The 288,358-nt window shown below is 39.0% G+C and overlaps 13 protein-coding genes across 14 annotated transcripts in view; 7 read left to right on the top strand and 6 right to left on the bottom strand.

Moving 5' to 3' along the window:
• Positions 1–39,691: 39,691 nt before the first annotated feature.
• On the bottom strand, positions 39,692–40,872 carry LOC105387753. Its single transcript, XM_011558535.3, has 2 exons — positions 40,317–40,872; positions 39,692–40,161 (listed from the first exon to the last, which is right to left on the bottom strand). Exons 1-2 carry the CDS (start codon positions 40,427–40,429, stop codon positions 39,840–39,842), a joined length of 435 nt encoding a protein of 144 aa, XP_011556837.3. The 5' UTR covers positions 40,430–40,872; the 3' UTR covers positions 39,692–39,839.
• A 476-nt stretch (positions 40,873–41,348) lies between these two features.
• On the top strand, positions 41,349–44,722 carry LOC105387754. The gene is made up of 4 exons (XM_048626026.1): positions 41,349–41,695; positions 42,958–43,108; positions 43,432–43,648; positions 43,932–44,722. The coding sequence occupies exons 1-4, from the start codon at positions 41,539–41,541 to the stop codon at positions 44,037–44,039; spliced, it is 633 nt and encodes a 210-aa protein (XP_048481983.1). The 5' UTR covers positions 41,349–41,538; the 3' UTR covers positions 44,040–44,722.
• A 22,940-nt stretch (positions 44,723–67,662) lies between these two features.
• Positions 67,663–70,616, bottom strand: LOC105387734. Its single transcript, XM_011558511.3, has 2 exons — positions 70,391–70,616; positions 67,663–68,389 (listed from the first exon to the last, which is right to left on the bottom strand). The coding sequence occupies exons 1-2, from the start codon at positions 70,548–70,550 to the stop codon at positions 67,725–67,727; spliced, it is 825 nt and encodes a 274-aa protein (XP_011556813.3). The 5' UTR covers positions 70,551–70,616; the 3' UTR covers positions 67,663–67,724.
• Positions 70,617–100,099: 29,483 nt separating this feature from the next.
• Positions 100,100–103,308, bottom strand: LOC105387735. The gene is made up of 4 exons (XM_011558512.3): positions 103,063–103,308; positions 101,726–101,885; positions 101,064–101,301; positions 100,100–100,428 (listed from the first exon to the last, which is right to left on the bottom strand). Exons 1-4 carry the CDS (start codon positions 103,247–103,249, stop codon positions 100,129–100,131), a joined length of 885 nt encoding a protein of 294 aa, XP_011556814.3. The 5' UTR covers positions 103,250–103,308; the 3' UTR covers positions 100,100–100,128.
• Positions 103,309–108,772: 5,464 nt separating this feature from the next.
• Positions 108,773–113,348, bottom strand: LOC105387755. Its single transcript, XM_038117332.2, has 5 exons — positions 113,077–113,348; positions 111,831–112,000; positions 110,591–110,749; positions 110,068–110,205; positions 108,773–109,622 (listed from the first exon to the last, which is right to left on the bottom strand). The coding sequence occupies exons 1-5, from the start codon at positions 113,204–113,206 to the stop codon at positions 109,488–109,490; spliced, it is 732 nt and encodes a 243-aa protein (XP_037973260.1). The 5' UTR covers positions 113,207–113,348; the 3' UTR covers positions 108,773–109,487.
• Positions 113,349–119,050: 5,702 nt separating this feature from the next.
• Positions 119,051–146,921, top strand: LOC105387757 (kelch-like protein 3). 2 transcript variants are annotated; one of them, XM_048625924.1, is made up of 14 exons: positions 119,051–119,319; positions 122,878–123,105; positions 123,324–123,729; positions 124,024–124,107; positions 124,340–124,750; positions 125,271–125,426; positions 125,856–125,962; positions 126,621–126,671; positions 127,105–127,237; positions 134,496–134,686; positions 135,480–135,626; positions 138,430–138,559; positions 140,437–140,564; positions 146,795–146,921. In XM_048625924.1, exons 1-13 carry the CDS (start codon positions 119,288–119,290, stop codon positions 140,533–140,535), a joined length of 2,175 nt encoding a protein of 724 aa, XP_048481881.1. In that variant the 5' UTR covers positions 119,051–119,287; the 3' UTR covers positions 140,536–140,564; positions 146,795–146,921. The 2 variants fall into 2 exon arrangements, with proteins under 2 accessions (XP_048481881.1, XP_048481880.1); XM_048625923.1 differs by lacking the exons at positions 135,480–135,626; positions 138,430–138,559; positions 140,437–140,564; positions 146,795–146,921 and having other exon boundaries at positions 127,105–127,337; positions 134,496–134,683.
• Positions 141,515–143,463, top strand: LOC105387588 (putative nuclease HARBI1). Its single transcript, XM_011558336.3, has 5 exons — positions 141,515–141,635; positions 141,739–141,929; positions 142,059–142,191; positions 142,368–142,509; positions 142,668–143,463. Exons 3-5 carry the CDS (start codon positions 142,066–142,068, stop codon positions 143,039–143,041), a joined length of 642 nt encoding a protein of 213 aa, XP_011556638.3. The 5' UTR covers positions 141,515–141,635; positions 141,739–141,929; positions 142,059–142,065; the 3' UTR covers positions 143,042–143,463.
• LOC125489624 lies at positions 143,500–145,791 on the bottom strand. Its single transcript, XM_048625984.1, has 6 exons — positions 145,596–145,791; positions 145,217–145,283; positions 144,923–145,055; positions 144,641–144,823; positions 144,470–144,542; positions 143,500–144,226 (listed from the first exon to the last, which is right to left on the bottom strand). Exons 1-6 carry the CDS (start codon positions 145,783–145,785, stop codon positions 143,808–143,810), a joined length of 1,065 nt encoding a protein of 354 aa, XP_048481941.1. The 5' UTR covers positions 145,786–145,791; the 3' UTR covers positions 143,500–143,807.
• On the top strand, positions 146,702–151,052 carry LOC125489598. The gene is made up of 5 exons (XM_048625857.1): positions 146,702–146,709; positions 146,795–146,964; positions 147,463–147,605; positions 148,256–148,360; positions 149,074–151,052. Exons 1-5 carry the CDS (start codon positions 146,702–146,704, stop codon positions 149,173–149,175), a joined length of 528 nt encoding a protein of 175 aa, XP_048481814.1. The 3' UTR covers positions 149,176–151,052.
• An 846-nt stretch (positions 151,053–151,898) lies between these two features.
• Positions 151,899–218,516, top strand: LOC105398793 (calpain-11). The gene is made up of 18 exons (XM_048625851.1): positions 151,899–152,048; positions 153,678–153,809; positions 165,044–165,089; positions 166,762–166,909; positions 179,469–179,548; positions 179,980–180,021; positions 180,075–180,215; positions 190,539–190,688; positions 191,181–191,376; positions 191,806–192,053; positions 208,331–208,503; positions 208,867–209,084; positions 209,392–209,549; positions 209,911–209,983; positions 210,071–210,115; positions 213,113–213,300; positions 217,113–217,303; positions 218,252–218,516. The coding sequence occupies exons 2-18, from the start codon at positions 153,713–153,715 to the stop codon at positions 218,332–218,334; spliced, it is 2,277 nt and encodes a 758-aa protein (XP_048481808.1). The 5' UTR covers positions 151,899–152,048; positions 153,678–153,712; the 3' UTR covers positions 218,335–218,516.
• A 3,447-nt stretch (positions 218,517–221,963) lies between these two features.
• Positions 221,964–234,792, top strand: LOC105396378 (microsomal triacylglycerol transfer protein). Its single transcript, XM_048625845.1, has 12 exons — positions 221,964–222,296; positions 223,943–224,140; positions 224,267–224,365; positions 224,552–224,875; positions 227,519–227,694; positions 228,073–228,217; positions 230,007–230,171; positions 230,619–230,837; positions 231,346–231,488; positions 232,620–232,729; positions 233,129–233,807; positions 234,222–234,792. Exons 1-12 carry the CDS (start codon positions 222,054–222,056, stop codon positions 234,373–234,375), a joined length of 2,655 nt encoding a protein of 884 aa, XP_048481802.1. The 5' UTR covers positions 221,964–222,053; the 3' UTR covers positions 234,376–234,792.
• A 15,621-nt stretch (positions 234,793–250,413) lies between these two features.
• Positions 250,414–264,327, bottom strand: LOC125489592. The gene is made up of 4 exons (XM_048625835.1): positions 262,605–264,327; positions 261,611–262,505; positions 257,337–257,513; positions 250,414–250,806 (listed from the first exon to the last, which is right to left on the bottom strand). The coding sequence occupies exons 1-4, from the start codon at positions 264,080–264,082 to the stop codon at positions 250,414–250,416; spliced, it is 2,943 nt and encodes a 980-aa protein (XP_048481792.1). The 5' UTR covers positions 264,083–264,327.
• Positions 264,328–286,232: 21,905 nt separating this feature from the next.
• LOC105384971 overlaps positions 286,233–288,358 on the top strand; it is a 36,582-nt gene continuing 34,456 nt past the window's right edge. The window contains exon 1 of the mRNA XM_048625916.1: positions 286,233–286,638. The gene's annotated coding sequence lies outside the window, so the exon portion shown is untranslated. The remainder of the gene's footprint in view (positions 286,639–288,358) is intronic.

Raw genomic sequence — 288,358 nt, 5'->3', positions numbered from 1 at the left:
CTAATGGTCCACCGGGCCGATACGGTCACGGCGACTACCGGGTAACACCTCGCCGTCGCACGTTTAGACCATTTATATCCCCAACAAAAGGGCCCCAAAGATGTCTTTTTTTACCTCTACTGGCCCGAAAGACCTTCTGAGTGCATGTGTGTTGGCTTTAGGGAAAAAAGCCCCGAGCAAACATTCTGTAACCTTCCAAGGTTCTCTTAGCTTCTCGGATTAGGTTGACTTTAAAAGTGTAAAACCTGTTGGCCCATTGTCGTCGGCCTTATCGTAGATAACGTTAGTAAATAATGGCCACGGATGGGATGCTTATGTTAGACATGATTTCGGGCTCTAAGTTGTTTGGGTTATAAGTTAAAATTAACTTTGTAAGTTATAGATGTCGTTTGGTATGGTCAAGGATGATACATGAATATTGGAAAGTTCATAGGTGTAGCTTATAATGCTATGAAATTATGTATGTCATAAAAATATGTACTTATTTTCATAATATTTAAGTAGCTTTTAGAAATCCGGTAAGTTTCCTAACAATCGAGACTTGATAAGATGTTTACACGATGGATTTCATGATTGAATTATGATAAATGAGTTTATGGATTTGATGACGTCTTTGGAGATAAAGAAAATGTGTAAATAGCTTAATCTTGATACCATTATGTTATCCATGTATATCACTTAAAACTACATATTTGCAGTGATTTCTATTAATAAATTGATGGATAGTAAAATATTCTCCTTTGCATGTGAGTAGCGTTGCCGTATAAAAGTTTCGTTGTACCTACACATTTAACATCTAAGCAGCAACCATGTCTCTGAGAAAAAGTAAGAAAAACCTAAGTATAACAAGTATTTACTATTTTTTTATAACAAATCACGAATATATTGCTACTACTCAAAATCATCCAGCGTAAATACTAGTAATATAAAAGAGTACTTTAAGAAGCACACTTTGTTGCATGTAAATTTGGAGATCGGATCTCGAGCACAGCTCCACACGTCAACTCGCATCACGTCTCATCGCTCCAGTGATACACGACACGACACTGATTTTGTCTATACAATCTCAGTTACCTACATAGTTACAGGTACATCACTATTATGATAGTTTTATTCTCTGAAATTTCAGTACCTGAATTCCTATACCAGCTTTTATTCGCTTGTTGCAGTAACTTCTAGATAACCATTAAGTCCGTAAACGCAATAAATTCTAAGTCTGGTTCCCAACAGGGACATTAATAAAACACTGTTTAAGACCGTTCTTTTTAATTATTTCCAAAGGTAAGGAAAATTTTAAAATGACAGAAAATATAATGAATAAGGCATCACCGGCTGTTTGCAGTTCATTAACATAAATTAATTAAAAGATTGTGTCCAATTAATAATGCGAATTCTTTGCGCGACGAATTTCATGCTTGTCAATTAATTATCTTGTTTGTCTGTTGCTCACTTGTCCAATTAGAATTTTCAGTTATAATTAAATAACAAGATTAAAGGCCAGGGCTCAGTTTTATGTTTACTCGTACGTTCTGTATGCTGTAATCAAATTAATATTTTAACGTTTTATCTCAAAATATACATGAATGAAAAATAAAGCATCATCTGTAAATCGAATGATTGTGTCATTTTAAATTAACATTTCATCTGAACAACTAAGTGCTTTGTTGAACCATCCAAGCCAAAGCCTACCAAACAAAAAAAAACAAAGAGCAATTTTGGCTTGCCAATTTTTCTCCAAATGGCGTGAAAATCGACAGCTTCCACCTTCGCAGTCTCACAGACGTCACTACGTCGGAGCTCCGCCATCCATCATACCTCCACATCATCAGCCGGCCAGCGCGGCGCGACCCCCGGCGCCCCGCACTGCTCCCCGCTGCGGGCCCACACAGGAGGCAACAAGGCAGGGGGCGGGAGACCAACACATACTGGACTTGCTGAGTCAGCAGCAGAATGTAATTTCTCGGTAGACGCGTCCCCGGGGCCTAGAGGGTCACTCTATACTGACGAAAAACCAACGAACAAGAGTTATCCTGCAATTGACACGTTTAATACAACTATTTAAGAGCCGGGGCTTGCGCAGCAGCGCTCTAAAACGTAGTTTTTCGTCATATAGAGTGACCCCTTGGTTTTGTTCGTGCTACGCGTGTGTATGTACAATAAGGGTGACTTTGCCTTCCGATTGCAAGATGATGTTAAATGAATTATTATTGGTAAGCTAAAAGCTGACGGCGTTAGTTACAAAAATATGTACCTATATGAATTTTATTTGCAACTTTACTTCTGTAAGTGATCATGTCGATAGAAAACGTTAATAGAATTTGCTAGTGTTAATTTTTTAGTTGCTTTAGGGCTGATTTAAATTTAAAAGTTATCTGATGAATAATTCTGATGCTGTCGCGACTGAATGTTTGTATTAGACAGTGACAGCTACAATTTTATTCCTCAGATAACACTTATCTATTGAAATATCAGCCCTTAGCGAAGAATATTTTTATTGAGAATTAATTGACGTACCTAATTAGTTAAACATGTACATACCTACCTCAACACCTGTTTTTTGGTTGAATGTGCTTCGCGAATTTCATGACATCACATAATAAATATTATCAATGAGATAAAAAAATATTTTAGTGCTGAAGGTGTTGAGTACGAACGTAATCATTAGTACTCACGTCCACGTATGCGCTGCGGGTAACGACCTCGACTGTCACCCGCGCGGCGCGTGCGCATATACTATCGCAAATTAGGAAAGCGAAAACAAAATCATCCATCACTTCATTATCATCTCCAAAAAACCACCAAAACTACAAACTGCACCTTGTGACCGAAGCCCCTCGGCTTATTTTCAATTGAGCCATTTTTTTCTGCAAATATGGAAAGCGGTTCGCACCGGTTCGACACAGCTACAGTAATCCTGATATATGAATAATTTGAGATAAAAAAACAATAAGTATAATTTAATAGCAACTTGTTTTTAATGGATGTTGTAAAATATATCATGATAACAATTACCAGGTCAAAATAACAAATCTGTTTGTGGGATGATTTCTGTGTGAGCTTTGGTTGGCAACAAGTGTTTCTCGATTTAACTTACATGATGTGTAACAGCATAGTTTTATAAACCTGCCTACAGTCGTGGAAATATAATAGACCCTTTTGGACAGCTCGAAAATGTATGGGATGACAGCAATGGGATGTCAAAACTAAATCATAAAAAATGTAAACAATAAGTAACTTTTGGTGCTTCAATAGTTCTTGTTTCTTTCAGCCGTTAAAAATAAGCCAGATTATGTGTCTTTTTATGTATTTCATCAAGTAAATCAAGAGTAAATAGCAAATTTGTGGAGCTGTCCAAACGGGCCTATTATATTTCGACGATAATAAAGATCACTCTCGATTAATTTGAATAAAAATACCTACACATTCAAATCAGATTTTATCGCCTACAACCATTTTGGGTCGGGGGTTAACTATGCATAATTTCAATATTTTCAATTAAATTTTCATAATAACCTTACAAGTAACTTTGTAAAGAAGCGTAAGCAAGTCCAAAAGACAGTCTTCTTCGAATTAAAACAGCCTGCAAATTGTGAAGTTGGCACAATTAATCAGTATCAAGAAGTGTCAAAGTCCTTTAGCAGCAATTTATTAGGAATTTTGTGCTCCAGAGAAACCGAGACATACGGCTGAAGTGACTTGTCCTTTAATGGACTTAATAATTAGTTAACGGAGACTTACAGATACTTGGAGGGGTCGCCATTATTATTTAATTTTACTTCCTGTTTCATAAGTATTAAAAATACCTTCTTCTTTGTATTTAGTATAGGGAATATTTATAATAATACCCCAGACGCAGAAATATATTATATCATAATATTATAAAGTTCTGTCGATATTGCACGATAGTAAAAATTTATTAAATAAAAAGCTTAAAAATGCACTTTTTTATATATATTCTTTGGGTTGCACGTTGAACCGCGGGTGTGGTTGTAGAATGAATATTCATGAACTCAGTTTTTCTAATGTAAACTCTCCGGTGGATACAATTATAAACGCGCGTTGGGTAAACCAAATAGCCAGTTTGTCACCAAGTACACCTGTAGTCAGTATTGACTAAGCTTGGTGTACTTAGTCGCACTCGCCCATAGATATTAAATACGAATTAGATGGAGTGGCAACGCAAAAGCAACACCTGGACAAATAACACCCCACTTCTACCAGTGAGCTATTATTTTGAATTAGTTCGGTTAGAAGATTTGTGACTTTATTCTTTGGTGCAATGGTTGTCATTATTAGGTTGAGCTTAAAACGGTTTGACAGTAAACAAAATGCGGTCAGTTTTTGTTTTGTTTTCGTATGTGACACATCATCTTGTCCGTATATTATACATCTAAGCACTCGCCAACTAAACACACGCGAGCTGTTTGCTCAGGTCCGCTCTGACTTAATGTTACTTCTCCAGTTTCTAAAGCTGCCCTACTGAGGGAAATCAGAGCTTATGGTTGCATTCATAAGACAGGTTTTTCAGTAACTTCTGAAGTGTTGGGTCTAAAATGCATAGACACAGGTAAAAATAATAATTAAAAAAATTAAAAAACCGACTTCAAAATCCACTAAAATGTAAGAAATAATTTAAGGTTTACACAAATTATATGTGACAGTACAAATATACCTAAGCAGGAACTGTTCTTTTTTGATGTTGGTGCGGTGACAAAGTAATCTGAAGAAATATGGCACCAATTTCAAAAAAGAACAGTTCCTGCTTAGGTATATTTGTACTGTCACATATAATTTGTGTAAACCTTAAATTATTTTTTACATTTTAGTGGTTTTTTGAAGTCGGTTTTTTAATTTTTTTAATTATTATTTTATTTTATAGTTTTTAGTTTATTTGCAATAATTTTTAATCAAAAGTAAGATGCAAATGATTCCAAAAAGTCCTACTAATCAATACGAATCATTCAAGCCTAAACACGAGGTAGTTGCTATATACCGTTGACCCTTGACTGCCTTCCGTTTCCATCATCAGATCAGCTCAAGGTCACCATCATATTTTTTTGTTATAAGAACTATATTTACGTTCTTAATTTCATTAGAATCGCTTAATATGTGCCCAAAATGGAAATTCATAATTTCATACCCTGTTTTTACCCCTTTACCCACCCTTGTGAACTAAAATTCTGAAAAAAAAATGGGACCACCTGGGAGCTCAATGCAATACACCAAAAAAGAATTTTCAAAATCGGTCCATAAACGGCGGAGTAATCGGTGAACATACATAACCTCCTCCTTTTTTTGAAGTCGGTTAAAAAGGTAAGTGTTACAATAACGATTAAAATGGTAAGTATTTTATATGAATCTATACTTATCTAAGTTAGATCTACCTGGCTACACATTGTAATGTAACGTACCTACAATACCTTCATAATAATAATGTACACACTGATATACCGACGAACGATAAAATCTTACGAAACAAATGAAGACAATTTCAAAAGGAGAACAAAGAAAAACGAACTTTCTCCCTCTTCTCATTATTTCTCTTCCCCTGAATTTCAGTTGGTTTGAGCCGACGGGCGGACGCAACCACAGATTACACAATACACGTACCTAACATTAATATTAATTAATATTTCGCGTATGTATTGTAAAACATACATTTATTATTTACCCATGAGGTATTACGTAAAATTTTAATTTAGCGTCACGAAAGATTAAGCTGTGATTAACGTTTCCTGAAATTTGCATTACAGGCTGTTATTACTACTGTGTCCTACTTATAGAGTTACTAGCTGATGCCCGCGAGCTTCGCTTCGCCTTAAAATTATTTTGTCGTGGACGACTCCCGAACTACCTACCCAATAACATGCCATGGTGGTATTAAATTAGATGAAAGTTGACAAATAAGTACCAAGATACTTGACTAAAAATGATTTTCATGACTTCATTGAGCAAAGACTTGTATAGCAATGGCAGAATAGTAATTTATAAATGTTTAATTTCAAGCATCTAACTTATGCAGTTTTGGTTTTTTTCATACTACTTATTTTTTTTCACTTTAACTCCCATTTTTCAAAACAAAACCATAACTTTACTAAGGTGTGCAGACATGTTAGATTGAAAACATCTAGGTATCTTGCAATATCCTATTGTAACTAAGCTTTACGACTGTTTTAACAGCATGCAGATTTCATCACGCACGTGGGATAGCACGCCATTTTCCCGCATCTCGCGTGCATATTCCACGCGTCACAATGAATACTTGTATGAACGCGTGCGGGGAAATCCCGCGTGCGTGATCAAATCCGCATGCTGTTAAAAACAGCCTAAGTTAATGCCGAATTTCAACAGCTAAAATACGGTACCTAAGCTACGTCCCTTCCTAATTTCAAGTGCCTACGCTACGTTTAGCCTGTGCGTGTCAGTCATGGGAATTCCGTATAGAAAATCTCTGCATATTTTCCTAAAACACCTACGTAATAAGTTTCATGGTTTTATCTTCAAAAATGACGCATAAGAACCAAATGAATTAAACGTATTGAAAAGTACAATCGTTTATTGGGTTGTTTTTAGGACCTTAAAAACTTACTGCAAATACATACAAACTATAAGTATATTAGCTAAAATCAAACCATACCGCGAATCTATATCCGATCCGACAACGCCATCTAGGAGCGGACATAGCTACTATATAAATTAAACTTTTAAAACTCAACACCCATAAAACTTTCAACCCCTATATTACACCCCCACACTGGGTTTTTTTTATATGCTAATTATAATTTTTTTGTGATTATGTAGTGCCTAAATACAAAACTTAATGTTTTTATCTTCAAAAATGACGAACTTCATACAAAATATGAACACCTATTTCATCCACTCACAGATCGAAGTTTCAAAAACGCTAGAACAAAATGTTTAATTATTGCTCATCAAGTGCTTAAATATAAAGTTTATTTAAAAAAAGATCTACCCCGGCCGGGAATCGAACCCGGGACCTTCGGCATAGCAGTCAGGGTCACTAACCACTACGCCAGTCAGCCGTAGTATTTTTATCTTTTAAAATTAAGTATTCGCATACAACTTTTAACCCCCCCTTTTAACCCCTTACAACCTCCGTTTCGCAATAAAAAGTAGCCTATGTTCTTTCTCAGGGTCTAGACCATATGTATACCAAATTTCATTCAAATCCGTTCAGTAGTTTTGGCGTGAAAGAGTAACAGACAGACAGACAGACAGACAGACAGTTCCGGATATAACCAACAGATGGCACTAAAAGCGCAATACAGAGAGCTTGTATGGAACCGAGGCGAATTAATATGAAGATCCTACATCGCGGTATTAAATACAAAACCTAATATGATAAATCTATTCTATAGTAAGAGAGTCAGACAGTGACTTTCGCATTTATAATATTAGTTAGGATTTTTAAAGTATCAGGTAGGAAAATAAGGTCATGAAAGAGAAAAGTTATTATTAGGTAGGTACCTGCTAATTGAAGTTGAAAGGGACCGCTTACAATTTTTAAAAGATCATAATATAATATTTTAAGCAGGAAATTAAAAACTTCAAAATTATTCCGCAATGCTAAATAAAATTATATTATTTTTTAGGTAACTAGATTACTGACGCACATCGCTACAACCGAAATAGGTAACTGGTACACGGAAACCTAAACATTTACAAAAATATCCTTCTTAATCCGACAAAACTTGTCCGTGACTTTTTATTATATTCTAATAGAAACCAATAAAAATCAAGTGGTGTTGTAGTCACGCTCCGCGAAACAAACAAAATGTAAAAAGCCTGGCCTCGGGAACCGGTCCTGTTCCACAAAAAAACACCACTTTTTGTGCAAAACTGTGTTCAAACTAAAATGGCGATGGTTTTTTACTTTTATTTGCTGCGAAGAAATTTGTGCTTCTCATTTTATTAGTTTGTCTTTTCTTTTGTAAGTATTTCAACATTACATTGTTTCTTTCGATCTACCTACCTACGTGATAGTATTCACGTAGACAATTTAAAGAAATCAGATGCTACGATTTTGAACTATCTACAAGTGGTTGTAGAACTTAAATTTAAAGCTCATCTTCAACTGATTGCTGAGCTGAAATGTTTCATGAATATTCAGTTTAACACTTTAAACTATGTGACGTCATTGTTATCTAACATAGCTAAGAAAATCGTGCAACCTTAGGTATCCTTAGCAATATAACGGTAAATAAATATGATTGAAACTGCAAATTTTCACACATTATAACATTCACCCTAAAGAATATAAGAATCTTGATAACCCAGCGATTGCGCTCCGGGCGAGCCAGCTGCACTCACTATTGCAAATTCTCAGACCATAATTAAACCTCGAAAAAGTTTAGTACCCAATAAATACTCCTTTGAGGTACTCTAACAAAAGAAAGTCAGATTATTTGCCGCAGAATAAGGACGGAGCGAGGAGCGAGGCGAGTCAATATTCTCTGCACCCAGTATTGTGCTTGTGACGAATAAATATTTAACAATTATTTTTACGACTCGAGCTCTGATGTTCGTTGTGCTGAAAAGACGTCGACAAAAAGCATATTTATAAGTATGTTGTCATTGTTGTATTTTATATAAAACTGTTGTGAAAGAACAACCAATTATATTGACTTTATGACCACATGGCTTTTGTCCTTTTATACTACCGTGTGACTTGGGTGAAGTAGACTCACCATATGAAAATCATTCATACAACAATGTCCTTAAGGTTCATTCCATAAAAGCAACACATAGAAGTCTTTGTAAAACTTTTTAGTCACCTACTTTTACGTAACAACTGAAGTTGAACTGTACGTTCTATTTTCAGTACTTAAACCAAATTGATATTTTGCTGAGTAATTTGTTAACAAAAGCATACTTATTGATTTTATTTTATTGCACCTATTTATTAGCAAAAGAAAGGTGAAAATGATGACAGAAGATGTTACAACTTACTCACACTGTTTATATACTTACTTGCTCAAATTCCCACATGTAAATTTATACTATTTACCAACGTAACAACAAATAAAGTTTTCTGCCACCAATTTTCATACTGTATGAAAGTTGGTATGAATCATGCATCTCGCTAAAATGGTGTCGTCAAAAACACTTTTTCATTTAACAATCACCCTCCTTCAATTTACGTCCTTAATTGTGTGCTATAAAAATGCAAATGGCTTGAACTCATTCCGGCGAGCCTCTACGTTGCAATTTAGAAAAAAAACTGTCAAAATGATATTTTCCCGGTTCATTACTGCTCGTAACTTTAATAAATTCTTTGTGCGAAGATGCTAACTACCGTTTTGTTATGTTAATATATTAATAATAAATTCTTTTCTAACTAGAAGGGAGTTGTAATTTTATAATATTGTTTCTGGGTTGGCACTTTTGGAGTAATTACTTATAATTTTATTAATTATTATAATTGCGGTATTACGTAAGTAGGTGAGTGCTCTAATATTAAATGAGCAATGAGGAAATGGAAGAAAAACTTTCTAATAGTAAATAAATGCAATACAAAATCAGTAACGTATTGAAATGTAGAGTATGTAGTGTAGGTACTTACATACGTATAAATTTAATATTTTCCGGGATACATTTTCTGTTCTAAAACTGCATTATTCTTAAACGATATGCAAAAATACTCTACTTAAATAAAAAAAAATAGTTGCTGCCATTATCATAACTAAACGCTCCAAGGCCGCACTGTAAAACAACTCGAGAACTATTTAAATTGTAAATTTAAGCGACAATCATAATTTTAAGTTATAATGTGAGCATTTGTATTCAATATACAAGCATTTACTGTTTAATGTGTGAATAAACAAAGACGAAAATAAGCTCAGGTTATAACTCGCCTACTCCATTTATAGCCATTTTCAACAACCAACCGTTTAGTACATTTCCATAGTAGTTGTAGCTTCTTGACGCAAACAGAAGATACCACTTTTGGTGCTAAACTGATAATACCTATGCAAAATCTGACTTTAATACATTATCATTTGTGTTTTGCTACCTGTTCTATTTTCGTTTGGATTTAGATGTGCTTTGCTACCTGTTACAGTGTTACATAGACATTTTTATTCCTGAATGTCATTGTTCCCAATTAATGAAATCTGCAAGGCAAGCGTAAGCGCATTAAACAGACTTGGCCACTCTATCGGCAAGGAGATGCGGGAAGTTGGAATGACTGGGTCCGATGTAGAGCTGGCTGCTGTCGACAGACCGGGGTGGAAAACTATTGATTCTGTCCTCTAGCTAGAAGATAAACTGTAATTTTGCGAGTGAGTTAGCACTCACAGTTATCCGCAGTATATTTTTATTAGCCTTACATTATGAACATTATGTATTTTAGCGGTATCTGGTGCTGTATTACATCAGATATGTAACCGACAATCAATCACAATTGCTGCTTCAATTTACTTCGCGATATCTTGTGCATATGTTTGATCAAACGTAAGCGATTACATTTTCAATTGTAGCATCTATCACGACTGTTTTGCGTGATCGCTGAAATCTGTTAAAAGTTGCAATACAATTTTTAGTATTGTTTTGTAGCATTCCATTTTGTATCAGTAAAGTGGCATTCTAAAAAGTGTATTTCATGTAGAAGACAACCGATTTTCAACCCTTGACCAAAAATAGGGATGTTATAATTACATGACTGTGTGTCCGTAACAGTTATTGTTTTGCTTAGAAAATTTTCATCAATACCGGCTCAGCCGTTACACAATCATTTGTGTCATGATTGCTGTAAGATTATTTAAATGTTACATTGTTACTTCATTTCATGTTACAGTTTAGTGATGCCATTATTATACTTATTATTATTAACTATAATCAGATTATTCGTATACTATAAGTAGGTAAGTATACTTAATCTACTTATCATGTGTCTACAGCGTGCAAACTATAAATTTTGCATAGTTAGACAAATCATTGAGAAGGTGATAATAGGAGCATTGTAGGTACCCGACATGCATTGAGTTAAATGTAGTAATTTAAATGCACACATTTTACTGAAGTCACGACTTTGGTTAAACAAAACCACACACTCTACCCGACTGCGGATACAAGAGAGGTGTTGTGTGTCGCCGCCACGCTGTCTGTGCGTGCTCCACACGTGCGGTACCTACTGTGTGTGACTGTGTGCATGTAGATAGGGTATCTGTAAGTAAATACAAGTGTAGTCCGAGAGCTCAACTATTATAGAACAAGTTTGCGCTATTTAGCGATAAGGAGAATATCAACGAATCATTCATAATTCGTCATGCATATTTTGTTAAAGTTCTACTTCTTTATTGTCATGGTTATTTATAACATCAAATAATCAATACTTAATACATTTTGGATTCAAACTGGAGACCTACGGCCTGGCTAGTTCTGAGCATACCTTATCACCTTATCAGGCATCAATGATAATTATTTAAAGAAACCATTTTCCCCTTGCTGATAAAAAATCTATTGAAAGCATTTTCCTATCGCCAGCTCTTAGCCTATATTTTTTGTAAGAGTATGAACACATGGAGTAATTCTAGAAGATATCCTTGATCTATGGTTGCACTTCACAGTTCAAGTAGACGCTGTAAAAACTCTCGTTACTCAGTAATCATTACATCGTGTAAGTATCCAATTGAATCGCTATTTATGTTTGAAAACTTCATTCAAATGTCTGTTTAAAATCAGATAAACTTCGACTGCTTTTGAGTTACTGTTGCTAGTCTGATATATGTACTTACCTACTTATTTATGATTATGTACCTATGTACTATGTGTAATAGCCACTAGTTCGTGAATATTTCTGGTTGCTTGTGCCTGGCCTTATTTAAACATTTTAGAGGTGTTTTAGATAAATATTGAGATAACTTTGCCTACATACCTATAGGTAAATTTGGTACCTATTTCAATTAGGTAGGTATGTATCTATGTATATGTTATGTATTGATCAAATAAAAAATACGAATAGAATTAGGTACTTACTTATTTGCTATCTTAAGATGAACTATTAACTGAATTGAGATAAATACTCAAGGGTGTCTGAAATAAATTAAGTATTTAGAAGGTTTTGTTTTTGATATACCTATTCATCGATATGTCGCAGCCGGATCGTAGAATCCGCCGTATTACATTCCGGCTGGCCGCATTACCACACAGGGCCGCTTTGTAATGCGGCGGATCAACGTTTACCGGATTGTCATTTCGATACGTTCTTCAATACGGCGGCCCAGGTTTAGCCGCATCGTACTACTACTAAAATTGTAGGGTGACCATGTCCATAGTAAGCATTACAATACAGCTGAAGGAATTTTGTGGTTTCGGTAACTTAACAACCAAGTCCATAAGATTGATTAACTCTATTATGGTTTTTGTTTTGTCACCACTCTACCAGCCGGAATGTAATACGGCGGATTCTACGGTTGCGACAGATATATCACTTCAGGTTTCAGGTTCAGGTACAAAGTCTAACTAACACGTTGGACTTTATATTTGTTTTATCATTTTAATCTTATTAGGTATCAATTGTTAATATCATTGAGATTAATGAAAACATAAATAAAATAGAAAGTTGGGAAATAAAAACAACGTACCTAGGTAGACTAGGTAAGTAGGCTTTCCCATACAGGCTTAAAGGCTACTTGCTGAACTTTGACAATTATGTAGTTAACAATGTTATATAGATAAATAATTAATTATGGCTTATAAAATAATAGTAAGGTAAAAAATACTTTCATAACTCTTTGCAATCATTGGAACGGAAGGAAAGTAATTTTAAAACACATGTATTGTAGGTACGTTACGTACCTACTTGCTGCCTTTACACGGTACTAACTAGCTCTCTAACACCAATATAATAAAATAAGCAATAAGTAAATAGTTACCGATAAGAATGTAAATAATCGCTATTTATTTTCATGAAACAAGTTTTGGATCAGTCGTGCTGGCTGGTTGTCGCCAACCATACACAGCTGTTTGTTAAATCGAAGGCCACCGAAGCATCAAGGATAGCTAAATATTTGGTTTTCCTCAAAAAAGGTACGAAAAGCAAATATTTTGGAATAATCTGAGTTGCAACACCTTGCTGACCTACATCTGTACAACAATTTGAATAATTTGCTGTATACATTTAAGCACTAAATATTGTTAGTACCTTGTATTAAAGGAAATGCCTATGTTAATATCTAAGGATTAATAAACTTACAGTTAGTATGTAGGTACAGTCTCACAAAATTATTCTATAGGTGGGATGTATTCATAGACAAAAATATGTGAACAATGGCACTCGCTAAATATGTGTGTGAGTAGGTACTTACTTGGTACTAACTATAATGTCTTCAAAGATCCTGATAGCACGCTAATTTCCGCCACCGTTTCCTAAACACTAACGCAAACATCAACAAAATGTCGCTAAACTCGCTAATGAAGAAAACAAAGCTACATATTCCGGTGGCCATTTTGAATTTGATCTGACGCAAAAAATCGTTATAGTTATTGTGGCCACGTGTATGGAGCAGACAAACAACATCTCGAGTCGTTCGTCAAGTCGCGCGCCTTAGAGTCGCGCGCCACGCGAGTTGGCATCTTCTGTTTTTTTATATCATCAACTCGCGAGCCCATGTAAAGTACGGTCAGATGCAAAAGAATTGAAACTAAAAAATATAGTTAAATATTGTCTCCCTGGCTGATTAGCATAAGAAGGTACCGACTAGACAGTCGCCATTAAAGAAGATGCTTTGATTTCGGGATAAAGATACAATAAAGCCTATGTTGGAAGTGCGGAATGAGGCAAAAGAGTATGTGACCTATGACACATGATACCCAAGTTTGCTATCTCTCTCATCTCGTGCGCAAATTTTACCTGTCATAGCTATGTCCTTCAAGTTTTTGTTGCAAAAACCGGTTTAAAGGGTTAAAACGTCATTGTTTTAGTGACGTCGTTTTAGTGTTACTCCTAATTCGAAGCAGAGATGTACAGTGCATTACTTACAGTCTACAGTACAGCGCAAAAATATTAAAATGTGTCAGTTTTTACTGAATTTGATGTATTGTGGGTGTAAGCCTATAATAAATTAACTTTACTATATTACCAAGTCTACTCTGCCGTAATATAAACACAGTGTTACGTTTTCGCTGTGTTACCGTTACATTAAATATCGAATTAGCACTAAAATTTAAAACAAATTTCGTTTATTTCATTGGTCAAAGAGACAGACCTACAGTTGGTCTGTCTCTTTGACTCAATTACTTCCAGGAAGTTCATCGCAAGCAGGTCCATCTAGTACTAAAACTGCACATGAAATCATAACATCCCAGCGAGGAAAGTCGGTACTGCTTCGTGCAGGTTATAAATATAACAAAGATAGAACAAATAAAAATGGTTCCTGTGTTTGGTGGTGTTCGAAGAGAACAGTTTGCCAAGCGAGATTAATTACTGATTTTATTTTAAAGTAAAGTCCTATAACATACCCTATACATTTTAAGTAGTTACCTTAAGCATAATAAATTATAACTTTTGTGGCTGACTCTACATATTTTCACAGTCGAGCGAGTTGACGACAAAAAAAGTAGGTAAATACGGGAGGGGCAACTCGCGCGTGGCGCGCGAGTCTAAGGCGCGCGACTTGACGAATGACTCAACATCTCTCATTACAGGGGGGTCACTTCAGCGAACGAAAAACAAAGGTTTCGGAGGATATCGACTCTATCTTGTCTTGACGTAATAAATGATATCGACTGGATGACAGTGGCTCTTGTTTGATCGTTATACAGGGTGAAATTCTGATTTCAGTTTTGGGCTTAGATATGTCGCAGGCGGGTTCCGCTCATCTCGCATAATCTTTATTGACCAAAACTCATTTCGCATAACTCGTATGGTCTAAACTTTTTTGGCCGAACCATCACTTTGCCAAGACTTATGTGGCATAAGGCTCGTTTCGTCTAAAACTCTTTAGGCACAATCTTTAAACACCTAAGTTTCGTTTGCTCAAATTTATGTTCGTCTATACCTATGTATAATCTTGTTTCTCCTAATGTTATCTTAATAAATAATATATTAAGTATGTAGTAAATGTACAAATTGTGGTATTTTTCTCCTTCATCCCGAAAATCACGATATTGTATGATCAAAAAATCGAAAGTTAACGACCAATATAATTATTACAAACCCCATGAGATCGAAACCTAAAAATAGGTGCGACGACGAGCAAAGCGAGGAGGAGCGTGTTAGGTGCACATGTTCATCAAAACCAAAGCGGAGCGCAGCGAAGCGGAGCGGAGCGTTTTCCAAACAGCGGAAACAATACAAGGCACCAGTTTGCGCTATGTAGGGAGACGCTCCGTCAAAGTTAAAGCCAAACGAATATTATTACTTTGTATAAACCTAATAAACCTATGCCATAGCATTATTAGGCTATTCAAGATTTGGCCATACCATTATTAGGCTTAACAATGTTATGCGAAATAACTTTTTACTAAACGAGATTTATGCCATACGATTTTCGGCGTAACGAGACTTTGACCAAACGTTACTATGCAATACGAGATTAGGCAAATAAATCTTATGCCAAAAAAGGTAGAACCGTCGCAGGCAATTTGTAAGATCTCGCCGTTTACATACGGCGTCGTCAGTTTACAAACGCTCGCTGTTTTGTAATTTGCCGAAGGCATATTGATAACTCGTTCAAGAGGAATTATAAAAATTTATAACAACGGCCACTTTGGCATGTCCCTCAACTTCTTTATTTATTTGCAGGGATTTCTTTTCTTATATTGGAAAACAATGCCTTTTAACTGAAAATATAACTAATTGACTATATTTAAAACTAAAATGTAATTAAATTCTGCTTAAACTGAATTTTACAAAAATATTTTAACAAGTCGTGACCCACGATTTTGCTCTGTCCCCAGCATAAAATGCAACTTTAAGCTCAATTAATTCAAAATTTTACTACGTAGCCGAACTTTTGGAGTGGTTTTTACGGAAGATCTACTAAATAATTATCGTTTGACATCATTAAAAGTGCGAATAATAGCCCTTTGATATTTTTAAATCGAAAACAATTGCGGCCCTGATTTTGATACTTCCGGAAATGTCGGTTTTGTTACCGCACTTTTTCCAAAAGAAAATTTACCAAATGCTTATTTTTCGGTTTTAAAATATGGCAATACTAAGATATTAGAAATTGCCGGCTTAAAAAATTGAAAAACGCCTCCGTGGGTTGCTCAGTGAGGCTGTCTTTATTACCGGTCGAACTGTGACCAAATTTGTCGTCAGGTTTGTTACTACCGTAATCAATTATCTATTAACACATTTCTTTCGATAAATTAATATTAAAAGGCATGGTTAATGCTAAACAAATTGTGGTATTTGGTTTATCACTGCTAGTAACTGAACGGCTAATATATTTTTTCAAAGGTTAGGTGGGTGTGTTTTGTTACTTCGGTTTTGTTACTGAGGGTACGGTAACATATAGATGAAACGAAAAAGTAACAAAATCGACAGGTTTACATGGCGACTCTAATAACGGGTGTCGGATTGCTATGACTGTTTATTTATTTTTTTTTTTGTTATAAATGTGTTTTTTCGAGCGATATAACCCAATTTAGAGTTAAACCTATTATGAAGATGTTTGAAGTGAATTTCATGTAAAATTGGGCCCATGTTTTAGATTCATCATGTTCAAATTTTGTGCTGGTGTCATGTAAACCAAGCCCAACAGTTTTGTTACCGTCCGTTTTGTAGCTGTCCCTGCATTTTGTTCGAAGATTTTGTACTATTTTGTTTAAAACTCTTTACTTTTATAATTTATTTGTTTCTAATTATTTAATATTATTTATTCCCCAACCTATGTAAAAGTAATTAATGTGTTGTTGTTTAAATTACGCCTCAGGCATTAAAAATAACTCTTGATTTGTTGACTGTGGTAACAAAACTGAGACATTATTGAATTTCTAACTGATTTCTAAAGAATATACGACCTTTTTCCCTGGATAATGTCATTTAAGAAGACTGTGGCTTTCCTTTAAATACGTTAAATTGAAAGAATACCTAAAGTTTAATTAATTATTGAAGCCCCAAGAATGGTAACAAAACAGAAATTAATTCATACTAACCGCCACATTTTTTCATTTTATTAAATAAGTACTAATAATACCGTAATTACACAATAGATTTTAATAACTATAGATTATAGCGGTGTTATTTCATTTACTCAAAATATATTACAACACCTAAAAATAAAAACATAAAATTTTCATCCGTTGTTATAAATGTTTATAATTCCTCTCAATCGTTCTGATTTCGTCGTTAATTGCAGTTTTAGGGTGACCATGATAAAACACAGTTTGAACTTTGAACAAATGGAAAAATCTAACTTTATTTCAGGATTTCAAGTAAGACTTTTTACTTTTGTTTTCTAAAGTAGGTACTACATAAGTACTTAATAAAAAGATACATGAAATTAAAAAACAAAGTCATTTATACAGAACAATAAAACTAGGCATTTCCAGATAAAAAAAAGACTGGTCCCCGAATGCACTAAACTTAGGAAAACGCTAAACATTTTATGAAGCTCTAAATTAATATCCTGCATGTGTCCTCCGGACACCGGGATCTATGGATAACGTAGTAGTTTTTAGGTGTGGGATAACCTCAAAAACTTTGTCGTTTGTCTACGGCCTTTTTATTGCTCCTGTGCTGTAATAAATGACTTTAAAGTCACAATTATTTGGTGAAAATGCTTCTACACTCGTAATATTTGCACTGTTTTGAGTATTTATTGAGTCACAGAGCCACTACTTGACGCCATTTTGGTTGTTGTGATCAACAGCGCCGCGCGTGGTAAGAACCAGAACTAAATTCTTCAATTTGCCGCGGCATTATGTAAAATGCGTATGGATTGTCAATGAAATGTTGTGGCATACTATAAAATGACACGGCAATATACATTTTGCCTCCAGCATATTACAAAACAGCGAGCGTTTGTAAACTGACGACGCCGTATGTACACGGCGAGATCTTACAAAATGCCTGCGACAGATATACCATGCTGCACATGTAGGTTTCGGCTTAGTATACCCTTTTTGCAACACCCTGTAGTTTTTTTGTCAAGCAAGAGTGACCCTCCAGATAGCCGAGACCTGCGATGCCGGAACACTCCAGTTTCAGAACGAAAACAATACAATAAAATGGTTAATAATTTCCTCCCTGTAATGTTCTATGACAGTGGCTATAGCGAGCATTATTGTTCCTGAAAATATGCAGATACCTATTACTAAGCGCTTATTTCACGAAGTGAGCAGAGCACTAAGGTGGAGTGCTAAATAAAAAAATAAAAAATATATTTATTTACTTAGCACTCCACCAAATGTGCTGAAAAGCAATAGAACATGAACATCAAGACTGGTCACTTAGATGGTGGAAGCATCCAATCGATAGTAAATTATATTCATAAACATTATCGTGATCATACTTATTAATTTAATTAACAAATACATCAGAATACATATATAACTGAATATGCATAGTTGTATGTGGAAACTTATCAGTATACATAGTAGAGTGTGTAACTAATACAGTGGAGCTACATAAAACGGCGCCTAGCAACTGAACGTTACGACCCGCTACGTTACAAGTAGGCAGTATTATATGAATGTATATTCGTTTGCTTAGGTGTCCCACAAACCTTGGGCTCAGGTGAGTATCATTACGAGTGTCTGTTGTTTACTGTTGACATTATACAGGGTGCGCTACTGCCGGAATTAAGCATGTTAAATCATTTGTAATTTATTTCAAACTACTTATGACTAGTTACGAGTACTAATGTATCAGGGCTACCATGTATAAGATCTCATTAACTGTTAATTCGATGTTTAATGGAAACATCATCATTTCATTACTAGATCATGTGACTAGTTTTGTTTTACAGGAGCATAGAGGTATTTATCACAATAACACATCATTTTTTTCCACCTCGTCAGTATCTAGATAGGTAATAATTATGTTACAAATTTAACTACATAAATTATGATTCGACTGATTGCAAAAATTCTGTTTTTTTTCTTAACTATAAGTTAGGTTAAGCTATAAGTAGGTATGAAATAGTTTTTACATCAGCCTGTATTACTTATACTAATTAACAAATATTACAGATACGATGACATGCGCCTACAAATAGAATAACTTATAATGAGAGATACCTACATTGTCAAGAACCTGTAACTGTAACTAAATGCTTTCAGGCAGGCTCAACATAAACGTACATTTACAGCAAAACTTATAAATGTACTTCAATATTGTAGTCTACACACAGAGCCTAAGTATCACATAAGGCAAATATTTTATGTCTAGACCCGAGAAAAAAGATCTTTCTTTAAACAAAAATGTTTGTCCCGGTCGGGGATCAATCCCAGGACCCTCGGCACAAGAGTCAGTTACTAACCAATGCGCCATCCGATCGATACAGTGCGCCACACATGGCCACACTAAGCCTGAAGTCCAAAACTACAGATTCCCGTGGCTCTACCGGAGTTTTTGTATCATTCGATTAATGCTCAGCTAAGCCTTTTATGCTCTATCGTAAATCGAATTTTATTGCAGCCAGGCTTAATGGGGTTGCCAGGAGAAACGCTTCTTCTTACAATAGAGATTTATTGCTTTTCGCCTATTTTTGGGATGGGCTTCGCTTCAAAAGGTTTTTGGATGCTTGTGATTTTAGTTTTTGTTGTACGGCTGTTCGATTATTAGGAAGATTGTAATTAGTAAGCTATAAATTATATGGATGCAAGTAGGTAGGTAGGTGTAAATACACTGTAGTGTATTTATTCTGATACTGCCTTATCTTATTTTGATCTTCCTAAGTTTGGCCTTGCGGTATGCTGTTTCGAGTTGTAAGCTCACTTCAACACTTCACTGTAACAAAAACCATATCCGATACTCCCGTCCAGGCCACATACAGACACACACATACACAATCATTATTATATATGTACACAATTTTTCGATTGTGGCATTGATAAAGTTACAGTAGGTAAGTAAGAAGGTAAGTACCTTCAAAAAATTCAGCAGTGTACTCTGCCTGAAGTTTCAGCAGCCAGCAGAAGTGTGAGGGGAAGTGTGTCGAAGTCTGATTTGAGTGCATCATGATTTATGATATTATAAATACAATTTGTACTTATTACAAAATCAAATGATAAGTATTTCGAGTGTTGTAGGTCGCAAACAGGTCGTGGTTGATCTGACATCGAGTAATCAATAATGTTATAAACGAAAAAAAAGCTGAGATGTTACTCAAAAACAACAATAGATATTTTTATATTCCATTATCGAATTTCAATACAATATAGTCAGAACTGGTTCTACACTGACCCGAAGCAACATAAACACGCTGCCCGTAAACGGTATAACTTAAATCTGGAGACATGCGATTTTATGTTCATGGCTCTTAGAGATACGAGTGACTTTAAGTTGAAGATGCTGTATTGTAAGAAAAGGCTTTAGTAGGAGACTCATCGGACCGGTTGTGTCGGCCCATGCGCCGGCCTGCCCGCCCCCTCACCTCCCCGCCCGCCCCCCGGCCGCCCTCGCGCACACAGGGTCCACAAGCAAGCAATTTTTTTCTAAAATATTCTAACAAATAATTTAAAAAGTGATTTGTCACGCTGCCTTCTTGAGTTAAGACTATTATAATGTAAATTAATGACGTCATATCCGCAGCGCAATTATATAATCATATAAATGAATAAGCACTGATTGCTTTTTTGTAGCTGGCAGCTTTTTGCCTGCAAAAAAAACGCACATTTATCTTTACCTCACACTGTATTCTAATTTTAAAACGGTTACAATATAGGTACCTACATGTAACGGAGATTAAAATTCTGAAAAGTTGTTTCATATTCATTTATTACTAGCTGTTGCCATCGAGCTTCGCTTAGCCAAAAAGGTTTTTCGTATACTTTCCGGGATAAAATCATATTAATTATGTATTAATCCTAGATGTTACCTTTCTGCATTATGAAAAAAAAACATGAAACCCCCTTTAGTAAGTTTGTACGTGAAAACAGTAACAAAAATCCAAACAAACTTTCACGTTGTATTATAAGTTGATTTTTATTTAATCAATATTTTTACCTCCATGGAGTTAAAAGTAGTTTGTGGCAGCCCTGGCTGGGGCTGCCGCTGCTACTATCTTACACGTTTTTTTCACTGCAACCTGAATCAGATTATTTGTAATCCTTTACATGATATAATCAAGAGTTTTTGACTCCGAACCGAAAAAAGTTAACTTTGACGAGCATATTTTTGTTGTTTGTTGTTGTGTGTGGATACTGTTTAAGAAGAACTTTTAGCCATGATGTGAGAGGTGATTCGTTAGAAAGGTGACTTCATCTGAAGTTATCTGCTGAGATATTAATTTATTGAATAATCATTAGAATAGATTCAGCAGATCAACAGATATTTTATTTTGTTTCAACGATAACTGCCGGATTTTGACATGGACATTTCATTAAAAAAATGTTTGGCTAAAACCACTCTGAAAGTTGGAATATAATATGGATGTTGATTCTACATACATTTTCTACACATAACAATAAAGGCATGTGTATATCTATAAAAATATATCTGTATCCTATGAATTGTAAAATATTAGACAGTAAACATCTGGTAGTAAATGGATAGAGATAGCCCAAGATCGAGATGAGTGGCAGACTAGACTGAAGGAGGCCTTTGAGTTTGAAAACGGCTAAGAAGAAGAAGACAGTTAACCTAAGTAAGTACTTACATTAAACGGTAACGTAACGTACTCTACATAAGAACTCCTGTTTACAGTTTTAACAGCCCTTATATATTTACAGAGCATTTAATACAATTTACTATATAATAACAGTCGTAAATTCGAACAAATTTCTTATTATCATCTTAAAATCTGTTTTTATATGCGTACGCGCGGATTAAATATCATCAATTTGAGCTGTATCTTTAAAAGGTTTTTTACGGTCGTAGCAAGAAATCGAGCAAGAAAAAGTCTCTACTTATACACTTATATACAAACGGACAAACATATTATATTACGTACGATTTCCGCTAGTCACGATGCCCGCCGTAGCCCGAAGGCAGTAAACGGGGTGTAGGCCCGTCCGACCACAGGCTTTCACCTCCTCTACATTTTTTATATTATTATTTAGAAATAGTGTAATTTGTGTTAGTAATTATTACTCTTAAAAGCTCCCGGCTGTGGGTGCTTACTGAAAAGTTATAAAAAGTGGGATATCTAGTACTTAACTGTAGGTAAATGTATAATATGGCTTTGTAGGGCCATCATGACATGATTGATTAGACTACAAATATACTATCATCATCATCAGCCAATAATCATCCACTGCTGGACATAGGCCTCTCCCAAGGAGCGCCACAACACTCGGTCCTCGGCCTTCCTCATCCAACCACTACCCGCCACCCGCCTAAGGTCGTCAGTCCAGCGGGCAGGAGGGCGTCCCACGCTGCGTTTGCCTGTTCGTTGTCTCCACTCGAGAACTCGTCTACCCCAACGGTTATCGGTTCTTCGGCAGATATGACCAGCCCACTGCCACTTCAGCTTGCATATTTTGACAGCTATGTCGGTAACCTTAGTCCTCTGACGGATAACCTCATTTCTGATACGATCCATCAGAGAAACCCCAAGCATAGCTCTCTCCATAGCACGCTGAGCGACTTTAAATCGGTGGACCAGTCCTACCGTCAGTGTCCACGTCTCTGCACCATACGTCATCACTGGCAGGACGCACTGGTTGAAGACTTTTGTCTTCAGGCTCCGAGGAATGGCCGAGGAGAATATGTGACGAAGTTTCCCGAATGCAGCTCAAAATATACTATACAATAGGTTTATTTAAAAACAAATCGAGTTCAACTAACTTTATTAACATTTGATATTTAAAATTGGTCCAACCCAAAAGTCGTGGGGGTCACCGGCCATCCGATATTTACAATAACAAGGCGTCCGAGCGCGGACCGGTCCGACCACTCCGGTCGCTTCTTCGAGACTTTTTTATTTTATTTTCTCTCCACGGCCTTTATTGGGTGACAACTCACAGCTGATGCCGTGATCACTGTCGTAGGAGGAATAGAACCTGAGACTTTGGGATATGAACGTTAATGCAGGATTTAGTATGGAGATTAGAATAGAATATTACTGGCACTACAGCAGCCCTCTTTTATCACAAAGCATATATATAAAAGCCAGTGGCATAGTACATTATTAATGTGATTATACCTCTCTTCCTATGCTACGTTTTTCTAAACATCTCGGCTTAGCTAATTAACCTTTTTGCCGTTTTCCGGTTTTCTTGAGCGACAGCAGTACGGGTAAGTTCTAGGGGACTGTTTTCCTTGATGAAATACGAAGTTTCAGAGAGCTGTCATACACCGAGATAACGTCGTGGTTAGCGCAGTATCTCTTCGAAACTTAGGGTTTCGACATGCCAGAGTAGACCCCCAGGGTCAGGAGCGTCACTGTCTAAATCGACGAATGAACGAACAAGAACTGTCACCAACCGGTAAGGTCGGCTATAGGCTAGTTTGCGCTGCAGGTTTCTTTTTCCGAAGCTTCTAAGCACTTCACTAACCATAACTCTATGTGGTTGTATTAAGTTTACTATGGGCTACTTTTTATTTCGAAATTCCCGTGAAAATTCCTTTTAAGTCAAGGTGGTCGTAACTTTGTATTGTTAACACAGAAGTAGGTACCTACCTATTTAGAAAAACTTAGTTTTCGAAGGTTTCAGGCCGGGTTAACGCACGGGACGGTTAGAGTTAACTAGTTTAAGTTGGACTTAGTTAACATGTTCTGGGTGGTTTTTGTCCAAACATCGGTGAGTTACATTAAGTCAGTATGTAGAAGCTATATCAGGTACGGGGTAGATTATTTAATTTAATTATAAACGGAATATTTTCACAAATGACTTACTCGAAGTTCCACGTCATACTTATATGGTGCATTTATTACTAGTATTTTAGGGCACATCTAAGATCTGAGAACAAGCACCTGTTAGTGGCGTTAGTGTAATTCAGAAAGTACTTTATCGTATTATATGCGTGACATTGAGCGGCGGTGTTCGTACGTTAATTACTTACACGTTTTAAACCGAAATTGCTGAAGGTCAAACTGTAAATCCATAACACGTGTGACCTGAAATCCGTACCAACTGAAAATTTTCAGTTTTTTGATATTCAGTAACAATGTGATTCAATTTTCATTTAGCAAGTTCCTATATCTGCACCATGAATATTCTTATAAACATAAAAGATTGGATTGTCTGTCAGTTTATATTGCACCTGAAACTACAAAACCGAATAAAAAAAACTTTTATCTTTATAAACTGGAATCACAATCCCAGATCGATGCTTACTGAAGAAGTCGAGGCGGAGTCGCGGCGCGGGCGAGGTGTAGGCGAGGCGAGAATTTGCCACTGTAAATGGGAGAGTTCCCTGCGTCTTAAAGTCGATGCTACGCCACCGCGACGCCGCTTCGATGCCGCCTCGACGCCGCCTCGACGCTGCCTCGACTCTAGCAGAGGGCGCAGCGCCTCATGAACTCCAGAAGGCGGAAGAGGCCGGCTAGTTGCCCCTTAATCAAACCGGAAAAGTTACTGCGTTTCTTTTACGAATTCCTGAATAAAAGGGAATATTGTAAGCTCCTTACAAAGGGACCACTTAGACCTTCACCGGGCGGGGCTTATCTCCAAACCCACGTAATCTTCCACTTTGTAGTGAAATTGGAAACAAAGTTGGGGTACAAAATATTCAAAAGAAAAATTAAATTTTCTTCCCAAATTCTTTCTTCGTGGATGGCCGAAAATGGGATGAATACCTTTTAAACTACGAGTAGGTATGAACGCGAAATATCTACGTAGCTTTTAAAATGTTTTTGTTTTTAATGTTTATATTTAAAATATTCTCAGTTAAGATTTTATAAGAATTTAGAAAAGAAAAGAAAATGTTATAAAAAAAAACACACACACACACTCACGCCTTGTACTAATGTACTCCCTTGCGGGGTAGGGAAAAAAATAAGAATTCAAAGACGATAGCGCACTTATTCTTGCATCAACATCTGGAACAAAATACATTATCCACATGAGGCCAAACTGCAGTGAAGGCCTACCTCCAACTCCCAACTCCCTCAACACTGGACCCTCATCACCAACCTGCTCCATCCCACAGCCTGAGGGACTCCCGAAAAGGATTTATTGACACTTGCCCGGCAGCCAGCAGCCCCACACAACAACAAGTTTTTCTATTACCTCCACAAAGGCAACAGAATCTAAAGGAAATAAAGAAAAACAAGCTTAATTAAAAGTTTATTTCGCGTCTTAAAAACGGGTTCCCACTTAGTCCCTATCGCTGACGCTCTCCGAAGCACCGGGAGAGAGAGAGACGGCCACATCAGTTGTTGGTCCGGAATGGCTGCACGTAATAGGGACGCTTTAGGGGTCAATCGGATCGGGGGAGAACCTTTTCCATTGTTCTCGTAACTCTCTTGTGGAGTTCGTGTTTGCGATAAGATTATTGGCCATTTCCTTAACTTTCTAAGAAATTCCCTGAGTAAGCCTACAGAAACAAAATTAGAAAGTTCTGGAAGTATGATTATATTTATATGAGTACATGAAAATACTTTATTTACCTTTGCATTCAGGAAAGCTTCTAAATCTGTAACTTCATTGAAAGCAAAGATTCTGCGCACATGATAAGCTGAAAAATTATGAAATTTTGCAAACCTTAACGATATAGGGAAAAGATAAAATAAAATAGCTGTTGCTTAGCGCTACGTTGAAAATGTTGTTCAACAGTGAACTGCAATTGTTTTCTGCAGTAGTTTAGTAACTATGATTAGTTTAACAATCAGCAGAACCAAAAAGACCAGCCCTATACTTTTGTGAATACTTATGTGTGTGCGTGTCTGCGTGTGTGTAGTTTATGATACTGTCGGCTGGTCGTCGTGATATCAAGTTTATAGCCTGGTCCTGCCCTCTGTGGGTAAACATTTAAAATATGTGTCATTTCTGAAATGTTTATCACGAGGTGAACCATTTCTTGTTAGCGTCTTTACTGACTTTGATTTCGAATTTCAGTTTCTTCGTAGTTTATGTTATATTTTAAGAGTTATAAAGGTATAATCTCAGAATATACTCAGAAAGTCGACCTTTTTAAAACATATATGTATAAGCAAAAAGCATTTACTGTATGTACGGTGGCCTGCGCCTAAAAGTATACAGGCGGAGTTTTTAAAATAGCGATCCCTGATGATGAAGGGACCAGCTACATCTGTTATAAATCCGGGGACGTGTTGTGTGTGATGTGTGTAGCAGTGGTGTTTATGTGGATGTGCTTGAGCAGCATGTGAGCTTGAGATCGCTATTTTAAAAACTCCGCCTGTATACTTTTAGGCTCAGGCCACCGTACTTATATTATAATAAAATAAGATTAATAAGTTGAGTAACTTTCCATTGACTATGAACTTCGATATTTCCTCTCAACTGGATATATACGATACAGAGGAAGCGATTAATGCTACCGGACGGGAATTAAATAAAAAAGCACCTCGAGATTAACCAAATAAAAAGTTAAAAAGCAGAATAACGAGAAGCGGACCGGTTCGCTACCGGCCGGCGCCACTCGCCTGATTCACTGCTTTCCGAAATGCGATTTCACATTGTTAGTTCGTCTGTCTTGGTAAAATGGAACCATAAATAATTCAAATAAACTTTATTTCATATATTTTTCAATCCCCCCCGAGTCCCGACGCAAAAAGATGGTGGTATAAGTATAACGTTACTGTGTGTTTGTGTTTCTGTCGTGTGGTAGGTTAGCTCTCAAACTCTGTTTTGAAGCAAATACCCAATCGAATCTTTCCTCCTAGCAATAAGTACTATTAGCGTAGATACAACGTGATGTAGAAAGTGTAATTACGTCGCTGTGAAGCTTGAATCCAGTAGTATTGTAAATTGTTTATTACTTTGTGATTCAAATATATCGATATAAACTTTTTAATGTAACTACAGATATATTCGATGATTTAAATTCCATGGGCCCAACTTCATTGGGTATAATAATTATAATGATCTAAGTTCATCACTGCCACTGCTAGCAATTCCACATAAGTACATGAAGCCCCAGCCACCCTGCTCCAATGTAGTAAGCCCCCATCATCAGCCAAATAACCCCTATTAGTCAGGTCACAGGTCTTGCAGAAGGAGCGTTCCAACGGCCTGATACCGTGACTCCGTGAGTCCCGCAGAAGCTGGAGGGTGTCCCACGCTATGTTGCAAGTAGCAACAGCTCAGCCATGAGAAACATGTTGTTTACGCGTTTAGGAACTCCTGATCAGTATATCAATACATTTGACCCAATTCTGTCTTGAAATTATGAAATTTTCTCGCTGAACATTCACTCATTTCAATATATTTATGCGAATAAATGACTCTCAACGGGTCAATACGAAATGTCCTTTATCATGTTTGAATGAAGGTTGTGTTTCGTTTGAGAGTCTCGACTAAGAAGTCGATTCCTAAAGATGAATTGTTCGATTATTCAATGAATATTAAATGATTGATGAGCTTTAACTCGCGCAACTTTACAATTACTTATTAATTATTTATTAACGACTACTCGAGAAAATAAGAAAGGGCCCCATTTTAATTTATAAAAAGATTTGAATCTATTCTTCGCGGTTGTACCCCTGGCTTTCTCGAAAGCTTTGGGGTCGATACTTCCTTCTGAAGCTTTTCATAATTTTCCACCACGCTGGCTCACTGCAGATGGAAAGGCGCACACATCTAGATGTACTGGTATCCCTTCATTCCCTCACTAGGAGGATAATAACTGGGTCAGAGTGAATCTTCTCGTCCACTACTCATGCCTAGAGGAACTCGAAGTATGTCCCTTATCTGACCGCCCCGGCCGGCGCTGCACAAACACACCGCATCCTCCACAAAGAGCCTCAAACAAACAGACAGACAACAATAAGCCTTTGTTTAAGATAAACCCAAAAGGGCTGAGGATGTTAGTAGAGATTAACTAGCAGTGTGTGTGTGTGTGTGTGTGTGTGTGTGTGCGCCCGCGACATAAAGCAAGGCGTTGATTGTGTTATTATATTGTGTGATCTCATTAGCATACTTTGTCTTTGAATTACGAGTATTACGACCGTACAGCTTTAATCCACTGATGTAGTCTTAGATTAACAATATAAGACAAGATGGTGTGTCACATATCAAAAATCTATCTAGAGTGTTCCATTCTTACTTTAACATATTATTATCATCTTAATATTAGTACCTAGTAAATAAATAAATAAAAATCCAGGTAACGCCTGCACCAAAATCTTTTTACTTAAGTACATAATATTATGCGAGTTACTTAATTGGTTAATTAGTAACAAATGTGGGAAGCCCCACGGAGCCACGGGCAAGTTCAAGGTCCATCCACATCCAATTACACGATATTCGTGGCTGAAGGTTTTGCTGATCTCATAATAGCAGCATTCACGGCAGCTCTAAGTACTTACAGCTGTAGTAGTTGCATCCAATGGCACAATATTGGTGTATAAACCGTAAGGACAAAAAAAAATACTTTATGGAAATTTCAGATTACTTAATTCCATAACGAGACGACCGAATGGCGTAGTGGTTAGTGACCTGACTACTGAGCCGATGGTCCCGGGTTCGATTCCCGGCTGGGGCAGATATTTGTTTAAACACAGATATTTGTTCTTGGGTCTTGGATGTGCCCGTAAAATGGCAATAGGCCCGCCCCCTATTACATTGGGACTAACATAACACTCTGGCGAAAAGTGGGTGCAGCAATGCACCTCTGCCTACCCCGCAAGGGAGTACATTAGTACAAGGCGTGAGTGCGTGTTTTGTTTTTTTTGTTTTAATTCCATAACTTTATGCTTCCGTCGGTTTGGTGTAAAAGCACAGAGATCTATGCGCGAGGTCGTTATTGTAATTTGACTGAAAGGTAATTTAATGCACATCGCAAAGATAAGAACTAGCACAGGGTGACCATGAAGCTTGTCTTGTCCCGAAATTTCCAGGATTATACGAACTGTCAAGATAAATCGTTTGAATTGAGAAGATCGAGCGAGGCCGCCTGTCATTGGTCGGGATCGTCTCTGAGCGGTGCTCAATTTAACTGTATCTGCGAGTTCGATCACTATTTGATTAGGGTTCCTGCCTCGGTCGGATGAGACGACAGGTAGGGACTATTGAAATAATAATAACATAAAACGTTATCTGTACTTAATCAAATTTAGCGATTAGTCCTCCAAATATTCGTTAATTTTTATGAGCTTTGATTTGAAATAAATTTAGTGTGATGAGAATGAGTTTTATTACTTATTTTTCTAATACTTAGTGATATTTTTTTCTAATAAAAGTAGTCCAGTATGGAGATCACATCAAAATGTAATCACTATTCACTCTACATCAGGAAATCATTGGAGCAGCGGCTAGTTACAATTACATTAAATAAAATTCATCAATATTCATAGCAATCATTTCTTCATTGCACGTATGTACCTACTTTGTGAACAGACAATCGCCGCGTGATCATTATTCATGATTACGATTAAAACACAATCCATGACAACCGCATCTAAATATAAATAGAACAAAGAATACCGACAGAATTCTTATTCTGGCATTACAAACGAAATGGAAATGTTACAGATGTATTTTACAGTACAGCTATGAGTAAAAAAAAATTGGAAAACTATTTTAGTTACTTATAATATTAATTTATACATACCATCAGTAGTTAAGTTAAAATATATATTTAATTTTATATTATTTAAATAATTCCCTGTAATAGAAAAGTTTACAGAATAAGCTGTTCAGGCCTTCACCCATGCAGTGATGTAACCCTCGCGTGCTCCACTAATTGGCTTATGTACCAGTAGCGGCCAGTTTCATCAGACCCACGTGGTGGTGATAGTGAAACACAACCAGAGGCCACACTAAGCTGGTGCCAAGTGCATTGACCGCCGAAACTTGACATAGCATTTCAAGGCCGAAAGTTGAAAAGAAATGACGTAAATCATTCATTTTGAGTGACAGCCACTTCTACCAACATTATATCGTATTTCATCGCAGTCTCTACGCTGGTGGCTTTAGAGGTTATTATTGACTGACTTTGGAGCAGAAATACGTTGGTTTACATAATTTTGAAGGCGTGTCTCATTTCACAGTGTAATTTGTCTGAAATATCCCTGCCATTAAACCATTGAAATAGCGGCGAGTCACTCGCGAAATTGACTATTGTGAATTGAAGCTAAAATATCTACTCACGTTGATTAAGTCCAATTTGAAATTGGATTAAATAATTAGGCCATTTATCTCAGTCCTAATTTTCCAGCTATACCTACTTACCTATAGATAGATGTACTATAAAACATGTACTACATACTTGTAAATACTTTTATCCACGTCTGTACACGCCTCGCCTATGGTGTTGGGCTAACACCGCACTTACCAAAACAGAATATGAGATCATCAGCTCGGCGCGGCATAATATTTAAATATATTTAGCTCTCACAATGCCACTTGTAGATAAACAGCAAAAAATCTACATGTCAAGCCGGCACAAGCCGTACTTAGTTGTAAAAAATATGTTCTATCTTCTTATGTGTCGGGGATAAACACTAGATCTAGACTCTAGACTAGGGTTGATTACCGTCGCGTAAAAATCCCTAGTTACAAAAGTACTTTATGATGTTTTCGTAACTTCGTAACACTTACTTGTTAGTTTCGTTACTCATAAATTATAAAATATGTCAATAAATATCATAACACTGTGTCCCCATAACACCATGACGGTCGAATGGCGTAGTGGTTAGTGGCCCTGACTGCTATGCCGAAGGTCCCGGGTTCGATTCCCGGCTGGGGCAGATATTTGTTTAAAGACAGATATTTGTACTCGGGTCTTGGGTGTTTATTATTATTTAGTATCTATCTATCTATGTATTTGTGTAGATATATCCGCTGTTCGACACCCATAACACAGGTTCTGCCTAGCTTGGGGTCGGATGGCCGTGTGTGAGATGTCCCCACATATTTATTTATTTATTTATAAATAGTTGCTGTAGCATGGTCACCGTAGCGTTCTGGGGTAACCTTGGTCATGGAAACTATAGAGTGCAAAAATATGTTATCAGATGCAGAAAAACCTTGGCCAGAAAATACTTGTAGGGTAGGCAGAAGTGCACATAAGCTTGCATGCGTGCAGACCACTGCAGGATCACAATAGATACCTACAAAAAAGTGGACTCCCACGGGTAATAAAACTAATCACAACAGAAAAGTTCTTAATTTAAATGAATGACTTTTAAGAATGTGAAACAATACAATTAAACATTTTAATAAATCTATTCATGTTTCATTTCTTGTGTTAATTGGAGCCTGCTGGGCGCCGCCGTAAATCAATGAGTCTTATGGGAATGGGCTTTTGTGCTTTCAAATAATTTTTCTTACATTCAGGTAGGTAATTTACATATAAGTAACTTAAACTAGTTTTTACGTGCGAGATTCGTAACGTTTCTAAAGGGATTCCATGAACATACTTTCATAAAGAGTAGCTAGAGCACTCAGGTCAGGACTGAAAATGAAGCATTTGAGAATAACACTCGTAATGAAATATGTTTTTTAATCGTTTCAGAGTTCATATATATACTTAAATAATTATTTCATTTCATTTCATTTCAAATATTTCATTTCAGTAGTCTTCAGGTTTACTTAGTACATATACAATACGAACCTTTATTTATTTATTTATTTTCTTTTATTCGGAAAACTAGCGACTAATGCAATGTACATATTACATATTAAAATAATAAAAAAAACAGTTAGTTATTGAAAGTTTCCACTGGTAGGTAATACAGTGGATATTTGGAAAAAGTCGTGAGCGGGTTATACAATCTAGTAATACTTTAAGTAACTTAACAGTAAACCTTGCCTATCTATAACGTGAATGAAGAATGTGTGAATTCTGTTAGTAGATGACTACTTAAATCAATTAAAATATCCCTAGTTGTAAGGTGCTTTTCGCAAGTATACCTAGCTAGATGGACTTGTAAGTCCTAATAAATAGGTGAGGTTTTTAAGGAACTTTATTAACATTCACACACTTCTTGCTCAGCCTTACGAATGAGAGACTCTTGAACTAGAACCTTACGTGAGTATCATAATTGTCTGATCTCAGATCTTTAAACGAGCATCCTGTTAGTAATACGTTTTTTATTCTTCCAAATGTGTTCTACGGCAACTTCGTTTAAACTGTTTTAAGTTTTAATAAGTGGTTTCCTTCGTCACTGTGTAATGTGTAATACTGATCGACATCTTCCTTATGTGATTTTAACGCGATCATTGTATTTAATAAGTGCACTTCTTGAACTAATTACACCGTTTATTAAACGCCATACTTAAATAAAATTGGAATACATATTGAAATTATTATTTTTATTGTATTACAATCGCTTGTGAGTGTATTGTTTAAATACTGTTTTTTGCCTAACAGTATGTTATTGTCCGTGTTTATTGATCATCAGAAATGCAACCTTATATTGGTACTAAAATATTACAGCAACGAGTCTCTGCATAGCTTATTACACCACATCCATAGGTGAGTAGTGTGATCTCGTGTGCACGGCTGGTGACCAGAGTGACCAGAGTGCTTGACAGTAGGTAGGTACAGATACTACATTTAAAATGTTTGCCTGATTAAGCTTCTCGATACCTCGTCCCATCATAAGCATTATGTAGTTCAACACAAAGCCAAGTACTTCACACAACTCCCAGCACTAGTAACTGCTTCAACTACTGAAAGGCACCTTCCCTGATTAAACGTATGGCTCATTATTTTGGTCCGAAACCGCTCCCAAAGAGATATACCAGTTAGAACCAGTTCTATGGCTATATCTGGATACTTGTTTACGTTTCAATCTAATACTGTGTTGCCTTGCAGTGAAGCGGAACAGCCGAACCACCAGTTGGGAAGTCCAGGATTCTCAGCTCTAGGCCATTAGCCTTACGATCCATGCTAGTTTGAGCTAACTAAGAATTGAATGCGTTTTGAAGCAGCTAAGCGCTATCGTAGGCGTGGGCCATATGTCTATTTGTTCGGAGCTCACAAGTACAGAGCGAAGCAATTATGTTTTATTACTCGAGTTTGCTTTGTTCAAAACCTGTGTTTTTAATACAGTCTCTCAAAGGAATAAAGGTTATTATGGCTCGCGATACGAGTAGGTTTGTTCATAATTTATGGAGCGGCAAAGTGCCATGATGATTACACTGATGATGATGATGACAGCTCGTGTGACACAGCAACTGTGATTGAGGTAGGATTGTCAGTAATTGGACTATAAACAGCTAAAGCATTTGTAAAGCATCTCTATAACACTGAATATAATGAAGGAAAACAAAACAAAATAGAAAATGCAAAATGCAGAGTGAGAAAGCCTTGATTCATTTTTAATCGCTTTTAATGGGCGCATGCGATGCTTGGAGCAGCTCACCGTCTAATGAGAGATGAGATCATAAACATGATGGTGGCAAAAAATCGTGCAAGTGTAGCGCAGCGGTTGCCATGGCGACGGCGGCGGCGGCGGCGATGGCAGCCAGTTTTTGCTCAGCCGTGATTCCGCTTTTTTGTGCCTTTCGTTTTTTTGCTACATTATGTCATGGCTCCAATAGGTACAGTTAAACTCTGCGAAAATAAACTCGGGAACTTTCCACTGTGCTACCTGTATTTGTTTCGTTTGTAATACCTAGTTTATATTGGTGGAGTAGCTAAGTTATATGAAGGAATGAATAAGAAAGAATTTTGGTTTGCGGGAGAGCCTGGTATCTTGTCCGGCCATGTCCTGCGGTGGGTCTATAAATACAGTAAAGTTTCCTATATGCTATGACGATAGTGGTTGGTATGATCCCAGCCCCATTAATTACTGATATTTGTTGTAAGATCTAGTTTCGCGTTAAGTATGATATCTCTGATCAACCAAAATCACTCCAACCTTGGAAGAGACTTATATCCTGCAGTAACTAAGGGTATGTGTGTGTGATATGGCATGAACAGAGACTAGTAATAGCAGAAAGGTTGCGACTGCGGTGGAAGATCTCAGATATTACTATACTATACATACTTACTTACATTATTATTAAGCCAAACATGCAAAGTCATTAAAGTAATTTGTTCCTAATACAGAGCCCATTGTTGAGATCTAAGAGAAATTAACTAGAAACTTCCTTAAAAGTCACATGAATCTTCCTTCGCATCGAATAATCAGAGAGATCCACATAACGATACGCACCCATCAAACAAAACCGGGCGATATAGACCACGCTACCCTGACCCCTGGCTGGAGCAGATCCCCCTCGAGATCACAGCTCGGAGAGAGTGCAGAGCGGGGGGTGGGAGGCCCGGCTAGCCTGGCCGGGACCTATAACCTCACTTCTCTAATTGAAACCCAATCCACGTCGACTTATCTCGGATCTCGTTGGTTTTTTGTTTTGTTTTATTATCGAGAGTCAGCTTATTATTCGATTCGGATGGTTGCACCCCGCGCCCCGCCCCCCTCGTCGACTGGTGATTGATTTTTCGTTGGAGCTGTCAAGTTTTTTCGGTCGCATACGACATATTGTTGTGTCTGCTTCAATAGGGGTCGGAGGATAAAAAGTTTTGCACATCCTTTTGTTTTCTTCTTGATATTCTGTCAGATGGCTCGATTTCGTTCATTTAGTTAACTTCTTTCACTATGGAAGTCAACAGCAGTTATGGAAAGATCGGAACTGAACATATGGAAAATAACAAAATCGAATAGTTTTATTAAAGTACGTACTATTCCTATCGTATTGATAGCTAAATAAGACAAGATTTCAGATTTCTTTATTTATGAACATGAGTAAGTAGGGAAGTAAGTATACTTAGTATAAGTCATGTGGTAACATAATAACGAACCATAGAACAGATACCTATCTACCTAAAAGTTTATTTGCGTAATACGACTTTGCATACCACTACGGAACGGACGGAACCCAAAAAATGAAAATCGAAGCTATTTTCGCCGTTCAACGCCTTTATGGCAACGGCAGTAATCTACCATCTTTCCCCCTAGCAACCGCAACCTCACTGAACTGTTCGAAACCGTACATCTTTGAATAACAATACAACTTATCATCATCTTCAATCTGCATTACGCCACTCCATTGTATCAGGGGGGTTACTCTATAATGGTGAAAAACGAACGAACGAGAACTGTCTGTTGTGAAATCGGCACGTATAGAGTCGTGGCTTCGTTTTTCGCCACATAGAGTAGACCCCTCCAGGTTATGTTGAAGCGGCCAGATATTCACGATGATGATGTCAGCCCCGCCGCCGCCGCCGCCGCCCCGCCGCGGGCGACCGCTGATAATTATCAATTCATCAGTGTTGCCAGCTCATTTAAAGGATCATTAGGCATGCGAGGCGAGTTCAAGATGAAAAAACTACATCAAACTCGCTCATCTTCTGAGGAAAATATATATAATTCAAGTGGTAGGAAATATTTAAGTATACATAAGTATTAATATCATAGAGGTGTACAATTCGGGCAGATGATATGAAACTAAGGCTACTTAGTAGACTAAGTGCCAATTTTTCCATTGTCGGTTATCTAACCGACAGGGATTGATTTATAAATTAAACATCATCTCCATATAAAATTCATGACAGATGTGTCAAAAGTTAACCACTACTCCCTGATTATGCTCTAACCGAGAATGGAGAAATTGGCACTAAGAATACTTCAGTGTCCAATGCCTTCATAACTTCAAATACACTCACTGAGCAATGAAACAGTGTCAGTGAGCAACTGAGCAGTAATAGCACCGTGAGCAACTGAGCAGTATAATAGCACCAAATTGCGAATAAACTGAAAAGACTAGCTGCAATATTGAAGAACATTTAATAGAGCATCAGAATATTACCAACTGAAATCGTAATTTTTTTCATCAAATTCAAAAAGAAATAATTGAAAAAATTTGGGTAACTTAGTGTCGTTTTTTTTAAGTATATGGAACACTTTCACTGCTCGTGAGTGTATGTTGTACACAAAATAGAAGATAGTTCATAATACTATGCATAAAGTTCTAGAAACAATGTACATTATGTACAGTCTAGTGCCGGCGTTGTTATCTCCGTCAACAAGCATAAATCAAAGGACCATTCATCACAATCATAATAACATAATCACACGACTCTTACATAACCAGTACATTATAACTGTAGTGCCATGTGTTGTACATTATGTATAGTGAATAGAGCTATCTCTTGTTACTGACCTTGGCCTTGTACATTGCTATGTAGATGTACATTATCTAGGTTGGTATATAGCATTCTATATACATTACACATAAAGATTATAGCTATGTTGTTTACTGTGTGAATATAATCATTATTTTATTGCACGTAACGCTAAAAGCATTTTCATAAATTGTAAAAGTAAGTGTGTGTAATTTTTCCACACCCTTATAAATATTTGGTTTGTGAAAAACAGAAAAAACATTCAATCCTAACACATTATTCTGTAACACGAATACGATTATCTAAAACCTTTGTGTTTTTTACATAAATAAACACTCACGTGCAATCTGACACTGTTTGTAAGCAGAGGCGAGCGTGCATTGAAAAACAATTTGCGGCGTCCCGAACAAAGTCCCAAGTTCCAATTTAATTTGCACAGTGGGGCAAAACTGCGCGTTGTGACAACTTAGGAGATCAGTTTGTGAGCTCTTGGCGGACTGATAGAAGGTTACCTAACTTACGTAATCAAGTCATGATAAAAAATATGTGCGTTACGATTACAAAGTTATGTTATCTGATATCTCTTCAGATATCGTTAGGTTAGGTTATAAGTCTAAAATATGTATAATTAAGACTTTATTAACTATTGTTTTTAATGCTACATGTGTTTTTTTTTTTCAATATTACAATATTCGTCCTTCAAATCCAGTCCTTTATTATAATTTATTATACATCAACGACGCAGGCGTGGCAGCCAACAATAAGAGTAATTCAAACACAACAATACAAACTCACTCACTCGGACAAAAGACTTATATTTTCCTAAACCAGAACTGTATCAGATAAACGTGACAACACAAAAAACAAAATTTACTTTGTCAGCAAAAAATGTTTCAAGGAAATGCGATGTGATTGTGTGCACACCCTTAGCTCGGACGCTTCCCGTTCGATACAAGAAATTAAATTGGTACTTCACTAGGTACTTCAATTATTTCGCATTTTCTGCTCTTAGAGATAGTAATCACATTACGTGTAAATGTTTAAGAGTACGTTCTTACTATCAATTATTTCTGACCTGATCGAATCTAGCGAACCTGGGCGATTACTTACATGAAAATTGAAGATTTATAAATATACTGAAATTAAATGTATTTTACTGTATGAAAAAATGCTAATGCTTCAGATGGGAATTATCCTCTCTGCCATGGAACAGTGCGCAAGCGGCGACAGAGTGTCTGGCGCGGCCGGTGTGCGACAGAGACAGACTATGTCAGATCCTTTGAGTTAGACAAGGAAAAATATCTTTCATATTCAAAATCAAAACGTCTTAACTAGCAGTCTGTCTCCCTTCAGCATATTACTTAGTTTGCGTTAGAAAAGGATAGACGTGAAGTTTGTTTGTAGGTCACGATGTCCTTGAACAAGGCAGCCATTTTAACTGGTAATTGTGCATAATTGCCAAGGAAAAGGTATAATTTGTTAAATAACAAGATAATAACCTACATTCAACAACATGTCGGCATTTTATGAGTTACTTACCGTAATTACTAATTACTTACTTATGATTATTCTATGAAGTTTAACTTTATCCTGCTATGTTTTAACTATATTTAAGTACTTTACTACATACTTACAAATTTAATTTAAGTATTTACTTTGGTAAGTACTTAAACACATCCCTGTACACACTAAAATATTTCTTATTGATGAAGTAGATGAACAAATAAGTCGCTCAAACATTTCCGCAGCAATAAACGCTGAAGCACAGAAGTGCGATTAATATTAAACATCAGCTAACAAAGGGAACAAAGACTGTCACCTGCCGCGAGCTGCGAGTCGCTGCAGGTTTCGCCCCACTGTGTGAATAATCTTCGGAAAAAAAATCTATCACAGGTAACTCTATTTTCTTGGGGGATAGCCCCAGAAACAGGATCCCAGTCACTTCTAATGTAAGAAGTTTAAACTCTACATTCGCTTGGCAATTATATCGCAAAAAGGTTCTGTATTTATTAGCCGTGTGTTAAGAAAAGGGCCTATACAAAAGGTTTTAAAGCTTTGCCCGCATTTTTTTCCCAATTCCGTGTGGGATTCGTGATGGTTTTTTTGGTTTTCGCTTTTATGATTCGATTGTGGCTTTTTGCTGATGTGCGCCGCTCACAGAGCAGAGATGGGCAATCAGATTTATGTTGAATTGAATACGTTTTTTTCATCAATTTGTAACATTGAACATTATTATTCCGCGCCTGAAAACATATATTTACAATCAGTTATACTTCATACGTCAGTTTATACGTAATCCATTTTGCACCAATTCCGACCTAAATTTCCGTAAAAATTGTCCTAATGAAAATACTAGGGGTCGAAGTGGTCGCCATGGCCGAAATCGGTCGGACCAATCATCATCATCATCAATGAAAATATCAGCCATGGTAGTGACTTTTCTACCTATGTATCTAGGCAGTATCCTGTTTTTAAAAGATTCAAGTGCAGTGTAGTTTCTAATTAAATCTACAAGCACACATTTTTCCCCGCCTCTCACTTTGCTCAGATGACTAAACAGGCATCGCCGTCGCCCCCTAGTAACAGGTACAGTCAACACAATAAGTACAGTAAACATAACAGTACACAGTGGTGCGATGTTTTTTTGGGTCAGTCCCGGGTTCAGTGGTCGCGAGCACACATGGCGAAGCACTGAAGGAGTGCCCACTGTGCCGCACGACACGGCTTTTTCATGAATTATATGATAGCAGGGCAGTGACATAGGTTTACATTTTCATATTATGTAAGGAACGTCATAAATACAATAGTAATATCGATGTTAATAGATGAAATGTAGATGAATTTTTCCATGAGTGCATAGATGGTGGTAGTGACTGGTCTGTGAAGTAGGACGAAACATACATCGTATTATATTTCCGCCGCATAACCAAATCCAAATCTATGTTAATTAATTATTATTATTACATTTTATAAATTGAAGCAATCGTTATGTGATGGAAAACATTTTTCTAGAAGATTCCCGATTCCATTGCAATGGAAACAGTGTACACTAGCCTGTCATGTTGTAAACACATGTGCCACCGATGGTACAACGCTGGGATAATCCCTCCTGGTCCACCGCCAGCGCAATCGCCACCATAACACCCAGTAATACGGCTCAATATGCCATGGAGTAACTGCGTACAGTCGCTCACAGTGGGCCGTAAAGACATCGGCATCATGAAAGCGTTTGCACGTGACAGTACTTGGCTTTGATTAATTGGTGCGGCTTCGCCTATTCGTTTGTAAGCAATTTGTAGAGCTACTGGTTTAGTTACTGGCCTTTAAATGTACTAGATTATTAAACACAAATAGATTATTACGAGGTTTTGGGATCCAGTTTTGTATCACGAACATTGAATAGATGACTATTGACTAAACGCAGGTGTCATCTTCGTGAACGATATAAAAATAGAGAAATAGTAAATGTTAAAAATAAAATGATATAAAAAGTGTTATTTCATTTCGAAAGTTCATTTACTCTTGATTCCATGGATGTTTCCATAACTTTTTCCTTCATTGACGGTTGAGCTTTTCTTGTTTGAAAGGATTGCTCTAAAACACCAGTTTGAACTGCAACAGATGAGACAGAGCCCTTTGATTCAGTGTCTCTGGTTAGATCTAGGGCGACCCGTGCCGGCATCGCGTCGGCTTTCAGTAGTTTGATGACTTTGATTGAGGACTCGTCGAAATGGAAACAGCAAACTTCATAGCTGCTGGGTTTTAGATCTTCTCTGTGCAGCAAGTCCTCTCTGCCCAGTATACGCAGCCATTCTCTCATTCTGAAAACAAACACATTAAATTTAAGTAACACCTTATGTAGTAAGAACCTTTATGTACAAACGTACCTAGGTAAGTGAAGTAAAAAATACACTCTCGGGCAATGGAAAAGTTCGTTACTGAAACCATGAAAAAGTATTTTTTTACAAAAGCTTACCTCTGTGGATCCTTTGGGAGTTTAAACAGTGATAAGTTCGGCAGAGCCTTGGTGTTGTTGTGACAACCGAACGCGATACAGTATCGCTTGTGATTCTTCTTCTTTCTATCCATCACTAGAGGAGAGTAGAGGATGGATAAGGAAGCCTTAGGTCTTATTAGACCGACCTCTGGACAGCAAAAAGTTGGAGGCTGACGAACCTCTTGTTGATGTCCTCTGAAAATTATGGTGTTGGTTTAATCTGTGAAAGTTTACAGCGTTACGACTTGCGACATTGACTGAGTCAGCACACATGAGGACAAAGTTACTTACGTTTTACCATAGGTATTACTCACCGAATAGCCCTCACTGTGAGTGAACACTACGTAGACCTAGACTACCTAGATGACCTAGGTTCAATATTCGCGTGTTCCACAACATGCGCGCGGTTGCACACTGCCGCCCCGGGCGCTGCGGCCGCCCGCCCCCTCGGGGGGACTGCGGGCATGGCCACGTTGTAGGGCGGGCTGTAGGGCGGATAGTAGCTGAGCTGTTATGTTGAGTGAAGCTTTATAGAGAACTACGAGTATATTTGTTGGTTGCTGCTTCGGCAGCAGTCGTTAAGCCTAGTCAGAGGCCTTCGGGCAGCTTGAAAACATCTGACAGTCGGGTTGCCCACTTACCCGACAACTCTCTCAGCACAAGCTTGCTTGTGTTGGGTTCCGCCAACCCGCACTAGGCCAGCGTGGCGGACTAGGCCTTCCTTCATTGGAAGGAGACCCGTGCCCCAGCAGTGGGGACGTGATGGGTCGTGATGATGATGACGTGTATATTATGATCATGAACCAACCGACATCATATATTTCTGTCGGTCACCAATCAGCAGGCCTAATTTAACCACTTTTGATTGAAAACTTTAATTTAGAATAAGCATACTGCTTGACATGTGATGATGATGATGATAGTCAATACCAGAATAAAGAAAGTTACCAAACTCCACATCTGTACCACTACACTACATAATCTATGACCGCAGGGCGCGCTACTCACCGCTACACCGAATGCGATAAGCGATTACCGGCCTCCGTCCCATCGCATAGCTCCGCATCGCCGCGTCCCGCTCGCTCCGACTCGCTCTCCCGCTCTCGCGACATAGCTTCGTCTCGCCCCCCTCGCCAGTACTAGCTTCGCGCTCGCTTCGAGTAGCCGCGTGTCGCGTCGTGTCGTGTCACGTCACGTCGCCATGTCGCACATCCGCATGCAGCGACACCTGAGAGAGAAGCTGATAGAGCAGATACAGAAGTACCCGATCCTGTACAACACCAACCACGAGAACCATAGAGACAACGACCTCCGGGACTGCGCCTGGAACCAGATCGCCGAGGTTTTAGGGGTCAATAGTAAGTTAAGACATTTTGATAAAAGATCTTGCTATAGTAGGTAGGTACTTAGCATAAGCAGGAAGTAGCTTCTCGCGTCGGTACTTTGCGGCCGAAACTTTCGAACCACTATCATCACATCATGACTTTATTGTCCGACAATATTATCAATTTATTCGCACGCAATGCTAATTTAATGTTTCCTTTTCAATTGCTGGCTGCCGTTTCCCTTGTGTAGTTATCAGATGGTGGTTAGGTTGCGCGTATATTTACGCTCTGCAGCGTTTGGGGTAGGCAGAGAGCATAAAGTGGGTTCCGCCGCGGGCAAGCGGGCTGAGTTCATGTAGATACGCGCTCGCTCGCTCGTAGCGCGGTGCGTCACGCGTGCATATTATTATGTAAATTTTGATACGATGAGTCCATTATTTTTTATTTTTAGACGGCGGAACTTCGTTGTCTTTTTGTAGCTACATGTTTTGGTATGCATGGCTAGGTCATTTGTTTACTTACATGTTTAGAAGACAATGGGTAGATATGTACTTACATTATTAACAAATCAATCTAATTTTCATGTATCTGAGTCACTGGTCACTGCCCACGATACTTACCTAAAGACATTCCTAAAGAACACATATTTTGGAATAGAAACTTTAATTTAGGTATTCCAACCTCAATAACGAAAAAAAGAGGAAGTAAGCAAAATATTTTCCAAATTCACCTACCTACATAGCAAGTAGGTGATTTACTCGAATAAAGATTAGCCACGGTTTTTACCCTCGTTTTTCTGCTGACAAGGTGTTTCTGCGTACAACGGGGGCCCTGGGGGTCACTATATTACCAAAAAACGAGCGAACGAGAGCTGTCGTGCAATCGGCACGTTTAATACAACGAGCTAGAGCCGTGACTCGCGCAGCAGAGCTCCGAAACTTTGTTTTTCCTCGTATAAAGTGACCCCCCTGAGACTTTCAATTACCCCGCGTTTGTACGGCGGTCACGTCCTCGAGCCGTGTAAAGTTTTGTTCTCTTGGAGTCAGTTAAATATTCTGCATCTTTGCTCGTGCGGTAGCTACCCAGTCTTTGAGATTAGATATCAAGATATTGTGGATAAGTCGGTTTAACATCTTGTCAGACAATACCGACCGGAAAAAATAGCTTCGATATTAAAACTACTGCAGTGTTTCGTCTCTAGAGTTGTCTCAATATCCTACTCGTCTACCCAACAAACACCAGACATCAACATAACCCTTGACAGTGTCCTGAAGTCCTGGTATAATTTCCTGCAGGTGACACGCTGAAGCGCGAGTGGAAGATCCTGCGCGACTCGCTGCGGCAGGCGCTCAAGAAGCAGAAGCAGGGCGGCAAGGCGGACAAGGGCAGGAAGTGGTACTTCGAGTCCAAGATGTCCTTCCTGTTCCCCTTCATGACTAAGAGGATGTAAGCAACTAAGCACTCACTTGTTGTGTGGTCTTTTTACTGTTCTTTCATTGAAAGTTTGCATTAAACTTTACTTATTTTGCTGGTCATAAGCTTTCAACTTCACAACAAATGTAGATAGATGTATAGTGGATGTATTTCAATGACTGTGTATTGTGAATACTGATCGATTGAATTCAAGGAATCTGTGTAACAATGACCTTTATTCTTATCATCTTTAATCGAATCCCAATCTTTTTTATGTTCAGTAGCCTTCATTTACAGAGTAGAGTCATAAATTCCCATCACTTCCACCTCTAATTACACTCCAAACCACCACCTAGAACCTACAAGCGCGTGCCCAACTCCACAACCCTGGACGAGGTGAAGCTGGACACGACCGACGCGGACTATGACGAAGACCAGCCGCTGGCGACGCCGGCGCGGGGCGAGGGGGCGTGGGGCCGGGACGAGGGGGGGTGGGCGCCGGAGCCCCTCGCTGACCCGCTCGAGCTGTTCTTTGCCAGCGTCTGCCAGAGCACCAGGAGACTGCCGAGGAAGGTATACTGGAAATGGATGGAGTGCATGAACCTTAACATGGGCAGAAACTGCCGGTAATCTGACTGGCTTAACTTCTACCGCGGAAACGGACCCTAGTCCAGATACAGTATTTATTCGCTCCTTCGTCAAATGCATATTCTTATTGATTACACCTCTACGTCGTTGGCTCATAAAGTGCCTTTCAGTTTTGGGGCAGAATGTGTGCTACGGGATTAGTACTAGAGATGTTCTTACCGGATTTTGTTTCGAAGAACGGTCTTTAAATAATGATCTCATATTCCAGGTACAAAGCCAGGTAAAGAGGCAGATCCTGGACGTTCTCCTGAAGGCTGAAGAGGAAACTGAGGACAGCAAGGCTTTCGTGAGCGTTGACACAGAATACGTGACGTAGAGTGCTGCGTTATTACTTGTGACTGTGTAGTACTTGTGATAGTGAGTGTGATCTCCGGTGGAAGATACTTAAGTTTTAAGAAGGATGGTGGTGGACATACAATTATACTTCCTAAATAACTGTGCCAACTCTGATAGTGTAGATAATATAATATGAAACTGCTATGAAGGTGAATAATGATATTGAAGCTCATTGTAGTTAGTATCGTGAAATCGTGATAGTAATGAGCTATTTGGTTGTTCGGGTATACTGGTACAAAAGTTTTCCTACAGAAGATGCGTCACATTCTATATCGCATCCATAGAATACGGACTCGGGTGTATTCATACTCAATGTAAATATTTAACTAATGTATAATTTAAAACTAGAATTATTAAATAAAACGAATGGGTCTGATTGTTTTAAGACTGACTTTTGCTGTCTTGGTTCTGGGTAGGTAAATGTTATTAGCATTAAGTACATCTTTTAGATCTTATCAGTAGATTCAGAAGACCTAAAAAACACAAGCTTGCAAAGGAAGCAGGCAGCTGACAACAGCCACACCTACCCTCATATATATTCGATAAAGCCAATAAAAATAAACTGCCCACCTACAGAGCCTAGCTCAACACGGTCTAACAGCCATCGATACTATAAATAAAGGACAAACAGCTGACTGCCCCCCCTCCGCTTGCCGCCCCCGCCCCCGCCGCCCCCGCGGGCAGGTAGCATCGATCGCGCCTCGGTAGCAACAGCCGTGTTGGGACGTGCTGGTCCTATAGATAGCATCCCAGGACCTATACAACAACTGTCTACCACCACTGGATAACATTATTTTTTAACATTGATACAGACTAACCGAGTTATTGTCACTGATTTGCTTTTTCCTGTCAAGTTACAGCTTTCAATTTAACTACCAAGCTTTCATCATCAGACATCGATAATTGCCATGGTACAGGATACTGATGATAAAGATAATTATGTAAGTAGTTAATTACTAAGTAAGTATAACATTATATTCATAACTTACATCATAATCACACGAATACAACATCCACAAATACGTAAATCAGAACTGTACATTAACATCATCAGTCAACCCAATCAGCTCTCAAATCCACAATGCCATATTCCTCCACACTCAGGGCATCCATTTTGCTTCTGCAATCGCACCCGGCGGCCGGGCGCAAGCTTGCTCATAATTAGTCAGCGCATAGCAACAACCTTCAAAGCCCTCCAGAAATCACTCGGGATTGCACAATTATGCACCCCCTTCCCCTTCCCCACCCCCTTACATTTCAATCTGCCACCCTCCGCCGCCCCTCACAAAGCTCTGCACACACACACAAACACACAGCAACTACACCTGTAAACTGAAGGGGGTGTTAAAATCGGCTGGTTCCTAAATGCATCTCTGGATTTTACTCGTTAGACTGCAATTAATTTATTGACAAATGATAAAAGAATTTTAAAGACATCATACTTGGATGTAGAGGAAATATGGAAATAGATTCGCACCCTATGACTTTGGCAAAACTAGTAGCCATCCAGGCTACCCCGAATGAGCTAGAAGTAAAACATGGCCATCGTTAGCATCAAATTAGTATTTTTGTCGTTGTGATTTTGTGATTTTCATGTAGTTTTTTTAAAAGTGCACGAAAGGAATCACCCTAACCGGGGTGGGCTTATAAATAGATGGCCTCGCTCACTGCCAAGGTCATACGAGATCGATACCGACCGCGCAGGGACCGACTCAGGGGTTGACGAGTCCAGCAACCGATCGCGCGACACGACATGGTTAGCAACTGTTTGTATGGAAACATGGATTTTTCTCCAAACTTGTTGTGTGTTCAGTTGATTTATTCGTGTTGGAAATAAGTGCGCTCGTAGAGTTTATTACTGTTGGCATTGTGGTCGCATAATGTGATAGAAAGAGCGGGGAAAGTCATACTGAACTGAAATTATAATTTCATAATATGTGTGTTCCTGTTCATAAACTTGCTATGTAACCGGATTAAATTTCCATGAAACATTGCTGCATTGTAAGTAAGTATGTACGATGTACGAGACAATATTAATTTGCAAAATAAACCACCAAGTATTTACAAAAATGGCTGAATTTTACAGCCTACCCACCAACTATACAAGCATATTATTTCGTTACACAGTTCCACCGTTACAGCACCGCCCCCGGGGAAGGGGGCGGCAAGGTGAGGCGGGGGCGGCAAGGAGGGGGGGTGAAGGAGAAAGGGGCGGGGAGCTCATCTCTATAAATAAATAAGAAATGAACACACGAAATATCTGTTGATATGACTGCCTCAGTGAGCCCGCGGTGTTGAGTAATGTTCTAATAATGTATGTTGCAGGTACTTGTAAGTACAAGTATTTTGACTTACTAGGCACGAGAATGATCATCGGAATGAAATTAACCTTCCACTTATATGTACCTAACTAGCACGCTTTTTTTATAAGTTCCTGTAGTGCAGACGCACAACCGTAAACTTATACAAATAGACTCGTTTGTTACTTTCGCTCCTTGGGAGCGGCCTATGTCCAGCAGTGGACGGTTACAGGCAGATGATGATGATGATTGGGGTGGTGATAGGTTCCTGACCTGGTCCAGCCAGGAATGTAACTAAATACGATCACCTATGCATGAACTTACACAATGCGCTTGCAACTACAAGTGTGCTTGAACAATGCCAATGTTACATCTATCTATCAATAGAAAAACGTTAGTACTATAGCAAATTTTGAAAAATTAATAGCTTATTAAAAAAATGTTGCAATAGAATCGTTTTAGCGTCGTACGTAGATGTAATTAATATACAGCGTTATTCTTGCACACTCTAACGATAACTATACTTAAAAATAAATTAAACAAAAATTGCTTGCTGAGGCACGCTGAAGGCCTATATTGGATTGGAACTAAACAACTAAGTACTTATGTATAAATTCATCCTTAACTTAACATCAATATTCAAAAGCATGAGTAAGTAATAACAAATTTCAGCATACAAAGAGTCCCTACATTGCTAATAGGTCGCTTCGTGACATGGCAATAGGTACCTCAATATACGTTAAATCTATTCGCAACTATCAATATAAAAAATACAACACGTCATCTAACAAAAGAAACTAAAACCAATCCGAACGGAAAAATATACGAAAATAGCCTCTAACAACATCCATACCGTAACCTGTGCTTATCACAAAGTCTAGCCATTCGTTCCAATAGCCTCTATTTCCTCCGAGAGATAATTTTAATGCCAGTCTTTATGGAAAGCAATAGTTATAAAGTTCCATCAGCTGTTGCTACGCGAGAGTTGGATGGAAAGTAGGATCGGTCGGTCGATCGGTCGGGCGAGCGGTCGGCGCGCACTGCGCATGGTGGCTTCAATTATTGACTCACTACTTCACAAGGACTAGACTCCTGCCGTTGCTAGTTGCTAGGCTAGAATAGCTTTTAAATAGTCTTAGTTTCAGGAGGCCGTAACACTAGGGCGCTACTGAAATAATGTTACAAATACTCGTATACAGATAGTTGTGTAAGTTTATGAACTACATTAAAAGAGAGATGTTAATATCTAGATTCGATGTGTGTATGTACTTTTACCTAACTAGGTACAAGTTTGTGGCCTCTTTCAGACTTGGACAAGTTACATGAATAGAATAGATTATCTGTAAGAGTTTTCTTAAAAGCAATGGTTCATTAAAATCTATTCAGCCGTACCTAAGTTATGCGCTCATTTGTGAATTGTCGGAAGTTTGAACTGGGACTCTGATTGCACTGTTGTTAGATTTATTTCATTTTCATTTTATTGATTTCAGTGGCTTCAAGGTATGCGAGTTTTTTATTTGACTTTGTCACTTTTTATGTTTCTGCAGCTTCCAAGACTTTTAAATGATTACAATCATATTTTAATGTCCAAGCAGTTATAAATCCAATTTGTAAGGTTTTTTTATCGACAATATTTAAAGTTGCATTTGAATGTTTCTTATTATTTTAAAAGTAATATATCTATCAATCTTCGTTTAAAATATGACCTAAGATATCAAGCAGGGAGTGCATTTTTCATGTGCCATCGTTTCAACAAAAACATTAACATGATAAATGGCCATTAAATTTAAAAAAAACGCAGCAACATAACGCAACTAAAAATGCAACCGTCAAGTATGTCATCAGTCAGGGGCAGGGGCCTCATTCTCTTATTATTTCTTCCTCGATACAAACATTTATAAAAGTTAAGTAAGTAGGTACCTATATCAAAATATAATTTGAAAATATTTTTGAAAGTCTTATTCGGTGCTGTTAAGGTTTATTTAAAAGGGTTTGTCACCGTGGGGAAACGAATAGCCGGTCATATTTGCGTCAGTCGCTGCTCCTAGGATGCGTTGGGTGTATATTATCATATTATAAATACCGGATGATACGTCACTCACGCAAGCAACCTTTGTTCACCTCTGAAAATCAGACAATAAGGCTACAGATATTTGTGGATAATTACTGAAGCAAGACGAACTTTGCCCGAAATGATCAGGAAAGTGAAGCGCAGCGGTGGCGCCGCCTGGCGGTAACAAATGATACTCGCTCATTCCCAACGAATATTATCTTCAAGACTAATGGTTCTGAGACTTCTGAGAAAACGTGTAATACATTAATTTCGGTGATTAGCTTTATGTTTTGTTACATTTTCTGCATGTGTTTTAAGTCATGTAAACTTTGCTTATCACTTTCTATAAAGGCTAGGGTTATCATATCACCTACCGTGCCTAGCCTACTTACATTTTATGACTGCAAATATAGGAATAAAAGTTGAAAAAAGTGATTTATAGAATACGTTTATTGCCGACTTGCATCGGGCTGTTTGTTTTCTAATTAAAACCATAAGGCATAAAAATTACTTTGTACTTACTCTGTACGCTAACCTTCACACCGGCACCGTTGTGTCTTGAACACAATAAACAGGGCGGATGCAATATCATCAAAACAGCAAATGAAAATTCCGTTAACTAATTTTGGCTGCGTCCAAGTCCTCACAATTTATTTGTTTATAAACACCCTGATACAATATGGGCCTCGCTAAATGTGACACTTTAGATTTTATACCATCCTAAATGCGTCGTAAAAGATAAATTTGAATGCATGTGTTACTTTGACGGTGTCTCCCATTGTTACATTTACGAAAAGCCGTATTTTACGTTGAAGAGAAGCATTCACGTGCTTGAGAGACATATTAACGAGCGGGGGCTGGCTGGGCCAAGTCCCCGAATTGTACGGATAATCCTGTAGCAACAGGACATTATGCTGGGTGTTATTTAGCTGTAGGATTATCTGTTGATAACGCATGTCCGGTGCAACCTGGCCAGTCAGCGACTGACGCTAATCCGACTGATCAATCTTTTCATCAAAATGACAAACCTAGTTTAGCTCGCCTAGTGATTGTAGTTTGTACAGTGATTGTAACCGATATGCTAAGAAAAATATCAACATCATCGGTTTCTAGGTGAACTTCTCTGAACGTTGCATCAGCTTTTTGGCAATTTATAGGGCGTGTTTGAACTCACTCATGAACGATCTGCCTAACTCAGTGAAAGAAGCCCAGGTAACTATGTACGCTGATGACGTCGCCGCGTTGGTCACCGGTCGATCCGTTGATGACCTCGAGAGACGCCTGTCTCTGGCTGCCACGCAGTTAGCTGAGTGGTTCAAGTGCAATGGTCTCGCCCTCAACCCACGAAAATCACACCTCATGCACTTCAACCTGGCTGGCCGACCGAGCCGTCCCCTGCAGGTGCGCCTGGACACGGATTGCTTGGCGCAGGTCAGCACCACCTGCTTCCTTGGCTTTCGACTGGACAGTGGTTTGTTTTGGGACTCGCACATCGAGTGGTTGTGTGGTCGCCTTGGAAGCGCGTGCTTCGGCCTTCAGCGGCTGGCAGCGACGGTTCCGCAAGATGTGACGAGATCCTGCTACTTTGCCACTGTTCAGTCCCTTCTCACATACGGCATTGAGCTGTGGGGCCGTGCAGCGGACTGGCATCGTGTATTCGTCATGCAAAAGAGGGCAATACGAGCTATGGCCCGTATCAAAATCGGCGAATCGGCTCGACCATCATTCGTCGACCTGCGCCTCATGACGGTGCCCTCCTTGTACATACTGCATGTTGCCCTGTTTGTCAGGAAGAACATGCAGTTGTACAAGGTAAGCCAGCGAGCCCGCCGCAGCGGCCTCCTCCTCGCGGTGCGGCACAAGCTCGCGAAGTGCGCACAGTCGGTGTATGTGTGTGGCCCGAGCGGTTCTACCTTTTTTGGCCTAAGATTTATTTGCCTAATCTCGTATTGCATAGTAACGTTTGGTCAAAATCTCGTTTCGCCGAAAATCGTATGGCATAAATCTCTTTTAGTAAAAAGTTATTTCGCATAATCTTGTTTAGCCTAATAATGGTATGGCCAAATCTTGAATAGCCTAATAATGCTATGGCATAGGTTATATAAAGTAATCATATTCGTTTGGCTTTAACTTTGATGGAGCGTCTCCCTACATAGCGCAAACTGGTGCCTTGTATTTGTGGCCGCTATGTGGGAAACGCTCCGCTCCGCTTCGCTGCGCTCCGCTTTGCTTTTGACGATAATGTGCACCTAACACGCTCCTCCTCGCTTTGCTCGTCGTCGCACCTATCTTTAGGTTTCAATCCCATGGGGTTTAATGGCGTTTGTAATAATTATAATAGTCATTCACTTTCGATATTTTGATCATTTAATATCGTGATTTTCGGGATGTAGGAGAAAAATACCACAATTTGTACATTTAAAACATACTTAATATAGTATTTGTAAAGATAACATTAGGAGAAACAAGATTATACCAATACGAACAATTAGAGCAAACGAGACTTAGGTGTTTCAAGTTAGTGCCAAAAGAGTTTTAGACGAAACGAGTCTTATGCCACATAAGTCTTGACGAAGTGATGATTCTACCAAAAAAGTTTAGACCTTACGAGTTATGCGAAACGAGTTTAGGGCAATAAAGATTAGGCCAGATGAGGGGAACCGGGCCCGAGCATCTACAATGCCATACCAACTGAGATACGGGATGAAGAGCAGAAGCTAACTACATTTAAATTTAAATTAAAAAAATGGCTCACTGAACAGGCTTTCTACACGGTGGATGAATTCATTAACAGAAAGAAATAGAACTTGTATACTTAGATAATTTGGGTAAGTCAAAATTCGTTTTAGGTATAGTACGGTACCTAAGAAAATTCTTATGACATATTTTATCTTATTTTAATTTTATGACATTTACAAATTGACATTTTATATAGAATTTTTATTTTTGAATCTTTGACATGTTAATTAATTATTATATCTTGACTTACGATTAGTTTTATGTTTTACGCTTATGTAAAAGAATGTTTATATTATGTAGCTATACAAAAGAATTGACATGTAATGTATAATTATGAAATAAAGAACCTAAACCTAAACCTGAACCTTGACGTCATCTGGAAGTGATTTCCGTATCTTCTTGTTGCCAAACATTTATTATATGTTTACATATTACAAAATCGCACTCAGTTGTCTCGACTCAGTCGTTTTTAAACAATGCCAACCGTACATTGTACGAGTAGCTAGGTAATGGGTATAAGTAGATACATACAAGTTTTCCTGCACTCTTTGTTTTGAAATCCACTGAATGGCATCGTCTCAGTGACAAGCTCATGTCATAAATATAAAAACAAAGGCTCCTCCGAACACAAAAACCAGATTAACCTAATCTTGTACTGAGACACATTACAGCACGACCGCATTATGTTAATACCCCGTAATTAAACTGAGCCGTCCTCATACAGAGCGGCCATTACACACACGTGTTCACGAGCCAGCCGGTGTCTGCGGCCGCGCCGGGCCACTGTCGCCCTTCCGCCCTAGGACCCACGGTCCTCGCCAACCGCACCGATACAGCGGCCACGTTTCATAATGACATAGGTAAAATTGACGCTTGCATCATAGTGTCACGCCATCCCAATATACACCTTCATCACTGAACATGTAAATCCAAAATCCTCTGGCTGAGCGCATTCACCAACAAGCCGAGCTGAATACGGTTTTATGCCCAGGTGGTAGAGTGTATTTGAGGGTGTAGTTTCAGGCTCGGTTTCAGCAGACCCGGCGGCGCTGGCTGCGTTCCACGCGCGCGTGTCGAGATGCTCTAATTCCAATTACCGCGGACTTGTTGACAAGTTCACGGAGACAAAGGGTGATGAGAGAAGAGAGCTGAACATGGATACATCTGTAGGTACTTTATATAGCTTCGTAGCTATCTACATGTTCCAGTATTGGGGCCCTTAGCCACGTCAGCAGTGGAGGTGATTTACCGCGGGCCATGCGGGCAGAACGAACGGCCTAATTAACAGAATCGCCAGAATTTTTTCCTCGACCTCATTCGCACTTATCAAATAGCTTTTGCCGGAGTTTCGCAACGCTGAATATTTAAATGGCAACCCTCTGAACTCCTCAACAACTTTACTTTTAAGTGCTTAAACAGTTTAGATTAACTCATCCCATTTCCCTCCCTTCGCAGCGCTAGGAGCAAAAATGAAACATGACAGTCGAACATGGCTTACCTCACCGTTTCTGACTAAACGAAGGGAACCCTAAACTATATTGACGTGTTCTTTTGTACCTTGGCTATTTCTGTCTGCAATATTTCGTTGTCAAGGCGATCTTTCACAGAAGTTCCCCTTTGAAGTCTCGGAAATATTCTTTTCCTACTTCTGCTGTCGCGGCCGACACAAGCACCGAATTAGATGTTATTTGGCGTTCAGTGACTGTTTAAAATAGACAGTTGTTGAGCGCGGGTCTACTGCTTGTCGGTTGAGACTTCGAGAACACTCCTAATTATCTGACGAGTCATTTGTAAAGTTACACTCAAAATGTTTGGTAAAAAAAGTCCACATTAGAGCAGCCAATTAGTTTAAAGCTATAAATATTATACAGCGGTACACGAAGCCAACTCATGCATGATCAAACGATAACTTATACGAGTTCCGGAGCCCTATCCCGCATTACGTAGGACGTCAGCACACCCTTGCGACCTATATCCCTCATTAAAGTCTCTCTAATGACATACCGACCTTTTCTTAATGAAGGGCATTTACTCTCTTCCTAATGGGCTAGGACTTCCTGCCATAAGCTCGTATTATGCAAATTTGAGCCTTAAGCCTCTCCTCTGGGACTGTGTTTGCTGAGCTGAGATTAGATAAGAGATCTCTTGCAATAAAAGTGAATTTAGCGCGCGTTCCCTCACCGTACATCAGGATGCGGAGTCGCGATTGCGTCCACACTCCGCGCCGCCGGTTTAAAGAGTTATTTATTAAAGTTGCGCTATCTTGTACACAATTTATAACTATAATTATGTATTTATGCTGTGGAAAATGTGGTCGAAACATATGCTATTTCATCCTTGGCATTTTATTCTTGGCTGATCAAGATGATGGCATCTGTTTTGGACATAATTTCGAATTGCAATTATTATGGCTCTTATTCATAAACTTTTTATTACAATAGCCCTTCACATCAATCGATGCCCAACTCGTTTATCTCCTAGCTACATGGATGTCCTAAACCCGGTACTTGATCCCAGTTCCCTCATAGATCAGGAGCCCCTTGTCCTCGGCCCACCAGTCATTACGCTAATTTGTCTATGGTCACCAACTATCCATCAACTCCACAGTATTTGAGGTTAGCTCCTAGTTTAGGAATAGATGTCTATTGGGAGTCTGAAATGTTTGTTAGTTCATAGTTATGTGTAGCGTAGTGCGGGACTTGCGGGTTTTTAACGTTGGTTAGGTTACGTTGAGTTTTATTTCCTCAACACAGTCTACCCGTTACGTATGGCTTTGCTAAATGAAAAAAAAAACTATGAATCCAGATCGATCGATAAATACACTAAGCTTTTAATTTGTTATTCTTTTAGTTTACGATCAAATGGTGCAATGGCTCCACCATCGCTCATAAACAGGCGATAAGATAAGATAGTGAAAAAGCTACTGGCGAGCTGCCAACTGATGAGGTGAGATACATTCCTGCCTCGTACTACTGTATACTACGCGATAAACGTGGCATAGCGTGAAGACAAGATCAGACAAAGTCAAGAATATCAATAAGTAGTTACCAATAATTTATTATTTCGATATTTTTTTTATAATTACAAGATACAGCTTTTAAGAAGAGCTATGAGTGCTATGACCGCATAGAGAAAAAATAAATAATTGTGAAAAGAGTGGCATCTCAAGGAGTTTTTTGTCATACTCTATACGTCATACTGAACAGAGCCATCTCTTTTTATTTCTCAGCCTCATTGTACATACATACAGGGTGCCCTTGGGACACCCTGTATATATAGATATAGCTGTTCCCGCGCGCTTCGCTTCGCCCTAAATAGTTTTCCCGTGGGAATTCCGGGATAAAAAGTAGCCTATGTTTGTTCCCAGGGTCTAGACCGTATGTATACCAAATTTCATTCAAATCCGTTCAGTAGTTTTGGCGTGAAAGAGTAACAGACAGACAGACACAGTTACTTTCGCATTTATAATATTATAGTAAGGAGTAAGGATTGTTATCACAAGTTATTAACTTCAATCTATAATTATATCCTAATCCTAACTATCCTAACTAATATCATAAATGCGAAAGTAACTGTGTCTGTCTGTTACTCTTTCACGCCAAAACTACTGAACGGATTTAAATGAAATTTGGTATACATACGGTCTAGATCCTGGGAAAGAACATAAGCTACTTTTTATCCCGGAATTCCCACGGGAAAACTTTTTAAGGCGAAGCGAAGCGCACGGGAACAGCTAGTAAGACATATTTGCCTTAACGTAGTTACACCACACAACAGTTATTACATTTATTAGCTAAATGTAAGTTCAATCTACATATTTATGTACCTACCTACATGCAACAATAAATAAAAAACAAATTATTATATAATTATTTATTACCTCGCATATAACAATGTTTCAGTTCAGTTTTGTTCATGTCACTTGTAAAATAATATGCGAGTGGGTGTGTGTATTCCTTTTTTATTCCTTTCACCATGAAAACCAATTCATGTTTTGCTAGTTTAATGTTTCCCAAGAGAAGAAAATCCTTTCAATTGACCCCTAGCGGCATCATAATGCACTTGTGGTGATAAAGTCATTTCGTCCAAGATAATAGTGCATCATTTATCCTCGAAAGGCAAATCTTTGACGACATTTATCAGTTTGGTACACATAGTATTTTAATCTTCAGCGGATATGAAGATGTCGAACGCTCTTTGCCAGTGCCGCCATTTCAGCTCGATTCCCGTGGAACCACGTGGAACCTGGATCCATATGGAATCTGTTAGGTCGCAAGAATTTCATAAAAACACTTTTAGCTGATAAAGATGCTTTTTCTTGACACATCATTTTTATTTGTATATATAAAATTTATAAATAACGATATACCGAGAATATAGGCTTTTATTTAGAAAAATTAAACATGTTATTTGCGAGACATTGTAAGGCAACTGAACTGACACTGACACGCAATTTCTTCATAATAGCCATAGATCATGACAATGTTCACATTCAAATACTACTTATCTATGTGTCTTGTTATTGTTCTATGGTCTTGTTCATAACGCCATCTTACATCTTTTTTGGTAATAAGAGTAATATAAAGAGATGGCGCTACCTTGTACTAAAAGTTCAGCCATTAAGGCACTGACCCCCCCCTGTATGACCGTCACATTACGTACGAATCGGTCAACAATATTTTAGTGCTGCGAATATCAATCAGCCTATTATGTCACTTGTCATGTCAACTGTCAGCTGTCACAGTGATCGAGTGACGTCATAATTTTTGGCAACACTGGTAGAACAAGTGCGATGGGATGGGTCACTACTGGCAAGTAACTTCTAGTGAGTTGTTAACTTGTGAGGTTAATTTTTGTCGAGAGTGATTTTGAGAAGCTAACAAACACGTTCATATTAGGTACTTAGTTTCAGTTAAATTTTTAATAAATTTACTGCCAGTTTCTATATCTCTATTTATCCATAACTGGTAGTTACTTTCATACGATTTTGGCAGATTGTTACTTTTAATTATGTCAAAATCGAATGAAAGTAAGTACCAGTTATGGATAGATAGAGATATAGAAACTATTAATGACAGGAGAGACTGACTGATGTTACGAAACCATGAAAGTTCCATTTATTTCATACTAAGGTAACATCAGAAAAGTAACATGAAACTTTTTAAACACACAAGTACCAACATTTTAATATATTTTTTGTTAAATCGAGTCTAGTGATAATGGTATGACAGCAGTATCGGCAGGTAACAACAACTAGCACAGTTCGCTCAAGGCCCCGCACAGTTCATGGCCACCTTTTACAGTTTTACGTTTTTTTTCATTACATTACCTACTTGTTTTCATTTCAGTATTTGAACTAGAAGAACTGACAACCTAAAATAATATCATTGACAATTGTTTGATAGAGAGCAGGTACTTGGAAGAGACCTTTGTAGTGAACGATTAGGGATTTTATTAATTAAACTCTTTATTGCACATAATATTATACTTACACTGTACTTGCAACCACCTTGAATAATCTCATTTATTAATGATTAAAACAATTATTTTCGGAGAAACGTTCAGTAGAAAAGGTAGCATTTTTTTAAATATTATCTTTACATTGCGCTTGAACTTCAATGTTGATGAACACAATATTTCCAAAGAACTGATGGAAGATTGCCAGTTAAATTAGTGCTAAGAGCAACTCACTCGTCAATGTCAAGAACTGGCGGACTTACCACAAAAAATAGTTTCTGCGTGTATACGGAAAATTGTAGAACTTTCCTGAAAAGTTTGGCTGAAAAAGTTTCATGTGGGCGTATTGCCAATTTTCGGGCACCGGTATATAGTTCACACGATTTAAAGTTTGCATTTAATCTAACGATAACCTCAATTCCTATATCAAAAAGAAACCACATTAGAATCTGATTTATAAGCAAGCAAATTAAGAGCTGTACTTAGTTCATGAATTTCATATTATAAGTATTGCAAAACTAACTTCATTTCAGTTAAAACACTGCTCAAAAATTTCTGCTTTGTTTAATATTTATCAAGTTTGTAGAACTTTCCTGAATTGAAATTATTAATACGCTCCGCAACAATTCTCTTCACATCAGAATATCTCATGCCTCATCAAGATTTTTTATGTTTGTATGATATTTTGTACGGTTTTGACACTATAAGGATTAACTTGGCACAGATTTTATATAATATTTATATTGCGCCTTATAAACGTTAGGTAGGGATTTCCAGCCAGGCTTTATTTCTAATAACTAACCCATCTCAGAGCTTTTGAGATCACGACTCAAGAGGACAATTATTTAATTTCTGAAAAAGATACCAAAGCAAAGGCTCAGAAAAATATTTCTAATTCCATTAGGGTTTTCAGCTCAACGTGGCCAACTTCGCGTCTCTGGGCAAAAAATACACCGAATAATAATTATGAATAAGTCGCTGCTCGGAGCATTTCTGGCAGTGTCGTGTCATAAAAGATGAAATACCTTTTTCACGTCCATCAACGGAGAGTTTTGACATTTTCAGTAATTTGATGGACACCGCAGAGCTCTCGGCTAATTTTATTCTGAAATTTACTTTATCCAGCCTGACGCAGGGTACCTACTTATACGTAAGTACTTTTACATTGGGACTGTCAAGGACATAGATGTTAGATAATTCTACGAGTAACTGTCGATTGGATGTGCCGTTGAGCCGTTCAATAGTGATGATGATAATGACTCCTTCTTTGTTCAGTTAAATCAAACCGTATAAAAGACGTTTTGTTTTTGTAATTTACAGAACATTAATCTATGGAGTAGCTCCTCAATAAACAATCTAGTCTTTAAAAACACTAAATCTAAAGAGTAGCTTAAGGAATCGTAAATTAAAAACTCGTAAATTGCCACCAGTGTTTACGCAATACGCAAGTGTTTAGCTGCGGCGGTATAAACAGATCAAAAAATAAATCGGTCAATTACAAAAACATGAAATAAATCAGATTCAGAATCCCGCATGCAATAACAAAGCTATAACTCATTGGAGCCAAGCTGGCCTCCTGCCACACACCGCTACACGCGACACACGCAACACATTCTACACATAGTCAATAACAACAGCATCGTCAACAGCCAACACGCGTGCACTGTTGGGCACAGGTCTCTGAGGACCATCACAACACTGCGTGAGCCACGCCCTTCCTACGACCACTATGGTCCAATCGCCCTACTGGCCGTTGGTCCAGACAAGTTGGGCTTGAGGACAACTTAAGCTCCAGTTCTGTCTCCAGGTTTCATTGTCATGATTTCCAGAACTCGTTTACTCTTTACCCTGTTATCAGCTGAGGATGGAGTGTTGTATTGCTACTTGGTACAGGGCTATGTCTTGCAGCGCACGTTTATCGTCTGTTAATGATAACATCTTATTCGTCCTCTGATAAACAGTAGAACTAGTGTGAAGTGTTGGTGATCTAAATGATGATGATGGTAAATTTCTAGAATACTTCGAATGTAGGCACATTAGGTATGTGTTACGTTGTATATAAAGTGAGTTGAACCAAAGTTCAGTCCGCCTGGCCTGCAGCCAGGAGCCCCGCGCCCCGCGCCCCGCGCCCCGCACCCCGCGCCCCGCGCCCCGCGGCAAGTCCGTCACTCACCGACTGTTCGCATATCATTTGTAGTTAGTTCAGCTGCACAGATGATGCGAAGAGTTCGATGACATTGTGCTAATGTTCAGAATATTTATTCACCATGTGGCTTATCCAATACGGTCTATCAATCCGTGAAAAGTACCTATGTAAAGTAACTATGTAAGTACTTACTTACTAGCTTACTACCAACAACCACTAAACGTTATTAGTTGCTATAGGTACTGACTACTTACCTACGTAAATATTTAACAGAGTGCGGGTTTGATTGAGGATCGTTTCAATCAAAATATATATTGAGAAGGTTTTGAATGAGATATTGAACGACGAGGATTTATGTCTCTCTGATGTTTGCGAGCGATCCTCAATCAAAGTCGTCGAGTGGGTCGAAGCTGTTGTACCTACCGAAGTACCTATATGACTGACATTTAGTTTGAATAATGAACCACTTTTGCCGTAGAACAACGCGGACTTGAGTGTACTCACTTTTGCTTTAGAAAAAGTCGTAGGTACTTATCGCGTATTATATGAATCTTATGAGTAAAAGAAACGTGACGTGTGGTAAGTATATCTAAGACAATCTAAGTATTACTTAAATACCAACCCTTATGTAACAGGACCAAAGTTATTGTATCGCTCCGAAACTAAAGGATATCACATTGAGTTTAGTTCTGTTAGGTCTCTTCATAACGATAAGCGAGTCGTGCTGAAACATAAATTAACATCAAGGCTGAAACTCTCGTAGTAACATTAACAAGTTGAGCCATACAAAGAACTAAGAACAAACTAAACTTTTATCTCTTTTCTGATAAGAGTTAAAATACTGCCAAAAATTACGAATACTGTACATAGTGTTTAATACTTATACCTTTAATAATTGTTGCAAAATCCGCGCTATTTCAGTAGCTGACTCCAAACTGCGATGACAGATACCGTGTGCGTACATCCTCCCGCCACTACAACTGTGCGGTCCTGCTGCAGCAATACCACCTCTATTGCCCAGGGTTTTGGGGTCACAGTGAATTAATGAGTTTAGTTGGTAAGTTGGTAGATCTGGCTATCCTGTTGGCGATCGGCTCTGGCAGAGCGCGGGGCGGGCGGCGCTGCCAAGCTATGAGGGGTCACTCTATACTGACGAAAAACTATCGAACCAGAGCTGCTGTCCATAGGCAGGTTTAACCTCCTGACGCCCAGCCGTTATTTTATTTTTTAGGACTATCTGCCCACGGTCCTCACACAAGGACTATTGCGTTTACCTAGCTTACTGCCCAGAAACTTAAACTTGAATAAATGTTGCAAAAATTATTATATAGTGTTCCTAGTAGTATGTACGGGTAATGCATTAAAAAAGGAACCAGTTTCAATAGGTTTAAATTCGAAAATCATTAGTCCTCATGTGAGGACCGTGGGCAGTTAAAAAAAGTTTAATTTATTGGTAGAAAATATATTTATAAGGTAATTTGTTAGAAATAACAAAACTAATGAAATAAGAACCACTTAGGAACACATTTAACACTTTAAATCAGTCTCACATAATTTTAGAACTTATATTTATTCTAGATAAACTCACACTTATCAACTATTATAATTATTGGGATCAATATAGGAACAAAATAAGACAAAATGAAAGGCTCAGCTAGCAGCTCCTGGATATCATCATCACAAAATTCAAATTCTACGGATTCATGGTGAGTCATTTATGTCGTCATGTCATCGTCCTCCGAGAGATCTATGTCCGACATAGCTAAATCTGCTTCAATTTCTTGGATTTCGCATTATATTCTGTAAAAAAATACAAAAATAAGTATATCTAAAATTATAGTATAGTGGACTAAAAGTTTATGTAATTGAAGACCACGGTACTCAGACGAGTACTAATGTAAATGGATGATCATAGAATATTATTTAGAACCTTAATTGATAAAATATTAGTATTCGTCTCTTGCTAATATACTTAACAATAAGATTTTATTAAAGTTATTTAATTAAATGATTAGATCACATAAGTAAAATGAGATTACAACTTACTTAGGGTGAATTCGTCCAAACATCACGTTACACGAGAATAACTATACCGGGATTAAAATTATACGCGAGTAAATATCTAGGATAAGTACATTTGCATTCTACCAAGTTATACCATGATTAAATTGAATGAACGAGGAACGAAACTGTAATGCAACTAAAATAAAAATAGCTGCGTTTCAAATCATGCAATAGAAATGACATGCCAACTTAGTTTGAATGGATTATAAAAGTATGAAATTGTTTATGTTTTAATATTTTATTCGCTGTTGTTATTCTGAGACTTTGCCTTTTAACGTACTTTTGTTTATGTTTTGACAGATGTGTTTATATGTCATTATGACGGTTTTCTAATCAGCTGATGTGCTGCCGCCATTACAAAATTACTCTCGGATAAGCTCGTTACACGGTCAATTTTGGCGGTATAACATTTTATTCTTGGGATAAGCTAGTTATCTTGTTTTCAGGTTTGGTAGAATGCAAAATCTGCTTACTCGCGAGTAACTGGTAGTTTACTCGTGAGTAAATAGTTACTCGACGTTGGCCGAATCCGCCCTTAGTCGACGGTGGCCCCGCCATGGTTCCGTTTTTTGGCGTTTTTTCAATGAACGATTGATTATCCTCAGATGACACTTAAGACAGCTGTCAGTGATGGAATGTTAAATCCATAGATGCAATCCCAAAAAATAATGGCGGTAAATTCAAATATGATTCAAACACAAAGTATTCGTCCTCGGAGAAGGACCGTGGGCATTTAGTCCAGAAAAAATATATTATAGCTTGGGCAGTAACAACTATACTCGTTAAGTACTCACAGAAGGACCGTGGGCATCAGGAGGTTAATACAACGGGAAAGAGCCGTGGAACGGACAGCAGCGCTATGAAACGTTGTTTTTCGTCATATAGAGTAACCTTCAGGGCTTGTTACTCAATGTTGGAGGGAAATGTGAATATTAAACGGCGAATTAACGTTTGGACCGGGCCAGATATGGAACGAAGTCAATTTTGTGTTTCGGTATTCATGTATAATATTATGGATTAAACGACATAGGTGTCGTTTAAAATATATGGCTCAGGATTATGTTGCTCCCATTATTCTCTTTTTCGAAGTGGATTTTTGGAAATTAAAAAATGAAAAAAATTAAAAAAAAATGTAAGTAAATTCATTCGTAATTCAATTGCGAGCAATTAAATAGTTCCACCTGCCATTGCCGTTCCATTGATACACACTGGAACTTTTTCATTGCTCGCAATTCTACTTGCCATAATATCCATCGAGACTTTCATGTACTTATAAGTACATTATAATGATAGAACATAGTTCCTTTAATTAAGCTATCGCTTATAAGTATGTTCCTACATAAGTTTAAATCAATATTGCCGAAACTCTAACACCAAATACTCCCTAAACTTGCTTCATGACAGGACTTTCCCCATAAAGGATCCTTATCAAATTGAGCTTAGCAGAGGGGTCACACCGATTTTGCGTACGATACCTATATTTTGATATTATTTGTACAAATGGTTTCTGCTTGACAGGGAATAGTTGATGTAACGAGTAGGAAGGCGAAAGCACCTAAACCGGTAAGAATTTGGTGTCATTACAATGACAACACTCAATCAAAAGCATAGAAGTCGCTTCCATAGTCTCTTGAACATGCTTTCGATTATGCGAAATCTAGTTAATTTATACATTGTTATAGATAATTGGCTAAGTAAGTAGTTTAGTTGGACATAATAGTCATCCAAATGTAGACCTCTAGTCGTACTATGAAGCTACTAGGGTGACTCCACAGAGCCTAACTTGTGTGAACTCGGCTGCTGCTCAGCGGAAGCCCCCCCATCCCTCTACAGATATCATCCCCCTCTCCCCCCATTTGCGATTTAATGGCCCGACAATAATGACTCCTTTTTTCGCGCGCTTTTACGAAACAATTTCACTTAATGCTTGCGCGCCATTACATCACTTTGTACTTTATTTTTTTACTTTTCTTGTAAACGACGCAGTTGCAGAGAATACGCGACCGGGCGAGATTTTCACTGAACATTGACATTTATGAAGTTAAAAAAATAAGATATTTTTACTTTACTCAATAATAAAGCTTTAATTAATCCTTTATGGACTAAGAAACAAGCACCTCACATTCCATAATTAATTAAGATTTTTTTTAGTTTTTCGCCGATTTTCACGACCTCCGCGGCAGACCGGAGTGTATCTAACCGCTATTACGCTACCTTAGGCACAGAATAATAAGTAGTAACTAGGGTGGGTACAGATCGTACAGTTACAAACTACATAAGTACTTAATATAATTATCTACATACACGGTAAATGCCTATACTAAAGTGAAGTCAAAATGTATTTGTACCCCGAACGAGCCATCCGGTACCGGACACCGTCACCGGTTACCGGGCGTGTGTGTGCCCCCTGTCTCGTGTCGTTCAATCCGACGCGAACCTTGATTGGAGGGAATATGAAGCTCCGAAACGTCTTCCGTATTGCGAGCGTCTTTGTTCTTTGTGATTTTGGCAACAAATTCATTTCTGAAGATAAAAAATAAGTAGCTACACTTTTGCTGGCATTTTTTGTTTGGCATAATAAATTAACTTACATGTTCCCCTTCAGCTATAAGTGAGTACAAGCTTGTAATAAAGAACTCGTTACGGGAAAAATTTGGATATTGATGCTAAGAATGAGGAAATATTTGCATTATATTTCAGATGAAAAGGCACAACTGAAAACACCGTAAAGAACCTCCTGTTATCATTCCCGTGATTTCCAAAAGGTATTTATGAAGCCTTAGAAGGTATTCTAGCATGAAAACACGTCATAGAAACGGCAATGGTCCCAATGAGATATATCTCTCCGGTTCCCTGAATGGAACGACCGGGCCGGACCGGCTCCGTACAGCAGATATGAATTATCGTGTCCGGCGCTCGCACCGGCCGGGCCCATTTCCTCTGGGGGGTTACTCTATACTGACGAAAAAGGAAGGAACGAGATACAGTCAGGGCTCGCGCAGTAGCGTTCCGAAACTTAGTTTTTCGTCATATAGAGTGACCCCCCTGGCCTGTCGATTTCGTCCCCCCTCTCACCATCCATCATCGACGAATATTGCCGCCCCCCGCCCCCCCGCCCCCGGCACCAGATTTATTTCCGCACCACACGGATTACACATAAATTAAAAGATATTTGTTCGGCTGCGGCTTTGTTTAAATAAGCTTCGTGCCACGCGCTTTTATTGCCGAGTGTGCTGTAATTGTATGGATATAAGTATGTAATAGATGGCTAAAACTTCATCTAAAATCATTTTATGATGTAATTTCTTTTGTATTGATCCAAAAAATTCGTAAAAGCAACCTATGTAGGTACTTTATGTCACAGTCACAGAGATACATTTTAACCTGATGATCTGAGTTATTAGGATGAGGCCTTCAGTTTTCATGATGTCTAGACGTAGGCACCAACAGTCCTACACATATTTACTATATAGTACTTTGATATAGTGAGTCCTGTCTCCACTGAACTGTCCTCTCCACGCGCATCCATCACTCCTGCCGATGCGAGCCGACACGTTCATTTCCGAACCAAATTGCTTTTTGATTTCCAGTAATTTGACGGTCAACATTCTGTGGTTGTTTGCTTTAAATTTTCATCATTCGAATATTAGATTTTGTAATAACCGCTTCGCGTGCTCTCCCGCATTACACAAGTATTGATGAACCCGCAGTTAACGGGTCAACTTTAAATATTCACGAGTTTCACGATTTGACTTCTTATTTTGCCATTACGAAGCAGTAACTTAACAATACGTCGCTTATTAATAAATTTTCTATTGAAGATGTATCATTATAGTGTAATTTTTGACAAGTAATGTACGATTGTTTGTTAACAAAGCCAGTAATCAATAGCAATATTAAACTGACACGACCTGGCACCGCTTGTATGAACTCTACATCTTTTCACTAAAGGTGCGAAGAACCTGCCTAGTTACTGACTATAGGTATACGTTTTATGCTTATTGATATTTATTGATATCGGATAGTTTATTGATTTGCAAAGATTGCATGGCATTTTCATAATATAAACATTAAAAATACAGCCCATATAGTTACAGTTCTATTGCTACAGATCTTAACAAAGTTTAATGTGGCAGCGTGTTCGTTCGTATTAGTTGGACAGTAAAGGCCGAGGACTAAAATATGATGTTGCAGCGACCCTTAGGGAAGGCCTAGCCCAGCAGCGTGGCTGTAGATTTCTGCTCCCAATTCCTTGTAGTGCTGGATCCACATGACATCAGGGCTATATCCAGCTCGGCGGGCGACATCGCTGCCCGAGACCGATCGGCGTCGGGAACCCCGGGCCAGGTCAACACACGGCGTGGCCGGCAGCCAACTAGTGCTGTGCCAGAACTAATGTCGATACAGCGATAATATCGATAGTTGACCTTGAAGCATCTGTCCTGTCTTCCTCATTCTCTTGACTTTTTGAAAGTAAGTTATACCAATGGTATATGGTGCAGGTGCTGGCTTGATGATTGTGATGGCCGTTGGCTGCTGAATCGTTCCTCCAAGGACCAAATCAATGGCTTACATTATGAGCCGTGGGTAATGGATATGTTTCATTACTGAATATTTATATTGTTTGATAATTTATAGCATTAGCGCCAAACTGACACTTATTATCTTTTCCATGAATAAATGAAAAAAAAACTTACAAGAGATGGAACAACGTGCATGATCGACAAGAATGGACGAATTAAACCGAGCCCTAAGTACATTGTTATTATAATTATAACAAATTGTATATATTGATAATGAAGACGGTGAATCAATTAAGAATGTTAAAGTGTATACCTAGTGTAACTTTTCATCGACAATCGACAAGTTTATTGAATTGCATCAGTTTGAAACCCTATTCTTCAGTTGGCTCGGACTCTGCCAACTATTGCATTGACAAGTCATGTTTTGTTATAGTTTATTGTTTTCTATGACGGTTGACGAAAAATACCTTTGAAACAGTGTTCATCAATCATCGTTATGATGAGATCACGAAAGTTATTAAATACTCCTTCTCTAATTCTCAGATTTTGTGCCCCCCACACAAAACCCCTTCATGTTAATTTCTCATAGCTATTTAAGCTAAACTTTCAATTTGTCCGGGAAACTCATATTTTCGTCACCGACACTCTGCCATCCTCTTCAACATGAATTTAGTGTACCTTGGTTACCTATAATTTACCATTATGCATTGGAAAACAAATAGTAACGTTCTTCAACCATGCCTTCGGTGGACTCCAACCCACCATTACCCATTAGCCATACCCTCAGAGCCACGCATGGCATTTGACTATATCTTGAGTCGGGCAATCAGCAGGACTCACATTGAATGGGACCTAATGATGGAGTACAAAATTAGACATGCCCTTAGCCAATGTGCCTACTTTCTAAATCTCTGTTTATTATTATTGGTTGCAATAGGGATTGGTTCACTTTTAAGTCAGCGCGTACAGATCTAATACTTCCAATGACCTTTCTTTTATGTCCAAAGTATGGTATTATAGATTGAGTGTTAGGTATTATAAAACAGATTAATATTTTGCTTTTTTGGATTATTACATCACCAATATTAGTAATAAGTATACTATAATGTCAAGAACACAAATCTTCGCAAAAAAGCTTTAATTTCTAACATTATAATCTTACATACTTCCGCAACGCGCTACAAAAACATGAATTTAAACCAATTTCATTGAATTACAGCTCAACTTATCACTCGCGTCACGCCAACAGATTTAAACGAGAGTTCTTTAGATGTATCTTCGGAGATTATGCAAAAAATGGCCGTGAGTGAGTGGAATACACACTTGGGGGGTTCGTATGTTGTGTGAAACGTAGGTAAGTATTTTGATATTTTTTTGGAGTAATCAATTGATATCAAACTTAAAATTCCTAGCTTCCTAACCTTGCCAATGTATGATCCTATCAGCTGTATGATCCGTCCGGATTGAAATTATCTTACTTTTGTGTGTTAAAATATTTATTATATGAAATTATTTTATTATCTTCACGTAGAATGTTGGCAGATCAGATTTTTCTTTCTAAAACTAATTAATACACTTCAGGTTGAATACTTTGACTGCTTTATAAATTCTATAATTTGAGAACGGAACCCTAAAAACAGTCGACAGTGTATAATTTAGGATCATCGACATAATCTCGCAGCGACAATGGCCCATTTGCTGCCTCATTATGTGAGCCCATCGCCTGAATGTTTCTTGTGATCGGGAGGGTGGCGCAGCAGCTCTCCATAATGTGAAGGCAATAGAGTTTTCGGAGCTCATTTTCTACTAAATAAAATTATTAAACGTAAAAAAACATTTACAAACAATAGCTTTAAACATTACAAAACCACCTAGATAAGTAGGTATAAATAAACGCAAAAATTGCTGGAGCATACCACCCGTTCTCAAATATATTAGGAACCCACCAACCATTATTCTCAAACATCATTTAACATGTTCAAAAACCCGAGTAATCTGATTGAAACCGTAGTTAGAGGTGACTGGGCAGTTTTGCAACTGGGTACCTCTACAAAACTCCGAAGGGCCAAAGGTTATTCCGAAGACAAGGGGTCTTTGTCGGAATTCCGCCGAGTCACCGGGCCGTATTGCCGACTCTGCTCAAATACAATTAGGCGGAGACATGGACGCATCGTGTCGGTACACGGGTACGGGTACGGCCGTTTGTTACCTAAATTGAAAATGTAGTTGGGCAAAAATATTTCACCTTTTTATACTTACCCAGTTTTGAACCAAATTAGACTAGATATAAGAGCGGTATTTGGAAACAAAATCAATTAAAATCAAAATCAACATTTTCCTTTTTATTAAAAAACCTAATACTTAACAATAATCCTAAAACTACCTACAACATTTCGTTATAGCTCTCATCCTCAGATTCTACCTGTTGCTTACAAACAACCCCGTTGAGCAACGGAGTCATCATGTTAGAGTCCGCGGTCTCCTCCAGGTCCAGAGGATTCGTCGTCTGCTCTCCCTGCAGCTCCTCCATCTCGGCCTGCATCATCACCTTCGCGATCTCCATCTTCACCAGCACCTGTCTCCGAGGAGACAGCTTCTTCACCGTCTTTGCGTAGCCGAGGAATATGTGATCGATACCGTCTAGACTCTGCCGTTGAAGAGGTCGTTGTGGGGGAGGTTTGGGCAGGGTTATTCTTTGGAATCTCCTTTTTTCTATCCTTGTTTCTCCTTTGATGATTTGCGGTATTGTTCTTGTGTCTTCTTCGCTCTCTTCCTCATCTTGGTTGTCTGTTATTGTTTCTGGTTTTGTTTCTGTTTCTTCATTATCATCTTCTACATCTTCTGTTGTGTTGGCGACGCGGGGTCGGGGCAGGGTGAGCGCGGCGCCGGGGGCGAGGTTCACGTAGGGCCGCATGAACTCCATGTGGCTGCTCCAGAGCCAGTTCCGGTAGCGCAGGGACTGCTTGTCGCGCTCCCCGGAGGCCGTGGCCTTCAGGTGCCGGCTGTAGCTGTCCCGGATGTTGCGCCATTTGTACTTGATCGTGTTCACTGAAATAAATTATGAAAGAAGTTATAGATTTTCAGTTTGGGTTTATTTATTAATGTTAGCTTTTCCCGCGAGTTGTTAGTTTTTCAGTTAGAATTCCGGGATAATAAGAAGCATGTGTGTATGTGTATTAATCCAGGGTGTCTGCTACAAATTAAAATTTCAAGAAAATGGGTCTACACTACACTTCTGTACTATTTACTCCCATTTATGTGACGGCTGACCAGCAGACCCTTTTTCACATTGTTTCTTTATCAACACGGGGCTCGATAAGCGAAAGATAAAAATAACACATTACGTAACTGATAAAATGAATGTTAGCATAATACTTACCTATGTAGAATACAATTGCTTAAGGTGAAGTGCGGTAATTGCAACTAAAAATATTGAAGTCGTAACTTCATCATCTGATAATTCTTTAAATATAAAGAAATAGTATTACTGTAAAATCATGCCAAAGTCAAAATTTTATGTAGATTTTATTCTACTATCATGACAAAGAAGAATAAAGAGCTATTGCCAAAAGTTCCGGCAAAGGCAGAAATAGTTGCAATTACCCCTCCTGGCGGGTAATTGCAACTAATCGTTTTATCTCCATATTTTTCTATGTGTGGTGTATATTGTGTATTTGAAACACAAAGACTAAGAGAATATTCATAGGATTGTGACACTTATCTCCTTGTAACTACGACCAATTTCGCATGAAACTACTGTTTAGCCGTGGGTCTGGTAATTGCAACTAATTTCTCAAAAATAGTGATGGGAACTTTATCGTAATTTTATCGACAGTCATGTAGTGTCTGCCATCGACAAGCCAAGAAGACCATGGTAGCAGAATAAAACTCGGGGATAAAAATTAATAGCTATATTTTTATTAATCAACATTAAATATTTTACTAATGTTTAATCAAACAGCCTTTTTACAATTTTTTTGGAAACTTTTCGGAATTTACCGCAGGCAGGATGCCGGGTGGAATTTTGCAGGTTTTCTAAAAAAATGTATGCTTAACAGATATGTTTAAAATTTGGTATTCAGCCTTTTATTCTTATTTGTGTGTTATATTATTAGTGATTGTATCGATATATTCATGTTCACTGCCCCATCACTGGCTTTTTCCAATTTCATACAAAAATTGGCAGCTAATTGTAACCACCCTAAAAACTGCAAAATAGTTGCATTTACCAGACTTTGCATTTTTTGTCTGGTAAATGTAACTACACAGAAAACTCGGAAAACAATCGTGTTAGAATATAACAAATACATACAAAATGACTTACCGTTATTAGTTTTTACTTTTTTTTGGAAAAACCTTGCGAGGAACCACTAAAAACTATTTTATAAAATAAAAATGCACACCATGTCCATCCGACTCCAGCAGACTCAAAATGGCCGATGACAAAAAGCTTTATAACTCCCACAATTCTTGAGCTATCAGCACCATCCACATTTTTGGGTAGAACTTTTATGATGTAAAATTGATTTTAGTCTGTCGTTTTACAATGAAGTAACTCTAGAGGAAGTTATTGAAGTTAGTTGCAATTACCGGATAGTTGCAATTACGGCACTTCACCTTAGTTACAACATTAAACTAAATGTTCTAGAAATACATACCTATGTAATGCAAGTAAGTAATAGATAATGAGTAGGTATGTATAGAGTACCTACAGCCGGAATGTCCCTGACCGACTACGCTGCCTGCAGTGCGCATGTTACATCGAGGTGTCATTGACATTACAACCAGTAGGGTACCGTATAACCGACAACTTGGCGATCCCAATGCGATAGCGAAGTCGTATTAACTACTTACATCGTCGATCGACCGACAGAAATTGATAGGCAGTATGCCAAGCAAGTTTGCCTGTATCAATAACTTACTGCATTGGAAATGCTAAGTAAGTTGGCCTGAATACGGTAGCGTGGCAACCCATACCGCTTAGCTAAAGATACGAGTAATTACGTGATTAATTAACATTCCCAAATGAATTTTGCCTCAATAACTCACACGAGAGTCCAAGCTGTGGCACCAGTTCCATCCAGGTCTGGTCCTTGAGCCGCAGGTTCTTCCCGTAGCCTCCACTCGGTTCGTACAGAATAGGGTTCTTCTTGACGAACGCGATGATGCGTTTGCTGATCACGTTGTTGACGTTCTGTTTCTCCGCCATGTTGGTGACGTCACGCGGCGGAGGCGGCGGCGGCGGCGGTCGTCCGGTCGCGGCTGCGTTCTGTGTAGACTGTAGACTGGAGCCCGTACCGCGCCGCCCCCCCCCCCCCGCCTCCCCGCGGCTCTACCGCACCCCCCGGCTGCGGTTTGCGGTCGCGGCGCGGTCTCTGCTCAGTGCGTGCGCCATTCTCACCCGTATGCTAGACGGGAAATAGGTCGATTGTGTGAATGTGTACGTGTTTTGTGTATTTAGAGGCCTTTCCGTAAGAACTTAGAGGCAAGCTAAACACTCAAAAAGTCAAAAGGCCGTAGTCTAATGCCTCGCACGAGTACATTGTGTCAAACACCCGTTACATCATTCTTTGACTGTACGCGGTACTTCGTTGCCTACAGGCCGCGGTACAGCCCTGCGTTGATAGCTTTGTTCGTGGTCTCCACTCGAGCACACGACTAGACCAACGGTAATCGGTTCTTCGGCGGATATAACCAGCCCTCTGCCACATCTACAGATAATAGCTACTTAGCAAATTTTAAAAGTTTTGGCGACAACCTTAGTTTTCTGGCGAATAACCTCATTTGGAATGCGATCCTACATGTTACCTACTACGCAAGGAGAAAGAGGTAGTGCCACTACTGTGTAGTCACTGAATATGATCTAGAAAGTTCACGTATTCACACGCATACATAAACAAAACATAGTTTTAATGCAACCACATAACCCGTAAGCTTTAAATAAACACTAGGCGATCTAGCTCCGTGCCTAGAATCTAGCCACAACAACCCATTGTGCGGGAAACAATGGGGGCATTGTCCCAGACTTAGCTCCTCAATCTAGACGCTAGATAGCCTAGGTTAGTGTTAATGCTTTATGGCCTAGGTTTGATATAATGCATGATAGGTAGTGTATGTAATGGTCTAAATAGGAGACATTGTATGTGGATGCAGGCATAAATGTGAGAACCGACTGTCTACGTGGTGCAAGGAAAGTGTATTTTTTATTTAATTACTTACCTGGGTATTATAATTAAGTCAGATATAAACTTACCGAGTCATATATGTAGTTCAAAGAGAATTTATATCTATTGCCCCACAGTTTAAGGGGTCGAATCTAGGCATTCGGCTTAGTTAAACTACTTATTAGATTCCTTGAAAAAAACAGTGGCAATGCCATAAGTAAATCTATCATAAGTTATGATAAATCAAAATCTGTTAACAGAAAAGATAATAAGTACAGTTAGAAAGTACTTACCTCTTTTTAGTTGAGAACAGTATCGTACCTTCTGTTGTTGTTAACTTGGTAACCGTTACAATGAAAGAGAAAGTGCCCTTTACTCGAGCTTCGAACCGGCGACCCTTCAAATGCGAAGCTGAGAAGATTACTGGGGCACCATTGTTCCTTGCCGCTTTCTAATGAGAACTCTTTATAAGATCACCAGCCTTATTGATGAACTTTTAGATGATTAACAGTATACTTAGTTGCCTATTTGTTTATCGAGATACTAAGGTAATGAACAAAACTTATGGGTTAGTATATCAAATTAGAGGTAGACGGCGTAATTTATTGAAATGAAACTAAAAATTAAACTAAAATAATACCTAGTTGTAGATATTAATGACAAAACAACTTTATTGTCGTCGCTGCGGTCGGTTTTATATTTCACCCAAAAACAAAGCGGTCTATGATTATAATTAAGAAAGGTTTTTATATAATAAATGCTTATACCGCACGCCATTTGTGATGATCCCGCGTCCGCTGTCCGTAGAGCTGACCCAGGCCGAAGAAATAGCCGAAACACTTAGTTTTAAGGCGGTTTAGTTTTTGGGTGTAAGCAGAATGCTATAACATAATATCCAGTGTTTAGTTATGTAGACAAGCTGTGAAGTAGGAAGTAAGAGAACTATATCATGATTTATTATTATTAAGTACCTACTTAAGTATATACAGCTATCTTATTAAAGCTCCCTCAATTTCTTATTACTACAATAGTATATTCCACTGTGGTGGAAGCCTACTTTAAGTATATACTTAATTACATAAAAAAGGTATAGGACTCATGCTATATTTTACAAAGTACTTATAGAGTGCCAAAGCAACTAAAATTCGGCTAACTCAATTCAATTCAATTCAAATCGTTTATTTGGCAAAAGAAAGAAAAAATTACAACTAAGGTACAAATATACATTGGTTTTGTAACTACTAAGTTCAATAATTGATCACTGAAAACCTAAACTAGGTTAAACCTGTATCATAGGTTTCAGTTCCTTCCATTTGACACTAGAGATAGAAGTTTACAATTTATTACAAAAAATCTCCAAAGTAAGGCTCTAAAATGATTTAAACTTTAGTTCAGTATGTATGACAGTACTTATAGTATTACTAATAATTAAGCATTATAGTTGCATCTTACAAAAAATCAACATAATAGTTTACAATATTATTGCAAAAGAGATTGAATATAAATATGATAATATATATATAAATATATACACCTATACATATATTTATTGCATATACATATATAAATAAATATATAATAACCTACAATACATAAAAGTACTTAAGTACTTATAAATTATTTATTACCTAACTAACCTTTCCGGATTTGTATACCCTTTTTGCAACATCCTATATAATAATAATAGAGAATCACACCTATAATACAATACCTATAGTCTTGTTTGATGACAATAACCTACTTTAGCTAGCCTAAGCTGATGGCTTATTTTTGTATTGATATCAAGGCTTCTGTATCTTTGTAAGTTAGTTTCTGTAACCAGGTGTTTAGTTTGAATTTACATTTAGAATAATTAAGAGGGAATAGATCAATTTCTTTGTTTATCTTATTATATAGGTATGGTCCTAGAAAACAAGTGCTCCTTTGCATAAATGTCGTCCTATGACTTTTAATGGTACATATTCTGTCCTTTCTTCTCTTTCTTAAATTTGGTGTATACGGTTGGTTAAGATGTTGTCGTAGAACAGTTGCTTTTATGAACAGTTGTCGCACTGTTAGTACACCACACAGGGAGTAAAGTTCTGAGGTAGCAAAAAAGTAGGGTTTAAACAGCATGACTTTCAGTACAGCTCGTTGAGCTCTTTCTAGAAGAAGCATACTGGTTAACGGCGAGCCTCCCCAGGAGGTGATACAGTATTGTAACAATGATTGGGCTAGGGCATAGTAGGTATTACGCAGAAGAGCAAAATCAGCGACCGGTCGGAGCTTTTTCATTATATGTATAAGTCGTCTTACTCGTCCACACAGAGCATTAATATGGGGTTTCCAAGAGAGCCGTTCATCCAGTAGCACACCCAAGTATTTAATAGTTTTAGTACGTTCAAGCACACCACAGTCACATACTGGATTGCATAGGTCTATATTGTCACATTTGTGGGCACGAATGGAAATATCGGTGTCTTTTGGTATTGTCCTGCAGGTCATTGCAAATGTGATAAACTTAGTTTTTTGGACATTTAGTGTAAGAAGGCTGTTATTCAGGTGATGGATTACTGTTCCAAGCCCCATTTCTGCATTAGCTTTTGCCTCCTCCCAGCTGTTCGCACAAAATATAAGTGCAGTATCATCCGCGAAAGTAAAGACTTTTCCATGTTCAAATTTAGTATTGCAAATATCATTTATATACACTCGAAAACTCTCAACCGACCTCTACATCATGTAATTTATAGTAATGTCTCCATTCGCCGTAAAAGGAAATTATGGCCATTAAATAATGTTAATGTCGCCGAAACAGGAACTAAAAACAATTTCAATTTACATGGGCCGATACTAAATATTGCCTTTAATATCGTAGGATCGTATTTTGGACTAGTGTTGCCCGTGGAGGCGGAGTCGCTAGAAATGGCCGAATGTAAACGGTTCAGTTTCAAAAGTTCCAGTGGGTTTATTAGGTATGCGAGTAAGTAATGTAGAACATTACAAATTAGTTTTGCAGTCGCATTGTCTGATGATACATTTTTAGATTCAGGCTCAAAATGGGACAGAATAATTTCGTTCGCTTGTCAAATGCCCTGGGTACTGAACGAATTTCCAACCAGTATAGTATGGACATGGACTACACAACTTTATTAGGGACTTACACATCTTTATCAAAATCATACGACGTTGGGTACAATGTTTACTTTTAATAAATATTAAACTCCTATAGAACCAGTCCAACGAATGATTCAAATAAGGAAAGTAGTCTTTATTTATAGGGTTAATTGAATATTCATGGTTATAAGGCGGTCCTGATTTCCCCTCCAGAGTAAACATGATGAATGCCATCATTGGGGTTAGTTTAGGCAAATACAAATATTTGGTTTCCATAGATTTTCATTTCAGTACGACAAATATACGATCAAGATGTAGCACATTTACATGTGTGTAATATATTTGTTCAGGGTACCTACAGCTGTATGTTATCTCATGGTATACGCACTTCACTATGCAAAGTTGTACTTACTGAAATAGTGGTTTGAAAAGCCCAGTAGATTCACCATTGATTGCATGTACCTATACATTACAAATACATGCATTATCAACGATGAGTGAAAATACCTCGACCAATGATGGTAAAATAATAATGTGTTACTTATAATAAACGGATCAACCAATTTTCAAAAAGTTGTATACTTAACTAATAACTTTGCGTTGGAATTTCAGGATTGCTATCAATTTCCCGATTTGTAAAAGAGAGAAATATACACCCTTACTTAAGTATAATATTATGTAGGGTCATACATTTTATAACATGTCGATGGCAGTTATAATTATTATGAAGTATAATTTTATCCACTTCCCATTCGTAATTCATATCCTTCGACTCCCAAATTACTAATTAACTTCTATTGACGAGTGGCCACGGCCGCAGCGGATCCGGAGGGTCACTCTATACTCACAAAAACTAACGAATGAGAGCTGTCGTGCAATCGACACGTTTAATACAACGAGATAGAGTCGTAGCTCGCGCAACAGCCCTCCGAAACTTCGTTTTTCGTCATATAAAGTTACCCCCTCGAACCGATTTCACGGTCCATGTGCCGAAATGATTACGGACACCAGCTCTGCATGAACCCTGACAACCATCACACATGTTCTACACACAAGGGAGGTGGCAGGTCAAGTTATTGTGGTGGCAGTGAGTATAACTGATAGAAAAGCTAACAAACACCCGGTCTCTTTATTAGCGGAATTTGTTAGATCTGTAGCAGTTAGATGAAGCTATTTGGCTGGTCAAATTATTTATTTATCAGCTTTTATTAGTTGGTAAGTTGGTACAAGTAAGTACCACTTACTTATTTACTGCAATAGAATCAGGGAAGGGTCATTAATTAACCTAACTCTTAATTTGTAGAGAGCTATATGTCATGTTTTAGTTTGCATTATCCACGATATATTTTTAATCCACGACAAAAAAAGAGAGATGTAATAAGTGTCTGTGTACCTACTTATCTGTGTGTGTTGATCTCTGTCTGCAGTAGCTCGGTTTGTTTTCTTTGGGTCATATGTAATGTTCTTAGTGACCATATTTTATTAAAATCCGTTTAAAAGCGACTTTCATTTTTGACTGTCTGAGGTTTTACAAATATTATCGTAACATTGGCATCACTACTACCTACCTTCAATTTTATTATTTTTAGCATACTACAGTACAGTGCCTAATACGCCGCCGCCGCCGCGCACCGCTCATAGCAACAAGCAAGATTTCCCCAACTCCGAGCTACCCTTCTACTCTCAGCCCGAGTACCATGCTCATACATAGGCACTTCACCCAACTGGAATATAGGTACTAACCCTGATGCACTTTCTGCCAAGGAATTAAGGTGAGTTTTGCAACAGACGAGGCTACTGGGACTACTGGGTAAGGTTGTAAGGAGTGAAATTGTTCAAATGCGTTTTGAAGGCTGGCTCTCCACTGATACCTACTGCAGGTTTTATAGTATTTAATTTTATTTCTATGCGATATGATACTGATCATAACTAGTTTGTTGAGTGTCAGTAATTTATATGAATACCGTAAAGTTTTTTAGTAGGCGTTTCATGAAAATCTACTCTATAGTTAAACCTAAGATGATAAACTCCTTTCCCATAGCATTATTATATCTTGGGTTAGATGATATTATTTAATAATTCTGTAGGCACTATACATAACTGAAAACTCGGTTTATCGCTTTCTTGAAACAAACATAGCTTATAGCTTCCCCCAGCATCGTGTACTCCATAGACTTAAGAACATATTCCACTGCGAGACGTGAACATACCTGTAATGGCCCTCGCGGCTCAACGCGCTTATGTAATGTGAGTTTCTAGCTCTATATCTGTAGCATCAGCCACTTACAGAGATGCCTTGTCTAGTTCCGAATTTGGAGTGACTAGAGTGGGCTCGGGTCTTGTTTGAGTGAGTTTTGACTCGTGTTTCCATGTCGGTTATAAAATCTACGTACCTATACTTACGGACTATGTATGAATAAGAAAGATAATACTTTTCGTACCCGGCCCAAAAGTAGAGTTATAAGTTAGCTAGACTAGAATTTGTAAGTGAAAGTTGTTTTTTAAATGGTATAAGGCACTAACACTGTACCTACACGATTGTAGTAAATCGTATTTAATGTATTTAAGATAACGATTCCATCGTTTAATTCATCGTAATTAATGAAATTAATTAGAAAACCGAGCTCCCGCACAGTATAACAACAGTTAAAGTTTACGGGAATGTTATTAAACCCCCCCCCCCACCCCTCCCTTTCCCTACCTCCCCCCGTCTCATCAACTCATCAGTAAACAGGTGCTAAATAAGAAGCTTATGTTTTATTGTTCATCTCCCTTTGATGGGAGATGGATAATTAATTAACACCGGGGATAGTCACTCGTAAAGGCTTGTATTAAACTTGAGGGTGTGTTTATGTTATGTGAATGTGTAAATACTTACGTAGGTTTACGGTAAAAATATTGCAACACTAGGTTGAAGCTATTTTACCATTTTCTAAAATACTAAAGAGAATTTTCGTTTTCATGCCATGGAAACTACTCTACAGGCTTAGTATACCTTTCGGCTTAGTATACCCTTTTGGCAACACCCTGTATTATTTTTTTAATTCGTAAGATAGAGTGGCCCCTCTGGGTAGAGAATAGAATTCAATATCTTTACTAATGGGTAGGTGTGGGTAGGTAGGTGGGTATGTACCTTCCTCTGGGAATGAGTGGCGTGAACACGATCCTCATAAATATCTCACATTACTTACTATTACATTACTGTCACTACGGAAGCCTACCAAAACGATTGTATTCATGAGCATAGGGAGTACGTAGATACTTAAAAGCAGATTTTGTCTTTTAAGCAGCACCCAGTTATTATATTACTTTACGTTACATGCTTTAGGAAAATCTTCATTTCCAATTCAAAGATCAACGAAAATTTAAGCTCTCTTCAACTGAGAGAGACATTAAAATGTGTTTACTTATTCGGGAAGGTTTAATAATGGAACTCGTATAAATAACAACTACCTAAGTCCTTCCTAACAGTAACAAACGTTTAATTTAACTCCACAAAAGCCAAATTAAATTATTTAATAGGCTTTTATACCTTCTTGCTTCTCAGCCAGTGAATCTCACGAATCCAATTACGCCATCAAAATAAGCCCTCAAGTATATCGGTACTTTAAATACGAATTCAGCAGCAGCGGCAACGGCGAATTAAACAACAATCAAACGAAACAATAAATACCTCTCCGTTATTTACCCGAAGATACAGCCTTCAATAAACGCAGTGAGTGGAGTGTCCTCTAACTGCTGATAAATGTTTGTCTTACGCAATAATTATGTTTTTCAGTACCTGCGTAGGTACAACTTAAGCTTTGCAGAAATATGTACCTATATATCCAGTACATGTTGTACTTAGTGGATTAGGAAAAGCCTATGTCTTCGAACGCTGAAAGTTTATCACATTTATTTTAAAGCTTTTCAAGTTAGCTACTCAGAAATATAAAACATAATCATAAAATAAAACATTGGGCTGTGCAATCACTCTTTATAGCTGAAAGGCACTTTCTCCACTCAAACTTTATAACGTTTAAATCCTCCGTAATTATAAACCCAAACTCCGGAGATCATTGCACAAAGGTTTACAAGACAATAATACCGCTGTCGAGACCGCATCCGCTTAATCTTACGACTTCAGACTTTATTAAAGAATTAAAAGCCAGAGAGTGGTACATTTTATAGCCTTCTAGAGCCAGCGCCGGTATTCTGGCTCCATTTACAGATTGTTACGTAATAACGAGGACTCATAGCTCCACCCTTTCTTAGATATTAATGAAGATTAGTATCCGCTATCTCCATAACGCTGAACTAAGATGGAGTAAGCTGCCGGAAGGATTACTGCTGAAATGAATCTTTAATGACATATTGAATGCGCAGAGAGAACATCTGTATAAGGTACTAAAAACTAATCATTGTAAAGCTAGAGTATGGCAGCGAGTAATCACATGTATCGCCTACGAAGAATCTTAATAATTTCACAAGTGAGCCTGTGCAGGGCGGGCCAACCCTCAACTACTGAGGCTCGTAAATCGCGGGCTAAAAGCACACGTAAATCAGTGCACACTGACGCCCCCTCCCCCCGATCTTAACCCTTCAGTTATGCAACACTGGTCGCGCTTAATATTTTAGTGGCTCGTGATCTTGATCAAAGATTTCAGTTGATGCTGTTTGAAATTGGTGGTTCTCTCGGTCTCGGTAAAAGCACTTTAGCTTAATAGATAACGGTTTGGAGATTCGTTGATTAAAGTTCCTTAGAAGGAGAGATTGCTTTGACTTTGTGTGTTGTGGATTAAATATAAGTTGTACGTTTGCGTTGGAGTAAGTAAAGGCGTGTGATTAAGATTTGCGCTGCCTTTGATATCTGGTAAATTCTACGTTCGTGATGTTTAAATTTGTACTACTTACATATTTGTAATTCCCAAAACAAGTTAAATGTAGGTTATTACGTTATTAGTAAGCTTCCTGTACTACTTTGCTTCAGGTTCAAGCCAGGAATCAACAAAAGCTTAAAATAAAGGCGCGTAGCACACAGAATGGCCGGTTTGTTTAGTGGCTGGATAAATAAGGCATCATCAAGATAACGTCGATGATCATACTACAATCTGCAAAGGACCTGTCACATATGAGCTGCTTTTTAAATCGTAGAAAAAGTACAACTACCTTCTTTCCTTCATCAGATAATGAAAAGAATTCATCATCCTTTTCACACTCGATAAATTTGAGCAGCGCAGCAATAGGCGGTCCTGAACAAATATCGCAATAATTTTCAATACGTGGCGGCCTCTTTGAAGTTTTTCCTTTTACATCGGAATTCGGGCGGGATCCCAGACCCGAGTCTTAAAAAGCGATCCTTAAATACATTATGAACCTTATAGCGGAAAATATTAGGAAGCTTTTCCTCATAACGGACCATTGGTCTTCCATTGTTCCCTTGTTATTTCATGGCAAAAGCTAAAGTTTATCCTATTTTCTCGGCAGCAAGGGTCTTTTTCATTCACAATGCCTTCATTTAAAATAATTTGCACATTGTAGGCCGCAGTGGTGAGGAAATGATAATATTTTACATGGGAGATATTTTATTTAGGCGATCTCATTTATAGAGTCAGTGAGGTCGCCATCTTTATCTTTATTCAGGCGGCAGCCCCTTCGGCAGAAATTTGACAAGGGACCGCGGCCGGCGAGGCAATCAGGGTTTTTGTGTTCAACAATGTCTGTATTTTACGGCATCGCCGCGTAGAACCAATTTACTAAATTGTTATCTCACTCGGATACCTCGTGATCTAGGCGCGACCCTAAATTCAAATGAACTATGATTGAATAACCGCAGTCGGGGCACAAGCTCCATACTGTCCTCCTCCGCGCGGTGTAAGTGTTAATTACGCTCTGGAGAAGTTCGCAGGTCCCTAATGGCGGGATATGGCCCAGTGTTAGTTTTAATTGAAAAACTTTACACCGCACCCGCGCCCCCGCCGCGGGGAAAATGGAAAATAATAAAAGAGTGCAGTTTGAAATACGACGGTGTTCGGGCGAGGCGCGGGAGAGCCAACTAACTTTCAAACGAGTTAAAAATTGACTTATCCGGCAGTCTTTCGTTCTTCTTTGCTCATCGCGTTGCAATTTCGTAGAACAAGCTGTTCTTTACACAAAAGTGAGTAGGTGCAGTTGGAAACTTTATGCCACATAATGTAGATAGATAGAGAGAATATTCTAACTAAATTTTACAGTTTCATTTGTCCGAAAGTATATATTTTCATATCATACGGTCATAAAGTATAATCTGACTCCCGAGTCATGTGTATATTCTGGGTTCAGAATAAACGAAATATTATTTTCCGTCCGGTTTATCTCTCGGACCCTCGACGTAATGAGCGTGGAGAGGGAACTGCGGGCGGCAGGAGATAGCGCCAGAGGCCGATAACTTGTGTCGATGAGCGGAGCCGGAACAGGAGGGTGACTCTATACTGACGAAATAAGGACGAACGAGAGCTGTCGTGCAATCGGCACGTTAGAATTGAGTCGTGACACGCGCTGCAGAGCTCCGAAACTTAGTTTTTCGTCATAGTGACCCCCCAGAGAGCCGGCTCAAGCGACAAGTCGCAGCGGCCCAAACCCGCCCGCGTCACCTCCCCTGCACCAAACGTCTCCGAGGAACCAAGACTATCGTCTACCAAACGACTCCATGTAACAACAGCGGAAAAACAACCGCCCCGAGCCACTTCGCACAAACTTATGATTTGTCGCGCCGGATCAACATAAAATCTAACCAAACATAATCCCGATTGTACCCGACTTACAAGCCCGCCTCTGACCGAATACAGACCTTATCTTCAGGATATAAGATGAAAATCGAAAACAAAATGCAGGAGTATGCTGCAGCGAATATAAAGAAATGGGACATTTTGCGAAAGGCCCATATTATTAGCGCGCCCCCAGATGACGTCGGCTTATGTCGTTACCGGCGTATTTATGTGTTTGTTATCTGCCGGCGCCGGCAGCCCCGAGCAAAAATATTGGGGCATTAGTAGAGTTGCTCGCTTATTAAAGCCAAGTTATATTGACTCGCGGCGTCCTCGCCCCGCACCGCCTCATAGATCCCACGGAGTTTTCCTTAGCGACATTCAGAGAATCACGATACTGTAATTTGCAACACACAGCGATTGTTGTAGTGCCCCAGTTATAGCTCGCAATTTTCCATATAATGCTTTAGTAACAACGCCATTATGGCTTCAATGTGACGTTCACTATCGTCATGTAATTAGGCAAATTGTCGGACAAACAGAGCGGCCGCCGGCGAGCGACGATTCTTTTGTGAACACGCAACAAAGTAGTAATTAGTGTAGCCGCAGTACAGGACAGGGAGTGTCGTGCCAGTACGAGCCGCATTGTGACCGCCCGGCCACTCGCCGGAACGACTGATTGAGAGTTTTCACCGCAGCATTGGGCAGTGGATCCTTTGTGCGACACCCGTGACCAGCGCGCATGACCCGCATGCACCATGCACGTATCTCCGGAGACTAATAAGCAACCATGTCAATTCACGAGTCAACCTGGCCTGGATAATTCCGCAGTTGTTTTCCCTGTTCTGTCAGTTGATGTTTTTCATTAGGCTGCAAGTGGCGGCTGTAAGCAAGGTAATGTGGCAGCGCCCGACAAATGAGGAGCTATCGCACCCGCCGCGTATACGTCAAATATTACGCACTCTCGGAGATGTGATTACACGTGTTTCGGGGAGGTGCGAAATGTATTAGATTATTTACGGAGGGTCCCAATTTCATGTTGCTGCAATTTATGAGAAGATACGCGGTGATGGTTTGTTTTGTTTTGGCACAGTTTAAACATTTGGGGAGAGTAGATTAAAGATAACCGAAACTCTGGTCGTATTTTTTCGTCAATGCTGACAAGTTGGCTTTAGTTGTAACTTTTGAAAGAAGTTTCTGGCCTCTCATTAGACACCTACGTCTTTATACCTCTTAGGGGATCGTCAAACTTATTGCACAACTCTTATAGGGTGATGGGAATATGAATACTCACACGAATAAATAATGTTTGTAAGCATACAATAAACAAATTGAAATCGATCTCGATTCAATTTAATCATAAATTTTCCCGTTGGGTAATGAAATGTAACGAATACTGTGGTAGATACATATAATGTACAATACCAATGTTTTTCTTTGTCTTTGTTCTAATTCCCCCAATCGCGTTCAGGACTAGCGTGATTCTGACTAAAAGGGGGTGCTGTAACCCCAATGTTACTTCATAACTCGTAGACGAACCTTAATAATAGTACCAATTTCAATCTATTTTATTAAGTAAGTTTACTAGGTAAGTTTAAAAATATGTAATTGTAGTTTAAATACTAATCCTAACTTCCTAACTTATAATATTATAAATGCGAAAGTAACTGTGTCTGTCTGTCTGTTACTCTTTCACGCCAAAACTACTGAACGGATTTGAAAGAAATTTGGTATACAGATAGTCTAGCCCCTGAGAGAGAAAGAACATAGGCTACTTTTTATCCCGGAATTCCCCACGGGAAAACTATTTAAGGCGAAGCGAAGCGCGCGGGAACAGCTAGTACCTAATAAAATTACTAATTATCTACAGTACTTAACGTGTTGTCGTTGTACAGTATTTCCGTGTAATAAACAGACGGACGGGAGTTGAATCATTTCGTCCGAAATTGATTTAGCTTCTCGATGAAACGATTTCAATTTGCAACCCGACACAATTAGGGGCGGGGATGCCAGGCCATGTTGGCACTGCTAGTCATTAGAGGAGAAAATGGTAATATTGCACCCCGATTGGTTTTTCTGCAATATTTTTTATTTACTTAGTTGTTAGCAAAAAAAGCTAGTTGTATTGGATCCTTAAAATACTTATATAAAGGGGTCAGTGGGCCACATAACCACCTTCTCCTCTAACAAGCATCAAAAAACTGCATCTAAAATAATAAATATGGCACAGGGTTCCCTTTACAGTGATCTCTTATCAGTGATATATTTATGTGCTTGGAGAAGACTAAGTAGGATAAAAAAAGTGAGTTTTAAATTAAATCCAATAAAGCTACACTCAGCAGCGAAGGATTCCACAATTTATTCCAAATAGTTGTCAGCTGGTGTAACACCATTATTTTTGTAACTTAACATTTCGTTTATTGTTTACAATAAACATTATGTTTGTTGTTTACTTTGTTAGTCTTGTCAAGTATCAGCTGTCAAATTCGACACACAGGATATAGTTTCAGTTGTTGTCTGTGGTCTTTTGAGAAAACTCGTGCTAGATCGTCATCGGACAGTGGTCAGTGGCGATATGACGCTCAGAACAATGATGGTGTTGACTGGCCACAGAGTAGTTTTGCGAGCTGGACCCGACGATGAGCTGGCATCCCGGTGAAGGTTTTTTTTTCTTTTCGGAACTGGCAAGGAGGCGAGCCATTCTCGGTCAGAACGTCTCGAGTGGACTGGTGTGTGGTTGTTTTTTTCTTCCCGGTCCGCGTGGCACAGGCCGTATTGGTACCAAGTTCCTTGCTTCATATTTCCTGTTACCAGATACGTGCCACAGACACCCACGCAGCATCACACCATGTGTACCTAACCTGAATTGCCGACAATTTCAATCCGGCCCGGTGAAGCGTGCGATTGCCAGACGCGTGTCACCTGACCCAACCCCAAGAAGGTGTCGTTGGTGACCAGAGCCGTCAGCGAGCCACGAGCCGTCCGGAGCTCCTGTCCTGGCCCCGTCCGACAGTCCAGGTCGGCCGTTGTATGTTCGTTGAGCGGATACTGAGGAATTTCCTTAGGATTTCTATTAATCTTCAGCGGCATCAGCCTTCTAACGCCGCTGCTGAATGTAGGATTGCAAAGGCAGAACCCGGGTGGACTCTAGCGGGTTAAAACCTTTATTTTTTTTATTTTTTTTACTTCGTAGGGAGCCCCGTTAGAACGGGCAGTAGTATCTAAATTGCACTTTGAACCTTTTGTAGGCGCTAGGCTATCAACGTCCTTCGGTTACGGGGCCTTAACGTTAAACTGCTATCCCATTGAAGTAATATAGAAGTTTCTCTGGGGTTAATACCATCTTTCTATCCCTGTGGCGTGAAACACAGGGGTAGAACCTTTGGTTTCCCCACTTTAATGTAATCTCCTTGCAATACCTTGTATACTTCAACCAGACAATTATAAGGACTTAATCCCTGGTCTCATTTTAGACCTATTTGAGTTATAAAATATTGTGCGAGGCAGGGTTTTGATAAATAAATATTAATAACTGTACAACATTCTGATATTTTTATTTTCCACCTCATTGTAATTTCACCACCCACTACACCGTGGAAAATAGGCTTACACTGGCAACACTCGTCGATAATGGTTCATTCGCTCGCTCCCTGCGAGCATCGTCTCCTTCAACAATAGCTTTAATTAAATTCGTTCGTTCCGCCCGTTTCCTATTTGTATTACTTACACCTTATTTTCCGGAAATTTACATTTCACCAACAAACGCCGGATCAAAGGGAGTCGTCTCTTTAAATTTTTCGAGCAATAAAATGGCCTCCGGCTCGATAATTAAAGGAAATTTGGGAAAATTAAGCACGTGTTGGAAACGCCTTTTAAGTCGAATATTAACGTGTAAATGACTTTCTTTGTGTTGATGTTGTATTCCGATAATGAAGCTGTTGTGTCGCGCAGGCGGGCGGCAATTACATCCACATTCTAATAAAGTGTTTGTTTTAATGACACTCGTTTTTAAAAACGTATTTCCACTAAATCTAAAATAGCTTTGCTTACTTATAGATTATAGCGACCTAATTTCCAAACTGTGTGGTGTTATTATTTTCACACGTCTAATAATTTTGAATAATAAATCGTGCGAAGGCGGATATCCACGACGTGTCGGTAATTTGTAACTTATGACAAGAAAACTCATTTTTTCCACGTCCCTGCTATTAGTTTCAATTACTTGGCTAACTATAAATCAGGAAATTTTGTGCCAGATCGCTAAATATAGCGTAGGAATAATGGCGCATTATAAACGGTTGCATATTAATCAAAGGCAAATTTAATAAGTGCCGCTCCTGAGTTATACGCGATGGCTATAGCGGGAATATGGCTCCCGCAGGGCCGAGCCGCGCTCACACCGGCGAGTGCGCTTGACACATTGCTTTCTATTACTAATATTTGGTGCAATTACTTGATGGTGTTAAACCAAATGTTTTTAATAGGGTCTTACTTAAAGAGCGTACTTGACTAATACACCTCTAGGTATCGTAATTAGATTTATCTAAGATTAATTTTGTGTACTGAAAAATATTATAACTACAAATGATTCATCTAAGTAAACATAGCTACTTAGCCTAAAAATATACAAACGTTACATTAACGTGTACTTATTAGTCAACATCTAAGTACTTATCTCAATACAAAATACTTAATACATATTATTTTGTCTTGTATAGGTACATATTGATTCAAGCAAAATAAGATTCTCTTTCTTTCTGTACAATTTTTACTATTAAGGCCTTTCTAAAAATAACAAAAATATTCACTTACGATGTTTATAATTTTTTACACAAGCTATACCGATCGTCAATTAAGTAGGTACATTAATTCAAATGTTTGTATTCGGGTAGTACCTATTACAGGCAAGTAGCTTGCACAAAAGAACGCAGCACAGATATAAAAGAATAGCGCTTGCAGCCCGACTGAAAATGAAAATGAAACAACGTCATAAATAACTGTCTCACTCCTTGTCGCTCCCGCTCGCTCAGCCTCGCTCCGGTTCGCTCCGTGTCTCATTTCCATGGCTGTAGGGCCGTCACTTGCAGAGCCTTCACAATTTATTGTGGCCTGGATGAGGCGGCTCCGACGGTACATCACTTGCATATTTTGTTTGGAAGAGCGAGCAATTACGTTGTGACAGACACATTTTAAAGGACGCAGACAGGTGAGTTTGTACGTGGTACTGAACAAAATATTTCATGTTTTTTATAGCCGAGACCGGGGTATAAATGCGGTAGACAACAGTATACTCGACCGTAAATAGGCAAACATTACGTGGGACACCCTCCAGCCCGCTGGCCCAACTGCCTAACTACCTTTAACAGTGGTCTGTGTGGAGGGCCAAGAAAAGAGTGTGCGCTTCTTGGTAAAGGCCTGGGAATGTAAGTAACTATTTGATGATGATGATTGATGAGGAAAGTTCAATACGGAAGGATGTCATCCTTTTCGTACCAACATTCACAAAGTCATAAGCCCACCATTACTTCCTACAGTTACTATTACTTACTTTCTGCCTACATAAGTTGATAGATGAAACAAAATATTACAACTTATCGGTCACAAAAGTCTCTGACAAAAACGCAAATTATGAAAAACATGGGAAATAAATCATCGCAACATGTTGTGAAGAGTGCGATTCAATCAGCCGCGTGTTAGCACGGGATATGCCACTTACAGCAGCAGCGGCGAGGGCCCAGCCCCAGTGCATCCACCAGCACAGCTTGACCCCACTCACCACACTGGTTCTACAGAAACCAGGGGCATTAGCTGCGGCTTAGGGGCCATGGTACGCTGGGTGAGTGTTGAAATCAAATGATCGGCTTGCACCAGTGTTAATGGGTGTTTGTGTTTTATGTTCTGGTCGTTGCTATGAGGGTTTGTCGGGAGCGGAGATAAGCGGTGGATGTTACCAGTAGCATCCGAAAAGTCACTATTTTCGTGTGTTAATATGTACTTAAGTAAACAACTCCGCTTTTAAACTAGATTAGAAGGTCTGATTAATTATACATTTTTAGGAACGGTCGAGTTGCCATTTGAAATGTAAAAACAATGCTCTTAATATTTCCTTTGAGAGTTTTCCCTGTACTTTATACCGTATCGCAATTTGGCAAACGAAAATATACGAAATCCTAAGAAAATAAAGAGTCGAAATACGAACTACATCTCCACACCGGCACGTGGAGAAAAAATATCATTTGGGCTTCATGAGACACGTCTACTACCGCCATTCCGGCTCGAAGGTCACTCTATACTAAAGTAAAACGAACGAACAAGAGCTGTCGGGCAATCGGCACGTTTAATACAACGAGATAGAGTCGTGGCTCGCGCTGCAGCGCTCAGAAACTTAGTTTTTTGTCATATAGAGTGACCCCCTCATCTCATCACTACAGCCCTGCAGCCGCCATCATCTCGTGTGACTCCTGATTCCTGGTAGTACATAACATACGCCATATTCCCGTCACGTATTCCCCTGTCGGTGGTTTATTTACTTATTTATTTATTCCAACTTGCAGGGACTTCCTTATCTTTGCGTTACGTCTCGTTCAGTAATACAAATAGGAATGGGAAGATCTGTATCCCTGTTTAGACTTTCAATAACGCGCGGCAAAGGGTTGTGTACGTGTGTGGAGCGAGGCCGGGCCCGATTCTGCACCTAGGGTCGAGAAAGGTCGTGTATAGGCATACATTATAGAGTAAAACGTAGTTAAGAAAACCTGAAAGTTAGATTTTCGTAATTTTTGAAACTTGTGAACAGCCTGCAGCCCTGACTCTCGACATAATTATGGCTAGAATTATCTATATATTTATTATGTATAAACCTATTGTGTAAATAGAAAACGCGTAAGTAAATGATCAATATGATTAATTACCCGTACTGGACAGGCATACTAGGTACATTGTTTAAACAAAACAATAAATCCATAGTTCAAGGAAGCACATTGTCATGTAAATCACACAAGTTTATCGTTATTATAAACTTGTAGCTAATATTGAGCTCACGATTGTTAGCAAATGTCACGGCCCTCAAACTTGGGCAGTGGCATAGCAATAGCAAACTATTAATCAATTTCTAGAACAATACAATCATAAATATCAGAGTTCATATCATAACTTTTACAAAATATATTTATAGCCGGTGTGATGTTACTATAAGAACAAGATATTGTTTAATATCTTTAATCTGACTTTTGTATACTTAATGAATAATCTCATGATCAAGTTTTGGAGCTCAATTCCAGAAGTTCGTAGATATTTTTTAACCATACTCGTATATATTTAGTTATGTCTGTTTAAAACCACCGACGTCTCACGTTTTACGCGATATCGCCAGATTAACGTTTTAAAATATTCACATAAGATATAAACGTAATTTCGGCGATATCTCGGCATTGGGGATGATTTTCGTTACTCGGGAATCGATACCCAGCAGTTATCCAGTTCAACATGTAATGGTGAAGTCGGGCGCGAGTTGTAAACTACATTACACGAGCACCTGTGTAAATGGAAATGGGAAATGGTGTCTGCGGCTGACGTGACGCGGGTCCAACGTGGAAACTAGTTGGTAATGGCTCTGGAAGGTTATTTGCTTCATTTGGCAACGTAACTTACGTAACATACAATAGGGTAACTCGTAACAGGAATTTTCCCACAATATTTCCACGCACCAATGACCAAACGGAAGCCATCAGAACTGAAACCCTCCACTCGGCTAAATCACTATTTGAACATTTTTCAAGATAAGTACCTAAGTACCTAATTCGTTTCTGAAGTTTAGTAATTACAGTTTAGAGCTGAATTACGGGTTCGGATTTGGTTTGGATTGCACTGAACTTTGGTTTTCATACAGTCACTTTAGAGTTATTTATTACGTAAGTACCTACCTAACTAACCTAGATCAACATCTTCATACAGCCCAGTACTTATCTTCTTCATCACCATCACATCGCCATCCATCCGTCGTCACGATGAGGAGATGTCAGACTCCACGGCACACAATATTGCGAGCTAACACTGGCCATTCTTGGCCCCCGTCCCAGCGCGTGACGTCAGCAGAACGGACTTCGTACCACCACCGTAAATAAGATACTTACGTAATCAAATAAAATGGGTAACATATTTGTATTGGACTCTTTGGAACAGTCTGTATGTAGTTTAATTTTAATATGAATTACCTACTGTTTAGTGAGGAACGCCAATAGTCACCAATTTAGAATAAGCTTTGTACTGCTTCTCGATCAACATATACATAGGTAATCTAGGTCAGTAACTATACCTAATACTACTAATTTCAGTAAAGTACACAATAAGTAGGCAACACACTCCCCCATTTTCCTCATCAGATTGGGAAAGATTTTAGCTAAGACCAAATCGTTTTCTTTTTTGTTAGCGAAATCACAAAGGGATTGTTCGAGAGCCCTCGTATCGTAATGTTCTATTTGTATTTCTGGCCCCTGAAGGACTATTTCCCTCTTGCCGCTTTAATAAGTCCCTTTCTTGCAGTTAGGAGCGTATATTTAGCTATCAGCCGACCTGAGTGCGACTGTGTCACGGTCATAATCGTTGTTTCAATATTATATTATGTAGGTAAGAACCTTGGTGTGCATTTATATTAAAATATAACAATTAAAAGTTAATTAAGTCCTGTGTGTAACTGCGAGTGTGTCACTGTGTTTCCTGCATTGAAGATCTCTGGGATTTCGTTCTCGTTGGTATGGGAAATTAAAATAAATATTCAATTAACGACATTTAATTACTTACACAAATATTTTATACAAACTACTGAAACACTTTCACTTAGAACAATCACATACTTAATTGGACGTAGTTACGCAGAAAGGCCTCAATCCACAACTTCGTCAAAATTGAGTTATATACTAGAACATGCTATTTAATGTAGGGTCTACCTGTCAAGAAAACAAACACAGTAAAAAACCAACTACAACATACTTTTTTGATGTGGGGGACCAACCCACATTGTATGAAACACACATTTTTTAGTTTCACATAAAGGACTCAAACTGTTTGAGTCCTTTTACAGAAACGCATTTCCTATGAAACCATGAAAAATTTAGTTTTTCATAAAAGACTCAAGCGCTCTGAGTCGTTTTAGAGAAATACGTATTCATTAAAAAATGACAATTTGTATTTAGCAGAAAGGACTCAACCCGTCTGAGTCGTTTTAGAGAAATACTTATTCATTGAAAAAAGACAATTTGTATTTAGCAGAAAGGACTCAAACCGTCTTGAGTCGTTTTAGCGAAATACTTATTGATTGAAAGAAGTCAATTTGTATTTAGCAGAAAGGACTCAAACTGTCTGAGTTGTTTCATAGAATATAAGTTTTTAATAAAACAGTTCAAATTTTATTTGGCAGAAAGGATTCAAACTGTTTTTGTTCCGTCTCTTGGCCACTATTCTGTCACCGCATTTTTCCACCTTCCATCCCCCCACGAGCCAAGTATCACTGCCACTCCCATTTCAGTTCGGCGGATCTCTTTTGACGGATCACCACGTTGGGAATACGTCTAAGCGAAATACTTAACATGGCTCGCTCTATAGCTCTTTGTGGGACTCTGATTCGGTGCACAGTTTCGTTGGTCATCGTCCATGTATCGGCACCGTATGTTAGTGTGGGCAAGTCACATTAGCAATTAACAATCCATAAGCAGCGTCGCGCGACTCTCAAACATTTATCAGATTCATACAAGTTACGCCCGATTTGATAAGCGAGCGACGATGCCTAAGGATTGTTAATGGCTAATTTTCGGTGGTGGTAACTCCAAAATAATGTCACAAGGTGACTTGGTTCTCACACGACTGTCGGACCGGGAACCAAATCGACCACATTTTGATTATTCGAAAATGAAGACATTCACTTCTAGATGTTAGAAATACTTAAGAAGGGTTGCTAAAGTCAAGAGTGATCACCACTTAGTCGTGGGAAAAATCTGCTTGACGATAGCTCAGAAGCAGGCCACAAGATCTGCCCAAGATGTCGCTGTAAATAAGCTGCAGGACCCAGAAGTCAGAAGATAACTTGGACGTAGTTACGCAGAAAGGCCTCAATCCACAACTTCGTCAATATTGAGTTATATACTAGAACATGCTATTTAATGTAGGGTCTACCTGTCAAGAAAACAAACACTGTAAAAAACCAACTACAACATACTTTTTTGATGTGGGGGACCAACCCACATTGTATGAAACACACATTTTTTAGTTTCACATAAAGGACTCAAACTGTTTGAGTCCTTTTACAGAAACGCATTTCCTATGAAACCATGAAAAATTTAGTTTTTCATAAAAGACTCAAGCGCTCTGAGTCGTTTTAGAGAAATACGTATTCATTAAAAAAAGACAATTTTTATTTAGCAGAAAGGACTCAACCCGTCTGAGTCGTTTTAGAGAAATACTTATTCATTAAAAAAAGACAATTTGTATTTAGCAGAAAGGACTCAAACCGTCTTGAGTCGTTTTAGCCAAATACTTATTGATTGAAAGAAGTCAATTTGTATTTAGCAGAAAGGACTCAAACTGTCTGAGTTGTTTCTTATAATACATATAAGTTTTTAATAAAACAGTTCAAATTTTATTTGGCAGAAAGGATTCAAACTGTTTTTGTTCCGTCTCTTGGCCACTATTCTGTCACCGCATTTTTCCACCTTACGTCCCCCCACGAGCCAAGTATCCTGCCACTCCCATTTCAGTTCGGCGACCTGCATACCGACGTTGAACACTTTCCTCTTTTGACGAATCAACACGTTGGGAATACGTCTAAGCGAAATACTTAACATGGCTCGCTCTATAGCTCTTTGTGGAACTCTGATTCGGTGCACAGTTTCGTTGGTCATCGTCATGTATCGGCACCGTATATTAGTGTGGGCAAGTCACATTAGCAATTAACAATCCATAAGCAGCGTCGCTCGACTCTCAAACATCTATCAGATTCATACAAGTTACGCCCGATTTGATAAGCGAGCGACGATGCCTAAGGATTGTTAATGGCTAATTTTCGGTGGTGGTAACTCCAAAGTAATGTCACAAGGTGACTTGGTTCTCACACGACTGTCGGACCGGGAACCAAATCGACCACATTTTGATTATTCGAAAATGAAGACATTCACTTCTAGATGTTAGAGTGATCACCACTTAGTTGTTGGAAAAATCTGCTTGACGATAGCGGGAGCTCAGAAGCAAGCCACAAGATCTGCCAAATATGTCGCTGTAAATAAGCTGCAGGACCCAGAAGTCAGAAGATAACTTAGTAGATCCACAACAAATACCATCAACCTACTAAGTGTGGGCGACGAGCCTCAATCAAAGATAACTGCACTGGCATTAAAGACATGTTTTAAAAAAGTTGCGAAGAAATAATAAGGCACAAGGAACACTTAAAGAAAGAATGGATGTCTAAAGGAACATGGCATATGATCAACTCTCTAAGGAAGACTTAACATCGAACTAGACTACCATTCTAAAGAAGCACGAGTTGCGTACGAGTATTTTCTTTGTGAACAAAATATCAAACGTAGGTAATTTAAAAAAGGACCAACGCTGTTAGTCTGATTCTATATCTTGGAGAAAACAAACAGCGGCTGCCATGAAGGATCTATAGAAAGAATCAAATAAACTTTGCAACAAACCCCAGGATATCTCCTTGTTATTATGGAAGACCGACTTGATGGTATGACCACATTGCCGAAGTTTTTAAAGATCTAAACCTATAGAAAGAATCAAATAAACTTTGCAACAAACCCCAGGATATCTCCTTGTTATTATGGAAGACCGACTTGATGGTATGACCACATTGCCGAAGTTTTTAAAGATCTAAACCAGTCTGCATCTGAGGATTTGGATGCAGATTCAATAAACCAGGAGCATCTTATATATCCAGATTTTGATGTATGTCAAGAAGCATAATAATCGTAATCATTATGATTATAATAAAATCGATAGCAGTCGTTAAGCCTACTCAGAGACCTTCGGGCGGCTTGAAAACATCTGACAGTCGGGTTGCCCAATTACCCGTCAACTCTGTCAGCACAAGCTTGCTTGTGTTGGAGTCCACTAACCCACACTGGGACAGAGTAGTGGACTAGGTCTAACCCCTTCCTTCATTGGAAGGAGACCCATGCCCCGGCAGTGGAGATGTGACGGGTCGTGATGATGGTTAATGATTATGAGATTTATAATTATTCTGCATCTTGACATAAATTTTAATATCCAACCGCAAAGTAAATTGGAAGTGATACGGACCATACGATCGCTGAAATCCCACTTTTCAGCGATTGTATGGTAAACACAGTGAACGACGGATATCCTACGGAGGCATAAAATGGAGGATAGGTTGCAATATACCGAGGATGATGAAGTGAAGTTAGAGTAAAAGAGAATTTTATTTATGTCCAACTTTATCCTTTGAAGTTTGCTTGTGTTCATATTGCTTTATCCTGAAAATTATGGGATAATATGGGATGGGACACTTACTAAAAAAGTGGGCTTCCATTTCGTAAAAAAATATATGAAAATCGGTTAAGTTGATCCAAAGTTTTGCTCTTGCGAACACATTTCCGGTTAGAATTTTATTCATGTCCAACTTTTTTCTATGAGGTTTGCTTTCCGTCAAAATGCCTTATCCTGAAAATTATGGGATACAAACGGGTCGTAGATACTCACTAAAAACGTAGGCTTCTATTTTGTAAAAAAAATATCAAAATCGGTTAAGTTGATCCAGAGTTTTGCGCTTGGGAACACATTTCCGGTTAGAATTTTATTCATGCCCAACTTTTTTCTATGAGGTTTGCTTTCCGTCAAAATGCTTTATCCTGAAAATTATGGCATACAAACGGGTCGTAGATACTCACTAAAAACGTAGACTTCTATTTTGTAAAAAAAATATCAAAATCGGTTAAGTTGATCCAGAGTTTTGCGCTTGGGAATACAGTTCCGGTTAGATTTTTATATAGATGTGAAATGTTGTTTCCGATTACATTTCAATATAAATTATTTAATAATAGGTTTACTATTGATATATAATTTTTATTTTGTGTAGAAAAGGAATGTCTTGTGTCTACAATATAAATATTTTACTTTAAAAACCATATTGTTATTTAAAAAAATATTTTATAAAAATAAATATTTGGTTGGATCCTTTCTGCGAAACGTTGAATTTCCCTGCTTGCATAGAAAAAGCAATTTAGGAGAAAGGATCCAAGTGCATATTTTCATTAATAACTCAATAAATATTCGTTATAGCTACACCATGATTTGCAATAGTAAAATAACAATAAATATGCATAATTTAAGATAATTTCCACATATAAGATGCTTTTCATTGCTGAAGAATACCGATTAGAACTTAAAACGTCTATATCTCAGAACTAGGTTTGTGTGGGTTGAGTCCTTTCTGCGTAACTACGTCCACTTAGTATCCAGATCCACAACAAATACCATCAACCTACTAAGTGTGGGCGACGCGCCTCAATCAAAGATAACTGCACTGGCATTAAAGACATGTTTTAAAAAAGTTGTGAAGAAATAATAAGGCACAAGGAACACTTAAAGAAAGAATGGATGTCTAAAGGAACATGGCATATGATCAACTCTCCAAGGAAGACTTAACATCGAACTAGACTACCATTCTAAAGAAGCACGAGTTGCGTACGAGTATTTTCTTTGTGAACAAAATATCAAACGTAATTTAAAAAAGGACCAACGCTGTTAGTCTGATTCTATATCTTGGAGAAAACAAACAGCGGCTGCCATGAAGGATCTATAGAAAGAATCAAATAAACTTTGCAACAAACCCCAGGATATCTCCTTGTTACTATGGAAGACCGACTTGTTAGATGGTATGACCACATTGCCGAAGTTTTTAAAGATCTAAACCAGTCTGCATCTGAGGAGTTGGATGCAGATTCAATAAACCAGGAGCATCTTGTATATCCAGATCTTGATGTATGTCAAGAAGCATAATCGTAATCATTATGATTATAATAAAATCGATAGCAGTCGTTAAGCCTACTCAGAGACCTTCGGGCGGCTTGAAAACATCTGACAGTCGGGTTGCCCAATTACCCGTCAACTCTGTCAGCACAAGCTTGCTTATGTTGGGTCCACTAACCCACACTGGGACAGAGTAGTGGACTAGGTCTAACCCCTTCCTTCATTGGAAGGAGACCCATGCCCCGGCAGTGGAGATGTGACGGGTCGTGATGATGGTTAATGATTATGAGATTTATAATTATTCTGCATCTCGACATAAATTTTAATATCCAACCGCAAAATAAAGTCGAAGTGATACGGACCATACGATCGCTGAAATCCCACTTTTCAGCGATCGTATGGTAAGCACAGGGAACGACGGATATCCTACGGAGGCATAATAAGGAGGATAGTTGCAATATACCGAGGATGATGAAGTGAAGTTAGAGTAAAAGAGAATTTTATTTATGTCCAACTTTATCCTTCGAGTTTTGCTTATGTTCATATTGCTTTATCCTGAAAATTATGGGATAAATACGGGTCGTAGACACTTACTAAAAAAGTGGCCTTCCATTTCGTAAAAAAATATATCAAAATCGGTTAAGTTGATCCAGAGTTTTGCTCTTGGGAACACATTTCCGGTTAGAATTTTATTCATGCCCAACTTTTTTCTATGAGGTTTGCTTTCCGTCAAAATGCCTTATCCTGAAAATTATGGGATACAAACGGGTCGTAGATACTCACTAAAAACGTAGGCTTCTATTTTGTAAAAAAAAATATCAAAATCGGTTAAGTTGATCCAGAGTTTTGCGCTTGGGAATACAGTTCCGGTTAGATTTTTATATAGATGTGAAATGTTGTTTCCGATTACATTTCAATATAAATTATTTAATAATAGATTTACTTTTAATATATATTTTTTATTTTGTGTAAAAAAGTAATGTCTTGTGTCTACAATATAAATATTTTACTTTAAAAACCATATTGTTATTTAAAAAAATATTGTATAAAAATAAATATTTCGTCGCAGTCGTAGAACAGTGACGGATCTGATTTTTTTCGATTTTCGGATTATTGCAGATTCTTTAAAATTTCATTATTTACCTATACAACAAAAGTTTTTTTTTTAATCTTTTATAATAAGCGAAATACAGAGTCGAACACTGACGGTTTTGATTTTTTCGCGTAGAACATGGGCGCTTGTGCCGTCCCGTCGATGTTCCGCGGTGACCCTCACCCCCCGCGACCCGCTCCCGCGCGACGGTTTGTTTGTTCTGTCAGTGTTCTCTGTAGGAGCACATGGAACATGTAATGAGTACTTAAAATGTTTTTTTGCTATAATTATTATTTAAAAAGTTCTGTTTTTCATGTAAATATTTTTTTAATACTTCTCCCATAGAACAAAGACGGTCTCTTAAATCCGTCGTTATTCTTGGAACTTTTTAAAAAAAAAATAAAAGCCCTAGTTTTCGCTAAAATCATTGAGAAGTTAGTTATAATTAGGTACGGTGTATTAAAAAAACAATATTGTTTGTTTGTTAAATTTAGTGACGGTATTTCAAATGCGACTATGTTCTTTGTCCTAACTATTGGTGTTTTGTATATACCGTCATTGTTTTATGGATAAGTGGTAGACGTGTGTAGATAACCGTCGTTATTCTTTGGAATTATTTTAGGATACGTCGTTTTTCTTTCCTAATATTACGTATTTTCAATGGAAAATAAATAAATTTATGATTTTTCAGTATATTTTTGCTAATTTATTATGTTTTTAAAACTATGTGCTAAAAAACAATGTAAAATTATGCACTTAAGTACTTTTTTTGTTCATCAACTCTACTGCCAGAGGCAGGTGACGATGGGAGCACGGTACCATGCGGGTAGGTTTGGAATTATGTTTTTCCAGCCATTAGCATGAGTTACCAAACATACAAACCAAGTCAGCCGCAGAATCCACATCAAACATTAATTTTCTGTATTAACAGCTACCTCAACAGTTAACAGTTACATCAACTGCAAAGGGAAAGTCCTAGCATCAACCGAATGCTGGTGATTGTCAAACAGCTGAGGATAATTACCATCGCGAAGCAGTTTGAGAGGATCCTTACATGGCTACGGATAAGATGACAGCAATTTCCTTCATTGACTGACCACAATCAGTAAATTCTCTAGTTCTAGGGGTGAATGGCATCGCGGGGGAGTCAACGTGATCGGACAGTAGTGAATTTACTGTTTGTGGGCAGTAAAAATTAAGGAAATTGGTATCATCTTATCCGTAGCTATGTAAGGATCATCTTGAACTGCTTGGGGATGATAATTTTCCTCAGCTGTTTCACAATCACCAGCACTCGATTCATACTGGGGCTTTTCCTCTTAAAAATAGGTGAGCCTACTTAATTCACGTATTAATTTCAGGAAAAGTTCCCTGTAAATTCTGTAATTCTCACATTATACTTACTTCTCCATAAAAAGGGTGAGAAATCCGACCTCGGAAACTATAGACCCGTTAGCTTGACATCACACATGTATAAATAATTCACAATCGCATCCGTCCTCTGCTGAACTAACATCAACCACCAGAACAAGCTGGTTTCCGACCTAGTTATTCTACCGCGAACCCTCTATACACGCTCAATCAGATTATTGAAAAGTTCATAGAGCTTAACACACCACTTTACCATGTATTTATTGACTATACAAAAGGTTTCGACAGTATCTACCATCAAGCAATACTCTCCGCCCTTAACACCACAAAATTTATCCAACCTACATCGAACTCGTTGGTACTATCTACATAAACAGCTCAGCCAACGTGAAATTGGAAAAACCTGGTACTGGTCCAACGTTTCCGATTGAAAAGGGTGTCATACAAGGCGACCCTCGCTGTACACGCTTTACAATTTTCCTCAAAGAAGTCTTCAAGAAGTTGACACAGTCCTGGGAGGACAAGGACATCAATTTCGGAAGTAAAAAATAGTCAAACCTCGGTTTTGCGGACGATATTGCCCTATTCTCCCACTCAACGCCCGAGCTCCAACTAATGTTGCGAGAGCTATCCACGGCAAGCCTTGAAGTTGGACTAAAGGTGAACCGTTCGAAGACAACAGACATGACCAACAGCACGAAACGTAGGATTGAGGTAGATAGGCAGGAAATACAATATGTCAATGAGTAATTTATTTGGGCGAGATAGCGTCCTTCGTCGTGGGTGCTAAGACCGCCAAACTGAAGTGAGTGTATGTCGTATGCAGCCGGATAGGTAGGGTAAAAATGCTACCAAATGGGTAGCCGATAACGGCCGCCGGCACAGGGGCAGACCCAGAAGAAGATAACGGGATGACCTAGACGTGTTTAGTAGGAACTGGAATGAAGAGGCCATGAACAGGGATAGCTGGAAGACCCAGGAAGAGACCTTTGCCCAGCAAAGGGTCACAAATGTCACAATTCAGTTGGGAAACTCCGTCACATATTCTCCTCGGCCATCCCTGATCAGAGAAGAAGACTTTTATCATTAGAGCCTGAAGACAAAAGTCTTCTTAAACCAGTGCATCTTGCTAGTGATGACGTATGGGGCAGATAGGTGGGCACTGACTGACGGTAGTACTGGTCCACCGATTTAAAGTCGCTCAGCGTGCTATGCTTGGGGTTTCTCTGCTGGATCGTATCAGAAATGAGGGTATCCGACAGAGGACTAAGGTTACCGACATAGCTGTCAAAATGTGCAAGCTGATGTGGCAGTGGGCTGGCTATATCTGCCGAAGAACCGATAACCGTTGGGGTCGACGAATTCTCGAGTCACAAATAAGGACAACCGTAGGCTGGTAGCTAGTAGTGGCTGGATGAGGAAGCCCGAGGACCGAGTGTTGTGAAGCTCCTTGGGAGAGGCCTATGTTTAGCATTGGATAATTATTGACTGATTCTTGGACACAATGGGGTCTTCAAAAAACATCTTATAAAATAATTGTATTTTGTAAAAAAATTAGGACCTAAACAAAAAATAATATAGCGCAATCAGCACCCTCCTAAATAGAATATTTAAAGATCCGTCTTTGAATTTTTCCATATATTCCCTAAAACAACGACGAAAAGTATAATACGCCATTAGATACGCAATAAAAGTCCGTAAAAAAACGACGTATCATATAATGCGATATAGTAGGATACATAGAACAATGACCTATCTGATTTTTCAGGAAACCTAGACTTATTACAGACTAATTATACAGGCTATATTGCAAAAGTCCATTCGTATAATAATGTGACCAAATTTCAAATGAATTGCTTCAGTCGTTTTCATTTTATCGAACAAAACGTTGTTTAAAAACTTTAACTGGCTCTCCTGTAAAGTTGCTATTTTGCAGATCCGTCATTGTTCTACGACTGCGACGATTTGGTTGGATCCTTTCTGCGAAACGTTGAATTTCCCTGCTTGCATAGAAAAAGCAATTTAGGAGAAAGGATCCAAGTGCATATTTTCATTAATAACTCAATAAATATTCGTTATAGCTACACCATGATTTGCAATAGTAAAATAACAATAAATATGCATAATTTAAGATAATTTCCACATATAAGATGCTTTTCATTGCTAAAGAATACCTATTAGAACTTTAAACGTCTATATCTCAGAACTAGGTTTGTGTGGGTTGAGTCCTTTCTGCGTAACTACGTCCAATTAATAATTAATATATTTCTCTGAAACTTATTTTAAGCTTACATCATAGTAGTTAGTGTTTTGCACAGTGTTTTGTCAAGTTTAAACTTTCTGCAACAACTTTCCTCAATCAGAGGTAATAACTTCACTTTTATTGTCATTGTCACTTAAAGAGTACGAACTAACGATGGCTACAGTTTGTTTCTTCACACTGCCACTGGTTACTGGAGCCACTGCTGGGTCGGGAGGCCTGGATGGGGTTTTATGGGGTAACCCAGGGTCTTGGGGTAACCCGGGGTCCTGGGGTAACGCTGGGTCGTGGGTCTTGGCCAACTCTGCTCGCTCGAGGTCTTCTTCATCCAGCAGATCGTGGAGGAAGTTCAGACAGTAGCGCTTGAACTTTCTCTGTTTCTTTTGTGATAGCTCCTGTGGATGAGTAGGGATTATTTTGTAATTATAACTGAGTTGAGAACCTGCATGCTAAATGCTCGGTAAGAGGGCAAACGTAAGGTCGGTGGTCAGCTCCTGAGGTACAAGGATGTCCTGAAAAGGCACCTCAAAAGATGCGAGATCGAACCCGCACATTGGGAGAGTTTGGCAGCATGACGTCCCGAGTGGAGACGATTGGTGAAGGCTAGGGTGGCTGGTTACGAGGAGCGCCGCAAAAAATAATTAAATGCAAAGCGTGATGCACTGAGAGACCGGCCCCCTGCGGCCATCATCTACAATTATGAAGGCGGTGTTCTTACTTGTCCACACTGTGCGAGGAAGTTCACCGCCAAAATTGGCTATATTAGCCATCTTAAGGTGCACCAGCGCCAGAATTAGGTTTTGGCGCTGGTGCGCCTCAGGCGTCACAGTAAGTTAGGAGTCGATGGCAGTCGCCATGGCCGAAATCGGTCGGAAGGTCATCATCAATGCTCGGTATCAAAAGTTATGGTTTTTGAAGGTATAGTTTATTAGATATTAACGGGACCGATACAAATAGGTATAGTGTTATATTAGTATAGCTGCACAAACTAAGACACCTCAGGTAAATTTGACAGAAATACATCGCTCACCTGATAATCATTATAAATGCCGCGAAAGAACTGGAAATACGAAGAATTCTCATCAGGACTGAACGCCGTGGAGCTGGAACTGTCCTCATTCCCCTGGGAGTAGTCCTGCAGCGGCTGCGTCAGGGACGAGAGCCAGGGGCTGGCGAAGGGCTTCACGTCGGCCGACTCCGGGGAGGCTGGCTCCGACATGTTCAGGGTGAGGAATGAGGGCACGTAGCCGGAGTATTGAGGGGAGCGCCTGGTGAGAGATTAAAGTATATGGAGATTTGGAAACTCAATGGGTCTAAGGATTTCAAAAACTGCATCTGCATTGCTGTTTTCTTCCAATTTTCCTCCCATTTTACCAAAAGAAACAGCTAGTAGCATAAAAGAGGCTGTGAAGTGTGAACAGTCTTACAGTAGAGCAGTTATGGTGTATGTTGTGCCAGAAAAATGCTCTAAATATCAAAACTTCGTGATGTCCCTTAAGAGACCATAATTATTTCCAACACAAAACATCCTTCATCAAAGCTAAGCTAAGCGTATGCTGGAATTAGACAGAGGCCGCGCAGCACAGAGCACTGCAGACCAGATGGTTTGCCCTGCGCTTTCTGTATAGGTATAGCCCAGCGTCATCTGCGTCCCAGCATACGGCTAGCCTAACTCTAGCCATCACTACTCACGTGTCAGTGGCCATATGCTCCCGCAGGAAGTCCAGGTCATCAGCCAGGTACCAGCGCGAGACGGCGCGGCCGCGGCCCGTGCGCGCGCCGCTCAGCTCGTTGCGAAGGTGTCTCGAGTAGGAATTGCGGATGTGCGACCACTTGCGCCGGACCTCCGCCACTGGGGGGGAAGAGGGGTTAGGGAGATTAGGGGAGCTTCTGGAGTTACGTCACTGAGGAGGAAAAGGGAGTTAATAATAGAGAAAAAACGAGCCCTTATACAATCGATGTATTTAACATAGAGGAAGTAAAAGAGTAGTTATATATTTTGTGCTAATTATACATATTTATACATTTTACATATTGCTAGGTAGAGTGACCCCCCCTGCCCGTATGAACCCGAGGCATCGAACCCAGACCCAAAACCTCGGGGGTCAGGCGTACAGAGGGCTTTGAAATTTCCGCTTTCCCGAATTTCAGCCAGAAAGTTAGTATAATTATGTAAAACAGTTGATGGAAATACCTAAATTCATAAAGAACAATAATGTCTTACCTCATACAAAATACTCATTAATTACTCATCACCTCATCCTACCGTTTCGTAAATTTCAAACAGTACTAGACAATTTACCTATACAAATAGAAGGCAATGAACTCATATTTTGAGAGAAAACCTTGAGTAAAATATTTAATTACGAATCTTGATAAAAGAAGCCAAATAAAGAACTGAACTGTAATCTTATCAAGTCGTCCCGCTATGTTTAATGCGTTTTTTACTGAAAACACTACAAATAGCTATTTTTAGCCAACCGGCTTGCGATAACAAACCAGTTTCTGATTTCAAAATTATTAATAAACCAGTTTGAGCACCAGTAGAACATACATCCTTCCAACCAATACCGACTTCTGAACAACAATGTGAGTAGGAGTTATCATCATCAGTCGAAATACGTCCATTGTCCCACAAGGGAATTCGAAGATATACCTACTTACCAAGGATATGACTGTCAGTACAGTACAGTGGGTTGCAAAGAAACTTGCCCCCTCTCAGTAGCAATGTCACTCTAATGCTGCAACTGCTACCCCACTCGTCTATTCGTTTGTGCGTATTTGCCAAAACCGCCTCTCAGCATATTCGCCAAGCTTTTTCGCCAAACGAACTTGCCTATTTGCCAAATATAACCAATTGAAGTTTTGGCAAATACGCAAACATGAATAGGCAAGTGGGGTGGGGTGGTGGTTAGCATGGGAGAGGGATCAAGTTTGTGTTCCAGTGTACATGTAGCAACATAACTTCTCAGCAGCACGATCTAAAACCCCCTGAAACAGAACAGAACAGAACAAGTTACACATCTCACCAGTCCAGCCCATCTCGTCAGCCACCTCCTTCCAGAGCGCCTTCACTTGCGCGTAGTAGCTGGCCACGGGCATGTTGGTGCGCGCGTACAGCAGGCGGCGCGTGCGCACTAGAGCGATCATGCGCCGGTCATCCGCCTGCGACGAGTCCACCAGCCGGCCCACTTCCCCGACCTTCATCTTCTTCATCACGATGAGAATGCTTTTAGCATTAAGTCTACGTATTCTTCACTTATTTATTTGTATATTTGCAAACAAAGAGTCATAACAAATCCGCCATGTTGGCACGACACGCCACGGCAAGCTCGCGGCAAACACAGCGCCGCGCATGGCGGCAGACACACGCGCGCAGTGGGAAGCAAGCAGACAGACGACGTCTCGCTCGCATTCGTAGCACGGTGATAGGTGCGAGCGGTGCGGCCGCAGTCACGGACACAAGCAAGCGCGCAGACGCGAGAGGGCGCAGGCATAAATTCCTATTCGGTAACCGGCTATCGATTCGGCCTCTCGGACGGTCTGTCCGTTTTTTTAGGACTTATTTTTGTTGAGTGACGCGGGTTGACGTGAGCGAGGCTCGCCTTTACATTGATATTGATGTTAATAGTAATTTTAGTAGGTAATCGGTAGGCTAAATTGTGATGATTACTTCTTGTGAGCCCATTGGAACTGAAACACACTTTTGTGTGTTTCAATTCCAGTGATTTCACTGTTCATTTTGTATTTGTAGGTATCTCGATAAGGTTTTAGCACTCGATGGTAATAAAAACAGCTAAGGAAATGTTTCCTAATTAGTCCCAGAAGTAATTAAGAAATATTATTCTCGTAAGTTATAAAAGCAATAAAAACGGGCGCCAAGAAAAAATAAAATATTAATTCAGTAAATGGAGACGCGCCGCTTCCGTCGGCGGCTGTACCGTTAGCAGCGACGGGTACAGGCAGCATACAAATTGCCAAAAAATGCTTTTCATCAGAAACAACAAAATGAGGGACTAATAAGTGATCCTTTTTTCATCTTTGGCTGCAGAACTCTGAAAATAGGTCTATTTACATGGGAGGTAGGAAGGAATACGATGTGGCTTAGCTATGTTACCATGGCGCCATAGATAGATAGAATATTCTTTATTTGTATACAAGAACAGAATTTATAAAGCTTTTATTTTATATTCAAACACATAGGTACAAAAAAGGCGGTCTTAAAGCGATTTTTTTAAGACTACCTTTGGGTGGAAGAATATTATACCTAAGTATACATAATATATACATCCATACATACATAATATACTAGGTACCTATACTTACGGTGAAACTAATAAAACCAATCTTTCCCGTTTGAGGCTTAACTGACATCCTCTGGATTGACGTCGACAGTGATTCCATCAAGATATATTACATACCTACTGATTCCGGGGAACGGCGGATTCACTTTTTATCGCAAATTGGCATCACTTTACGATCATCGCACGTCCCGCGGGCCAGGATTGGCCATTTGAATTTTGTGAATAATTTGGGACCGTATTTGGCCGGGAGATGGGCCGACCTATGTACCCCTTCGAATACAAATGTGCGTGTTTAATTGCACATCAACAATGACAGTTGTGCTCGCTTTTATTAGAATGTATTGTGCATTATACGCTCCTGCAGCCCTATTCTACAATATTCTGCAGTTTACGGCCGTAGCCGTTGTATTCGTCTTTATGATCTATCGAGGCTGGCTGGCGATTTCATCATAATCAGCCAACTATAACAGTTGATGAAGACCTCTCCCAAGGTGAACCAACACAGTGTAACAGCTGTTTACGCTAGCATGTTTAACTGACATGTATTATTCAATTTTACTTTGTATTGTACCAAGCTACCAATAGTAGGTACTCGAAATGGCTTCAGTAAAATAAGGGAATATCTCGGCTGAGCTTGCACCAAGCAATAAAGGGGAGCTTATGCAAGCAGCGCCCTTATCCAACAGTTTACGTTCATCCGGCACAATATCTTAAAGCCGTAGTTATAGCTGGCGTGATTTAAGCAATGACTGTTTTGACATTCACATTGAGGATGCAATAATTAAATTAATCGTGTGTCAGGCCGTGGCCTCAATAAAATATGAGAAATGGGCGACATCACTGCCCCATTACCGGTCGACAATGGCGGCTGAACTTTTGCACAGAATTGTATAAAAACAAGAGAGAGGAGTTTCTTTGTGTCCCGTGCTCCCCGTGCCCCGCGTGGCTCACTGGCACGATGATAAACGAGTGTCGAGTCGCTAAATAACACCTTCTAACGAACCCTTTCACCGAAAATAATACGTTCCCTTCACATCACTGCTTTGACACGCTCCCTCGACAACATTTGCCAAACAATATTTCTATTTCTGAGCCGCAATCAGCTGATGCAGTGGCAGCTGCGGAATAATGCTTCATTTGAATTAAGTACCTCGTAGCTTTTGTGTGTTCTTGGTGACCATTGCAATGGTAACTAAGCGGGTAATGAATGATATAAGTAGGGGTATAGGTATTAAGCACGATTGTCCCCAGAGATGTTATCTTTCTGACTACACGCTCTGCGGTTATTCCTAACATGGATTCATTCTCACCAATCTCGAAACATATTCTTCTAATAAATATCAAAGTAGCTGCCTTGATAGGTCCTACTTATTTCTTTCCGATTCCTTAATCCATTTTTCTCGCCCGGCCGAGAATAGTCGGGCTGGCAGGACCAATGGGATACGTTGTCTTGATTTACGGAGCAATTAAGCGGCTCGCACCCATTTTTTTCGTATCCCGTTAAATATAGTCCGTGTCTTTACGGGCGGGAGCGAGGCGCTTATTATTTTGGCCCATAAAACTAAAAATGGCTTCAAACTTCCCCGTACACTGGGAACGTTCGTTTCGGGAACATCTGGCAACTTGTCATTAACTTGTAGGTTTGGGTTAATCGCGCCGCTTGTATCTGTAATAAATTGTATAATGAACGCATACATATTAAAAGAGGGAGCTATTTTTAATAATATTAAGGTATTTACATCGCTATAGGTGAACGAGGTTTTCGTTCTTCTCAGCTGTTGGTTGAAATTATGGAAACTTCATGAACGGTAATTCGAGTCGGCATTCTATGGGTGTCGCTGACAAAAGCTTGAAGTTTTTCAAAACACTGCGTAAAAATATACCAATTCCGATCTTGAAATATATGAAACCTACCTACTATACCTACTTACACCTACTAAGATAATCATGAATTTCATTTAAGTACGTATAGATAGATGGAAATGGAAACACTATCATCCAATTTAAAGCAACGGTCAAGTGTGGACGCTGCCTGGGCTCAGATAAGTAATTAGAAATAGTTTAAGCCTATTGAGCGTCCATCCTGCAGACACTCCAACTATTCCATCACATTCCACACAGCGTCCCAACTATTTGACAAATTACACACAAAGGCATTCGGGAGGCGTCCATGGCTGGGACTCAATATGGCGGCCGAGCCTTATTGATGATGGTTTTGTAATATTGTGGCTTCCCCGCGGCGCTGAAGGAAACATTTGGCAACACGACAATTAGCCATCTGTAGTTGTGACAAAAGCATCAGCTGTTTAAAAGTACCTTTGATGGATGATTCCCCGTCATCAATTATCATCAAGTCACACTCGGCATTAAAATCATAATCCATGCGCGCAGAATCAGCTGGTACCACAAGGTGTTTGGGGAATACCTTGTAGCATATTTTAGCGAAAAGATCGTTGCGTTGATAATGGGGTCTATAATGGGTGGTTTTTTGGAGGTCGCATGTGGCAGCAGGCCCGGGCTCGGCCCACATCTCCAACGGGACCGTAACGGTCTCTGAGCACCTTGCGAGTTGCGAGTCACCCGGAGACCCGCAGCGCATCTCGGTACCTGCTCGCGTGGCGTGTACTTCAATAATAGCTGTTATTATTGCTAGCGAATTCGTTGTACTGCGATGTTCTTTTGTGCTGTAGTTATGAGTAAGTACGCAACCTTATTGAAGACTTTGGAAAGAAAGGAAAAAAGTAAGTAGTATACAAAGTATAAGTATACTTTTAACTTCTTACCTGTATCATCATAGACCACTTATACCAAAATAGTTGAAATAGAAGCAACTACAAACTTCCGCCGCCTCCAAAATAAAAATAGGTTAAAAAGCTGAATAATACCTAATACAAAATCTAGAGTAGTGCCATAGATCATCATCATCAGCTTACTAAACCATTAACCTCTTATCCAAACTTAGAAATAATCATAATTTTAACATATTAAGTACCCACAAACTGATGGTCCTATCCCGGGATTCAAACCAAGAACGTCCTGAATTTGAAGCGACGCTTCTCCCACTTATTAAGCACCGAAGCACCGCCATTGAAAGCCATTGGTAATTCGACACACAACCCATAATAGTCGAGCCGTGATCATGGAGCGTGCACAGGAATTCCCAAAATCACCATTCTGAGCGGAAAGCTCCTTAAAGGTGTGTTACAACACGCACACACGTAAATAAAACATATGTTTCCGTTTGACAGAAAACAGCTGTTTGAGCGTTCCGAGAACGACGCTGCGGCGGCCACATCTCCTGTTTTTTTAAAGAAAAAAAGTCGGTAATGGCGCCGGCAACCGTATTTATTTATTTATGCAAAGATTTCTCGGGATAATATGTCGGTGAGGCCCAACTTGCAGTCGCTGAAACCGGAAGGAAGGTTCGTTTCACCATTACCGACTCAACGGAGCATTGAAGCATTGCTAATTCTGGTTTAGTTCCATCTGAGCCCACCTCACACCTACAAGAAACAAGGAACATCTTGTGAAAACATAAGAGCGTTCTCATGTACAATTTAACACGTATACAGTACAATGTAGTGAACTAACCGTTTTCTCGGAAGCAATCAGCTGATCGTTGGCGCATGCGTACAGACAGGATGTCAGGGCCGTGCCCCCGCGCCCCCGCCCCGTGCCCCCCTCGGCACTCATAGAGGAACCACGGGAAGGGAACTCTGCTCATAAATTGCAGCTAAAGGTATGGGGGCACGACGGATGACTGGTTGAATGGTTCCATGGCTTTAAGTGCAGGTTTTTAAGTGCCTTAATTGTTTCTCCATGTCGTATTAGAAGCGGTTCTAGCTGGATGGTTTCATGATCGACATGGAATACACACACGTAGGTATGGATACTTAGGACTCCTACTCGTAATCCTTCGGTTTATGTATATTCTATTTGGTTTTATAGAAGGATCTTAACAATGGACATTTAGATGAAATGACGTGATATAGAAACTAAGAAGAACAAAGGAAAAAGAGAGCTCAACTCTTGCTCAACTGCGTAATGTAGGTATAGGTAGGTATGCCATGACATTTATCAAAATAATAAAAGGTTATATTTTTAAAATATTCTTTATTAAATTTTACATTATGTACTCATTCATATCTTACATTCTGGAGATCATAATAAAATTAACATCTAACTGTACCAGTGGTCGGTCATACAACGACGATATAGTTGTAAAGTAGGTACTAAGACTACCTACAAACTAATATTTCCAGTGCCTATTTCAGATTGTCATTCTACACTTTTGATCCTAAGTAGCCTAATAGACATAACATAAAATAATCTTTAGAGATTTTACTTCACTTTGGTGATACTTACTTCTTATATTTTCACTTAACGTTCTTATAGTGTTAAATTATAACTGTGTAGAAAATAAAAAACACGATGTGATATTAGCTATGATTGATTGATTAGTGTATCCAGTGCTTGCTTGCTTCAGATGTTTTGGCTGTTATAATGTTCCACTTATAGACTAGCTTACTGTGTAACTTAACTAACTTAAGTTAGGCCTTAGTGAATGGAGATATTATTTTTACATAACCACCAATTACTTAAGAAAATGTAGAATTTAGGATTGAGGTATATTTACAGAAATAAGATATGTCGATACTTATGTCCGAATTTAAATCATGAAGCTTTCACATTATGATACGATAAGTTAACATTATTTATGCAGTAAATTTAAGAACGTTTCATTTCTAACATAACTAACTTGAAAGTATCAGTAGTATACGTATACTTGGGTAAGTTATTATAAAACTAACACTATTGTACTTATTTCAAACCTTTCTGCTCGGTAAGCAGCTAAGTCAAACTTTCAAAGACAATAAGCTCACACAGCGAACGCTGCATATTTTTACTTCGGAGACAACCGAACAATTTCACATAGGTAATACGTTTATGTTAACATAATTTAGGTCCACCTGATTACATCCTTTTACATTACAAACATTTATCTTTTTTTCACACTCAATAATTTGGTTCGTTCATCCACACCTTCTGTCTAAAAACTTAATCTGCCCAAAGCTCTGTCAAGCTTTTGCGCTGGCCGCGTGCATCTGCGCGAGTTGTGCGTAGTACCGCAGCCAGCGCTTGCGGCGCCTTCAGGAGGCCTTCTGGTCCTCCTCCTCAGCCTCACTGCTGGAGCTGGACCCCGCCTCGGCGGCCCACAGACTCGCGTAGTTCGCTTGTTCGGCCAGGAGAGCCTCTTCCGCTTCTACCACTGCGTTGAAGAGGATCTGGTGGAGAGGGTGAATGAGATGGAATGTGAAATCTTGATAAGTGGTAGGACTGGTCTTAATGGAGTCATCATCTTTTGCTAGACTCAGATGAACTACAAACTTAATCATGACAACGGCTCAACAGGACTCTTTAATGTAGCACCATATTATTCCATCACCCAGCCAATATAGCAATAACAGCTATAGGACTCTAGTCTTATGATTACACCTTAGATCGCGTGAGATAGCCTAAAGGTAGACCATTATAATGATGTTTACAAAGTTTCTGAAAAGGCTTTTTCTAAGCGTGTCCATGACAAACACTAGATCAGGTTTGGATTTATGACGGTGCTGGGCTAGTAGCACGGGGCGCATTTTAGACGTGACAAAAGTTCTCGCGCTCGCTCTTGAGACTGCGGGATGCAAAAATTTTATCACGTCTTAGGCTGTCACTGATATTTACCTTCTTGATCTTGATCTGCGTGGGGTAGGGCAGGCGCTTGACGGACTGGCACATGCTGTTGAAGAAGATGTCGAGCGGGTCGGGCGCGGGGGCGGGGGCGCGCCGGTCCGGGGACAGGCACGGCCGCTTGCTCGCTGACTGGTAGTGGAATATAATAAGACGTCGATTGTTGATTGTAAATATAGTAAGTACAGTAAAGGTCCTGTCAGATGACTTCTTATGTGAAACTGTGACGGTAAGTATAACGTATCTCATGGGGGCATACTATAATGTGTAAATGAACAAGGTGAATACTTTTGTTTTTGGTTCATTATGACACCAACAAGAAGCCTACAATGTGTAACTTAAATAAAAAATAGACCAGTTTTAAAGATTATTTAACGTATTTGACAGATGGACACGGTATTTTAAAACCCTAGTCTTATTTAAAAGCTCTAAACCTCGTGCAGTTTTATGGTTAGAACCTAATAACTGCATGGGTGCTTCTAACACACACCTAAACCCCAGCACCCCTCGCCCTCACCTTGCACAGATAGTCCAGCTTCCTATCAATGCCGGTGAGCTGGTCGCTCTTCCTCTTGGGCGAGGACTCCGCCTCCGATGAAGACTCCTCACTGGAGGCGTCGCCGCCGTTCTGGGACTGTCCGTTCTCCGTGGGCGCCGGCTGGGTGGCGTCCAGGATCTGGTAGGGAGATGAAGGTGATTTTATTATTGCCAAATACGTGGGAAGAGATGGATTATTGGATAAGGGTCGGTTAGAGATAGGGTATAAAATGAGCCTCCTAGAGTACTGAATAATAATATGCAGTCAGCGACTGACGCTTATATATAACTGTCCAAGCTTTTCATTGCAGTGACAAACCTTTGTCTCTAGTGCTTGTCACCGCGCTAATTAGCAATCTCTTGATATTTCATACCAGGAGATTGTTCCAATACCTTTTATTCAACTTCGAAAAGATGATTTTTCATATAATTATGTAGATACCTATATTGTATTTATGAAGGAAAGTGGACGAGATAGGAAAGTAGACGAGGTGCCCCTGAAGGATATGAATACGTAGGTAATAAACTCTACTTAGTAAATCTTTCGTTATTCGAGTAAGTACCTTCTTTCGTTATTCGAGTAAGTACCTAGAAGAAGTTGTATGAATACAGTTAGCTAGGAACATAAGTTATGAATATTGTATACCGAGAAATATGCAAAAACTTTGAAAGTTATGGCAAAATCCTGAAAGAACAAGCTATAGAGTGGCGACGAAACTTTTGCAATATTTTTAAATTATGCTGAATAATACAAAAAGGGACAAGTTAGCCTAAAGGAGGCCATTCTACAAATAACTTTTGCGTGAAACGTACTTATTTTGGTCTTATTGTTGTGTGGTAAGTTGATTGCTTTATGAAAAAGTTTTTGTATGACAAATGTTTAACAAGTTTCCACTTATTATAAAACATATATTTACTTAGACTAAATAAAATATGGTGCTGGTTTAGAACCGGTTTTAATCTAGAGATCTCATCATATTTATTTTTGGACAACAATACATGTTAAGTCACAAATTTAACCTTCCTGAAATTGAAATTAGTTACCTACGATGGCAAATACGTTCTAAATATTTTCATGTTTCTATCAGGAGTAAAAATGAAAGAAACAGAAGAAGGCGTTGTTCTATGCTCCCCAACAACGCCACTCCAGCTGCTGTCTGATACCCATATTACAGGCCTAGCTTGATAGATATCCCCACATTACCTCCCCTCTCACTCACCTTCTTCCTATTATTCATGTGCGGCTGCAGGAACTGCATGAGGCCCATGTACTTCCAGGGGCAGGCGCGCTTGCCGGGCGCGGGGTCGCGCGCCAGCATCTCCGACTGCCGCTTCAGCGCGTCGCGGTAGCTGTCGCGCAGCTTCTTCCATTTCAGCTTCACTTCCTTCACTGTGGGGGGAGAGGGTTAGATGGTGGGGTTATGTTGGCTGTGAGGGTGTCAGTTACGTAACCTGGCTATCTCGAATCTCTGTGCTTGTCCCTATTATTCCATATGCCCACACTCTCTTCCTAACCTAAACACTATTTCCCACCAAGCTGGGCCAATTTGGTTAATCAGATATCGAGATGTGCAAAATATAAATATGAACGTATCCTCATAATGTTTTCCTTCATCCTTGGGTAAGATGATTCTGTTCAATGAAATAAATATCTATAGGTGAATATTATAACGTATGGTAAGTACCTATAAGTACTTATATAAATTGTAAGTAGTAGGTAGTGTAGGTACGGTTAATCAGTATCGCGTAGGTAATTTCAGACAGAGTCAGGATCATTATCAAGGTCAGAGTAATAGAGAGAGAGCTTATCCAATTAGTCGTACGACGATCTTATCAGATCTTATTAAGAGTAGACAGGTAAGTACTTACATAATATCTGAATATCTATACCTGACTAATCTAATTAATGGTGAGCCCTATAAATGTATACACTTAGAACCTAAGAAGCACGTCTGTAATTTTATTGGCTTATTGTTGATCGACTAAAGTACAAAACTCTAGCCCTCTTTGTTGTTTACAAACCGTGCACCAGAATAGCCCCCCTTGTTTACAACGCTCGGGCGAATATAGCCCCAACTCCAAACTTCATTCTTAATAACAATAATACCAAAACTGTGCCAAAAACAAACACGGGATTGCAAACTATAAAATAACGTAGTTTAATAACTCGCTAACTATGGGGACCTAACTGAAAATCTGAGCTAAAAAAACAAAGGTAGGTAGCAAGGTAAAACATAAACATAGGTAATGATTCAAATATACTAAGTAACTACCTATGTATCTGTAAGTACTTCCTAAGTTATACCTAGCTAGCATCAGCATAAAAATAAACTCGCATCGCATAATTTTATTCACCGGCACGGCGCGGCGGCGGCATTGATTTGCCGGCGAGCGAGCGGGACGCACGCGCGCTTGGCAACACCGAGCGCTCAGAACAAGAGAGCGCTCGCTACTCTGTGGTCTCACCTGATTGCAGGCCGGCTTCCTTCATGACCTCGGTCCAGGCGGCATCTTTCAGCTCCTGGTCGCGGTATTCTATGGCGGTGGTGTTCCACAGGCAGGGGTACTGGCGCACGGCGGCGATGAGGAGCTCCATGGCGGGCGGCTGGCGCGAGCGGCGCGCGGCACTGGCGCCGCCCCGCCCGCGCGGGCCCGCCAGCCAGCTTAATAATAATACAAGATGTCGGCCGCGCCCGGCCCCGCCTCGCCACGCCGCGCCGGCCCGGCCGCGACGCTTTGTTATGCCTCTCGGCGTTTTGAGTTTCATTTCATTTAGTCAAGTTTTTTTTTAGGGGATGTCTAGGCTCGTGGTTCATATTATGAAATTGTCTGCTACATATTCATAATACTTAGGTATCTGATTCGGTTAACTATGCGTAACTTCAGTAGGTAAGTAAGTACCTACTTGGTTACAGAATTTCATTGCGATCAATGAATACGTAATTTCACTAAGTAACTACCTATGTCTAGGTTTAAGGCACTAGTCATGAGCTGAAGATTGATTCAAGTTCAATAGATTGATACTATTTGATACTAACGAAGTAGGTATGTAGATTTGTAAAATCACCTAGGTAAGTACCTACAACATACTTACAGTTTTCAGTAAACATAACCATAATTTTACATAAGTACTATTAACTTGCGTTCCTTAGTAAATATTAATAGCAAAATATCATAGCAGATGTTTTTAATCAATCCAAGGTTACCGTTGCAGAGCCATAGTTTTCCAAATCAGGTAAAGAACTACGTTTATTATACCATTTATACCTGACAAAGAAAGAGAACGAAGTAGGTAGGTGGGCACCTACTAACCTAAATAATTTGGTTTACTTAAAATAAAATATAAGAAGGAGGAACAAAGGCTAATCCCGTTTTAAAATCCCTTTGAAAAATCTAATATTTCATAATTCATTAATATAAGAGCCAGTCCTGGGATGGTCACTGAAACTTTTAATTGCCAACTAGAAGTGTCGTTAATAGCGTGACCTTCCCTCCCCGCTCTTCCCTGCACTCGAGATCTACATAAAACTGTAATTAATTTTCTAATTTCAACAACACAACAAGAATCCTTTGAATCTGTGCCATCCTGTTTTTTATTTATTAAACTCGTTAATCAAAGCAAAAAAGTTTTAATTTGTTTCGCGGGGTTTAATCTAGGAATCTCATTAAATTTTAATTTGGTTGAGGGTCAGGGGAGAGCGGTTCCACTGGGCTGCAGGCCAGGCTCGGAGCTCCGAGAGGACAGTTCCACACTAGCGAGGCTGCAAGTGGCGAGTGACAGCAACACTCGAAGGAAATTGCGAGGAATCCCGCTCTTGACGAGTTTTGCAAGAAAAAACACGCGAATAAAGAGATTCGGAACGTTTCCGGAGGAAGTTTCATTTCCGACGACAACGCCCTTTTATATTTTCCCTTCGCATTACAGTTAAACATTTTATGGAAGACTCTTGCCAAAAACGAACAAAGAAAAATAAAAATGGGGAAGCTGGGGCAAGTTGGATGAGTTGTTACGCAACAATGCCTGCCGAGCGAACTGCCACATTATACTGCGAAGACCTGAAGAGATTGCAAACTGTTACACCTTATATTACAACAAAGAAACCCTGAAAATATCCTCAATTTTACAATGATTTTACCTAGACACATTAACAGAAACATGGTCTAACCATAGTATACAAAACTATGACCAAATGGAAAAGCATCGAGCTAGCTATTCGACCAAACATGAGAGTCGCTTCACACCGCTGATTGCGCTTCAATCTGCGTAAATTCGGGGTGAAAAGGGTGATTCGTCCCTGTATGTGTGAGGACAGACGGCTATATGCCGGCATAGTGCCGCGGCTAGTTGTTTACCGGCGGGTGCCGGTCGGGAGCAAACAGCGTCAAACGCAGCTGTTTGATCAGCGCGGATTCGACCGCACCCACTAACATCTTCTCGTATTTATTAATGGAACCCCGAATACACAAGCAAGATATTCGAGTGGTCCCCGATGTATTGGATATGGGCTCGAATGAAACTCGAGTCGGATGGGACGAGTGCCTCGGGTGCTACAATATCTGAAATAACGCTCGCGATATTACTTTGATGCTGAGCCGAGGGTCTTGCTGGGTCTATTTTCAGATTTTTGGATTCTTGCTGGCTTTTATTAACATGGCGTGATAAATTAATATACACCCTCTTGAGTTTCTAATTTAACCTTTCTCTCCCAACTGGAAATAATATCATTATTGTAATCAAAGACCAACACAAAGGATTTTGGCGCAGGAACTCTCACACAAGACTAACTTCCGACAAAGTGGACAGCTTAGTTTTTAGTCTAATGCCTCTGACGATCCCTTGGGCTTTTTCTCACTTAATTAGTCCACATTCTGCTTATTCAGCTGACACACGCTAAACTGCCACTTATCCAATGGTAATAAGGATGAGAAAGCTGGGTGCTGGACCTTCACCCTCGCAAAAAGTGCCGGTTTCCTGTATCCTACCAGCTATTTATGTGAACGCGCTTGGATACACTTTCACATTGCTAAAATGTTAAGTGAAATTGACTCGGAGTTCCGACGGAAGTTTGAAAGGCTCCCAAGTTGTTCTTGTTTTCATATATGATTTAGGGTGTCTTGCACAATAAAGTTAAATAAAATTAAATCTATGACCTCTTGCTCTGACAGTATAATGTCAGAGCAAGAGACAAACTATTTAATTTTATTTAACTTTGTTGTGCAAGACGCCCTTAGTACTTACTAAAGGATAAGAATAGAGCATGAAACAAAAAAAAGCATAGTAGGTAGTTAGATACATAAAATTTAAGCATGTAACGCCATCTAGCTATCGCAGTAAAAACACTTAACTGTTGTGTAACCCAAGTATTTTTGTGATGTGATTGATTAAAAATAAATAAAGCATCGTAAGTGGAATCAGATAGCTTTTCCTTTTTAGAGCAAAAGTGTATCTCATGAACCGTTAAAGCAAATTGTATGAATAATAAATAATGGATACTTTTCACCCGACATTACCCTGTTCATCCATCATCACGAAGAGGGATGGACGGAGCCGAACCGTTCCGTGCCAAGAGAGAGCTCACTCAGCATCCTTCACGTATCCACTACAATTCATCTCTCAGTATTTATTAATGAACCCATCCGCAGCCACGCGTGACAAACTACCATGATTTAATTTCCAACATGTAGCCAACGCAAACAATGCATTCCGCTCTCAAGTTTATTACACAAACGTTATAGAACGCTATCTAATCGGAGTTGTTAATACAGTGTTTAAGGAGGGCAGCTCACGGTTTCATTAAGGGCGTAATAAATTAACCGGTGTTTACTTTGGCACAGGGGAAGTGCGGTGTGCTTCGGGCGGGCATATATCTATAGCTAGCGATGCTCAGCGGTGCCTCAAGCTGGACGATAATCAATTACCGATATCGGCTGACGGCGCCCGGCGACCGCCACCGTCACACGGCTCCTACGGCTTCCATAATAGCAGTCAGTCCGGTAATTGAATGCCGCGATGCGACAGGAAATTGCACAGTATTATTATTGATTGATGGACTAGCACCACCTCCCTTTTTACGGCCTGTTGATAAGTCAAACAAAAAAGCCCAACACACAACCGTTTGCTTTTCATTAAGTTAAACGGCTGAAGTGACACTATTTTAGGCTTAAATGTAATGCGTTTTATGCATGAGGAGGCCCGATGGAGCACTTGAATTTTGAGCGAGTGTAGCGCTAAAAATTTCATCTTCACATCCATATTCATAAGCCCTGCAACTTCCAGTCGTCCTTTGTTTATAATAGGAGTCCCCCACGCCCCGCCCTGCCCCGCCGGCCGCTTGGCAACAGTCAAAATCAGCTGTTCGCCATTGCGCAACGCACCGCTACCGACCGTCACCACCCCGCGCACCGTGCCGGTAACGCTGTCCCGCTTGCTCTTAGCTGGCAATGGTTTTCTGTCACTTTCTTACTTTGTTGGGTATGGATACGAGTTCATCAAGTCTTTGTTATAAAATCATCGTTAAAAATACCTTTAAACGGGTAATAACACCTACAAATAACAAATTTGAAGTGCAAAATTGCATTTTGTAACAAGTTTCACATGTAAAATGCCGTACTTCAAGAGAAATCTGGGTATTTAGTTGCGTTTGATATCTGTTCAGGTATCCATGCCGGGTGCCGGCCGGCGACACAGCTGTTATGGATCGATGCGGCCCCTCTCCCCCCCAACCGCTGCTCTCAGCACCCCACTAGGGCTGCCACCCTGTATCTAGGCACATGTATGTGCTTATTGCTTTCTACCTTTATGTTATGGAGATGCTATTTTTCCTTTGTTACATTGAATTGTTGGAATTCAGATAATTTTATCACTGAATTTAGTCCTCTATGAAACAAAATGTGTACTTATGTACAAATAGACTACAAGTACAAACTATGTAATTTAGGTAGGCAACTAGATAACACTTAGTCATTTTTATAATTAAGAAAATGTGGGCGGTGCCTATCCTACTCTCTATGAAAGTAAGTAAGTACTTAGGTAAGTAAACCTAGCTACTTACGATGGTAGAATCTTTTAAATTGTAAAGGGTCTTTGATATAATCAAATTCGCCATTCACCATTGTCCTTGTGAGGAAACCCAAATCTGGAAGGGTCACACAAAAGGAAGTTGTTTGGATCTTTTGAACTAAGAGAATCCCTTTTTCCGCATTCGTACGAGTAACTTATAAGTTGGGCCTAGCGAATAATAGGTAATAGGTACATTTTTCAATCACAGATTAATTAAGACTTACATTTACCTACTAAATTGACAAAAAAATCACAATTTTACACATTTTAAACATAGTAACTCAGCCTTATCGCTAAAAGTAATTTATCTCAGGCAACTTTTAGATGGAGGAGTAACATAAAGAGCAATGAAACAACGAGACCAGTAAGTATTTATACATTTAAAAAATACCTTCCTCTTCCTACCTAGATAGGTAGGTAAGTATTATCTTAATTATAATATAAAAATGTAGCTAAGTAACTATTCTAACTATGTTGATGGCCACATAAATCTCTCAGGCAACTTTTAAAACTATCCGCTGGCATTCAGTAAAGATCCAAATTTGGCGTCTGACAAGAATGGAACCCTCGTTATTGATAAAAGGATCGTATTCCACGGCCTGTAAATAACGTCTTCGATAATAGTGCACCTGCAGCCCGCACTTGCCCGCACTTCCCCTACGGGCCCTAAAGATTACACAACTATAGGCGCAATCCCCTGCCCCTATTCATCTTGCTTATAAAGAGTGACGAAGGTCTTGCTTGAATCCACTCAAGTGAAAACTCATCTATAACACTTAGATATAGATCTATCTACTTACCTACTTCTTGATTGATGTTAAACTTAGATAAAAACGGAGTTACAAAATTGAATATATTACCTACCTACCTATGATAACATTAAACATTAACATAAAACTATTATTGTATTCGGGGTTTTTTATTCCTTCTGTGGCCGTCTGAGCCGTTTTTCCCCACTGTCCCCTTGCATAATTTGTCCCAATTTGTTCTTCTCCCATTTTAAGTTAAAGTAAGTAGTAGGCATATTATATAAATACGATTTCCCTTTCAAAAATACAGTTTAATCGAAAACCCTACTGGACACTGGTTATAAAAAATACTTATTTCCTTTGCAAAATCGCAAACAGGGCCGGGCACGGACGGGGTATTTTCTAAAGTAAAAGTATTTTCTAGTGAACAGCGCTATCTGTGAATCATTACGTAAACTTTATTACGTATATGAAATTATTGTCAGTTTTGTTAGTAGCAAACAATACCAAAACTCTACAATAGATGGCACCACCAATAGGTTTAAAATGAAAGATCTTGGAAGAAGTATTTCTTAAATTATTATATCTGGCAATACCACCATCAGCTGTCAAATGTCCAATAAGATTTGGTTCTGTGGTCCTTCTTCTGTCAAATTCTAAAATCAGTTTGTGATTATTTTGCTGAGTTTAATAATTTCAACTGAATTCAACCTTTCCGTGTATTATTTGTATTGTTAACGAGTGAACTATGTATTACAGATGATAAGCGAGTAAGCATAAGATATTGGTGTTAGTGATTGTGCAACATGTTTGCTCATTAGTGGAATAAGTTGGACGATCATTTCTTGTTTGTCAAGAAGCATTCAACATGGAAAACAACGGGGATACGGACCGGGGAAGGTAAGGCCACCAATGCCAGTTTGTTTGTGACCTTTCTTCAATACTGTATCTAACAACCTCCGAATTTTAAGTGATCTCATCACATGTTAATTTTGAATAAAGTTGTCCTTGTTATGGAGTTTTTAAATTTTGTGTGTAAATAAGACCTATGAAATAAATATGGATTTCGGCTGTGAGTGTAGCAAATGGTAAGACTTGTATACATTGATGTATATATAAGTAATACATTCTTTGTACATTAACATTTATTTGCATGTACATACCAAATATCTTATAAAAAAGGAAAAGTTTATTCACCTACAATTTGGTATTGTATTGTAACTACATTTACAAGTTTCAGCTGGTATCAATGTTTTGCCCATGTGGTATTTTTTCACAAGCATTTTATTACAAAAACCTTGTAAGTAACTTGTAGTTGCAAAAACTTGATAAACAAAAAAACATATTATAGACAAATAGTTTTTCTTGCAATTCTAATAATAAGATCTTTCACAAGGCCTATTATGGTATTATTAGTGCTTGATTTGCTGATCTCAGGTTTGAAATTATGAGTGTCATATCACACAGCCTTGAGAATTGGCATTCATCAGCATCATAATTTTTTGGCCATGCCACAGTACATGCAATGAATAATGATTGATGTTACAGTTACTTGCCGTGGCCCATCTCTTTTAGAATTGGTCCATTGTTTAAGTTGTAGTAATTGTTTAGAATAATTTGCCTACACTTACATAGCTCAAAGCATGGTAAATCCAAGCCTATAAAATTTATTTTATTAGTATGAAAGAAATTTTAGTTTTAAACAACAGAAACAGAAGAAGCACAAACATTTGAATGAATAAGTTGCCAAGAAATGATTTAGGCATTAAATTTATTCATAGTTAATTATTGATAGTAACAAGATTTAATACAAGATTATTACCTATTTTAAATATCAGGGATTAATTTTATTTATTTTATTTTTATTTTATTAGAAGAGAAAACATACAGTGTATATTCTTAAACTTACAAATAGAAATCTATATCTAACACACACACCAGTAAAGTTTTCAAAAATACTTATGTTTGAATACATTTCGAAACAACGCAATCCGCTAACAATTTCAGCAGTAAGTCCTATATAAGTTAAAAAAGATAAACATAAATACAATGTCCATTATCATTAAATTTTATGAGAGTAGGTACTTATTATTTGAGCTTATTGTAATATAATTTTTACCTAGAAACTACACTATGAAAAATAAATTGGTCTTAAGTAAGAAAGGAAGTAGGTATTATTCACCATACCTATATAAATTAAACTAATGAGTGTCTTACCACGTAAAACTTATGCCTATAAAAGTTATGCCTATAAGAGTATATTAATCAGATATAGATGTAGATGATAGAAAAATAATTCACTTTCGTATACGAGTAATATCACTTTTTATCTTGTATAAGGATTTCTGAAAAATGTCAATATCATTATACATTTGATTATAGCTAGAGCAAGCTCGGACTATAAAGCGATTCTTAGCATAGTTAGTACTGCATTGGGCAATATGGAACAAACTGCTTGATCTGGAATTAAAAAGTCTGCATTTAAAGCCAATTTGACCTAAAAGATAAGGGGAGTCACATATGTTATTAATTATTTTGTAAAGAAAAACGAAGTCATTTATATCTCGGCGTACAACCAGCGGCTTCACAGTTTCGGGATTATATTTAAAATTATTGTTTTGTCTCTGTCGATATCTCAATACTTTCAAGAACTTATTCTGTATGCGTTCAATAGAAACAATATAAACAGAATAAATAGGATTCCATGTAGTTGATGCGTATTCAAGATGAGATCTCACGAAAGTGTTGTATAATATAATAAAGGTACTAGCATTTTTGAACTCGGATCCTTGTCGTAAGACGAAACCTAACATTTTATACGCCTTAGCTGTAGCTAATTATTAGTTTATCAAATTGTAATTCTGTCTATATGAGCCCTAAATAAAAGTTGACTATCCAAATATACCCCTAGATCCCGTACCTCATTTACCCGTTTTAAAGTTTTATCGGATAGAGTATAAATATTTTCAATCGGTTTATTTTTACGGGTAAAACTAATAACGTAACATTTATCAACATTTAGAAAAAGATTATTAACTTCACAATATTTGGTAAGATTATTTAAGTCTTTTTGTAAGAGGGAACAGTCATTTTTATCTTTAATTTGTATAAATATTTTAGTATCATCAGCATATAACAGAGCATTTGAATGTTGAAAAATATTAAAAACATCATTAATAAAAATGTTAAAAAGTAAGGGACCCAAGTGTGAGCCCTGTGGGACCCCAGAAGTAATTGGTACAAAAGATGATATGTATCCCTTAACAGTAACCGCTTGAGTTCTTCTACTTAAATAAGAAATCATCCATCTTAGTAAATCACCATGTATACCGATGGCTCCTAGCTTCATAATGAGTGTTGTATGACATATTTTATCAAATGCTTTGGAGTAATCGGTATACACGGCATCAACCTGACCACCACCATCCATAGATGAAAGCACCCTATCTATCATTTCATTCAGATTCGTCTCAGTTGAACGTTTATTGATAAAGCCGTGTTGAGCGCAAGATAAAATGGGTCTAACAGTAGGAAACAACGAGTCGTACACGATTTTCTCTAGCATTTTAGGAATGACGGACAGTTTAGATAAATAAGCTATTTGTAGGCAAGATATGAGAAATATTCATCAAAGTGCCTACCAAGTGGTATGGTATGCACAGGGTTCTTAAAAGCACTCACTCTCCTAACTGCTAAGATACTCTATGGGAGAGTTATTGATTTATTTGTTGTGTTTTTATGAATAATTATAAGATAACTAGAATATTTTTTTACTAATGTAATACCTTCCTACTTCAAGTGACAGTCCACGGTCATAATACTACAGTATCTTGTTACAAATGCTCATGAAACTTGATTCTTTTGTAAGACAAGCAGTACAAATACATAGAATATAATACTATGTATGTACAAACACGATGTTGCAAACTGATACTGCAGTCACATCAACTTGAATTCCATGTACTTACCTACGTGTTAATTAGTATTATAGACTCATTACTAGTTTTGTTACCTACAGTGTACTCTAGACTGCCTTTTGCAAAATGTCAATAAGTAACAGTTTTTATGAAATATTCTATTTTTCATCCAATACCATGAGTTAAGTCTACATTAGTGGTGAGTTCTATCAATGTTGTTGTTATGTGCAAGGTAAAACTCCGTGGATGACTAAGAGGCCTATGTCCAGCAGTGGATGAATATGATCTGATGATGTTTAGTAGTTAGTTGTCCTAGATACTTATATTATCAATAACATCCACTGCTCAACCTATGTACCCTTATTACTACCCTTATTTACTCTCATGATGAGCAGGGAAAGCTGCATTCCCCACTTACCACTACCAAAACCTTTCCTTCATCACCAGCTAACCATCTATCTATCATGGCGAGTTCCGCATTCAGCCTCTAAGGAGGGTCATAATGCATATCCAGCTAACCATAAACAACATTTATTCCCAGCATGCTAGTCCGCTGCGCATCTCAATCGTCCCTCGACGAGTCGTCCCAGCGGGTCGGCAGCCGCGCCCCCCGCGCCCCCCACGCCGCAGACTCGGGGGACGACCACGCGGGCAAGCTACTCGGGGCCCTGGCGGCTCTGAGGAGGGACAGGGCGCTGTGTGATGTGCTGCTGTGTGCCAGGGATGGAGACATGGTGGGGCAGGTCAAGGTTGCTGAGATGGGGGATAGGTGAGTTTTGGTTTTGTAAAAATATGTACTGTGTTGTCATTCAGTTGAGGGTAGTTATTTATTAGTTTATCAAATTACTGATTGAAATATTAAAAAAGTCAGAAATACATATTTAAACATCACAAATTTTTAAGTGTTATTTAATTAATATTTAAATTAATTTCTATCTGGCCTATATTAATTTTGGATTCAACTCTATGTTTACCTGTCTGTTACAGAACAATGCCAGAATCCGAATCAGAGTCAGCAAATAAAGAAAGTGAAGACACCGAAAGCAAGACATCAACCGTAACTGGCACCGCCAACCTCTGCGAGACAATCACTGAGCAGAACGAACAGAACGAACGAGCAGACGACCGGAGCGAAGAGGAGCAGCAGAGCGAATCAAGCAATACCGAAGAGGCAGCTGAAGCGAAACAGAGCGAAGCTGTTAGAGCCGAGGGTAGCGAATGTTTGAGGAATAGAGTCGAGAGGAGCGAAGTGTTGAGATGCAATAGCGAGTGCAGTGGAGACTCGGCGATTGCCGTGCCAGCTCACCGGGCCGTGTTAGCCGCTTGCTCGCCGTACTTCAGAGCTATGTTCACACAGTTTGATGAGAAAACCATGCACACTATTACTATACAGGTGGGTTATCATTTTATAGCATTTATTTTTTATTAACTTTTTGGCACAGTCGATGGGTTGCTTTTGACTGGTGTGGTCTTATGTGGTATATTTGTGGTTCACTTAGACCATATCCATTAGGACTAGACAACTTTCACCTAAGAAAGAATAATATGATTTAACTATTGAAATTACGTATTTTCAGAACGTGGATCAACAAGCATTATATAGTTTTACTTAGGACATAGCTATTAGGAATATACTACTTTCACCTAAAAATAATATGATTTAATTATTGAAATTACTTATTTTCAGAACGTCGATCCACAAGCATTGGAGATGATCGTCGAATATATTTACAACCCTGAATCTCTCTGCATTACCGAAGATAATGTTCAGGTAATTTACTTTTACTTATGTATCTATCATCAATAACCGGCCACTGCTGAATAAATGGACATAGATACATCTCATAGTGTCACAATTACAAGATTCACATTTGTCATCCACTTGCTACCAGTCTCCGTCAATTTCGCTTGATTTTGAGGTATATTTACATCTACTAAGTACTAACCCTGCAAGGGCTCTAAAATATATCTCACTGTTAACTACACAACTTTTCCATTTCCAGGCACTTCTATCAGCCTCCTCCCTACTCCAAGTCTCCGGGGTGCGTCAAGCCTGCTGTTCCTTCCTCGCCTCCGCCCTAACCGCCGAAAACGCCCTCGGAATCCGTGCCTTCGCCGACCTCCACGCCTGCACTGACCTCGCCCAACTAGCTCTCCGCTACATTGAGCGACACTTCTTAGAGATCGTGCAACACGATGAGTTCTTAACTCTAGATGTGAATAACCTCTGTGAAATACTCTCGAGTGATTCTCTATGTACTGGGGGGGTATGTGGGGGGCCGGCGGGGGGTGCGGGGGGCGAGGAGGCGGTTTTAGACGCGGCGCTGCGCTGGGTGAGACATGATGAGAGGGAGAGGCTGGGGTATCTGGCAGACGTGCTGGAACAAGTCAGACTGCCGTTGTTGCCTCATGAGGTTTGTGTTTCTATTTTACTATTACATTTATTATAGTTTCTGTTGTGTAGAATGAATTACTGAATCTCTGGTACCCACTTTGGTGTACTATTCCAATAGTTTTAGCACTAGTTTAATTGAGAAATCACTTGGAGATACTTCCAATTTGCATGACTTGTCGTGAATTAGGCATTAGAGGCCGTTACAATAGAAACACTTTTTGGTTCAATTATGTCCATTGCAAAGACCCTTGCCTTGATTATTATTAAATTCTGTATTGCGAACAAAATATATAATATTCTGCACATTTACAAACTTAAGTTTAATAGCAATCTCTATCACATAACCTTTGGCGATGTGGAGTAACTGATAGGCAATCTTCTTCTTCTATCGTGTGAATGCACTAAGCTAACTTCCTCCAGTGTTTTGCTACTCTTATTGCGAGATCATTGGCCTTCATTAGGCCTCCTGATAGGCAATGCACATTGCACAGACTGAGAGGAAAAAAGTTCCTCATAAAGTTGTTATTGTTATTTCGCAGGTGCTAGTAGCGCGGGCGCAGCAGCCGCCGCTGCGGCAGGGTGCCGTCGCCGTGAAGGACCTCATCATCGAGGCGCTGAGCTTCCACTTGCTGAGACCCTCGCGCCGCCCCCCCGCGCGCCGCCACCGCCCCCGCGCCGCCCCACAGGCGCCACAGGTAACTAGTAACAGTGTGCTAGTGGCAACCCTACACACTAGGGCTGTCACTGAGACCCTCGCGCCGCCCCCGCCCGCGCGCCGCGCCCCTCGCGCCACAGGTACTTGATGCTTTCTTTCCCGCCACCAGATACGTGACCTTTAGGACTATCACGGGCTTACGTGTCAAATTCGATACTTTTTTTTCAAACCTGTACAAACATAAATGTCACTTTTGGAATTAACAAATTTGCCTTACATTTTGACAGTTACAGTTGACGATGCGCAACGTAATGGAGGTTCGAAAATGTTATAGTCCCTCTACTGACCTCAATGAGTTAATATACTGGCTGCTTTGACTGGTCCACTATTTTTAAAGTCATTTAGCTATGGAAAAGCTATCCTTTCCTTTATCATTCGTTACACTAACTCCCTAATTATCCGCCCTCAGCTGCTGCTGGTGGTGGGCGGGCAGGCCCCGAAGGCGATCCGCGAGGTGGAGGCGTATGAGCTGGACACCGGGCGCTGGCTGCCGTGCCGCCCGCTGCTCAGCCGCAGGTACACATTATATACATTTTTTTTTTTTTTTTTTAGGTACTACAATAATCCTCGCAGGATTGTGCGCAGCACCTTCATTCTGCGTTATAATTTATATACATTTAACAACTTGTGTCTATTAGTAGGTATCTATTTTAAGGTTTGTATAAAATTTATGATTCAATTACTTAACATTCATAGCAAGCATAATATTTTATGCTCACGCCTGTAATCCCCGAAGGGGTAGTCAGATTTCACCCGCTTTTCGCTGTACATTTCTACTCACGTGATAGGTCGCGAGCCGTATCGCCGTTTTTGAATAAGTAAAATGCACTGAAGTTGTCGGGTAAATGGGCAACCAGACTGTAAGATGTTTTCAAGCTGCCCGAAGGCCTCTGACTAGGCTTAACGACTGCTGCCGAAGCAGCAACCGGGACCCACGGCTCAACGTGCCGCCCGAAGCACGGAAGCGTCCAGAAAAGAACCACTTGAAATCGGTCACCCATATTATTATTCAGTTCTTTATTGCACATAAATCAATAATAGAGCGGTGGTAACTCAGTTGAGGAATCGCCACAGCCTCAAAACGGGTTCATATCCCGCCCCTGACATGTAACAATGAGTTATTGAAGTTGAATTATACCACCGATCGCACTTACAATTTATAATTATTTTCCAGATGTCGCGCCGGCCTCGCACTTCTAGATGGAAAGGTGTACGCTGTAGGCGGGTGAGTCATTCTATTGTATTGTAGTAAAAATATTAATTAGGTTTAATTTATAAATTTTAACTATCTCTAAAAATATACAAAAAAGGAACGACTGTCATTTTTGTTGTTGTAGCTCAAAGCTGTAATATCCTTAAAGTTTGTGCCATTTATCAAGACACACCTTTGTCGCCTATTCTCTCTAAAACTCAGTTTAACCCTCCAGAAAACTAAACCTCCAGAAAGTAGGTATATAATCTTCAGCAAAATCAGAACATTGCTCCATTTTGCCAACTATCATGTTGTTTTTAAATGTTTCTTTTTTCATTATAATATACAGAATGTTGCAAAAAGAGTATGCTAAGTCGAAACCTACATGTGCAGAATGTTATATCTAAGCCTGAAAATGAAATCAGAATTTCAAAATAAATAAATCATCTTTCTTTCTCTCTTCCAGCTTCAACGGCACCCTGCGCGTGCGCTCCGTGGACATCTACGACCCGGCCCGAGACACGTGGTCCTGCGGGCCCCCGCTGTGCGCCCGCCGGTCCACCCTCGGAGTCTGTGCTCTAGGGGGGAAGCTCTATGCCGTGAGTAGTAGAGTCTATAATGCAGTGGTCCTGCGGGCCCCCGCTGTGCGCCCGCCGGTCCACCCTCGGAGTCTGTGCTCTAGGGGGGAAGCTCTATGCCGTGAGTAGTAGAGTCTATAATGCAGTGGTCCTGCGGGCCCCCGCTGTGCGCACGACGGTCCACGCTGGGAGTCTGTGCTCTAGGGGGCAAGCTCTATGCCGTGAGTAGTAGAGTCTATAATGCAGTGGTCCTGCGGGCCCCCGCTGTGTGCACGCCGGTCGACCCTAGGAGTCTGTGCTCTAGGAGGGAAGCTCTATGCTGTGAGTAGTAGAGTCTATAATGCAGTGGTCCTGCGGGCCCCCGCTGTGCGCTGGGGGGCAAGCTCTATGCTGTGAGTAGTAGAGTCTATATCGCCATGTCTTCTAGTCTTATGTTTAGTCGGAGCCTCGTAAGTAACTTGACTAATGAGTAGAAGGCGTTTGATGTCCTTAGAGGTGCGGGTGGAATATTACAAAACCGCGCGACGCCATTGATGCGAGATATGTCGCTCGCCAATCTATTAATTAATTTAGTGCGGCAAAGCTTCGAATTCTTACTTATATTTTTTTTTATTTTTTTTTTATTTGGCTTAGACAGCAATATTAATTTACAAAGAAAGATGGAATGAAATATAAATATAGGTACTTAATCTAATCAATCTAAATATACAGTCGCTCGTATAACTCTGTGATACGCGCACGCAGGGAACACCCAAATATTCCGAAAAACTTTTTTCCGAATTTGAAAACACCGAATATGTAATTTACGAAATATTGCAATACCGATTTTTTAAAATGCCGAATTCTAAAAATCACGTAAATTATAATTTCGAATATTATATTCACGAAGATTTGTTATTACGATTTTCAAATACACGAACGTTAAAAAATACGATTACTTAAGCATACGAAAAATAAAATACCGATTTATTATAATCACGAAAAATTCAAATCCCGATCGAAAATGTGATAATTCGTGATTTTGACAAAAAAACCATAAACGTCTTAAAAACCTTAGACCCAAAACCTAAAGATAGGTGCGACGACGAGCAAAGCGAGGAGGAGCGTGTTAGGTGCACATAGATATCGAAAAACAAAGCGGAGCGCAGCGAAGCGGAGCGGAGCGTTTCAAATATAGAGCAAAACAATTGCTCGGAATTTTATGGTGATTAACCTTAAAAACCTTAGGACCTAAACCTAAAGATAGGTGCGACGACGAGCAAAGCGAGGAGGAGCGTGTTAGGTGCACATAGATATTGAAAAACAAAGCGAAGCGGAGCGGAGCGGAGCGGAGCGTTTCAAATATAGAGTTAAAATATTGTAAATAGAAAACTATTTGTTGTATTTGTTGTTAAGTAACACAACAAAGCAATAAAATTGCTCGGTTTCTTACGGTGTTTCACCTTAAAAACCTTAGGACCTAAATCTAAAGATAGGTGCGACGACGAGCAAGGCGAGGAGGAGCGTGTTAGGTGCACATTGATATCGAAAAACAAAGCGGAGCGCAGCGTAGCGGAGCGGAGCGTCTCAAATAACATAGTTTAAAAAGTATTGTTAAATTGTATACGGATTATGCTGTTAATAACACTATTCTTAATAACTATTTCTTGTTAACTAAGATACATTCGGGAATTTGTATTTTCGGAATATTAAAACTTCGGGATTCGTAATTTTAACAATTCGATATAATAAAAAGTCGTACTTTTAAAACATCGAAATAATAATATTCGGAAAATTGACTTTCGTCATTTTAATAAATATGATGTTTGAAATTTCGTTTATTAACTATTCGTGATTTTCGTTATTCGGAAACTTAAAATTCGGGATTGTGAATTATTCGGAATTATGAAATTCGTAATTTTAAAAATCGTTATTTTCATATTCGTAAAAAAGTAATTCGGATTTATGTAGTGTACCCGCGCACGCATTATTCGCAGTTACGACTGGCTCCGCAGCTCCGTTAGTTCTGACCCAACACTAGTGATGGGGTACTTACTGTCGATATTTTTGATATCGATAAAATTTAACAACTACGATGGATAAGTTTATCACAAGAACCTCGTCGACTGAGAGCATTTCCAGCGGCGGAAAAAGACCTGCTGAAGACGCTGATGACATCTGGCAAGTTCCGAAACGACCAGCTCCAACGTCGTCGGCAAGAAACACTGGCAATACTAAAATCCAAGTTAGTAATCGATTTAAAATCCTACCTCATGATCATGGAACTAGTGGTTCATCTCAACCTCAGTCTGATGTACCAACTAAGAAACCACCAAGCAAATCTGCAAAAATCCCTCCAATTGTAATGGAGATAAAGCCAAACTGGACTCACGAAACAATTAAATCTATAGTCTCCGAATTTACGAAAAACTTCCATTTGGTATACCGAGGCAAAAACACCGTCGCAATTATCTGCTACAGCCCTGATTGCCATCAAAAATTAAAAGAAGGTCTTATCGCCAAGTCGGCAAATTTCCACACTTACAGCCGTAAGGATGAAAAGCTCTCGAAAGTAGTGATCCATGGCCTTCCCGCTTCAGTAGAGACCATGATACCAGCGGAACTTACAAATCTCGGCTTTAGTGATGCTATTGTCACAAAAATGAAAACTAATAATCCTGATGCCCCTTATCCGCCGTTTATGGTGCAACTACAAGCAGGCTCCGATATAGCTAAATTCAAGAAAATTAAATACCTATGCCAATGTGTCATTACAATACAACGCTTTAGACCCAATGCAAAACAAGGCACGCAATGCTACAGATGTCAGCGCTTTGGACATGCCTCTAAAAATTGCAACCTAATTGCTCGCTGTGTTAAATGCACCGAAGAACATCCAACTAACGAATGCCCCAACAAAACTCGTGATCTGCCTGCTCGTTGCTGCAACTGCGACCAAGAACACCCCGCCAACTACCTGCAGTGCACAGAGCGCCTGAAATACCTCGAGCGCATTCAAACAAGACGTAGACCACACAGCTCCACCAAGCCAGGAAATGTTAATACTGTCAAAGAAGGGATATCATGGGCCAAGATAGTGAGCCAAGCTGAAACACAGGATCGCCAGCCAACGCTCAATTCTAAGCTAGGAAGCTCCGTAGCGCATGACAGCAAAGCTACGACTGACTACTTCGATTCCACCACAACCGAAATATTGCAAATCCTTAGTGATTAAAAATATAAAACAACAATTTACAGCTTGCAATACTATGGTTGACAAGGTAATATTAGTACTAACTAACTTAGGTGAATATGTTTGATGCTAGTAACTGGTTATATTTGTTACAGACAAGATAAACATCCTGGTAGGGGTAAAGGACAAGGTGTCGCTATTTTTATTAAATGTGACATCCAACATTATTGTGTACCAATACCGGAAACTAAATTTATGGAGGCTATTGGCATTCAACTTTCGATCTCATCACATAACTATGTGATTGTGTCAGCTTACCAATCACCCAACCTAGAGCTTATCTCTAATGACTTGGACATCGTACTAAGCCTAGGAGCAAGAGTTCTAGTCATGGGAGACCTAAACGCTAAGCATACATTGTGGAACTGTGCTAGTATAAATAAACACGGTGCTTGTATTGCTAATCATATGATGGAAAGCAACTTCACCATACATGCCTCCGATAGCCCGACTCTTATCCACTATAGGTCTGAATTTGCCCCATCAACGCCTGATCTTTGCCTCACCAAAAATGTTGATGCTATCTTAGAATTACGCACTATACCTGCCCTGTCCTCCAATCACCTACCAGTCATATTTACCTTAAACGGAGCTCTCAAACGTGAAAATAAAATCCAATTTAACTACTCTGAAGCTGACTGGAACAGCTTCCGTTCTTTCGTAAACGAAAATACTAAACTTTCCGTTTCAGTCTTCTCCTCGACAGCCGAGCTTGACGCGGCAATCGCTGAGTTCATAGTTACCATCACAACAGCGAGAGACATGTTTGTTCCACAAGTTAACACCGGACGTAAATCAAAACCACTGCCAAGGTTCATTAAAAAACTTATCAAACGTAAAAATCATCTACGCCGTCTTGAACAACATGAAACAAGTCCTGAAAGCCGTAAAAATTTAAGAAGTAATATAAATATATTACAAAAACAAATAAACGTAGCTATACAAAGTAATCAAGATAGGGTCTGGAATAAAAGACTCAGCTCAGTTGACAATCCAAGTACAGATATATGGAAACTTGTAAGGTCTTTATCCCAAAAATCTCCCACTATTCCACCCCTAATCAAATTGGATGGGTCGGTTACGGCTGACACTCAGGAGCAATGCAACGAGCTTGCTGCAGCTTTTCACCAAAACATGCTTCTCACTAAAAATTGGTCTACTGACCTAGACACTATTAGTAAAGTTGAAAACTCAATCAAACAAATAAACGCGCACTCTGATATAAGCTCCGACCATATAAAACCTATACATCCAAAAGAGCTATGGAAACAGATACGTAGTCTAAAATGCCGGAAGTCACCAGGTCCTGATTGTATACCTAATATTATTCTAAAGAACTTGCCCCGAAAGTGTATCGTACTTCTAACAAAAATACTCAATGGGTGCCTATATCTATTCTATTATCCGTCTACCTGGAAAATTGCTAAAGTTATAGCCATCAGAAAACCAGGTAAAAGTTCTTCCCTTACGGGTAGTTATCGACCTATTAGTTTACTTTGTACGTTAGGCAAAGTATTTGAAAGACTAATTCTTTCTAGGCTCTCCCAATACACCGATAAACACCTAATTGGTGAACAATTTGGTTTCCGTCGGGGACACTCCACTGTTCAGTAACTTGCACGAGTTGCTGAACATGTTACAGATAACCTTAACAGAAATTGCTCAACGTCGATGTTCTTGCTCGACATTGAGAAAGCATTTGATACAGTGTGGCACGAAGGTCTCTTACACAAGTTGCTGAACATTGGAGTCCCCATACAATTAGTAAAACTTATACAGTCTCATCTAAAAAATAGATACTTCAAAGTTTATATTGGTAGTGCTTTCTCATCAATGTTTAACGTACCATCTGGCGTGCCCCAGGGTTCTGTGTTGGGCCCGTACCTGTTCCTGGTGTATTTAAACGATATACCAAAACAGCCTCGTACCCACCTAGCCTGTTTTGCGGACGACACAGCTTCATTTTCATCTTCGAACGATACTGAACTCTCAGTAGGGCGTCTTCAGTTATCCTTGAATTTACTATCGGAGTTCTTTAAGAAGTGGAAACTTAAGCTAAATGAGGCAAAGACAGAAGCTATCATATTCACCCGCAAACGTCAGCCCCCAAAAACCCAACTCATTCTTAATGATCACAAAATACCCTGGAGCAATACCGTTAAATACCTGGGAGTTATCCTTGATCCCAAGGTGAAATGGACTCCACACATCAAGTTACTACATGAAAAGGGCATCAAGTGTTTAACCGGTCTTCGTCCCATATTAAATAGGCAGTCAAACTTAAGCCCTTATACTAAACTAAGGATCTATAAAACTTTAATAAGACCCGTTATAACCTATGCAGCACCAGTTTGGAGCAGCACAAGTGATTCCAATTATTCAAAGCTGCAAGTTATAGAATAGAATAGAATAATATTTATTTCAGACAAAAGTCCATAGTTGTGTTAGTAACAATTTGGCTTATTACCTAGGTTAGTTACATTATTAAATTAAAAAGAATAACATTATTACATTATTAAATTATTAAATTAAAAACAATAATATTATTATTACATTATTAAATTTTTAAAAATAATATTATTCAATACATATTTATTTAATACAAATGCTCCTTGCAAACAAGTATTATAAATACTTATTTACAAAAAACTTTTGGATTTTTAGGGCTATGGATTTTTACCCAGTGACATAAAACAGGGCCATCGACCCTCTCACTAATTACCTTCAGGGCTCGACAGGAGCTGCCCCGGATCCTGCGCATCAGGGAAGCCGCTCTCTTTCGCATTATTGCGTGGAACCCGTCAGTGCGTGCATCTGCAAACATCCCTGACGCACTGCAGTATCGAGGCAGCCCCAGTAGAACCCTGAAGGCATTGTTATATTGGACGCGCAGAGCACTGTAGGCCTTCTGCGTATACTTGACCCACAGGCTGCATGTGTAGAAGGTTTGGCAATAAGCCTTAAAAAGCGACACCCTTACTTCTTTGGAGCAGCGTGCAAACCTGCGAGCCAGCATGTTACATCGGGCCGCCAGCGCTCTGCGTTCCCTCTCAATGTCAAGGTCATCCGTGAGGTCCTCCGTGACCCAATGACCCAGGTATTTAAATTTATTAACTCTGTTAAGGGGAGCACCACAGAGAGTTACTGTTATACAAAACAAAGCCCTTAAAACCGCCTATAACACCCCATATTACACCAATCTAAAACGTTTACATAATAAAATAAAACTTTTAAATATAAAAACATTCGTCTGTAACCTCGGTCGAAAATTCTACATCGACAAAAATCCACACCACAGTAACAATCTTGTCTCATCAATAGGTAAATCGCGATTGTCAAACTTACCTTACATCGATACGTATCGATCGTACCGCTTACCCCATCACTATTTCCTGAGCGAGCCGTGACGTAGTCGGTAGCCGGACAAAACTAGCCTCTGCGGCCGCTGCATACTATGATAGCAGTTTTTTGCCAGTTACCCTCGAGGTAATTTATAGCTTTGAGTCAAATATTGGTGCATCGTAAGTACTAATATTACCTTGTCAACAAATATTAATCTCCTAGGTTAATATAAATATTCAACTATGATGATTAGGTATTCTGTATTCCTTACTTTAGATTTAAACAGTGCTCAATTCTATTATTTTATAAGTTTAAAAAGGCGTTTAGCTTGTAAAAACATTTCAATAACTTTATTGTTTTGTTCACACTGACCGTGTTAGTGATGTAACTTTATTGTAAAAATGTTATGTTAATAAAGATCTTTTATAAACTAAAACTAAAATATACAGGGTGATTGGGGTCCGCCACTAATTACCAATCACAAAATATATATAAGTATTGGTGATAGGCAATAAATAATATGCTGTCGTCGTCAAAACGGTGTCCACTCAATACCATGTAGTTATCATCTGTTTATAATTGAAACATGCCCATGGTCAAAACAAAAAACATACCTTTTAAGATTTTCAAAGAACGAAACGAACGTTTGAACTGTACAACAAAGAATAAAGCAAGCTTTTATATTTCTATCCTCATCATCCACAGGTGGGTGGCTTCGACGGCGCGACGGGCCTCTGTTCCGCGGAAGTCTTCGACCCGGCAGTGGGGGCGTGGCGAGCCGCCGCCGACATGCGCACGCGCCGCTCGTCCGTAGGAGTAGCGGCTTTGGAGGGGAGGGTTTACGCCGTGGGGGGGTACGACGGGGCTAATAGACAGTGCCTGAATACTGTTGAACGGTAAGGTTACAAATTATGTCACACTTCTGATTTCCTTCCCTCCTCGGCATATTTCCCTCCCTACTATCTTTGTCTCTCCCCTACCATCCCCTAATATCTTCATCTCATCCCTTTCTCCCCTCGTCTATATAGTAGCTAGTATGACATGAGCACGCGCCGCTCGTCTGTAGGAGTAGCGGCATTGGAGGGGAGGGTTTATGCCGTGGGGGGGTACGACGGGGCTAATAGACAGTGTCTGAATACTGTTGAACGGTAAGAAAGTAATATTTATTAGGATTTCCAGGGGTAGATCTTCTTTTCCCTTCATTTTCCTATCAAACCAGCTATAGAGTAGCTTATTAGATCCGGCAGTAGACATGCGCACGCGCCGCTCGTCTGTAGGAGTAGCGGCTTTAGAGGGGAGGGTTTATGCCGTGGGGGGGGTATGATGGGGCTAATAGACAGTGCCTGAATACTGTGGAACGGTAAGGGTTTATGAGGCATTTGTAATAACTTTCAGAAATTGACCCCTTCCCTACTATTTGATCTTCTACTTTCCTTACTATCCTCTCCCTTCTGCTCTAGCTTTTCCACCCCTACTTTCTTCCCAACTATCCCTTCTCCTCTTCTCTGGCTTTCCCATCTCTTCCTGCCCTCAGCGAATAAAAGACGTGATTATTCGTTGGGCGCGTGACACACTGCCTTTTTCTAAAATTACCTCCACTCTTTAGCCTCCATCATAAACAATTATTGATAGAACAATTTATGCCGTTTTACCTTAAATCTAACAAATTATTTTCTTCTCCATCCCCAGCTACGACCCCGCGACAGACCGCTGGGAGCCAGTCGAGAGCATGTCGGCGCGGCGCTCGGGGGCCGGCGTGGGGGTCTGCGGGGGCGCGCTGTGGGCGCTGGGGGGGCACGACGGGCCCGCGGTGCGCCGCTCCGTCGAGCGGTACTGGTGCGTATTGCTACTGCTGTAGAGGCTATATTGCACTGTGGACCCTCGGCTCTAAGCCCTTGGTGTTAGGTTCTAAAATTGGAGTTAGCATGAAGAATGATTTAGTTAGTCTAGTTCCCTCTACTTTAGCTGTTACTCACATTGGTGGACACTAGATTAACGGTGAAACTCATATAAACTCACAACATTTTTGTATGGGAGTTGAGTGATGGTTTGCTGGTGCACATGCGGCACACTTCCTAGGCGCAGTAAAGAAAACACGACGTCGGTGACCGTTGTGTGCGTGTGAGTGCACACTTTTTTCTGTATGAAAACTTATTGCTGTGTGAAAAAAAGGTACTCTGGGTGCACATATAAAACTCTAAGGTAAAACATGACTGCATTGACCGTTGTTGAAATAATTAGAAAAAAGAGCGGGGACTGCATTCGGCGTTGTGATTTTTTTCTAAAAGTGAGAAGGACGTCAAATGCAGTCAGTGTCCATCAGTGGGATAAGGCTACGGCCGCACAGGCAGGAGGCTTGCTTAGCGCCTAGCGAGTCACCAAGCGAGTAGCAAAGTAAAAGAAATGTCCTAGAATCTTTGTGAACGGCCTAGGGTTTCGTTCCCGTCTTCCCGGGTATTCCCGTTCCCGGGAATTCCCGGGAAATTTGTCTTTCCCGAAACCGGGAAAAAAAATAGCATTCCCGGGAATTCCCGGGTTTGGTTTTTAATCGATTCTATGCTATATTTTCATCTTTATTTATCTGTTTCTCTTGTTTACCTTAAACCAAAAAAAATATCGGCAGGCTTGTCGTCTATGATCGGAAACTCGGTTTTGTTGTAAATTATTGGAAAATCATTCGTGTTATTGTTTTCGCGCAGCTGCATTGCAAAGATAAATGACTCATCTACATCTCACCTTGTTTCACCTCTTCCTGATTCAATATTTTCATATTTATTTATCTGTTGGTCCTACCGCCTACCGAAAACCAAACAATTGATCGGCTTTTAAATATGTGACCAAAGAGTATGTAAAATCTAACGCTAGTGTGACGCCTGTCATATTTTTATTTTATGTCACCGTTTTGTGTCCGCTTTTATTTTTTATAAAATTACTAACGCATAGAAAAAACCAAAATAAGAAGTAGGTTGAGCGATAAATCGTTGAATGAATATTTTTTTCTTAAATATTACGTCAAGTGTAATTAATTTTCTATTTTAATTATATGTCACGGTAATATTATTTTCAAACTGGTTATTGTTTAATTTAAAATTAAGAAAAACAAATGATTTGGCATGTAAAACAAATAATTATAATTTTGGTTGTTAATTTATCTGACTGGTGCTTTTTTCTACCTATACGAGTGATAAAAGTATATTTGATAAAAATGTAAGTGTTTTAATAGACTTTTAAAACCCGAAAATAGCAAAACCAACCATCCTAACTAATATTATAAATGCGAAAGTAACTGTGTCTGTCTGTCTGTCTGTCTGTCTGTCTGTCTGTCTGTCTGTTACTCTTTCACGCCAAAACTACTGAACGGATTTGAATGAAATTTGGTATACATACGGTCTAGACCCTGGGAAAGAACATAGGCTACTTTTTATCCCGGAATTCCCACGGGAAAACTTTTTAAGGCGAAGCGAAGCGCGCGGGAACAGCTATTTAAAATAAATTCCCGTTTCCCGGGAACAGAAAAAGGTCGGGAAAAACGAAACCCTAGACGGCCGCACTGATACACGCCTATCCAGGCGCTAAGCGGTCAATGCGGCCGGTCGTAAAGATTTGAATACGTTTGTCTTACTTTTCCATTCGCTTGGTTACTCGCTAGGCGCTAAGCAAGCCTCCTGCCTGTGCATAGGAACCTTTTGAAATATCGTGTTTTTCTAGAGACTATTTATTTATACTTTACTGCACAATTTACAATAGTAATAATGTACAATCAGGTGGACTTAATGCTAAAAGCATTTTCTGCCAGTCAACCTGCAGGAGGTACAAAGATAAAAAGTACGGGTGTGCAAAAATGGAAAAAAAAGATCAATATGATTGTGAAGTGCCTAAATAAAAACCGGCCAAGTGCGAGTCGGGCTCGCGCACAAAGGGTTCCGTAGCAGCAAATAGTTAAATCAACCTATCTCAAAAACTATAAGAGATACTTTGATCAAACCAAAAATCGTTGAAAGAGTTAATTAGCATGCATCACCTCTATTTTTTTTAGAATTTTATACCCCGTAGTTATAAAAATAGAGGGGGGGGGACATACTTTTTACGACTTTGAGAGCTGATATCTCAAAAACCGTTCACTTTAAGAAAAATGTTTTTTAGAAAACTTTATATCATTTTAAAAGACCTTTCCATTGATACCCCACACGGGTATGTACATCGAAAAAAAAAAATTCATCCCTCAGTTACATGTATGGGGGGCCCCACCCCCAATTCTTTTTTTTACTATTTAGTGTCATATTTTTGTAGCGGTTCATACAACACATATTCCCATCAAATTTCATCACTGTAGTACTTATAGTTTCCGAGTAAATCGGCTGTGACAGACGGACAGACGGACAGACGGACAGACGGACATGACGAAACTATAAGGGTTCCGTTTTTGCCATTTTGGCTACGGAACCCTAAAAATAATACCTAACCCTAAAACTAAGTAAATAAAAATAAATATATATGACCCTATACCCAGTAATACTAAAATACTACCTATACAAATTCTAAATATATACATATAAATATACATACTAGACTACTACTCCTATTATTTTTCCAACATTATACTTATTACTTACCCCCCCCCCCCCCCTCTCCCCCTCAGCCCCGGCACGGGCTGGTCGGCGGCGCCGCCCATGCTGAGCGCGCGGCGCAACGCGGCCGTGCTAACACACGGCGGGAAGATCTACGTCGTGGGCGGGGACGATGGAGCCACCAATCTGAATACTGTTGAGGTGAGTATTTCAATAGCACTTATGTTTTATGTTTGTCAGTGAGAAACCTAGCTGAACTAGCAGGAAACGTAGCTCAAAGAGGTTCCTTTCATGCAAGGGTGTTACTAGAAGTTATGTTATGGCCGTGCTCACACACGGCGGCAAGATTTACGTGGTGGGCGGGGACGATGGGGCCACCAACCTTAATACTGTTGAGGTGAGTAGCTGTAATACAGGGTGAAACCTAGATGTGTAGCATGTTATATCTAAGTCCGAAAATGAAATCAGAATTTCAAAATTCGCGAAAAATTAAATTCATTTTCCATAGAAACTTTGTTGGTCACGTGACGTAGACGGAGCAATGATACGATCGGTTAAGTTGGTAACTTGTTTGCTACTAGCTAGCAGGCGAGGAGCCACTAATCTGAATACTGTTGAGGTGAGTAGCTGTAATAGACGGAGCAATGATACGACCGGTTCAGTTGGTATCTCGTTTGTTAATAGCCGCGTATCCACTGCTCGGTTTGTATAAAAGTACCTTCGCTGATGACCATAGAAACCGAGCATTGGATCGCGTTCTAGCAAACCCGAGGTATGCCTCAGTGCAGGCCAAAGCTTATCGCTATGATGGTATATCGCAGTAGCACTCTTAGCATTCTTAGTTAGTCAGTGAGTAACCCTAGACGTAACGTCGCTCAAGCAGGCCCTATCATGTGAGGGTGTGACTAGAAGGTCCGGGGCCGCCCATGCTGAGCGCGCGGCGCCACGCGGCCGTGCTCGCCCACGGCGGCGAGATCTACGTCGTGGGCGGGGACGATGGAGCCACTAATCTGAATACTGTTGAGGTGAGTAGCTGTACTACAGACGGAGCAATGATACGACCGGTTCAGTTGGTAACTTGTTTGCTACTAGCTAACAGGCCAGTCGCAGTGCTTATCGCTATGGTGGTGCATCGCAGACATTGCAGTAGCATTTATTGTTCTTAGTTGGTCAGTGAGAAACCCTAGAGGTAACGTCGCTCAAGCAGGCCCCATTCATGCAACGATGTTTCTAGAAGTTATGTTCAATCCAAATGCCAATATTTATACCAAACGGCCGTGCTCACCCACGGCGGCAAGATCTACGTGGTGGGCGGGGACGATGGAGCGACTAACTTGAATACTGTTGAGGTGAGAGCCACTTACTATTCTAGCGACTAACCTGAATACTGTTTAGTAGTTATTGTTTTTAGTTTATTAGTGAGAAACCCTAGAGTTAGACTAGGAAGAAACATCCTTCAATGAGGCTTCTTTCATGCAAGGGTGTTACGAAAAGTTATGTACTTACTGTCCAAATGGCAAAATTTATACAACGCGGCCGTGCTCGCCGACGGCGGCAAGATCTACGTCGTGGGCGGGGACGATGGGGCCACTAACTTGAATACTGTTGAGGTTAGTAGCACTTGAACTTATGTACAGTCAGCCTAAAATAAAGAATAAAAACCTATGGCAATGTACACTAAAAGTTTTACTTTAATAGTACAACTTTTAGTGTAGATTGCCATACTTTTGGGCCAGATCAGACTCAGATTCTAACAGACGAATTAGCGGTATATGAGTTTGAAAAGGGGGTGCACCAAAGGACTCCTCGGCCGACGTAACGACTCATCTAGTACCTAGTAGACGAAAACCTGACAGACAAATCTGAAAGGATACAAACCTCTGATGTTAAATTCTAAGATAGTGTTTGGCAAAGTCATGCGAAGTGTTAAGATTTATTCCCTAAGCAAGGACCATTTACTACCTTCCTATCTATCTAACGACTTCTGGAACATTGCGGGTTGACACATCTAGATGTGCATATTTCCTACATCGTTACAATGATGGTATACATTATAATTTACCTATTTATTATTGCAGGTATTCGACCCAGAAACAGAACAGTGGACGGAGCTAGAGGCGCGCATGTCGACTGGACGCTCTTACGCCGGAGTCGCGCTCATAGAGCGGCCCAACTGATGCCACGCCCCCCCGCGCCGCTTCCCCTCGTAAGTACCCCCCCGTCGTCACACTCAGCTATACAATGTACCCCCCCCGTCGTCACACTCAGCTATACAATGTACCCCCTTCATAGTGATACTAAGCTATACAATGGACGGAGCTAGAGGCTCATAGAGCGGCCCAACTGATGCCACGCCCCCCCGCGCCGCTTCCCCTTGTATGTACCCCTCTCTTCACAGGTTGTTGCAAAAGTGGTACAGTTAGCTGAAAGAGAGGGTTACCTAAAGATATTCTGCACCCATTAAAAGTTTCCGCAAAAATGTGAAGATGGGAGCGAAAGATGGCGTTGAATCAGGTTCAATTTTAGCATTCAATGAGTAGTTAGTAGTAACATCGTCTGTCGTAGCGCTAGTGTTATAAATTTCGTTTGCTTATTCTAAACGATCTTTACATCTGATTGAAGCATTGTTATTTACCATCTACAAGATCTGCAGGCCTAGACAAAAGCCATTCTACAAACGTTAACGACTATCGCTAAAAAAAATTTGTTTGGATTTGACATTTGGTTACGACAGCTAGCGAAAACGAAAAAAGAATGATAGCCAAAAGCCGGAATTCTTATCGTTAAACGAAACGTCCAACTTTCTACAGCGTCATGCGACTATTTTCAATAGAAAGGGTAGCCAACATCCAAATTTGACATTCGATATCGCTGCGTGGCGTTAGAATTTGAACGATAACCGAGCGTATGTCATTACCTTGTAGAAAGGGTTGATATAAGTGTCAAAGTACTCAAAGTTTCTTTTGCAGTGCAAATTATTGTATTCTCGTGCAAATACCTAATAAGTAGATCTTGCAGTTTTGTGATACGCCGCCGGTTGTTTGTTTTAATTATGCTGGCACTCCGTATGTTGTGGGCTGCTCATAATGAGGAAGTCTGGCGAAGACGCCAACTAAGACAAAGAAATCGCAGGCGTCTCGAAAACATTGATTAGATACCGGATGTTTCCTTTCAAGAAAGGTTTCGCCTGGACAAACCAACGTTCAGAGAACTTTGTGGAGACCTAAGGGCTCGTACAAATCTGCGTGGTACAAATGCCATTCCCATTGAAGTTAAGGTAGGTACATAACCTAACCTATTATTATTTTGTATCGTAGATGTAAATAAATAAGTACTTTATTAATCGATAGACCATTTAACTATCATATTTTGTTTTCCAGATATTATGTGCCCTAAGTTTTCTGGCTACAGGGTCCTACCAGAGAATTGTTGGTGTCACCCAGCATCTGCCACAGCGCACAGCCAGTAGATGCATCCGGCAAGTTGTTGAGGCACTGAACCACCCCAGTATCACAAACAAGTGGATAGTGTTCCCGCTAACACGACAAGAAAGAGTGAAAATAAAACAAGAGTAAGTACCTAGTTGTAAATTAAATAAGAGATAACCTCCAAAAATACCAATACATAGTACAAATATATGTATTAATAATATTATTACCTTTATTAAAAAATATGAAATGAATGTCATATTTTTTGCCAGATTCCAAATGAAGTTTCGTTTGCCTGGAGTCATTGGCTGTATTGACTGCACTCATGTGGCCATTGTAAAGCCAAGTCATGAGGAACACCTTTTTTTTAACAGAAAAGGGTATCATTCTTTAAATGTACAAATGGTAAGCGGAGTTGATTTTAAACAAGGTTTATATCATCTTAATTCTATTTGTGCGTTGGCGTTTGTGCATTCTTCATAATTCCATAAAGTCTAAGATCCCCATGATTTAAATGTACAGTTGAACAAGCTGATTCATGATCCTTAGAACCTTAATTAATAAATATTTTTTTATTGCAGATCTGTGACAGCAATTTAAAAATAATGAATGTAAATTCAAAGTTTGGTGGAGCAACACATGACTCGCACATATGGGCTGCAGGTCAAGCAGAACCATACATGCGTGAATTGCATAGAAATGGAGAACAAGTTTGGCTATTAGGTAATTTGTTATTAAACTTTAATAAATTTAACTGTAGTAACTAGGTAACCACTAACATGAATTTTTGTTTAATCCTTTACTTCAGCACCACAACAAAGAGGAAATTAACAGACTATGATATAGTTAATTACCTAAGATTGCCTTTGTCTTTATTTTAGGTGACTCCGGATATGCCCAGAGAGCCTGGCTCATGACGCCTATACTCAATGCTGCAGAAGGTTCGCGAGAAGCGGAATACACAAGGCGGCACATCCAAGCGAGAAATTGCATAGAAAGATGCTTTGGTGTCCTTAAATCACGGTGGAGATGTTTACTACGTGATAGAACGCTCCATTATCACCCTTATGTCGCCAGCAGAATCACAACTGCATGTGCTGTACTGCACAATATTGCATTACATGCCCGCATGCCCGAACCTGACGAGCTTCCACCAGCCAACGATGATGATTTTGTGCAAATAAACAATATTCAAAATCATAATGATTTAATCCAGGGCAGAGCCATGCTAAATATTTTAGTTAATAGATTGTAGTTTGTTAAACATTATGACAGTTTGGTTTTTATGTAATTAGTTAGGTTAATTGGTAATAATATAATTAGGTTAGATAAGTAAAAACTAGGATAATATCTGGATATTCTGTTTAATCATATTTTTGAAATACTAAATAAACACTGATCCATCATACAATAAAGTCTTTCAAATAATCAACCTTAATAAAATAAATGTTATTTTGATGAAATACTGATAAATACTAGGGTTTTCACATAACCATGCAAAAAAACAAGTCATATTCAGTGTTCTAATCAACATTATCCACAGAAAATCTAACGATAGTCTTTATGTTTATTATTAAAACTTCTATCACACATATTAATTAAAACATAAAATAAATCAAACAAAACATTAATTATTATTAAAACTTCTATCACACATATTAATTAAAACATAAAATAAATCAAACAAAACATTAATTATTATTAAAACTTCTATCACACATATTAATTAAAACATAAAATAAATCAAACAAAACATTAATTATTATTAAAACTTCTATCACACATATTAATTAAAACATAAAATGAATCAAACAAAACATTAAACAAAAAAATCAGTCTTTAGTTTTATCAAAACTTCTAAAAGACATACTTACTAGTAACATGCTTCTAACTACTATAGTATATTTGAATTAAAATCTTAACAAATAATCAACCAACTTATACTATAAGATTCTCTAAGATAGAACGAAGGCGTCTGTAGCTGCAGATGGAGAAAGAAAGGGAGAAAATGCACCATAATATTATACGCCTAAAACGTTTAAAATATTTTGATTGACTTGTAGCAAACTGTTTAGAAGTTCATTTGTTCTTACTGCCACTTGAATTCTTTCCGACTCTAAATGCAGCCGCAGCATTTCCCTTTCGTGGTGCATTTTCTCCCTTTCTTGTTCCATCTGCAGACGCCTTCGTTCTATCTTGGTGAACTCCATACACGCCCTTTCAAACGGCGTTTCTCTTCTCCTGCGTGTTCTTCGTTGCGGAGTAGTGGGTGAGGACGAATGGGGCGACTCCAGCTCCCTGTGTCGCTGTCGCCGAGGCGCAGCATGGCGTTCTCGAGGCTGTTGGGGGAGCTCAGCAGGCTGTTCGGGGAGCTCAGCAGGATGTTGGGGGAGCTCAGCAGACTGTTCGGGGAGCTCAGGCTGTTGTGGGTCATTGACTTCTGTAATAAATCAATCTTCTTCTTCTTATCGTGTCGACGACAAACCAACAAAGTCGCTAAATAATACATGCCCAGAACTGGGCCACTGATACTGCACCGCTGGTAGCGGTCATGAGCTCTTCCCGCGTACAGGTGTAAATCAATCAATATATATTATACAAGATTAGTCTTGATATAATTATATACCTATACATAGAATATACTTAAAAAATTGTTAAAATATACATATAAGGCAAAGCTTACCAGCTTGAATGATGATAGACGAAGCATCTTCTCTATGCACTAGATTTGCATGACTTGGATTCACTGGACGTCTCTAAAAATTAATTTTAGTTATTAGGTGCTATCATATTGTAGGTAATATGTATAATAATATAAATCAAATATTTATTCTAAGTATGAGAAATAACTTACATTGAATCCCAACTCTGAGATGTTAGGCTGACCCTCCACAGCATTAACTCCCATTATGGCAATCAGCCTTTCTTCCGGCGCTGTGAGGGTCAGCCCATTACTTGGGCCTCCCCCCGTTCCAGACGTGTGCCGCTTAATCAAGATGGCTTTTTTTTTAGTTTTAGTTTTCCAGTCCGCCCATACCTTAAAAAAATTAGTAATTTAATAAATAACTTGTAAGATGATAAGAATTAATATTATAATATATAGAGCCAGTATTCTAAGACAGTAATCTAGACATACTTTTTTCCATTTTTCGGTGGATTTTAGTACCCCCCCACCCATGGAGTTCAGAAGTTCCGTTAAGTCGGTCCATAATTGGTTTGACAACAACCGCCCTTGTGGACCAGGCTGCGGTTTTGCCAAGTCACCATGGCTAAAACAAAGAAAAAACAATTAAAGTTATAACCACCACCCATGTGACACTTGCAATCAAATTTAAATTACAATTTACATCTAAGAATGATACAAAGTATGTAGTCTTAAAGAAAAACCAATAATAGTATAAATTTATATCCTTGTAAAGGTAATACATACTTTTCCATAAATTCTAACAGCGCCATTTGTTGTTCCTGGCTCGCTCTCCCTTGCCTTGGCTCCATTTCTGAAAATATGGATATAAAACCATTTATTTGCATTTGTAGGTACATATGAAAACATAACACACAAATATGGATGTTCAAATGTATGGGTATTAGAAATGATCTCATTGCTAATGGTTATCCCCCTGTATTTTCTTTATAAATGTATGAATTTGAGACAGTATTATTATGGTCTTAAACAATGCCGTATGATTAAATTTTACTTCGAAAATCTGCTTCATTTGCCCTTAGTACATTGACGTATATTTTGCCTTAGTAACATTAGTATGTAAAGTCGGCGATTATTTATAAAAAAATAGTAGGTAAGTACTTACTGATACGTATCAATGATAATTTTAAATCACTTTCAGTTAAAAGCCAAAGTTTTTGTTTTGATGAGTTTTGAATGCTCAAACTGAGAATGACATTTAATGACAATTTGTTTGACAGTTCGAAAGACGAAAACCATAGACAATTTAAACTTTTATCGTACGACGCTGTAGAAACAACGTTCGCTAAGCGCATTGGCGTTTGGCTAGCAAATGAGCCGTTTTCCTTGACAGCTGTCAGTTGAGCTTTTGGGTAAGCCGATAGATGGCGTGAAAACGCAGTGTACCAACTGTCAAAAATTACATAGAGAGCAAAGAGTACTAAACTCAGAATAAGAACTCACTAGTTGTGATTAAATGTCGGGTGGTAGCGCGAGCCATCCTTCCGAGGCTCAGACTGCATGTGGCTTGGGATAGTGCTAAGTATTCTGTGAATAGTTCTACCCGCGCCGTCACGTAGTGTTCTTTTCTCTATGCGCGCCGTTTGGACGGGTGCTGCGTGCGAGAACTGATTTTCTATTTTTATTTATTGTAAGATCCTAAATAAGATCCCAAAGAAATGTGCACTAACTCTACAGTATCAAGGGAGGAGAAGCAGATAGCTCAACTACAACTCAATTAATACAGGAGAAACACAAGGAAACTGAGAAAACTTGAAAAGAACGGCTGTACGCACAATCGCACTGAACGCTGAAGCAACAGTGACATCGACATCATAGAGAAAATAATACTACAATTCTACCTACCTACGTCACTTTCACATTTCGTTAGCCTTACAGAATAACATATTGTGATCTGAGTGTGTTCTGAGGGTTTGAAAGTTGGTACAACCCCAGACAACGCCATCTATTTCTCCAAAAAGGAACTTTTTTTTTTTTTTAACAAACGCCTCATTATAAGCGTAAACGCCTAAGCGTCAACGACTGTAGAAATAGATTCGCTCCGGAGCGTATGGCTTTTGTCTAGGCCTACTGTAGAGAATCATAGAGTAACCGAATTTGCTTCTTTTAAATATTTCATCTATCTTTCAGCCGATTCTACCAGGTTCCCTTTGTTTCGTAAATCATCCTTGATCACCATTTGTTTCGTAAATCATCCTTGATCACCATTAAATGAATAAGTTGATAAAGCGTATGAATAAGCACATGTCCAGTTAAAACACCATTCTAATTACCATATTCATAAGCATCCACTTCTCTCCCCAGCTACGCCAACCTGCCGCCCGACTCGCCGACATCGCACATCTACTCCGTGATCGAGGGCGCGGGGGCAGGGGCGGGGGCGCGGGGGGCGGGGTGCGGGGGCGGCTCGCAGACGCTCGAGTTCAACCAGCGGACGGTCACCGTGCCGCATCCTCAGCACGGGAATAAACAAGGTGAGCGATTGGATTTAGTTTGGAGACCAACTAATGATACACTTCTTGTAATGTATTAGACATAAAATACGTGACAAAGTGTTGATTGATTATAGGTACCTACTTACAGCTATCTTTATAAAAATATGTACTTACCTAAATGCCGGGCGTCAGCTTTCTGCATTCAAAATTTCATGAAAGCGTTCGGTAGTTTTAGCGTGAAAGAGTAAAAAACATCCATACTTAGAAACACACTACTAAGCGGTGATGCTCCGTCATTTTACACTATTTAGGTAAATGTGAACGAAATGCTACAAGATGCGTTGACGGCGACGCAATACATCGTGTTATATGTAGTTCAGATTTAAAGAATATATTTCAAAGCAAAGAGTAAAAAGCTAAATCACACCTAATAACCTAGATGCGTGTGTGACAGAGACAAATGTAATATAAAGGGCAATGGCCGTTTTTCCCTGAACTTAGCGACCGTGCTTCAGTAATTAATCTAACTGTTCCCAGGCACGATGCCCCGCTCCCGCGGCGCCCGCGGCCCGCGCTTCTGCCGCCTGGACCTGTTAGCACGAGGGGTGGTGCTGCCCCCGCGCGCCCCGCGCCCGCCGCCTGCCCCCCCGCGCCCCGCCGGCGACGACGTGGCGCTGCAGGTGCGTAGTGCAGTAGCAGTGACACTAGGTGGCGCTAGTGAGGCTACGGTCCACCAGGTGGCGCTTGTTAGGAGTGTAGTTCGAGAGGCGGCGTGCTAGTTCAGAACGTTGCCGCTAGATGGCTTATGTTTACTTTACAATGTTTTAATGAATAAAGGCTTTAAATTTTCAATAAATAAATTTAATGTTAATTAGCTGCTTGCATTTCCAGCCAGATATTTTTTCGTCTGGTAACTTTTGGGACTTGTAATTTTAGAGTCAAAGGACGAGAATTTGCAAAATCGCAAGGTGAAAATATATTTGTGATGCGGTTTCGCGACTCAGTGTGCTTCTGCATTTACCTTACCTGGCGATACAAAAAAATCTCGCACGTGACTCGAATTAATAAGACTATTGTCGATTGTGTACGCACAGAATTCAATTTTAGCACTGCCAAATTTATTTGTCCTTCATAATCGCAATCAATGCTAAGGTGGAATTTCACCAAACGCTAAACTTATTTAGTGGCCTGTCAAACGTCTGTCAGTACAAAACCTGTTGTGTGTAAAATTTGATTTAAATACAATTTTAAATACGTTTAGCGTTTGGTAAAAGTGACCCTAAGTAACGAAAGTTTCTAGAGTTCTCAACTATGTTCCATTGTCTTCCAGCTGGTGCTCCTCCGGCGGCCCGGAGGCTCCCCGCGCCCGTCCTGCTCCTACCACCTGCTGCCCGAGTCGCACCGCGCGCCGCCCGCGCAGCCCATGTACCCGCACGTGAGTATGTTTGTGGCTGGTCCATGTACCCGCACGTGAGTATGTTTGTATGTGCCGGCTGGTCCATGTACCCGCACGTGAGTATGTTTGTATGTCCCGGCTGGTGCTGCTGCCCCGGCCCATGTACCCGCACGTGAGTAGATAAGGAATATGTACCTAAGTAGGTGATGATGGTAGCGGAAGAGAAGAGTCGCGTAAATTTGCTGAATATCAACGGTTTGTTCCTAGCAATTATTCCGTATTTATCAATTCTATTATAAGTAACAAATACTTTATTTATTTATTTAATACTTTATTGCACAAATATAACATAAGTGTACAAAAGGTGGACTTATCTTTACCTATCTAAAATATACAGATGCGTATTTCTAAGCACATATCACATTCTGACCTCACTTAAGTGGCTCCCTGATGTTAAATAAAACAATCCATCTTTATGTTACTTATTACAATGATTTCATTCATATTTACGTTACTAATGTTGGGTATTTATAAATGGGGTAAATGACGAATGCAGGATTTCTTGAGGCCTTGAGGCCAAACTATTTACTGCCATGATAACCAAATTACATTTCTTAAGTGTGTTATCTAAGTGACGGGCGCGAGACGACTAGCGTCTGCGCATTGTTCGCTACTGGAAGTTACCAAAATGCTTACAATACAAATCGTGACTAAAGCATGTGTCGCTACACTAACATTACATCTATTTCCAGTTGCCGTGCGGGCGTGCGTGCTGCCTGGGCGAGGGGTTGGAGAGGAGAGACGACGACGAGGTCAGCGAACTATCCGACGCAGAAGACGAGCCGCAGCCCTAGATAACAGCAGAGATCCGGCTCGAAGGACCAGTTACATGTACCGTCATGGATCCTACTCTAAAATAAGAGCAGAAGTTCGAGTAGCAACGTAACGTAAGGCACTGCCGTTATAACCTGTAGAACATTAGTCAGGGTTGTGTCAACTTGGAATCTGGCTGACAAGAATCATCAGCAAAGAAACCTGACACCTTCTCAATAGCAATGTCATTCTAAGAGGAGTCTGGTTTCTTCTTATTTTCTTCGTCAGACCACTGGACATGGCTTGACCGCTTCTTCGAAGGTCAGGTCCCAAGTTAACTCATGTGGGTTGTAAGTTGCATTTTGTATTGGGATATCCATTAAATACTGCTGGTCATGAGACATGGCCGTAGGACACTCTGTATTCAGGGTGGGGTTTTATCCACGTTGTCCAATATTAGCCCGGGCATTCATAGATAAAGCATTCCTGATACTGCATCTTTTTGTAGTTGCTTAGTTACGACATTTTGATATTTTTGAACCAATAAGAGATAGTGCTGCCAAAGTTGCACTTTTTGTCCGCTTTTCTAAGGCACTTGTATTTAATATTAGATGCAGACCACACAGTAAACATTTAATCGCTTGAATAATCTGCAAAAAAATCTTAATATTGTCAAACTCAACACAGTAGATTACTAAAAAAAGTTATTTAATTATTAAAGTACTTAGGTGGTAAAAAAGTAATACATATTTGATAGAATTTTAAATATGCTATCGCATCGCAATAATATCTCAATTAGGTTATTCTAGATATTGTTTAGATTGAAGTAGAAGTCTACACCATCATAAGTCAATAGATTAAGATAATCATTCTCGAATCCTATAGGTGGCGACTGATGCTGCCATTATATTTGTCACTATAAAGACATACTAGTCCGATATTTTACAACAATCACTGTTGAATTTTTTTATTAAACTATAGTCACCTTCAACTTAACACAATTTCTTGAGATAAATAGCAATATAACAAAACGAAATAGCGACACATGAATCCAAGTTATAAAGCTTTTTATAGCATTAAATTTCAATAGCAACGCTTAATTATTAAGATAATGGTATGAAAGGTTTCAAAAAGGTTGTATTAATTTTTAATATTTTTATAGTAATAAACAATCAGTAAGAATCATTTCACAGATAGAACAAATTCCAGTTTGGAAAAGACTTCAAATTTTGTATTTAAATGTAGGTAGGTACTGTTTATGATTTGTACATTCCAAAATACTTATGTCGTTTATGATGATAAGGGATTTTTATAATTATAATTTGATTTGTGAAATTGCTGCAATATCATGTTTTTTTACAAAGCAAGAATGATGTGGTTCTTTTTGCAATTTATGAATTTATCTTAAGGTAGGTTAAAATAGAAAAATGTTTGCAAGTAAATAATAGTTGATAGTATTTTTGATGTGTAATAGTAGTTTTAATGTGAGTGTATGGGGTGGTTGCCAGTGGTGAGAAACTTTATTGTTTGGTCTTTCAACAAGCATGGCTCTTCTCTTGTGTAAACATTAAGTTAAAAGGTATCAAGTTATCCTTTTTGTAACGAAGGAAAATAATTATCTAAGCTGTGATTGGACGAATAAGAAACCACTTCTTGACTTTTTGACTACTCTTATTTGTGATATTCTCTATAATTATAATTTTGTATTCTCTTTGATGAATCTTCTTATATATTATGTATTAGGTAATAGCTAGTGAAATAGAATTTTCTAGTAGTCCGTAATCTTATGCATTTACCAAGGATTCTCGTTATATTTTCTATAGTAAAATAATTGATGTTGATTAAATAATTAAGAGTAGGTTTAGGTGGGTCGAAGCGTACGTATGTTAGATATACTTAATGTGTATCATGCTATAATAATAATAATAATAATTTATTTCAAAAAACAGTTTACAATTGTTCCTTATGACTAAGTTACGCTAGTTATATAACAGCAAAAACTTACAGGTTCATCTGTTGCTGAACTAGGTCAAATAACCTGTATTTCAGCATACAGCGCCCCCTTAGAATAGTGGTATAAAAATATATCTAGCTTCTAATAAAAGTATTGTTCTTATCTCGTTTGAGTAAAAAAGAAAAGTATAACTTTGATCGTAGCCAAATAAACGAATTTGAAATATATTATTGTACTGGTTTTATTTTAATAATTAGATAGGTCCCCACCCCGCCCCACCCCTCACATAATACACCTATGTATCATAATAACCAGCCTATAGCAATCCACTGCTGCACGAAGGCCTCTCCCAAAGTACGCTACTGGATGCGATCTTTAGCTTTCCGAATCCAATCATATCCAGCCACCTTTTACAAGTCGTCACCCCATCTAGCCAGAGGGAGTCCCGCACTATGTTTTCCTAGTCGCGGCCTCCACTCCAGAACAGGCTAGATTATGGTAAATACTCAAGCCAATCCCCTGACATTACCAGTGTGCGTAGATCAGAGGATGTACAAAATAAGGCTGAATTAACTATTTACCTTCTGCTAAACAACTTTCAATATCGTACAGTATTCTTATTAGCCGCTAAAACTCTTGATTGTCAAGTGTGAAGTAATTACTCGAGACATAAAAGAATCATCTTCATCTAAAACCTACCAATCTACCTATTAGGTTTATGTATTCAAAACTAGCAACTCCCGCGCACCTGTCACTGACAGCTGTCACTGCTAGCAGCGTGTGTTTTTTTCCCTCTGTGTCTGGCAACACTCCACTCGTTCACGCGCGCTCGAGCAGAGTGGATGTATAGTCGCACCGAATAACGAAACACGAAATAAACATCGCGAGTGTAGTTCAAGTGCAGTGAAGTGAATGTGATAGTTTCCTATTATAACAGGATTGCTTTGGAACTTTATAATGGTAAGTTTTTTGTGGTATTAATTATTGTTTTCAAATGCGTTGATGATCGTTCGGTGCATTACGGTCGTAGCTTTGCGGTTGAAATATTAGGTTGGGTATGATTTATTACTTTGTGTTGTACTTACATAATTGGGATTAGATTGTTATTTATTGTTCCGGGATAGTGCAGGAAAGGTTTGGTTAATCAATTCTTAATTAAATAGCTAAGCCACGTAGTAAACAAAGGTAAGTTTGAGGGTAGGTTGTCAGATGAAAATTATTGTACTGAAACCACGATAAAACTTTAGGAACCTACCTACACAGTGATAAAGATAGGTAGGTAGATATAATTAATTTTTAAAATCATTTAAGTAATTGTCATTGAAATATACAACTCAGCACCACGGAGGATAAACAAACTATGATGGTGCAACCTTCCTAATTATGTAGTTAAGCATTTCCTTAAAAAAATCTTATGCTACATTTTTTTTGCATATTTAGTGGATTCGCCAAAAACAAACCTTAGGCCCTGTTTCCTACACAGTTGGCCAATTTAAAATCAAAATTGTAACTGTGTACAAGTGTGGTCAAGTGTTCTGTAGAGGCCAGACGGTAACCCCTAACTATACAACATCAAGATCCTATCATCAACACCATATATTATTATCATCAGTAACACTAACACCGACCTATACAGTCGTGTAGGACCTAGCTCCTCAACGAAATCATCATCAACATCAGTTTATAGCTGGAACAGTCTCAGCATCTGAAACCTGTCTCCGATCCTCGAACGGTCCAGCTAACTAATAGTCACAACATACGTAGGTACGATCGATACCTTATAAACTTGCAATAAATACCAAGCTAAGCTACTTTCATGATAGCAAATCGCTGATGCCCTGAACCCTCCCAATGATTTTCCAAATGACCCGCTCTCACCGGATCATCAGCACTAATCAACGGTTGGATGACACTTCGACAGTTCCAGGCGGCCGCACGTGACGTCATCAGCGGTCGGTCAGGGACTGGCGAGGGGTGGGCAGGGTTGGCCATTCAAGCGTTGATGGGCTTCTGACGTTTTTGCTCACTTCTACAACTGTTATTGCTCACTTCTACAACTGTTGTAGGTTAGATTATTAAGTGTCTTGGGTCTAGCAATGTATCTATTACGAGTATTACGGATAAAAGATTATTTTCATTCTTATCATAATTATCAGAGACAAACACAACAGCTAGACTCGGGTGGAACCATGGTGAAAGGATTGGCCATTTAGCGTCAGTCGCTGACTACCCAGAATTCACATTTATACATAAAAGTGTCGTTACACGATTACACTTGATCAAAATGTACTCGTACCACGCCTTTACAAAAATTATTAAAAATGAGTGTGCTATGCTTCCTGTACCTAGAAACCATCTTCAGAGTGGCTTAACTCTCCGTGTTAGATACAATTAGGTACATATTCAGAGGTACAATTATCATCATCATCATTAATCCTACGTCTACTGCTGGACATAGACCTCCCCAAGAAGCACTGCAACAATCTGTCCATCAAATTGTTCCCTCCATGTCTCCCCTCTGTTTTGTTTACTGACTAGATTGGACATGGATCTTTACTCGTAGATGACCTACTACTGCCCTCTCCACAGGTGGTGGTGGGCTGGCGTGAGGCGCGCGCCCGGCCATGAGGAAGTTCATGCGCACGCGCGCGCCCGCGCCGCCGCCGCTCGCCCGCCCGCTCGACCGCCCGCTCACCAACGGGAAGAGCAATGGACATGCCAGTTAGTATTATGTTATGTTTATTTACTACGTGTGAAGAGTTAGGGTTTGACTGCGGAGGAAAAAAAGGTGTTGTAAGTTTGAGGTGCATTTGTGTGTCTGTTTCTGGGTTATGGCCGAAATGCATAGGCTGGTTAGCGGGCAAGTTAGTATTTTTTCTAATTTTCTGTTGACGGTAGGTCTTACTTTTTGTTGTATTGTATCATCATCATCAGTAGACAATGGACATATCCCTCTTCCAAGGAGCGTCTTTACAGTGTTTACACTCTGATCTCCTCGGCTTGCCTAGTTCAGCCGCTATCAGCCACCTAGATCTATAGTCGTCACTGCAGCGAGCGGGAGAGCCGTTTGTGCAAGTCTTGTACCTAAATTACATACATTTGACTTGCTGTTTAAGTAGCCCACTAAAAGCGATAAATGTCCTTTGCACCTGTGCGCTGACCCCAGGACCCCGGCACCCCCTAAAGCGTGCCTGCTCGCGCGTGACCGAGCCATCCATCGACTCATTTATCGACATTGCAGCTATGAATCTCGATATTATTCAAATAAATTTAATGCTATTTATAATAACTACTTATTCTGAATCGTAGCACGGATACTCAATTTTCATCATTATTGTTCAGACGATATCGCGTATCGGAAAATCGCAGTATCTTACAGCGAAACGTAAGTCAATAATATGATTATCGGTTATCATACTAAAAACTTACCATCTTTTCTAAATCCGCGTAGTTACGAGTAACATAAAACATCGCAAACTCACGAGTCTTCCACTCACTCAATGCTCGCGTGTGTCAACGTATGAAGTGCATTTTATAATAACCTAGCAACAGACGAGACAAAAGGCTGTACAAACAAGAGCCTCCCAGGTTCAGACATCATGTGACGTGGCGACAATGCTGCAGGCGTGATGTGGACATAGACAAAAGTAGATACGTCCTTCCGCGTCTTGGAGTCTCGCTTCACTGACTTCAGGTGTAGGGTGACCACACACGTGCAAAAGGGTGAACACACGGAAAGGTGAGCACACATTATGTGCGGAATAAAGTAGCTAACGTTTGGACGTAGTGGAGTATTTTAATGTTTTCTTTATAAGAAAATTGGGAAAAGTTAGGCTCTCTGGGTAGTGTGAACAATGTTTCTTCAGATCATCATCATCAGCCAATAATCATCCACTGCTGGACATAGGCCTCTCCCAAGGAGCGCCACAACACTCGGTCCTCGGCCTTCCTCATCCAACCACTACCCGCCACCCGCCTAAGGTCGTCAGTCCAGCGGGCAGGAGGGCGTCCCACGCTGCGTTTGCCTGTTCGTGGTCTCCACTCGAGAACTCGTCTACCCCAACGGTTATCGATTCTTCGGCAGATATGACCAGCCCACTGCCACTTCAGCTTGCATATTTTGACAGCTCCTTGTCGAAGTTGCTTCTGCCTAGCCGAATAGTCTGCCCGAGGTAGACATATTCTTGCACAACTTCGATTGTTGCCTCACCAACGGCGACCGGCTCCGGTTTGATGTGAGCATTGTACATGACTTTCGTCTTGTCCAAGTTCATACCGAGGCCAACACGTCGGGAAGCAGCATTTAGGCCACTTAGCATCCAGCTGAGTTCCTGCAGAGATTCTGCCATAATAACGATGTCGTCCGCGAAGCGGAGGTGTGACATGTACTCGCCATTTATACATATGCCATGTCCTTTCCAGTCCAACGTCTTAAAGACATCTTCCAATGCATTAGTGAACAGTTTCGGAGATATTACATCCCCCTGTCTCACTCCACGTTGCAGTTGGATAGGTCTTGCCTTGTGGTCCTGTACTTGGACAGTCATAGTAGCGGCATTGTACAGACATCTCAACACCTCGATATAGCGCCAAAGATATTTCTTGAGATACCTTTGTTTTTTTACTGAATTATCATAAAACTAAATTAAGTATTATTATCGATCGTTTCGGAATGAGGCAAAGAAAGAACTATATGTAAGTAGGATTGCGCGTGATGTTCGCATTACACAAAGTGTAACCATATTCTGTCTGTATCCATAAAACTATAATTGACATCGTAAAGAGATCGTAACTTTACATCATAAACGTAGTAAGTAACTGCAATTTAAAGTAAGCGTGAAATTATAACGGACACCTCTAACTTTACTTCCTTCTCTCTGTATTCTTACTGCAGTATTTGTTACTTTCGTTTGTATGCTTCTAGTTCTAATCAATATTGAAGTACTTACTACAATAACAGTAATTTCTTTAAAATTGCTCGCCAACACAATAAATTAACAAACAATAGCAAAAACAATCGGATAAAATGGTAACAATAATAGTATGTCAATAAGACAATACGGATTCCATCCGTGGGACAGAGTATACAGTACTATAAAGTGTTAGATAGTGCGATATACCTACCTCTGTGAGAGGTAACGGGGAAAATAGTAAAAGAGTGAAAGTACGTAACCGAATCTCACGCCCCCCCCCCTCACTTCCCCTCAAAAACCTCACATAAAACTGCCGTAACGCGGAATTACTGGGAAAAACTTAAATAAGTGGCCACGCGTTTATAGAATTAATTTAAAAACTTGTGATGACATTCTCAATGGGATAAGTGTGAGAAATGTTTGTTGATGAACCTACTAAGTACTGTTTGCTTTATAAAGGTTAATAGGTTTTCCCAAGGGATATTCAGTAAAAACCACCTTCAAACATGGGAATACCAATGCTTACCTAATTTCTTCGTGTCATCATGCGTGTCAAGCTTCAAGCGGGTCTAACCTCTGAGCCAGTACACCGGCCGATTTCCCGATAGTACCCTTATATGAATGCAAAGTGGCTAAGTACAGCCTACACCACACACACTTGTACCCGTGACCGCGACACGTGGCTCTAGGCTCGTGGCTCTCGTGGCTCGTGGTAGCCACACGCACGGCGCGCACCCAGCTATCCATTACTGAGGTTAATGATAGCTCGCTAATTAATACATAGATAGATACGTGTAATAGATAGATAGTAAATGGTGATGGAGATGTTTATGTGGGAGTGAGAGGGATAATTTATTTGTGGTTTTAATAGTTGGCCGTGGTCTTTATAGTGGTTATACCATGGGGATAAAATATTTGAAGATTCAGTAGAGTATAATATTCGGTTGAGATTACATAAACCTAGGTATGACTTAGCCATTTTGTTTTCCTTAAAAAACTTTGTCTCTTCAAGTTCCATACAAAATTTTCCATACTTACTGCCGACCATACCTACTAAATGGTGTTATGTTACCGTGTCCCAGTAACCCGTTCCATTTATTTTTATGACGATAGCAATAAAATGCTACAAATCAGGCGGAAATAGGCCATACGCACGGACATGTTACCGATAGCGTGATATGCTAATAGGGCCAGCCTTTACTCATGTCAGGGATTATAAAATTATATTGTAGATAGGCCTTTATACCAGAAGGGCTAGTACGGGGCGCATTTAAGACGTGACAAGAGTTTTGCATCGCGCTCACTCACTTCACGCAGCCTCAAGAGCGAGCGCGATGGAGAACTCTTGTCACGTCTTAATAGCGCCCCGTGCTACAGGGCCAGAAGGTGATATGAAGCTATCCTGCGAAGATGCGAAAAAAACAACATTGGAAATTGTGCAAAAAGGAATATGATTGGTGGACATCAAACGCATCCATGGCAACGTAGCATAGCACATCTCTGGTGGAAAAGCACCCTAATTGTTGCAAGAGCTCTTAACACTAAGCTGTGGTCAGATGTAGCCGTAATGTACTCATACGAAAACTGTTATACCTGTGTGAGTATAGTCTGTGTACTGTAGCTTGTCTCTCTATTCTGGCTGCGACGAAAATAAGGCTAGTGTCCGAAACTACTGGACTGGTTTCAAATACCATTTCATGATTATAATTCTATACTATCCTTGAGGCTTCTTTTTCATCACACGGGAAGCCACGTTTACGCGATGCGAATCACGGGAATACGCTAGTACTTACCTACCAATAAAAAATAAATAAATAGTCATTTATTTCAGGCTAGACACCCATATTACAATAAAATGTAATATACAAAAATAAATTAAATTGTAGTATTTTTTGCCAAGATATCCCATTCAAACGCAGTGCCACTGCCAAAGCCCGTAAAATATAAATAAACCTTAATTACCTTGAGGACTTACAATTAATTTCGACAATCGGCAAGCTACAGTACCCGTTAGCCAATAGCAAGCATGCGTAGGGGGGCCACTCTATATGACGAAAAACTAAGTTTCTAAGCGCTGCTGCGCGAGCCACGACTCTATCTCCTATTAATCGTGCCGATTGCTCGACAGCTGTCGTTCGTTCGTTTTTCTTCAGTATAGAGTGACCCCCTGTAACCGCATGTGCTCCATAGACAATGCGGGACCGTTACCGGCGCGCGCGCAGCTATGCGCAGGTGCCTCCATATCTAACCACCTTCTATTTTTAAAACGCTCCTAATACGAACGCTTAGGCTTAGGGACATAACTGTCTCGTAGGAACTCACATCCCTAGGGTTTGTTTTGTATGGAATACGCAAGGGACGGAGAATGTTGATGGTATGGTAGAGGGTAGATTATGACCATCAAACAACACTTCACATTAACGTTTGACTGCTAGGCTAAAATTGTGTTGTGTAGACGCCGGCCGACGTATCTGTAGTCTGTATTCCATTGATGTGTTTTGTTTTTACTTATCATAAATATGTGGCACACTGTGTTGTTTTTTAAGTCCTTACTACATTTTTATTCCACATGTGAAAATGTGGAGTGTTGTGATACTAATGATTACATGAAACTAATAAATAAATTATGTATGTGGTTTAGTATTCTGTAGCAATTATCGTAGCTCGTAGCTCTATTAATAATTCGAATACAGATTATGCAATCAAAACTGTTCAAACATGATGCGATCATTAATTATTGTTAATTTAATAATTAGGCATCACTTCGAGAGTTGTGAATTGTCATAATTATTTTCGAATGTTAGGTATCGATGATGAAGAAGGTACCTACAATGACCTACATAGTACCTACTATACTCTGTCCATTATATTATTGGCTTCTTGACAGTCGAAATCTCATACATATTTGATGACTGCAAAGGAAAACCAACATTACTTACCAGACATAAGGAAACGTCAAGAATACAATAACATAGTGGAAGCTCTATACATAGTGTAATCTGATTAAGTTAGGTGTCAATTAAAAAAGACACCGGAAAGTAATAAATACACACACTGGGTCCTGATCTCGGTAAAAGATAACATAAATTTACTTGATTTTTATCACTTTAACGACAGTCAAACCCACTTTTGATCGGTGTCCCTCGCAGAAATCTGGCTTCAGAAGTCACCACCCATACTGTCTAATGAATGGACTACTGAATGCCTGCACATTTAAACATATAACAGAAATATCTGAATAGAAAGATTAACACGGTTGTATTATTAACCCATTGATGGACACTGACGTATGATGCATTTGACGTTCGTTTTTCTTTACTGCGACTAGGCAGTGTGCCGGAATGTGCGCCAGCAAACCATCACTCAACTCAACTCCCATACTAATTTTTAGTGCTTTTTTATGAGTTTTACCGTTAATCTAGTATCCATCAATATGTTAAGATAGAACAACAACAAATAAACTTATCTAAGTAAACTCGTTAAACATCTACCTAATAAAGTACGGGTCGCGGGCACGCAAAGCCATCAAAACATCAGCGCAAAAAAGGCTATACCTAGGAAAAAAGGCTATACCTAGGGCAGTAGGTACAAAACTTGACTAAACAGTAGCGTAATCGGTATACGCTGTTACAGCAATATTGATACCATCAGTGTTGCACAAGACTTACTTGGGTTTCCGCTGAAAATCACTCATGTAGGTAGAACATAAATATGCCAAATATTTTCGCGATAACCATTTTGTATGATGTAATGTTAAACGCTTATCCACAAATGAAACAGTCGATAATGGATACCTGAATATATAAATAAGTAAAAATACGTGTACTCTTGTAAAATGTGCTTTGCAGTTGGTTATCCTAACTAATCCTAATCCTAACTAATATTATAAATGCGAAAGTAACTGTGTCTGTCTGTCTGTCTGTCTGTCTGTCTGTCTGTTACTCTTTCACGCCAAAACTACTGAACGGATTTGAATGAAATTTGGTATACATACGGTCTAGACCCTGGGAAAGAACATAGGCTACTTTTTATCCCGGAATTCCCACGGGAAAACTTTTTAAGGCGAAGCGAAGCGCGCGGGAACAGCTAGTTTACTATAAAATACACCTCAACACTTTCAAAACCAAAATAATCTAAGTAGGTATCTTGAAAGTCTTACGAATTTGTTACACTACAGTATTTGTCGGCATTATTTTGATAGGAGGTTCATTATTTGGTCATCATCAGCCCTCTATCGCCCAATGTACTATAATATACTTTATTTTGTGTTAGCCAACTTTTTCGGTCTTGTGCAGATCTTATCCACGGTTTCTACGCAACCTTGCAGATGTCACCTCACCATCAGTTATTTGGTAATATTATTTAGCGACTATTTGCACCTATCAAGTCGTCCACAAAACAAATGCATTTCCAGCTCCTGACTTCCATTGTTCAGCTCGCTTCGTCTACCGCGATACGGAAGCGTCTCGAGACAATTTGTTCAAGCAGCCGCCGCCATTACGCCAGCTAATGCACAGTTTTTAATAACTAATTCCACCTATTAATAACACGCATCGCACCGCCTCTGAACATGGGTAGTAATGAGCTAATTTGCTTGACCGTCTGTTCGTCTATGAGTAAGGTGACCATACGTCCCGCTTTCGGCGGGACAGTCCCGCTTTCAAGCTGTCCGTCCCGCTGTCCCCGGCGAGGTCAAAAATGTCCCGCTTTCATAAACAGGCCAAACGATAATTTAAATGCATTTGTCGATCTCGTCATCTCGCGAGATCTCGTACGAAATTTAACGAGTTTCAATCTCGTTAAATATGGCCGAGATCTCGCGAGTTCGGGATCTCGGCGGGACGAGATTGCATTCCCGAGATAAGAAGTAGGATTTTGCATTAATCACTTGAGACATCTTCTTATCTCTCACATAGACTTAGGGAATGCAATCTCGTCCCGCCGAGATCCCGAACTCGCGAGATCTCGGCCATATTTAACGAGATTGAAACTCGTTAAATTTCGTACGAGATCTCGCGAGATGACGAGATCGACAAATGCAGCGTGACGACGTGTATTTCATGCAAAATCAAAAGTCGTCTATCAGATGATTCTCTCGACATTATGAGTTTTTTGAGAAGCCAATGATGTCGATTCGAAAGGCAGAAATTCTAATTTTAACGCTGTCAAACTATAAATTTTGCTAAAAAGCAGAAAAAATTACAGTTACGGAAACACACATAGAGTCGAATTTTAAACAAATACTATAAGGTTTTGACAGCTCTAAAATTAGAATTTAGTTATGTCCTTTCCGTACTTAATCTGACTTCTCTTTTGAACTTCTTTTATACGATCTCACAACATTTATTTAAGAACTTGTGAAGTTAAGTTTTTGTTTTTTTTTACAATCGATGAGGATATAGAGAGCAGGATCAAGAAGGCGAAGGCTGCGTTTGCCCAGCTCAAACCTGTTTGGGACTCGAATGTGCTCACAAGGCGGATAAAAATCTCCCTCTTCGACTCCATCGTGAAGTCCGTATTGCTCTTTGGTTGCGAAACGTGGAGAGTGACGAAAGGGCTGACGAACAAACTGCAAGTGTTCGTCAATAAGTCCCTAAGGTCGATCCTACGCGTTTTCTGGCCGAAGACAATACGTAACGAAGATCTGTGGAAGCTGTGCCGACAATCTCCCATCGGCAAGGAAATTGCGAAACGAAAGTGGAGATGGATTGGGCACACTGTACGAAGAGGAGCTACGAATGCCGCAACTATAGCCTTTGACTGGAGGCCACCAAATGGCAAGCGCTCCCGGGGACGCCCTGTCCAAACATGGCGCCGAAGCGTCGAAAACGAGTTGCGAGCCGCTGGACTAAGCTGGAGTGAGGCCAAAAGGACAGCCGAAGATAGGAGGAAGTGGCGGACGTTAGTGGAGACCCTCTGCACCTCTGGGGTGCCATAGGACTGCAACAATGTTCCTATTACCCCTAATGGAAGATTTTACACCATAGACAAACAACCATAGATTATAGATGACTTCATACTCAACAGCACTGCATTTTTTTTAGATGTCGGCTATATCCAATCCAATAGCGATTCTTCCAATCTCGCGAGATCCCAGAATTTGCCAGGTCTCGCGAGATCTCGCTTGGTGAAAATCTCGTACGAGATTTCATTCCCTACATAGACTACATAAAAATTGTAATGAATACCAATAAGTTTTTTTTGCAACATAAATCCGCAGGTGTCCCGCTCTGACAAAAAAAATAAATGGTCACGTTATCTATGAGCCATCTTATTAATTACTGTTAGAGGAATTCTACATAGCGGTGATACGGTGGGGTGTATGTGCAAATAAATACTAGACTAGTAGGTTCACTAAGCGTTTAACTTTTGTGTACTATTGTGAAAAGTATTAGTAAATAAACATTTGAAAATAATGAATACGGTTGTGGTGGTCATTTAATTAACAAGTTAATCAAAGTCAAATGTTTTTATTTATTCATCGTATAAATATAAAATTTTCTGATGAACGTAAATTTTTATATACTACTCTCCGTTCCGATAAGGGCTCTTTCTGTCTAAAGAGAAGAACGGAGGGAAGCTTCTGAGCCATCTTTAAAAAAAAACCTTAAAACTAATTACTGTGTATCTAGGTTGAAACCTTTATATTTCTGAAATGAAGTAGGTAAAGATAAGCCGAGATATCCTTTAATCTCTCAAGGAATAAAATATTAGCACGACACTAATCCGCCGTATGCTAAGTAATATTTCACGAGGCAGCCTTCAGGCATTGCGACCAAGGTGAACCCATTGTCCACTTGGAGGGGGTCACTCTACCTTACAAAAAACAATTAACGAGATGCAATCGGTAGGTAGGTAAAGTCATGGTTAGTGTAGCTGTAGCATCACTCTGAAACTCAATTTTGCGTCTCGTAGAGTGACCCCTTTGTGACGTGAAGTAACATCATATCGCAATGAAATACGCACGCGCGTCGAATATGATATGAATGTTTGAGTAGTTGCTACAGTTGGGCAATTTGCTTGCAAACATTAAAATATGCCTCTTTTTACATGTTGGCTATATCCCATATGGAGCGTCTATATACATTATACAACGTGCCTGCTTAGACTGGTGGTAGAAAATATCACTATTTGGAGCATAGTACAGGCGAACATTAAGGTTACCGTACCACTTATGTCGATATTTCTCAACTTTTTTTACATTTTTACATATCCTTGTTTTTTATGTCATTAAAAGTTGTTTGACTTTCAAACGGTAGGTAATCGTTTCCCATTATTAGATTAGGAGGCTTGTTTTTCAACATTGTTAAATTTATTGCTTATTTTATCTCGCCAGTATCTGTTATCTGGCAAATCTAAACAACTCTCGGTTGTAAAAGTTTAAGCCAGCTCACACAAAAGTGACCCAAAAATATTTAACTTTAGATTAACATCTTTGTTTAAAGTTTCGTAACACTTGTTATAAAAATTTGATACTTACCTAAGTTGTAATAACATAATGTAGTAATTGACTTTTAAAGTTCAGATTAGAAAAGCTGATAAGTCAATATTTATAGCAAATTTGTGTAAGAATACTTTACGAAAACGAAAGCTGAGCCGTGTTCTTCCAGAGATCAGTTCCTGGCTAATATTGATGATAATGATGATTATTATTATTTTAAGTCTAACCTAACAGCACAAAAAACATTAATGCCTGTTTTTTCGGTTTCGAAATCCATTTGTATGTTTTAGGTTCTGTAACTCGGTGAATATTTGATCAGCTGTATAATTTTTATTGCGAGACATTATAATAGGTATTGTGTTACATAAATATACATGTATGTAAGTATATACATACCGAAGTAAGGTTACCTAAGTGGTATGTAAGTACTTAATAGTAGGTCATATACAATACAATACAATACAATAATCTTTATTTGCACACCATAAAAAAAAAAACTTAAATCTAACTTAAATAACAGAGATGCACAAATGGCGGTCTTATCGCTAAAAGCGATCTCTTCCAGACAACCGTTGTAAGAAAAGAACTAAACATAGAAAAGGGCATTTACAAGGTGTATTTACAAATAATATTTTAAAAAGAAAAATACATATCCAAATAACATTGATACTTACTAACTATTATTAATTAAATACTCATATAAATACATACAATAAATACATAAATAAATAAATATAATATATATATATATATTATATACATATATAGTATGGATAAATATACAATATACCTATATCAGCTCAAAGTACGCTTAATACAACAAAAAATTATTAGATAAATAGAATTTAACATAGATTAATAAAATAATATATTTATTCTTGAAGATAATGGTTTTTTACCATGCGTTTGAAAGATGCAGGTGATGGGGCTTGCCTTATGTTCAAGGGGAGAGCGTTCCAAAGATGGATGGCTTGGACAGTAAAAGAGTTTGAGTAAAAACTGGTTGTATGGGACGGAATATTTATTCGCAGGTTTTCATTGGAACGCAGATTTCTATTACATACCATTCATTTACATGCATTCTATTCATATACCTTCAGTAATAAGATAATTAGGTTAAATTAAGACTCCGTAGAAAATTAGGGGATACCTATAAGTAACTATAACCCTATACCTACGTATTAATATACTCGCGCATATTGCAGCTAAACTGATGACCGGGTATTATTATAATAGGTATGTTTGATTTATAAATAGAAATTAAAACAAATACGATTCGCAATCGAAATCAATTGTACCATAAAAGTAAACAATTATAACAACAAACAATTTACAATCACAAATGACTCATTTCAAAAATATTCCCAGAATAATCTATCACTAGGCAGTAGACATAAAAAAATTGTGACCTAAAAGTTAGACCCAGTAGTAGTAGCTATCCAGTCTGAATAATTTCAACACTTGAAAATTTGGCACCTTTGTCTCTGGATTTAATCCCAGGCTGACATTCGACACAAGCTACACACTACCGACGTGGTCCTACAGCCACTGCTGCCCCGATTTGGTTGTACGAAGACTAATGTACCGCCCTGTGTCCACAGATGGAGTGGCTTCTATGCGGGATGACCACCTCTCCACGGCTTCCAGGTAAATATTTTTGATAAGTTACCATTCAGTATTTATTATCAGCCAACATTTGGAATATCTCAGACACTTGATTATTACTTACATAATTATTTACCACGGAGCACGAAAACACTGTCATTGGCCTTTCTCATCCAGAAAATACTGGATGTGCATAAAATATAGTACCTACCAACAAGTTCAATCGTCTGATAACCAAATATTCTAGTAAGTATACTGACGAGATAAGTAGCTGTATGATTACGCATGCAAGACAGTAAATTACATACACACTTACATCATAATACAACCCTTATCGGCGCACGTTATCAAACCTGCATCCCTGCACAAGTTTCTAATCTTGACGGACGGTTTATTAGATACGGATCTTTATAATCAGCAGCGAGCCCGCACCGCCGCCGCCGCCCGCGGGCGTCCGGCGTTTCCCACAAAACAGGTGGCGAGATGATTAATCCCATTTCTCCGGTGGCAGTGGTGTCTTGCGTCGTGAAAGTGTGCGTAGCTCGCGACCGCCCGATCCTGTCTGATGACATTTTCTAACGCGTGTGGAGCCCTTCACGTGACGCTTTCGACCCGGGGCCTTGTCGTGTGTGCTCTGGACCTAGGCCTAGCAGAATACACGCGTTTGCGTTTTTATCAGTACAACCCTGGCGACTCAGCCACTGCGCGCAGAATACACCTCTGCCTTTCGCGAGAGGGGCGTAACCTACCTCTAGGATATATAATTGATTGACCCATGAACTGAATGTTACCCCACTACTGGTCAAAATACTTATTATGTAGTTAGGCACACGTTGTGGTAACTTAATAATTATTTAAAAAAACACTTATATATACGATAACTATTATCGCGTGATACCAGGATAGTCACGCCAAGTTACGCTCAGACAAAAAGCTACTGTTTGTTCGCGTGCTTGTTATTTTGACAAATCGCCACACATTATTGATTACCTAACCGCATCGTTACAAAAACATAAGCGTTGTTATGTTTATTTATTTCTTCGTTAGAGCGAAGCAACATCCTCCTGTGTGGAAGTCACTCAAGTTGTTTTCAAACAAACATAAGTAGAATTTAATTTCGTCCGTGGGATGTTTGCTCTTTGCATATTTGTTCGTCATTGTTATGTTAAGAGGCTGACGTGAAAGTGGCTAGTTGTCTTCTCCTATTGATTGGTAAATACGTTATTTTAATGTTTACCTACGTTGCGTTATTTAATTAACAGAACAGGATATTGCAAAACACGTCAACTTCTCACTGTCCACTTTTCTTTCACCACATAAAAATTCGCTAGCTTTTCTTCTTAGCGAGTCCATAACAAATACTAGCTATAGCTGCTTAGGATTTTTCACCCTGGCAAAAGGTTTGACCAGTCAGATTAGGGTCTGTCGCTGACTGCCCAGGCCCAGGGTTTGCCGGACGTATGTATAAGAACCGGTGATACGTTACGTGATATATTAGCAAGCCCTAGTCTAGTATTGTCATCAATAAGAAAAATAAGCAGTTTACATTCAAGCTCCACCAACCCGCACTAGGCCAGCGTGGTGGACTAGGGCTAAAACCCTTTCTTCATTCCACGAGCTCCAGCAGTGGGGACGTGATGGGTCGTGATGATGAAGATTCAAGCTCCAAGCCTACCTTACCTACACCCTAACTAACCACTCCTCCCCCCAACAGGCCGTGGTCCCCGGCGGGCGAGGCGGCGGCGGCGGCGGCGGCGGCGGCGGGGGCGGGGGGGAAGCTCTGGGAGGACCCCGAGTTCCCCCCGAGCTGGCGCGCGCTCGCTGACCGGAAGCTCAGCGACGTCGTGTGGCTGAGGCCCCATGTGAGTGTTCTACTTATATTAATTAAAACATTTATATATAGTGGTAAGCCCGGACCATCCACATAGTGCCCATAGCTTTGTAGTCTACTGGAATCGTCACAAAAACATTTAAGAAGAACCTGGCAACCATACCCGCCCCAAAATCAATCATTTAAGTACATAAAAATCACACATGCCGCATCACAGAAAGTGTTTAGTTAGTTTCAATTTGGTTAAAACGATTTTATTGTGATGGTTGGAGTTGGTGGCATATATACATTTAAATGATACGAGTAACCACAGATTAGGTAACGAATTTGGTCAGGACATACTTATAGGCGCTATTAGTGCCTTACACCAGTAAATAATAATCTTAATTTTTTTCTTTTTGCATTGAAGCATACTCATGGTTATTAATTTTATTTGTTTAGAAAATACAGATACCTAGTACTATACTGTTTGACATAAAATAATTTATTTAATATAACATACAAACATGCTTATTAGTAAAGATGACTCTCAAAATCTAATCGGTTTCCAGCATAACCGTAACTGTAAGTTCGTAATATTGACACCGTTATTGAGCAGTTTTATGAAAGTTTGTACAGAGTTAACTGCATAAGCTTTCAGAGTTCCGTAGACCCAAGTCTAAATTTAAGGTCTCCCTTATTACAACTTTTGTTACTTGGTTGGGAGACAGGTCGCATCCAAACCTGGGAACGCTGCAGTAGATAAAATTGTATGTATTTTAGTAGGTAAGCTATACTTAATTAGCAATATTAAAGTGCAAAGAAGGCTCTTACGAAAGGAAACGATACATATTCGAACCATAGCATGCAAGTACTTTATGACTTTCTTACCAACTCACCACCGCAAGGGCTACGGATCCCAAATATAGTGGTAATTTTTATAAATGTTAAAATCTTCAACCGAGATTGCTTTCGTTGGTGCGATTCGTATTTTTTATAGCTCCTCGTCATGAGAAGTGAATAGTCCATTTATGTCGATCGGATCAAAGTTCAATACATCAATTGAACTGTAAATAAATTACTGTAACGTTTGTAAAGTGGTCGGTGATATTGGCAGATAGGCACCCACGGAAAATGATATTTTTAAGTGGTAGATCATGTGAGTGTTTAAATGAGTTTGTATATCGTTACAATTGGGTTATCCTAACTAATGTTATAAATGCGAAAGTAACTGTGTCTGTCTGTCTGTCTGTCTGTTACTCTTTCACGCCAAAACTACTCAACGAATTTGCATGAAATTTGCTATACAGATTCCCGCAGGAAAACTTTTTGAGGAGATGCGGAGCTCGCGGGAACAGCTGTTCCCTGTTGTTATAAATCTTATCTTACAGAAATGATACTTTTTCTATACTCGTTCTAGCAGAGGTTATTTATGATACGGTCTAGGGGTATTATTTAAAATATTAAACCCCCAGTAAAGCATCTGTCCCTACCCCATAACAAATGCAGTGAGTTCCTGGATCAAAGTTGCACCTGTCAACTTCTCATTTTTTATGATTAGATAGCAATTTCATGAATAACTCAGAGAGACAAAGTAGTGTAAGAAGGCACAGGTGTGAGGTGTGTGAAGTTAGCAGCCTAAAGTTAGCAGCCTTTGAATAGCCGACCAAATTAAGATGGTCACTTCAGTCATTGCATACATTATCAATTAAAACACGTAAAAAGCCCCAAAACATTGGAATAACAATGCTAGGTATTCATATAAACACTATAATATGTTCTAAAATAAATAAATACTAAAAAATACGACGCTTACTTACCGACGCCCTTGTTGGTTAATGGATATTTTGTATGGGGGCACCAAGATGCCATAGACCTGCCAGCATCTCACCTGGTTTATTATGTGTGTTGACTCATAAAAAAACACTGACAGAAGTTTCATCAACATTGAAACGGTATAGCAGGTGTCCAGGAGCCACTTTCTGACAGATTTTGGGTGAAAAATTGACAATATTTCACGAATATTCAAGATTTCAGGTAGAACCTGAAGGAATTCAGCTGCAAATGATAGTTCATATGAAAGGTATTATTTATACCTAGAAACAGTTTTCAGCAATTTCAGATTAAATGACTTTTGGTGAATATTCAAGGGGAAGATCAGAAAATAAAAGTTAGCAGCCCAAGATTACCATTTTGTATGGGGGCACCAAGATGCCATAGACCTGCCAGCATCTCACCTGGTTTATAATGTGTGTTGACTCATTATAAAACACTGACAGAAGTTTCATCAACATTGAAACGGTATAGCAGGTGTCCAGGAGCCACTTTCTGACAGATTTTGGGTAAAAATTGTCAATATTTCACGAATATTCAAGTTTGCAGGTGGAACCAGAAGGAAATCAGCTGCAAATGATAGTTCATATGAAAAGTATTTTTTATACCTAGAAACGGTTTTCAGCAATTTCAGATTAAATGACTTTTGGTGAATATTCAAGTGGAAGATCAGAAAATAAAAGTTAGCAGCCCAAGATTACCATTTTGTATGGGGGCACCAAGATGCCATAGACCTGCCAGCATCTCACCTGGTATATTATGTGTGTTGACTCATTAGAAAACACTGACAGAAGTTTCATCAATATTGAAACGGTATAGCAGGTGTCCAGGAGTCACTTTCTGACAGATTTTGGTTAAAAAATCACAATATTTCACGAATAATCAAGTTTGCAGGTGGAACCTGAAGGAAATCAGCTGCAAATGATAGTTCATATAAAAGGTATTATTTATACCTAGAAACAGTTTTCAGCAATTTCAGATTAAATGACTTTTGGTGAATATTCAAGGGGAACATCAGAAAATAAAAGTTAGCAGCTCAAGATTACAATTTTGTATGGGGGCACCAAGATGCCATAGACCTGCCAGCATCTCACCTGGTTTTTAATGTGTGTTGACTCATTTTAAAATACTGACAGAAGTTTCATCAACATTGAAACGGTATAGCAGGTGTCCAGGAGCCACTTTCTGACATTACTTATCATCAGTTTTTTTGTACTTACGACAAAAAAACTGTACTTATAGAAAAGGACAATACTCTTATCAGTATCACAAAAGGTCATCTTTTCAGCCTTACTCTTTCCGCCATACAATACGCATGACGCAGGTGTGAGCCTTTGATGGCATGCCGACTAGTGATATTTTATAGTTGGGAACCCATTTACCTACCTGCCTAAAACAAAGAGTTCATCACACCACAACAATAGAATGTCCTAACTTATTACCTGTTGCGAACCTAAAGAATTGATTATGGTTATTTTTTTGTGCCTTAGTATACAGAATATTTTTTTACCTTTGATCATAAGCCGACTTGCAAAAGTTTTTATTGACAAGACGTTCACCTGGCAAAATAATGCTATTGTCTCTCATAATAATATTATGTTATTGCGATTCAATGTATCTTGAGTATAATTTTTGTTTTCTTACCAGTGCATGAAAAGTAATTTATTCTGAAATTATTGAAAACCCTTTTCTAGGTATTAATAATACCTTTCATATGAACTATCATTTGCAGCTGAATTCCTTCAGGTTCCACCTGCAAACTTGAATATTCGTGAAATATTGTCAATTTTTACCCAAAATCTGTCAGAAAGTGGCTCCTGGACACCTGCTATACCGTTTCAATGTTGATGAAACTTCTGTCAGTGTTTTATAATGAGTCAACACACATTATAAACCAGGTGTGATTCTGGCAGGTCTATGGCATCTTGGTGCCCCCATACAAAATTGTAATCTTGGGCTGCTAACTTTTATTTTCTGATCTTCCCCTTGAATATTCACCAAAAGTCATTTAATCTGAAATTGCTGAAAACCGTTTCTAGGTATAAATAATATCTTTCATATGAACTATCATTTGCAGCTGATTTCCTTCAGGTTCCACCTGCAAACTTGAATATTCGTGAAATATTGACAATTTTTACCCAAAATCTGTCAGAAAGTGGCTCCTGGACACCTGCTATACCGTTTCAATGTTGATGAAACTTCTGTCAGTATTTTATAATGAGTCAACACACATTAAAAACCAGGTAAGATGCTGGCAGGTCTATGGCATCTTGGTGCCCCCGTACAAAATTGTAATCTTGGGCTGCTAACTTTTATTTTCTGATGTTCCCCTTGAATATTCACCAAAAGTCATTTAATCTGAAATTGCTGAAAACTCTTTCTAGGTATAAATAATACCTTTCATATGAACTATCATTTGCAGCTGATTTCCTTCAGGTTCCACCTGCAAACTTGAATATTCGTGAAATATTGACAATTTTTACCCAAAATCTGTCAGAAAGTGGCTCCTGGACACCTGCTATACCGTTTCAATGTTGATGAAACTTCTGTCAGTATTTTATAATGAGTCAACACACATTAAAAACCAGGTAAGATGTCAGTGTTTTATAATGAGTCAACACACATAATAAACCAGGTGTGATTCTGGCAGGTCTATGGCATCTTGGTGCCCCCATACAAAATTGTAATCTTGGGCTGCTAACTTTTATTTTCTGATCTTCCCCTTGAATATTCACCAAAAGTCATTTAATCTGAAATTGCTGAAAACCGTTTCTAGGTATAAATAATACCTTTCATATGAACTATCATTTGCAGCTGATTTCCTTCAGGTTACACCTGCAAACTTAAATATTCGTGAAATATTGAAAAATTTTACCCAAAATCTGTCAGATAGTGGCTCCTGGACACCTGCTATACCGTTTCAATGTTAATGAAACTTCTGTCAGTGTTTTATAATGAGTCAACACACATAATAAACCAGGTGTGATTCTGGCAGGTCTATGACATCTTGGTGCCCCCATACAAAATGGTAATCTTGGGCTGCTAACTTTTATTTTCTGATCTTACCCTTGAATATTCACCAAAAGTCATTTAATCTGAAATTGCTGAAAACCGTTTCTAGGTATAAATAATACCTTTCATATGAACTATCATTTGCAGCTGATTTCCTTCAGGTTCCACCTGCAAACTTGAATATTCGTGAAATATTGACAATTTTTACCCAAAATCTGTCAGAAAGTGGCTCCTGGACACCTGCTATACCGTTTCAATGTTGATGAAACTTCTGTCAGTGTTTTATAATGAGTCAACACACATTATAAACCAGGTGAGATGCTGGCAGGTCTATGGCATCTTGGTGCCCCCATACAAAATGGTAATCTTGGGCTGCTAACTTTTATTTTCTGATGTTCCCCTTGAATATTCATCTTAAGTCATTTAATCTGAAATTGCTGAAAACCGTTTCTAGGTATAAATAATATCTTTCATATGAATTATCATTTGCAGCTGATTTCCTTCAGGTTCCACCTGCAAACTTGAATATTCGTGAAATATTGCGATTTTTTACCCAAAATCTGTCAGAAAGTGGCTCCTGGACACCTGCTATACCGTTTCAATGTTGATGAAACTTCTGTCAGTGTTTTATAATGAGTCAACACACATAATTAACCAGGTTAGATGCTGGCAGGTCTATGGCATCTTGGTGCCCCCATACAAAATATCCATAAACCAACAAGGGCATCAATAAGTAAACGTCGTATTTTTTTGTATTTATTTATTTTAGAACATATTATAGTGTTTATATGAATACCTAGGATTGTTATTCCAATGTTTTTGGGGCTTTTTACGTGTTTTAATTAATAAAGTATGCAATGACTGAATTGAACATCTTAATTTGGTCGGCTATTCAAAGGCTGCTAACTTTAGGCTGCTAACTTCACGCAGGTAGAAGGCACTACATGTACTAAGTATGTGGTAGGTACTGAAGTGGATAAGTAAAATGACGCAACTTGCCCCTGACAAACATTTAGTTAGTTATTGTAAAGATGGCCGCGTGAACACAGCTGTGACCCACATGTCATTCAGATGTTAGATTATCATTTATCATCGCTCTATTGCGCAAGAGTGCCTTCGCTGTTCAGCCTGTAGGATACGTTTTTACCGTTAAAATATTTTTTATCATCCTACTAATATTATAAATGCGAAAGTTGTGAGTATGTATGTGTGTATGTTTGTTACTTCTTCAAAGTCAAAACGGCTGAACCGATTTTAATTAAATTTGGTATGGAGTTGAAAAATGAAAATATTTTTTATTTATTTTAAAAATTAGCTGACTTCCTGGATTTACACATAAGCTACTTTTTATCGTGGAATTCCCACAGGAAAACTTTTTAAGGCGAAGCGAAGCTCGCGGGATCAGCTAGTATTTCATATTTAATAGTCCAAATGTGTGGGTACAGTATACCTTCATTAAAATCGAGGTACTTCAAAAAAGTTGTGATTTCCCAATTCAACCAACTAGTTATTATTCTGTGATTCAACCAAGATTTGCCTACTGGGGTCGAAGCTCTATATCGAATGGTTCTTATTATTGCTTTTAAACGTTATTTTCAAAGTGAGTTCTGTACATAGTACAAAACTCACCGTAACCAATCGGGCCTTCTGATGTTAACGGTGAAGAGCTGCGAATCATCGAATGTTTTTAGTGTAAAATAATTAGTTTTAGCCGTCGCCGCGGCTGGCGCTGTTGTCTCTGATTCGTCGCGGAGTCGTCGCCCTCTAGTCTGTGGTTTGAGAAACTTTTGCGCACTTTTAAAGCTTCTTACAGAGATGTTGCTGGTGTTTAGGATAAAAAAAATGCATCGGTAGAAGTATGTATAGGTACTCACATGTTGGAACTCAGGGTTTGAAACTGTAGCATCTACTGCACTATCCCGTGGTAATTACAATCTATTGGGAAATTCATAGTAAGAAGAGTGACATTGTAATAAGTAAAACCATATCCCTCCCCTCCTGTAACCGCACTTACCCACACTCCCAAATCACTCATCAAATTATTACTAATAACAATTTCAAAAATATGCATTCTACTTATAAGTCCATAGACGTAGATATAACTAGACATGCACATGACACGGGCAGCAATTAGGTCCGACGGCAGCGCGACGGCGGTGGCGATAACGGATCTGAAGGGTCACTCTATACTGACGAAAAACTGACGAACGAGAGCTGTCGTGCAATCGGCACGTTAATTACAACGAGATAGAGTCGTGGCTCGCGCAAAAGCGCTGCGAAACTTAGTTTTTCGTTATGTAGAGTGACCCCCCTGCCTCCGTTAACCGCGCGGGGGGCAAAGACAGACAGATTATGTCATTACACTCATTATGTCATGGTGTAAAAAGGTGCAAACAATAATTAAATGAAGATTATGATACAGGCTCATAATGACCTACCGCATTAAAATAAGACTTATTTGTATTTATGTTTGGCATGCGTATTTAATATTTATTATTGCACCAGTGTACCTACCTATTCGTTTTCGAATATGTCTGTGTATGTATTGTAGCTTCTATTAATAGTCATTAAAACGGAATCCGTCGTTTAAAAGGTGCCAGGTCTTTTATCATTATTACACATAAAATATATGCCTAAAACTAGTTTTATAATCAAGTTGTTTTACTCTGGGCATACCCCAAGAGATACAGATTTTAAGTGCAAACATGCAAAAACATAAAGTGGGCATATATGGGCTAAATTCACTTACTCCTTTTGATTGCAAGAAAATGCAAATAGATATGTTGCTATGCTATGTTTTATTCTATTTGCACTTATAGCAAAACACTATAATATTTTAAGCACACAGTTCTTTGTAGCTTCAACTACAATATGAGTTTCATATTACATGTGTGAAAAGTGTGTATGCCTATATTTAATCTATTCCATGTAATAAAACTTCTTAGACATAAGTGTAACATTAATGGTGTACCATAGAATACGTAATGATATACTGAGTCGGTACAATTAGTTACACGCAGGCATTAACGTGTTCACAGATTATACAATGGATATAAATATATATCAGGGCGACTAACTATTATTTAAAATTCGTCACACACCATAGTAACTTTATAGTTTGATTTGTATATGTGTACTACCAAGTTTGGAGTTACAGAATATTTATTTAGGACTATTGATTTTGTTTATCATTAATGTGGCGATGGCAATTTTGCGATTGCGTGTGTGTTTTATCTTATTTATTTAATTCATCAATTTATACATCTAACAGTTTTGAACACCATAGATGCAGAATAAATTTTTCCGAAAAATTCAGTCGTCTAATATTCGGTATATAAGCGAAAAACTCCCCTAAATAAACAGTTACAAGCTCACATTAAAAGGACTTTATGCTCATGCATATGTACAAATCTAAACTTATTCTAGTACAGTGGACGCCACCATAAATCCAATCCTTGAATTTAAAATTCAAAATCTTACGACGCAAGAATAACAATGACTAAACATAAAAATTCAAATATAACATAAATGATCCCCACTGTACCCCACCGCCACACATTAGTACTAAAATGTAATTTGCGTGATCGCAAAAACCGCAACCACTAGTCTATACTTTTACAAGTCCCGCGCCAAGACCCTTACTGTTCGGTGTTAGGGGTGGTAATGGCTCGTCCCGGGGGCCACGCGGAGTGGACGGTGGGCGCGTGGCGTCCCGTTGGTTCATACAAAAGACATCAACGCGCGCGCTGAGCTTCCGAGCTTCAACACGTGTTATCATATTTTATATAATTGATTTACTATCAATGTTTAGTTGATTTAACTTACTTGAGTATCTTATCATTTATGTAGATTATTAATAACTATCTGGCGAATTAAAATTTACAATAAACAAACATAATTATAACTTATTTTGTGCTGAAACACCATATTATTTATCGATATTGGAAATATATAATATATTATTGGAAACGGATAGCTACTGAGCGTTGTTAGATAAATTATTTATCATTGTATTTTATAGCGTTACTTTTAGCTTGATGGTGACAAAAACTAAACTACTTAAGCTTTAAGATTTGTCACCGTTGTAAGAGCCACTCCAATAAGTCTATTTTCAATTCCATTTCGTAGTTATAAATGGTTTATTCCCGCATCTTACATGATGTAGTTCAGGAGAGTTGTTCTCTCAGTTTAATGGCCAGGAGTAGCGCTCACAGAGCCTTTGAGCTTGTAAAATATTTCCGTAACGACTTCCTCCACGTCATTAGAGCCTTCATCCCGCGTAAATAATATAATTAAAATGTAATCGCAACATGGGAATGGATACCTTAATGGCGTAGCTCAGGATTATTATAAATTTCTTAATCATGTTAAAAGCCGTAAAAGGCAGTTATTAAGTCACGTAATTAAATATTGCATGACAGCGTTAGGCAGATTTGATTAATAGTAGTTTCGCTTTCAAGGGCTCATGGGTGTTATAAAATGATTTAACTTGTGTGTATGTGTCTGTAGTTTCTAATGGGCAGATTTCAATGAGTTGTTTTTTTAAACCCTTGTTTGTCACATAATTTAAACACTATTTATAGTCGCTTACAAATACTAAACTGGCTTCAATGCCTTGGATTTCTCTGTCTATGTATCTTTCATGTCATTTAGTATGTGACGGCCTTCGATAGATAAGAAATCCGAAGAGTTATAGAAAATATAGTAGAGTCCGGCGTTAGCTCAGCGATGGGTCGAATGTGGAAGACTCGCAACGCCGCCATCGAACGGAGTAGCCGGGGATCGTTAAACCTATTGAATAACTGCATTCAATCAGGAACTTCCAATACTTATTGTTCTTGAGTACCTATTATTTTGTAGTTAATAATAATTAATGCTATTGTGTTTTATGATAATGAAAAGTTTTATCTTTATTTTATAATTACTAAGCATAATGAGAGAAACAATTAAATTTGTGAGTTAATTATTGATAGTTATAAAGGTTTCGAAATAAGTATTTGAGTGACTAAAATTGTTTTGGTCATCAATTTTCACATCCTGCTACTGATACATCATACTCTTTTCTACTTGTATTAATTGGTTTGGATTAGGAATAATAACACAAGTTTAAGCTAGATTAAAACCTAAAAAAATACTAATTTTCTGGGATAAAACGTTTAACTTATAATAAAATTAACCTAATTACCAATACTTAATCTACTTTAAGAGTAGAGTAGAGTAGAAAAGACAAAGCTACTGTTGGGGAATTCTCATTTAAAATTCCCCAACAGTAGCTTTGTCTTGTCCCCAAAACGACCTCGAAACGAAGCTGTAAAGTTGTGACGAATTTTACATCTCATTGTCTACAGGTGATGTTTGTAAACTGCTACATATGTATACTCGTATTTACATAGGATTTCACGGTTATATCCTGGCTTATGTCATGTCGAAACTGTTGTGGTGTTACCGTGAGTAACAATAAGATTTTCACTTTCATTTTTGCGAGAGGGTAAATAATACTTGCCACTAATATTATTACAACCTTTCTTTCGTGGCACATTAGCTAATGTCCAAAAGCTAAATTAGCGTAATTGAAAGGCACATATATACAGACACATAATTCTCATATAGAAATGTTGGATTAGGAATGTTACATATATACTAAATTATGTGAATGTTAATTTTTTTACATAAAAGTTTTTAGATTAGGATTTGCTACTCGAGTTATATGGAATTGTCATTATAACAAACAATAATATTATTGTAAAACAATATAACCAAGTAGTTCCACCCACAGTGCCATTTCGTTTCTATTTTTATCACAAGTTGTGATAGTAAAGTTTAGTATCAAATGAAACAACGTGTTAGTGGGTCCCATAGTACCATAGTGGGAAGAAGTTTATCAACTATTTAGTAGTAGGCGGCTCCTAGACCACGTAATAATTACAAATAAAGTAATAGCAAGTAAAAGTAAACCTTGTGTACAAAAGTCAAAGGCGAATCTCTTCGAAATAGATAATTATGTTAATACATATTTGTAGTCATATGGACAATTGCATACATAATACCTTCGTAGATTAATAACATTACATACGAAACCCAACTTTCACGTCCTGTCACGCCGAACCAACTATAATACAACGAATAACGCACCTTCTAACGTCGCCATTAGCCGTAATAACAGTTTCTAAACGAAAGTACTCCTATACGCGTGTGATTCGATCAAAATTAAAGGGACATTGATCGTACGAATATACGTCTCGAGATGAGATTCAATGGATTTGTGCGTAAAATGCGCCTCGGAATAGCTGTAATAACATCGTGCATTAGTGTCTGATAGAGCCGTCACGACGCCGGCGGGGCGCGGGGGGCGCGGGGGGGCGGGTACTTACAGATATGGAACAATACTGGCCACGTCCGGCCAATACTCATACATAGCCGCGGCTCCCAATAAGTGTTATTCGAACAAACACTGCGAGCCAGTGTCTCCTACGTACCTCACTGAATATTTATTCAACAAACATAATTTCAAAGTCGTAGAGGTCGCGACTTCCTTATTCAGTAGCGACGGCTGTCAGCGGCTGAAGATGACGGATGTGCGCCCCCCGCCCCCCGCCCCCCGCCCCCGCCGCCCCCGCTCGTGGGAGTCCTGGAGGTCCTACGAATGTGCCGTCTGAACCACGCGGGTGGCAACTCGTCCCTGAGGGTTACTCTAAGAACGAAGTTTCGGAGCGCTGCTGTGCGAGCCACAACTCTATCTCGTTTTATTAAACGTGCCGATTGCACGACAGCTCTCGTTCGTTCGTTTTTCTTCAGTATAGAGTAACCCCCTGCTCCATTGCATTGTGAGCCGGCGAGCATGCGGGATCAGACCATAACAATTTCCGATGAAAGTAAATCGCTGATGCGTTTGCCGAGAATTATTTACATAAATGCAAGTCATGGAATAGTCGGTGAGCATGTTGCGCTGCACTTGTTATGAAACTATATTGTTTTATGATACTTGAACGCATTTTCAACTCGTGCTGAGTCATGCTAAATACCATGAAAGTGGAAAACTCAGAATAGGTACATAGTTGGAAGCATTGGTTCCCATATTTATGTTGTTAAATCATTACCGACATACTCTATATCTCTATAACTATAATAACCAACCATTCAATCCATTGAACACAAACATTTCGGTGAAATAAACCACGCCTCAAGTTGCCCAAGTTGACACATTTCCCATAAGTTAACTAAACGCTGCCACACGGGGCCGGTTGCGTTAACTAAACTGCCGTTACTGAGCTAAGTGATAGACAAATTGTCGGCTACCGACCGCCGCCGTCAGGGGGGTCACTCTATAAACCGACGAACGAACGAACAAGATTTTTTATGCAATCGGCACGCTTAATACAACGATATAGAGCAGTAGTTAGCTTAGCTTGGAAAAGCAGATCTGCACCGCTCACCACGACTTTATCTCGTTGTATGAAGCGTGCTGATTGAGGGGTAATTCAATTTAAATTTAGAGAGTGACCTCTCAGATCTGATATCGACCACTTATTGATTACATTGTAGCTGAGAGATTGTGGATGAAATAAATATTGTTGGTGTGTTTTAGTTGAGTTTGTAATCTGTTTCTTGGTTTGATATGATAAATGGGTAATTAATTTAACATGTGTGTGGTCTTATCGTTCTCAGCTTCAAATATCTGTGTTAGGTATATGATTCTTTCTCTACAATTTAAAAATAAATGTTATGGGGTGAATGATGATGATAATGATTATAATGTTGTTTCTCAGGAGCTGAGTTCGCGGCCTGTGTTTCTGGGAGAGGATGGAAGCGATCCTGATGACACTTCCAGTGATGACTTTGATGCAAGGTACGACTATTCAGCAAGTAAGACTTGAGTGTGAAACCTCTCCTACAAATTGCTTCGACACTATTTTCATGGATTTCCTCATGAAAGCACTGACAGATTCCTGCCTAATCCTGTTCGTGATCTCCACTACCCGGGCGCTTAATCCACAGTAAGTATGACCTCTTCACTGCCATTTCAGTTGAACAGACTTAACATACTATGTAACCTTATTTCTTTCACAAATTGCTTATGAGATCATTATCCATTCATAATCGCAGAAGGTTGTGTACACATGACAGATGTGTCTCAAAATGGAGCAAGCTGTAATGGCCGTTTTGGACTTACTGGTTCTCATGTCATAAGTGTGGTGGTTTCAGGCAGACGAAGCGGGAAGCCAGCCGCGACGGTGCTGGTCCATGTCACTCGCTCTCACTAGTCCCTCGTGTCCACAGATGGAGCCTGGAGCCGGGGCTGGCGGGCGCGGCGCTGGCTCCGCGTGCTCTGGTCCATGTCACTTGCTCTCACTCCGCCCTCTCGTCCCCCACAGATGGTGCCTGGAGCCGGGTCTGGCGGGCGGGGCTGCGGGCGCGGCGCTGAGCGCGCTGGCGCTGGCGCCGCGGTTGCTGCGCCGCGTGCTGCTGCCGCGCGCGCAGGGGTTCACTCGTCAGGACTATGACGGCTCCTTCACGTGAGTATGAGGATTTCTTTGCATTATTCGGGACTAGCTGCTGACCGCTTCGAGATAAAATCTTTTCTCGTAGAACACATAATTAAAACTTAGCCTATATATTTATCCCGGATTTAAGATTAGGCTTCTAGGATTGTGCCTAGCACGGCAACATGCACTGTGTGATGATAATTTATGTGAAAGATCGCTGTAATAGTAGGTATGTCACGCACACCTGTCGGTTACCCATCTAAGAACGTTGATCCTCAAACGGACCGCTATTTACAAATGACAATCAATTAGAACACTAAGAAGGTTACCTGCAACTTTATCTCACTTTCAATTGAATAATATAAACATTTACGCCTTACAACCACCTTTAGTACCGACATAAGCCACCCACATAGCGTCTTAGTAAATTTAGCAAGATAACAATCTAATGAGTCCATTTATCTCGTGTTGCCCAATCGCAGGCCGAGTCCTGGTGAACCGTCGTACATCACCGCGAGTTATAATTACTGTTATCCCACACTGGAGCATCGGCTCAGCTATTCAAAACTAACTTGGAGCACAGTGTGGTCTTCTGCAGTGGTGAACATCTTTTGGTTTGGTTATGTTGACTATGTTACGTAGCCCAACAAACATTTTACTCTCAGTTACAGCTATTTTTATAACTTTAACCTGTATAACTGTGTTATAATTATCTCAGTTCTAACATAAAGCGATAAAGATGAGTTAACAAATGAAATTAGTGTTAACAGCAGGTTTAAGTGTTAAAATGGTATTAGTCAAAGCAATTATAATTAAGATGTTATAGGTTTAAACTGTTTCTAGAACCTAAAGCTATACAAGAGTGCTCACTGACACCTGTTAACACTTATGGTTGTTAAATGGTTTTCTTTAATACTCATATAAATCTTTAGGTGTCATATTGAATTTAGGCTACAGGAATTGGTTATAAAAGAGATTTTGTCAAGAGTGCAGTAAGACAAGATTATTACAGTGTTGGAAAACTCAACAATGCAGTTTTAATATTTAAGGTTAACTTAACTTACGCTTATTGCGTTAGGCAAGTAGACTGTAAAAGTAACGGTGTTAAGCAAGACTGTGCGGATCGACTAAGACTGCATAATACCCTTGACTAAGGGTGTTCTATTTCAAAAAGTGTAATAGATGATTTAGGTGAGTCTACATGTCTTAAATGTAAGTTCGCCATTTGCATTGGTGACCTAACCTATAAATTGCTGCGATAAACAATATTTTGCTTTAAAATACTTACTTATTTATGTGAATTTTGTCATTCCAGTCATGCCAATCGATTTATGAAACTAATGGACATACAGCAAGGATACAAAAAAATACAAAATTGAGTCGTCTATTTTATATTTACTTATGTTTTATTTGAAATCCTTAATAAATTCGGAGCGCATTAAAATTGAGGTGGGAAATATGGTATACATTACAGTAAAATTACAATGGCATATTATTTTCAATTCACAAAATATGTTAAGTCAAGTTGATATATTATATTTACTGTTATTTAGTAATGATCAATACTGTCACTGTAATACTATCGCGTATGATTGCTGTTGACACTATTATTTTCAAAGACATACAACTTGTATGGTAAAAGTGTAATCGAAAAACGGTAACATACTCACTTAACCCTTTTTTACCAAACAAATAAGAGTCAGGGAGTCAAATAACCGTTCTACAACTACAACTATACCGGTAAAAGTTCTAGCTGAGAGGGATTAAACGCTCTTCTATAGTAACTTTAGCACTTCAATGACACCGTACTACAGGCTTTCCATAACTTAAATACTTCAATGACACCGTTTTACAGCCTTTCTAAAGCCTTTACTCTCAAAATCGTGGGCCTCTTTCGTGGTTATAAGTGAGTTAGAGCACTCTCCTACACCCTTATACAGCTATGTCTTAACACTTTAATTTTCGAATGGAACCATTATACAAGTTATATGAGAGTTTTTTTAACGCTACGGTGTTAGTTGGGAGGTTACCTATTAACCCTCAGTGCAGGAATGAAAACATTAAACAATCTCAAGATTTCAAAATCTAAAGAACGACTTTTCTTTCTTGGTCTATCTAAATATTTGGGATGACTCTTTGCGTATACTTACATAGGCATCAGTATAGGTAGCATAACTTTACATCGTGAACGTGAATAATTTTATATGAAAAATTTTAGTTCTTCTAACGTCCTTCCGTGGCGCTGTTCATATTTTACACAGTGTCAGTACTTTCAATCTCTCTTATTCTGTTATTCATTATACGAATTACTTATGCGAATACTAACACGTAGTTGAGCTGTACCAGAGGGCAGATGCGTGATTTATTCTAGCTTACAGGCGGCCTCCGCACAATGTGCTATTACTCCAAACAATTGAGAATGGAATACGTTTCAATTTCAACTCCTCTGCTTTCTAACTTTGCTATCATATTTTTTTCTCTTGCATCATAGACAAGAACTGAGTAGTCGAATCGCTTCTTGCTAGGACCGGCGATTGAGATGGTAGCTGTGATAGATGAATATAAGGAAGGTTGAGGAGAGAGCGTTGTTTCTCCGAGAGAGAGGCCTATGTCCAGCAGATCTATGACGAGTATACTCAAGCTTGTTCCAAATAAAGTTCCAATTCCTACCCAAAGAAAATAAACTTTGATAGATAGATAAATTACTCAAATCTGAACCGATAAGGCGTAATAAATTAAGGAGCATATTAAAAACAATTTAATTTTATTACATCTAATCTTATTCCAATATCATTTCAGAATAGCAAAATTTAATTATTTGTCATTTATATTTTAAAATAGAGCATATTAATAAGTTGGCAAGACAAACGTTTCATATCTTTAGAAGGGAATAAACTAGCAGCCTTCGTACATACATACTTCGTACAAGCACATAGATATTTGAACCGTGGGAAATATTCGCTTTCATTCGATTGCTTTTTGAACGTACAGCTGACCACTCGTTACATACATCACTTCGGGCACTCAGGACCGGCCTTAATTCGTGCGTCGTAAGAGTTGAATTAGATCACCGTACTATACCTGTGTACTTGAGTTCGCGTGTACTGACGTATGATGGGTCTACTTGAGTAGATTGGCCTCTAAGTATTAGATACGTGACGCGCACGGCGGCGGCGGCGGCGGCGGCGGCGGATGGGCCGGTACAGTACACTGTAATACTTGAAGATCGATGACCGAACATCGGTACTGGAAATCATCTTAAGAAATGTGTCATTTACCGGATAAGAGTACCATGCACCTAAAGATAAATGAAAATTGCATTTATTTCACTTTCTTACAGTATACTTTCAAAGTTTACATTGAATGATATACTTAAATTAATTTCAATTACAGATTCAAGTGTCAAGACAAACCTATCTGGTTTAATGGCACTTTTATATAGCTAATCAATAAATGTATTTTATTATAAATAAATAAATAAAAAAAAAAATGCATGTGAACTCTTTAAAAGTTGTTATTTGTAATTTTATGTTGCAATAGATGCCAAATTCTACATCGATTGTCATTTATCAATATATTACTAACACAAATTGATTTTACTACGTGTTATCAGGAACACCTACATAACATCACCAAAATAGTATTCAAATGTGGTCATGGTTAATTCATCATGTTTTGTTTTTGCTAATCCACATTAAGTTGTCAGACCGCGTCGTGATCAGATCGTTAGGTACGGTACAGCAACTTAACCTCAATATCTGTACAATATCTCTGTTTTGTCTCAGACTGATATCTGGGTAACATTAGTCTAGCAGAACTTGAGACTAAGTAGCAAAAAGTATACCTACATTTCTGTTCGCTATCAATACCTATCAAATTTAATGATTACACATGTTATAATAAGAAATAATATACAGGCGTAAGTACCTGTTGGCATAAAAAGTGCTATGAAGTCGAAAAAGAAACACTGACTTGGCACTTCCTCTGTTCCGAATACATTCCTAATTATATGTATGAAAATATGGACAAATAATCATCGGTTTACTATTTTTCTATATCTAAAATAGGCACATGTACACTCGACACAAATCGCCAGTTACAATCAACATCTACTCCTCCTCTTGCATAAATCCACCCCTTTAAGGGATGGAACGCCGGGACCGTGGACATACCTGGCAGTTAACGCGCTAAGTTACTGTGGTATCGGGCGCGGTCGGGAGGATAGGATACCTACACACGGGGTAATAGTTATTGTGGATTGTAAAAGTAAGCGTCCACCTTTAGGCAAAGTACGCAACGCATCGCATTATATATTAGTATTCTTTGTATAGAAAATGACACTAGTGCGTCCACTTCATCGGCATTGCCGACGCCGTTTCTCCATACATTTATGACAATCTGTTTGGTCTGATACGTACGATACACGACATGAACAGTATGAAACATTGGTGAATGGATTCAGAATTCATTGAACTTGCCCAATAATAGTGCGCAAACCACCACAGGCGGTAGGCCGTATGTTTGGACACACCCTAAGGTTAAAAAGATACAATAATCGATTGTATGTCACAAGAGCACGCGTGGAGGCGGATACAGACAAGCTTGCACCGCTAATGATCGATATTTTCCCATCACTAGTAACAATTACACACTAAGAGGCAGCTTCAATGTCTAGGGAAAACTTCATAACACTGACAATTCCAACTTAGTAAGAAATTTCAACAACCCTCTTTTTTATTAAAGTGGCAGTGCTGGATATACATATGTATATTCATTATTATTTAGGTTAAAGTAACTAGGTATGTTTGGAGCCAAGACACACCGGACCCCTCTAAGAGTGACTATTGTTTATCTTTCACGTTTATTCATTATTATTTTTTATTTATATCTTCTCAGTTAGTGGTATCATTCGATAAAATACTATTGTCATTTATACGGATCTTGCCGGCGGCGGCGGCGCGTGCGCAGGTTCCCACACCGCACTTGCACAAGTTTTTGTGCGATTGTTACAGTCAAGTGCAAACAAGGTTACAAGGCTAATGCGATTCCGCAGGCACGGCTGTCATTTCAAACCTATAAACTAGTAAGTACTGTACGCAATGACAAAGGATCAACATTATCCGATGAACAAAGTGGTTCTATGTTAAGTCGGCATACCATACGTTTTGTTTAGTGCTATTCAATTTATACATATTTTCGACCACTCGTTGGCTCACAGCATATGGTGTTCAGTGTTTTCTAATACTCTTCTGTATCAAATAAAACGAAAGAAAGGTGATCCCGAATGCGACGGTATTTTTTAGGCATCTTTTAAATGCAACGCGCCAATTAAATAGGTCCTTTATTTGGGCTCATCACAAATAACTGAGAGGCAAATGGGCATTTGTGCTTTGCAGTCAAAGTTTATTTAACTCTGCGAATGCACTTTCAGCCGTTTACGCCTAAAGCTCCTGCAGATATATGCAAAAAGCGTGTAAGAAGAGCCGAGTAACACCATTGCGGTCTGTTTGTGTTCATCCCGTGCACTATATACATGTCACGCGGCCGCGCTCGCTTCATTAAGAGGCAGGATTTGTGCAGCAATTACTGTAACCACAGCGCGGGTCACGGAGCTCCGTCCACAGAATAAAACAACTGCTGTTTATTCCACAATTAGACCGGCCATAATTAGTAGTTCACGCGTAATGTGGACTATAACTTTCTAGTGTTGTTTGCACTTTTCCGTGGCTCTTTTTGTGTGCGGGTGTTTCTGCGGTGAATGCTTCTGCTTTGATGAACTGATGAGAGCAAAAAAATTATCTGTCCTTTGATAGTCTTTTCAGCTCTCTGTAGATTACTTGCTGCCTATGAAAGTATTAAGTATTCAATTATCTACTTAGGCTTGTTTATTTGACCAACAGTTATTTTTAAATTTACAATCCCCTACACTTCCGAGAAGTTGTACTACACTACGAAACAAACGAACAGGACTTATCTCACTCTCATCAAGTTCACTTAAACCTGAACCTCCATCGTTAAAACAAGACAATCGCTCTTAAAACTGTTGTTTGTCTCAAAAAACGTCAAAATAAGACAATAGTGAGCAGAGTAGGGCAGAGCGGCGTGTACTGTTGCATTAATACGGTCAGTAGTTGCGCCGCTACGAGAGAAAAACAATCGTGACAGACAAACACACATTACTCTAACTAATTCATGTTTCTTTTTATGTATATTGAGCGTAATTCTGTCACTATGTTTGTGTATTGTAGTGTTAATAACCTTGCTCTGTCACTGTGCGGTTTAATTGTGCGGAATGTGTGAACTTGCTTTGTTTTTTGTTGCGTCTGAGTAATTAGTTACACAGGATTATGATGATTATAACATTATTGTACTGTTAGCCTTGCACGTGCAGTAGTCAAATTAATTTGCACTAAGTAGGTATTATATATTTTTAAGAAAGCCAACTACCTAATTATGTATATTGATTGAGTGTAGGTACTGTTACAGTTACGATGAGAATTATTTACTCGCAGAAAAGAAAGGGATCACTTAAACATATCAATCATTTCATTATATCAGAACTTAAGCTTTACGTATTCATAAGTAAAAAAAAAGCATTCCTTATTTATAAGTAAGGAATAAAATAACACATATCAATAGGTATATTAAGTCAAAGCTCGCTCTTGAACCGTGAGAACAATTGAACAAGCATTAAGTAAATAGACTCCGGATGGTCCACAGCCCCGCCGCGGGTATCAGATTAATTCTAGGACCTACACAAAGCACTATTACAATCTAGATCGCGGAAACGAACGCCGCAACAAAATCATACATTCTCTATTATCTGCGGAGCGGGAGGGTTACTCTATACTGACGAAAAACGAACGAACAAGAGCTGTGGTGCGGTCGGCACGTTTAATACAACGAGATAGAGTCGTGGCTCGCGCAGCAGCGGTCAGAAACTTAGTTTTTCGTCATATAGAGTGACCCCCGGGTACTGCGGGTAGGAAATTGTAATTTTATTCAGATGAAGCCGGAAGATATTACCGCCTCTTAGTATTGTAGCGTGAGCCGCGAGCCCACCACGAGTCTGCGTCGTGGTCGGCGCAATAAACTAACTTTAAAATCAACTAACATGTTATTTATTATCTTTACTCATGAGAGTAACTCTGTGGAAATCTATGAGTAACATTTGCTGCACCAGTTTCAGGCCGCTGCTATCTGAAGTTTAGTTTTCTCAGAAAGCACGAAAATCGAATTTATGAAGCTTTTGCAGGGTAAGAGAATAGTATCAACTGGGAACTCAATTATATGTGTTATGATATCTCTAGCTTCCCTTTCCACCTGACCGTAGGTATATATATTATGTAAAAAAATATTAGGTTTAATTTTATTGTTTCGCTTTAGAAAACATAACATGACATATTCATGGTAGAGATACAGAGCTCTGCCACTGTGACATAATGTCCGACTGTGCTAATGCACTTTTTATTCACTCCTAATGTTCATAGCCTGTCCTTTGAGTGAATCTTTTTCTGTTTTCTATTTATGTTCCTTCGCTTTACAACGTTAGGCCGCAGTGAAACATGACTGTGGCATAATCGGTGCTTCATTATGAAGCTTGATGATAAACTGCCCTCGCATACTTAGGTAGTTTTGTAGCGTTTATTCCCTACGTCAAATAATAAATAATAAGACATGCGAGAATTTATGTGAAACTTACTTGTATAAGTATAATGACGCGCGGTTTATATAAAAAGCAGAACATAAATTGTTTTCAATGGTTTTAGTAAGTATTTAAACAAAGTGTTAATTTTTTTTGCAGAATTTTACCAACTGAACATAACATCATCATCAAGGTAGATGTAAATTTCAGTAAGCATGCAGCTGCTAGTGTTGAGTTCCGCTTGGGGTGACCCACTGTTCAGGGACGCGCTAAATCACTGAAGAGTTGCGCCCGCGCACGACACGCCACCACCCGCCAGGGTTGCCACTTTTGCCAGAGGCAAATTATCAAAACACCACTTTCGTTCAGAGTTTTGTTATTTTTAATCCAGAACAAAAAAAGGGGGTGTTATATGTTTAACGTGTCTGACTGTCTGTGCTTCTTTTTGTGGTAGCGTAGCTCCCAAACGGCAGAACCGATTTTCGATTGTTTTTTTTTCGGCGGTCATAGGTAATGCTACACCGAGTATTTTTAGCAAATTTTATCAAAATCAGCTTTGCCGTCCAATAGTTATGCGACTTTAAGTTTTAACGAGTTTTTTAACGTAATCATAAATCATACAAATCCATAAACTATGGTTTCCTATGTTCTCGCTAGTATGTTATGAATTACATTTTTATATTCGTTCTAATGTGTCCTCCTGCCTTTGCCCAGAAGTGAGAAAATAAGTAGGTTTATTTTATAACGTCTCCTAACCTGCCACGAGTACCTCGGGTGACCCTACGTGGTCGCCAGCGCCAGTAATTACCTTCGTGCTGGTCTCCATTGTGTCTCTGGGAATGCGATCACATCGCCGGCTAATGGCGGCCTTGACCAGCCGTCATCGTCTCAGGGGGGTCACTCTATAATGACGAAAAACGAACGAATGACAGCTGCTGTCGTGCCATCGTTTAATATAACGAGATAGAGTCGCGCAACAGCGTTCGAAACTTAGTTTTTTGTCACGTAGAGTGGCCCTCCATTGCTGACATAAAAAGGTTACATAACGGCTATCTTGGTTAAATAAAATTATTTGTATTAGGTTTTCTGCTACTGAAAAAGCATTATTTACGTGTAGCATTTGTGTTTGTTGATTGGGTATGATAGCTATTTGATTGAGTTACCTACTTTAAAGTTTCTCAGTGTACTTGGTGATTTATCTGGATTATTGGCTACCAAATTTTTGAATCTTTCAAATATTTTTTTATCATTAATTTCATTTTTCTACTCAAGCGATAATAAAATACTTTTACGTGCCCAAATGGAATGTTTTCGAAAAACCGAAACAGACATTAAAAAGATAATTGTAACAATTATCTCGAACAGCAATTTTAACGGGAACAAGAAACAAACATTTACAACAATGTCGACGCGATCAAACAATCGTGAGGAATGCAGATCGTGGACTCTATCTGTGTGGCTAATGTACAGGTAACTAAAGAGATTAACTACCCCCCCGGTGATTACAATTTCGTATTCAATCTATAGTAGGTATATGCGGTTTCAGAGTTTGTCCCATCCCGTATTTAAACTTTTTCAGTATGTTGGGTACATAATCTGCCTGTGCGAGGTTCACTGAAGATTTTCAACTCTGCATTAACACTTGAAAGATACGACATCGATAGTAGCCGCCGTTGGTGAAGCTTCATTCATTATGTTATGTTAGGAAATTACAACCGTAGCAACTTTATAGAAAAAGTTGGGAATGTAGGAATATACATTGATGGTATAAGACAAACTCTGCATACAACAATTTTTTACGCGAATTTCCCAAACTCGTGGAATAAAAGTTGTTCAGAAATACCTCCCTCCTGAGTCACCCCCTTTCGGCTTAGTATACCACACTTTAGCTACACCCTGTATATAACTGTAATGCATGTACCTACTGGCACAATACCGTGGTGGTGCTAATGTCAGTGTGTCAGAATATTCGCAGTCATGCGGAGAGTGCGCCAGATTGAGTCGGCACCGAGGCCCGTGGGTTTGTAGGTTAACAGGCGGCTTCGTGAGCCGATGCATCTTGGTTTGAGTCCCGTTGTGTGTAAAATGTAAATACGGTTTGGATTTGCTGTCTCGTTACCTAGTCGTTTGTGGGTAAATGGTTGGTTGTGGATTAGTTTATCAATGACCATAATATATAGGTACGTATATATATATAGACTAAAATATGAGAGGAATAAAATTTATTTAATGATAAAATTGTTCAAATCAAATATTTTATTGCCATCAATTGTACATGTTTAGGCCGAATACAAAGTGAATGTTCGTTGGTAGACGACTAACGAAAGGAAACAAATTAATAAGCGAAGCAACCCCGCTAGTTATACAGGGAGTTGCAAAAAGGGTATGTATGCTAAGCCGAAAAGGGGTGACTTAGGCGGTCACCCTGAACAACTTTTGTTCTACGAGTTTTGAAAATTCACGAAAAAAATATTTCCTTTTCCATAGAACATTTGTTGGTCACGTGACTTTTCACTATGGAAACGAATATTTTTTTTACCCTTTTATACCCTGTATAGTCAACTTAGTGACTGGATGAGGAAAGCCGATTAAATAGGCTGTGGTGCAGGTCTTTGGCGACTTTGTTCTTCCAGCGGTATCCTGGACGCCCCACCGTGCCTAATAACCTTAAACAAATGACTAATCTCTCTCTCTCTCTCTCTCCCCAGGTTCATGTTCTGGGAGTGGGGCACCTGGCGCGAGGTGACAGTCGACGACCGGCTGCCGACGCGGCGCGGGCGGCTCGCCACCTCGCACTATTCCCACAGCGCGAGGAGGGATGACTTCACGCTGCCGCTGTTTGAGAAGGCTTATGCTAAGTGAGTATATGCTGCTTTTGTTGTTGTTGTCCTAAGGTACCCCGGTGGTACAGAGGGCTATCACGAGATTGTACTACGCAGTCCTGTCCTCAGCAACCGCCCTGGCGTCGGTCCAGCTCAGGCGTGGCGCTGGCAGCTCGCTGTCCATTGTACACCGCCATGTGTGCACGGGACGACCGCGCCTGCGGTGGCCTCCTAGCGTGGGTTGTATGAGTTGGTAATATGTCCTAAGAGCTTTGGGATTGGGTACTATCTCCACATATCCAGGGATACCATCATTTATTGTATCTACTCAGATTTCATTCAATTAAAAACTTTCCGTAGGAAATGAAAACATGGTAGACCGCAAATAATGAATTAAGTTTAGTTGTCACATGGGTGTCTCCCATCTAGCCCCAGAACGATAACATAGACCTACACTTCACAGAATGCCCTTATCTCCACACAGCGAGCCACTATGACAACTAGTAAATGAGCCCAATTCCCCCCCAGGTTCTACGGCTCGTTCGCGGCAGTAGGCGCGGGGTCGCTGGCGCGCGCGCTGCAAGACCTCACGGGCTGCATCGTGCAGAGCTTCCCCCTCGGCGGGGGTGCGGGCGGGGGGCGCGGGGGGGACGGCCGACTCGCCTTCCACGTGCTCAACTCCGCCGTGCCAAGGTCCACGCTGCTGGTCGCTACTGTTGAACCTGTGAGTAGCTGTTGGCTGTTTGATTCTGGTTAGCGAGGGTTAAGCAAGCTTTGCTTTTAAGCTTGCGCATTCTGAGGATGATAATAAGGAGAGGATGACTGGTAAATAGAGACTAGGAGGAAAGAAATTTCTGAATTTCTAGACATTGACCTTTCTAATGATCACCACGGCCATCCATGTGTCTTCTATGTAACTCTATCATCGTCTTAGATCATGTAAGTCGGTCACCTCGATCTTTAGATACTACGATAACTATACCATTCAGATCCATCACCATCATCAATTTTATCCCGATTAGCTGAATGCATAATACAAAAGAATATGTTCCATCATTATGACGTCCACCGATGGCTATCTGCCTAATCATTTAACACAGAAGTCCTGCAACTAAAAACTCCCTCCAGTCTTATCACCAATACCTTTCCCCAGGACAAGGACGGCAGCTGGCGCCGCCTGCGCTGCGGTCTGGTGGCGGGGCAGGCCTACACCGTGACGGGGCTGGCGCGGGTGCGGGCGGGGGGCGCGGGGGGCGAGGTGGCGCTGGTGCGGCTGCGCGCGGCGGGCGGGCGGGGCGCCTGGGCGGGCCCGTGGGCGCGCGGGAGTGCCGAGTGGCGGGCGCTCAGTGACAGGGATAGGGAGCTGCTGGCTGAACGGCATAACCATCATGGGGAGTTTTGGTGAGTGGATCTGTGAGTTGTAGAAGTAGCTATTGAATAACAAAGATTGAGTGAGGGACTTAGGTATCACCTGTTCCTCAAATGCATCCGGCGAACCTTGAGTATTCAGCAACTGACGTTAAATTTGGTTATCCAATCCTTTCACCAAGCTGGTGAACCCATGTCTATTATTGCTTCCATTGTTTAACTCTAGTATTTATAGTAGTAGGTATTTCATAGTGTTGGCACCAACACAGTAGGAAGTTGCCATCAATAGCAACCTCCGATTTCATGACATTTCTATGGTTTTGGTTGTATCGCTGATCTTTTATTCCTACTTCAGACAACACTAAAAATTTTAACATTCAGTTACAACTCTCGATTCATAATTTTATTCATTGCAATAAATGTTAAAGTGCTATTTAAATATACCAATTAATGTCGGTTTATAGCACTTTCATCAGCAGTAAAACAATGGAAAGTTAATTGTTAATTACGATGTACCGGCTGATGTTTTTAAAACAAATGCTTTATGAAAATGTTCACTATCTGTAGCAAGGATCAGACCAGTTTCCGAGATAGTATAGAAGCTCTCTTAAAGGGTACAAAACAACTGCCCACTCACCGCCTATTTGTTGTTAAACTCAAATAACTTACAATAAATCGCTACAAGTTGCTACATTCCACTAATCTCGGCGATGCTATCTGGTAGAATTATGTGTTGCAAAAACAATATACACTTTTGAGATTATGCAATCTTGCTGAGCACTTTTTAATTTCCTTACCGAATGCACGTAGGTAATTGGTCTTTTGTAGAGATCTTTCGTGCGATATTAAATTGTAGTTTTGTTACGCTTTTTAGGCATTGGATCTACGAACAATATAGGCAGGCACCTATACAATAGAATAGATTGTAGAGAAGTTGTAAAGAATATTTCATTAATCTTAACAACACCGAGTGCTTTCCGGCTTTGCTCCAGTCATAAACACCTTTTTGAGACTCTCGAGTTACCATTTAAGCATCAAGTAGACCTGTCAATGGGTCCATCCCTCAGAGCAATAACTTGCGCATAGTTAGCAATTATCGACCTACCTATCAAAGGCCAGGGTTCCATATGAGGGCTCATGTGCACTGACACTCCAAAGAATAGAGCAGGATACCTAACGAGGAAGTTAAAATCACAGTTTTTTTTTTCTCCCTGGCAACCCTACGAACCGGGTGTCAAAAAAACAGCTGAGTTAATTTATTTTAATATTACTAAATTTAGTGTCTAATTACGTATAAAACTAGTGTTAACTTAAAGAATATAGTGTTATACAGCTGTGCAAATGAAGACAAGCCTTCAAACCCTGAAATAAAACACTTACGGGACTCGGATATTTGAAGCAACGGCACCTGTCAAAGTTCGAATTTGCCAACGGATATCTATCAGGGGAGTATTGTTAAAATTACATATTTTTACTAGTATTACTCATTTAAAATCATAAACACTAAATTATTTAATCATTATTCATTAGTTTGCTGCATACGTGAAATGTTTTTCACACTTCCTTAACCCACTTTTAGACTTTGTCATTTTCAAACTTTGTTGTTTTCATTTCTAATTTTCAAACTTTCTATTAGCTTTTGTATCCCTTATTCCCTATTCTTACTATATCATAGTCTCCACCTACTTAATTGCTATTAGTACTTCATTGAATAATGATCAAGTGATTGTTTTTTGGCTTAAAGTTTACATAATTCTAAGTCAATAATACCACTGAGTACCTATTCATTTAAGTAACATATTATGCATATTACTCCCTCCCCACCTATAGTTTGTGTTCATGACTACATTGTTTATGATAACTAACAAATAAGTTACCTTTTGATCATTTTTACATAGACTTACAATATATTACTTAATAATTATTATAACCTATTGGTATCTGGTTTGATCAAGTTATACCTAAAGAGGGTTATTTTGTGTCTTGGATAATCATCTTCTCGGTTCTACCTATCAAGATACTAACGGGTAACCCCGGTTGGTTTTCAGAGATGTCGAGGATGATGACCCGGAAGGTGCAGAGCCGTGACCTGGAGATCCAGCTGAGGACAGCTTTGGAGGATCTCAAGGCGTCTCGTGACCTCTCAAGCCAACTGATGGCAGAGCGGGAGGACAACGAAAAGGAATTTGATTCCCTTTTGAAAAAGAACACCGACCTAAAGAATGTCATCGCTGAAATGGACATCCAATACCAAGACTTACAAGGCAAATGTGATGAGCTGGAAATTGTACTGAGATCAAACACAGAGTGTCAGGATTTATATGAAGCTGCCTTGACAAAGATCTGCAGCCTGGAGCATCAACTGGCTGAAGCACACACAGAAATCCAGCAAATAAATGAAGCACATGCAAGCGAAGAAACAAATAAGACAATGGCACTGTACGATGAATTAGTTACCCTACATCACACCCCTATGCCAACAATAGACCTCACCACTCCAAGCAAATCAATCAATATCAAAGGTGCAAACAGGCTTAAAAAATATATTAAAATAAATAAATATATTAGGAAGTCTGAGCGAGCATTGAAAAAGCATAAGACGTACCTCCCATTGAAAAAGGATAGAGTGAGACTACAACTACTGGTAAATAAATATGAAGAACAGATGTCGGACTACAACCAGAAACTCGCAGACAACAACCAAGAGTGCGAGTTCAACATGGCTATGCTACAGTCTAGGCTGGCCACATTGAAGTCTGCCCTAGACCAGAGAACTGTGGAGTATGAAAACCAGCTGCTGGTGCTGAGAAGTGTGGGCTTAGTTCGGGTTGAGATGCTGCCGGAGAAGTCTTCACCTGCTGAAGCCTCCACCGCATCTCCGGAGGCCACCACCACCACCTCGGAGGCCACAAATAGCATCCCGTTGGCCACCACTGAACTCACCACTGGTCTCCCGAGGGCCACCACCAGACTCCTGGCGGCCACCACCAGCATCCCGTTGGCCACCACTGGACTCACCACTGGTCTCTCGGGGACCACCACCGGACTCTCGGGGACCACCACCATTCTCCCGAGGGCCACCACCAGACTCCTGGCGGCCACCACCAGCCTCCCGACGGCCGCGCCATCCTCAGAGGCCATCCAGAGCGGATCGGCGGCAGCAGATGTTTTTCAGGCCTCCACTAAGAAATTACATAGGAAACCCACCTATTCTCAGGCAGCTAGTAGAATAGTAGGTAATAAGCAGTTACCTAAGATGTCACCCACTACCTTGACAAGGCTTACTACAAGTAGTAGCAATTCAAGCGAGGATTACAGCACAGTTGTATATTCCGATAGGCTTGGCAAGGATTTCGGGCACATGTTGGGTAATCATGTAAATGGAAAAGTTGTTAATTATTGTTACCCAGAACTTACATTCGGACAAATAGTTGAATTAATTTCAGAGAGGTCACACACTGACAAAACAACTATATTTATTATGGTGGGAAATAGTTTAGGGGTGTCAAAGTCTGACATACATAGAAGTTTTGCTATATTAGAAGGCCTTCCTACAAAACATGTGTTTGTTTGTGCATTTCCTTACTCATGCACACTGCCTGACAAATGCAATTATATGACATGTAGCCTAAATAAAACAATGTACAATGCATGTTGTAAATCTGATTGTATCAATTTCTTTGATACTAATTTATACGTAGATAATTTTAAGTTGACTTGGGACAGTTTATTTTTGTCCTCAAATCAGAAACGACGTCTAGCTACAGAAGTAGCTCATCTTATTAACTCAGTTATAAGCATTATAACGAAGAAAACTTGTGTCCCTATTGACATCGTCAGTAGTAATACTGATAATAGTAATAGTACAGTAGATTTAAATTAGATTCTCAGACAACGGGAGAGAATCATAGTGTTGATATAAAGATTGATTCAGTTCACTGCTCTCTCGGCTCAAAACTATTAAAGGACAAGACATTTAAGAATGAATTTAAAGTGGTACATCAGAATATTCAGAGTCTTTCTTCTAAATTGTTAGAAATAGAACTATTTTCGGAAAAATTTAACATTGATTGTTTATGTATCACAGAACATTGGTTAGACGAGAATAAAATGATGTTCCAATTGAAAAATTACAAACTTATAAGCTGTTTTAACAGAAAGTGCAACGAGCATGGCGGGTCACTTATATTTCTTAAAGAAAATTGTAAATGTAAAGAACGAAAGGACATAGTAGCTCTTTCTGTTAAACACCATATAGAAATTTCATGTGCAGAGCTAAACAAGTATATAATAGTATGTACCTACAGGCCACCTACTGGTGATTTCATTACCTTTGAGACTGTCATGGAGGATGTTCTAAGGTTAGCTTCCAATAGTAAAAAGGAAGTAATAGTGTGTGGTGACTTTAATGTTGACCTATTAGGTGACTCTCCTAATATATCGAAATTACTGTTACTTTTTAAATCATTTAATCTTTTTAATGTCTTTCTGGAACCAACTAGGATTACATCCACGTCGGCCACTTGTCTAGATAACATATTCTGTAACTGTGAGTTTAAAGACAGTAGTGTGATAAATTGTCTGAGGTCGGACCACAGTGGGCAGACCATTACCTTAGTAAACACTGACAAGACAAATAAAACTAAGGTTAGATGCAGACCGATTACTACAAAGAAAATTGACAATTACTTGAAGAAACTAGACGAAAAACTTCCGAGGGTTAAAGTAGATTGCAATTCTAATGAGATGTATACTAACTTATTTAAGATAATAGCTGATGAGTTTGAGAGTAATTTTGAAACGAAGGAAGTTTTGATAGACAATAAAATTAAATTTTGTGACTGGGCTACAGATGGTATTCGCAAAAGCAGGGCGACATTATATGATCTGTATGAGATGAAAACATTCATACTCCGCCCTGACTTTCAATCTTATGTGAAGAAATATAGCAAAATGTACAAATGTGTCTGTCACTGTGCGAAGACAATTTTTATTAATAACAAGATTAAAGACTCGGCTAACAAATCTAAGGCCATTTGGAATATTATTAATAACGAAACGGGGAAGAATCGAACACGCGAGACTAATTTATCTTTAAAGGTAGGCAATGACATAATAACATCAAATGACGAGGTGGCGAGAGTTTTTGAAGAGTTTTTTACGAACATTCCTTTAGAGACTACTTGCAACCTAGATTCTTCAGCTACATTAGCTGAAACCCTGATGAAGGAGAACGCACCTTCAACCGATAAGGAATTTAAATTCAGATATATAAATACATTAACTATTATAAAAACATTTAAGTCCTTAAATATGAAGAAAACTGAAGACTTGTGGGGAATGTCAGTTAAATTTGTTCTTTCTATTATTAATAAAATCGCCCCAATTTTGGCTAACATTTTTAATAAATGTATCGCTGAAGGTGTGTTCCCAGATCTTATGAAATTGAGTAAAATTATACCTCTGTTCAAGAGTGGGGATATGGAGGACCCTGCAAATTTCAGGCCTGTCTCGGTTCTTCCAGTTTTGAGTAAAATATTTGAGAGGATCATACTCAGTCAGATGCTTTTGCATTTCAATGAAGCTCGACTGTTTCATAGCCAGCAGTATGGTTTTACAAAAGGCAAATCAACAACCGATGCCGGTACTGCGTTAATTAAGCACATATTTGACGCCTGGGAAGACCATCACGATGCTATTGGAGTCTTCTGTGATCTGTCGAAGGCGTTTGATTGTGTGGACCATCAGACTTTAATTTCGAAACTGAGATACTATGGAATAGGAGGAAAGGCTTTAGATTTGATAGCTTCATATTTAGACAAGAGGCAACAAAGGGTCGATATTAATAATACTAAATCACAGGGGGCTCATGTAAAGATAGGCGTCCCTCAAGGATCTATTCTAGGACCATTTTTATTCCTCATTTATATTAATGACTTGCCTTTTATGGTTGAAAAATTGACTAATATAGTTTTATTTGCTGACGATACTTCTTTGCTTTTTAAAGTTAAAAGAAGTGAAAATATTTTTTATGAAATTAATTCTATTCTATCTGACATACACGATTGGTTTACCGTAAATAATCTTTTATTGAATTCTAAGAAAACGAAATGTATTAAATTTACACTGCCGAATGTTAGACAATGCGATACTAACATTATTCTAGATGGGAATAAATTGGACCTAGTTAATGATACTGTCTTTCTTGGTATGACTATAGATTCAAAGTTACAATGGGGACCTCACATTGCCAAATTGGCTGGAAGGTTGAGCTCGGCAGCTTTTGCTGTACGGAAAATTAGACAACTGACCGACGTTGAAACCGCCAGATTAGTTTACTTTAGTTATTTCCACAGCTTATTGTCGTATGGAATTTTGCTTTGGGGTAGAGCCGCTGATATTGAGACTATATTTGTATTACAGAAAAGAGCCATCCGCTCTATATACAAACTTGGTTCCAGGGATTCATTGAGAGAACTATTTAAAGAAATTAACATCCTTACAGTTCCATGTCAGTTCATTTTTTCCAATTTAATGTATGTACGAAAGAATATTTCAACTTTTGATACAATTGGCAGTAATCATGACATTAATACTAGGAACAAGCATAAGCTGGCTTTTCCAGCGATGCGTCTGGCGAAAGTTAATAAATCGTTTTTAGGGTACTGTATTAGATTTTATAATAAGCTTCCAGCAGAAGTTGCTCAAATGCCAGAGAATAAGTTTAAGTATTACATTAAAGAGAAACTCAGTAAAAAAGCTTATTATAGAATTGATGATTACTTAGAGGACGTTAATGCATGGCTGTGATAAGTAGTTAGCTCTGCTCATATTATTATAATAATAATAATTAAGCTTATATGTATTGTATACCAACTAGTTTTAAGTCTTTTTTTGAAAAGATGGCTCAGGAGTTTCTTGCCTCCGTTCTTCTCCTTAGACAGAAAGAGCCCCCCCTTATCCGAACGGAGAGTAATTTGTAAAAATTGACGTTCATCAGAAAATTTTATATTTGTACGATGAATAAAAAATTTTGACTTTGACTTTGACTTTGACAGTAAATTTTCGCTAACGAGTTGGCAATACGCGAGCGGCACTCTCTGCGTATCCATCAAGTATCTAATAGCTTCGTGTTTATCTCAACGAACGTCGGTGGAGTGGAGGGTTACTCTATACTCACGAAAAACTAACGAACCACAACTATCGTGTAGTCGGCACGTTCAATACAACGAGATAGGGTCGTGGCGGGTACAGTAGCGCTCCGAAATTTAGTTTTCGCCATATAGAGTGACCCCGAGAGTCATTCACGTCTGCAGTGGCCGCGTCGTGGCCGCGACTGCTCCAGTTTAGAACGCAGCACGACCGTAATGCATTCTGCTGTTGGCACGCAAACAACGCTTAGATCTTTATGTTTAGTCTAGAAAAATAAGAATAGAAAAGAGTAGAAAATAGTAAAAGTACTTACTCTTTGTTTGCTATTTGTTACAATACAACCACCTAAAATTACCTATTTGTTAGCAATATTTATATTTCTTGTTCATGATTACTTAAAGATCTAAAGGTTTTAAAGCTAACGTTATCTGCCAACAGTGGAACACGGCGGACTAGTCGGGTGTAATGGGAAAGTAATGTGTATTATAAATAAGCAGTACTAAGATACTTACTTCGATTTAGTTTTTCATTTCAAACTCATTTGTAATGGTTTTAAAGGAGGAAAGTGATTTATTTATTGAAGTATTCTGGAATGGGCCTATCATTATTTTGCATCATCATACAAACACAAAACAATCTTGGCTATTATTATGTAGAGTTCATACCTAGATAAAATTAAATCTAAGTTTTTTTAATTCACTAAGTTAAAGTCGTAATTATTATCTTTCAGTTGTTTAATAAATAGCTGTATAGAGGTAGAATCGAGTATCCATATAAGTGTATAGGCACTAGGCAGGCTGTATGCTGTAGGTTGTTTGTGTAGTTGTGGGAACTAAGTCGATGTGACGACACTGGACGTTTAGTAGATTACATATTATTTCGATACATACTGGTCTAAAAGAAGGTGCATACCCTGGCACATATATTTAGCCTCTAGAACTCACTTTATATGTGATAAAAACATATTAATTATGGACCGGTCAGTCGACGAATTATTTAATACCAAACATGTGGAATAAATGAATGATGGCTTTTTAAAGATACTTTCTACATATTCAAACTTTATTTAAATTAAACTTTAAAAAACTCTTATCAATAATGAACCAATACAACTAAATAACGTATAAATAACAACACGCACACATAACAGTCCACTAAGCCATAACTAAGACATCACCAAGTTTGTCTCTAAATGCATTCCATCAAACAGCGCGTTTGTACGCCGAACGGCTATTGGCTCAAGTAAATGCCCAAACTGAATGTCGAAGTGCCCTTTAGGACTTACCAAGTGATGAATGTAGGTGCGCCCGCTCCCACGCTCCCGTTTGGCGCAGTTTGGACATAGGACCGTTCGTAATGCAGTGGATATAAGAGGTATATTTGAACTGTTAGTGTTATGGTTCAGTAGTGTTCCTTTGTAGGTATTGGTTAGTTGCAAAAGTTACGGCATTGGATACACTGTCGGACAGACGTGGTGGCTTTATGGGTAGAGCAGGTTGTTCACTTGTTTTAGAGGATAGTATAGTAGATAATGGTAGACTAACCTATCAATATGATTATCACTAGATCGATAGGTCTTATCTATCATGGCGAGCTGATTTTCCGCATTTAGCCTCCAAGGTGGGCCATTATGATAGGTATATCGATCGAGTAAGTGAATCGACGATGATAGAACTTACTTATATGCTTATATTATTCGGTTGCTGTTGAACTGAACAAATTGTTGCAGATGCTGTAGCGATTGCATAGTTTTTGTTTACATAACCATAACAAATAACAATAGGTAGTTTTTTCTACTAAAAAAATGCGAAGGCTTCTGCCAACACTTCGTAAGGTACTTTCCTCGTACTTTCGTATATAGTTTTAAATCCTCTATTGACATTTGTTTACACGACACATAGAAAGTGACAAGAAAGTCTTTCAACGGGGAATGTCTTTGCAAGAGTGACAGACAGGTGCCGAACCTTACCGGACGCATCACGTTAGAGTCGATAGTCCCTTGTCCTGTCACTCACGTATCCCATAGAGTTAGGCCCGGGTCTCCTATTTCCGCCGTAGGTCGCGTCCAGCGTCACGCCGTAGGCCGCGTCACGATGCTCACTATAGAAATGTACTGATGCGGTCTCCCTCACACGCCGACGTTGGCGCGTAGACGCCGTAGGTAGGCCGTAGGACGTTGACAGAAACGTTTACGTCAAAGTCGGACGCCGCATATAGCATAAAATAGGAGACCCAGGCCTTAGATAGCTCGACGTGCAGTGGTTGGTTCGCGATAGTGATCTTTACGGGTACACTACATAAATCCGAATTACTTTTTTACGAATATGAAAATAAAGATTTTTAAAATTACGAATTTCATAGTTCCGAATAATTCACAATCCCGAATTTCAAGTTTCCGAATAACGAAAATCACGAATAGTCAATAAACGAAATTTCAAACAACATATTTATTAAAATCACGAAAGTCAATTTTCCGAATATTATTATTTCGATGTTTTAAAAGTACGACCTTTTATTATAACGAATTGTTAAAATTACGAATCCCGAAGTTTTAATATTCCGAAAATACAAATTCCCGAATGTATCTTAGTTAACAAGAAATAGTTATTAAGAATAGTGTGTTCATTAACAGCATAATCCGTAAACAATTTAACAATATTTTTTAAGCTATATTATGTGAAACGCTCCGCTCCGCTTCGCTGCGCTCCGCTTTGTTTTTCGATATCTATGTGCACCTAACACGCTCCTCCTCGCTTTGCTCACCGTCGCACCTATCTTTAGATTTAGGTCCTAAGGTTTTTAAGGTTAATCACCGTAAAAATCCGAGCAATTTCATTGCTTTGTTGTGTTACTTAACAACAAATACTACAAATAGTTTTCTATTTACAATATTTTTACTCTATATTTGAAACGCTCCGCTCCGCTTCGCTGCGCTCCGCTTTGTTTTTCAATATCTATGTGCACCTAACACGCTCCTCCTCGCTTTGCTCGTCGTCGCACCTATCTTTAGGTTTAGGTCCTAAGGTTTTTAAGGTTAAACACCATAAAATTCCGAGCAATTGTTTTGCTCTATATTTGAAACGCTCCGCTCCGCTTCACTGCGCTCCGCTCCGCTTTGTTTTTCGATATCTATGTGCACCTAACACGCTCCTCCTCGCTTTGCTCGTCGTCGCACCTATCTTTAGGTTTTGGGTCTAAGGTTTTTAAGACGTTTACGGTTTTTTTTGTCAAAATCACGAATTATCACATTTTCGATCTGAATTTGAATTTTTCGTGATTATAATAAATCGGTATTTTATTTTTCGTATGCTTGAGTAATCGTATTTTTTAACGTTCGTGTATTTGACAATCGTAATAACAAATCTTCGTGATTATAATATTCGAAATTATAATTTACGTGATTTTTAGAATTCGGCATTTAAAAAAATCGGTATTGCAATATTTCGTAAATTACATATTCGGTGATTCAAATTCGGAAAAAAGTTTTTCGGAATATTTGGGTGTTCCCGATCTTTACCGTTGCCCCCTCGTGCTGAGTCGGAGACACTTGTACAAGTTGACTTGAACACTAACATGGAGATGGCGGAGTCACCGTGTCGCACTGCACGTGACTTAGATAAACAATATACGGACAAGATGGATTGTCAGTGTAAAAGAAACGTCTCCACAAATAACACTCCACTTCTACCACTGAGCTTGAATTTAGAATTTACTTTACACTTATTTAGAATTATTTTGGTTAGAAGATTTGTGAAAACAGCTTGACTGTAAAAAACCGGCCAAGTGCGAGTCGGGCTCGCGCACAAAGGGTTCCGTAGCAGCAAATATAATTTACAGTTAAATCAACCTATCTCAAAAACTATAAGAGATACTTTGATCAAACCAAAAATCGTTGAAAGAGTTAATTAGCATGCATCACCTCTATTTTTTTTAGAATTTTATACCCCGTAGTTATAAAAATAGAGGGGGGGGGACATACTTTTTACGACTTTGAGAGCTGATATCTCACCGTACCGTTCACTTTAAGAAAAATGTTTTTTAGAAAACTTTATATCATTTTAAAAGACCTTTCCATTGATACCCCACACGGGTATGTACATCGAAAAAAAAAATCATCCCTCAGTTACATGTATGGGGGGCCCCACCCCCAATTCTTTTTTTTACTATTTAGTGTCATATTTTTGTAGCGGTTCATACAACACATATTCCCATCAAATTTCATCACTGTAGTACTTATAGTTTCCGAGTAAATCGGCTGTGACAGACGGACAGACGGACAGACGGACAGACGGACATGACGAAACTATAAGGGTTCCGTTTTTGCCATTTTGGCTACGGAACCCTAAAAAGCTGATAGTATTTTGCTTTATTTTTGTATGTGAGACACCACTGGTTCGTATATTGTGTGTCTAAGGCCCATGACGAGCAATATTGGACATAAACTATAATCCTCAACTCAACTGAATAGCCAGAGAAAGGAAGGTGTGCCCAATCTTTTTACTTGAGAGATTGTTTCGTTTATGTACATTCTATGCCATTCATAATAAATAGGTAGTTAGTACCTAATGTAATAAAAATAACCGAAAATTGCGATAATGTTGACTTTATACCATGATTCAAGTATATAAATATTTCTTTAACCTATTGTATGTCCCACTGCTAGAAAAATGTCTCTACCCTGGATCTTCCGCTTATCCCTGTCAACGTTATCACTCCATAAACATAATATACCTATAATAATAGATATAAATATTAAATACCTATACATAATGCATTACAGCAAACAGTAACCTATCCATCTGAATATCGACATAGCATCTCTCCGATACATCATGCGTATTTTTTTTCCTTGTTGGTCATGAATGGACCACATTATACACGAGCCCACGCTGTAAGGCCAGATATGGTCCTCTCACTTTCGAGATTATCATATCTGTCCAGCTTTGAAGGATCGATCGATAGATCGCATTACAAGATTTCTGCTAATACTTTATTTCATTGCGAGTGGGTGTAGTTATCAACACTTTTTGTTAGAAGCATAATATTTATACTTATTCAGGGTTCCGTAACACTAGTTAATACTTAATGATTTTCAGTTTTAGTATCCGAAATCGAAAGTCAAATCAAAAGTTCAATTAAAAAGATTTGCATCATAAACCAAAGATGCAAACGCCCTCTCTTTTAGATACATTATTATTAAATCGATTTATGCTTAAAACCTCCCTCTTATCAGTGGGCAGCGGCCGTTATAAAGTAAATATACTGAGTACTTAATATCCTTAAAATCGCAATATCGGGTAAGTATATTGCGAATTATAAAATAACAGTTTATTTTTATTCCGCAATTTATCCCCCGTAGTGATCTGTCCATACATCACTATAGTTAGTAAATCAGAGAGTCCATAGATAAGGTGTACACGCTAGTTAGGTCTAGACCCTAGTTAGGTCTAGCTCAGAAGTAACGAGCGTCAATTAGACCTAACCACCCGCGGCTCCCTCCGCACTTGTAAACAACGGGATGAAATACTCTCATATTTTTAAGTATGAAAGTATGGTAAATTGGAATGAATAATGAAATATTCATAAGGAAATGCTTGATTTTTGCCATACTTACCTACTACCTATCTACCTTATGAATTACCGAGTCTGTTCAGAGGTGAAAAATGCAAATGAACACATAGAGAACCTCATCCTTTTTCGAATTCGGTTAAAAATTATAAATCATAGGTAGGTACATAAAGTTTAAACAATGTGCCTTATCAAAAAGCCTTTTATGGGTGCATGGGAACGAAAACAATGAAGAGGTATGATATATGGCATGTTGTAATAGTACTCAAAATACCAAGTTTGTCATCTCATCTACCATCTACCCCTTGAGATACAATAAAACATTTTAAAGTTGTATGTACGGTCATCTGCGCCTAAAAGTATACAGGCGGAGTTTTTAAAATAGCGATCCCTGATGATGAAGGGACCAGCTACATCTGTTATAAATCCGGGGACGTGTTGTGTGTGATGTGTGTAGCAGTGGTGTTTATGTGGATGTGCTTGAGCAGCATGTGAGCTTGAGATCGCTATTTTAAAAACTCTGCCTGTATACTTTTAGGCGCAGGCGACCGTACATATTATTAACTAAACTGGGTGACCTAATGAAACACAAAAGCATTTTGCAGTGATTAACCCATGCAGGCTTGTGTACTTAACCCCTAGAGCTGCAATAGGCTTGAAAGTGTATAGTTGCCGGCGAGGTGTGTACATTTGCATGCGGACACGCGGGGCAAAGGTGAGGGCGGCACTAACTGGCCCCCGCCACGCTACGAGGTACTGACGGGGAGCTTTCAGCTTTTAGAAGACTTGTTGAGAGCTTACGGACATTATTAGTATTGTAGTACAGAAACATACATAAATAATTATGCTCACGAACGGTAATCCCCGAGGGAGTAAGTAGTCACGAGTGACTCGCAAGCGAGCCACCCGCTTTTCCCTGTACATTTGTAACTACTCACGCGATAGGTCGCGAGCCGTATCGCCGTTTTTGAAAGAGAAGCACAGTAACTTTACCGATAAAAGTACAGGATATATAGAGCAAGGTTCCCGTACGTAATAAGTACATTATATTTTATTAAAATTAATCTGCTTCTACCTGTGCAAAAGGATGCCTCGGCTGGATGATAGTATGGCGAGTTATTTAATTCACTGAAGTAGACAATATCCAGCAATGACATCTATGCAGCAAAAGAGTTGTAAGTAATCTTTCCTCGCCAGTACGCCATGCTAGTGAGTTATGCGCAGTGATTTGTGTATCTGTGTGATGGTGTTAGCACGCACTCGTAGCAAACCTCGTAAATATATTTGAAATGATTTAATACTTTAGTTAGAGTATGCGCGTTTGAATACCTAAATCTAGTCTTTTCAGTGTTTTATTAAAAGCTGACTTTCGGCGATACAATTTTATCAATTAGTCGGCTTACAAACGCTACCTCTTGAATAGAGGTACAAGTGAGCTTCGAGTTTTCCTTCTGAAAAATCTTTTTAAAATTAAAAAACTTGAAAACTTTTCATGTTTATGTTTAATTGTTTATAAAGTAGTATGTTTCTAAATGAGGTAGACACTTTATCATAGTCCTACCTACGATCAATTTTGACAATCTTCTACTACTCTAAGGGTCTGTTCCACAATGTCTGGTTAGTGGCTACCTGACGGATAAAATACATGCTGTCACTTTCTGTTATTATTTTTTAGACAGTGACAGCATGTATTTTATCCGACAGGTAGCGACTAACCAGACATTGTGGAACAGGGGCTTAATAAACTGGATAAAATCGTCTGAAATAAACCCATAATATATATTATGTACATATAAACAAAGTTATATTTCTATGAAAGCCAAAAAGCACATTGATTTGTAATGTGCGAGATATTCTGTTTAGCGAAGTATCGTTACTTATACACTAATTACAGGAATAACTATATCTATCGATTTGAGATATTATGCGGGGAACTGATAATAATTAAGCGCTTCGGAGGAACCGGTCTGGGGAGACTATTCTACTAAATTCTTGTATATATATTTATATAGGTTAATTAGGTATAATATTAAGTGACTTAGGTTTACTATTCTTTTCCTTTTTTTTATTCTTTTTTGTACACCTTATTACCTATTTTTCTTGTACCTCCTGCGGGTTGACTGGCAGAAAATGCTTTTAGCATTAAGTCCACCCTTTGTACTTTTATTTGTAATATTTGTACAATAAAGAGTTAAATAAATAAATAAAGAAATTCTTAAATATAAGTACTTAAATAGAATAAAAAATAAATAAATTACTAATACCCTGTTCACAACAAAATAATAACTTTACCATATTACTTACTTGTAAAAAGCCTCGTGGCTATCTAATTTAGGTATTTTCACGAATTTTCAGAAGTCGAAGATCAAAAGTTGTACCTACAGAACGATTCCATATGAGGGTGACTCATTCTATAGGCTTTCGGGTTACTACATCAGTGTGGAACACCAATGCTTCTAAACTAATTTAGCAGAATGTATCTTTGGATGTAATCTGCCTCGTTAGCTCTCCTGTAATCTCGCTGTAATCGCGAGTTTGTTTTGAAATATTTAATGTGTTTGTGTTAGGAGATACAATCAATGCAGTTATTTGCTCCCGCGGTGTATGGAGGCGCATCGTTCAAGTAAATTGCTTATTTGAGATTGTAGAACATGGTAGCAACATCGAGCTTAGAGTTAGAGGGTATTGGCACTGTCGAGAAATTTAAAACTTATAGTCACCACTATCTGCTACATAAACGTAAATATGTAGGTAATGGTTGATTGCTTAGGCTAAGATTCAAGACCTTTGGGCTCGGTATAAATAACATCAGATCAGTCACAACTGTCACAAGGTTGGCTTTATTGACCAACCTACTGTTATTGCATTAATATAGCTTGACCATTCTGTCTAACTCAAGTTAAAATTAAGCTGCAGTCCGCGCCAGTACAACTCCTTCAGAAATGTCCTAATGAATTCAACACGAATTTCTCCGTAATTAGGATCTCTAGTCCCAGCTCTCGGGCAATTAGTGTAGGATTGATTTATGAGACGGGTCCTATCTCGGCACAGGACATCACGACCAACTGCAATGTGCATGTTTCAATTAAACTGAGCTACAGTGAAATGTTCCGGTTAAATTCGATAATTGCTGAGGCTGTGGAGGTTTTTGCACCGTATGAGTTAGCCATTATGATTGTAAATTTATGCGGAAGCGTCTTTTTTGCTTCACTCTTTTCCGATGCCGACTCGTGGTATATATATAGTTAGGTTAGTGAGTTTGAGTTCCTGTCTTCGTAGTGAAAATTTTTTTTTATTATAATAACTCAGATTAGCGTCACTTGCTGATTGCCCAGAATGCGTCGGATGTATGAGATTAAAGATAAATATTCTTGAGAATCTCTCATCATTGACTGAGCCTGAAATGGTGGTAGATTATACAAATGACTGATTATATCAATAACCCACCATATGGGCCACGAACCCGCACTAGGCCAGCGTGGTGGACTAGACCTAAAACCCTTCCTTTATTAGAAGGAGACCCGAGTCCCAGCAGTGGGGACATGATTCTATGATGATGATGATCAATAACCCCTCCCTTCTCCCCCCAGGATGTCCTTCACAGACTTCTCCACCACGTTTTCATCGCTCTGCCTGGTGCACGTGGGGCCGGACGACTGGCTGCTGGAGCCGGCGCTGCGGCCGCGGCGGCCGTGGCGCGCCGTGCTGGCCCGGCGGCGCTGGCGGGCGGGGTACAACGCGGGGGGCGACCCCACGCATGTCGGTAAGGGATCTACATTGTCTTTTGACCACCAGCTGAATACTTCACATTTATAGCTGTAAGGGAACTACATTGTCTTCTGTGAAGCATTCATATCTGGTGCTATTACAGCGTTGTCTAACTGTCTAATCTAATCTAATCACGTCGGGGTCACTAATTTTCCTACTAAGGTTTAGGCAAGTAGAATAATACTACTCTCTTGAGAATGAATACTTTATTTATTATAATGTATTTCAACACAATCGTCATCAATCTTCTATAGCTAGTTCAGAATTGCCTACCCATACGGACATAAAATACTCGTCCTTCCCCATTTGACCGATTCTTTAAGACACCAAATCCTTATCACCCTTTCTCCCCTTCCAGAGACATGCAGCACGAACCCCCAGTTCCACGTGTCAGTCCCCCGCGAGGAGGGCTCGGGGGACGGCAAGTGCCACGTGGTGGTGTCCGTGTGCCAGCACTACCGGGCGCGGGGGGGCGAGGGCAGGGGCGAGGGGGGGAGGCTGCTGGCGATAGGGTTCGCAGTGTACGAGGTGCCGCGCGCCGCGCCGCGGACGGCTCCTATGCAGCTGCATGATCAGGTGAGAAGAGTACCGAATGCTATTAGCATTAGGTTTGCCTTCGAAAGTACTTAACGCATTAGGTGCACTAATGATGCTTATTATGGAAAATTATAAATACCTAAATTACGTGGATCGATGAGGTAGAGGGATAGAAGAAGCTAGACACGCTAAGAAGAAGAAGTAGTGGTAGACATTCACCAGCAACAGCAGTTAAACAGCATCACGACCAGCGCGATCTGTCTTTAATATTTTAGAATAACCAACATTCTCATTCCGCTCTTTCCTCGTGAAATAATATTCAAACCGCCCTGCCTTCCCTCCCCAGCGCCCCCTAGACGTGACCCACGGCGGGAAGGCGCGCGAGGTGGTCACGTTCTTCACACTCCCGCCCGGGGACTACGTGGTGGTGCCGCACACGCGCCTCCCGCACCAGGACCGCGCCTTCCTGCTGAGGATACTGACGGATAAGCAGACTAATATATGGTAGGTGGTGTGTGTATATAGGTAATATGGTTTCATATAATGGAGGATGGAGGTTTGTCTGATGGCGCGTTCAACAAATAGTTAGTGTCTGCCAGTTAATTGAGTCATCATCCTCATCAGGACAGTCCACTGAATATATATCTGCTGCCTCTCCCAGGGAGCTCAACAACACTCTGACCTCACCAGACCGTAGCTGGACATAGGCCTTTACCAAGGAACGTCACAATACGCTGTCCTTCGCCGGCTTTCTTCATCCAGCCACTTTAATCATGTTTGCAACCACTTCAACAAAATTTTAGCTTCTGTTATGGTATATACTGTTGTAGCTAAGTAATTAAAACATCCAATATAATAATTTCAGGGAGGTCAATGAAGACAACGTGATAATCCGGGACATCGCGTCAGAGTTCCTGGACCAGGCGACGGTCGACCTGGTGAGTACACTAGCTGTTCATTGTGAAATACTAAGGAGTATGAGGGTTTATAATTATCTTTAATTTACTGTTTCTTTTCCTTTTCAGCCACCTACCAAACCTAGCAAATTCTTCGGCACCGTAGAAGATGAGGTAAATAGGGTAAATACTGACACATCTATTTTGCATTTCGTTCTTTAAGTCCCTTGACGAGAGCAGGGACTATGTGTCGAGTGTCGAGTATTGGTTGCTGTTGAAAATATTGTGTCTATGTACACACGGCAACGTTAAATGGTTGGCAGGGCACACTAACGTAGGTAGTGTATGTGTGTGTCAGCGACGTCGACGTAATTATTTAGTTCTGGGCAACCCACACACGGATATTGTAAGCATGTAGTTGTGCCAGTGACAATGATTCATTGTTTTTATGATATGAAGCAAAATTTTGCAATGAATTGTAATAGATTGAATGGCTCAGTTGGTATGATACAAGACTTACAATAATCGGTATGGTGGTTCAAATCCCTGTGAACTTGCAACATTCCTTTTTTGTTTTTTTTAATAGATTTAGTTTATTTTTTAATATGGCTAATAATAGTATTGTAGTATATACGAATAAGAGCAACACAGAAAGTAAATGAAACAAGTTATTAAGTGTTAAAATTACAAAATTTATTCTTGCCGTAACATAAACATTAAGGATGTTACGTTTTTGTTGTTTTTCGTTTTAAAACATAGTTGTAGTTTATATTAATAAGGAAAATTTTCAATTAGCAGTTTTAAATCATAATAAACATCAGAAAAGGATGGACTGGCTGTTTTACTAAAGTAAATAGGCAAGTCATTAGTTATATGAATCAACATGTTAATTAGCTAGAAATAAGATAACTTATTCCAACCTCAGTAACAATAACATCATTAACACATTGGCTTACCCATAATTGTAAATAATAATAAGTATTTAACAAAATAACTAAAATCTTATACAAATGGAAAAATAAAAATTACTGAGCTAACCCCAATAACTATAATTTTCACCACTTTTTCGCCATAATGTCTTACCATCCATCCTTGTCTGACTTAAAGGACTTTTCATCACTAAATATCACCACATTGTTGCACCAATCAAAGTTTAAAATAGTCAGTCGCAAAACGCACTCTGTTTCGACGATGCTGATCGGTTAGAGCAATTTTCTTCGTCGGCCTCCGACACCGCAACCCTGCAGCACGCAAGTGAACCCGTACGGTTTGTAGGGATAGATTATGTGTTGTGGCCGTAGAACGGGTGCTGCAGAACGGATCAGCGCTATGTGCAGCTACGATTTCTCGATGGCGTGGTGATGCATCCGTATAGACGACTACTGTCTACATGTCCCGAATCTGCGTATCGGTGAACCCATAATTGAACAGTTCTCCTCTGCAAACAAAAAAAACAAATACTTAGCTTATACAAATACAAATATTCTAACAGTCAAATAAAATATTTACAATTCTATGTTACTTACCGTTAAACGTCTTGCGATTTCACTAATTGTAATATTTTGTTCATATAATACAATTATCTCCGCCTTTTTGAACATGGTCAAATGACTTTCCATAGTGACTGCGAAGATAAATTAATTATAAATTGACAAATCACAAAGTGAATCACTATGCAGACGCAGAGGTGAATTGTCACTAAAACTAAAAACAAATTTCGTTTATTCATATTGTATGAGGGTAGAATGGTTTTACTTCTCAAATGAAGAACGAATCATATATTTTTAGCGAAGAGAAATAGTCGACAGCTATGCAGCTTGTAGTCATTTGTCAATTTCAAATAAATTTATTTTATACTCAACAGCGTTTAAATTAACGCTAAATTTAAATAAAGTAAAATAAAAATACCCATCAGTGGACTCGAACTCACGACCTATGTTTCATAAGTCTATCATACTACCAATGAGCTACGAAGAGTATAGCTACAAGTTGTGAAATTTTGCTTCAAGTCAATTTTATAACTATTTGACTTACTCGACCGGTTGATATTTTTATGTCACAGCTGGTGTAAGGGCGTTTGCCTACGCGCAAACTCGTTTGTGCTGTTGTGTGTGTGTGTGTGGTTTGTTACTGGTGTATTTACCGATTTCTGCTTTATTGCACACATAGACCACGTTAGTGTGTACACATACACTACGTTTGTGTGCCCTGCCAACCATTTGGAGGTGCCGTGTGTACCTAGACATCTTTATAATCCTAATAGGCAGTCGTCATGAAATCTTTTATAAACATCAATTCATTCAAACACTTTCCTGTTTATCCACCTCTCACGCACCCGAGTCCGCGTTGTTCTATGTCTCACGCTACCGAACCACAAACTCACCCATTTTAACCCCCACCAGATAGACGTAGAAGGCCTCCTCAAGGTCCTCAAGTCCTGGCGGCGGCGCGCGCTGCTGGCCCGGCTGTCCCACGAGCTGGCTCGCGCGCTGCTTGCTTACCGCACTTCTTACTTAACCCACTATTGACTTGCCTCTCTAGGTATACGTAGAAGGCCTCCTGAAGGAGCTTCATTCTTGGCTACTGCTCGCGCGCTACTCACTTACCCCTCCCCTCTAACCTAACCTTATTCACTTTTCCACTCTTAATCATTCTGCCCTCTTCTCACCAGATAGACGTAGAAGGGCTCCTCAAAGTCCTCAAGTCCTGGCGGCGGCGCGCGCTGCTTGCTTACCGCACTTCTTAATTAACCCACTGCTCTAACCCCTCCTCCTAGTAGACGTAAATTGACGTAATATTTAGGTATCTTCAAGGTGCTCTGCTCGTGGCGGCAGCGCGCGCTGCTGGCTTACCCTTCAGCTCAGCAGTAACCTCTTACTCACCCCACTCCTCCCTCTCCTCAGATAGACGTAGAAGGCCTCCTCAAAGTCCTCAAGTCGTGGCGGCGGCGCGCCCTCCTCGCCCGCCCCTCCCGCGAGCTTGCTTACCGCACTTCTTACTTAACCCACTGATCTAACCTCTCCTCCTGGTAGACGTAATACTTAGGTATACTCAAGGTGCTCTGCTCGTGGCGGCGGTGCGGGTTACTTACTTCTCCTTCAGCTCACCAATTACTGAACCTCGAACATAACCCATCCCACTTTTAATCTTCCTTCTCTTTTTCCTTACCAGATAGACGTAGAAGGCCTCCTCAAAGTCCTCAAATCCTGGCGGCGGCGCGCCCTCCTCGCCCGCCCCTCCCGCGAGCTGGCGCGCGCGCTGCTGGCGCTGGCGGACCGCGCGGGCGCCGGCCGGCTGCCCGCCGCCGCGCTGCCAAGGCTGCTGCAGCTGCTGCACTATTGGAGGCATATTTATTTGAAGTTAGTATATATAAATTAAAAACATAAGCGTAGCAATATGAAATACTATTCCCGCGAGTTCGCTTCGCCTTTAAAAAAAACCCTTGGGAATTCCGAGATGAAAAGTAACTTATATGTTAATATATAGTGGCAGCTAACTCCATACCAAATTAAATTTGAATCGGTTCAGCCGTTTTGACGTGAAGAGGTAACAAACATAGACACAAACATACTCACAAACTTCCGCTTTTTGTTTAAACTTAATTGTTTGTTTTGAGGGCGTATAGTGCCTCCCTAAATAGTTAAAAAACCTGAAGAAAAACGAAACCCTTATAGAATGACTGTGTTGTTTGTCTGTCCAGACTTGCGCACCTGCTGAATTCCTTTTATTTAATAAGCCTGTAGAATACCTACGTCATGTTATTTTATTCAAACATAGAATAGAATAGAATAGAATAGAATAGCCGTTTATTAAATTTCATTACATTGACATAAGTACTTAAAATTATTTTCAATTTTTTAATTTTATATTTAAATTATTACTATTTCAAATTTTATGTAAATAAGTAAATTTAATTCATTACATAATCATCTTATTTATCTACAAATTTTTAGTTCTGTTAAACGGCCTCCCAGCACCATAATAGTGCAGGGGTTGAGGTAGTGTTCTCCAAGGTTACCAGCCTTTCTAGGAGAAATAGGAGAAATAATGATCACATTATCAGTTTTTTATACATGGTTACAATTTTGATTCATTCAGTATTTATTTATTTACAAATAAGTACCTATATATTTAATACTAATAATATAATTTATTCATTACATAGTTATGTTAAATTAATTGAATATTATTTTTTTATACTACCTAGTATATTTTAGTTTGTTTACATTAATTATTATTAAAATACAAATAAAATGCATGCATTCAAATAACATTTCTAACACATTTTAATATTTTTATCATTAACAATAATTATATTATACCATCATATACAACCATTGATTTTGCTAGTTACTTTGTTAATTTAATTACCTACTATGTTTTAAAAATACCTACTTACAAATTAGTTTCATGCATTTTTTTTTTTTTTTTTTTTTTTTTTTTTTTGTATACACTTCATGACTTTTATTTATTTACAATGTTAATTAGGTCTACACACATTCACTATAAGTATTATTAGCGTTTTTGCTCAGCTGACACATAATATTCCAATGTTCTCTGGAACGCGCAAGTCTTCTCCACATGGGGCACCTGGCTCGTAGCTCGTCGTCCCAGCGCGCCAGCGGCCGGCCCACTCTGCGCGACCCGTCTCTCGGCCACCACTCGGTTGTTCTGATGGTCCACCGGTTGTCTCCCATCCTCATTACGTGCCCTGCCCATCTCAGTTTATTTATCTGTGAAGTCTCCAATACGTCTTCTACTTTTGTCTCGTTTCGTATATCTGCACTTTTCACTTTATCTATCTTTTTTAAGTTCATCATGCTCCTTTCCATAGCTCTCTGACATGATGTCAATTTTTGCTTTAATGCCTCTGTAAGCGTCCAAGTTTGTGACCCATAGGTTAGGGTGGGCATGATTACTGAGTTGAATACTAATCTTTTTAGTGATAATGCAAAGTTCCCTTTGAATATATGTTTGAGGCTCCAGTATCTTTTCCAAGCAATGTTGATTCTTCTATCTATTTCTTTAGTCATTTTATTACTAAATGAAAATAATTGACCCAAGTATATATAGTCAGTTACGCTTTCAAGTTCTTTATTGTTTATTGTAATTGGGTCATGGGGTTGGTTAGCCATTATTTTAGTTTTTGACTCATTCATAGTTAACCCTGTGGGAGCTGTCTGGTCCTGGAATATGTTCATGAGATTTTGCAGACTTTCTCTATTTTCTGTCAAAAAAACAATGTCATCTGCAAATCTGAGAGCCGTTAGATTTTCGCCGTCTATCTTGAGACCATACTCCGTTAAATCTTTTGAACGAAATATCTCTTCCAGAATACAATTAAATATAATCGGTGATAAGGGGTCTCCCTGCTTTACTCCCCTTTGGATATTAAATTTGTCACCATCTTTTTCCATTCGTATAGAGGCTGTACATTCACTATATATTTTGTCGATTAGCTCTACATATTCTGTTGCCACCCCCTGTGATTTTAAAGCTTTTATCATGTAGCTGTGGCTTACGCTATCAAACGCCTTAGTAAAATCAACGAAGCAGAGAAATAGTGGTTTTCTGAACTCCGAATATTTCTCCATTATCATGTTAAGGGCATGGAGGTGATCTGTCGTAGAAAAGCCTCTTCGAAATCCCGCTTGTTCTCTGGATTGCTGTTCATTCAATATATTGTATAGACGGTTTTTGATTAGTGTCATGAATATTTTGTAAATAACAGGTGAAAGGCTAATCGGTCGATAGTTGTTTATGTCTGTATGCGGACCCTTTTTATGGAGAAGAACAATGGATGAATGGAACCATTGCCTTGGGATATCATTTGTCTTCAGAATAAGGTTGAACAGGTGTAAGAATGATGGGAGAAGTTCAAGCTTGTATGTTTTTAGAATTTCGTTTGTTATATTATCAATCCCAGGAGCTTTCTCGTTTTTAAGTGAGTTTATAGCTGTAATTATTTCGCATTCTAAAAACATTGGAATTCCTTCTCTTAACTCTTTATCTGTGTGGGCAGATTTCTTCTCCCTTTCATTGTTATTTGGAGATTTATATAGATTACTATAGAATTCTGTTGCGATTTCCAGTATTTCTTTCCTGTTTGTACATTTCTTATCATGTTTGTTATGGAGTGCCGGAACCAGTGTCTTTCCAATTTCTTTAAGTTTTGATATAGATTTGGTAGATGCAGTGGTCGCAAGTATTTTTTCGATCCTGGCGTTATAGAAGTTTTCTATATCTAGTTTCATGTTTATCTTTAGTTCATTTTGAATATTCTTTAGTTCTTCTCTATCATTTGTGGTTTGGTTTTCAATTGAGTTAAATTTTTCTCTCTTATCCAGTAATATTTTGGTTTTGCTGCTAATTTTTTCTGTGCTCTCAGGTTTTTTTGTTTTAAGTTTTACCATAATTTGCTTTATTACTTCCTCGATTATATCATATACCCTTTGCACTTTGTTCTCGCTTATTACTTTCTTTAATTTAACTTCTATTTCGTCAGCACTCTGTTGGTTGAAAGTATAGTCATATTCATTGCAAGTGTTTGCCGAGTAATTCTTTCTTTTTATTTTTAATTTTAAATCCGCTTGTAAAAGACGGTGGTCTGTGTAGAAATTAAATTTATTGATAATTTTACAGTTTTCAAACATGTTCCGTTTATTAACAAGGATGTAGTCAACTTGGGTTTTGTAGCGATCGCCGGGAGAAATCCATGTCCATCTTCTGTTGACTCTACACTTGAATTGGGTGTTCAAAATAGTAAGTTGATGTGCTTGGCAAAAATTTAGAAGCCTTTCGCCTCTAGCGTTTCTTTTACCGTAGCAGTATTTTCCAATAGTAGGTCTTTCATATGATTCTCCTTGTCCAATCTGGCTGTTAAAGTCACCCATAACAATTATTTCTTGTTTTCTATTTAAGTCCGACAAAGCTTTTTGTATATCATCAAAGAATTCCTCTACTTGTTCTTCTGTTGTGTCTTTGCTATTTGTTGGTGCGTAGACTTGGATTATTTTTATTTCTCTACCATTTATTTTTAATTCCAGTATTACCACTCTTTCTGAAATATAAGTGAAACTTTCAACAAACTTTTTTATATCTTTGTGAACTATAAAGCCAACTCCGTACAGACCTTTTATTCAAACATATCCCAATCTATTCTCCTCCGCAGATACGGCGGCTGCACCTCAACCTGCGGCGGCCCGCGCGCGTCGAGCTACCGGCTGCGGGCGCTGCTGTGGGCGGCCGGGCTGTCGGCGTCCAACAAGGTGCTGGAGTGCCTGTGCGCCCGCCACGCGCGCGGCGCCACACTCGCGCACGACGACCTGGTCGTGGCGCTGGCCCGCCTGCACCTCGCGCATGGTGAGTATAGCTATGGAGATGCTGGAGGTGTTGGAGCATCCCCATGCAAAGGGAGGATCCTCCGACCAAGCCGGGTGGTGTGGCCTGGCGGGCAGCTGCCCAACGGTTAGCGTTGGGGATTTCTATATATTGCAGAGTAGGTGAGAAACTTCGAATGCGCGATATAGGATTCCATAGTAATTTGCGTAGTTCCCATACATCTTCTCTGTATTGAGTTCCGAGCGCCATCTGTTGGTCTTCGTCTGAACTAGTGGCTAGGAGTCCGCCACATAGCTGACTAGGCTGGCTGAGCTGCAAGTAGCTACCGGCTGCGCGCGCTGCTGTGGGCGGCCGGGCTGTCGGCGTCCAACAAGGTGCTGGAGTGCCTGTGCGCCCGCCACGCGCGCGGCGCCGCCCTCGCGCACGAGGATATGGTCGTGGCGCTGGCCCGCCTGCACCTCGCGCATGGTGAGTATACAGGGTGTTGCAAAGAGGGAATACTAAGCCGAAACCTACATGTGCAGCATGTTATATCTAAGCCCGAAAATGCATGCTGCACACGTAGGTTTCGGCTTAGTAGGTATACCGTTTTAGCAATATCCTGTTGAAAACTTGGGATTGTAGTTTGTTGGCTCTGCCTCTGCCATGAGCTTCGGATCTTTAGTAGCTAAGTATACAAAAGGTTCAAAAAAAATATATAGTAAGCCGAAAGTAGTCACCCTCAGGTGGTCATTCTGAACTGGTGATTGCGCTGGGATGCATATTATTGTAGTATAGAATACTGCTTCTATAAGGCGGCGCCCCGGAAATAACACGAGATTTAGGCTGGAAGAGCTTAAAACAAGGGGATAATATTATTATGTACAAAGGTTCCTCGAGAGAGCCACGTACAGGAACTTCGTACCTTTTCAGAATAGAATAATAATATAGTGACTACTTATCACTGATTTTCGTATATTTTTGTTTCAGAACGGTACCGCAGCCTGGAAACGAAGTTGAAATCAAATCCACTCTCCCTAGAAGAGCTGATTCTGATGACGATCTACTCGTGAGGCGCCTCTTCTACTACTGACTACTCGTACTACTACTTTACTACCTAAAGTATACAGTCCACGCAACGCCATCTGTATTCAAAGTGACATACTTATTTATTGATAGATTTTGTCACGATATAAGATGATGGTATTAGCGCCCAGGGCGGGCGGCAGGCCGGGATTTAATATACTTATAGAAAACAATCTTTAAAAAGAGTAGGTAAAGTAGACTTAGCTACTTAAAATCTACCATTGTTTCAGGTTACTTTATCAGGTTTCATTTCCAAAAATCGGAAGCTCTTGTTTAACACTCTGTATAAAACCTATTATTCTAGTGGGCGCTAAATTGTAGTAGGTACGTAGTTAGGTAGTATTTTATTGTAATGGAGGTCCAATAGTGTTAAGTCTTGTTGCTTGTTTCATCGCGGTTGTTGTCGGTGCTCGTATGTTATATTTCTGTTTGTGTAGGTAGTTAGAGTGTGCTAATAAGGAACATGGTTTAGAGCAGTGTTTTTCAACCTGTGGGTCGCGACCCCCCGGGGGGTCGCGAAGCTTCTGTAGGGGGGTCGCCATAGGATGGATATTAGTAAAAACAACAATAAGACTATTATTACTTTCAAATTACTCTAACTTAAAATGAATGATGATTTTATTTTTTTGTTTATTTACATAAGAAAGAATAATTAGTTACTCATAAACATTTTAATATGTAATAAACAAAAAAATAAAATCCTAAGACGTTAATGCGAAGAAATGACACAATCCTGCTTTAAAATTATTATCTAACACCATTTTCATACCAGGTCTAGGCCCGAATGAGGAAAGGACGTCAAAATTGGCGAAAAAAATTAAGAAAAAAACATAGAAACTTTGTTGGTCACGTGATTTTTTTACTATGGAGCATGTTTTTTTTCGTGAATTTTCATTTCTATATTTTCTATAGAAACGTTGTTGGTTACGTGACTTTTTACTATGCAAAATGTATTTTTTCCCGAATTTTGACATTTGGATGTTTTTTTCGGCTTATACTATGTGACATCTTGCACACGCCTAGTGTCGAAGAAAAAGTATCAAATATATTTTGTTTCAAAGACGACGACTAAATTTTTTTTTTTGTAAAGTTAGGAAGGTATGTATGTTGTCTTTTGCTATGATGAAATTTTCATTTTATACTTATTGTTCACAAACTGATGGTCATTTATTTATTTTAGCAAGTAACTTTAGTAGTGAATAGATATTACCAGTAAATAGATTAAGATTAAGTAAGTAGTTTATAATGAGAGCATGTCTGCCGATAAACTGTTTTAACAGTTTGGCGGAATATTTGTGTATTTTTCGTGTTTATTATGATAAAATAAAGTTTTAATAAATCAATCAAAATCAATGAGCGAGCTATGGAAAGAGCTATGCTTGGAGTCTCTCTGAAAGATCGCATCCGGAACGAAGTTATCCGATAGAGAACTAAAGTCACCGACATAGCTCACCGAGTTAGTAAGCTTATAGAAATATAGAAAAATGATGATGACTTATATGCGAATCCTAATCATGGCGACCATACGTCGTATGGAACGAATATTGGTAATAGGTACATAGGTACACAGACATGACATACAAACTATTACAAACCGAAGGGTCAGGGGGGTCGCGAAATATTTTTTATGGCCAGGGGGGTCGCATCACGAAAAAGGTTGAAAACCACTGGTTTAGAGTAACTAGTTCTTACGCTTATTGAATGAATTATGTGTAATATTTGCTATTTATAACAATGTGTAGGTAAAAAAATACGACTTGCACTATGTAGCTACATAAATCCAAGGGCTCTTCCTGTACCAAAATTTGGGGTAAGGTCTCTTTCTTAGTGATTTACTCAACATGTTTTTACACCTTAATGGTTCAAGGCATAGTGCAGCCAATCCCTTACTAAGTGTATTTTAATATCCTATAGTTACTTATTCTATTTACTTATCGTTTTGTAAATATTAGAATAGAACCTTATCCTCTTTTAAGTTAAGTATAACATAGCTGAAGAAGTCAGATAGGGTTACGCGGCTCCTTATATTCTATGGCTTGTGAGCAGCTTGTGAGCGTAGGTGCAATCACCAAAGAAACTACATTCCAAATCACTCCAGATTAGAGTACAAAATATGTGTAATATATAATTTTGTCGGTTTCTATTTCATCCACAGGCAGTTGCAAAAAAATACAGCTAGTTACAGAAAATTATTTTTGCTATATTTTTCGAGAATACCTAGTTAAGTACTTCTTACAAATATTCTTGGAACTACAAAAGTATATAAGTACCTATCTATAGGTTATCTATGTACTTATTGACATGCAATTTTTGCAACTTCCTGTTGGGTATACTGTATACCTAACTATTTATTGTTTATTTTACCTTTTGTGGTCTTGCATGCAAGTGTAATAGTTAGTTATTAATAGTTTACGTCTGTGGTAAAGTAAAATGGTATATTTTTAATTTATTTCAATCTAATAGTTATTAGAGTTAGTAAAACATACTTAATATATTTTTGTGAATATTCTAAAAGATTTAAGTGCTTCGTCCATGTATCGTTAAATACATACATAATAATATATTCCATCCAAATGTGCAATGTAATCGTAATCAGAATAATTCTTATGCTTAAATATCATTTAATGAATTTTAAAAAATGGCATTAATTTTTTTGTAAAATATAAATAAAATGCATAGAACGCCTGATAATTAATTCAATAAAACAATTCTATTGTAACTAATCTGAGTTTCTTTTGTTAATTATACTTGATACCTATATCTACATACTTCTTTATATCGTGTCAGTGGCACGCAAGCCTTATATATTGACCGCCGCTGATTGTCCTTAGAAAAGAGACAATATTTAATCCTACGAAATACAAAACACTACAAAAATGGCTTGTCTGCTGCCACCTTTTGGATGGCTTTGGAACTATCTACCGTTCATATCGATCTACACATCGAGCGAGGAACACTTAAGTTTTTTTTCTGGGACTTATTGTTTTTTGCACTTAACGCTGTTGCTGAAATAACTTTTTACTCTTTAACAATCTAAGGCTATTATAATCTCACATAGTAAGTAGATTAGTCCTTGGATCTTGTAAATCAAATACTTAGTACTTATTTTCTTGAAATAAACAGTTTAAATTTTTAAATTTATTTTTTTTAAGATGCAAGGAATCTAATGTGCTAAAAGTTGTGATTTATTCTTGAATTAAGCAACACCATCATAATCGTCATCATCATCATCATCAATCCCCTTATCCCTAATCACAGAAATCAGGGACAGAGGGGTTGAAGTGCAGAAGGCAGAAGTACCTACTTATGTTCATTATGTTTTGGTAACGTCGAGATCAGCTGTGTAGTGTTGTTACTTGTTATGTTAAAACCCAAAAAGCTACTGGACAGAACAAAGTTCATTGTTAATTACTAACAAAACTAGGTGTACTTTATATCAAAATAGAAATAAATGCGCACTACCTATGCGTAAAAAAATAAATAGGTAACTAATAACTTTTAAAATAACGCATCCGGGCAATGGCAAGTTCAAAGATCATCGACCTCTTGACGTTGATGACGTTTCGTTGATTTGATTTCCCCCCGCGCGGCGCGCCCCTCCCGCTGCGCCGGCAGTTATTTGACAGCTCAACAAGTGGCCGGTCGCTTCTACGATTGCGATGTTATTTCCGTTGATAAAGTAAAGTTTCAAACAGATTTAATCAAAATGTTAACTTTTACTGTGCTTTTGTTATGTGCTATTTTATTTAACGGAGTATTTAGCTCGGCGGTGCGTTCCTTCGAGAGTTTAGAGGTGTTCCCCGGAGGCGCGCGGTACAGCGTGGATAGTACTGTGCTGTTAAACGATGTAGCTCGTAAAAACAGGGAGACAGGATATAAGATCAAAGCCGAATTGAACGTGGAACCGATATGGAGCCACGGGGACGAAGAGTTTCTCCTCAGGTTCGATGTAAGTACACTTTTCAACTGCTTTCAAACTTCCCAAAATGTTGTATAAAGTTCTCATTCGATTCCTTCCTTATTAGGGATGAAGATGAATCAGAAGACTCAAAGCTATATTATCAGATGATCACCTAAGTAAGTGTTTGTATGTGTTCTTGAGTAGAAATGCACAGTACTGAATGTTTATGTTTATTCATGAATGTATAGAAAACTGTATTTTTAGTTATTATTAGCACTTTACAAAGTGAGTTTGTAGATTGGTAGTTGGGTGAAATCGCCAAACTTTGTACGTAACAAAAACGTAACAAAAGGGAAACGTTACAAAAATTTTACAAAAAGGAACTATACGGACTCGATCACACTACTATGAATAAATAAAACATTTTTTATTTAATCAGCACTACGGCGAAGAGAAAAGGAGGGTTATGATTTTGACCGGTACCTATTCAATAATTAAAACACGAACTACTTTCGTAATTTTTTAACAAAAATATTTAAAAAATATGTGTATCCATGAGGTTTTTTTTTATTAATTGAATTATTAATTATTTTGGTATTAGGTATCACTAGTTAGGATAATTGAAATTAAACTTCTGTACAACTAATATGTTTTTGTAATTTATTAGTTTAAAAAATGTCATCACATACTTGTCATTCTGAATGTGCCCTTAGCTTTCCTTTTTGTAACGTTACAAAGAAAATTGTAACAAAATGGAACAAAAATTCTTACGTTCATAAGCTAAAAATATTTTAACACACGTGGATTTAGTTTTCCGAAAATTTGACTAACTGCATAGTAAACAGACTGAAATTATGATTTTACGTGCAGGAATTACATTGTCAATACTTTCCTTTAACTTAATTTGTCGGTTGTTACAAAGGGGAACACTGAAAAGTCTTTTTTCTCCCGAGTTCACTATAACTTCGATAACGACTACAAACAAAATGGCAGAGACGCGACACTAACGCCACTTCTAAGAAAACTTTTGCTCGTTGTGATGCCAGTAAAATAATTTAGATTTAATACTATTTTATACAAAAAAATACTGTTACAAAGAGCATAACAAAGAAATATGATATTTTTATTAAGATTAAAATTTATGAAAATTTCAATAACCACTGTACAAAATATGATAAAATACAAATAATTTAATACGTTACTTATTCTACTAATATGATTTACCAAAATTTTCTATGTGAAGTAGGTATATTTTTCTCATTTAGTAGGTTTTAGTGCAACCAAGAGAAATGGACAAAAAATGTACAAATTTTGGCGATTTCACCCAGTTGATGATAGTAGTTATGGCTATGCTATTGGTATACCTATGTGATTAGTTATTGGGACTACAAGTCTCGAATTGTATTTTTGTACTTGTGTACTTAGTAAATGACTTAATTATTTATTTGTTTGAATGTTTCATTATATTTATTATTTTGTGATAAATATTTAGAAACACAAAACATCTCATTTGGGGTAATAATATTTTTATTTAGTATACTTAGTTAATTGATTATTTGTAGCAGTTAATAAATAGTAATATTACTTTCCAACATTAGCATTATACTTAGTACTGTGTCTGTAGATACTGTTTCTTCTCTTATTAAAAAACTAATATACATATAATATTATTGAAATTGCAATGAACATTCCAGCTATTCAGCCCGAAGCTACACCTCCGCGGGAAGCATGTGAGTGCGGAGTTCCTCCCGCACAAGTCGGAGTGGGACTCGCACCGCAGCCGCCCGTTCTACGCACACTGGAACAAGGGCATCATCGAGAATGTCTATGTAGAGCCTGATGAGCCCTTGGACTTTGTCAACTTTAAGAAGTCTCTTGTCAGCCTTTTCCAGGTAACTGAAAACAACCATCTAACCATGTGTCCATATCCTCATAATAAATGTAACAATAATCATGTATGTTATTGATGCTGTGATTTATCTAACTTTTTTGCCTAACCACATTTAATTTTCTTTCAGTTTCAAATTCTGGATGGAGAGTTTACGGAAACAGACATATCAGGAACTTGTGAAGTGATGTACGAGTCTCTCAGTATTGATGTCATCAGGAAGTTCAAGGTATGTTGTCCTTATTCAATGTTGCGAGGACATGATAGAATGAGAATGCTTTAAAGGCCTGCCTTAAACATATTAAGTTAATTATTTAAGGCACCCCATTCTCTTAAACTATATTTTTTATTGCAAAATAGTCATAATAATGTTTAAAGCCTACTCAATGCTAATTATGATTATTAATCCATCCAGCGCCGCTGCACATGGCAAGGCATAGTCAGCTCAGACTCGGCCACAGACCAACAAGGCCTAGACGCACCTTTACCCGTGCGGAGAGTTCACAGAATAGAACTAGGAGAAGGACTGAAAGGAGTCAAGTCTATAATGGCGGAGGACGCGGCGGCGGCGGCGCGGGGCGCGGGGGTCGGGGTCAAGGCCAGGGCGTTCATTCGTCTACAGCAGATAGGCTCCGCCCCCTCCCCGAAGCCCCGGCCGTCATTGGCTGACGCGATTCCTGCTGGAATGAACCAGGAAAAGCTGCCGTTGACGCCGCCGAAGGAAGAAGTTAAGCCTGTTGTAAGTACTTTGAAGTCTTTTAGTGGATGGCAGTATGTAGGTACTAAAAATACTACCGAAGAACTAAGACGACCGAATGGCGTAGTGGTTAGTGACCTGACTACTGAGCCGATGGTCCCGGGTTCGATTCCTGGCTGGGGCAGATATTTGTTTAAACACAGATATTTGTTCTCGGGTCATGGATGTGCCCGTAAAATGGCAATAGGCCCGCCCCCTATTACATTGGGACTTACATAACACTGGCGAAAAGTGGGTGCAGCAATGCACCTCTGCCTACCCCACAATTTCACATACCTGTACCTAATATAATCTGTATCATATTCATAACAATCCTAACTGCGACACCGTCATGCTAAATCAGTGTTTTTCAACCTGTGGGTCGCGACCCCCCGGGAAGCTTCTGTAGGGGGGTCGCCAAAGGGCGAAAAAACTGGGTACTTTAGTAAAAAAAAAGACAATTAGTACCTATTTATTTATTAAGTAAGACTCTTACTTTAAAAATATTTTTACTTAAAATTTTCTCACAAAGGATCCAAAGGATCATGATAAACATTTTAATACGTTATAAACAAAAAAAAATATCCTGAGACGCGCGTTAATTGGTTGAGCTTGTTTTTTATTAAATAATTTATCCCATCGTGGATCTGTTTTAGTACAATAGACCACATCCACACAGTAAGGCAGATTATACAGAAGACCGAAGAGTATAATCAGCCTCTGTCTCCAGAGGAGGCATTTTCATATTCAGACCTGGGCAGTTTTGGAAGCGTTGCAGAGATTTCAAATCGACTGGCGCTATATCGAAGAGTTGAGGTGTCTGTACAATGCCGCTACTATGACTGTCCAAGTACAGGACCACAAGACAAGACCTAACCAACTGCAACGAGGAGTGTGACAGGGGGATGTGATATCTCCGAAACTGTTCACCAATGGCGAGTACATTATTTTGTCACACCTTCGCTTCGCGGACCACATCGTTATTACGGTAGAATTAAGATGGTGATGGAAGTGGCCTTAATGCTGCTTCCCAACGTATAGGCTTCGGGGTATAAACTTGGACAAGACGAAAGTCATGTACAATGCTCACATCGAACCGGAGCCGGTGATTGTTGGTGAGGCAACTATCAAAGTTGTGAAAGAATATATCTAGCTTGGGCAGACTATTCGGCTAGGCCGAAGCAACTTCGACAAGGAGGCTGCAAGGCGCATCCAACTGGGTTGGGCTGCATTCGGGAAACTTCGTCACATTATTCTCCTGCCATCCCTGAGATCCTGAAGACAGAATATTTCAACCAGTGCGCCCTGACAGTGATGACGTATGGTGCAGAGACATGGACACTGACGGTAGGACTGTCCACCGATTTAGAGTCGCTCAGCGTGCTATGGAGAGAGCTATGCTTGGGGTTTCTCTGATAAAAAAGCTAGAAATGAGGTTTTCCGTCAGAGGATTAAGATGACCGACATAGCAGTCAAAATGTGCAAGCTGAAGTGGCCGTGGGCTGGTCATATATGCCGAAGAACCGATAACCGTTAGGGTAAACGAGTTCTCGAGTGGAGACCACAAACAGGCAAACGCAGCGTGGGAGGCCTGCCTGGTTCAAAGACGACGACCACAAGTATTTTTTTTTTGTAAAGCCAGGTATTTTGTTTTTTTCATTTTCATTTCACCCTTAAAAAAATTTTCAAGATTTTAAAATGAAAAAGTTAGTGGTACCTATGTACCGTATGGCGACACATATCCGATGTATGTAAATCTAAAAATATGTGTGTACTTCGAATCCTAATCATGGAGACCATAAATACTTACGTCGTGTGGAATGAATATTGGGAATACACATTCATACATGATAAAAACCGAAAAGGTCAAGGGGGTCGCGAAATATTTTTTTTATACCAGGGGGGTCGCATCATGAAAAAGGTTGAAAAACACTGTGCTAAATCAATTAGCGAAACTTTAAACAGAAAGTCGAGAGCTCTGCAGCAAGACTTCTGTAAAGTCAATTATGTCATAAATGGTGAATGTTTTATCGGCAGGGGTCACGGTCTTATCAGAGCATAAACATACGAGCTTAGTGATAGCGTGTGAGTTTAAATATAACATTGTATTGTAGAGGTGACGTGGTCCAATGGCTACTGGTAATATTTCGTGACGGATGTGTTGATGATGCTATCTTTAAAATAGTTTATGTGATGTCGAAGCTGAGATTAAAATCGGTGATGTTTCACGCCATGAAATTTTATATGTAGGTGATCTAGTTTGCTCTTTACAATAGTCACAAATACTAACAAGGCTACTTTTATCGTTTTATCTCTACATTAAAAAGTAGTCACTATTTCAATGGCTTACCTAAGTTACCTACTAAGGTAGGTTTGATATATCCTGTGCCTCTTGTGTCCATTCAGGCATAAATATATCGAGGTCGCCCGCCATTTATTATTAAAAAATATCCGATGACTTAACCCGCACTAGGCCAGCGTGGTGGACTAGGCCTAAACCCTTCCTTCAATGGAAGGAGACCCGTGCCCCCGCAGTGGGGAGGTGATGGGTCGGATGATGATGATCCGATGACTTGAATCGTACAGGCACTTACATCTCATTTAATTTCAATTCCCTCAATCCACTCACCACCTCTCTTTCCCCAGGACCTCCGCTCCGCCCTCGGCCCGCACCGCTCCGCTCTAGAAGCCAGCGAGGCGGCGGGCGGCGGCGGCGGCGCGGCGCTGGCGCGGGCGGCGCTGCGGCTTATACCGGTGTTTAGAGCGGCTAGTAAAGAGGCGTTGGTGAAGGAGATGGAGGATCCGGCTAATGGGGAGATACTGTGAGTAGGAGGGAGATAGCTAGCTGGTGGTGAGGCCCAGCGCTCAGAGCAAGGAGGCGCTGGTGAAAAGATGGAGGATCCGGCTAATGGGGATATACTGTGAGTAGGAGTCAGGCAAACGCAGCGTGGAACGCCCTTCTGTCTGCTGGACCGACGACCTTAGGTGAGTAGCCGGTAGTGGTTGGATGAGGAAGGCCGAGGTCCGAGTGTTATGGCGCTCCTTGGGAGAGGCCTATGTGCAGCAGTGGATGATTATTGGCTGTTGAAAATAATGATGGGCGTCAGCGAGTGAGTTCAAGTTACTAAATAATAAGAAATTCGACAGAGACAGACTTACATAAAATGCTTTAACTAATGAAAAATCGTGTCAACTTTCAGTACGGCGTTAGTCCGGCTCCTGGGAGTCACCGCCTCACCCGCGAGTCACTCGGCCGCTCACACTCACCTTCAACTCGCAAGGAAGGCCGCCGGGGACCTGCCGCACAAGTACCTCAGCGCCGTGCCCAGAGCTCACAATGTACAGGTGTGTAGTACGTACGTGACTCACTCGTGAGTCACTCGGGGTTCACACTCACCTACAACTCGCAAGGAAAGCCGCCGGAGACCTGCCGCACAAGTACCTCAGCGCGGTGCCCAGAGCTCACAATGTACAGGTGTGTAGTACGTGACTCACTCGTGAGTCACTCGGGGTTCACACTCACCTACAACTCGCAAGGAAAGCCGCCGGACACCTGCCGCACAAGTACCTCAGCGTGGTGCCCAGAGCTCACAATGTACAGGTGTGTAGTACGTGACTCACTCGTGAGTCACTCGGGGTTTACACTCACCTGCAACTCGCGAGGAAGGCCGCCGGGGACCTGCCGCACAAGTACCTCAGCGCCGTGCCCAGAGCTCACAATGTACAGGTGTGTAGTACGTGACTCACTCGTGAGTCACTCGGGGTTCACACTCACCTACAACTCGCAAGGAAGGCCTCCGGGGACCTGCCGCACAAGTACCTCAGCGCCGTGCCCAGAGCTCACAATGTACAGGTGTGTAGTACGTGACTCACTCGTGAGTCACTCGGGGTTCACACTCACCTACAACTCGCAAGGAAGGCCTCCGGGGACCTGCCGCACAAGTACCTCAGCGCCGTGCCCAGAGCTCACAATGTACAGGTGTGTAGTGTAGTGACTCATTCGTGAGTCACTCGGGGTTCACACTCACCTACAACTCGCAAGGAAGGCCTCCGGGGACCTGCCGCACAAGTACCTTAGCGCTGTGCCCAGAGCTCACAATGTACAGGTGTGTAGTACGTGACTCACTCGTGAGTCACTCGGGGTTTACACTCACCTGCAACTCGCGAGGAAGGCCGCCGGGGACCTGCCGCACAAGTACCTCAGCGCCGTGCCCAGAGCTCACAATGTACAGGTGTGTAGTACGTGACTCACTCGTGAGTCACTCGGGGTTCACACTCACCTACAACTCGCAAGGAAGGCCTCCGGGGACCTGCCGCACAAGTACCTCAGCGCCGTGCCCAGAGCTCACAATGTACAGGTGTGTAGTACGTGACTCACTCGTGAGTCACTCGGGGTTCACACTCACCTACAACTCGCAAGGAAGGCCTCCGGGGACCTGCCGCACAAGTACCTCAGCGCCGTGCCCAGAGCTCACAATGTACAGGTGTGTAGTGTAGTGACTCATTCGTGAGTCACTCGGGGTTCACACTCACCTACAACTCGCAAGGAAGGCCTCCGGGGACCTGCCGCACAAGTACCTTAGCGCTGTGCCCAGAGCTCACAATGTACAGGTGTGTAGTGACTAGTGACTCACTTGCCAGTCACTAGGTCACGCCTTGAGCACTTTCAATCAAGTCAACTAATCAAGTTACCTCTGAAAAAGAGCGAAAAACACTCTTACACTAAATTAACTCCTGCCATCACTATACCTACCTTTATCAGCAGCAACTAAGAACGAAAATGAAAACGTTTACTTTGGCTACTTTAGTTTACATTTTGGGTTCTTGGCTCTCATACTATATAGGACACCCTATTCTATAGGTAGCCAGGCATCTTTCGTATTTGCAATCCTACTAATATTATAAATGCGAAAGTTTGTGAGTAATTTTGTTACTTCTTCAAGTCAAAATGGCGAACCGATTTTAATGTAATTTGGTATGTAGTTATATCTGACCCTGGATTAACACATAGGCTACTTTTTATCCCGGAACTCCCACGGGAAAACCTTTTTCAGGCGAAGCGAAGCTCGCGGCAACAGCTAATAGACTATTAAATTGACTAGGCACCCAATAACTCTCTCATCACCTTCCCCAGGACTCAGTAACCCTCGAGCTGCTCCGCCTCGCCTCCATCGCTCGCGAGCCGGCAGTGGCCGACAGCGCGCTGCTCGCCGCCGCCGCCGCCGCCGCCGCGGGGGGCGCGGGGGACGTGGGGAAGACTGTAGCGGAGGGGTTGGCCAAGGAACGGGCCAAGTGTAAGGTGGGTCGTCTAGTTTGTTGGCTACAGCGATTTTTTGTCCACATCATAAGTAATGATCTCGAGAAGACTTATATGCCCACGATGGCCTATCAAATTGACACACAGGAGAACCAGTTATAGTTTCCAAGTGATAGGTACACCCAAATAACTCAAAATATAACTTACTAAAGCACGGTCCCTAAGTACAAAGTTGCTGGACGGACGTGATTACAGGATTACTTACAGGCACTATTTCTGTACGCAGAGAAAAATATAATATAATAAAGGGCATTGACCGTTTTTCGCTGTGCTGAGCGACCGATGGTACTAAAAAAAGTATTGAAACTAATCCCTACATAATCTATTTGTCCCGACTGGTAATCGAATCCAATACCTTGGCAACTTTAGTCAATATCCTCTAACATCAATACTTAAATAATCCCTAATCATAACCAAACCTCTTCCCAGGACGACACATGTCGCTCCACCCGCCTCCTCGCTCTAGGCTCGCTCCGGCGGCCCGACTCGCTCCCCCTCCTACTGCAGTCAGCCGGTGACAACCCGGGCAGCGCCGCCGCCGCGCTGACAGCCGTGGCCAAGGTGGCTGAGGTTCAGCCGCTGACGGGGAAACAGATGGAGAGGGTTAGACGGATCGCTATGCAGTTGGATAAGCCTTATCCGCTTGAGGTGAGGGAGTTAATAGTCTATCGATGGGTTTTTATGTGATTGGATATAAGTTTTAATTAGAATATCCATTCTCGATTGAATATTTATGTCTACTATGGCTGCTACACGGGTTCGTTATCGATGTCGATAAACTCGTTAAATTCGTGTTCCACATATTACAGCGCCGTATTTATGGCGAATCGCGATATAGTGAGGTTTATCTACGTCGATAACGTAACCATTTAGCTGCACATACTAGACACAATCATCTCCGAAGGGTCTCAAGGCGATGACGAAGCATTTTTCGGCTTTCTTCATGAAGCTGCTATGGGCTACTTGACTTTATTTATGCGTATAACCGTGTAAAAACGCGCACTCCGCGTGCAGAAGTCACAATCTATCCCATTCAAAACACTGATAAGACAGAAAGAAAGAAAATTCATTTAGGTATTTCAAACACACCCAGAAATGACACAAAACTTTTATTTGAATTTCATGTAAACTACCCTATAAACCATTAACTCCGCAGGTGAGAGCACAAGCCATAGACCTGCTGCTGACACAAGCCGCTGCGCAGTCCACGGCGCGCGGGCTGGAGCTGCTGCCGTGCCGCCTGCAGGCGCTGGCGGGGGGGCTGGCCAGGGGCGGGGAGGGGGACGCCGAGCTTAGGAGGTAGGGAGGGGTGCTGTGTTGTTTCTGCCAAAATGAAGGTTGACAGTAAATGTTAAGTCTCAATAGTACTTATATCGCAATAGAATACCGATAGAGATCTTCGATTTTGGCCGCGTGTTACTCTTAAGCTGCGTACAGACCGGCCCAACGAACGCCCAACGATGGATACTTATCATACATAATATTTTATTTTATTTTATTTTATTTATTAGCGAAACAAACAGCATTTATTAAAAATAAATTATCACTAAAGAACTTACAACTAAAATGCCAATTACATGTTTCGACTATACACCAAAATATAAGAGCTTAAATATTTTAAATAACTAAGGTATCTACATTGAAGGCCAAAAAATATCATAATAATAATATATATACAATTATGAAATTAATATATGTATACAATTATAAAATTAATTAATTTAGAATAAGACTATGATTACAATTTACAAAAACAAGAAATTTAAAAATATTACAAAATTTACATACGCAAGCGGGGGTGAGTGTGTGTGTGTGTATGTGTGTTTTTGTATGTATGTGTGCATGTGTGTGTATGTGAGCATGTGTCTGATGAAGTGTTTGTGGGAGACTAAATGCAATATAGGGCACATTGCAGCAACGAAGGTCAACGAAAACCGTTCGTTGGCGTTCGTTTGGTCGGTCTGTACGCAGCTTTACCCATATGCCTGAATAATGTCAATTTTGCTGGTTGATGCTTACCTAACATTTTTCAATCTCAATAGTGTAAATATCCTATAATATTATAAATGCGAAAGTTTGTGAGTATGTGTGTATGTATGTTACTTCTTCACGTCAAAACGGCTGAACTGATTTTAACGAAATTTGGTATGGAGTTAGCTGACACCCTGGATTTAGGCAAATTTTTATCGCGGTACTCCCACGTTTTTTAACTGCTAGTAGCTATTAAATTAAAAAAAATTATATCCATTTAAATTTTTCGAAAATGTCAAAATTTTAATCGCTCTGGGTAATATTTTATGTCATGGCGCTTAATGCATTTCGCCTTTTCACTGTCGATAAAGACACACAGGAGAAATGTTATGGCGAACAGTCTGTATTACGCCCTAATAGCATTTGAATCGGATAATACATGTAATTATTTGTTTGTAGGTTCATGTGGCAGCGCATGGAAGCTCTCAGCGAAGAACACAAAGGAGTAAAACCGCACGGCGACGTGGTGCGGCGCAGCGAGCCCAGCCTTTACCATTATTACCATCCAGGTGAGGCTATATAGTTTCTTATTCTAAACTAACCTCAAATACGTCATAGCTGTCAAAATCTGCAAGCTTATGTGGCAGTAGGCCGGGCATAACATAATGTGTGCCGAAGATCATAAATTACCATTGGGGTAAATGAGTTTTCGGGTGGAGACCATGAAACGTCCTCCGGCCCGCTGAACTGACGACATTAGATAGGTAATAAGTAGTGTCTGAACAAAAGGTTGGGTCTGAAGGTTATGTGGTTTCTTAGGAGAGACCTATCAACAACACAGGAGCAACATCACAGTTTAATTTATTGGTTCAATCACCTATAGAAAAAAAAAATCACTTCTTGTTAAACTACGAATACTAAACGCTGCAAACTTAATGTATAATAATCTATGTATCTCCATCCCCCAGGCACAACCTCCGTGCTATCGCGCTGGGCGGGCGCAGACTCGGGCTACTCGCTGACCCTGCACAGCGCACAATTAGCCTCAAATGGCGTACTACGACACGGCACCGTCACGCTACAGGCCAAGACCCCAAGGAACACCACCCACGACCTCATCACCATCGACCTGTGGGCCACAGGGCTGGCCAACCTCGCTGGGACCTCCAAAACTGAGGATTCAGAGGCGGAAGACGTGGCCGCAGGGTTGGCCGTCCACGCCGGCGGCGCGTTTAGCAAAGGCGTGACCTTGTTTAATGGACAAGCGGAGTTATTATCAGCTGTTTGGGCTGGAACTGGCAGTGAGCCTACTCCGGTTTTGAGAGCCACTATAGAACTACCCTACGCAGATGACAAGCTCCCGCTAAGCACAGGAGTTTTGGTTAAAAGGTCGTGGCATTCAGTGCTAGTTTTGGCGTTAGATGCGCATGCGACTGTTTCCTTATGGGGTAGGAACGCCAAGACCGGTACTGAGTTGAGAGCGGCGGGTGTAGTGGAGGCGAGCATGGACCTATCTACCATGTGGGGAGATGTGAAGGCTGAGGCGAGCTATGAGGCGGAACCTAAGATGGATATTCATGCGGACTTGGACTTTTATGATCAAGTGGCGCTGTGCGTGCGGACGGTCATTGATGAGTTTGAGTTTAGGTGAGTTGTTTGAAAGTTTACTATGTTTTGAATAACATAATAGCTATATCGCTAATTGCACAAAATGCGCTGGATGATAAGTACGACCGGCGCACCCTGGACAGTCAGCGAATGATACGTCACTCGGGGGACTTATTTCGAGTACACCTGCAACATGCTTACCTCTTAAAATAATTACATATACAGGGTGTTGCATAAGTGGATACTAAGCTGATCGGGGTTTGCTCATCAGCTCACAGGAGGTCATTCTGCACAAATTTTGTTCTAAATCTTTAGGTAATTCCCAAAAAAACAGATACCCAATAAGTCGCTTGATCAAAAAAGTTTTTTCTTACTATAAGTACCCTTTTTTGCGACACCCTGTAGAAACAGCCAAACATGGTTACTTTAGTAACAAATCTATCCCTCCAACAGACGCAACGTGACCCTCACCGAACGCCTCGGCAGCACACGGCGGCTGCTGCGGCGGGCGTCGGCGGGGGCGGCGCGGGGCGCGGGCGGGGGGCGCACTCTGGCTCTGGGTCAGGAGAATGATCGCGCTTGCAGGGTGCTTACTCCTGCTGCTTAGGAGATAGGTTGTGAAGTTGTAGGACTTTTGGTGCAGTGCATTGAGGGTTGTGGGAAATGACTTTTACTGCAAGTTTCAATATCCTATCTATCGATAGCTCACAGTTACTTTCATGCAATTTTGACTTGTATAAAGTTGCATTCGGTCGATAGATAGAGTCATTGAAACTAGAAGTTATGTGGAAGTGAATTTATGTACCTAGATGCAATTTGTTGATGGTTAGCGGTGGAAAGAGTTTATTGTTTTTAAGTGGTCTGAAATTTAAGAGCCATGCAGAAGATTTTGTATTTCTCATAAAATGAGCGACTTTTGAGTATGAAATAATTTTTCTGAAGAATTTAAGTTAAAATACCTAATCATAATTTGATCATAATAACTTGTATCCTTGAAATTGCATAATGAACATGAAAATTTCAAACATAAAAATTCCATTACCAAACATTCTGATAAACTTAGTCATAAGATTATATATTTTTAAATTCCATCATGCATTTCATAATATTTTTGTAATTATTTTTTTAAGTTGGAGCATCAACCAAAGCTCTCAGCCAAAAATTGTAGATCTAAGAAAAAATACTTTTGAATCTCATACTCTCTCATTCTTCTGTGATTATTCGTCACAAATTATATAATTTTTAAGAAAGTATATTAAAAAAATAATTTTTTATCTATTCCATTTATAATGAATAAGTATACAAAAATATTTTGATTAATATATTTTATATAAATGTTTTTTAAAATTATACTTTTCAAAGATCTGTTACTATCTACATAATATATTATACATTTTTAAGTAAGTATCTATAAGTACAATAAATTTATACTTTCTTCAATGTTGAATTATGTTTGATTTTTATTTTTAGTGCGGAATTTACCCGAAATGTAAACCGATTGGATCGAACCGAAAAAAGATTACAGCAAACATAGTTATTTTCTTTATAATTTCTCACACTGGTACGTGGTAATGTCTTACTCTATATCTCTGTACAAAGATACTTAACAGTTATCCCAAGAATAAAATAAACCTTCCCTCCCTTCTTTTACCAGTTGCAAAGTTAGCGTTGTCAATAAAATAGATTTGGTAGTTTCAAAATTGGTCCCTCACATGCCTACATATTTCCTTACTTATTAATGAAATGAAGCACTTTATACAACAACCGATCCTGTTTCTGCACGCTCGTCCCATATTTTTTATTATAACCACTTGTTTCTACAGTTATTGTTACTGCCTGCGTCCATCTTCGCATGATGACCTGAGGCACAAAAACAATCCATCACAAGCGTTATAAACAAGAACTGGTCCCTCCGAAATCGATTAACGGTGGACAGCTTTACGATTATTTAATTACAATAAATTACATTCCCGGGTATACAATGTATGGAGTCTGGACAGGGACGTTAAGATTATACCGTGTCATGTTTGTTGAACTTTTCAATAAAGTATTTTTATGCGTTATGCTGCTTAAATAATTTAGTATCTGACTACGGCTTAAGGTAGGTATATGATAGTAGGTACCCTGTATAAAAAAGATAAGAGGATACGAGCTCTACAGCTCTAACTAGGTATGAACTTGAAAGATACTTTCCGATTTGAATTCATCATATCATTCAGAGATAGCCAATATCACTTCGTTGGGGTAAATAAGTTCTCGAATAGAGACCACGAAAAGGCCAGCGTAGCATGGGACTCCCTTCTCCTGCTCCTGGACCTCCTTAGCCAAGTTGCTAGTAATATCTGGATCTTGGATGAGGCCTATGTCTAGCAGTAGATGATTACAGGCTGGTGATGATGATATGATAATACCATGCTGTCGTGTCGGTAACGAATACCGCGTAAGTAGGTACTGAAATGGTATCACGCATCATTCACGTCTACGCGTCTGTCTGTAGGTATACTTACAATATCAACGGTTGTGAACACGCAACACTTTTAGCAAGTCAGGCTCACACTTTACCAGTTTATTTTTCTTGTCATCCTTCCTATAATCCCGATGCCTTAGCTAGGTACTATAACATTAAGTACCTACCTACTCTTTTCAAATGTATATCGGTAATTGAATAAATGTAGGTAGATATACATTTTGTTGTGCTTGACTTTGTGTTCGTGGGATAGTGAGCGGTTCCCACGCCACTGATGTTCAAATCGTACCTACTGAAACATGTTGCCAAATTGTAATGCCTAGTTAATGCTGTAACGACGACCTTGTAACTCTAGGTATGTGCCTATTCATCCACAATGATACATGTATTTATTATGTTCTGTCAACAGTACAGTGGAACGAACGACGCTCCATGATGCTTGAAGAGAAACAAAAAGGACGGAATTTCCTGTACAGTTTCAATAGGTAGTGAAGGGGTAAAGGTATGTAATAGTAAAACAAAAATAAACGATTCTACCTTTGTAAAGGCTTTGAAGTATTAACGTTTATTAGCACACAGGATGCCTGGCCTGTGCCCAACGTATAATTAGTAAAGAAATAAGACTAAGTAAAGTAGAATCAAGCGACGCGCATACATCTCGGCGCTATGCGTCCACATATTTAGCTCGCGCATATGCTAACCGGGAGATCTTTATTGTATGCGCTAGGGTGACCACGGTATGGTCCAGATTGAAAGGACAAAATAATATAGTGCACATTCAGCACATTTACTGTAACTTTTCATAAAAAGCACGTAACAAATCCGCTATAAAACAAAATACTTACCTACTTAGATTCAACTATAGGGGCCCGGACCGATAATAGACTGAAAATAAGACAAAAATATGGACTAGAGTAGTTATAGGTACTTACTAGCTAATGACATGACTGCTATAGATCCATGCTGTCCACCTACCTATTTACCATGCGGGATATGCATGTTGGCTCGATTTCAAAACCATATCCTGTGTTCAACTCCTCATGCATGCGCATTTGCATCGGCAGGCAGGGTTCAAGCGGTTCTACATAAGCTATAAGGTACGTCTCCGTTTGGGTCCTCGGAATTACATACACTACACGAGGTTACCTCTAATGGTTAGGTATTTCAAAAGCAGGCTACCTCAGTAATATCATATTTCAATTCTACCGTCCCAACTAAAGGCAACTCCATAGCCACCGCCTCAGTCGCCGCAGCCACGCATGCTTCACTAAGGTTTCTACTCATTAATTCTTTTGTGCTGCGACGTCGTCCGCCATCTTGAAACATGGCGGACAAAATGGCGGACTTCTCTTATTGCACCGACAGAACCCATGTTACTGTCTCGGCACAGTATCTTGAGATCTTACCACTGATTTGCATTTCCAAAAAGGGCTGCAGGAATTTAATTGACGGTTTTTTGTTAGATGGGTAGTTATATTGAGTTGTGTTTTATTAGGAACTCTTGCATTTCTGCCATGCATATCTGCGTAGATATCTTATTGATGAAATGCGAGCTGCCAAAGCGAGGATCCTACGGTGGTAGTGGCTGGCACTGAAGATGACTCCTGGCTAGTCCTGACCTCTGACATCTGACTAAGTTGGTTATCACTCCGCAGGGTCACTGTGAGCTGTGAGGATCAATTTTGTCGGTACCTATCCAGTCATAATATGTTTGTTATACCTAACTATGTAGATATTCCATTCCTAATTTAACTTAAAGAGGAACGAACATAACTGTTCCAGTTCCTAAAAGCTCTTCTAAGAGTTCTGTGTACGGTTAGGTGCATTACATGTATAGCTCCTGTGCTATATATCCATATCTTTCCAAAAGGCAATTTGCTCGAGCTAGCTCGCCTTACATCAGTCTTCAGCTGTCGAGATGTGTGCCGATAGCTGCATGTACCCTGCTGTCCTGGATAGTCCTACTGTCAGGGCGGTGATAATAGACGCCGATAGCTGATTTGAATAAATAACTGTTTCTAATTTTAAGATAACTGCCCACTGCGACTGTGCTGTTGGTGGGAAAGATGGTATAAGGTGAACATAATATCTATGTCTGTCTGCGCTTAAGTGCTCGAGTCGTTTATTTGTTATCCTATCTCGAATTTGCCTCATAGGTTCATAATACTCTGATTGATGTAGCGTCCACCGCTCTTCCGTGCACGAGGGTACAGATACACCTCATTACTTTTAAAATAGTAGATAAGCTCTATAATCTGTGCTCTTCATTTATAGTCAAAAGTCAACAGAGCTTTTCTTGCCTTTATGAAAACCATAAATTAACGGAAAAATCATGATCAGCTAATTTGTTATTCATATTATTTTATCATAAAACAAAATGATCTACTTACCTATATGAGTACCTGTAAATATCCCAGTGTTTACTTATTACTTTATATTACCTACTTACATCATTATACATACTCGCTCGGCTTGCACGTAACTGTAATGTAGTTCGACATATCGATGCAGTAACAAATAAATGTCTCAGAAGTCGTCAGTGTATCGATGGCATCTCATTTTCTCCGAGTCGGGGCACAATAAAGAAAAGTGCGTTTTTGCGAACGCTACTCAAGGCTTTCAAGACCATGTACACCTGTAGCTCTTTCTCGTTCTTACATACTAGCTTTGATATGAGTGAGGGAGACGGCAGAGGTCACCGGTTGGCAGCGTGGTCGCCTGCCGGCAGTGTGCGGCGCGCTTCGCACGAGCGCTTTTCAAATTTCGAATATCAAACGTTCAGTTTTGTTTTTAAAATGAAAATCTATTTGGTGCATGTTTTGATCAAACTTTTTGCGAGATAAAAGAAGGCAGTTGAAACTTTTTGTGCATGAAGTTTAGTTCATGAAGTGTTTTTTTGTGCAAGTGGATTGTTTGTGCTGTAACAATCTAAGCTGAAAAACTCGCCAACTTATTTTCAAGTAAGTTTTCAAGAGGCTTTTTGATATCAATTGGTAAGTTTAGATAAGTAACCTTTCATCTACCTACTTAATATAGATAGCTTCGATATTTATTTCAATAGTATCGTAATAGTAGGGGGTAATTTATTTCGTAAGAAGAAGTCTTCTTTAGTAGGTACTTATTATGTAATTATTACCTACTCCCAAATTCATAGAGCTTTTTGTCACAAAAGGGTTTAAAATAAAAATAAAAAAATAATGTTTTAAAGGCATTTATTTGTAAACCTCCTCCAAACTTAAAATGCGGTTTATGAGTTTGGGGGTTGGTATTTTACAGACCTACCTACAATATTGCATTATTTTTGTTAAACGAGATGTGTCTTGCGACTGATAGGGAATGTCGAGTGTCAGATAGGGAATGAGAGACACCGAGAATTGCTGGCGGTCAGTTTGTATGAAGTCGTATCGTGTAATTCTATAGGTATCTATAATTACAAATTAGGTATACTAAATACCTACTTACCTAAATTATAGAACAGAATAACAATCCGATCTTAAAAAAAATGCATAGTATCATGACATAATCGGCCAGAACATTTTCCAGCAATCTCCACACATTACCATGAAAAGTATTTAATTCAAATTGATGGCAAAAACAAAACAACGCAACCCGATCCACCCAACAAGCCTCGTGGAGTAGAAGGGTGCGGCCGCGGTCTCGGACATTCGATACATCTCTCGAAGTCTCGATGCCTGGAGGGTTACTCTATATGACGAGAAACTAAGTTTCGGAACGCTGCTGTGCGAGCCAAGACTCTTATCTCGTTGTTTTAAACGTGACGATTGCACGACAGTTTTCGTTTGTCCGTTTTTCGTCAGTATATATATGTAGAGTAAGTAAGCCTCCTGTCTCCAGCAGCAGCAGCAACAGTATCGCCTGGAGGGTCACAACTAAGTTTCAGAGCACTGTTGCCCTAACCACGACTCTATCCCGTTGTATTAAACGTACCGATTGTATGGCAGCTTTCGTTTGTTTTTTTTTAAGCTAGAGTGTAGCCCTCATGATGCAGATTACGATAAACTCGTGTTGAATATCAAGTTGTCGAAACTCCGGTGTCAGAGTTTGTAAGGGATACTTTACCCGTGGGTCTGTGGGTAACCTGCTTGCTTCTCACCAAAGAGATGCGGGTTGAAATCACTATGAGTTATTGAAGTTTATACCTGCCGTCGCTCTTACGGTGAAGAAAAACATCCTGAGGAAACCTGCACGTATAGGTGCATCCACTCAATAACCTGGTGTAGATACCAGAAGAAGCGTGGTAAGTAGTAATGTTTGTTGGAATAAAATGTGCAGTTCTCACTATATTATATACCATAACCGTTCATTTCCAACATAAAACTGAGCACCCAACTAACCATATCATAATATACATACATACCTATAGGAAAACGATAACTTTAAAGCAGTTAGGACGATTTCCAGCCCCGACCGTAACATTAACCAATAAAAAAATCATCCATTCCCGATGCAAAGCAGGCGGTGTTTTTAAAAAGCCGAGTTTCCGTGTAATTGAGATAGCGAAACCGAGTATGATACCGCGAGGGAAACGGATTCTGGTCCACAGCACTACTCCAAAACGATCTTAGAATTCCTGTTGAACATTGAGGAAATTCACCTCCTATTTTATTCACGCTAAAGTAAATAATTAACGAACGAACGGGTGTAGCCAGCAGTGACATCTGTCTGCCCTAGATTGAAATCCGGAAGACATTTTTTTCTTTTCATTTCCTGAAAAATAAGGTTATCAGAAGAGCCGAGTTATGTGTATCATTCTTTCTTAACGTGTGTCGGTGACATATATGCTAAAATCTTAACCAGGGCTGGTCACCGTGGTGAAAGGATTAGGCCTAATTTCACACCATTCGGTTAGGTTTCTCTTTCTTCATTTGTCCTTCTTGATACCTCTGTTACTGAGGTCTATAATATACTCATGAACTTGAAAAATGACTGTGCCCCAGGCTGGGACAATGTTTCTACACAGTTTCTAAAGTTTTCTAAGGATGAGGTAATCCCGGTTATTTGTCATTTAATTAATGTTTGTCTTACAAAGGGAATTTTTCCAACTAACTTAAAACAATCTATAATAACACCTGTTTTCAAGGGAGGGGATAAAGCGGACGTAAATGATTACAGACCCATTTCAGTTTTACCTACAATATCAAAAATATTAGAAAAAATAATTAATAAAAGACTAATTAACTACTTGGATAAATTTAACATAATTTCAAAATCGCAATACGGATTCAGACAGGGGAAATCAACAGAGGATGCAGTTGCAGCGTTGAGTTCTTTGATAGTAAACAAACTTGACAACGGACTGAAGTGCCTCACGGTCTTTCTAGACTTAAAGAAAGCGTTCGACACCGTGTCTATACCCATCCTTTTAAAAAAACTGGAACAGATTGGCATTAGAGGAGTACCATTGAACCTATTAACAAGCTATCTTACAGATAGAAAACAATCCGTTAAGATAGGACAATATGTAAGCAATACTACTGATGTTGAATATGGCGTGCCGCAGGGTAGTGTGCTAGGCCCTACTTTGTTCCTAATCTATATAAACGAAATCTGTAACTTAATATTAAATAATGGACAGGTCTTCTCGTATGCTGATGATACAGCTTTAGTGTTTTATGCACATTCCTGGGATGAAGTCAAGAGAGTGAGTGAGATCGGACTGGCTCTTGTCTCTGAAAAACTTAGATCTAACCTCCTTACACTAAATATTAAAAAAACGAATTACTTGTGCTTCTCAATATACAATAACTCGCAACCGGATAATAATTTTAACTTGAAAATACACAGATGCGGAAAAATCTGTTGTAACACTTGTGATTGCCTTTATATCAACAAGGTACACTCAGTAAAATATCTTGGTGTCGTTATAGACCAACGTTTATCCTGGTATTCTCAAATAGAGGCGGTAACTGTAAGATTACGGAAGATGATCTGGATTTTTAAGAAGTTAAGGCATGTTGCCACTCAAAAATTACTTACAGATGTTTACATCTCTTTGGCACAATCAGTTACAATGTATTGTATCTCAATATGGGGAGGTACATTTAAGACAAAATTTATTGAATTGGAGCGAGCCCAACGATCATTAATCAAGGTCATGTTTTTCAAACCCTACAGGTACTCAACTGAATTGTTATATTCCAACTCACATCTACTTACAGTCAGGAAGCTCTATGTTATCAACATCATTTTAAGATTTCACAAAACGCTTCACTTTAATCCTGAGTATCTAAATAAAAGAAGAAAAGATCTTATTATACCTGCAGTATTCAAAAATACTGTTTTTGCTAGTCGCCAATATGAGACGCAATCTGCGCATATTTATAAACAGTTACAAAAAATATTAAATATATATCCTGTGTCCTTACGGGAATGTAAAAAAATTATGACGTCACACTTAGATAAACTTAATTATGATGAAACAGAAGATTTGCTGCAATACAAATGCTAAAAAAAAAAAAAAACAATAATAAAAATAATATATAGGTACTTCCAGGTTTGATGGCTTAATATCTACCGATCCCAAGAATTTATTCGTAGGGTCAAACAGGGCAATGTACTAACTACACACCCTGTTTGATGGTTTGATATTTACCGATCCCAAGATTATTATTTCTTCTTATTTCGTAGGGTCAAACCTGACAAACTACTACGTATACACCCTGTTTGATGTTTGATGACATGCCTATCCTATATTTGATGATCCTAAGACTAATACTTACTACATACCTACCTATAAACGTAGGTTCAAAAAAAAACCGCGTTATACCTATACTTATACTAATCTTGCCCATATTATAGGTGATATACCTACTTTATATTATGTATTACCTACCTACTTATATGCACTTTTGTCTAAAATGCAACAATCTAATATAAGCACACACACACACACACACACACTCACACACACACACACACACACACACACACACACACACACACACACACACACACACACACACACACACACACACACACACACACACAAACACACACACTCATGTGTCAGATTCACATAACTTGTTATATTGTTATCTTTGTTATCTTTAACTATCCTTAACTTAAAATCTTACACAGTTAAGCTTATGTTGCTTTCAATATTTTTAACCGAATGTTATTAAAAGAGCGGGGCCGTCTGTCACAGGTATTGTTTACTTACTAGGCGGTCCCAACCTTGTATGTAATCTAGGCTAAGCTTTAAACGAAATAAAAGTTATTTATATATTTATTATTATAGGTTAAAAATACCTCGGTTTGGTTATATAAGCCAGTCAGATTAATTGTCAGTATCTAACATCCTAGGATACCTACAGTTGAAATATCAAGTGGAGTCCTTTTCACCAGTAAATATGTGTGTAGAAAACGCTTTGCCTCCCCGAATACCCCCCTTAGTAGGAACACAGAACGAGGAAGGCTAATGCCACGCTGTTGCGAGTGTGGCCCCCGGCCAGTGATGTGAGCAGAGGATAAGGGCCAGGGCCCATTGCCGTATTTCATGCGCTTTACGCACTTTGCAGCGTGTAGGCAACGAGTTCTAACTTACGCTGATCAATAATGGCTGACGAGTAGGTTAGGTAGTTTGAATATTTTACGTTGTATGTAAGTACCTATGCACTATATTCTTTGTATCATTTTTTATTTATTTTATAAGTCAGGCATTTTTTTCATCAAGGGAACAAAATAAAGTGTTATGCAAATTGCTGGTAGTGTGCCTGTACCTTAAGTAGCCAGGAAGAAATGTAAGAAGCTGATGGTTTGTGGTTTGACGATGTTTAAGTACCGGCTGAGAGGGTCTGTAAGGGTGCTGTTATTATCAGGCAAGTAGCTAATGGCATCACTTTACAGCCCTAGGGCGGGGTCTGCATACCTCTTTGCTCAGAATTGCATAATACAATTGCTAACGCATTTTCTGCTGGAAATCTTAGCCTTGAGGATACGCAGAGCTGTAGTCGTATAAGTTCGAATTTTAGACCCACGTAAATCAAAAAGTGTATGAGAATAAATGAAAATCAGGATTCGCTGTTTCGCAAGGGTTTATCATACATATATATTTAGTAGATTATCACTCAAATGCTTTCTAACAATAAATATACTAACGTATTTACATATATAATGCAGAAACGGTGAAAATACTAACGATGAATTTATAAAACGTATAAAAAAGTTTTGTCAGTATAAAAAGTTACTTTAGAATCACTAACTGGGTACATACCACTGTATTATTCTTACTTAATGACAAGTTGGTGATCGAGAAACAACTTGTAAGTGGCACAAATGATATCCGAGCGGATCGAAGTGCGGTTCAACCCAATACCGGCGCTTGCGCAACGTATCATCAATACAAATCTTTGGTTTCCGAACACTGTTATTATTTGAGTGTTTTATTTTGTGGTTGTTTGCTTTATGTGGTGTAATACAAACAATTGTTAGAATGGGTGCATGTACAAATAGAGAATTTATCTTTATTACGTTACGTGTATCGAAAATCGTATATAATACAACTCTCATACAAAAGAATTCAACGCGTATTTAGAAGTTTTGTAAATTCAGCAAATTGAAAATGTATTTACTCGTACCACCCCCAATAGGTCAGTTTTAGTTTATCTTTTTAATTCTTAGTTCTTAAGTTATTCGTTTCATAATTTAGCATAGCGTTTGTTTATAGGTCTACCTACTTAGTTTAATAATTTAGTTAGTTAGTGCATATTTAATTTTATCTAGTTATAAGTTTTGTGTTAAATGTTATTTAGATTCTCGTAAATAAAATTTATGACTTTACTTTACAAGTGTATATATATATATATATATATATATATATATATATAAATTTGATAATTATAAACACTTTATTATAGCTAATTTGCCCTCAGTGGAACCGTCAGAGCAGTTTCGTCACGCGTGGCTCAGCTGGAAAATTGGATTACAAGTCCATAGTCGCTTCTCGAATAGTCAGTTCTGTGCAGAACTTTATTTTATCGAACTTAATATTATTATGTTTTAATATGGTACACTGAATTCAAAGTTTGAAAATTATTTTTAAATATACTTACTGTGATATTTCAAGAATGTACCTTGATTTTCATACAAATATTTAAACGCCTACATAATTGTATCTACTACTAAGAATGTAAAGATATACTAGAGTTTATGATTTTTACCTTCTTTTAACCTACTTTTTAACCTTGATCAAGTCCTTCAATGTAAAATGATTACTGAGCTTTTAACGATAATCTATGGGTTCATAGCTAGTAATTGAACGGAACCTCCGCATAGAAAGCGTATAATTGGTGCACAAAGCGACCACTTTGTTCAAACCACAGTGGGTCAATTACCACTGGGGCGTTTTGTTCCTGTGGAATTAGATTTTGTACTTATAAACAGCAAATTAAAAAATTCTTGTATTTTAACTGTTTTAAGTTTGTTACCTGTTGTTACTTTTATTCTTTGATACAAATGATGATTATGACTATTTTGGTTTTTTTGTAGGTAGATGCGGTGAAGTAGAGTTAGTCAAAATTGAAATTACCCTATCGGTCTTAAACTTTGCACTTTAATCTTATCAAAAAATGGTATAATTTAAATCAACCTTTTAGAACACTTTTAATTACTCTTTTATTAAGAGCAACACATGTTTTCACCGTTTGAATCTCATTCAAAGCTCGGTCCCGGAACGTTATGGCACATAAAACTTACGATTGCTTGTTCCCATCACCACTTAATGGACTCAAGTGGTTTTCTCACGCAAGGTCAGATGCTATCTTTACATAAAACTTCCTTCGCCTTCGCACCTAGATAGGTACCTACATGAACAAAGGGGTTACTTTTACTTGACAGAATGCGAAGTTTCAGAGATCTGCGGCGCTAATAACGACTCTATTTCGTGGCATCAAACGTGCAGATTGCATGACAGCCCTCCAAAACTTCGTATTTCGCCAAGCTAGAATAGTCCTTCTTTTCCATAGGTCCCATCACAATCGCAAGTGTATTTGAAAAACCAGTTTAAGATAGAGTCGTGTTTGAATAAATCATTTTGAACCCTGCAGATAAAAGTGAGATGATATAAGGTTGACTTGTGTGTCTGTTGGGCAATCTCCGTCGGCATTGGTATTCATCGGAAAATTTGGCCCATTTTCTTATGTTTATAATAATATGTGTGCAATAAACATACGAAGTCAAGGCCCGTTTTTAAATGACAGTCTAATAAACTTACTCGTAAGTTCTAGGGTAGAAGTACTAACAATACTAGTTTTGGATTATCTTATTCATTGTTAATTCTCTTAGTTAGAATACAAATAAATACTTTTAAGTTTATACCATAAAGCTCCAGAATATTTAATATATTTAATAATAATCCGAAAATTTATAACTTCAAAGTGGCTTTCAAAACTCAAAGTTACTACCGAATAATGTTTTATGTCTCAATTTCTGAGTCTTCAAAAATAAAGTTATAAAATTAACGAAATCCCATTTTAAAGTAAAGTATTCAGTGGATTTTAATTCTAACCGATTTGCGTAAATAACGACATTAATGTAGCTACCTCATAAACTGGGAATAGCTTATATTTTTATGATGTCTTATGTAAATAGGTTCTACTGTCTATGGGTAGTGTAGGTGTAGTAGGTAACTTTTCCAAAATACCCAAAACATGCGGCCGCTAAACGCAAATCTAAAACAATAGTCCTGATAACTTTTTTAATTGTGGAATTTTAAAATTACATTGTGTGGCGCATTCCTCGGCTGTACGCGGCGTCTCACGAGAGGGCCGCAGCCCCGGGCGCCCCGCACCCAGGAGACCCAAGTACGTACTTGGTACTGGTATTTTGGAAATGGTTGGTTTACATTGCTGGGTTTACCTTTTCATTAGTGTATCTATCAATAGAAATTGAATAGGCCTGTCACAGGTAGAGCCATATCATTGTTTTGGTCTCTATAGGTAGGTACTGTCATTACTTATTCCTTTGAGGACTATCTATGATCTATCGCATAGAAAAATATACCCATAAGTCTCCTCTACCACTGTTATGTATGCAAAATACGGAAAGAACCTTATTACACTGCCGGGCAATGAAATAGTTCCACTGATATTACACCAAATTACTTCTAAACGGAAAATTCTAGCTTAATGGCGCCTTCTGCAATATTGGAGACTATTTAATTGCGCATCAGAATATTCCGATGTAAAAACTTAAATATTGTTATAAAACTTTAAATCAAATGTTTTTTAAAAAATGGGGCATTTGGCAAATAAAACAAAATCTGTAATTATGCGTTTATTAGGTGTAAACGTGGTATTTTGATAACTCAGTATTTGGTGTTTCCTCCATGTCCTCTCAATACAGCTTCTACGCGATTGGGCATGCTGAATACCAGCTTCTTCAGCATATGCTGAGGAATGTTCTCCCATTCTTTGATGAGAGCGTCTTTCAAGCCACGAAGTGTAATTGGAGGTGGATCTCGGTCTCTCACAGGTCTGTCCAGCTCGTCCCAAGCATGCTCAATGGGATTCAAATCGGGGCTCCTTGCTGGCCACTCCATTTTGTGGATTCCTACGTCATGAAGATACTCATTTACAACTTGAGCCGTGTGCGCCCATGCATTATCGTGCATGAACATTGCATTCTCGCACATATTGGCCAAAAATGGACCAGCATGTTCATTGAGGACCTCAATGATGAATCTCACAATAGTTAGGTTCCCGTTCTCGATTGGAACTAACGCTGCTCGACCCTCTGCATAGATACCCGCCCACACGTGAAAGATGCCTCCGCCGTGTGCCACCTTTTCTTCGAACATACTTGTGAAAAATGTTCTTCTGGTTGTCGATATACTCTTTTCCTCCCATCATGATGGTACAGCATAAATTGTGACTCATCTGATAACATCACTCTGCCCCATTCGTCCTTACCCCATTCTGTATGATCACAGGCGTATCGCAATCGGGCAACTTTATGATGCCGTTCCAGTTTTGGACCATTTGCTGGTCTTTAAAGCTTTAATCTGCTTTCGGCAAGACGTCTCCTGACTGTCCACTCACTTATTGGCTCCCTTCGAACTTGTAGAAGTTGTTGTTGAACGGCTACTCCCGTCTGATGTCGATTTCTTAACATGATTTCCGCAATGAATCGATCTTTTCGGACTGTTAGTGCACCTTGGCTTGCCAGTATCTGGTCTTCTCAGGTTTAATCCAGTCTCCCTAAACCTTTAGATTACTCGTCGTACAGTAGTATGAGTCACGCCAATCATTCTGGCCGCATTTCTTCGGCTGGTTCCCATTTCCACCATGGTGATGATTCTCGCACAATCCTCGCGCGATACAGGCATGATTTATGGGTACGAGACCCGTAAGACTTTACAATTTTATAATTCTTTCACAACGATAAAAAAAAGAATGAAATAAAAAGCAAAACTAAAAACGAAGTAAATGTTTTCCTAAATTTTCAAACCCGAAAATTTTGCTTCTTATCTTTTTTTATCCATGGCTTCGAAAAGAACACTATAAAAAAGAGTTTGCATTAAAAAATGTTTGCATAATAAACTATATTTCATTAAACTTTTTAATTCATGAAGCTAGCTTCTATATCTTAGAAGATATTAAGGTGTTTGTCGGCATTTTGTGGGTGGAACTATTTCATTGCCCGGCAGTGTATTTTTCCACACTAGTAATTAAAAGGCCTAAAACGGGTACTGATAAGAATACTCAGTATTAAGTTATTAATACTTAGCCAGTTTGTCTAGCTGAAATAAAATCAATTACTTATGTAAATTAGATCTGTAAAGCTAAACGTTAATGCATACCGAATGTACTAAATACGGCGATGTTAACAGTATTCCGCGGCCCGATGTGAACAATGCCCACTGTAAACAGGTTCCCGTATCTTGTTTCAAACTCAAAGATACAAAGAATTAATATTCGATTAAGAGATAAAATCACGGCAAGTGGTCTAGAGGTAGAGGCAAAAACTCTAACTCTCAGCTATTAAAATGTACACGATCAAATGCCTTAATTTTATAAATTGCAAGGCGTAAAATTTTTAAAAGGTCATAATTATTGACTGTAGTAGAACTTGTATCTTATATCAATACTTGTACGTGATAAAAACTATAGTAAAAGTATTTTTGGTACATTTGAATGCATTTCTGAGAAACCTACGCTAGATGCAGACAATATAGGAAAGTACCTACTGATTGATTTAAGTACCTACCTATAAATTTGTTTTCAATTGGATATGACTTTACCTTTACAATTCATTATTTACGAGCTAATAATCAACAGTAGTAAACTAATCACAAAAAGGTGTCTGCAATCCAATCAAAATTAACCCCGATTTGATAACAATTTGTAACCAATTAGTAATATCAGTGGGCAACCCTGCGTTCAATTACTAAACTTATGGTTGAAATTCATTAGCTGCAAGTCAATTAGGGTTCTGTAGTGAAACTCGTTAGTGAATAGTTAGTGGCGGAGATTAGCCGTGGGTGGACCGGACAGACAGACGGACAGTTTGACTAATGTTTTTTATTTATTTATATGAGGTTGTCCTATCGTGGGAGTGGCAGATAGGAAACACAAAACTCAGGGAATACAAAGCACTGTATTTAAAGGTTCTTCAGACACGTAAATAGCAGTTGAGGTAGTCTTTTGCGTATAACTAATAATTCGCGAAGGGGATGCAAGCGAGCGTGATCCAGCCGGGAATACGGTTTGGCGCCGACTGACTGCGCGGGCTTCGCTGGCCGGTGGCGCGAGCGCGGGGTGCGCGCGGGTGAAGGGGAGGACGCGGGACGCGGTCTGCGCAGTAGAGCTGCGCAGGAAAACGGCGCGGCGGCGTGGGACGCTAACCGTTTTCGGCGCGCGATTTGTTTTCGCGGGAAAACGGTTAGCAGTCTTGTTACATCAAAGACGCGGTTGGTCTTGGCGGCCTTGGCGACGGTGTCCAGCAGCACGCAGGCGAACGCATCGAGTGTAGCGGCGGAAGCGGCGGAGTTTGCGCGCCGCGGGGGGGCTGCGCGCCGCGTACTCGTATAGCGCGTCGTGCGTGGCGGGCGCATCAGGCGCGGCGGGGGAGGCGGCGGGAGCGCGCGCCGCGGGCACGCTGGGCGCGCCGGGGCGGGTCATCACCTTCCTCTCGCCGGTGCAGCTGCGGTCGTCATCGTCGTCAAGGCCGGTAGTCGTAGGACGCGTAGGGCGGGCCAGCCAAGTCAGCCGAGGCAGGGCGGCCGCGCGCAGCATCCTCGTAGGACGCGTAGGGCGGGCCAGCCGAGACAGCCGAGGCAGGGCGGCCGCGCGCAGCGTGCTCGTTCGACGCGCCGGGCGTGGCGGGGGGGGCGCGTACCGCAGGGGACCCGCGTGCCGCGTTCTGCTCGTGCGCGTGGGGCGCGCCGGGCGCGGCGGGGAGGTCGCTCGCTGCGGTAGGGACAACCGCCACGTGCTCGGCGGGCGCGCCACCGCCTGGGCGGGGCGTTACCGTGCTCTCGCCGGCGGTGCCGCTGCTGTCGTCTTCGTCGAGGTCACGACGCTTCGCTCTTCCTTTTCCGCTGGCATATTGTTTCTTGCAATAACAGTTCGCACTCACAATTACAGTTTCGTGTCTCCACTAGTTGGGCGCCACTATGAGGTTGTCCTATCGTGGGAGTGGCAGATAGGAAACACAAAACTCAGGGAATACAAAGCACTGTATTTAAAGGTTCTTCAGACACGTAAATAGCAGTTGAGGTAGTCTTTTGCGTATAACTAATAATTCGCGAAGGGGATGCAAGCGAGCGTGATCCAGCCGGGAATACGGTTTGGCGCCGACTGACTGCGCGGGCTTCGCTGGCCGGTGGCGCGAGCGCGGGGTGCGCGCGGGTGAAGGGGAGGACGCGGGACGCGGTCTGCGCAGTAGAGCTGCGCAGGAAAACGGCGCGGCGGCGTGGGACGCTAACCGTTTTCGGCGCGCGATTTGTTTTCGCGGGAAAACGGTTAGCAGTCTTGTCAAATTTATTATTTATTAAAAAATTGTACACCAACAATAAATTTACAATATCATTATAAAATTATTAATTAAATATAGGTACTAATTGTTCTGTGTAAATTTATCAATTACAGGCACATACAACATTCATAATTTTAAATCAGTTTCCTAAATAATATACCTACATTCCAAGATTAAATTATCCAAGTTAAATTACAGAAATAAAATTAGAGAAATAGATTATAGAAATAAATTACAGAATTAAATTACAATATAATTATCAATTAATATAATTATCTAATAATATAATTATCAATTAATAATATTCATGCAGCATGCATTATAAAAATAAAAAATATATTATAATTTATTTACAAATTGCAGAAATATCCTATAATTTGAGTGTTAAATTAAATGTTATAGTAGAACTATACTTAGCTCGTGAGGCTTAAATATATTTATTAGGGATTGTTAATTATAATTAATCTATGCGCCTATCTATCTATGGAAGGCTAGATAATACAGGTGTTGCAAAAGGGAACACCCAAATATTCCGAAAAACTTTTTTCCGAATTTGAAAACACCGAATATGTAATTTACGAAATATTGCAATACCGATTTTTTAAAATGCCGAATTCTAAAAATCACGTAAATTATAATTTCGAATATTATAATCACGAAGATTTGTTATTACGATTGTCAAATACACGAACGTTAATAAATCCGATTACTTAAGCTTACGAAAAATAAAATACCGATTTATTATAATCACGAAAAATACAAGACCCGATCGAAAATGTGATAATTCGTGATTTTGACAAAAAAACCATAAACGTCTTAAAAACCTTAGACCCAAAACCTAAAGATAGGTGCGACGACGAGCAAAGCGAGGAGGAGCGTGTTAGGTGCACATAGATATCGAAAAACAAAGCGGAGCGCAGCGAAGCGGAGCGGAGCGTTTCAAATATAGAGCAAAACAATTGCTCGGAGTTTTATGGTGTTTAACCTTAAAAACCTTAGGACCTAAACCTAAAGATAGGTGCGACGACGAGCAAAGCGAGGAGGAGCGTGTTAGGTGCACATAGATATTGAAAAACAAAGCGGAGCGCAGCGAAGCGGAGCGGAGCGTTTCAAATATAGAGTTAAAATATTGTAAATAGAAAAGTGTTTGTAGTATTTGTTGTTAAGTAACACAACAAAGCAATAAAATTGCTCGGATTTTTAGGGTGTTTAACCTTAAAAACCTTAGGACCTAAATCTAAAGATAGGTGCGACGACGAGCAAAGCAAGGAGGAGCGTGTTAGGTGCACATAGATATCGAAAACAAAGCGGAGCGCAGCGAAGCGGAGCGGAGCGTCTCAAATAATATAGCTTAAAAAATATTGTTAAATTGTATACGGATTATGCTGTTAATACATTCGGGAATTTGTATTTTCGGAATATTAAAACTTCGGGATTCGTAATTTTAACAATTCGATATAATAAAAAGTCGTACTTTTAAAACATCGAAATAATAATATTCGGAAAATTGAATTTCGTCATTTTAATAAATATGTTGTTTTAATTTTCGTTTATTAACTATTCGTGATTTTCGTTATTCGGAAACTTAAAATTCGGGATTGTGTATTATTCGGAATTATGAAATTCGTAATTTTAAAAATCGTTATTTTCATATTCGTAAAAAAGTCATTCGGATTTATGTAGTGTACCCGTTGCAAAAAGGGACTAAACTAATTTTTATACTAGACACTGTGATTTCATTTCCGGGCTTAGATATAACATGTTGCACACGTAGGCTTCGGCTTTGTGTACTTACCCTTTTTGCAACACCCTGTATACAAAACAGCAACTTTATTTTAGAAACTACCTATAGAAACCCATCCGGACATGACCACTACATTAATTCATTCATACGGCATCAATCCTCCAAGTCTTATTAAGAGTGAACCAGTAATTGACACCTTATAGAGTTCGCGGAGGCACTATCGATACATCTTAAACCTAACTTAGCCTTAATACGAGTGAAAACTAACACCCGTGCGGTGTAGTCAGCAAAAGAGATGTATGAATACAGTGTACAAAATACATCCCCAGCGCAAAAACTTTCATTCTAAGATCCCCTGACAGGTGATATGAGAAATTCTTAATCAATCGAGCTTTTTTTCTGTATACAGTATCTTCTTTTTCTTCTTCTTAGCATGTAACATGAGATACTAGAGTGCGTTAAGGGTTTGTCATGGTGGAGAATGGTTTAGCTAGTCTGAATAGCTTTGCAGTCCGGCGCACCCTGTTTAGCCAGTGACTCTGGTAGCAGCGGTAGATATTTACATCATACCTACCTGATGATACTCGTACCTCGACATTTAATGATTCATTTCGTGTATATTTATCGATAAAACAGAATTTTCTTCATCTATTTCCACATATGACTTTTGTGGGGGTGGTCCTTGATCTTTTCTGCTGACTTTACCAGCTTAACTTGTTATAACTTGGTTATTGGTGCGAGATGGGTGCTGCTCAATGGGGAAAGGGACCAGGCAGATCAAATTTCTATTTGTAAGTGATCTTGATGCCAAATAAAGCGGCAGATGTAATCGATAAGCGTATATTAATTACTTACTTGTTTTAATTACATGCAGGAATGCATTGAGGGAGTTGCAGGTAAGTAAGTGGGAATAAATAAAAAATCTGAAAGGAAAACATGGTGTGGGACGCCCCCGGTTTCGCATGGTTGAGAAAGGTGGTGTTACTTGATAGTATGTAGACCGGTGTTTTATGATGATAAATACTTAAAATTTGAGAAGACTGTAACTAATTAAATTTGAACAAAACAATCGGAATAAAAATCTATTTTAACATTTAACAAGTGTAATAGCTCTATTATAAGACTCAATAAGTGCGGTAAATTTAGAAATAGGTCCGATAATTGGGTTTAAAATGATATTGTAATGATGGCACTTACACAACCCGACAAAAAACCAACATGGGCAAGTCACGGGAAGTAATGTCTAGATATTGAGTAACGTTATTGGATATGATATCATTAATACGTATAATGGTTGAAGTAGTTATATAATTTACTATTTGTGTAATGTACCTACGTATTGATAACTTACATGCAGATGTCTACTTAAACTTAAACATTATAATTAGTATAAAATTGTCATTCTGTATAATATTGTAATACCTACTCTACCTAACTTAACAAGTATTATAACATGATAAGGATAATATAATATCATAATAATATAAATCAGTTGGTATTTTTTAATAATTTTTATAAGTACCTATCTATATCTATCTATCTACTTAATGATTTCAGCGGCTCGTTAAAACTATCACGATATTAATTATGGTCGTGCCATATTGGATATTGGTATTTTTATAGTGGATAATAAATATGAATTTACAGCTAAAACACGTCCCAGGCCTGGCAACAATACATAGACATAATAAAATGTTGTAAAAATTCCGAAAATCTTTTGCTATCTCCGAGAAATCGATTAGAAATAGCTGTAAGGTGATTGGCCCCGTTCCCGACATGACTTAGCACAATTCTGTCAAGTGTGTAGGGTAAGCGTGTCAATGACGGACCGTCGATAGTCGATAGCGAATGCCCACGATAAGGTAATTAGCGCGTCGGGATATATCGGTATGTGTCGATCGTTTCCGGTTGCTTTCAAATTTCGATCAAGTAGTGATGTACACATGCGAACGCACTTTATTGTTATATCGATACTTCTTGTTCTACTTAGATTTGTTAGGAGACTTGATCTACTAAGATATCGTTGGAGAATTTTAAATTAGTATGAAATACTTAACTATTTTAAAATTACGTTAGAAAGTCAATTAGAGTACATAATACTAATGTGTTGTTTTCTCGGAGATGTTAATTTCATTAGGTTTGCTTATCTATTATTGATTATATATTATCAAAAGTCATGGAAGTAAAAATAAAAACTTATAAATTACGTTAAAAACTTACGAAATTCTAAATTCAATAAGCATGCTGAAAACTAAACTTCGAAATAGACTTCCAAACTCTATTTACATATTAGTATATGTATCGATAAGTAAATAACTCGATACTCAGTTTTGTACATAGGTGTCCCATCCCTAGCGGAGGGACGCGCGTGCTCGACGCAGCTTTTTGTTGTAAGAACTGCTGTAACGAGTCTCGTCCCCGCTAACTACTGCGTGTCATTACAGATCTTGATCGGTTGCAGCTTTTTCACAATAAAATAACTGTAGAAATTCAACATAATTATAGAAAATAGGAGAAAACGCAATTTAACAGTACTATATACCTACTTACCAAGCACTGTTTTTTGTGGCAGCGAGAAATAAAAAATCCCTTTTAGCCAATATCAGTCGTTGCATACGAATCATTGTATTACAACTTGTCCACCGAGCGCCACAATACTGTCCTCGGCATTCCTCATTCAGCCACCTGTCTTTTTACCCATAGGCCTTAGTATTAATTTTTTAACGTTTATTCTCAGTAGAATCGTATTCGCCCCTTATAATTATAGAGAGGTTATAATAGGTACCAGTAAGCTGAGGGAAAGCAGATACACAGTAAGGTATTCGACAAATGCGTGCAGCGATAAGCTGTGATCCAGTTTCTGTAACAACAATTATGATTATAACTGATCGTTTTATTTTCCCGAGGTTCTTTCTTCTACACTGTTCCGTTATCTATGACTTACTTAGTATGTAAATAAATTAAATTTCGGTACCTCTTAACAAGATTGTTATTAATGGTTTTTTATCGTTAGCTATTATAGAACACCGTTATAATACATACAACAATATAGTTAGACACGTTTAATTATCGAATTACCTATTTCATATACCTACATACTGTGGTTTAAATGCTCCGGTAATCACCATCGCTGTAACATACCTAATGTGTCATCTAAACAGATACGTCTGCATTTACTATTTAAGTATAATAAATTAATCAATTTACTTAATATAATATCCGACATAATACCACTTACGCTAATTGCCTCTTTAAGTCCTTATCGATCATTCAGTGTGGAAGCTCATTTAAGCATATTTTTTTATAAGTATCTATTTTATATTTATCACTAATTATTTCCTTCAAGTTTGTGTCGTGCAGCATAACTATCCTAAACTTTTTAATAAACTATCAAATATCTAAACAAAATAGTATTTTACTTAACTATCCACAAAACCAAGAAGATATAATACATATATATTTATACTAAGTTTGTAAAATAATTACCTACTTATCTCAAGATTTATTTAACACCTCGAACCTCGAGAGCCCTCTGGTTAAAATGACATTAAAACTGCGCGAAAAGAAAAATAAATATAAAAGAGCCAGCCAGCAATATGTGTTGGGGTTGATTGCTGCCCACAACAACGGGGTTGATAGTTAATGATAATTGATAGTTTGATAGGGTGAGTGCCGAACCGCCGCGTGACGTATGATAATGAAAAGACGTCGTAATGTGTGAACGGTATATTGAACACTGAAATATGATTATGTAGGTACAATTGTCGCTAAGTCTAAGTAGGTCGCACGTTTAAGTAAATGCAAACTAATGCCTAGATGTTAACTCTAACATCTTCCCCACTCAGAGAAGAGAGAAAATGATATTGAAACGAAATGATAAAATTTAATACATGATCTACTGATAAGGTAATGACTAAGTAAATGATCTGAAATTAATACATTTCTTAAATAGAAGTTATTCCAAAAATTATAATATTTAATAGAATTAATCTAAAGTTAACAGTTAATCTAATGATAGTTAGAAAATGATTTTGTCCAATCACATTGATCGATTGTACTTATTTTTACGCGCACATACTACTGGTATTTTATGACCACTATCACTGCACTCATAAGAGAGATTTTGCAATCGAATGTTGTCACTACACAACACACTGGAGTGGCCCACCAGGACCGGAGAGCCCGGGCGGGGGGCCGCTGGGCGGGCTGCCGGGGCCGCCGGCGCCCGGGCGCGCTGCCTGCCGCCGCACGCTCGCCGCCACGCCACCGCCGCGCCGACGATCGCCAGGGTCGCTACTATCCCGCACACCGCCACGTAGTGATGAATGTCATGATTGCTCATACTGCTTGATACCAGAGGTACTCTCTGCTTCATGTCATCCAGTTGTCTCTGAACTTCTGATAATTGTTGCTGGTGCTCTTGGTCTGACATTGATTCTGTGGTGATATTCTCTAAAGGCAGCGTTATATTAAACATGTGATTAATAGCAGCCATTTTTGGTAGTTCTATTTCGGAGTGCAGTACTAATTTGTTGGATTTCTGATTGTGTGAATATAATGTAAGCTCTTTTGATTTTATAGCACAATCGGTTCCGACAGCAAACATGCCAGCTGATTGTAATTGTAATGATGTAATCTGATCTGGACATAATAATTTAATCGGGCATTTATCGCAACAGAAATAAAAGTATGTATTTATTTGACTCAGCTCTATCCATTCGTTGTCGCATAGCTGGACAGCTGTTTTACATAGACTTGACCCATTTTTCTTCTGGCACACATCTTCATCACTTTTGATTGAATATACTGGAGACCTTAGGTTGCAAATGATTGTTGACTGATCCCTCTCCATACATAACTGTAATTCATTTTGAGACACTCGAATCATCGTATCCTTTCTTAGGTTGATAGCAATGTAATTTGATACTGGAACTATGCTGACTTTATGATTTTGTATTTGATGGGGAATTGGTATTATTTTTAAAATCTCGTAGTAGTCTCTGGTGACTAAGGGTATGGTTATTTCAATGATGATATAGTTTTTTGATAGTTTTGCTCTAGTTTTTAATAGATGATAAATTTTCGCTAAGTTTGAGTCTTCACCAGGCAGTGTAAGGTCCTTGGTAAGATGAGATGATATGATATTGAGCTCGTGTTGTAGTTGTTCAGGTGTTATTAGATGTAAGTTTATTTTCCCGTGATAGATGTTGGTAATGGTATCGAGTAGGTCATTTTGCATAGATTTGATTTGAGAAATTAGATTACTGGTTATAGCAGCAGACATCGTGAAGTCATTGATTAATGATATGCTGTTCAAGTCTTTCTGAATATTATTCTGATTCTGTTCTAAATTCAACAGTCTCTTGTTGATCGCCTTATGATGTTTATCCATAATATCCTCAGATCTTTTGATAAAGTTAAACTCTGCTTCAACTATCGATGTCTGGTTTTTCCACAACATTGCTAAATGATTTTGATTTTGCTTGATGAGGTTGATGTCATTCTCATATTTTTCTGCAAACTGGCTGTCTAGCACACCAAATAAGGTATTAGCTACGTTTCCCACGAGGTTGACTAAGCCACGTCTGCGCCGGCGCCTCACCGTCTGTTGATTTGATAGTACACCATCGTAGTGCTTTATTTCTCCGAACTCGTGTCGCAGTTGTAACATGATCTCTTCACAGTGTGACTGACTTCTTATCTTGGTACATACTTTGTTTATGTAACATAAGTACTCTGTAATTGTCGACAAGCCGTCTCGGTATGGGTTCATGTCATAATAAACGATAAGCCGCCACTCATCTCTTATTAATTGTGCGTTTGATATTTTGTCAAAATAGACTGATTGATTGTTTTTGAACGTTGTATAGTTGTAGGCACATTCGGTGTTTGATATTAGGCTGAAGAAGAACAATAATGCTGATACGAGTAATGATAGGTTGAATGGTTTCTTCTTTTTAATTGTTCTTTTTGGCCTTTTGTTTTGTTCAGTGGGAGGCAAGTTGCGTTGAGCATTTGATGAGTCATCGCTTTCTGCTGCTTGGTTGTTGATAGTTTGATAATTTTGCTCTACAGGCAGTATTGATAATTTAACGATAGGACGTTTTATTATGCCGTTTTTCGTTTTGACAGTTACCACCCTCACGTATCCGTCCTTTCCCGGATGGACCTCTAAGATTCGGCCCATTGGCCACTTCCCAGCCGGCAAATTCGCGTCATTTATGATAACTATATCTCCGACTTTGAAGTTTGGTTGAGGGCTACGCCATTTACCCTTGATTGATAACTGCGTGAGATATTCATTTCTCCATCGCCTCCAGATGTCGTTGAATATTTTTTGAGTATGATACCATCTACTTCTATGATCTTCTTCCGTTTCAATCACGTTTAGAGAAGGACCGCTTGCCAAAAAGTGCGAAGGTGTTAAACAATCTAGCTCATTCGGGTCTTCTGTGATTGGGCACAGGGGCCTACTGTTCAAACAGGCTTCTAGCTGAGCGAGTAACGTGGAGTACTCCTCAAATGTCAGTTTTTGATCGCCGACAACTCTCTTTAGGTGATGTTTCAGTTGTTTGACCTGACTCTCCCACAAACCTCCTGCTGATGGCCATGATGGTCCTTGGAAATGCCATTCGATATTCATATCTGCTATCTCGCTCATGAACTCTGTACCGAATGTTTCTTTGATCTGTTCGTATTCTTCTTTCAGTTTTCGGTCAGCGCCAATGAAGCAGGATCCAAAATCGCTGTACAGGTGCCCAGGTGTCCCTCTTTTTGCTGATAGGCGTTTTAGGGCTGCAAGCATCGCTGATGTTGATAAATCCGAAACTAATTCGAGATGCACGGCTTTTGTCACCATACATACGAATACCGCAACATATCCTTTTGATGTTTTGGTGCCTCGACCTTTACTAGCTTTCACATAAAGATGGCCGGTGTAATCGACACCTGTATGATAAAACGGTCGAGCGGTGTTGATTCTTGGCTCCGGTAGGTCGCCCATTAGGGCGTGCAAAACCGGTTAACCGGTTTTTCCGAAAACCGGTTAACCGGACAATATTTCACGGTTTTTCATAACCGGTTTTGAGAGTTCAAAACCGGAAACCGAAAACCGGGTTTTCACTGGTTTTGAACGTATTTTTATATACTTTTTTACATACATTAGAAGTTGAACCCATAAACTCTAAAAATAAAAGAATTTGTATATCGGTTGGCACACTGATGGACACTAGATTAATGGTGAAACTCATAAAAAAGCACTAAAATATTGTATGGAAATTGAGTGACGATTTTCTGGTGCACATGCCGGCACTCTGCCTAGGCGCAGTAAAGCAAACACGACGTCAGTGACCGATGTGTGCGTGTGAGTTCACACTTTTTGCTGTATGAAAACTTATTGCTGTGTGAAAAAAGGTACTCTGGGTGCACATAATTATAACGTTGAAATCTTGCCCAATAAAGCACAACAAGGTGGTCTTCATACAAACTCTAGGTAAAACAGGACTGCATTGACCGTTGTTGAAAATATAATTAGGCCAAGTGCGGGGACTGCATTCGACGTTATGGACTTTTTTCATGAAGTGTTGAGGACGTCAAATCAAATGCAGTCGTGTCCATCAATGAGTTAGGCTTTCTTTCGTTGCGTTGATATGAACAAATCTGTAATACATCAAAAAAACATTCATCATCTTACTGTTACTATAGAGTGGTCGTAAGAATCAGACTATAAATGTTTTTTTTTTTTAATCTGCCTGTATGTTTAAAATATACAATTATTGATGATAACAGAACGATATAAAAACACCATTAAGGTGCCACACACTTTTTGTAGATGTGATAACAGTAAGTACTATGATAATTCTTATTTAACTTTTTTCCTGTTCACTAAATTATTAATTTGTCATATGGTTGATTAAAAACAGGTAAGTATATCATAAAAAATGTTTTATTCGTATGTTTTGTGGATATCTTTATCTAAGGATATGGGTTCCTTGTTTAATTAGTACTGTATGACAAAAAATATATATAAGTAATATCATAACCGGTGAAAAACCGGTTATCCGGTTTTGAGGCTGAAAACCGAAAATTCAAAACCGGTTTTGAAAACCTTCCGGTTTTGCACGCCCTATCGCCCATTAGTTGTTGATGTTTTGATGGTGAGTGCTTTCTGCACTTAACACACAATCTTATTTGCTTTTTCACAACACGGTAACCACCGATAATCCAGTACTTTTGTCTGATTACTCCTGTAGTCATTTTAGGTCCACCGTGGAATGTGAGTTTATGTGTTTGATCTATGATAAGTTCCGATAATCTGCACTTTTCTGGTATGATGATCGGGTGCTTCATATCGGGGTGCATGTTAGCGTGTTTCAATCTACCCCCTACCCTGAGGATACCTTCCTCGTCTAAAAAGGGCGTTAGACACAACAGTTTGCTCTTTCCGCTGATACTCTGGCCTGATTGTAATTTATCTATCTCCTTGCTATACTCAGCCTGCTGTGTGTGCTTTATTATTATGATTTTGCTGATTCTGAGTTCGCTGATGGACAGATAAGGTTTCCAAATTTGCTGTTTTTTGTGATGTTTGTTTGATAAATATTGCACGAAACGCTTCAACCATGCGATTGAACGTACAACTTTTTTCAGGGAGCTGAAATGCTTGATGACCTTATTGATGACGTCATTGTTGTCTTGCTGCGTGACGTTTACTTGCTTTATCTTTTTGATTTCTTGATCGGTTTGATATGTTTCCTTTTCAGCGGTTGTTTTTTCGAACTCTCGAAGCCATTCCGGCCCGCACCACCAGAGGGCGTTGTTCTTGAGTTCCGTGGCTGATTGTCCTCGGCTAGCACAGTCTGCCGGATTATCTGCTGATGCCACATATCTCCATGAGTCTGATGGGATGGTCTTCACCACCTTTGATACTCTGTTGGCCACGAAAGTTTTCCAACGTGCCGGCTCACCCTGTAGCCATCCTAGCACTATTTTACTGTCGCACCATCCGTAAACTGATATTTTATAGTCTTCTGATAGACATTGTATGACTTTCTCCATAACAACTGATAGTAGAAGAGAACCACATAGCTCTAATCTAGGTAATGATACCTTTTCTTCTTTGGTGCTGCTAGCAGGAACTAGTCTTGCCTTTCCAGTTACTTGGTTGATTGATACATGGTCTCCTCTCTTGATTTTACAGTAGATGACGCACGCATAAGCTTTCAGAGACGCGTCGCAGAAGCCGTGCAACTCAATCTCGTCGCCGTTAACAGTGCCAAGCCATCGTTGTATTTGATAATAGTTGATATTTATGATATCCTCTCTAAGCACCATCCATTCTGTGGTTAAATCTTTTGGTAGTTGATCGTCCCATGCAATCTGTGACATAAATACTTGCTGGAACATAATTTTTAATTTTGTAGTCAGTGGGGAGAGCCATCCGATGGGATCGAAGATCTTCGAAAGGTCTGATAGGAATGATCTCTTTGTCACCACTTCTGATGATATTTCAATTTTTGATTGGAATGTGAAACAGTCTTATTTATTTATTTATTTATTTATTCTTCATTGCACAATATACAAAAGTAATTATGTACAATTAGGTGGACTTAATGCTAAAAGCATTTTCTACCAGTCTTGAATGGGGTTCCAACTTAACCCTAAAGTTTTTGATGTTTCTGCATGCTTAAAGTCAAATTCTGTTTGTTCTGATTCTGATGTGGTTGATATAGGTAAGTGATTTGATTTCCACTTGCGCAGGTTAAATCCTCCACTCTGGAGCACCGACATAAGGTTTTCTTTCAGTTCTTCAGCTTCTTCTGCTGTATGACAGCCATGCACGAGATCATCCATGTAAAAGCAGGACTCAATGACATCTGCTGCAATGCTGTTTGGGTTGATTTCTTTTTCATCTGCCGCTAATCTCCGCAGTGTCATCATAGCAAGAAACGCTGATGAGCGGAGTCCATAGGTGACAGATCTTAGTTGATATTCCTGGAGTACATGCTCTGGTGAATCTCTCCATATGATCTTTTGAAGGTTCTGATCTTCTTCATGCACCCAGATTTGCCTATACATTTTTTCTATGTCGGCTGTGAACGCGATTTGATATTGCCTCCATTTAATGATAAGCGTTTGAAGGTCTTGTTGAAGATTGGGCCCGCATTCCATAAGGTCATTAAGGCGATGTCCTGTTGAGGTAGGTGCTGACCCATTAAATACTACTCTAGTCTTAGTAGTTGTTGATTCTTCGCGTGTGACACTATGATGCGGCAAAAAGAAGGTAGGTTTCATATTGCCGTCATATGTTGATAGTTTCATGTGACCGAGCGATAGGTACTCATGAATGAATGCTTTGTAATCAGATTCCATTTGTTTATTTTTACAGAATTTTCGCTCTAATTGACGGAATTGAGCAACAGCTTTATTTTTGGAGGTCCCGAGTTTGTCCTCGAAGTTTTCCTTCATTGGTATCCTCACTGAATACCTGCCGTCCTCTAATCTCCGGGTTGTTTTTTGATAAAAATTTATAACTTGCTCTTCTGATGATGATAGTTGCGATTTGTCGGTGATATCTTCTATTTCCCAAAACCTTTTTATTTCGTCAATATCGCATAATGTTACGTTGCATTGTAATTTTTTAACATGACCGCACAAAATCCAACCCAGCTGTGTTTGTTGGGCTATAGGTACGTTCTCATGTTGCTTGCATATTCCTTCCAACAAAATGATAGAGTATATATCAGCGCCGAGCAGTAAATCGACTGGTCGACTTATATAAAACTGCGGATCAGCAAGTTTGATATTGTTTAAAAATGACCATTCTGGTTCATTAAATGAGACACTGGGTAAATTTTTGATAAGAGATTTCATGATAAGAACCTCGGTCTCGAATTGATAATTGTTGTCCATTGATGAGCAACAGATTTTGGTGATACCTTTACAAGTACTTTCCTTAGTACCTACTCCTGATATGATACCGTGGAATTTGCTCCTCGATAGTCTCAATGCCTGCGCTGCCTTTTCTGTGATTAAGGATGTTTGTGAACCTTGATCTATAAGTGCCCTTAATGTATGATATGTACCATCCGCTGATTTTACTTTTAGCATAGCTGTGGCCAACAGTACTTCGGGTGGAACGTCACGTTGTAGTGACACGTGAGTATTTTTATTCCTATTTGGCTCAAACTTGATGTTCGATGATGTCGGTCGCGATGCTGTTTGGCCATATTGATGGCCTTGCGAAAATGCGTCATGTAAGATGGTGTTATGATCTGAATTGCATTTTTGACAGCGTTTTTCTGATATACACGGCTTTCCAAAGTGACAATACAGACAATTTTTGCATAACTCATGTTTATTGATGATGTTTAATTTTGATTTATTGTCCATTTCTAAGAATTGAGGGCAATAGAATAACGCGTGTTCGAATGTGTCGCAAATCGGGCATCTTTTTGCGAAGTTGTTGTTTTTATTGTAGACCGGACGTGCGCTACTTTTATTCAATGACGTAAATGATTGCTGGTAATTTTTGTTGAAGTTTTTTGGCTTGATAAATGATATTTTAGATTTTTGTGGGGTGATATTCTCCTCGATTTTAGTTTTTCCAGAGGCTGACTCCATTTTCCTGAATTTGCCTTCCAGAAATGATAAAAAATCCGCAAGGGTGGGTAACTCAAACGGTTTTTGGAGAGAATCGATGTATGCCTCATTTGTACTCGCATCTAGCATTTGTGACAAAATGTGGACTAGTAATGGGTCCCAAGTGGCAGTGTCGATTCCTAGATTTTTGACTGCGTTCAGGCACTCGATGGTGACGTCATGTAGTCGCTTGATCTGGTTGATAGAAGCTTGATTTTGCATCGATGGTAGATTTAACATGATATTGATATGAGCTGAGAAGATGAGCTTCCGGTTATTATATCTATTGTTAAGTATTTCCCAGCACGCTCCGTAGTTATCGCTGCTTACTTTGAGGTGTTGTATAAGGCGCTCCGCCTCACCTTTAACTTTAGATTTCAGGAACTGCATCTTCTGCGCATTAGAGAGCGATGAGTTGTTATGTATGGCCTCCATGAAGAGATCTTTGAATGAGGTCCATAAGTGATAATTTCCGTGGAATTGAGGAATGTCCAGAACTGGTGTAGACTTCTCACGATGCTGCGTGCTCCACATTTTCTTATTGATAGCTCTTTTCATCTCATTGTAACACTGCTCGTACTCAGAAAATGCTTCTTCATACTCCAGATTCTGGCCGTTCAATTCTCCATCCAACTCCCAATGAAGAGAATCAATAGCTCGCCACCTGATTTGCAGCGTTTTAAGACAATCTTCCAATTCCCATCTCTCTGATAAATCGTCTAAATTAATGCTTGATAATGTTCTGTTTAAAGCTCGAAAACTTATCAAACAAAATTGCTATTTTGTTTGATAAGTTTCTCAGAGCATCTCTCAGGCTGCATCTGTTCTGAGGGATCGTCATCGGCGTCGTGTGAACTAGTCTTCACTTTGAATTTGATAGGTGCCGGGGTCAATGTTGAAGTGTCCCGAGGTACGGCTCCTGACTCTTTCATGTTGATGCTGTCAACAGGTACCGAATCCGTCGCCCGACTAGCTCCAGGTGCTGCTGAGGCCGGCTGCTGCATCCTTGACGCCTCCTCGACGTGCTCATGCTGTTGTGCTGTTCCCGTTCCCAATTTTAGGACGGGTGGTTTCATAAAAGGTGCTGATAATGATGATTTTGATTCCTTAATTTGATTCATGATATATTCGTAACGAACGCGTACTGCCTCAAAGACGTTGTTGACGAAATATTCGTGCGATTTGTCGTCAAATCCACATAATTTAATATGATTACTTTGAAATTCGCCCCAATAACTATTAAGCACATCTAATTTCCGCTTGAAATAATCAGTTTTTGATTTACGATCCTTGGGGTCTTTTTTAAAGTTGATATAGAGACTTTCCATAGCATCAATGATTTGCTGTTGCGTAGCTAGGATGTCTTCCATCTTGACTTCCATTTTTTAAGTTGAGCGCAAGCAAAAAAAAGGAAAGATCTTACTTGATAACGCTGGCTGAAGATGATAGTTTGATGGTTCCCTGACTCCACAGGTCTCCAAATGATAAATCCTTGCAAAACAATAGGTAAACCACTCGCGAAGCACAAATGCTAAGATTCACGACACTCGCGACTGATCCCGCCTGTTCCGAAGGCTCGAAGGACCAAAACGATGTTAGGGTTGATTGCTGCCCACAACAACGGGGTTGATAGTTAATGATAATTGATAGTTTGATAGGGTGAGTGCCGAACCGCCGCGTGACGTATGATAATGAAAAGACGTCGTAATGTGTGAACGGTATATTGAACACTGAAATATGATTATGTAGGTACAATTGTCGCTAAGTCTAAGTAGGTCGCACGTTTAAGTAAATGCAAACTAATGCCTAGATGTTAACTCTAACAATATGTTTTTGTCGATAAAGTTGTTAAAAGGAGGTCGTAAATTAGATTTTATAGCAGTTTACACCGAGTCCTCGGAAGAAGGACGCGACTGGCCGCGGAATGCCGCACTTTTGTTCTTATTTTTTCAACACCATTTCTGTTTTTGTATTGCTTTTTTGCTTTTGTGTCAATTGATACAGATGTAACTCTCGTGCAAATAAAATGCATTACTTATGCAAAAATATATGTATGCAAACAACGTGATATGTACTTAATATAAAGAAATATGATATGACCACATTAATAGTGGTTGTAGAATTATTTTTTTTTGTTTTGCTGACTGTATACCTATATTTAGAATACGCATGCCTATCTAAAGTGGTTAACAAGTACCTATCTAGTTGCCGATATGATAAAGATCAGTTGCAGGGAATAAAGGTAATAATACTCAAAGTATTTACCCTGTCCAGCCGCAGAGATGTCATGGCTTAAGGTCAAACGGGTTAAAGAAGCCATCTCATTCTAAAACAACAACTTCATTTATTTATTTATTTATTTATTTATTTATTTTATGGAAAACTTACAGCTAAAATTTAACAGTATAACACTAAAAATAAACAGTTGAAAGCCAATTACTAGTTTTCACTAATTGATAACAGAGTATACACAAATGATTCCTATGTATGCAAACATACTAACCTAACTGGAAACACGAAACTAAACTAAGCTAAATAAAATATTATTTATACCTACAATATGATATGAGTATTACATAAAATAACCGTTAAGTAAATAATGTTACTACTAATCATAAATAGTTGAGCTAAACTTATTAGTTAGATTATAGCTGATAGAACGAGCGCAACTACAAAACATGTCTATGTCCATACAGTCGTTACTAAGCGTATTGAAAGAGCGCGAAGCTCTCAAAAGAAACGAGTTCTGCCTGTAGTTGGTATGAACGAGCGGAACATGCACCAATGATTTGAGACGTAACGGACGTGAGGGGACTAACAGATTGATTTTATTCAGTAGATCTGGACAATCAATACTATTCTGAGCCAGTCTAGTGAGGAATATTAAATCTGCTGCTTCACGCCTGATTTGAAGAGGAAGAAGGTGGAATTGGTTACAATGAAACTCATAGCTACGTCTTGGAATTTTAAATTTATAACATAGGAAACGAATAAACTTTTTTTGTATGGATTCAATTTTTGAAATATAGACGCCATAACGTGGGTTCCACACTTGAGAAGCGTATTCCAAGTTGCTCCTTACAAGAGTGCAGTAAATGATCTTAATAGACTTCATCAGCTTGAAATTTTTACACGAACGCATAAGAAACCCTAGTAATTTGTATGCTTTCTTTACTATTGCATCTACATGTTTGTCAAAAAGTAATTTTGAGTCCATTATTACACCCAAATCCTTTATCTCATTACAGATGGAAATAGATTGGTCGCTAAGACTATAGGTACTCTGGTACATGTTTCGTTTACGGCCAAATGAAATGGAGAAGCACTTAGAGACATTTATGTCTAAACTGTTAAGTCTGCAATATGTCGCAAGTCTATTAAGATCGTCCTGTAGTAAATCAGAGTCCTTCGGGCTGTTGACCACTCTAAACACCTTCATGTCATCAGCAAAAAGGAGAAATTCGGAATGATTGAAGCAAATGTCAATATCATTAATAAAAATAATAAATAGGAGGGGTCCTAATAGGGATCCCTGTGGCACCCCGGAAGGAATGTTTTTCCATGCTGACATATAACCATTTAATACCACTGATTGCGTCCTGTTCGATATATAGGACTTGAGCCAGCGAAATAGATCCCCACGAATTCCGACTGATAGAAGCTTTTTGAGTAGCATTACATGGTCAATCCGGTCGAATGCTTTACTATAATCAGTATAAACAGCATCTACTTGATTATTGTTATCCATTTGTTCACTGATAAACTCATTGAAAACGAGAAGGTTTGAGACTGTAGATTTTTTCTTTAGAAAACCATGTTGATTAGGGTTAAAAGTTAGCTTTAGTGATGAGTAAATTTGATCATAGACGATACGCTCAAATATCTTAGCAATAAGGCACAGTTTAGAAATTGGTCGATAGTTGCTGACAATATCTTTTGGACCTTTCTTGTGAATCGGACTAATAAAGGCAGACTTCCACAATAATGGCATTACGCCCTCGCATAATGATCGTTGGAATAAAATGGCTAAAGGGACTGCAAGTGCTTTAGAGCAACTGAAAAGAAATACTGCTGGTAGTTTGTCGGGGCCGGCTGACTTTTTAAGATCCAAAGTTCCAAGGAGTTTACAAATATTGTCGACAGATATTTCAATAGACGCAATATCAGCTAGCGGAGTCGGGATGCTATCATTCGTATTTTCATCCACCTGAACGGGCCCAAAGTCTGACCGTAAAAATGTAGAATGAAAATATTCAGAAAACAAATTACTTATTTCTGGTCCTGACGATGATGAATAATTTAAGTGTTTCATGCACGATGGAAATGAAAATCCCTTACGTTTGCTTTTAATGAAAGACCAAAATACCCGGGGATTAGCTGGTAATGAACTTTCAATATGGGCTATGTAATCATTGAAAGATACTCTTTCGAGCCGCTTTACTCTTTCTCTCAGAAGTTCGAAGGTCTGTTTATCACTTACGTTACCATATTTCTTAAACTTACGGTGAAATTTCATTTTTTCGTTTAACACTTTAATAATGGCTTGATTATACCATGGTGGATATTTGTTTACTTTTGAAACACGCTGGGGTATGTGTTTATTTTGAAGTTCATATACAATATCATAAAATTTTCCCACAGCATCGTCAACTGAGCCCTCACCAAGTGTATTTTGCCAGTCAATTGAATTAATTTCATTATTAATTTTAGTAAAGTCAGCACGATTATAACAATACATTGTGCGCTTGCAAGGGACAAGTGGTTCAAGTTCAACAAATGAGACATTAATATAAAGAGCTGGATGATACGGGTCCTCTGGTACCAGAGGGTCGGTACACAGTGAAACTGAAACGTCGTCATTTGAGAGAACTAAATCTAGTATTTGATCGAACTTATTAACAATTAGGTTAAATTGTTGCAAACCACAAAAACTCACCGTATCCAAAAAGTTGTTTATGTGTTCACTTGATAAACTAGCTGCCTCAATCCCGTCCTCAGATACAACCCACTTGATACAGCTCATATTATAATCACCCAAAAGGATGAATTTATGAGAATCATGCTCCGTGACTATAGACTCTAGTTTATTGCAAAAGTTCTGTAGTTGATCTATGAACGAATAGCCCAGGTTTTCAGTACATAAATATAAAGTACAAATATTTAATATATATTCGCTTTTTGTAATAGGACAGCGCAACGTAATCGAGACCCATATATCCTCAGCGGGCGAGTGCCAGTCAGGTAGTCCCGTTGCTATGAGATCCCTCTTGATAGCTAACAAGACACCTCCTCCTCGCTCTTGTTGAGTACGTTCGTAATCACGATCACGCCGCCACACTACGTACCGACCGTCGAACAATTCCTCATCGTAAATTCCCTCGTACAGCCAAGTCTCCGTTAGTGCTATGACATCATAATCATTAAGTCCTACGTTCCTAGAAAAAGTATCAGTCTTAGTCCGGAGACCCCTTACGTTCTGATAGTAAACTTTTAAATTAATCATTAATATATTCAAAACGTAATAATAGCAGAACGGTCACCAGATCAAGGGCAAAATTTACAAGATAAATAATCAAAGCAAAAAATCTCGTTTCCATTGAAAACTCGCACTCGTAACCAACTCGCAACATCACTATAATATTATGTTCAATACGCTTGTAAGTATACTCATATAGACGGTAACTATATAAACACAATAATATGGCAAGCTGTAATATTAAACTTACTATGCATTTAGTAACAATTCTATCATACAGTAAAACACTATTACACAAAATCACAAATAGACAGTAAATAATTAAACAAGATAAGTTATTATTTTCGTTAACGCAGCACCAGTGTGAAAAATAAACATAACAAAAATGAAGTAATCCATTATAGTCTCTAATACTCATAGACATAGATCTCATTGAATGCTCATTACAATTATCAGTACACGTGCCCGGCTCGCTCGAGCAATAGCAGGTAGTAGGATCGAACAAAAGAGTCGTTGGGCGCGCAAAAAATGAACAATCAGGGGTTGTCAACTTAAATGAATGGCTCCAAACAAATTGAACAAATAAGTCGGACGATGTTATTATAATTAGTAAGCTGATTATTACAATCTGTTTAAATCCCCGTCAGACCTTATTGTAATGACAGGTGCCGTATCATTCCTCCGGACATGTATCTTGGCATGCTTAACCCATACGTATTTGCAGTTCTTCTCGCGCGCTACAAGCTTAGTCTTGGAGAGAAGCTTTTTGTTTCCGGGCGATAAGTGATCGTTGACATAAATGCGTTCGTCACTAGCAAAACCGATGTCAGAAGCTTTTAGAGACTGATTTTTCAGTCTAGCAGCAGCAATAAAATCTTCTTTTGCGTAGCGATTAACGAAGCCAAGCAGTATGGACTTATCCTTGGAATTGTACACAGGAACGCGTGATATAAAATTGATCTGAGATTTACTTATAGGTAGGTTGACATGCTTACCTAGAGACTCCACTATATCAAATAGGTTTTCGTTGCTTTTGAGCGGAATACCTTTGATTTCCACATTATTGAGCCTTGACCACTGCTCTTTCTCGTTCAGCTCCTGTTTTAGAGCCTCCATTGCAGACTGAGTGGATTTGACGGCTTCATGTGTTTCCTCTAGTGAAGACAAGCGGCCATTGACTCCAACAAGCTTCAGCTCAAAATCATCAATTTTGTGGCTAGAGAACTCGCAACTCTTCATTACTTCTTGCATGTTCATTTTAAGCTCATTTACATCGGAAATCAATTTAGGTAATACATCCAACTTTGATGTAAGAATATCCAGACGACTGAGAATATCTTGCAAAGTAGGTTCTTTTTTCTGGGTAGGACTTGGCGATGCAATGCGGCACTTAGGACACTTCCAGGCAGCTCTGCGCTCCGCCCCAAGGTTGCGAAATCCTCTTTCCGTAATGTTTGCGCAAGCAAAACATATATCCTTGGAGCAACCTGCACATGTGGCACCGTCGCCGATGGTCGCGTTACACGCAAAGCACAACATATTAGAAGGTGTAAGGTAAAAAGGTTGAGAACCACTGGATGACGAGCAAAGTAACGTGTGTTCCGTACGGTTTCTGGGATCGGACTGAATGCTATAAAACTATCAAAAAGCTACCATATTTTATAGGCGACAAGACTGTCTTAGGGTGCACAACGAAACTTGGCTATAAATACATAAGGAGAGACAATAGATGTACATGGGAGGTCTAATAGATGCCCATATGCTAGCGAAAGGTTTTCGCCAAAGGAAGTTAGGTCTTAAATCAAGGTGGTAAGGCCGTGGTCTAGGTTTAGTGTATCTGGTGAATGACCTAGGATGTCTTTGTTGAACTCGGATTCCTCTGGGCGCTTTATCTTTTGAAACAAAGGTCTTTAGAAATGGAAGTGTCTAATAAATATGGGTGTTTAAGGGTGTGACTACGCATATTCTTTGTGTCTGATACGAGTCTCTAATACTTCAATTATTTTCTGGACTAACAATGGTGATTATTTCCGACCTGTTTCTGACCCATCTAAAATTTACAAACCTGACAATTAGGAGATAATTTATTTTACAAATCATGGTCCACATTTTGATTACTTCTCAGTCGTAGTAGCCACGGCGCGTAGCTACCAAATCGCTAGTATGTATGCCAATATTCAACTAAATATGTATTAAATATACGAGACGACCGAATGGCGTAGTGGTTAGTGACCTGACTACTGAGCCGATGGTCCCGGGTTCGATTCCCGGCTGGGGCAGATATTTGTTTAAACACAGATATTTGTTCTCAGGTCTTGGATGTGCCCGTAAAATGGCAATAGGCCCGCCCCCTATTACATTGGGACTAAAACAACACTCTGGCGAAAAGTGGGTGCAGCAATGCACCTCTGCCTACCCCGCAAGGGAGTACATTAGTACAAGGCGTGAGTGCGTGTTTTTTTTTATTTTTTTTTTTATATGTATTAAATAGCCAAGATCAGAAGGGGGGAAACGAATGGTGTGGATCCCGCTTTACAGATACATTATTTTGTAAGAACGCTTCACTTAGGCTGCGTTTCCAGTAGGGAAACTGTCGCCGATGACTGAGTAGAGCAACATATCGGTAATAATCTGTATAGTATGCCGAGTGTTCACAGTTTACTTGTTTTGCACTCACTCTACCTACATGGCCCAAGTAACATTTCATTCGAGCTTAGGTTGTAAGAAATGCCTTTAGGTTTTATAAGGGTTGTGAAAAGGTTAATGCTTTGCTATCTGGTCATATTGAGTACTTGAAAATGATTAATAAGTCCCAAAACCAATTGTTTATTAATACAACCTTGGGGCTGCTGATAAGAGTTTAAATTAACGTTATTTTAACTTGTATTTCAAGAGCATATAGTTCTAGGATCATATAGTTGTCGTAGACTCCTGATAAAGTTCTAGAAAAGCTAGCATTTATGCTAAAGTGAGAGCTTAAGGTTAGATTTTTAACCTTGATACAACCATAAAGTTATGGAATATTGAAATCACTTATAAGTATTTTTTAAAACCTATCTTAAACCTTTAGGTTGATGAGAGTTGTCTAGGCAAACAAATTAGGACTACGTGGTGAAAACCAAAATCATTAAGCACTGGCTATGAGCTAAAGGCATTATTTAAGTCCTTCAAGAAAATTTTAAAGCTTTAGAGGCATCCTCAAAATATGTTTAATGCTTTTTAGTAATTTCCTAACGGCCGCCATATTTTTTCACTGAAATAAAAAAAAAACTTAGCAAAATGATACATTTTAATTAATTAGGGGAAAATTCAGTAGCGTTTGCTATACTATTCCAAATATATGTTTTTTATATATACAGTACTTTTATTTCTATTATAACTTTACACCAAACATAAAATTTTATCTATTTTTTTTAATTAAAATATCTTCAAATTTATTATTTACAAAAGGCCCGTCACGTATACAGAACTATTATCCGAAAGTATCACAATAAAGTGCTAGTCGCACAAGTTTTTCATATTTCCTGACTTCAGCCTAACTACTTACTATATTTTTTATTAATACAACACTTACAAGTTAGCCATTTTGAGTCTTGGAATGTGTCAGGTAATGGCGCCATTTATTATAATTATTATAAAATCTTACACAGAAACATTTTAAAACCCGAGAGTCCTGGAAAGGCTTTACAAATATCCATCAAATGTGTTTCAAGTTATAGTAGAGTTAGATCCAGGACTAATTTAGAACTTAAAAGCTGTCTTCCAAGGTAATGTTAACGTTAAATTAAGGTTGTGAAGGTTTTATTTAGGTTCTGTGTAAGTAGTTCAAAAGGTTCTGGGTTTGAGCTATAGGTTTTGCTGTAGCTCTCAGAAAGGTTCTAAAACGTGGGCCCTTTTTGCACTCAGGAGGTTAATATAAGGTTAATATAAGGTTATGGAGCCTTCTAACTCTCACGAGTTGATTTCCATACAAAGGTTCTAGAACCTTTTCAAAACCTTTCTAAAACCAAAAATGTTACTTGGGGGTGTTGCAAAAAATCATTCTGATCAACTTTTGTTCTACGAGTTTTAGAAATTCGCGAAAAAAGTTACTGATCAGAATGACCCCCTTTCAGCTTAGTATATTTCCTCCTTTCCCTTTTTACAACATCCTGTATATACGATATTAACAAGGGTAGGCGCACCTAGTAATGGCGAAACTGTTTGCCTTCTTAGGAAACCACCTTATTATAATGAAAATAAAAATTATCCAGAACACAATCTCATGTCCGTTAAAATTTAGAACCAGAGCAGACAGATTGGCTGCAGGGCTCATTAAAAAACCAAATAACTTAGTTAAAAACAGATCACCCGTTCAAAAGTGGACATGACTGATCGTTATCGCTGTGAAGAATAGACGGAGTTCCTTCGCGTTATACTATACTACGACTTTACGACAGTGCTCCATCTCACAATACAGCACACAGTACTTGCTTACATATTTTATATTATTCATATCAAAATTAAGTTATTCGTGTTGCAAATGAATTTACTAGACCTAACAGTAATTATATTATAAATTATAGGTGTGTTAAATTACTTCGTAAAAAATTTACTAACTGAAACCAAAATCTTTATTTAACACAATCTCTTTCTTAGGTGATCAAAAAGAAAAGTGACCTACAATCTACACATCCCAAGATGGAGCACTGTTTCGGCTAATGTAGTGACTGTATCGGGTGTCGGCATGTGAGAAAAAACTTAAAATATTTTAATTGGATGCCCCGGGCGTCGGGCCCGCCACCGGCAGCCTTCGGAAATAACTAGAATAACATCGCCTATTTATCTAAATAAACTAATTCTCTATGAGGTAGATATGTATTATTGTTCTTTTTAAGTCTCATGTTACTTAGTGAATATCATAATAGATTAGCGCATTCAATTCAAATCATGTAATTTAAAGCAGACCTTAATAAATTTACAACTTCTCTTTGTATTTTAAATTATAAAAATTCAATGTGTCTTCTACTACTTCGGCTACTGAAGAGAAGAAATGGGGAAAGATGCTCCACAAGCATATTTTCACCTTTTGAGCTTACCTTATATCTAAATTAATTTTACTAAACGAAGTTACATGACTTATACGTAAGTAGTTACTTTCAATACCTAAAAAAACAATGTTGAAATTTGAAACCTAATCCAAACCTTTATTTGTCCTTTAGTCTGTCCTCATCAGCTCTGGTCGTGGTCTGGCATCAGGTTACTGCGGCTCCCACCCTCGTCTAATAATGAATGCTTATAGCTTTGACAGTAGCTGCTGCGGAAACCCTATATTTGATACAGATTACCGTTTATAAGGTGATAGTTTGTGGCAGGTAGATAATTTGCAGGTGGGTTCAGATTTGATGGGTTATTGGGATTGGGTATCAAATCTTCCGAATTTAAACGCCAGTCGAAATTAAATGTTCAATCATTTTAATCTTGGTTATAAAGTCTCCCAACTATCAGTAACATTATATTATCATTATTTATCCACGTATAAGTAATCAGAAATATGAAAATTATTTTTTAACTATATTTTGTTGAAAATATGTGCTCACCCTTACATTTAACTTTGAATATTATCTAAATACCAGTGCATAGGTACCTTGCTAACTTATATTACTTAATTGTCTTTGAATAGCCTCAGCTTCTGACCTCCCGGTCCCCTGCCCCCTCCCCCTGCTCCCCCCTGCCTGCTCCTCTCACTTTCCATGTGTCCACGACACTGTCAGTAGCCGCCACTGACACCGCCGCATCCGCAGCGGACACCAGCCATGCGCGGGAGATGATACACTGTGATACAGACATGATACACTATGCCATCTGTTAAGGGGCGGTTAATTTAATGAAGCTTTATTGTACACTTTGATGCATAGAAACCGCGTTTTGTCCACTTAAAAATCTGTTTAAGTACCAAAAATTGTTTCTATGTCTCTACTTAGACGGCTGCTGGTATCCATGGTTAGATTGACATATTTTTGTTGTTTACATCCCTTAATAAGTTAGGACCCAAACTCTGGTAACGGTCAGACATTTCCAACTTATCGAGCGGTCATTTCTACAAACAATACCAATGCTTCTCTATTCGACCATAATATGGCATAGCTTCCCCTTAACCCCTTACTGGTGCGCGGGAGCGTTCTCCCGGGGGTCCCCTGTCTGACGGGTGTCGCAGTAATGTGCCTCGCCAGATAAACACCTCTGAACCAACGACTGCACTTAATCAATGTGACTGAACCGACTATTTTTACGCCTTACCGAGTCTGGAGGGTTACTTTAGCTAACAAAAACGAGAGCTCAGGCTGTCTGTTTGTTTAATACAAGGAGATAGACTATTTTTTTCGTAAGATAGAGTATCCGCCACTGCTATTGATATGGTAGCGTCCAGCTGTAAGGTTCTCAGTGGTGGTGCAGTCCCTTTGTTGGCGATTAATGCGATGATGTTTATCAGGTGACTGCGATTGTGAGAAATTATATATGCGGTGGATTTTTATTTGAGTTGCTAAGCTAAGTAGTGTAGTTTTAAATATTGCGTGCTATTTAAATAAACGTTTATTTACCTACCTGTCTATAATTATATTCAGTCGTATAGATGTTTAATTAAAGCGGTACATGTAGCCATAATTATCGAAAGTCTCTAGCTTCAATTATACAATATCAAAGAGTTAGTCGCGGCTATTAAACTTTAATTGTTTTATAATTATAGGCTCAAATACAAATGTTTTCTTATTGTTAAACATGCTGTCGGGTTAAGGGGTAACTGTTTTCGGTAAAAGAACATTCATTTCAATAAAATTATATTTAAATACTTTTGTTTAAGTAGTGAAATTTATCAACTACACATGTTTGTTCGGTAGGATGTTGTCTTTAAATTTCTATGAATTTATGAAAGAAAAAAATACATTTTGCTTTAATTGCATCATTTTATTTTTATAAACACTTGATTTGTACTTATATGATGTAACTACAGGAAATGAGTTCATCCTTAATTACAGACTTTCAATCCCTACAAGCAATTAGCTATGCAGATTGTTAGCATACCTAGAATGCTAGGTACATATAGGGAGGTGATAGCTGTGGCTTCTTTATTACACCGGCACTGACTCTGTGATTAAACAATCTCTCTTCTCTAGTCAACAGCCATGTAAATATGATGTCTTATGTCTCGTCTCTCTTGTAGGGAATATAAAAATTAATTTAATATTTCAATAAGTTAATAAGAATCATCAACGCCTATTACTATTTCGTCTTGTAACTAGTTCTGTCTGAAATTATATCCAATACTATGTATTTGTTATATGTATTGAACGACCTTTACATTATATTATAAAGTAATTTTCTAATCCTTTCTAAAGGAAACCATGGAAATGCGAAGATATTCAACTAGGTATGCATCTTGTTACATTGCTCCAGCGCATCCTACCTTAGCATTAAGTTTGACATATCGATGAATGTGCGACGGTTGCAGACCAACAAACAATTAGTACTGGGAGCAGCTGTGCAAGTAATGGTCGCTAGATTACTAGGTGGGTAGGCAGTAGCAGGTTTTAATTTATGTCATTAGATGCCGCGTGCGCGAAGTACTAAGTGCGGAATTGAGGGAGCCGCCTGGGACTTAGTTAATGTAAGTCAGACGTAATATGATGTAGTAGGAATGTTGGATATTAAGTAATTCATTGAGAAGAAGATAATCTGTAAAGAATAAGCGTCTGTAGGCGGGCTAGCTTCAGTGATTATAACTGATCATTGAAGTTAAGCAACACATGGCACGATCACCCATTGGATTCTTGTTCTGGGCCCTTCATTGCTGTGTTTCGGATGGCAGCGGCACGTTAAGCCGTGGGGCCCGGTTGCTGTTTTGGCAACAGTCGTATAGCCTAGTCCGAGGCCGGCAGCTTGAAAACATCTGACAGTCGGGTTGACCACTTACACGAAAACTCTCTCAGCAAAAGCTTGCTTGTTGGGGTCCACCAACCCGCACTAGGCCAGCGTGGTGGACTAGACCTAAACCCATCCTTCATTGGAAGGAAACATGTGCCCCAGCAGTAGAGACGAAATGGGTTGTGAATGAATGCTGAATGTCTTCTTTCTTTCAAAGTAAAAATATACATAGGTCTGATGTGTAGTAGGAATAAAGTTAATAATCTTGACTAAGCTAACCGTTACGTACTTGCAGGTCTGTAGGCACTAAGAGAAGCACTTATATATCGTAGACCAACATCTCTATTGTTTCTTAACAGAAGCTTTAGAGGTTAAAATGCTTTCACTTCAATCGAAGGAAAATGAAAGTTTTAATACACTGCCGGGCAATGAAATAGTTCCACCCGCAAAATGCCGACAAACACCTTAATATCTCCTAAGATATAGAACCTAGCTTCATGAATTAAAAAGTTTAATGAAATATAGTTTATTATGCAAACATTTTTAAATGCAAACTCTTTTTAATAGTGTTATTTTCGAAGCCATGGACAAAAAAAGATAAGAAGCAAAATTTTCGGGTTTGAAAGTTTAGGAAAACATTTGCTTCGTTTTTAGTTTTGCTTTTTATTTCATTCTTTTTTTTGTCCTTGTGAAATAATTATGAAATTGTAAAGTCTTGCGGCTCTCGTACCCATAAATCATGCCAGTATCACGCGAGGATTGTGCGAGAATCATCACCATGGTGGACATGGAAACCAGCCAAAGAAATGCGGCCAGAATAATGGGCGTGACTCTTACTACTGTACGACGAGTGATCTAAAGGTTTAGGGAGACTGGATTAAACCTGAGAAGACCAGGTATTGGCAAGCCAAGGTGCACAACAGTCCGAAAAGACCGATTCATTGCGGAAATCATGTTAAGAAATCGACATCAGACGGGAGTAGCCGTTCAACAACAACTTCTACAAGCTCGAAGGGAGCCAATAAGCGAGTGGACAGTCAGGAGACGTCTTGCCAAAAGAAGATTAAAGCATTACAAGCCAGCAATTGGCCCAAAACTGGAACGGCATCATAAAGTTGCCCGATTGCGATACGCCCGTGATCATACAGAATGGGGTGAGGACGAATGGGGCAGAGTGATGTTCTCAGATGAGTCATAATTCATGCTGTACCATCGTGATGGGAGGAAAAGAGTCTACCGACAACCAGGAGAACGTTTTTCACAAGTATGTTTTGAAGAAAAAGTGGCACACGTCGGAGGCAGCTTTCGCGTGCGGGCGGGTAACTCTGCCGAGGGTCGAACAGCGTTAGTTCCGATCGAGAACGGGAACCTAACTGCTGTGAGATACATCAATGAGGTCCTCAATGAACGTGCTGGTCCGTTTTTGGCCAATATGGGCGAGAATGCAATGTTCATGCACGATAATACACGGGTGCACACTGCTCAAGTTGTAAATGAGTATCTTCATGACGTAGGAATCCACAAAATGGAGTGGCCTGCAAGGAGCCCCGGTTTGAATCCCATTGAGCATGCTTGGGACGAGCTCGACAGACCTGTGAGAGACCGAGTTCCACCTCCAATTACACTTCGTGGCTTGAAAGACGCGCTCATCAAAGAATGGGAGAACATTCCTCAGCATATGCTGAGGAATCTGGTATTCAGCATGCCCAATCGCGTAGACGCTGTATTGAGAGCACGTGGAGGAAACACCAAGTACTGAGTTATCAAAATACCACGTTTACACCTAATAAACGCATAGTTAGAGATTTTGTTTTATTTACCAAATGCCCCATTTTTTGAAAAACATTTAATTTAAATTTTTATTACAATATTTAAGTTTTTACATGGGAATATTCTAATGCGCAATTAAATATTCTTCAATATTGCAGAAGGCGTCATTAAGCTAGCATTTTCCGTTAAGGAGTAATTTGATGTTATATCAGTGGAACTATTTCATTGCCCGGCAGTGTAAATAACAGATGAAACTTTCCAAACCACGCAGCACTATTTTCTTAGACACCGCGACACGCCTTCCAAATATTTGAATAAATACAATCGAAAACCACATTAGCATGCATGGATCTCTGTTTGAAGAGTTATTTTTATAAAATAAAAGTAGATAAGTTAAAAGCTAAAACTCAGTACCTACTTACTTACTAAAGTTTTTTTTCGTATGTGGCCAGTCATAATAGGTGGCGTGGCGGGCAGATTTTTTGACTTAAAAATAATTAGAGGAAGGAGGAAGAGTAATCAGCTTTTTCAGCAGCCCTAAATGAAGTGGTATGGTATATATTGGGCCACCACAACGGAAAAAAGCGTTATTTAATAATTGGCCTAGGATACTTAGGATAGAATAGAATAGAACGTCTTATAGTGCAGGTGTGCAGTACTTAATACAAGGTAATAAGTAATGGTGTGTAGATATTACATAAGTGCGTTTATACATAGTAATAACAAAGATGCATAAAGGTCACTCTATTTTTGTAATTATGAGGGAGGCATGTTTGTTTTTGTACCCTTCAATTGAAAACTAATATTACTTCTATACAGTACATTAGACAAGGTAAGCAGGTACTTATATGTTAGTTCTTCTTAAAAATTGTTAAAGTTTTTATATTATATACTCTAACCGTATATATACATAATTATTAAAAGTATAATTAATATTAACATAAGTATTATTTTCTGCCAATTCAAGTCAATTAAATGTTACCAAAACATTTGATTAAGCCATTAATTAAATTTACAACGCCATTTCAACTATTTATGTTGAAGCCCTTGATTTCCTCATGTTCTTGAGTTTGTTTATCACATATTTATGATAGAGGAGGAATTTTGTGTGTACTTGCACAGGTTGTTGTAACAATCTAACCCCTTAATTATAAAAAAGCTACTGGACGCTTTAGCTATTGAACTGTTTCTCTGTCAGAGAGTGACTTTTTTATGAATAAGGGGGTTATATGTAGGTAAACAAAGTGAGGGTAGTTGCAGTTGAAAGTATTAAAAGACTGATGTTAACAATAAAATATAACTACACTCACGAGATCACGAGCAATGAAAATATCCACCTGCCATTGAAGGCCTGCCTTTAAGTAATTTTCAAAGTTTAGGTTCAGCTCGTCTGCTTATTACAATTTTAGGACACATCGTCATCGATCGCGGCTCTCTTAATATAATATTTAGATAACTAATATGTAGGTTGTGAAAATTTCGTTTCGTCTTGAAATCAAACCGAGGACAGTCAAATTTAAGCCTGATTATTGACTGTGTCATCCGGTCATCCATTATAAATTCTAATGTTATGTAAAATCTGTATGGAATCCACCAACATGGCATAGCAAGCTGCGGGTGGCCCAATTAAATGTTAGCACAAGACGAATGTCTTCCCATTAACATTAGCTCATTTGAATTTAAATCTTACATAATAGACGCCAATTAAAAGCCCGTGGGGTGTAACTATTAATATTTACAAAAATATATCTACTTAGATAAAATGGCGTAGTGGTTAGTGACCCTGACTACTGAGCCGATGGTCCCGGGTTCGATTCCCGGCTGGGGCAGATATTTGTTTAAACACAGATATTTGTTCTCGGGTCTTGGATGTGCCCGTAAAATGGCAATAGGCCCGCCCCCTATTACATTGGGACTAACATAACACTCTGGCGAAAAGTGGGTGCAGCAATGCACCTCTGCCTACCCCGCAAGGGAGTACATTAGTACAAGGCGTGAGTGCGTGTTTTTTTTTTTTTTTTTTTTTTTAGATAAAATACAATAAACAAACTTATAAAAAACACAAATATTCAAGTTACGCTCAGTTATTAATTACAAGGAGTAAGTAATAATCACGAAAATATATCATAAAACCGGTTCAAAAATTCAGTAGCTACTCTTAGGGCCACTTGCAGAAACATATTAAATCTAGATTTAGTGTCAAATCTCGATTTAAGAAACGTCATTCCATATAAAATTTGACACTAAATCGAGATTTAACACTAAATCTAGATTTAATATGTTTCTGCAAGTGGCCCTTAAAGTCATCTATTTTTTATACTACTTACCTCTACAGTCTACAGTCCATTGCTTTTAAAAAATCACTTATGAATTTATGTACTTTCATACGTGTATGTATTCATTTTCAAATAGGAGTGTAAAATAGAGGTTGGAACATTTTCAGTTTGTGAATTCTGAGAGACCGGTTACCACTAACCGGCCGTTAGTGCTCATATGAACTCAGTCCTGAATTACTTTGTAATTTCAAACTCATCAGTAAATAAACTTTAACATCGCTGTAAAATTACTACACAATTATAAACCAGATTGTGATGAGCCATCACGTCATACTATTTCATAGAAGACATGTACTTCACTAGATTGGTTCCTTTTAACTGCTTGCATAAAAAAATGATAACTTTATTAAAGTACACAGTTTGAAATAATAGTTCGTAGCTATGCTCTAGTCTAGAAAATGATGGCCATCGACTAATTAATGGGATCTATAAATAGTTGAAACTGGTCTGTTGATTAGCTTTACAAGGTGCTAAGAGAATCAGTAGATTCAGTAGTCGGTTTTTTCATGGTAACAAATATACGAGTAGAGTACAACATTTGTAATCCGTGCCTTTTATTAGACTTTTTGAATGTAGATTTTTATTTATGGTATGAACCAACTTCCATTGCGCATACTCAAAATATTCAGTATTTTATTCGCTAAGGAGATAATGTGAATTGGTAGCGATCACCTCGCTTTTTGGTCCACCTCCAAGTTACAATAGTCACACGGTAGGTTGCGAACCGTATCACCCCGCGTACTATCGCAAAAACAGTAGATAGCACTGTGTATAATGTGTATAAGAAATAAGAGCAGTAGAAATAACTAAGCACATTAAACTCCGTAAGGTATTCGAGTGTATAATCGATTCTAGGCACGATGTATCGATACATGCCAGCCAATTTTATTGTTCGGATTCTCGCATACTTATGTATTTTTTTTATAATATAATTATAAGTACCTACTGGGGATCACGCGTATTTGCTAAAAATAAAAAGCTTTAAAATTCTCTAATATATTAATTCAAGTAGTGTAATAGAGACTAAAACTTATTATTTGTATGCATGTTGTACTCACTTCTAGTAGGACTTATTCACTGAGAGATAGTTAAGCTGTAAATTTTGAAAATTGTAAGAATTAAGCTCAGTTTAGTGAGCCAAATCATTGCTGATTTTCCAGAGATTCATTCATCATTCCATTGCTGAGATTCTAATCAGATAAGCTAATTTAGCTGTAAGTTAAAAATATTTCTAACTTACTTTTACCATCAACAACAGTATTGTTCGCTACAACGCTAGGGCAATCTCCGCGGCGTTCACTTTCCCACACCGCGCTTGGACTAAGCTATTTTCCCGGTCGTCGCCCGTAATTGTTCGCAATTGCTATGATTGTCCCTTTTCGTTTCACGCAAAAACCGTTGACACCTCGGAACAAACACCGTTTATAATGAAGAGCTTCTATGTTTCTTTTCTTATAAGGTTTATATCTACGCGTTGATCGATGTTTCGATCTGATCCAATGTGCTGTAATTTGGGAGTATTTTGGAGTCTTCTTTATTTTAGCTTGTTGGGGTCATCAGGAATTAGTTTCATGCCTACAAAAATTAGTACGCGCTGTATATGTTATGTGTAAAATCTATTTTGTTATTTAAATAGATGCATTGGCTTCAACTCTTGTTTCTCATAGGTACCTACTTACGGTTTTTTATTGCGTTTTAGATCTATTCTGCTTGAATGATCTTTGTAAATTTCCTGTCCCTCCTCCTCTATGTTAAGTATAATATTACATATTCAAATACATGTGTAGGTAGGATAATTATGTAGCTAACAGTAGCAGTTGATTTACATACATATTATAATTATGTAATATTTTTCGACTACCTAGTTTCTAGTAACAGTAGTCAATATAGGAACAGTCCGTAAACTGTCCAGTGCTCAGTCTGTACGTATAATAAATCAGCAAGCGAGTTGAAGGTTCTAGTTTTTTCACTCTTCGCCGATGCTTCGCAAATAACTAGTTTATTTCTGCTCCCTAATTACTTTGACTAGACATTGTGCTGATCAACTATTATTGCGCTTTTAATGCAACTATGTTACGGTCATGTTTCTTTTGCTATTCGAAACAAATTCTCATCCTTAGACTTCTTCGTCTCAGCCACAATCTTAGCGTGTAGCGCTAGAGTTAAGAATATCCCCATATGTATTGTAAGTAGATATAAACTGATCTTACCAAATAAGAAAGCTGTTTTTGCTGAAGATGGTTAAGATAAGGAATTCTCGCATAATATTTATGACAATATAATTACATCCCTGAATACTTGATGACAGCGATCCTCAGTTTTTGTTAATTTATGATTTAAGTGCTTGTTCTGGTTATAATATTTCTGCTCACGTATTTTATATATAGCGTTATACGCGATCCAATGTATTGTGGGACGTACAAATGTATAAATAACTGGATATGAGTACTAATAGCCATCATTGACCAGTTAGCCAGGGGGGCTGATAGAGGAAGAATAAGGACAACAGATAATAATCGATTCAGAAAATCTGCCAAATTGTGTCTACATAAAATCTTAAGTAATTATATTAGCTTGTTTAGTTTTTATACTTACTAGGTGCTAAATCATAGGCACAGAAGAGGTGGAGATGGCGTTAAAAACATTTTCTAATTCAATGAAATATTTGGTGGGTTGGTCTTTAGCGTGTAATTTCTCATTCTTAACGATACGCATTTTACAATGACAAAGACCAACAATTGTTGATAAAAAGGCAATCTACAATACCATCGATCACATACTCGTTGAACTAATGACTCACATGATCCCACATTAGCCCAGTAACTTGTTAAACATGTCTGCGGGTCACTCTATATGACGAAAAACTAAGTTACGGAGCGCTACTGCGCGGGCCACGACTCTATCTCGTTGTATTAACCGTGTAATTGCCCGACAGCTCGCGTTCGTTCCTTTTTCGTCAGTATAGAGTAACCCTTCTGCTCCATACATTATCCATACACCACACGGCTACCTACCTACCTACACACGCACCCAATACGGGCTCTATCCCAATTGATTTTGAGTATAAATTGTTTTTTTCACTCGAAACGTGATCGAGTGCACGATCGATACGCGTAAACACGCGCGTGACGCCCGGAGTAGATAAAAACTCTATTGTTTGCCAGAAAAATAGGCTCTTTGATAGAATAACCGTAGAGAGATTCAACACGCCTTCGTTAATTAGAATGAAGATGCTTTTTGTATGGTTCGAAAAAGTTTGGAACTTTTTGTTTTTCGTTTTTATAGGTATTCTGTTGGTTTTCGTAATTGCTTTTCAATTATTATTAAATTCTTTATTGCACAAAGTAAATTGGTACAAAGGCGAACTTAATGCTAGGAGCATTTTCTACCAGTTAACCTTTGGTGATGATGAAAAAGTGATTGGTAGTGCTTAAGGCTTTGAAGAAAGAAGATGGTTTATATTGAGTACTTAACCGAAATATTAATATCTTAATATAATGTATACCTATCTATACAATATAAATATACATATGATACCTAAATAAATACATTACATACATACATAAAAACATACATAAAATTACTATCATCATCATCATCACACAGATAGGGATCAGATAGGCAGAATGTTCTGCTCTTGGAGGTAGTGGAGATGAACTTTAGATTTAAAAAGATCTATAGACTTAGTTTGTCTTACATCCAGTGGTAACTTGTTCCACAAGCGAACCGCTGTCACAGTGAAATAATCAGAATACCCTGCCGCATTATGCTCTGGGGTACGAAAGAGAAGATTGCATTCAATGAACGTAACATTTATTGAATATCAGTTCGTGAAAAAAAAATCAAAGTTCCAATATTTGTAAGAGACACACTTAATTAAGTAATGCTAACTTAATAACCGTACATTCAGAACCAGTAAGTTTATAAAAGTTGAAACTCAACCCACCATGACACGACTTTTATAAATTTTATTACAATGCCCCAAGATTCCTTATTAAGTTATCATTTAAACATTTCCAGGTTAATGCACTGTACATTCAATTACTGCACAAAATATCATCGAAAAGCTCCGAACAATCCTCAAACTTTCGTTCGGAAGGAGCTTTCGCTGGCGTCATCAAAGCTGCATCAATTAATCATGCATCTCTGTCTGTTTCAGGCGCTGCGTCGAGTGCGAGCGAGACGGGTGCTGGCGCGCGATGGTGGCGCCGCCTCGACAGAAACTTCAGTTGCGAGTAAACGTTCGCGGTCACCTGTCGCTATTTTTCCCGCTACATTTATTCCTCCGATAGTACCTGTTACTACACCGGTGTTTTAAAGTGATATTTCTTATACATAATCCTGAATTTGAGTTACTAAAAACAGTGTTTATTTTTAACTGGTGTTTAGATGTTAAGGGTTGTGTGTGAAGAGTGTTTTTGCCGAAGCCTGATGTCTCGGTGCACTGTGGAGAATGGCTTATTAACTGTGTAGTGGATTGTGCTTTTTTTTGGAGTGCCCTCTGGGAAATGCAGGCCGGAGCTCTTGTTCGACTCTTATAGGTGAGTTCGAATTTTTGACTTGTACTAGTTACCTCCGAATATGTCGAAGGTAATCTACTATATTATTTTATTGGTAAATTGTTTTTTAGTAGGGCTCAGTTTAGATTTTTCATAACGATTTTAAAGAATTATTTTTTCACATCTACGACTTAGAGTTCTATGAACTGGCCAATATGGGCCTTTATTTTAGAAAATAAATAATATTCTAGCATATGGGATATTGGTAAATTGCGGCCCTATTTTATACTGATCACGATTATCTTTAGAAACCATAGTCTACTTGAGAATACTTTGCACATCTATTTAGTCGTTTTGCACTGAAAACAATACATGTTTACAAACCTAATTACTTCAGCTGTCACCTCAATCACTCAAATCTTAACTGTCACTATAGTGCATAAAATTTAAACCAACCATAACAATATGGATGCCTCAATTAAAGCTACGGTCATTAAAATCGATAATAAAGCTGGAAACGATCCGATATCGACATTGAGCCGTAACGTGATCTCGAGACGCATCGCGTGGGCGCGGGCCGTGTGTGGCCGAATACATAAAACTTCATAAAACTCGCCATAACTCGCATTGTTACACACGACCACGGAAATCCCAAGATTAAGATAATACCATTCGACTTGGATTGACTTTAACGACTAGGCTACGGATATGTTCGTTAAGATGATTTATTTTATTGTTATCCTCAGGTTTATACCTACTATAGTATTTTTTATCGAGCCGAACTCATTTAATATGAAAGATTAACAAACTATTTAATTAATAAAGATCATATTCCTTAAATACAACAAATAATGAAATATGAAAACCAACATCTTCTTACGAAAGTATGCGTCAATAACAAAGTTGCATCTTCGCCATACAAAAGACATCAACGCGCTTACTTAGAAAGAAAGTTCTACCCAAGAGTGTTATCTCACAATATCGGTAGAACGTATTTGGGTGGCACAAACATCATCAAAGTAATCGTAAAATAAGGTTATATGTGTATTAAATTTTATAACTTAATCTTACATTTTATCTGTACATAAAATCTCCCAGTATATTCCAACATGCATCTTAGAATGCTATGTTAATAACTTTACAGGCGAAGTCGTGACAGTGTAACCGCACCCTGCTAGGAACATATTCTCCTTATATTCATAATGATATTGCTGTATATGTCACGGTAAGCTTAGTTTATGTAACAATAGCACCTTCGCGGACTTAAGGTGCCGATTGGCGGCGAACGCCATGGCGTCTGCAACATTCGCTACGACACTATGCTTACTAGTTTCTGTTTCTTGACGCAAAACGCCAACAACAAAATCTAGACCAAGTACAATGCGCCTTGTAACCGTATTTTCAAGACAAATTTTGGCCAAAACATGACCCTGGATTGAACATACAGGCTCCAGCCCTTAAGTCGTCCGCTACCAATTTGCAACTTCAATGCTAAAATGACGCTATCGCTATAGCATGGCTTCATCGCCATCTTCCGAAACCTGTCAGTGAAGCAGATGAAGCATAATATCAGATATCGCGTCGACAGACACATCTGAGATGTCATTTTATTCCTCTCATATTATTATTATGTGCATATTATTATTTATTCCCGAGTACGGGTTGCCATTTGCCGGGATAGCGAACTTCGTTACTGCAACGGTTGTCGACTCTGTGGCAGATATGAGCAGCAGTAGATTTGATAGGTCATGATATCAGAATT

This window comes from Plutella xylostella, chromosome 3 (genome assembly GCF_932276165.1).
Source record: "Plutella xylostella chromosome 3, ilPluXylo3.1, whole genome shotgun sequence".
Taxonomy (NCBI): Eukaryota; Metazoa; Arthropoda; class Insecta; order Lepidoptera; family Plutellidae; genus Plutella; species Plutella xylostella.
The sequence above is the reverse complement of the archived record's forward strand: the minus strand, read 5'-3'. Positions and strand labels throughout refer to the sequence as shown.

Excerpts from the sequence above, each read along its gene's own strand:
- LOC105387753 (XM_011558535.3), bottom strand. The coding sequence starts at position 40,429 with ATGGATAGAAAGAAGAAGAATCACAAGCGATACTGTATCGCGTTCGGT. Across the intron at positions 40,162-40,316 it reads CTCCCAAAGGATCCACAGAG|AATGAGAGAATGGCTGCGTA; the intron begins GTAAGCTTTTGT and ends GTTTGTTTTCAG.
- LOC105387754 (XM_048626026.1), top strand. The coding sequence starts at position 41,539 with ATGTCGCACATCCGCATGCAGCGACACCTGAGAGAGAAGCTGATAGAG. Across the intron at positions 41,696-42,957 it reads CGAGGTTTTAGGGGTCAATA|GTGACACGCTGAAGCGCGAG; the intron begins GTAAGTTAAGAC and ends AATTTCCTGCAG. Across the intron at positions 43,109-43,431 it reads CCCTTCATGACTAAGAGGAT|AACCTACAAGCGCGTGCCCA; the intron begins GTAAGCAACTAA and ends ACCACCACCTAG.
- LOC105387734 (XM_011558511.3), bottom strand. The coding sequence starts at position 70,550 with ATGGCGGAGAAACAGAACGTCAACAACGTGATCAGCAAACGCATCATC. Across the intron at positions 68,390-70,390 it reads GCCACAGCTTGGACTCTCGT|TGAACACGATCAAGTACAAA; the intron begins GTGAGTTATTGA and ends AATTTATTTCAG.
- LOC105387735 (XM_011558512.3), bottom strand. The coding sequence starts at position 103,249 with ATGAAGAAGATGAAGGTCGGGGAAGTGGGCCGGCTGGTGGACTCGTCG. Across the intron at positions 101,886-103,062 it reads TGACGAGATGGGCTGGACTG|TGGCGGAGGTCCGGCGCAAG; the intron begins GTGAGATGTGTA and ends CTTCCCCCCCAG. Across the intron at positions 100,429-101,063 it reads GCATTTATAATGATTATCAG|GAGCTATCACAAAAGAAACA; the intron begins GTGAGCGATGTA and ends ACTCATCCACAG.
- LOC105387755 (XM_038117332.2), bottom strand. The coding sequence starts at position 113,206 with ATGGAGCTCCTCATCGCCGCCGTGCGCCAGTACCCCTGCCTGTGGAAC. Across the intron at positions 110,750-111,830 it reads ACATGAATAATAGGAAGAAG|ATCCTGGACGCCACCCAGCC; the intron begins GTGAGTGAGAGG and ends TCTCCCTACCAG. Across the intron at positions 110,206-110,590 it reads AGCTGGACTATCTGTGCAAG|TCAGCGAGCAAGCGGCCGTG; the intron begins GTGAGGGCGAGG and ends TTCCACTACCAG.
- LOC105387757 (XM_048625924.1), top strand. The coding sequence starts at position 119,288 with ATGGAAAACAACGGGGATACGGACCGGGGAAG. Across the intron at positions 119,320-122,877 it reads GGGGATACGGACCGGGGAAG|CATGCTAGTCCGCTGCGCAT; the intron begins GTAAGGCCACCA and ends ATTTATTCCCAG. Across the intron at positions 124,108-124,339 it reads TTACCGAAGATAATGTTCAG|GCACTTCTATCAGCCTCCTC; the intron begins GTAATTTACTTT and ends TTCCATTTCCAG.
- LOC105387588 (XM_011558336.3), top strand. The coding sequence starts at position 142,066 with ATGAAGTTTCGTTTGCCTGGAGTCATTGGCTGTATTGACTGCACTCAT. Across the intron at positions 142,192-142,367 it reads ATTCTTTAAATGTACAAATG|ATCTGTGACAGCAATTTAAA; the intron begins GTAAGCGGAGTT and ends TTTTTATTGCAG. Across the intron at positions 142,510-142,667 it reads AGAACAAGTTTGGCTATTAG|GTGACTCCGGATATGCCCAG; the intron begins GTAATTTGTTAT and ends TCTTTATTTTAG.
- LOC125489624 (XM_048625984.1), bottom strand. The coding sequence starts at position 145,785 with ATGCGCTTAGCGAACGTTGTTTCTACAGCGTCGTACGATAAAAGTTTA. Across the intron at positions 145,284-145,595 it reads ATTATCATTGATACGTATCA|AAATGGAGCCAAGGCAAGGG; the intron begins GTAAGTACTTAC and ends CCATATTTTCAG. Across the intron at positions 144,227-144,469 it reads GTCTATCATCATTCAAGCTG|AAGTCAATGACCCACAACAG; the intron begins GTAAGCTTTGCC and ends GATTTATTACAG.
- LOC125489598 (XM_048625857.1), top strand. Across the intron at positions 146,965-147,462 it reads TCAGCACGGGAATAAACAAG|GCACGATGCCCCGCTCCCGC; the intron begins GTGAGCGATTGG and ends AACTGTTCCCAG. Across the intron at positions 148,361-149,073 it reads CGCAGCCCATGTACCCGCAC|TTGCCGTGCGGGCGTGCGTG; the intron begins GTGAGTATGTTT and ends ATCTATTTCCAG.
- LOC105398793 (XM_048625851.1), top strand. The coding sequence starts at position 153,713 with ATGAGGAAGTTCATGCGCACGCGCGCGCCCGCGCCGCCGCCGCTCGCC. Across the intron at positions 165,090-166,761 it reads CACCTCTCCACGGCTTCCAG|GCCGTGGTCCCCGGCGGGCG; the intron begins GTAAATATTTTT and ends TCCCCCCAACAG. Across the intron at positions 179,549-179,979 it reads AGTGATGACTTTGATGCAAG|ATGGAGCCTGGAGCCGGGGC; the intron begins GTACGACTATTC and ends TCGTGTCCACAG.
- LOC105396378 (XM_048625845.1), top strand. The coding sequence starts at position 222,054 with ATGTTAACTTTTACTGTGCTTTTGTTATGTGCTATTTTATTTAACGGA. Across the intron at positions 230,172-230,618 it reads AGGAACGGGCCAAGTGTAAG|GACGACACATGTCGCTCCAC; the intron begins GTGGGTCGTCTA and ends ACCTCTTCCCAG. Across the intron at positions 230,838-231,345 it reads ATAAGCCTTATCCGCTTGAG|GTGAGAGCACAAGCCATAGA; the intron begins GTGAGGGAGTTA and ends TTAACTCCGCAG.
- LOC125489592 (XM_048625835.1), bottom strand. The coding sequence starts at position 264,082 with ATGCTAAAAGTAAAATCAGCGGATGGTACATATCATACATTAAGGGCA. Across the intron at positions 257,514-261,610 it reads TCAGCTCCCTGAAAAAAGTT|AAATCCAACAAATTAGTACT; the intron begins GTACGTTCAATC and ends TCACACAATCAG. Across the intron at positions 250,807-257,336 it reads TGGATGACATGAAGCAGAGA|AAACAATATGCCAGCGGAAA; the intron begins GTACCTCTGGTA and ends TGTTATTGCAAG.